The sequence below is a fragment of the Bubalus bubalis genome, chromosome 17, assembly GCF_019923935.1.
Source record: "Bubalus bubalis isolate 160015118507 breed Murrah chromosome 17, NDDB_SH_1, whole genome shotgun sequence".
Lineage (NCBI taxonomy): Eukaryota > Metazoa > Chordata > Mammalia > Artiodactyla > Bovidae > Bubalus > Bubalus bubalis.
Genome location: NC_059173.1, coordinates 1,351,128 through 1,620,940, shown reverse-complemented (window position 1 = coordinate 1,620,940; position 269,813 = coordinate 1,351,128). Strand labels below are relative to the sequence as shown.

The 269,813-nt window shown below is 60.2% G+C and overlaps 12 protein-coding genes, 2 long non-coding RNA genes and 1 other non-coding gene across 51 annotated transcripts; 11 read left to right on the top strand and 4 right to left on the bottom strand.

Annotated features, from left to right (window-relative positions):
* The first annotated feature begins 865 nt into the window (after nt 1-865).
* MIF (macrophage migration inhibitory factor) lies at nt 866-1,654 on the top strand. The gene is made up of 3 exons (XM_006048115.3): nt 866-1,077; nt 1,217-1,389; nt 1,472-1,654. The coding sequence occupies exons 1-3, from the start codon at nt 970-972 to the stop codon at nt 1,536-1,538; spliced, it is 348 nt and encodes a 115-aa protein (XP_006048177.1). The 5' UTR covers nt 866-969; the 3' UTR covers nt 1,539-1,654.
* Nucleotides 1,655-16,321: 14,667 nt separating this feature from the next.
* LOC102403194 (glutathione S-transferase theta-4) lies at nt 16,322-25,144 on the top strand. 6 transcript variants are annotated; one of them, XM_044929872.1, is made up of 7 exons: nt 16,322-17,356; nt 19,585-19,762; nt 19,964-20,918; nt 21,969-22,056; nt 22,548-22,698; nt 23,612-23,991; nt 24,841-25,039. In XM_044929872.1, the coding sequence occupies exons 3-7, from the start codon at nt 20,807-20,809 to the stop codon at nt 24,899-24,901; spliced, it is 792 nt and encodes a 263-aa protein (XP_044785807.1). In that variant the 5' UTR covers nt 16,322-17,356; nt 19,585-19,762; nt 19,964-20,806; the 3' UTR covers nt 24,902-25,039. The 6 variants fall into 6 exon arrangements, with proteins under 6 accessions (XP_044785807.1, XP_044785808.1, XP_044785804.1 ...); XM_044929873.1 differs by having other exon boundaries at nt 19,844-20,918; nt 22,584-22,698; XM_044929869.1 differs by having other exon boundaries at nt 19,844-20,918.
* Nucleotides 25,145-27,827: 2,683 nt separating this feature from the next.
* On the top strand, nt 27,828-35,584 carry LOC102402536 (glutathione S-transferase theta-1). 5 transcript variants are annotated; one of them, XM_025267275.2, is made up of 6 exons: nt 27,872-28,077; nt 28,696-28,742; nt 30,293-30,380; nt 31,519-31,669; nt 34,765-34,941; nt 35,125-35,584. In XM_025267275.2, the coding sequence occupies exons 5-6, from the start codon at nt 34,768-34,770 to the stop codon at nt 35,317-35,319; spliced, it is 369 nt and encodes a 122-aa protein (XP_025123060.2). In that variant the 5' UTR covers nt 27,872-28,077; nt 28,696-28,742; nt 30,293-30,380; nt 31,519-31,669; nt 34,765-34,767; the 3' UTR covers nt 35,320-35,584. The 5 variants fall into 5 exon arrangements, with proteins under 5 accessions (XP_025123063.1, XP_025123062.1, XP_025123060.2 ...); XM_025267276.2 differs by lacking the exon at nt 28,696-28,742 and having other exon boundaries at nt 27,872-28,115; XM_006048112.3 differs by lacking the exon at nt 28,696-28,742 and having other exon boundaries at nt 27,875-28,077.
* Nucleotides 35,585-37,652: 2,068 nt separating this feature from the next.
* On the top strand, nt 37,653-42,290 carry LOC102402218 (glutathione S-transferase theta-3). 2 transcript variants are annotated; one of them, XM_006048111.3, is made up of 5 exons: nt 37,653-37,850; nt 38,746-38,833; nt 39,321-39,471; nt 41,400-41,576; nt 41,877-42,290. In XM_006048111.3, exons 1-5 carry the CDS (start codon nt 37,739-37,741, stop codon nt 42,066-42,068), a joined length of 720 nt encoding a protein of 239 aa, XP_006048173.1. In that variant the 5' UTR covers nt 37,653-37,738; the 3' UTR covers nt 42,069-42,290. The 2 variants fall into 2 exon arrangements, with proteins under 2 accessions (XP_006048173.1, XP_025123065.1); XM_025267280.2 differs by lacking the exon at nt 37,653-37,850 and adding an exon at nt 37,863-38,360.
* Nucleotides 42,291-43,216: 926 nt separating this feature from the next.
* On the top strand, nt 43,217-45,923 carry DDT (D-dopachrome tautomerase). Its single transcript, XM_006048110.3, has 3 exons — nt 43,217-43,408; nt 43,763-43,938; nt 45,698-45,923. Exons 1-3 carry the CDS (start codon nt 43,301-43,303, stop codon nt 45,768-45,770), a joined length of 357 nt encoding a protein of 118 aa, XP_006048172.1. The 5' UTR covers nt 43,217-43,300; the 3' UTR covers nt 45,771-45,923.
* Nucleotides 45,924-48,588: 2,665 nt separating this feature from the next.
* On the top strand, nt 48,589-119,820 carry CABIN1 (calcineurin binding protein 1). 6 transcript variants are annotated; one of them, XM_025267273.2, is made up of 37 exons: nt 48,589-48,680; nt 53,667-53,727; nt 54,174-54,266; nt 54,619-54,732; nt 55,302-55,436; nt 55,587-55,767; nt 57,585-57,714; nt 58,721-58,870; nt 59,938-60,224; nt 61,056-61,224; nt 62,833-62,969; nt 64,025-64,242; nt 64,893-64,971; nt 65,501-65,578; nt 66,217-66,365; nt 67,191-67,385; nt 69,540-69,776; nt 69,862-70,018; nt 72,874-72,989; nt 74,498-74,659; nt 75,302-75,508; nt 75,596-75,741; nt 77,291-77,552; nt 78,801-79,061; nt 80,077-80,228; nt 81,415-81,590; nt 87,537-87,719; nt 89,815-90,146; nt 95,461-95,574; nt 112,786-112,949; nt 113,128-113,224; nt 113,674-114,342; nt 115,504-115,578; nt 116,820-117,066; nt 118,276-118,419; nt 119,145-119,371; nt 119,462-119,820. In XM_025267273.2, exons 2-37 carry the CDS (start codon nt 53,725-53,727, stop codon nt 119,603-119,605), a joined length of 6,390 nt encoding a protein of 2,129 aa, XP_025123058.2. In that variant the 5' UTR covers nt 48,589-48,680; nt 53,667-53,724; the 3' UTR covers nt 119,606-119,820. The 6 variants fall into 6 exon arrangements, with proteins under 6 accessions (XP_025123058.2, XP_025123056.2, XP_044786568.1 ...); XM_025267271.2 differs by having other exon boundaries at nt 65,415-65,578; nt 66,213-66,365; XM_044930633.1 differs by having other exon boundaries at nt 65,391-65,578; nt 66,213-66,365; nt 81,415-81,503.
* A 951-nt stretch (nt 119,821-120,771) lies between these two features.
* On the top strand, nt 120,772-136,346 carry SUSD2 (sushi domain containing 2). Its single transcript, XM_006048108.3, has 16 exons — nt 120,772-121,681; nt 128,950-129,039; nt 130,724-130,934; nt 131,111-131,262; nt 131,692-131,859; nt 132,298-132,472; nt 132,704-132,905; nt 133,116-133,201; nt 133,298-133,566; nt 133,640-133,783; nt 133,881-134,039; nt 134,345-134,593; nt 134,704-134,976; nt 135,108-135,284; nt 135,511-135,613; nt 135,744-136,346. The coding sequence occupies exons 2-16, from the start codon at nt 128,964-128,966 to the stop codon at nt 135,766-135,768; spliced, it is 2,469 nt and encodes an 822-aa protein (XP_006048170.3). The 5' UTR covers nt 120,772-121,681; nt 128,950-128,963; the 3' UTR covers nt 135,769-136,346.
* Nucleotides 136,347-145,621: 9,275 nt separating this feature from the next.
* Nucleotides 145,622-157,688, bottom strand: GGT5 (gamma-glutamyltransferase 5). Of its 5 annotated transcripts, XM_044930635.1 has the most exons (13): nt 157,594-157,688; nt 154,711-155,301; nt 152,158-152,288; nt 151,780-151,875; nt 150,682-150,877; nt 149,945-150,102; nt 149,318-149,464; nt 148,452-148,588; nt 147,886-148,163; nt 147,415-147,521; nt 147,169-147,287; nt 146,929-147,039; nt 145,622-146,055 (listed from the first exon to the last, which is right to left on the bottom strand). In XM_044930635.1, exons 2-13 carry the CDS (start codon nt 154,881-154,883, stop codon nt 145,909-145,911), a joined length of 1,800 nt encoding a protein of 599 aa, XP_044786570.1. In that variant the 5' UTR covers nt 154,884-155,301; nt 157,594-157,688; the 3' UTR covers nt 145,622-145,908. The 5 variants fall into 5 exon arrangements, with proteins under 5 accessions (XP_044786570.1, XP_044786571.1, XP_044786569.1 ...); XM_044930636.1 differs by lacking the exon at nt 157,594-157,688 and having other exon boundaries at nt 149,318-149,460; nt 149,945-150,079; nt 154,711-155,713; XM_044930634.1 differs by lacking the exon at nt 157,594-157,688 and having other exon boundaries at nt 154,711-155,712.
* Nucleotides 157,621-187,712, bottom strand: LOC102412993 (glutathione hydrolase 1 proenzyme). 6 transcript variants are annotated; one of them, XM_025267249.2, is made up of 15 exons: nt 187,691-187,712; nt 172,759-172,872; nt 167,781-167,948; nt 167,166-167,329; nt 166,477-166,607; nt 166,309-166,395; nt 163,098-163,290; nt 162,737-162,894; nt 161,684-161,833; nt 161,255-161,391; nt 159,100-159,287; nt 158,826-158,953; nt 158,624-158,736; nt 158,418-158,531; nt 157,621-157,910 (listed from the first exon to the last, which is right to left on the bottom strand). In XM_025267249.2, exons 4-15 carry the CDS (start codon nt 167,324-167,326, stop codon nt 157,764-157,766), a joined length of 1,707 nt encoding a protein of 568 aa, XP_025123034.1. In that variant the 5' UTR covers nt 167,327-167,329; nt 167,781-167,948; nt 172,759-172,872; nt 187,691-187,712; the 3' UTR covers nt 157,621-157,763. The 6 variants fall into 6 exon arrangements, with proteins under 6 accessions (XP_025123034.1, XP_025123036.1, XP_025123035.1 ...); XM_025267251.2 differs by lacking the exon at nt 187,691-187,712 and adding an exon at nt 184,353-184,524; XM_025267250.2 differs by lacking the exon at nt 187,691-187,712 and adding an exon at nt 179,894-180,428.
* Nucleotides 157,720-162,353, top strand: LOC123330035. Its single transcript, XR_006545733.1, has 4 exons — nt 157,720-157,853; nt 158,917-159,537; nt 160,126-160,524; nt 160,928-162,353. It is a non-coding gene; the product is annotated as an uncharacterized LOC123330035 (long non-coding RNA).
* Nucleotides 187,713-190,183: 2,471 nt separating the features above from the next.
* TRNAQ-UUG lies at nt 190,184-190,256 on the top strand. The gene has a single exon. It is a non-coding gene; the product is annotated as a tRNA-Gln (tRNA).
* Nucleotides 190,257-197,051: 6,795 nt separating this feature from the next.
* SNRPD3 (small nuclear ribonucleoprotein D3 polypeptide) lies at nt 197,052-204,321 on the bottom strand. Of its 2 annotated transcripts, XM_006048103.3 has the most exons (5): nt 204,182-204,301; nt 203,137-203,225; nt 202,164-202,307; nt 198,663-198,855; nt 197,052-197,273 (listed from the first exon to the last, which is right to left on the bottom strand). In XM_006048103.3, exons 3-5 carry the CDS (start codon nt 202,287-202,289, stop codon nt 197,212-197,214), a joined length of 381 nt encoding a protein of 126 aa, XP_006048165.1. In that variant the 5' UTR covers nt 202,290-202,307; nt 203,137-203,225; nt 204,182-204,301; the 3' UTR covers nt 197,052-197,211. The 2 variants fall into 2 exon arrangements, with proteins under 2 accessions (XP_006048165.1, XP_006048164.1); XM_006048102.3 differs by lacking the exon at nt 203,137-203,225 and having other exon boundaries at nt 204,182-204,321.
* Nucleotides 204,322-204,438: 117 nt separating this feature from the next.
* Nucleotides 204,439-216,489, top strand: GUCD1 (guanylyl cyclase domain containing 1). 5 transcript variants are annotated; one of them, XM_025267263.2, is made up of 6 exons: nt 204,439-204,649; nt 209,722-209,806; nt 210,469-210,634; nt 211,703-211,794; nt 213,584-213,822; nt 214,317-216,489. In XM_025267263.2, the coding sequence occupies exons 1-6, from the start codon at nt 204,439-204,441 to the stop codon at nt 214,406-214,408; spliced, it is 885 nt and encodes a 294-aa protein (XP_025123048.1). In that variant the 3' UTR covers nt 214,409-216,489. The 5 variants fall into 5 exon arrangements, with proteins under 5 accessions (XP_025123048.1, XP_025123047.1, XP_025123050.2 ...); XM_025267262.2 differs by having other exon boundaries at nt 213,581-213,822; XM_006048096.3 differs by lacking the exon at nt 204,439-204,649 and adding an exon at nt 204,765-204,955 and having other exon boundaries at nt 213,581-213,822.
* Nucleotides 216,490-218,813: 2,324 nt separating this feature from the next.
* On the bottom strand, nt 218,814-245,457 carry UPB1 (beta-ureidopropionase 1). 8 transcript variants are annotated; one of them, XM_025267258.3, is made up of 10 exons: nt 245,232-245,447; nt 239,383-239,554; nt 237,818-237,905; nt 233,323-233,417; nt 228,713-228,874; nt 227,496-227,665; nt 223,165-223,246; nt 222,038-222,192; nt 220,605-220,782; nt 218,814-219,208 (listed from the first exon to the last, which is right to left on the bottom strand). In XM_025267258.3, exons 1-10 carry the CDS (start codon nt 245,333-245,335, stop codon nt 219,125-219,127), a joined length of 1,290 nt encoding a protein of 429 aa, XP_025123043.2. In that variant the 5' UTR covers nt 245,336-245,447; the 3' UTR covers nt 218,814-219,124. The 8 variants fall into 8 exon arrangements, with proteins under 8 accessions (XP_025123043.2, XP_025123042.2, XP_006048156.2 ...); XM_025267257.3 differs by having other exon boundaries at nt 220,605-220,759; nt 245,232-245,444; XM_006048094.4 differs by having other exon boundaries at nt 220,605-220,759; nt 222,038-222,080; nt 245,232-245,440.
* Nucleotides 245,458-245,587: 130 nt separating this feature from the next.
* On the top strand, nt 245,588-269,167 carry LOC112579869. Its single transcript, XR_003104160.3, has 3 exons — nt 245,588-245,778; nt 268,409-268,536; nt 268,956-269,167. It is a non-coding gene; the product is annotated as an uncharacterized LOC112579869 (long non-coding RNA).
* The last annotated feature ends 646 nt before the right edge of the window (nt 269,168-269,813 follow it).

Below are 269,813 nucleotides of genomic sequence, written 5' to 3'. Positions count from 1 at the left end.
CATGCCGCCTCAAGTGCCCGGCAGAGCTCCGCTCCCCAGCACAGCCCCGTGACCAGGGTCTCCTCAGAGCGGGAGTTGGGCAGCCTTTCTGCTCAGGGACGACAGGGCCTACAGGCTCAGCCCTGGCCCTGCCCTCTTCCTGCCCTCTCAGGGCTACGTTCATTCACTCCTTCATTCAGCGAGTATTTAGTCCATGTCTCTCATATGCCTGGCACCTACAAGGTGCGCCCCGAGCTGACCAGCAGTGGCAGAGAGAGACTTCCCCCCCAGGGCTCTGAGAGACGGCACCCCCAGAGGACCTGATGGGGTGGGCTTCCCTGAGGAGCTGATATTTTCAGCGCTGCACAGAGGTAGCCCGGTGGACGGAAGCTTTGCGGACTGCCTCTGGGTTCCGGGTGCCCCCAGCCCCTCCCCTGGGCACCTCCGGGCAATGGCACCCACTCTAAGAGCTGGGTGCAGGAAGACCCCTGGATGGCGACGCGCTGCGGCAAGCGCTGCCCACATGCAGCAATGACCACCGCTCTCCATCACTCACTCGCACACACATACACAGGCATGCGCGCAAGACTGCGGCCCTGGAGACTGCGGACACACAAGGACTCCGTAGAATGAACTGGGACTCCGCCTGCGCCCTCCTGGAGGGCCAGGGGTCATCTGTCCCGCTAACCGCTGTTCCCAGCACACAGACATCGCTGTGACCAAGTGAAAGGACTGACAAACCCGGAACCGGCCGACTTCCGGCCGCCCAGGGGAGAACGGCTCGGACAGGGCGCACAGGGCCAGAGGCGGTGACGTCACCGGCCGGGAGCGCGCCACCGCCCGGGGGCGGGACCGGCGGTGACGTCGCGGGAGGCGGGGCTACGTCGGGGCGGGGCGCCGGGCGGCGGTCACGTAGCTCAGGTTCCCCGGCTGCCTTAGCGCGCGCGTCGGTCGAGTCCTGCGTGCCGGTCCGCGCCGCCCCTCGCCATCATGCCGATGTTCGTGGTGAACACCAACGTGCCCCGCGCCTCCGTGCCGGACGGGCTCCTCTCCGAGCTCACGCAGCAGCTGGCGCAGGCCACGGGCAAGCCGGCCCAGGTCTGCGGGGAGGGCCGGGAGGGGAGCGCGGCTCAGGGATGGGGCTCCGGTTGGGGAGGGCAGGCGGCACCGGGATGGGGCTCCGGGCCGGGAGCGGCGGGGGCGCGCGAGCCGGCTGACCGCGGCCCCTCGTCCGCAGTACATCGCGGTGCACGTGGTCCCAGACCAGCTCATGACCTTCGGGGGCTCCAGCGAGCCCTGCGCGCTCTGCAGCCTGCACAGCATCGGCAAGATCGGCGGCGCGCAGAACCGCTCCTACAGCAAGCTGCTGTGCGGCCTGCTGACCGAGCGCCTGCGCATTAGCCCGGACAGGTGCGTGGGCGCCGGTGGGCGGGGGGCGCGCGGCCTCGGCGGCACCCGCAAGGCCGGCTCAGCCTCGCTTCCTCCCTCGCAGGATCTACATCAACTTCTGCGACATGAATGCGGCCAACGTGGGCTGGAACGGCTCCACCTTCGCCTGAGGGCCGGGCCTCGGGTTCCCAGGGCCCGCAGCCCTGGCGCGCACAGGTTTCCCGCCCGCCCCGCCCCCACCGACCCCACCTCCCTGGAAGGAGCAATAAACCGTGTGGAGACGCGGGCTGCCTCGGCTCTTCTTGGCTTTCGGAGGAATCGGTGCAGGGCGGGGCCGGTGAATGTGGAACCGAGGCCGGGACGGGTTATCCCCGGAGTCTGCAGCCTAGCCTTTCCACGCCTCAGTCCCCAGTAGAGGGCCCACACTTGGTTGGCATCCTGCCTGCACCCAGATCCAGGCATCCAACTCAGATCCGGAACCCTCCGTTCCCTCTCCCCACTCCGACCTCCCGCAGAGGCCCAGCCACCACGTGGGTCGGGGCTGGCTGAGGAACTGGGGGGAGGGGTCAGAATCCTAGAAGAGCCGAGGAGGGGCGGGGAGAAGAGAGAAACCTGGACTCCGTCGGGGTCACTGCCCCGATGCTCGCCTCAGTGTCCTGATTTGGGAAATCCCCCTGTTCTGGAACTTGGGAACCGTTTTCCTGTGGTGGTGGGGGAGGTGCCCGGAAGGTGGAGTTCTGATGATGCCGCCCAGTCCACCCCGGGCCCTGGGGCACAATAGTTTCCTGCGAGAACAAACTCGTGGTTTGGGTGCCATTCAAGTCTCAGGGTACAGCAGCTGTCAGAGCCTCCAGGTGGCTGTTAGCCCCTGTAGGATAGGAAGGTCTCAGCGCCGAGGGGACAGTCGGGAACACCAGTGTACCTGGGGTCTCCTGGCCTAGGTAGGATCCCTTCTCCAAGTGCAGGGGCTCACTCCCTTGTGGCCAGGCTAGTTGCCTTTGGGCCCCACCTGGCGGCAGCTCCTTCCAAATAAGAAAAGGTGCAGTCACTCAGTTGTGGGCACAGAGATGGCCTCCCCCTGCCTCATCAGCCCGGGTTCCGGGGCCTCCCCTATGGACTCGTGCTAGCCCTGAACCTCAGCCCCTAAGACAGACAAGAACACCCAGAGAGAGGTGACTTAAAATTCCACGGAATTGAAGTGAGTTTGGTTTTGGAAGCTGAGATACTGGGGGAAAGGGTTCTACTGCCTGGGCGGGCCTCTGGTGCTGGGAGTGAGGAGCAGGCCTGCCTTTGAGCCACAGTGACAAGGGCCCCTTTTTGAGTGTGGCCACCCCAGGCCCTTCTTGGGCGGCTGCCAGTGGCCCCGCCCATGTGGCTTCCCGCAGACAGGGGCAGGAAGCTCCAGGTACCTAGTCCAGGCCAGTAGTTGAGGACGGGTCAGAACAACCTGGTTCACTGGCACTTTCCACTGGGGCAGCCTGCCAGGGCCAGCTTGCTCCCCTGGACACACCTGAGGGCTGCTCTCCTTAAGTCCAGGCTGAAGCTGGGGAGGTGGGAAGCACTCCATCCCCCAGCCCCAAGTCTGCTTCCTGGCTACGGAGGGTTTAGCTTCCAGGACAGGGGACAGTCATGACCTTAGAAAGGAGGAGTCTGGAGGGTGTGGCCTATCTGGGGGGGGGTCGTTCTCCCCCCTACAGAGGTCTTCAAGCTCCCCTCGGTCTCGTTCTGTCACCAGTGAGGCGACGGGAGTCTCAGGGTCTCCAGGCTGGGGCGGGCGTGTTCTGGCCTGGCTCAGCGTCCCCCTCTTGGGTATGAACTCCCGCCAGCCTGGCCCAGCACCCGTGATAGGGAGAGTAGGGGTCTCATTCACAGCTGAGGACCTGGTTCTGGTCTCCGGGGCGTCGACTCAGGCTGCCTCCTCCCAGGGTCCCACCTCACGTCCCCGCCCCCCACTGCCCCAGCTAGGACTCTCACTGCGGCCCCACGGGAGCCATGTGGGGGGCTCTGGTTCTGGTCTCTGGGGCGTCCTGACTCGGGCTGCCTCCTCCCAGGGTTCCGCCCCCCCCCCCCCCCCCCCCGCAATGCCCCAGCTAGGGCTCTCACTGTGGCCCCACGGGAGCCATGGGGGGCTCTCCAGCCGCAAGCGTCTGAGGGCCCAGGCTGAGCGCCTGCTGTCTCAGGGAGGGTGGAGGGGCTTGGGAGAGCGGCGCGTGGCTTGCCGCCGGAGGCTCTGGTCAGCTGCGGTGTTGCACGGCAAAGGCTCCTTGGAATCCGAGGAGACACGGGGCACCTGTGGGTCAGGGCCCACATTCGTGGCCACGCCCACTGCACCCCAGGGTTCTCCAAAGCGAACCACTGTTCCTGCTGCGCCCCGCTCAGGCCATCCCGTCTCCCTCACCTCACTCCCCGCCTCACCCCGTGAGCTCCGAAGCACGGGCTCCAGTGCTTCTGGAGCCAGCAGCTGCCCTGCCCACGGGGGTGCCAGCACCCTTGGAACCGGCAGCAGAAACTCATTTCCAAGGAACACTTCACACACAGGTGGGCCAGATGGGGGTGGGGGCGCCGGCTGCCACCTGCTCTCCGCCATCGCCTCCAGTGCTACCGGGTCGTCTTCAGTGAAGACCCCCGGCCTCCAGGGGGACCGGCCGCCCTCAGCCCCAGTTTGCAGCCCGGTGCCTCCGTTCCTTGTGCACTGAATGCCCTCCCCTCCTCACCCCCGGGGAGCCCCGCACAGCGCCTTCTAGGACGCACTCCCTGAGGCCCTGACGCCAAGGAAGGCCCCTCTGCATCAGCCTTGGCCCTGAACACTGCTCCTCCTGGTCCTGTGTCCCCAGTAGCTTCTGGGCAGCTGCACCAAGCTCTGTGTTATTTGGGGCCAGCAGCCCGGAGGCCACTCGGGGCTTGTCCACTCTGGACAGCCTAGCAGCCTAGGTCCCTCCAGGCCTCCCTCGTCCCCTCCAGGCTTGTCCCACTGCCCTCTCCCCCAGCCTGAGACCCCTGCCTGAAGGCCTGCTTCCCCTGGGAGCCTGACCCAAGGGGCTCTGGAGGCAAGTGCTTGTGGCTCCCCTTCTGGGCCTCAGTTTTCCCCATCGATGAAATGAAGGGGTTCCCCAAACGTCTTTCCTCCATATTCCCTAACCGCAGACCCATCCCCGTCAGCCTCAGCAGCATGGGCACAGCGATCGCCGGGGATGCTGAAAGTGCCAGCGGGGTCTGCGCCTGCACTCAGGTCTTAATATTATCTGGGGGGCTCCGTGGACCCCAGAGCTCAGGACGATGCCAGCGTTTCTGGGCCAGTGAGCTCCTCCTTGACGCTTTGCCCCACTCCACACCAGGTGCTGGCCCCAGGGTGGGGCTTGGTGAGGCTCTCCTGCCACTCAGCCCTTTTTCCCAGTTGAGCCAAGCCAGCTTCCAGCCCTGCAGGCCTCACAGCAAGAATTACAGAATGAGCTGGAAAGGTGGGTGCATAGTAAGGCTCCATCAGCCGCTTCCCCCAGACTCACCCTCCTGGTTGAGTGAGTGCGTCTCCCTTTCTGTGTTTGAAGCCCACGTAAGAGGGAAAAAAAAGAGGCCAGTTTTCATAAGCTGGCTGTGTCCCCTCGCTCCTGGAGCCTTGGCTGCCATCAGGGGACAGCAGGGTACTCTTGCGGGTCCACCCCCAGACAGGGCTCCAAATCCCAAAGCTACAAATGGGAAGTCTCGTGAGTGCAACCCCATGACCGGATTTCTTGCCTAATTCTGCTCTCGTTTTAACAGGGGACATATGTCTGGGGCTCAAATTCAGAGTATTCCAAAGATCCCCCAAGAGAAAGCTCCCTGCGGCCACCCCCTCCACAGAAACCCGCAGAGGCATCTTTACACACACATAACACCCCTCCCCCAACTTTTGTCCCCAACAAGTGGTAGCCTATTCTAACGCTAGTTTGACTTTGCTTTTTTTTTTTAAGTCTAGCTCAGTTGCTTAAGCAGCCCCGGTCAGGACGGTTTGGCCTCGGTCCATCCCTCCGCCCTCAGCCCCATGCTGTTGGCGGCCAGGCGTGTGGAGGTGTATCTGGAGGATAGGTCCCTAGCAGGGTGAGTAGGTCAAAATCGGTGCAGTGACCAGAAGTCCCTCCTAGAGGGGGCGTCTGGAGCCCCACAGGAAAGTTTTTCTCTCCTTATGAGGTGGACGTGAATGGCCATTCCTGGTACCTTTTCGGGAAAGCAAGTCCACTCCTCCAGCCCATTTCCCCACTGAGTGGTTTGTTGTGTTCAAGCTCTTTGTGTATCAGAGAAGCTAACGCTTGGCTGGGAGTTGCAAATGCTTTCCCCAGCTTGGGCCCGGGCCTCGGCCGGCCAGAGCAGCACGGGGCTGAAGCCCTCTCGGGCCACAGTGATGTTGCCAGCAGTGGACAGCTGTCTCCCCAGAGCCCACAGCTATCAACTTAGCTTGTAAGTTAGGGCGTCTGGTGGCAGCCAGCCTCCCCCCCGCCCCCCGCTTCCCAAAGAGCTTCTTCCCACCACTGCTAGCCCAGCGGGGGGTGGCAGGGCGATGCCTGCCTCAACTGTTACTGTAACTCATGACCCTCAAAGGTGGTATGAAGTTCGCTGTGGCTTTGCTGGAAAGTAGACCTGGCTGGTCAAAAAGCACTGTGATGGGGACTTCCCTGGTGGTCCAGTGGTTAAGACTCTGCACTTCCAACACGGGGGCAGGGGGCAAGGGTCGGATCCCTAGAGGGCTGCCACCCACGAGAAAAGCGCGTGGACTCTGCCGGGGTCTGCCAGTGCTTCCCCAGGAGAAGCCCAGCTTCAGGGAGCGAGCCTCTCCTCCTTTGCTCTCTGATAATTTGGAGGATACTTTTCTTGATTCTAAAATAAGCCCATATTGTCCTTGTTCAGGCAGAAGTGGAAAGACCCTTTGGGTTTCAAGCCTATAAAGTTCTAGTGAGCCCCCAGTCTTCTGCTCCAGAAGTGGGTCTGAGGGGAAGGGGCAGGTACCAGCCCCCCTCCAGGGAGGCGCATGGCTTCAGAGAAGAACACGAGTGACCCTGCCTGCCAGCACCAGCGTTTGGGGCGGGGCTGCCCAGGTGGCCCTGCCCCCAGGAAGCAGCCGGGTCCAGCAGCAAAGAGCCCAGGCCTCTCCCCCACCAACAGCAAAGCACCACAAGAGCTGAGCGCTCAGGAGGGTTCTGGAAGGGAGTTTGCAAAAGCAGAACCTCCCATGAAGGGCTGATTCCTTGCTGAGTGGCTGGCTGCCAGTCAGAACGAAACGCAGCGCTGAAGCCGACAGGCGAGTACAGGCTCTACCGCCACCCTGCGTGAAGACAAGGGTGAGGGGCCTAGAGATCGTGGTGGGTAAAGGAGGACATGAGCAGCGGTCACAGCCCTTGTCCTGTTACGTCAACAACCCATATTTACCAGACAAGCAAAATAAAGAACGCTGAGGTATATAGTCAATGTTGGTGCAGAAACAGACACTTTCCAGAACGGGCTGTGACTTCACAGATACCACGCCGAACGTGGCTTCAAACACGCAGAAGAGGCGAGACGAGAGGTGGCAACGAGGGAGACAAGCAGCAATTGCCGAGCTCATCGCTCCCATCCGGGAAGGAAGCCGAGATGCGCTGAACTCCACAGAGAAAACGAAGACCCAGGGGGCCACCGAAGGGCCCCATAGTGTCTTCACTTCCCCCCAGCCTGCCCCACGATTCCACACAGCCCCAGGAGAAATTCCCACACGCTTGGGGTGGGATTTAATCACCAAATTCTAACGTTTAGGAGAATCCAAAGGGTCAGGAGGAGCCAAAACATTTTCAAGGCGGGGGACCTGCTTCGATGTCAAGATTTCTTATCAAGCGCCGTAAGTGAGGCGAAGTGAATCAGTGCAGGGCAGACACCTGCACACACCTGTGGCCCCGATGCAGGATCAGGCAGAGGGGAACAAAATCCGTGTGCGGGAAGCCCAGGTCAGCGAGCCGCCAGGGCCTCCGCACGCCAAAAAAAAAAAACAATAAAACAGTGAATTAAAGACACAAAGTTCACAGAAGAGCATATCACATGACTGCTTCAGTGAGGTGCAGAAAGCACAGATGACCAAGGAAAGCTGGAGACGTTGGATCTGATTAGTCAGATACCACGACGAGTCAAAAGACGTGCGGCGAGAGGTTCACATTCAGATATCAAAAACAACACAAAAAACTCTTTTATAAATTTGTGACAGACAAACCAACAAAAAATTAGCAAAGGACTTTATAAGCCTCTTCACAAACGGAATAGCCAGTGGCAACGATGTTCGGCTTAAAGATGAGGGAAAGGCAGTTAAGGCACCACAAGCTGCCACTCCGCTGCAGCTCCTCACCCAGGTGCCGACCCCATAGAAACCTGGAGACCACCCAACAGCCATCGAGAAGGGAATGGATAAATAAAGCACGGCACATTCCTGGCACCCAGCATGCACGGCCGGGCAGCGCCGTGGGCGAGCTGCAGGGACGCATGCCACTGTGGGCCCGGCCCTTTCGGGCGCTTACAGGTCCCAGCCAGCGAGCCGCAACCAGCTTGTTCAGAGCCCCGCCGAGGTGCTCGGACCCTGAGGAAGGCCAGGCCAGGCTTCCCCTCCCAGAGGACAGCGGGACGACCCGCTGCGGTGAGGCTGGCGGTGACCGCGGCGGAGCGGGGCTGTGGAGACCTTGTCTCTCACTCTTGTTACGAGCGTCTGCGTTGCACTTGTTCAAGTTCTACGCATTTTTCTGTGTGTATGTATGTGGTGTGTGTGGCCACCCCCCGCACATACACGGAAGGGAAGTCAGGGAAGGCCGGGAAGACCACCACATGCCGTGCGTGTGGCCCCCCCGGCCCCCACCCCTCGGAGGCCTTGCCTGACGAGGTCTGTCCCCCGGCTGCCTCCTCCCAAGCCTAGCTCTGGCCTCCCTGAGCGCCCAGCCGCTGCAGGCCTGCGGAGGTGGGGCGTGGTCCCTGTGGGGTGCGTCTATCCCACAGGACCCCCCCACCGCCCCCCTCCACCTGCCGGCGTGACCCTCTGGGCTCCGTGTGCTCAGCCCGCCTTGTGGCATGTGCTGGGACCCCCACACTATGGCTGAAGTCCCCCAGAATGGAATTGGAAGAAAGCAGTGGTCTACGCAGGCCCCTTGAGCCCACCGTCTTGCACACTGGCATCAAGCTTTGAGCGTACCCCAGTGGACCCCACACAGGAGCCCAGGTGAGGTCTGAGGCTGTGGGAATGGATGCCAGGGGCCTCGGGGACCGGGTGCGAGCCACACCTTGGCAGTGCCTGCGCTGACGCCCAGGCTGTGAGGTCTTTGATGGGGGGGAGGCTCCACGGCCCACGCGGCAGGGTCCTCGTGGGTGGGTGGGTTTGTGAGCCGTCAGAGACCTCGCTGGGGCTCCAGAGAGCTTCTGCCTTCTGGGTGGGGGTGGGGTTCTCCAGGGTCAGTTTACAAGGAGGTGCTGGGCCCCCGAGTTTGCCGTCAGAAGAGGGGCCATGGAGGGCCCGCCTACACCTTCTAGAACATTCCCAGGTGAGGTCTGGCCCCTGGACCTGGGAGCCCAGCTGGCCCGCCAGTGGGAGGTATGGGGTTGTGAACTCACAGCAACATCACCGGCAGAGAAGAGGGGCAGAGACAGAAAAACAATTCAGGAGGTCATTGCCCACCAGAGGCTGGCACAGCAAGCAGAGGGGCGCACGGGAGCCAGTGGGCGGGGGGACAGAGCGGTTTGAAAAGCCCGCCCCGGTCTCACGCTCAAAACAGGAGCAGCGGAAGAAGGAGAAAGAGAGGTGTCCTCAAAGGAACATGAGGACAGGCTGGGACAGTCAGAGACAGGCTGGGCAGAGACGCAAGGCAGCGAGCGGCCAGGCCCACAGAGCACCCGGGCCAGCGGTGCTCCCTGGGGTGGGGGAACCCAGGGCCGAGGCTGGGGACGCGGCTGGCCCCCCGGAGCTGGGCAGCGCAGCACGCTGGTGGACAGGGTCTCTGTGAGAGAGGCTGGGGAGGAGCCGGGCAAGCTAGGCAAGCTCCCCGACAGGAGACGGGCAAGCAGCTCTGAGAAGCTCTGGGCACACGGGATGGACTGGCAAGACTCGGGGAGGCCTGGCTGGAGGCCAGTGGGAGGGGCTGGCCTGGCTCTTGGGTGGAGCCCTGGGGCTGTCTCAGCGGCGGATGCTGTGACCACGCTGGCCTCAGCAGTGTGTCTTTCTCTTGCCTGGGAGAGCCCAGGGGACAACATCTAGAGAAATATGTCAGAAATGCTTAAATGTTTGGGCCAGGAAGCCACAAGAAAGGGCCAGGAGGAGGGAAGTCCCTGGAATCCAATAAGAGCGGCCGGCCTCTGTGCGGTGAGGAGCTGGCCGGGTGTGCCCGCTGGACGACAGCCCCCATGTGCCCTGCCCTCGGCGGGGGAATCCGCTCTGGGCGGGCGATGGACACTGGGCAGAGCTCAGTCAGGGGTGGCTGGAGGGAAATGGCAAGTACAAGATTCCGAACATCTTGGAAGGAGGAAGTTATCACAAATGAGCTCCAAAGGCTCGGCCGCCCACAGGGTAGGGTTATGAGCAGGCAGGAGTGGCTTGGATGGACTCAGAGGAGGCGGAAGGCAAAGAGGCTCCGGGCCTGGCCCTGTGCGTGCCCGCGGGGCTGAGCTCACCCTCTGCTGGGGCAGGACTCCCAGGGGTGGGGCTGGGCCAGCACACTCCTTCCTGCCCACTTTCTGTCCATTTCCACCCAGACCTTGAGCCAGCAGGAAGAGGGGTCCACACGGGGCTCAGCACAGCGGATTCTGAGGCCACGAGCAGCCCGCAGGCCGGCCGGTGCCAGGCGGGGCACACGCGACAGGCTGGGACCATGCCGAGGTGTGGAGACGGCCCGGGAGCCCTGCGGGTGGCTGCGCAGCACAGTCCCTGGACAAGGAGCACATGGCCACCAGGCTCCCTGGGAAAGGCTTTGGGCTTTAATCCCCCGACCTTCGATTTTCCATTTTTCTTTCTTTGAACTTTAACCTAAAAGGGCAAAGGAATTTAATTTTTTGATTTGCATTTCACCCTAGGAAATTCAGGACAGAGGGTCTGTTTCTAGGCTGACCCTTTAATGGGAGCATCTCTGTTGTTTCGTCTCCTTGCAGAACCTCTGAGCCAAATTTGGACTCTGAGGTTGCACCTAATTCAGGATGGGAAAGGGGAGGGAGAGAGTTCCGGGTCTGGGGTCCAAGGTGTCCTGAGAGTTCACTGATGTGGGTTCCGGCCCATTGTGAGGTGGCTGATGTGGGAGGCTCTATAAACCGCCCAAGGCCCCCATAGGGGGACGAGTAGATTTGGGGCCTGCCCCCACCCCTGGGAAACAGCTGAGGTGCCCGGTGGCCCCTGCCCTCCCATCACATCTGACCCGCCACTCTGCTCGGGGAGCAGCAGCTGTATCGTGGACCCATGAACTTGGGAGGACAAAGTGGGCAGCTTCCATCCGGCTCCCTCATGCTCTCTGGGGACCTGGCCCGCCCTGCCACGCAGGTGCCCATGGCCCTCCTTGCTCCCGTTGGGGGTGAAGCGGAGCAAACTGCCCGGCAGGTGAGGGTCTCTGGCCAGTGCCCCAGGCCACAGGCCGGCTGCTGACCGTCCTCCCGCTGCCTCGCTATGCCCCCCCACCCCCTGGCTTCCTCCTCCTCCTCCATGCTGTACTGCCCCTCTGACCACTGTTGCCCACTCAACCCGTCGTGACCCGTTTTCTCTGCTGGAGATGAACCCTAAACTATCACTTCAAGTCAGCTTGTTTGGTTTCTTAAAGGGGTCTCTCTGTGCACACCGACAGAGGCAGAGTGTGTTCAGGTCGCGGAGACGACAGGAAGCAGGGCAGGATCAGAGGGGCTAGAGCCAGGTACCAGGTGCAGGAAGACCATCCATGGGGGTGGGCAGCAAGCTGGCCCTGCGCACACCCCACTGGGGTCCACCAACCCCGCCCCGCAGCCCTCTGTGGAGTTGGCCCCTGCTCCTCACAGCCCGGCCAGGCCCCACAGCTGCCTGATCACCGCTGTGCCGACTGTCGGGCCCCAGCCTCTGCAGCCCCCGGGGCTATGCCACTACAGCAGACCCTCTGTTTTCCAGGCTTTTCCCACAGCCTGGGGTGCCGCCCCCCGCCCCCGAGCTCGGGCCAGGGCTCTGGTGGGCAGCACGGCTGCTGCTCCGCCTAAGGCAGGCTCAGCTTTGAGTAAAGGCCCGAGCGGCTTCCCCTCCCAGGCAAGACCCCCGGGGCCTGTGTCTGGGGCCCTCCAGGGCTCCTGTCCCCCTTAGCCAGAGGCTCCGCAGCGTGAGTGGCCTTTCCCAATTTCCCAAGCAATTTCCCCGGGACGCTACCTCGTGTTATCCTCACAACAACCCTGTGAGGGAGGGACTAGCGGCCTTACTTTCAAGGGGAAACTGAGGCCCAGAGAGGTAACGTAGGCGGCCTCCCCTGTGTCACGCAGCAAGTCAGCGAGAGGACTGGCGCCTCTTCTCACCCCCCGGCCCTCCCCCCACCCCCGCCCCAGCCAAGGCCCACTCGCCTTTCTTCCCAGTTTTCTTCTTCTACACTTCCCCTCCCGCATCCCTCCCGCATCCCTCCCGCATCCCCCCCGCAGTGGACAGAGAGGTGGGACCTGAACGGGTCCTCCCACCCTTCTGTGCTCAGGAAGCGGCCTGAGGCACAAGGATCAGCTTGACCAAGGCTGCGTGTGGACAGGGCGGGGAGGGCCCCCAGGAGAACTCTGCTCAGGGCCAAGGACCCTCCCCTTGTCCAGAGGAGGGCTTTGGGGGGGGCGCCCACAAACCCAGGAACTTCCCTGCTGTGTGTGCTGGAGGACGGCGGCGGGAGGTGGGGGCAGGAGAAGGAGCTGGTGCGACCCCACCAAACGAACGAGGCAAAATTAGAGTGAACTGGTGGCTTGGCAGTGCTCAAAGGTGCCCGCCCATCTTCCCTTGAATTCCACCCCTGCCAACAGCTGCCATCGCTCAGAGCCATTCCCTTCTGTTACACATCCCCCGTGGGAGTAGTCATGGGCATTTGGGGTGTGGCTACAGGGGAAGGTAAAGGTGGTGGATCACTAATGTATGGGTGGAGTGGAATATGTCCACGTGCTTAGAAGTCACTCCTGTGTCTGCTGCTTTGGTGCATAAATGGCTTCTGGGGACATGCTTACTGCCAAAGGAGAGGTGGGGGAATCCCCTGCTCCCTGCAGGAAACATAAAATCATGGTCAAAATGAAAGGTAAATCAAAGTCTGCAGTCAAAAAATATAGGGGGAAGAGGGAGTATTTGAAAGGAGAAGGTGTGTCTGGCAGTTAAGAAAAATGTCAGGGTATTTTGCCTGAGTTTGTGATGTCTGTGGTCCTCATTTTTAAAATTTGTAACTTCTCAATCTAGATAATTGCTGTATACACATATATGTATTTATGTAAAGATTGTTTATCATTTTGAGTGTGTTGACAACGACCCAGTTTTTCTGTTCAGCTTCCTTTTCCAACCAACTCTTCACTCAAGACTCAACGTTCCCCGATGCTCACAGGTGGGACTCTCACTGGCTCCCCGTGGGCTGTTCAGGGCTCTGTTCTCATGCTGGGGAGCCGGCTGCTCTTCAGGACTGAATACCCCCGCCTATGCACGTGAACTGTAATGTGACCTGAGAGCTTCCTCACCGCACGCTTACTGGTTTCTGCAGGAATCACCATCCCCACGCCAACACAGCAGGAAACTGAGGGCAAGGCCAACGTTAAGGCTGACGGGGGTGACAGGGTTGAGAAAGACAGCGTGACAGGCAGGGGGAGGTAGACAGCGGTGCTCTGTCCCAAGGCCATTCCAGTCGGTGACAAAATAACTGTTTCTAACAGATTCCTGGCCAGGGCCCCTCCCCAACCACAGCAGCCTCCTTCTGGAACCAGAAATGCCTTGGTTTCTATGGTTTCATTCACAGGCCAGCTTTGTCCTACTTAAGCAGGAAAGCCAAAATGTCTTGCCCAAGATCACTCAGCTAGTAAGTGACAGGTCCAGGATTTAAATCCACGTCTCTGGGCCCAGAGCAGGGCCAGGGGGAATGGGGGTACATGAGGGTCCACACATCAAGCTGACCTGGCCCGGCTAGCCAGTGGTGGCAGCGGGCTCCATCCCCTTCCTTCCCCCAGTGGCTCCACAAGCCACATGGACTGGCCCTTCAAGTAACCCATCCTTGCATTAGAGGGCCCACACCCTCTAAAAACACTTGCAGGGTCTCACTAGGTCTCTATATATAACCACCTCTGGAGACGGGAGAGCTGTAATTGTTTTACAGATGACAAGGCGGCCTCAGAAAACTTTGGGGAACTCAATCTGTGATGTTCCCTGGAGTCATCAGTGGTAATGTGTGTTCCCCTCTTTGCCCACAGGGGCCGTTCACCTCAGGTCACAGCAGGTTCTATCAGAAGACCACCAAAGTCCTCCCTGAGGGAAATGAGCTGGGACCTCAAGGTACCCAGGCAAAGGATGATCAAAGCATCAACAAGATGGTGGGTGGGTGGGGTCCCATGGGAAGTCTCTGTTAACAAGAATTACCGAAAGTCTTCTTGTCCAGAGCCCCTAGTCTTAACTTGGTCCACCTCACTCAGAAGCTGCAAAATGGGACTGGGTGTCAGGACATGTACTTCTCTTAAAACCAGTGCCTAGTTCTCACCAGAATGGATTTCATGGTGCTCTCTCCCCTTTCCTCCCATCGGCATCCCTTCCTTGTAATTCCTACTGGGCATCTTGTCCCTTCCTCTTTCCCCTCCTTAACCCAAAGATGAGTCTCTCACAGGCAGAGGGAAGTCAAGGTGGTTACATCTCTAGGCGCCAGAAAGGGCTGTGTGGTCAGACTTCCAACTACACATGCAAGCAATCCATGACGACCCTCCCTGCTCCACAACGGGGCTCTAGGCTCGGGTGTCCGACCTGCCCGCTCCCCTTTCCCTGACCATTCTTCCCTCCTCTATCGTGTGCGTAAATATATTCTTTTTCCAACACTGAGTAAGGGTTTGCTCGGTGATAGGCAGTCTCTAGCTGGGGCATGCTGACGCAGTGAAATCGGGTCTCCTACAGTCTGCTCAGTGATGTGACTCCACGAAACCTGCCTTGCCAGGAGGCCCGCCCCGCGGTTTCTTCCCTCTCTTCCGTTTCCCTGCACCTTCCGAGCCCGTCTCCCCTCCGCTTCCTCCCCTCGCTCTGGGACACCCTGCACAGCTCCCCTCACTCGACACGGCCTGAGACGCTGCACACCCTCCCTTCGCCCCGGACCCCTCTCTTCCGCTTCTACGCCCCGCTCCCGCTCCCGTGTGGTTTTTCCCGCCCTCTCCTTCCAGGCTCGGCCGCCGCCGGGCAGTAACCGAACCACCCGCCGCCCTCGAAAGCCCGCGCGCAGCGGCCGCTCTGGTCTCGGGACCCCAACTGTTCAGCGCGCGCCCAGCCGCACGTTGACAGGGCAACCCACCCACGTTCCCTTTCTCCCGGCAAGCTCCGCGCGCCAAGCAGCCCGCGAGACGGTGCGTCGGCCCATTCCCGTCAAGCTCGCGTGCGGGGCGGTGCTCTGCGGGGCGGGGCGAAGCTGGCAGCTCCCGGCGTACCGCGCGGCAGGGCGCGGCGGGGCTAAAGGCGACCCGGGACCAGGCGGTTCCGGAATACCTGCACTGGCCGCACCTGCCCGAGGGGCAGAGCGAGGTCTGATAAGATGCGGCTAAGGGGCGGCATGAGGCTCACGTCCAGGAGAAGGACTATCTGACGTCATTTTTGTTTCTGCAGTGACCTTTCTTGTTAATACGTTGTTCAGTCGCTAGGGCGTGGGCAGCTCTTTGCGACCCCACGGACTGGAGCACGCCAGGGCTCCCTGTCCATCACCAACTCCCGGAGTTTACTCAAACTCATGTCCATCAAGTCGGTGATGCCATCCAACCATCTCATCCTCTGTCGTCCCCTCTCCTCCCGCTTTCAATCTTTCCCAGCATCAGAGTCTTTTCAAATGAGTCGGCTCTTCTCATCAGGTGGCCAAAGTGTTGGAGCTTCAGCTTCAGCATCAGTCCTTCCAATGAATATTCAGGACTGATTTCCTTTAGGATGGACTGGTTTGATTTCTTGCAGTTCAAGGGACTCGAGTCTTCTCCAACACCACAGTTCAAAAGCATCAATTCTTCGGCGCTCAACTTTCTTTATAGTCCAACTCTCATATCCATACATAACTACTGGAAAAACCGTAGCTTTGACTAGACGGACCTTTGTTGGCAAAGTAATGTCTCTGCTTTATTATAGAGAATACGATATAAATACTTGTGCATCCCCCACGTGGGTCAGGCTTCAGTGAAGCTCTCAGGGCGCTTCCACCACAACCTCCACGCTCAGGAATCTGGTGTTTGTCATTTGATTCGTGTTTATAATTGAAGGAGGTTAGAACAGCCACCCCAAAACATGCTGCTCTGGCATGTTGACTGTTTTGAGTCAAATACTTGAAAAACAGCAAATGCAAGAAAAACACTGACTTTTCTTTTTCTTAAAACCAGGAGATGAAATTGCTATGTGAAAAAAGTTCACGTTTTTTGCCCAGTTTTCTATTCCATCTTTTTTTTTTTTTTTCCTTACCGATAAATTCTCAGGCCGGTTTTACTGGGGATTTACATTTTTAGGAGTAAACTTGGGGGCTTTTCTTGCATTTCCTCTCCTGTGGCCTCTTCCTGTCATTTGTGGAGATGGTGAAAGACAGGGTAGCCTGGCATGCCGCGGTCCATGTGGTCGCAAAGAGTCGGACACGACTGAGTGACTGAACAACTTCTTATTCCATGGCTGAATCCTAGCAGGGTCTCCAGAGGACGCGCTGCACGGTATTTAATCATCACAAAGCCTTCACCCTGTTTTATAGTCAAGGGCTCCTTACAACCAATAGTGAGTCCAAACACAAACGTTCAGGGAATGGCCCCTAAGCATCAGAAACAGCACAGATGAAAGCACACCACGCTTTGAAGTTTCTCAAGTTTCCCTTACATACATTTCTATTTTCTTCTTCTTTCTGGCTGCACCTTGGGCATATGGGATCTTAGTTCCCTGACCAGATACCAAACTTGTGTCCCCTGCAGGGGAAGTTCGGAGTCTTAGCCATTGGGCCAGCTAATGTGGGAAATGCCCACATTTCTATTTTCAGTGGAGTGACTTATTTTTTTATATGTGGTGTGGGGCGGGGCAGGGCGGGGTGGGGAGCGGGGAAGCTGTCTTCCAGGGCTCCCCACATGAGAAAGAAAGGAAGAAAAGGAGAAAGAGGAAATTCCTTCTGGTCCTGTGCTGTGTGCACAGGATAAGTCTCGTTGGCGGCAGGCTGAGTCTGGAAGTTGGTGAAGCCGCCAGACCACGGCAGGGAAAGGGATGGGGGCGGTCCAGTGGTAAAGACTTTGCCTTCCAATGCCTGCAGGTTCGACCCCTGGTCTGGGAGCCAAGATCCCACATGCCTCTGGGTCAAAAGACTAAAACCTAAGACACAAGCAATACTGTAACAAATTCAATAAAGACTTTAAAAATGGTCTGCATCAAAAAAAAACTTAAAAAAAAAGAAAATCCAGCAATCAGCCACTCACCAGGGCAGAGGCCAGGGGGTGCGGTGTCCTGGCTGGCGGCCCAGCCAGTCATGGGGTGAGTAGGCTTCAGAAGTATGGATCGGACCCAAGTGGAGAGCAGGCAGGAGGGAGGCACAGGGATGGATCTTGAGCTCTTTCTAGACCTGTACTTGCCCCCCTACCATGCCATCTACATTTTCACCAGGAAGAATGGCATCCCCTTCAAGCTGAGGCCTTTGGAGCTGGCACCACGGGGTTAGCAGAGCCAGGTGGGCTCCATGGAGGGGGCACCTGGGGGCCAGACCCTGCCCTGAGCCACCTCTGTGCTCTCTCTGCTCCCCTCTCCCCCAAGGGAGCACCTGAACCCCGAATTCCTGAAGGTGAACCCCATGGGGAAGGTGCCTGCCCTCAGGGATGGGGACTTCCTGCTGGCTAAGAGGTAAGGCACCCTGGGTCTGGGGCTCATCGTTGCTTGGAGGCAGACAAAAAGCTGGAAATCTTTCCAGCAGCCCCTTCCTCTTCTGAGCTACTCCAGCTCAGAGGGCACGGACCTGGACCAGAGGGCTGCCTTGGGGCTAAATCTGGAAGCTTCAGAGCAGAGGGCATGCCGGCCTTCCCCAGGCCTGCACAGCCTGCAGGCAGCCAGGGAAGACTGAGGCTCCAGGGGAGCCCCTCCCCAGATGTCCCAGCATGGCCTTTCAGAGTCACAGGGGCCGGGCGGCCCTGGGGCTGCACTGTGCTCTGAATGCCAGTCCCCTGTCCTGACTCTTTGCCTGCAGGCAGGTCCCGAACCTTGGGCCCCAGCTCCTCTTCTGTAAGACAGGGGAGTAAGGTAACCACCTCCCAGGGCTTGTCGGAGGATGGAGACTGAGCACCAGGTGCCTAGAGCCCAAGGGCACTCAGGAATGGGGGTCCGGTGGCTAAGACTCCCCACTTCCACTGTAGGGGGCTGGAGTTCGATCCCCTGGTCAAGTAACTAAGCTCCCCCAGGCTAGTCCCCCATGTGGTCAAAAAAAAAGAGAGTTGAGGTCCCCCTGAACCCCTCCCCCAGACCCTGAACACCAGGCATAACCGGCCCAGGAAAGGAATGGGGCGTGCGTGGCTGGTCTGCCTCACCTGCCTGAGAAGGGCCCCTGACCCAGAGAGCTGGGCTCTGAGGCGGAGAACAGGCTGGAGTCATGGCAGAGTGTGCTAAGCATCCTAAGTCACTTCAGTCTGGTCCCACTCTTTTTGACCCCATGGAGTATAACTCACCAGGCTCCTCTGTCCATGGGATTCTGCAGGCAAGAATTCTGGAGTGGGTTGCCATGCCCTCTTCCAGAGGATCTTCCCGACCCAGGGATTGAACTCGCGTCTCCTACACTTCAGGCAGATTCTTGACCGGCTGAGTCCGGGGGAAGCCGTCACGGCAGGGTGATCTCTGACACCCCCTGCCTGCAATGTGGCCATCCTTTTATACCTGAGCCGCAAATACCAGACGGAGGCACACCAGTACCCACCAGAACGGCAAGCCCACACCCGTGTGGGTGAGTGCCCGGCCTGGCAGCACACGGCTGCCCAGCAGCCTGCCGCCAACATCCACCTGTGCGAGGTCACTGCCATATCCTGCAGGCTTGCGCAGGAGCTATTTTTTTGGGCTCCAAAATCACTGTAGATGGTGACTGCAGCTGTGAAATTTTAAAAGATGCTTGCTCCTTGGAAGAAAAGTTATGAGCAACCTAGATAGCATATTAATAAGGAGAGACGTTACTTTGCCAACAAAGGTCTGTCTAGTCAAAGCTATGGTTTTTCCAGTAGTCATGTGTATGGATTTGAGAGTTGAACTATACAGAAAGCTGAGCGCCAAAGAATTGATGCTTTTGAACTGTGGGGTTGGAGAAGACTCTTGAGAGTCCCTTGGACAGCAAGGAGATCCAACCAGTCCATCCCAAAGGCAATCAGTCCTGAATATTCATTGGAAGGACTGATGCTGAAGCTGAAACTCCAATTCTTTGGCCACCTGATGCAAAGAACTGACTCATTGGAAAAGACCCTGATGCTGGGAAAGATCGAAGGCGGGAGGAGAAGCAGATGACAGAGGATGAGATGGTTGGATGTCATCAGCAACTCAATGGACATGAGTTTGAGTAAACTCCGGGAGTTGGTGATGAACAGGGAAGCCTGGTGTGCTGCAGTCCATGGGGTAGCAAAGAGTCAGGTACAACTGAGAGACTGAACTGAACTGAGGACCCCCAGGGGGGTCCTGTCTTCTTCCCCAGGCAGACATCACTAATTTATGACATTTCATTATGTCCTTGTCACCCGGAGCAGCAACGTCACTATTATATGTCCTTTGGACCTTATCTTGGTGTATTATTCTTCTGTCTTATTGGCAGTTTAGACAGCTCCATAGTGTGGGTTAAACCCTCTTCGCTGTCACCAGTCTCGGAAATGCCAGTGCATTCATTTAAGAGTACTGCCAGCATCTTTGTGGCCTTGCAGTATCCAACTTGCCAGAGATGGAGTGAATGCATAGCTTTTTTCAGAGCCTGAATGAAACCTTGGAATCCTTCTGAACACAAAGCCCCAGAGGGCCTCACTGATAAGTGGCTGCCGAGGGAGGGGTGGAAAAGAGCTGGGAGGCTTCCAGGGCCCTGAGATAAGCCGCCTCCTCTCTTCCTGGCACAGTGTCTCCTGCCCCACTTCTCCTGGCGGCCCATGGAGATGCCACGCAGGTAGAGCAGCTGCTGGGGAAGCTGACGCCCGCTCTGGGGCACCTCGATCAGGAGCTCCTGGCAGCCAGGTCTTTCCTGGCCTCTGGGCAGGTCTCCTGGAGGATCTGATGGCATTCACAGAGCTGATGCAGGTGAGGTTCTCCTGCCCACTTGCCCCCGGGGGTGCTCTGGGTGCGGGCTGAGCCCAAGCCCCAGCTGCCCTGTTTCCCTAGCCCTCTGCCGTCGGCTGCAACCTCTTCCGAGACTGGCCCAAGCTTGCCACATGGCAGGCCCATGTGGAGGCTGCCCTGGGCCCTGAGCTCGTCCAGAAGGCCCACAGGCATGTGCTTCAGTCTCAGGACCCCCAGGAGGCCCAGTGGGACCCTCAGATGGCCCAGAAGCTGGCGCAGCTGGTGAAGGAGCAGCTCCACTGAGGGCCAGCCGCGCCCCTGCGGTTTGGGGGCTGCAGTAAGAGTGCTGTGTGCCCATCACTCGTCTCCAGCCTTGCTCTGCTCTAGTCAATGGGCTCTTCTGGTTTCTAAACCGTCTGGGAATCTCCTCAAGTCGAGCAGCTCAGAGACAGCAGCACTCAGGCCCCCCGCATGACCCTCCTCTGCCTCCGGGTGCCGAGTCCAGGTGCTTGGCTCTCGGGCGCAGCTGGTCCCAACCCCGGCTGGAAGCTTCTGAGCTCCTCTGTGACCCCTTGAGTCCCCGGTGGTGTCACCCAGTGCCCTGACAACCCCCCAGGTTCCGGTTTCTTTCTCTGCACCCATTTCTAGCCACAGTTCAGGCTAGACGCGCCCCCCCCTCCCCCATCCCCACTGCTTCTGGAACCTATAACGCCCCTTTGGTCACTTTCTGCCATAAAGGCTTGGCCCCAGGAGTTCCTACACGGAAGCCCCTCTCGGATACGGGCCAGGGGCACACACATGCGTGCCCCCAGGGAGGGGAAGGGAAAATTCACAATTCACAGCACCCCTGCCACCCCATGTGGTGGCTGTGGGTCTGCTCCCGAGTGTCCTCACAATCCTTCCCGCTGTGAGTGTTCCAGGCTTCTGGGCCTCATGGCAACACCAAGAGAACAATAAGTTCCAGAATGCGGGGCGCCGGGCCTGGGTGGGTGGGCACAGGGCTAGGGCACAGGCTGCGGTGGGCTGCGTGCGGCTGGGCGTCTGCCAGCCGCGGTGGGGCCCAGCATGGGCCTGGAGCTCTACCTGGACCTGCTGTCCGCGTCCTGCCGCGCCGTCTACATCTTCGCCAGGAAGAACAGCATCCCCTTCGACTTCCAGTTTGTGGATCTGCTGAAAGGTGGGCACCTGCGGCTGCCCAGATGGGCTGGGTGCTAGGGGCGGCAGGACGCTAGGTTGGGGTTCACAGAAGTGGAGGCAGAGGAGACCCGCCCTGCCACGCGCCCAGGCCAAGCCACGACCCGCCTCGCCCCCACACCAAGCCGCGTCCGGCCCCACGCAAGCCCCGCCACGCCACGCCCCCACCCCACACCAAGCCCCGCCCCACCCCACGCCAAGCCACGCCCCACCCCGCCCCCAGGCCATACCCCACCCAAGTGCACAAAGGGAAGAAAAGCTTCCTGGTGGGGGCAGTTGTCCACTCTGTGTCTGCCCGGCCCGCCTTTGCCATTCCCCGCAGATTCTTCCTCACTGTGATGAACGGAGGCCGGGGGTGGGGGGGGGGGCACAGTGGGAACAAGAGGGGTCCCCGGGCTCTCACCCAGCGCACCCGCCTTCTCCACTGCCGTGCAACTGCCGATCAGGGCGGCCGAGGTCACAGGAGCACATGTACTTATTCTTCATTCACCTCCATCCGTACCTGCTCCCCAGCCCCCCACCCCCCACCCCACCCCACCCCAACCGCCTCCAAGTGTTCAGACCTGCCCAAGGTGACTCCCCGGGACCCGGGTGAGGGTCATGGCCCCAGTCTCCATCACCGCCCCGACCACAGAGGGGGGCTCCAGAATCTCCACTTGCAGAGCCTGGAGGGGGGCAGGAGGCCTGGGACTGGGATCCAGGTCCCCAGGGTTTCTGTTGATTCACAGGCTGTGGCTTTGGGCCCAGACAGAGTTGGGGGTGAGGGCTGGAGGCCTCCAGCTTCCTGGAGCCAAAGCGTCGCCCTGGCCTCAGGGCCTGGGAGGGCAGCAGCATAACAGGGACCCTGGCCTGGTCCCTGTTACGGGCTCCCTGATGTGCCTCCTCACGTGGGGAGGGGCAGCGTGCTTCTCCTCTGGGGTGCAGCGTCCCCTTCTTGGGAAGATGCAGCAAGAGGCATTGTTTCTGTCCCGGGGAGGCCCGGGTCTCTCGTCCCTGGGGTCTCAGCAGCCTCAGAGCTTCCTGCCCCTCTCAGGTCACCACCACAGCAAGGAGTACGTCGAGATCAACCCCCTGAGGAAGCTGCCCAGCCTCAGAGACGGGAAGTTCATCTTGTCTGAAAGGTAACTGTCTTCCCAGCGCTTGCACCCCAAGTCTCTGCTCCTCCTGGGGGAGTTTCCCACCTGGCCCGGCCCAGCTGCACTGCTGATCGCTGGCTTTCTTTTACGATGGAAAAGTTCACACACACCAAAGTAGAATAAGCGCCAGAGAACCAGGGGTGTAAGGAGCCCAGTACCCACCCCCAGCTCCGTCGGTGGTCCACTCGGGCTCATTGTGCATCGCCTGTACTCCGCTCAGTTCCTCTGCCTCCTGGCCACCCCATCCTTCACCTGCAAATGTTTAGGAATGACCTCCTAAGGGATTTCCCCACGTGTTCTGCCCTGTCTGAGGCCACCCACCAACACCCCCTTCCCTGCAGGGCCCTCGCCACTGGGGGTGGGCTTGACTGCCTTTCCCGCCGCCGCTAGGCTCAACCCCCTCCAGGAGGGGCGCCGGGTGGTCAGCGAGCAAGGGTGGGCCGGCCTGGGGAGCGCCCTGACCGTCCTCTCCGCAGCGTGGCCATCCTTTTCTACCTGTGCCGCAAGTACAGCGCCCCCTCGCACTGGTACCCGCCAGACCTGCACATGCGTGCCCGCGTGGACGAGTTCATGGCCTGGCAGCACACGGCCATTCAGCTGCCCATGAACAAGATACTCTGGATGAAGGTGAGGGGCCCACCGCTGGGGCTCCGGCCAGCGTCCGCCCCGCTCGGAGCCTCATTTCTGCAGCTCCCTCTCCTGCCCGCCTTACAGAGCCGTGGGGGTTATGACACGGACCGCTGGGCAGGAAAGAGCCTTATAGGGACGAGGGGAAGGGCACCCGGGAGGGGCTGGTGTCACTCAAGCCAGGATAGGATTCAAGACATTTCGTTCTGAACTGGAGGGATCAGAGCTGGGAATTCCCCTGCGTCCAGTGGGTAGGACTCGGCGCTGTCACTGCTGGGGCCCAGGTTCAGACGGTGGTCAGGGACCTAAGATCCTGCAAGCCTCGAGCTGTGCAGTGGGAGAAAAGAAAAAAAAAAACGTGAAAGGGCCCATAAAGAGCGTCATATTTGAAGATGGCAAATCAACAGTACATGCGCCCACACTTCTTATGCCACACCTGTGGCAGACATCGCCAATCAATCACGGGATTCTTTCCTGCTGGGACCTCAAGTCCTTCTTTTTTTTAAAAAAAAAAGTCTTTTATTAATCAATCTTTTGGAGCTGTACTGGGTCTTAGCTGGAGCACGCAGCATCTTCGATCTTTGCGGCAGCGTGGGAATCTTTAGTCATGGCCCGTGAACTCTTAGTTGCAGCGTGTGGGATCTAGTTCCCTGACCCAAGATCGAACCTGGGCCCTCTCTTCATTGGGAGCTCAGCGTCTTAGCCGCTGGACCACCAGGGAAGTCCCTCACATCCTTCTGAACAAGGGCCCCAGGCGCCTTCTACCCACTGGAACTGCCAACGGAGGCGATACCACTTGACATCCTTGGTACTGCCCACCACCTGTCTTAGCAGGCAAGGGTCAGACGGGGCCTCCAGAGGCCTGGAGAGTCAGAGGGGGCCGCCTCTCCCTCCCCTCCCCCACCCCGGGCAGCTGCTGATCCCGATGATCACGGGAGATGAGGTCCCAGCTGAGAAGACAGAGCAGATGCTGGCGGAGGTGAAGAACAACCTGAAGCTCTTCGAGGAGAAGTTTCTGCAGGACAAGATGTTCATCACTGGGGACAACATCTCCCTGGCCGACCTGGTAGCCCTGGTGGAGATGATGCAGGTTTCCAGCGGGGGCAGGCGGACGGGGCAGACGAGGGACTCCCTTGAGAGCGTAACTTGCAGAGAGGCTGGGGAAGTTGGAGCCATGCCTGGGTGCCTGGCCTTGACCCGGCGGGAACCACGGGAAGCCCAGGTTGGGAACCAGGGAGGATCATGGTCGTTAGTGCTTCAGGAAGAGTCCTCCGTGGGGACAGGAGCTGGAGGGTGAGTCTGCTCAGTCAGCCGGGATTCCAGGGGCCTCCTCCTTCCAAAGGACCCTCCAGGAAGAATCCAGAAGCTTCCAAAGTGTCCTTCTGACCAAAGTGCCCCTCTTTTCCAGAGCTCCAGTCAGGGCAGTTGGACAGGGCCGCTCCCTGGCTTTGGGTCTAAGGGTCCATCTGCTCTGCATGGGGGGACACTTCTGGGTGGGGGACATTCATGCAGCTTCTGCGTGCAGGGGAGGGTGGCCACTTCTGACCGAGCTGCTGTGTAGGATGGAGTTGAGATCCTGGCCAGTATGCAAAGTGGCCACTTTGGTCCTTGGTCAGTCTGCAGGATGGACCAGCACAGGGAGAAAAACAAAGTCCCAGTCTTTCTGTCCCAGGTGGCGCAGTCCCCTGAGCCTCACCCCCACACCCACCCCAGACATCTTGGGTTCGTGTTTCTTAGGCTGTTGGCTGGGTGTCTCATCGCAGTTCCTGTGCTTGATCACAGAGGGAGGTTCAACACAGGGAGAAATAACTGAATTCCTGCCACCTCCGTCTGGGGGCAGGGGGTTTCCATGGAAGAAGGCAAGACCCCTGGGAGGTTTCACACTGGAGAAGTGGGAACCCCTGGGTCACGGGCCCCTCTGAGAGGGACTCAGGAGCCGTGGAGCAAGACCAGCGACAAGAGAGCCACTCGGGGTCCTCCACCCCCACCTCCATCTGTTACATGACCTGTGAGCCCCGGCCAGGCCTCGGGGGTCAGCAAGCCCACTGGCCACAGGGGCGAGTGGGGAGAGTCTTGTGGCTGTAGGCGGGGCCCAGGTGGGGCTGGTCCCCAGGCTGACCATGCTTCTCCGTCTGTCCACAGCCCATGGCCGGCAACCATAACGTCTTCCTCAACAGTGCCAAGCTGGCCGAGTGGCGCATGAGGGTGGAGCTGGCCATCGGCTCCACTCTCTTCTGCGAGGCCCACGACCGGCTGGTGAAGTTGGCGGAATGGGACTGCTCCACGCTGGACCCGATGGTCAAGGAGAGGATCTGCGATTTGCTGCAGAAGTTCAAGTAGAGGCAGCCCACCCCGCAGACCTAGCCGGCTCAGCCCCCGGAACCCCTTTCCTTAAGGGAGACGCTGAAATGCACTGCTTCTTTGCCTAATAAAGAACTGAAACAACTCCCGTGGCTCCCGAGCCTGAGATGCGCCTGGGGCTGGGTGGCAGTCGTGAGTCCCCCCAGCTTCCAAAAAGAACTGGAAAATTAAAGGTTACACGTGAGTAAGCTGTCAGTGTGACAGCTGATGACTTTAGTGCTCCACTTTCGAGAATTACGAGATCGGAGATCCTGCAGGAAATGGAGGTTTGAACCACATTCTAACATTATAGGGGAACTTCCCTGGTGGCCCAGTGGCTAAGACTCCATGCTCCCGATTCAGGGAACCCAGGTTCAACCCCTGGTCAGGGAATTAGATCCCATGTGCCACAAGTAAGAGTTTGCTTGCCCAAACTAAAGCCCACACGCCACGGTGAAGACTGGACATCCCACTTGCCGCAACCAGGCAATAAATGTTTATTTTGCTGCAGCCAAATAAATAAGATAGATAGCTTTTAAAAAATAAACCCATCGGCCTGCCGGCCACACACAGCACAGCACCCACAACATAAAATACATGATCTTCTAAACAGCACATGCAGTATTGTCCAGGAGAGACCCTGGGTGAGGTCATAAAATAAATCCCAGGAAATTTAAACTGATTGAAATCACATGATGTGTGTTTTCTGAACACAGTGGAATGCAATGAGAAATCAATAACAGAAGGAAAGCTAGGAAATGAAATATTTTTAAAAATGCATTTAAACAACCAATAAATCAAAGAAGAAATCACAAGGGAGAGTAGAACGTACCTTAAAAAATTTAAAACACGACAGACCCAAACTTACGGGAGGCAGCAGAAACAGGGCTAAGAGGCCATTTTATAGCTGTGAACACATACAGATCTCACCCACTCCAGTACTCTTGCCTGGAAAATCCCATGCATGGAGGAGCCTGGTGGGCTGCAGTCCATGGGGTCTCGAAGAGTGGGACACGACTGAGCGACTTCACTTTCACTTTTCACTTTCATGCATTGGAGAAGGAAATGGCAACCCACTCCAGAGCTCTTGCCTGGAAAATCCCATGGACGGAGGGGCCTGGTGGGCTGCCGTCTATGGGGTCGCACAGAGTCGGACGCGTGTGAAGCGACTTGGCAGCAGCAGCATACAGATCTCAAATCAACAACCTAACTTACACCTGGAGGAAGTAGAACAAGAAAGGCAAACTAAACCTATAGCCAACAGGAGAAAAGAGACAATAAAGATCTGAGTGGAGACAGAGGATAGAGGAGATCAGCGGATCAAAACAATTGGATTTTTGAAAAGGCTACTGTTCTCCGCAAGACCCTGGATCAAACCTCACTCAAGCATTCAGGTTGTGCTTTTCTCAGTAGACAGTTCCCATTTTTTTGCTGTTCCTGGTGAGAATCATTAAGAACTGCTCAGCAAGTCGCACGTGTACCACGCAGGCCTGTTAGCTACAGTCGCCACGCTGCCCGTTAGAGCTCCATAACCTATGCGTCTTGGGTGCGCAAAGCTGCCTACTCTCTCACCAGTGTGCTGCCATCCCCCTCTCGCCCCAGCCCCTGGTAACCACCGTTCTAATCCCCGCTTGTAAGAGTCCCACCTTTTAAGATTCCACACAAGTAAGATCAGGCACTATTTGTCTTTTGGTGTCTGACATTTCACTTAGCATAATAACCTCCAGGTCCATGCATGTTGTTGCAAATGACAAGATTTCCTTTCTTAAAGCTGAATACAAGAGTCCTCAATACGTGTGTGCTCAGTCACTCAGTCACGTCTGACTCTGTGCGACCCCATGGACTGCAGCCCACCAGACTCCTCTGTCCGCGGGGATTCTCCAGGCAGGAATACTGGAGCGGGTTGCCATTTTCCTTCTCCACCTCAATACACGTCTGTGAATAATCTCCAGATTTTCTCGATCCACTCACCCCTTAACCGATGCTTAGGTTGTTACCCTATCTTGGCTGCAGTGAACATGGGGTTGGAGATGTCTGTCTGTCTCTTGGAGATCCTGTTTTCATTTTCTTTGGATATATGCCCAGAAAGCTGGATCTTTCCCATCATTTTCAAAGATGGAGAAACAGAGGCCCAGAGGAGGAAGAAACACACTCAGGGAATAAGATGGACGCACTGTGCTGGGGGCAGGAAGACCTGCTGTCAAACTCCAGGGGTGCGCTGGGGCAAGGGAGTGAGCGCTGAGGCTGGTCATATCAGTCCTGAGTGTTCACTGGAAGGACTGATGCTGAAGCTGAAACTCCAATACTTTGGCCACCTGATGCAAAGAGCTGACTCCTTGGAAAAGACCCTGATGCTGGGAAAGATTGAGGGCAGGAGGAGAAGGGGACGACAGGGGATGAGATGGTTGGATGGCATCACTGACTTGATGGACATGAGTTTGAGCAAGCTCCAGGAGTTGGTGATGGACAGGGAGGCCTGGCATGCTGCAGTCCATGGGGTCACAAAGAATCGGACACGACTGAGCAACCGAACTGAGCTTGCTTCTTGATGGCGCCGGATCTCTGCAGCTTGGGGCCAAGATCGTGGATGCTGGAGTCAGACTTTCTGGACCCGTGATCCCTCTGGGTCTCGATTTCTTCATCCCTAAAGCAGGAACTTCTGACGCACGCCGCAGCCGGCTTGAGTCTTGGCGAAGTTCTGCTCTGTAAGACGAACCTGGGCGTGACCGGCCCGCCTCCCCGAGGGGGACCTTCCGGAGCCCCCGCCCCGCAGGCCCTCCGGGCGCAGGCGATTGGACCCGAGCGTGCGGCCCGAGCGCCTATGGGGAGCAGCGCGTGGGGGGCGGGCCGAACGCCGCTAGTCGGTCGCGGCCCGGGGCCCTCTGAGTCCCGTGTCCCCTGCGTGGCGAGGCCGGTCCGCCCCCGCCATGGGCCTGGAGCTCTACCTGGACCTGCTGTCCCAACCCTGCCGCGCCATCTACATCTTCGCCAAGAAGAACCGCATCCCCTTCGAGCTGCGCACCGTGGACCTGCGCAAAGGTGGACGCCCTGCCTGCCAGGGTTTGGGGGACCAAGAGGTGGGGATGGGGAGGGGAGGTCAGGGGAGCCCCTCCCCGAGCCTCACCCGTCCTGCGGCCAGCCACCAGGAAGATCGGAGATTTGGGGATCCCCAGACTTGGCTGGGTCCCTGGAATGGACGACGAGGAGTGGGGGGCTCAGTCGAAGCAGAGTAAAAGAGAGGGGTGGGGGGCACATGAGGAATGCAGGAACCTGGCGAACAGGGGCTACCACCAGGCATGGGGACCGGGACTGGGTGAAGAGACAGGGGCAGGAGGAAAGGAATTTAGGCGGCTGCTTGGGGGAGGGGCAGAGCAAGTCCCTCCACTGTGGCCCCAGCTGCTGATGCTCTGGCCCCGGCCGCCCTGGGTCCCCTCCCCCCTCCCCTCCCCCACCCCGCTCGCCCCCTTACCGCCCCCCTCCCCCGCTTCCTTCCTCCTCCTGCTTTGCCTGCGCGCCTACCGTATCCACTGTCTCACTAGTTCTCAGAAGGCGGCACCCTGCGTTGGGATGCCGAGAGCAGGAGGGGGACTGCGGGGGGTGGGCGGGGGCGGGCGTTGAGGAGCCCTGCACGCTGAGGGTTTGTTCTTTCTCTGGCAGATCCCCAGAGTCCCAAGGGCACAGCTGGCATGCCAGGGCAGCTGAGGGTAGGGACGGCAGTGCTCCCGTGTTGCTAGTGCGGGGCGGGGGAGCGTGTGGGGGGTGCACAGAACAAGTCAGGCAACTCTGCAGGGCTGAGCCTTCCACGCAGCGCCCCCAGCTCGGCGAGGCTCGCCTGCCGTTCTGCCTTTGTGCCAGCCTGTCCCGAGGCCTGAATCGCCATCTCGTCCAGCCTCCTTGGGGGACTAGCCCCCAGGCTTGCCCAGCAGTCACCTCTGCTGAGTGTGGGGTAGGGGCGAGGGAGTGGGCACAAAGGGGCGTCCCAGCCAGGCTGTCCCACAGAGGGTACTGTAGGAGGTGTGTTTCGCCAGGAGAGGAGGGGAGGGTCCTGGTGAAGGGACAGTCTGGAGGGTGGGGGGAAAGGGAGGAGAGAGGCTGGAGAGGTGAGGCCGTGGGGGACAGTGGATGGCTTTGAGCAGCTTTGCCTGCTCCTGGGGTGCTGGGGAGCCCCTGAAAGCTGTTGAGCAGGGGCAGCAGTGATGACCCGTGCGCCCCAGAAGTTTCTCTCTGGCTGCATCTGAAGGGGCAGAAAACACTCCCGTGAGCTCAAGCAGAGGTCAGGGTCCCAGGAGACTCTGGGCTGCACCTTTCCACAGAGCTTCAGTGGGACCCTAAGAATAGGGCCAGCTCTGTCCCTGGTGCCCAGGGCGGAGTAAGCAAGGGGACACAGAGGGTCCAGGGGAAGTTGGCTGCAAGTAAGTGGACACCCCCTCATAGCTCAGTTGGTAAAGAATCCGCCTACAATGCAGGAGAGCCCGGTTCGATTCCTGGGTCAGGAAGATCCCCTGGAGAAGAGATAGGCTACGAACTTCAGTATTCTTGGACTTCCCTGGTGGCTCAGCTCATAAAGAATCCGCCTGCAATGCAGGAGACCTGGGTTTGAACCCTGGGTTGGGAAGATCCCTTGGAGAAGGGAAGCGCTACCCACTCCAGTATTCTGGCCTGGAGAATTCCATGGACTGTGTAGTCCATGGGGTCACAAAGAGTTGGACACGACTAAACGACTTTCACTTTCATTTTTCAAGTGGACGCTAGGAAGAGGCCACTTGTCTGTGTTTGGGGGTCTATCCTTAGGGTCCACAGGGAAAGTGGCATTGAAGGAAGCCAGAGTCCACTCAGGGGACCAGTCTCCCAGTCCCCGCAGCTGCGACACCCCCAGACCCCATGTGGGAGCCAGAGATGCTGGCGATGGTGAAAAGGCAGAGGGTGGGAGTCTGTGGGCCCGGGCAAGGACAGGCCCTGCCCTGGATGGAGCTCCTTAAGCTCTGTTTTAGGGGGGCTCCTAGTGGGGGAGGTTATGCCCACAGGAACTAGGCAAGGGGTGTCAAGCTCTCTTTTGTACCAGCTGGCAGAACCTCCCACTTCTCCCACAGTAACCCCCGCCAGCCTCTCCCACACCAAGAGCGGCTGGGGGCTGGAGAAGAGCCATGAAATTGCGGTTGGGGCCTTTTGAGGGGGGTGGGTACAACAGGTGGGCACAGCCAGGCAGGGCAGGGCATTTTCCTCCCCACCACCCACCACGCTGGGCTCTCTGCAGGCCAGCACCTCAGTGATGCCTTTGCCCAGGTGAACCCCCTGCAGAAGGTGCCAGTCTTGAAGGACGGGGACTTCATCTTGACCGAGAGGTAACTGGGACCCCAGGGTTGCTGGCAGACCCCGCTGGAACCATCTCGCCTCTCCGAGGTGAAGGGCCCTCAGTCCAATATCCTGCAGAGAGTCAGGGCTGGACCCCTAGATCCTGCCTGCCCACGGTTTCAGTTCACGGGATGATTGGAAAAGCAAGCATCTTACCAGTCATGTGGTGGTTGGTGAGGGGGGTCCCCAGGCCAAACTTGTACTGAGGTCTCCTGGTGGTCCCATCTCTGGACTGCCCTTCCCTGGGAGGACCACCAGACCCATGGACGTTTGCCATACAGCAGGGACCCTTGTCTTCCTCAGAACTCCCTTGCTGGGAACAAAAGGAGAAGAAAAAAAAAGTGAACTGTTTAGCTTGGTGTGGAAGCAGGATTCCCAGTACGGAGCTTGGGCTAGGGGCAGATACAGAGGTTTTCTGCCCCTTTGGCTGGGGTGCCCAGCCCCTGGGGTACCCGAAGGCCTTCCTGAAGGCCTTCCCAGTGGCCCCAAATTCCCACATTCCCTGTCCTTCCGGGTCGGCCCTGCCATCCCAACACCAAGTCAGCCCGGCTAACCCAGGGCAGGAGGGGGGCTGCAGGAGCCTTGTCTGTCCCGCTGGTCCAAGATCCCAAAGCTTCCACACCATCCTGTGTTTCCAGCAGGATTCTTTAGGGAGGACAGAGGGACGACAGAGAACAAACGATGAAGGGTTGGCAGGAAAGCCTTTTTGAAGCGTCAGGCCTCCTGGGGGTCTGAATGTGGGATGAGAGTGGATGCAGGCTGGAAAGAGTTGGAAGCAGCTGAGCTTCTGCAGGGCTCCGCTTTGGTGCTGACTCCTTCAGGAAGCTCTCTCTGGTCCTCCCGTCAGAAACTGTGCTCCGAACTCTTGGCAGGACTCGCCATGGAATTTAAGCCCGGTGATAGAAGGAGCTTGCCTGTTAGCCTCAGGGAGACTCTCAGCTCAGCCTCCAAAGCCTGTGTGCCCTGAGCAAGTCCCATCCTTGTTCTAAAGCCTGGCTTCCTTGTCTGGAAACGGAGAAAATAGCTTGGTGTGTGGTCAGGAAGATTCAGGAAGGGACTCTGTATCAAGCCGCGGCTCAGTGGGCCCCCCGCCCCCTGCCCTCCAACACGTCCTCCCCTCGCCCACAGCGTGGCCATCCTGCTCTACCTGGCCCGCAAGTATAAGGTCCCCGACCACTGGTACCCTCAGGACCTGCAGGCCTGTGCCCGTGTGGACGAGTACCTGGCCTGGCAGCACACAGCCCTGCGGAGAAACTGCCTCCGAGCCCTGTGGCATAAGGTGAGGTGCTCTCCCCGGGGAGGGGGGACGGTGCGGCATCGCCCACCAGGGCGCGGGCAACCTTACATTCTTCCTTTCAGTGTAAGTAGCTTCTGTTGACCCGGCTTTGACTCCCCAGTTCTTTCTTCTGTTTGCCCAAGCTGCTGTTAAGCCTGTCTAATACATTCTTTGTATTTGAAATATGTGTTTTTTCAGTTCTAGAGATTCCATGTGGTTCTTTTTTAGAGTTTCCATTTCTCTGGTGAAATTCACCATCCACTCACCCACTTGGTCTCTCTTTTCTTCTAAATTCTTTAACGTATTGATTCTTATAATAGTTACTTTAAAGTTTTTGTTAGCTAATTTCAGCCCCTGGATTTTCTGTGGGTTTGTTTCTATTGGTTGTCTTTTACCATCTTGATTATGGGTCACATTTTCCTCTTTTTTTTTTCTTTTATATTTTGGCCACACCAGGCAGCTTACGGGATCTCAGTTCCCTGGCCAGGGATTGAACCTGGGCCACATCAGTGACATCGAATCCTAACCACTAGGTCACCAGGGAACACCCACATTTTCCTCTTTCTTTACATGTCTTATAATGTAAAGACATTACATTATAATTTCTTACTTTCTTCTTTCTTCTTAATTCTGATAATTTCTTACTGTGTGCTACATATTTTATAAAGGAGAGTGGACACTGGATGCGCATTAAATCCTGACCCAGGGCTTGCTCTTTCTTCTGTCAAGCATCCTTGGTGGGAGGTTCGTCTCTTCCAGCTAGTCAGGATTGGGGCTGGAATGCAGCTTCAGTTACAGTTCCGTTCATCTCTGGTTTCAGAAACGTCTTGAGGGTGGAATCAGGTTGCTCATTTTCCTCCAGCAAGGATTTGGAATCTAAGCACCAACTGCAACCAAGAGTTGGCTCTGCTTCTCAGCCCTGCCCTAAGTCCCCCATGTGGCTGCTCCGTCAGAAAACTCCCAGACAGATGGCAGGCTTGCACCCCGACCTGCTTGGACCCCAGGGATGAACGTGGCTTACCTTGGGAGGGTTCATGCCCTCTGGAATTTAGCTCATTTTGTCCAGTGCTGCCCAAAAGTAAAGAGTGAGACACATATGTAGTTGAAAATTTTCCAGTAGCCATAATTAAAAAGTAAAAAGAAACAGTTGAATGTATTTTACTTAACCCAATATACTCAGAGTATCAGTGGTATGATTTTGGCTAATAAACACATGAAAATATATTCAGTATCACTAATCCTTAGGAAAATGCAGATTAAAACTATAACGAGGGGACCTCCCTGAGGTCCAGTGGTTAAGACTTTGCCATCCAATGCAGGGGGTGAGTGCAGGTTCGATCTCTGGTTGGGGCACTAAGATCCCGTATGGCTTGCGGCCAAAAAACCAAAACACAAAACAGAAGCAGTATTGTAATAAATTCAGTAAAGATTCTTTTTTAAATGACTATAATGAAATACCACTTCATCCCTACTGGGATGGCTGTTACAGAGAGATAGATAGGTCAAGGATTGCTTGCTCAGTTGTGTCTGACTCTTTGTGACCCCATGGACTGTAGCCCACCAGGCTCCTCCGTCCATGGGATTCTCCAGGCTGGAGTAGGTTGCCATTCCCTCCTCCTTCCTGACTCAGGGTTGAACCTGTATATCTTGCATCTCTTGGATTAGCAGGTGGATTCTTTTACCACTGCACCACGTGGGAAGCCCAGATAGATAGGTAGATAAGCAAAATAATAAGTGTTAGTGAGAATAACAAGAAATCGAAACTGCCGTGTGCTGTTGATGGGAATGGTAAGGGGAATAGCTCCTGTGGACAACGCATGGTGGTTCCTCAAAAAAATTAAAAATACAATTGCCGTATGACCCAGCAGTTCCACTTCTGGGCGTATACCCCAAATAACTGAAAGCGGGATCTCAAAGGGATGTTTGTACCCACGCTCACAGCAAGCATTACTCACAATAGCCAGAATGCGGTGGCTACAGCGGTGTGCATCCCGTGGACGCCTGAGCGCCCCTCAGGGCTTCCGCCCATGATTTCTGCCAGGAGCTTTACTCTTTGCGGTCTCATGTTTAAGTCTTCAGTTCGTTTTGAGTTTATCTTTATGGGTTAGGGAATGCTCTAATTTCATTTGTCCTCATGTAGCTGCCCAGTCCTCTCTGCACCACTGATGGAAGAGACTGTCTTTTCTCCCTTGTATGTTCTCGTGTCCTTTGTTGTGGATTACTTGGCTGGAAGCGTGTGGGTTTATTTCTGGGCTCGCTGTCCTTTCCATTGATCCGTGTCTGTCTCCTGGTGTGTATTTTACACTCACGGCATATTTCGTCTAAGACCAGTCATATTTTAAGAGCTCGGGAACCTCTTGTGGCTGGTGGTTTCCGTATCAGACAGGCAGGTTTAGACTTTTTTCTTTCCTACTTTTTGTTCTTTCTTTCCTACTTTTTGTTCTTTCTTTTATTTTTCCTTTTTCTTTTAAAGTTCTGTATTCTTTGATGACTTTAAAAAAAAAAAAAACAAGGTTATTTTCTCTCTAGCGTCATCATGGCGGGTGTTCGTGACGTTCCGTATTCTTCTCAGAGGCGCACACCTCCTTTCTCAAAGTGTATCTTTAATTCTGGGTCACCAGTTTCATTGTTGTGTTTTCTATCATTTTTGATATATATAAGAAAAGAAACATTAGGGGACAAAAATCAACAGACCTCTTTGCTGCCCGTGTCCCTTCCTGAAGTCTGCCCCCACTGCCTGCCCCCTGACATCTGGTTCAAGTCCTTTCAGTTCATGATCTTCTACATATTACATTTATGTGTAGCCCAAAAACAATGCTTTGCTTTGAGCGCTTACAATTTTATATAAACGCCCGCAGATCATCATGCAATGTGCATTTTTCCACAATGCTGCGGGTGGATCTAATGCATTTTTTTCTAACTACTCTATAGCATTTCCAGACATGAATAAATCAGAATTACCCTCTGATGGTCTTTTATAGTTAAAGACCTTATATTTATATTTAAGGACCTTTTACATTTAAAGTCTCAGGTGCTGCCCTGGAGGTCAGGTAGGAATGCCGGCCCCTAAGCCCCCACTCTGCCTGCCCACCCATCAGGTGATGCTCCCTGTTTTCCTGGGTGAGCCGGTCTCTCCTGAGATGCTGGCGACCACGCTGGCAGAGTTGGACATGGCCCTGCAGGTGCTTGAGGGCAAGTTCCTCCAGGACAAAGCCTTTCTTACCGGGCCCCACATCTCTCTGGCTGACCTGGTAGCCATCACGGAGCTGATGCACGTGAGTGCTGTGGGTGGTGGTGGGGGGATGAGGCAGGGGGGTCCTGGGTGGTGCTGAAGTCCTGCTCACACCATGCCCCTGGCTGTGGGACCCTGTGGAGAAACCTTCTGGAGTTCCATGGCCTCCAAACCAGGTTGGTGTTGCGATACGTGGTCACCCATCCCATCCCCTCTCTCCCTACAGCCCGTGGGTGCCGGCTGCCAAGTCTTCAAAGGCCGACCCAAGCTGGCCGCATGGCGCCAGCGCGTGGAGGCGGCGGTGGGGGAGGTCCTCTTCCAGGAGGCCCATGAGGTCATCCTGAAGGCCAAGGACTCTCAGCCTGCAGACTCCACCTTAAAGCAGAAGATGCTGCCCAAAGTGCTGGCCATGATCCAGTGAGCCAGGAAGCTTCGCCTCTGCTCTGCCCTTGGCAGTTCGCAAAGCAACTTCATTTCCATTGTCCCTTGGGAGGCAGATCCGGAGAGCAGGAATGGCTTGCCTGCCTTGCCTGCCTGAGTCCTCTGCTCCCGGGGCCAGGTTCCCACCCATCTGTCCTGCGGCTGCAAAGCCACAAAGAGCACACCCAGACCTTGTCTCCTTTCATCTGCGTTTTCTTTCCAGTCTGGGAAATAAACCTGGGCTCAGCCTGAGCCTTTGCTTATAACTCTGAGGTGTGATTTATTTGACTTTCCATCTGTCCTGGTTGTTGGTTTTGGCCTCTCTTTGAAAGACAGCTGGCTTCGTAGGCCTGGTGGATTAGCTTTCCCCAGACTAGTTGTCCTGGGTAAAATTAACAAGCGCCCTGTCCTGCACTGGTTCTTCGACAAGGACGGCAGAGGCAGCAGGTCTCCACGTGTGTTGGCTGCAGAGCCTGGGCCAGTCATCCTTTCAGCACCAAGCACTGGGAATCACGAGTCCTGCACCCACCCTGAGGGGGCGGTGGGGAGGAGACATCAAACAGCAGCTCCCCCGGTCAGGACTCGGTCAAGTGGGGCCTGAATTGCCACACCTCAGAGTTGCAGAACCTGAACAGGAACGGAATGCTCAGATTGCATTTTAGAATAACATTCTGACTGGTGGTGGGGGTTGGACTGGAGGGTGGCCAGGGAGGAAGCAGGGAGATTGGATATCGCAGTAGTCCGGCCAAAGGTGAGTTATGGAGGAGGGCAGTCCCCTGGAGGGGGTGGAGAACATGGCCCCATCCAACCTGGAGAAAGTTCTCTCCTGAAGGGATAGGTCTTTCTTAAACTGGGAGCCAGGAAGGCTAAGCTATTCTCAAGGTTTTTTCTTTTTTCCCCCAGTTGGGCTTTCTCTGAATCTTGGGTTTGGGAATAGGTTGTTTTTTTTTTTTTTTTAATTATTTAGTTATTTATTTGGCTGCCCTAGGTCTTAGTAGGTCTGCAATACAGGAGAGGTGGGCTCAATCCCTGGGTAAGGAAGATCCGCTGGAGGAGGAAATGGCAACCCACTCCAGTATTCTTGTCAGGAAAATCCCATGGACAGAGGAGCCTCTCAGGCTGCAGTCCATGGGGGTCTCAAAAAGTCAGACACAGGCACTCACAAGTCTTAATTGCAGCTCGTAAGATCTTTAGCTGTGGTATGTGGGATCTAGTTCTGTGATCAGGTATCCAACCTGGGTGCCCTGCCTTGAGAGCAAAGAGTCTTAGCCACTGGACCACCAGGGAAATCCCTGGAAGTGAAGTGAAGTGAAAGTCACTCAGTTGCGTCCGACTCTTTGCCACCCCATGGACTAGCCCATGGAATTTTCCTGGCGAGAATACTGGAGTGGGTAGCCTTTGCCTTCTCCAGGGGATCTTCCCAATCCAGGGATTGAACCCAGGTCTCCTGCATTGCAGGCAGATTCTTTACCAGCTGAGCCACAAGGGAAGCCTAAGAATACTGGAGTGGGTAGCCTATCCCTTTTCTGGGGGACCTTCCCAACCCAGGATTGAACGGGGGTCTCCTGCATTGCAGGCAGACTCTTTACCAACTGAGCTATCAGGGAAGCCTGAAGTCCCTGAGGACACGGCTTTTTTCATCTGGGAGACTTGCTTAGAGGATGAAGGCATCACAGCCAAAGACCTCAGGAGCACCAGGCTTGAGGTTGGAAAGGTTTGGCCCTACAAAGGAAGTGGGAAGATTCTGGGCCCACCCGCAAACCTCATAGATCCGTCTCACGAGGCTTCTGTTTTGCAGGAGGGAGGCGGAGATTAGCCGGGAGCGTAAAGAAGCTTGGTGAGGGGCGGCTTCCTGAGGCGGTGACCTGGTCTTTGCTGGACGCAGAGGACCACACGGCCTCCCCCGCCTCCACCCTGGGCCGTGGGCCCCTGGGAGGCTGTGGCATCTTTTACTTCTCCTCTGTTTGTGTTCCTGGGGACTCTGAAGTCCCTCCTCTTTCAGACCCCTCTCTGAGGTGGGAGGTGGCCTGGGCTAACCCTTTGACCCTAAATTCACTGAGGGTCTGCGCTGGAAGCGCCCTTGATCTCATTCCCCCAGTACCCCTCCCATCCCGTTCCATTTGATGCAGATTAGACACTGATGTCCAGGTGAGGGGACTGACCCGGCGGAGAGACACAGAGTCCGTCTCCCTGAACCCTGCCGGGCAGGAAAGGGAGCCCAGCTCAGAACCCCGCAGAGGGAAGGCGGGAGAGCGAGGCCGCCGCTGATTGGCCCAAAGTTCTCCGGCGCCGTCCAATGGGCGGGGAGGGTGTGGCCGGGCGGGTACCAGGAGCTGCGCACATCCCTCTGCTGGGTGACCGGTGGAACTCGCCCGCCGCCGTTTCTGTCGTGGGTCCTGCCCGCTGTTCCCGCCCCCGCCATGGGCCTGGAGCTCTATCTGGACCTGCTGTCCCAGCCCTGCCGCGCCGTCTACATCTTCGCCAAGAAGAACAGCATCCCCTTTGAGCTGCGCTCCGTGGACCTGCTCAAAGGTGGGCAGGACAAGCAAGGAGGCCCGGGGTCTGGGTGTCCTGCGGCCCCCCCGAGTCGGGCGGCCGGTGCAGACAGACTCCCGTCGGAAACCGTGGCTTCGGCCATCGGTTGTGTATTGTCCGTCTTACCTTTACTTAGTGAATACCAACCGTTCTTCACACCCAGGTTAAGGGGCAACAGAGCAGGTAGACAGCAGTGCGGGGGGCTGGGGTTGGGGCGGGGCGAAGTGGAGGAAAGTGGAGAGACGGCTCTCCAAACCAAGGCTCAACTCGGAGAAAACAGTGACGCGGCCTCCTGGTTCCCAGCAGAGGCAACCCCCATGTGACTGCCCAGAAGATTGTTTACCTGTATCTGGCCTCCGCTTTACTCCTACCTGTGCCCGCCTAGGTCGGGAAGGAGTCTGGAAGGTTTGGCACAGGAAGGAAAGAGGAGCGACCTGTGGGAGGCTGAGTGGCTGAGTAGGTCAGGCGTTGCTGGTGAGAGTGAGGTTTGCTGAGGCCTGGGAACAGGTGTGTGGACAGGTCACCCAGTTAGCACAGAGAGGGGAGGCTCTGCAGGGGACAGGCCTAGAGCCCAGGGAAGGGGCTAGAGGGTCTGATGCAGGGATGGAGTTGACTGGGGCACGGGGGGTTACAGCTGCAGAAACTCACCCTCCGCCCAAGCCCAAGTTGAGATGCTCCTTGGCCCATGTCCAGAGCAGGTGGACACGGGAACAGGACCCTCTGGTGGGCTCAGGGGATGTCACCCCCTGACCGGCAGAGTGGCCTCCTCTTCCCTGATGCCCCATCAGGACAGGGACCCTAGAAAGTTGGTGGCTGGCTGTTGGGGTGGGAGTGGACAGAGACCTTAGAGGCCTCGCAGTTCTCCCCACCTGCCTCACTGGTCACTCCACAGGCCAGAACCACAGCGATGACTTTGTCCAGGTGAACCCCCTGAAGAAGGTGCCAGCCCTGAAAGATGGGGATTTCACCTTGGCTGAGAGGTAACGGGCCCCTGGGCCGCACCTGTCGGCCATCTTTGTGTCCACCGTTGATGGCTTGGCTCATGGCTTGCGTGTCCCAAGTCCCTGTTCTGGCCCAAGGGGTGGAGAGTGGCTTGAAGTGGGCAGAGGTGCCCAGGGCTGGAAGGGGCACCTGGTCACATTCCTGGCACTGCGTGTGCTCCGGAGATGGCGGGGAATGGTACTGGAGTCCTCTGAAGCCCCACGACACTTCGTTTTTCCCTCGGTGCCCTTAGTTGAGATGCTAGATGGCCCAGTGTAGAGCTGTATGGCCCTGGCTGCCACCTGACCTCTCTGGGCCTCGCATTACTGTTTGTGTACCACAACCAGGCAGACGCTGAGATGCTCCACCCACAGGACCTGGGGAAAGATGTGTGCGGTCAGGGCCTGGCCTCACCCAGGGCCTGGTCCCTGTGGAATGGCTGAAGAGTGACTGGGGCATGTCCCCCGCACCCCCCATGCCCCCCAGTGTGGCCATCCTGCTGTATCTGGCCCGCAAGTACGAGGCCCCTGACCACTGGTACCCCCAGGACCTGCAGGCCCGAGCCCGTGTGGACGAGTACCTGTCGTGGCAGCACACAGCCCTCCGGATGAGCTGCACCCGGGCCATGTGGCAGAAGGTGAGCCCCGGGGCAGGGAGCCCTCCCGGGATGATCAAGGGGCCAGGCTCTCTGTCAAAACTGAGAACACTAAATCCTAGAATGCCAGAGATGCTCCAGGGCAACGGACTTGTTTCCCAGAGCGGAAACTGAGGCACACAGCCTGGGAACGACCACCCCAAGGTGTCTTATCAAAAACACATTTATTTGCTTAGTTGTTTTCGGCTCCGCTAGATCTTCCTTGCTGGGAGCAGACTCTGGAGCACACGGGCTCCAGGATTCGTGGCTCGTGGGCCCCGGCTCGCAGGCTGAAGGGCCCCAAGGCACGTGGAGCCTTCGGGGACCGGGGATGGAAGCCGTGTCCTCCCCTGCACTGACAGGTGGACACTAAACCACTGAGCCACCAGGAAAGCCTGCCCCCATCAGGTCTTGATTCCCGAGTTGCTGGAAATGAACCCTCTGCTTTCCTGCACATGTCACACTGCCCAGGAATGTTGCCTCTTGTGGGGGAAAAGCATCAAGCCCTCACTTTGCCACACACATACTTTTCAGATGGAGAGATGTTAAGTGAAAAGCCTCAAAGTAGGAAGAAATGAGATATTTCACTAAATGTTGATCTAATTTCTGGGTATGCAAAGATTGATAAGCCTAATAACAGTGAGAGACATAAAGACAAGGCTCATCAATTTTATGTGGTGAAATCTGTAGAAGAAGGAAAAAAAAAAAGAGAGAATTAAAGCCAGCAAAAATACACTGGGAAAAATCTTGGCAAAGATATGTTAGAAAGAAGTAACATTCTTGATATTTAAGATGTTCTTAGAAGCCCATCAGACAAAGACACAGGAGAAAAACGGGCAAAGGAAACCAGCAGAGATGTAGCTGAAGGACAGAGAGAAAGGGTCAGTAAATGGATGAAATGTGCATTAAAGGAGCATGCAGATACCATTTTTGCTTATCAAATGTGCAGAGGCCTTTGACATGAACCCTGAGCCGTGATCCTTGCCCCGTACCCAGCAGTCATCCTGTGTGTGACAGGGACTGAGCACTGTGCCTGGACCCTCAGCAGTGCACTGAGGACGTGCAGTCCTAGCACCGCACCGCCAGGGAGTTCCATCTTGGGGCCCATTAGGCCCAAGAAAGTTTCCATAGCTTTAAAAGCCATGGGCTTCCCTGTTGGCTCAGTGGTAAAGAATCTGCCAGCCAGTGCAGGAGACTCAGGTTCAATCCCTGGGTCGGGAAGATCCCCTGGAGGAGGAAAGGGGAACCACTCTTATAATCTTGCCTGGGAAATCCCATGGACAGAGGAACCTGGCCTACAGAGAGCCTACAGCCCATGGGGTCCTAAAAGACTTAGGGACTCAACAATGACAATAAAAGCTGTGGAGGGGGAGGGAGCCTGGTGCCGAATGGAGAGAAGCTGAGGAGAGCGCGTGTAGACCATTGCTACTGAGTGTGGTCCATGGGCCGGGAGCAAGATGGTCATCTGGGAGTTTGGCAATGCAGAGGCTGACCGCACCCAGGTGCACTGGTTAGGACCATACACCTGAAGCACATCCTAGAGGGATCTGCAGGCCCATTCCCACAGATTCCCATCTCAGAGGCCTGGGGGGGTGGGGGGTGGTGGGAGAGTGGGAGAGGATGGCTGCTGCTCAGCGTTGAGACCTTTGTGGGGAGGGGGCAGTAGGGAGCCATGGAAGGCTTTATGCAGGGAGAAGCTACAGGCAGACTGGGATTGCAGAGGGATCCCCTGGCTGCCTGATGTGAGGACCCAGGGAGAGGTGGAGGTTGGCCATGCATGAGTCAGCGATGAGGCCTGGGCTGGTGGTGGCCGTGGGTGGGAAGGGGTGGACAGGAGTGAGGAGAAATGCACAGGATGGCCGGTCAACAGGACGAGAGCTGGAACCAAGCCGGGCCCTAGGCAGACGCTGAGCCCTCTCTCTGCCTGCCAGATGATGTTCCCCATATTCCTGGGCCAACGCGTGCCCCCTGAGACACTGGCGAACACTCTGGCCGAGCTGGACAGGTGCCTGCAACTGCTTGAGGACAAGTTCCTGAAGGACCAGGACTTCCTGGCCGGGCCCCACATCTCAGTGGCGGACTTGGTGGCCATCACAGAGCTGATGCATGTGAGTGCTGTGGGGCAGGGGGGCTGCTGAGCAGTGGGGTACCCCAGGAGGGAGCCTGTGCACCAGCTCACATCGCCCTTTCTGGCTGGGGGTAGAGGGGGGCCCTGGGTGGGTCACGTCCCCTCTGAGCCTCAGGAAAAACGGGCCTAAAAACCCTCAGCCTGCAGGGATATTGAGCAGTTTCACCGTGTTTCCTCTAGTGGCAGAGGAGGGAAAATCCACCCAGGGGATCCCCAGGCCAGGGGCGGCCTCCTGCTTCCCTGGGCACCTCCCCGCTCCAGTTGGCTCCCTCTCCCACAGCCTGTCAGCGCCGGTTGTGACATCTTCAGAAGCCGGCCTAAGCTGGCCGCGTGGCGCCAGCGCGTGGAAGCTGCGGTGGGGGAGGACCTCTTCCGAGAGGCCCATGCGGTCCTCATGAAGGCCAAGGACCTGCCTCCAGCAGACACTGCCGTGAAGGAGAGGCTGAAGCCCTTAGCGCAGCTGTTCTTGTAGTGAGTCCCGGCCAGCCTGCCACGGCACTCTAAGAAGTGGTGCTCCCTCCCCTCGGCTGTGGGCCAAAACACGGCTCCCCGCTCAGAGTCCGGGCCACAGTGCTCTCCAAACGCCAGTCCTGCATGACTTCCTCCTCTGCCCACTAACTTCACCCTTACCCCTTGCACGCTGACTTCCATGTGAACTCTGGAAAGAGCTCTAGTAAACACAAAAGTGACCCTGGCCCTCTCTTGTTTGAAAATTTCCCCTGGTTTCTGCCCTGAGGCTAAAGGACAAAGGATGAGTCCTTTAATATGCCCGCTTACATAAAATTTTAGATATGTAGTTGGAATCGTTCATATGCACCCACATAATTTCAACGACCTTCGTTATTTACAATTCTAACAACTTTCCAACGCTGATGAAAGTACCACGTTTGGCCACATCAACAGACATCCACGTATTCAATAACAGCTTTTGTTTCACCTATAAGAAATACAGCGCCCCGTAAACATTGCTGGTAATTCGACCTGGGCTTTGGCTGGCTATCACCACCCCCTGGTGGGCGATCCTTCACCGTGAGGCCAGGTTGCCACAGGCACAAGAAGCCACAAGGGTGTTTTTGTCCGTGGGTACCAGGCAGGGATGCAGTGAACCCGAGGGTCTCTGCCCAGCTCCACTCAAGCCCCCAGGCGTCACCAGGTCTGATCAAAAGAAGAGCATTTTAGCACGTCGAACATGAGTTGCCCGACGCAGAGACAACTCATTCAAAAATTTTTTAATACTCCGAGACGATGTAGCATTGTTAGCGTGGAGCCTGGGGATGGCCCCTCCGGGTGTGTGTGTTTGGGCGTCTTCAGACCTCCAACTAAATATTAGCCAAGAAGCGCTGTAAAGCCACAGGGGACAGGAAACCGCGGCCAGCAGGGCTGGAGCGGGGCGCGGGCGGGGCCTGGTGTGTGGGCGGGGCCTGGCGCGCCAATACCTCGCTGGGGGCGGGGTCACACGGAGGGGGCCGGGCTACCACACTTCCGGAAATCAGCGCCAGCCCTCCCGGCGGCTCTCTGCTGAGACCCGGGGGAATGTAGCCCAGACAGCCAATCAGGGGGCGCTGCGTTTCTGTCCAGCCAATGAGGAGAGCAGGTTTCCGTGGCGCCCCGCCCCCGCTCTCCGTCGCCCGACCCTCAAGAACATAGACCCGGACCCCGCACCTCCTTTCTTCCCGGCAACCGTACGCACCCTTCCCGCTAAACATGCCGTTCGTTGAGCTGGACACGAGCTTGCCCGCCGGCCGCGTGCCCGCGGGGCTGGAGAAGCGGCTCTGCGCGGCCACTGCCGCCATCCTGAGCAAGCCTGAGGACGTGAGCCTGGGCCGGGGAGCACGGGGCGGGGAGAAGGCTGGCGGACCGGGGTCGGGCTCTGCGACCCCGCTTCCCTAGCGTGACCCCGACTCTTCCACGCCCGCCCGCCCGCCGCCAAGTCCGACCACCCGCACTCCAGGGCCCTGCGGCCCCGTCCGCAACACGTGCTCCGTGTCGGCTTGGCCAGCCGTGACCCCGAAGTGACCTCCAAGGACCCCGACCCGTGCCCCCAGCCCTGACCCCCGTGGAGCCCGCGCGTCTGCACCCCCGCGCTTCCTCACCCCGCGCTGCCCAGGTCCTCAGCACGATCCCCGCGTAACGCCGGCTTCAGGCTAAACTCCCGTGTCCCCGCAGCGCGTGAACGTGACGGTGCGGTCCGGCCTGGCCATGGTGGTGAACGGCTCGGCGGAGCCCAGCGCCCAGCTGCTCGTCTCCTCCATCGGTGTGGTGGGGACGGCCGAGGAGAACCGCGGCCACAGCGCGCGCTTCTTCGAGTTCCTCACCAAGGAGCTGGACCTGGCCGAGGACCGGTGCGTAGAGGGGCAGGGAGAGGACCCTCTTGGGACTGCTGTGCCACTGGGGGCCGGGATCCCACGTCAGGCCCCTCCTAAGTTTGGGGGAAAAATTAATTCCTCACCCTGGACAAGAAGGATCTGGTGCCGCTTGGCCCCTTGACCCCATGGGCCGGTGGACGGCCCACCTTGACAGTGGTGGTGGAATTGAATGAATTCCTGGCTCTGCAGTGGTTCCTGTGACACCTGGGCAAGATATGGCCTCTTGGACCTCAGTGTTTCCATCTGTGAAATGGGAAGGCTCCCCTTTAACCACTCCTGGGGGCACTGCATGGGATGGCACTGTACTGTACCTGCCTTGGCACCTGGCAGGGCAGGATGTTGCTACCCCGACAGAACCAAAGCCACTTATCATCTGCCCTCAGGTTTTTCCATATGTTAGGGAAACAGGAGTAATCTTCTAGAACTTCTCTAAGCTGGACAGGAGGAATTCGGGGTATGTCCTGAGGCTGTGACCTTTGGGTTCCATGCAGCTGGGGGAGTCCATACAAACCTGGAAGTAAACCGTGTCTGGTTTGTAACCTTCTCTTCTGTGAATAGAGAGGCATGGATTAAATGGTTCCCAGGAAGCCCTCTGTGATTGTTGTTCAGTCACTCAGTTGCGTCCAGCTCTTTGCAACTCCATGGACTGCAGCACACCAGGTTTCCTGGTCCTTCACCGTCTCCTGGAGCTGGCTCAAACTCATGTCCATTGAGTTGGTGATACCATCCAGTCATCTAGTCTTCTGTCATCCCCTTCTGCCTTCAATCTTTCCCAGCATTAGGGTCTTTTCTATTGAGTCAGCTTCTAATAAGAAGGCCCCATGGCTCCCAAACCTGGATTCCGTGGCAAGGTCATGGTTTCTTCTTGGGTGAAAAATATTCCTGAGCTGAGTCTATGCCTATGAGGAACTAACTGCATAAGAATCTTGAAAGAACCTTTCAGAATGGAGCCTTTGTTGGCCCAGAAAGAGTGGGTGAAGAATGGTCACTTCTGGGGCTGCTTAGACCTGGTCCTTAATCTGGGAAGCCATAAGAATTCTAACAATGATAAGTAATCTGTAATCTACCTCATACCAGAGATTTGATAGGTAATTCACATGCATGACCCCATTTGATCCTTAGAAGTTTTGTGCCTCTGTCTATACCTCCCATGTGAACATGCCATCCCATTATGGGGACATCTCATCCCACAATGGAGATAGCTCCATTATGCCCATTTACAGATGGGACGACTGAGGTTGTCACATATACCTCCTTGGCCCTAGGCTATCCCAAGTATCCTGTTTCTGCACAAGGAACTTCCTGTCACTTCTGGGAGGGGAGCTCATTCACTCACTCCACAGATATGTGGGGATGAGGGGAGGGAGGTGGTTATGCCTGGACTCCTTGAGCCAGGCTTTGCAAAAACGGGCTGGGATACTGCACATGTATGTTCCTGGGAGCCTGCAGTTTGGAAGAGAGAAGGCTCCCCTGTGAATCCACATACAGTGACCACAGAGGCTGCCTGTCTGTCCTGGGTGGGTGATGATGGTGTACCATTCCACCCCTGACATGCCCACTCCCCTGTCTGGGTTTCGGGGAGAGTGTTCGTGGGGTGAGACAGGCTTGCAAAATGCCTGGTGGGGCTAAGGCAGGCTCCTTGGAGCCCACAGTGGGTATGTCTGGCTGGGGGGGGTGTTGGAATGTAAGGTGTTAGCCAAGGAGCTGATGACATCTTTTTCTCCATCTCCTGAAGGATAATGATCCGCTTTTTCCCCTTGGAGCGCTGGCAGATTGGCAAGAAGGGGACAGTCATGACCTTTTTATGATTGGCATGTAGGGCATCCAGGGCCTCTGAGCTGACAGCCCTTCCAGAGAGGCCTCCTGGCAGTGAGGGCCTGGTGGACACCAGCTTCTGGCACCTCCGTGTGGTTCTCCTCCCCATCCTCACAACAAATAAATGAAGAGAGCTTTGTCTCAAACCTGACTTCTCTACTTCCCTTTACCACCACTCCCCCCACACCCCCTGGCATTCTGGGTCGCTCTGGACAGCAGGTTGGTTTATGAGGTGGGGGCCTTAAGGGAACCTGGGAGGCGGGATGTTCCTGTCCTCAGGGGCTGTGTCTCATGTCTTACATTTGGCTGCTGGAATCTGAGGGTGGAGGGCTTCTTGGAGGCGCTCCTCTTCATGCCCCTGTTCAGGCTGGTGGGGAGCGGCAGGCAACTGGTCCAGCCTGGGCCTTTCTGCAGAGTCTGCTGACCCGACATTCCTGTCCTCGGCCTGGGCTTCAGGGCCCTTCCCTGGGCATTGCCAGACTCCCTTTGTCTCCTGTGAGTCTTGCTGAGAATTCTCTGTAGCTGTGTGCCTTGTAAGATCCACATGCCAAATGGCAAACCCAGAAATGCAGCCTCTGCTTCTGGAAACGGAATGAATAGAATCTTGTTACTGCCCCCGCCCCTGCCCCCAATCTAAAGCCCATATCATGCTTTTTTGCATTTCAGAGGACGCAGGGGTGGGGGGGAAGGTGTGGCATGGAAGTCTCCTTTTCAGCTTTCTTCTAGATGCAGAGTTTACATCTCTGGGCAATACCTTCCCTGCCCCGTTAAAGCTTAGATCATTCTTGTGCACCAATGAAATACCAAACTGGTTTGCAGTCTGCCTGGTTAAAAAGTTTCCTAAGGAATGTGCCTGAGCCTACCGTGTTTACCTGACCACCGCTGTCATTCAGTGGCTCAGTTGTGTCCAACTCTTTGCGACTGCAGCATGCCAGGCTTTTCTGTCCTTCACCATCTCCTGGAGCTTGCTCACACTCAAGTCCACTGAGTCAGTGATGCCATCCAACCATCTGGTCCCCTGTCATCTCCTTCTCTTCCTGCCTATAATCTTTCCCAGTACCAGGGTCTTTTCTAATGAGTCAGCTCTTCTCATCAGGTGGCCAAAGTACTGGAGCTTCAGTTTCAGCAGCAGTCCTTCCCAGTGAATATTCAGGGTTGACTTCCTTTAGGATTGACTGGTTTGATCTCCTTGTGGTCCAAGGGACTCTCAAGAGTCTTCTTCAGCACCACAATTTAAAAGCATCAATTCTTCAGCCCTCAGCCTTCTTTATGGTCTAACTCTCACATCCATACATGACTACTAGAAAAACCATAGCTTTGACCACTACTGAGAACTTGTTAAAAGCTACAGCTTGGAGGTCCTACCCCTGGCTCCATGTCCCAGCTGTCTCTGCACTCATTCCTTCCGCCAGCATGGATGTCCTGCTTCCCAAAGGGGCTCAGGGAATGTTTGTGGGTTGGATGTAAATGAGTGGTTGAAGCACTCAAGGAGGAATTCAGGCCTAACCTTTCCAGGACCACAAGGTAACAGCATCCAGTCTGGTCTCCCTGTCATCAGTCTCATCCCCATCAGTGAGTGAGGGTATCTGTTTGCAGTGAGGACTGGCCCCTCCCCACATGCGGGCATCATGGCCCCCATTCTGCCCCTTGATAACACCGCGCTACATGAGACTCCTGCATGGCCTGTACTGTTTCTCAGCTCAAACCTTTGCCACACAGCTCCCTGCTGCTTGGACCACCCTCCCCATCTTTTTTCAACTTCAGAACATCTTTCGTGATAAAACTCAGGGGTGAGAGCTGCATCCAAGGTTGCAAGTTACCTCTGAAACTTTGAAACCAACTGTTTATGGTCTGTTTAAACCCTCCCACCACCACCACCACCTCCCATCCGATTATACCCAAAATTAAGGTTGGTGACTCAGTTATTTTTCCTGGCATATCAATAAAGCTTTATTGTACTTAACTGTCTATGAGTTCTTCACCATGATTTTACTAAAGTCAAAGAGAAAGCCGTAACATTCGTCCTTTAAATCATTATTGCTGGACTCAAGCCTCTATGAATGTCAACCAGTGTGAAGCCCCTTCCTAAAACACGTAGCTCCCAAGACCGTTGCCCTCTGGTCCCAGGCCGCGGAAACCCTTCAGATCTGCTTGTATGTTGTGGAAATGGATCCTTTGTCTCTTTAATTTGTTGTTATTCTCTCCCATTCTGAGGGCTGTCTTTTTACCTTGCTTATCCTTTCCTTTGCTGTGCAAAAGCATTTAAGTTTAATCAGGTCCCACTTGTTTACTTTTGTTTTTACTTCCCGTGAATCGAGGAGGTGGGTCAGAGAGGATCTTGCTTTGATTTATGTCATCAAGGGTTCTGCCTGTGTTTTCCTCTAAGAGTACAGTTTCTGGTCTTACATTTAGGTCTGCCCTTTTTTCTTCTGCGTCAAGAGTTGCTTGTATGTGTGCCTCTTAGGCTTCAAATCCTTTTCGGAACAGGTTGAGGCACGGGCAACGTCAACGAGGATGCTCTTCCTTCCCCTGTTCCCTCTAAGTGCCCCCATGTTGCCACGGTCTCCACGGCACCTGTCCGAAGGCTGAAACAGTAGTGCGTTACTGTTACTACTGTGCAGGGTAGTTACTGTGCAGGCCCGCGGGCCTGGCCCCTCCAACTGAGCGCCTCTTAGGTAACAGGACCTGTGGGAGCTGGCGCCGAGTCCGCAGCCACGCTCGAAGCTCTGCGCGTGGCCGCGTCCGCAAGCAGCCGGGGCCCCGCGCGCCGGAAGGCGCGTGCGCGCTCTCTGATTGGCCGGCGGAGCCGGCGCCTGAGCCAATGGGAGCGCGCCTTGTTGTCAGGCGCGCAGCTGGCCGGCGCAGGGGTCCGGCCGCCCTGGCGGTTGCTGTGGAGACGCCTGGTGAGCCCGCGGGCGACGGGGTTGCGGTGACCCGGGGTTGGGGCGCGACTCTGAGGGCGGGGCGGGGGGGGCGGAAGCCTGAGGTGCGGCGGGCGCGGGGCCCGGCCGGGCTGGCGCCAGGGCTCCCCGCGAAGAGACCGAGGCCGGGAGCCGGAGCGGCCCGGCGGGGGCCTTTAGTCAGGTCCTTGCTCAGCCGGCGGCCTGAGAGTGGGGGGCTTCGCCTGGGGACGGCGGTCGCGGCGCAGGGCCCCGCGCTGACCCCCCGCCTCGCGTCCTTCCATTTCACCTTCGCGGCGGTGCTGCGCGGTGAGCGCCCCTTGCGGGTGGTATCCCGCGTCCCCGGCTCCCCCCGCGGCCCGGCGGCTTCAGGCTGCAAGCCGTGGCCGCCCCGCCGCCCTCGGGCCCGATCGAGTCTCCGGACCGCGGCGGGGGGCGCTGCGCAGGCGGCTCTGGGGCCTCTCACTTCTCGGGCGCCTGGGTCGCTGCAGGGCAGGCTGTGTATGCGGCTTTCACGCGGCCGGGCTTCCCTCCGTGTGACCCTTTTGGTTGTTGCTCAGTCGTGTCCGACGCTTTGCGACCCCAGGACTGCAGCACGCCAGGCCTCTCTGTCCATCGCCAACTCCCGGAGTTCACCCAAACCCATGTCCATTTGAATCGGTGATGGCATCCAAGCATCTCATCCTCTGTCGTCCTCTTCTCCCAACTTCAATCTTTCCCAGCATCACTGTCTTTTCCAGTGAGCAGGCTCCTCTTTGTTTTTTTTATAATATTATGTCTTGTGACTATAATGTGTATACTTTTGGTGATATAAGTACTTGGGGGCTCTATATTGTCTTGTACTTTGGACACAGCCAAAGACAGTATGTAAGAGTGGGGCAGTGTTTTCATAACATCTTGTTTAAGGACACCGAAGTTTGAGTCTTATGTAAGTTTTACGTAATTTTCATGTGTCCCGAAGTTTTTCAGCCATTTGAAAATGTAGAAATCATTCTTTGCTCACTAGCCCACTGTTTTGCTACAGCCCAAGAGCAGAGGATGGTTTTTACATTTTTAAATAGTTGAAAAGCAAACTCAGATTAGGTCCATCATCCCCCGCCATCCCCCATCCCCAAGATTGGGAATGCAAGGTCTTGTGGTAGCTCTGTTTTTAGTGTTTTAAGGAACCTCCAGACTGTGCTCAGTAGCGGCTGCACCAGTTTACATTCCCGCCAGCAGGGTGAGAGGGTTTTCTTTTCTCCATGCCCTCCAGCACTTGTTGTTTGTAGACTTTTTACTGATGGCCGGGAAACAATGGAAACAGTGAGAGGCTTTGCTTTGGGGGGCTCCAAAATCACTGCAGATGGTGACTGCAGCCATGAAATTAAAAGATACTTGTTCCTTGGAAGAAAAGCTATGACCAACCTAGTCAGCATATTAAAAAGCAGAGACATTACTTTGCCAACAAAGGTCCATCTAGTCAAAGCTGTGGTTTTTCCGGTGGTCATGTATGGATGTGAGAGTTGGACTATAAAGAAAGTTGTGCGCCGAAGAATTGATGCTTTTGAACTGTGGTGTTGGAGAAGACTCTTGAGAGTCCCTTGGACTGCAGGGAGATCAAACCAGTCCATCCTGAAGGCAGTCAGTCCTGAATATTCATTGGAAGGACTGATGCTGAAGCTCTAATACTTTGGCCACCTGATGCGAAGAACTGTCTCATTGGGAAAGACCCTGATGCTGGGAAAGATTGAAGGCAGGAAGAGAAGGGGACGACAGAGGATGAGATGGTTGGATGGCATCACCGACTCTATGGACATGAGTTTGAGTAAGCTCCGGGAGTTCGTGATGGACAGGGAAGTCTGGTGTGCTACAGTCCGTGGCGTTGCAAAGAGTCGGACACGACTGAGCGACTGAACTGACTGAATAATTAGTGATGTTAAATATATTTTCATGCGTGTTTTGTATGCTTAGTCGCATCTGACTCTTCGACCCCATGGACTGCAGCACACTAGGCTCCTCTTTTTTCCATGGGGATTCTACAGGCAGGAATACTAGAGTGGGTCACCATGCCCTCCTCCAGGGGACCTTCCTAACCCAGGGATGTAACCCAGGTCCCTGCATTGCAGGCAGATTCTTCACGGTCTGAGCCACCAGGGAAGCCCCGTGTGTCTTTTGCATCTGTGTTTTTATTCTTGGCTGTGCTGGGTCTCCGTTGCTGTGTGGACTTTCTCTAGTTAGGGTGAGCTAGGGCCACTTTCTGTTTGCTGTACACGGGCTTCTCACGGTGGTGGCTTCTCCTGTTTTGGAGCACGGTCTCTAGGGTGCCTGGCCTACAGTGCTTGCGGGTTGAGGACTCCATGGCGCATGCTCAGTAGTCCTGGCATGTGGGCTTAGTTGCCCCATGGCATGTGGCATCTCCCCTACCAAGGACTGAACCTGTGTCCTTGTTTTGGAAGCATGGAGTCTTAACCACTGGGCTGTGTGTCCAGGAAGTCCTGTATGTCTTCTTCAGAGGAGTGTCTATTTAGAACTTACGCTTATTTTTTGATTGTGTATTTTTCGATATTGAGTTGTGTGAGCTGTATTTGTATATTTTGGAAATTAATTCGTTGTCAGTTGCACCATTTGCAAATATTTTCTCCCATTCTGTAGGTTGTCTTTTAAACTACGCTTGGACTTAGTGGAAAGTTGCAACAATGATACAATGAATTTCCAAATGTTTCTCCCCCTGCTTCCCTAACTTTAACATCTTACATAATCCTAGTGCAATTGTCAGTAAAAGGAAAGTCATACTCATACAATATTATTAACTCAACTGTCACTTTTCTGCATAGTCACAACCCTAGTCCATAAAGTTATTCAGTGTTTTATTAACTTTTTGGCCTTGCTACTTTTGTCTAATATTGCTCAATTTAGGCTGTCTGCTGTTTTCTCATGATTAGAGAGAAGTTATGCATTTTAGGCCAAAAAACACAAACATGCTCTACCCGTGGGGTAAGATTTTAGAAGTGTTCGTATTCTGAATACTTTATCTTCCACTACGAACGTATTCTGTTACCTGTGTACATTTTGTGGAGACAGGCATAGGCATTCCACTAATGAAGTTTTCTTCTATTTGGCCACATGAAATGTCCATTTCTCCCTTATGTGTGCACTGAATTGGTAGGTATGTTATATTCCCAAATAAGATGCGTATAAAGTTCCTAGAATTCGAAGAAGAAATGTCAGTGTTCTCCCAAATACCCCGGGATGCCAGGCTGTACGAGGTTAACTCGGATGATTTTCCTATTGATGCAAAAATAAATAGTTGGATTTTAAAATATCTGTGTTCTGGACGATAAATAATCCCTTTGCACATGCTTTTCTCTTGCTCCCTACCACGCTCCTCGCGCCGCCCCCTGACTGTTTGGTGATCACAGTGTCCATCCCAGCGTAGTTTATGGTGAAGCCAGTTTCCAGAGTTAATCAGCAGCATGCTTTGCTTGTTTAAATGTAGAAGCCAGGAGATGAAATAGCTATCTACCTAGTGGGGTTGTGTCTTCCTTGTCTGTGAAGAAGACTGTACTTTTTCCTTCCTTGTAAGAGCCCTTGGAGAACACAGAGCCCATGTGGAGGTCGTAGCTGAGAGCTCTGCTGGTGGGAGTCGTGTCATTTTGTTTTATACGAGTAGAGCACGTATTCAGTCCCTGCCAAGGCTCAACTTATACTGCCTGCTGGGCCCACACGGGGCTCTGTGCTGACCCCCGGGTGCGCCGTTTCCTGGCGCCTCGCTCTGCCCTCCCTGGAGCGTTTGGTGTTGCTGCGTCTTCATCCCACCCCTCAGGCTGGAGCCCGGTGTTCCCTGGCACCCTGCTGCTCCCTGGAGGCCCCTGAGGGCTCAGTTCTGTGGGTTTCCTCCTGGGGCGTGCCCCCTGCTCCCCACGCTGCAGTCAGGCTCCTGCCCTGTCTTCCTTTACCAGACCCCACAGATCCGTGAGTGTGGGCATGTGCACACAGCTGTGCAGCCTCCACCACTGTCCCCACCCCAGAAAGGAGCCCTGTTCCCCACAGGAGTCACCCCCGTCTGTCCCTCTCCCCGGCCTCCGCCTCCTTCCTGCTTCTGTGGCCTCATGGAGTCTGGACGCTGCACATAAATGGAAGCAGCGGTCTGTGGCCTTGGTGACGGCTTCTTTTAATGGCTGTGTCCTCATGGTTCATCCAGGTGGTAGCAGGTGCAGCACTGTGGTCTGTTTTGTGACCGAATAATAATCCATTGGTTGTCTGGATATCCCACATTTTCTGTGTCCATCTGTCAGCTGATGGGCATTTGAGTGGCTCCCGCCTGGAGTCTGTCATGAGTGATGCTGCTGTGAACATTTGTGGGCGAGTTTTGCTGTGGCCATGTGTCCGCTTCCCTTGGGAGTGGACTAGCGTTCTGAGCAACTGCCACTGCCAGCAGGCGTCACTGCTTCCATTCCCATCTGCAGGGTGTGAGGGTCGGATTTCTGCACGTCCTCACCAGTCCTGTCGTTCTCTACAGATTTCACACTGGTCTGCCTGCCTCTAAGTTTTTCCCTTGTATTCCGCATAGTTTTTTCTTTTGCATTGCCCTCTCGCCCTCCAGGCCCCTGCACCCCCTCCCACCCGCCGCCTGCACCCCAGTCTTCCTCCTTCAGGCCTCCTGCAGGCCTTCCTCCTTCACTTTCCCCATCCCGGCGGGTGACCTGGTCTCTACCTGCTGCCTGTATTTCCATTTTATTCAACTTTTGAAGAAATAACTGTTGGTCAATCTACTACATGTGCTGAGCCGTGAGCCCTGGGGGCATGTCAGACTCACTCCTCCGTGTCCCCAGTTGTCTGTCCAGGGCAGGCGCTCCGTCCCTAGGCCAGGGGCTCCCCAGGTGGCAGACCACAGGGTGGTCCCGAGGCGCGCTCGCCTGTGTGCCCGGAGCCAGAGGCCGTGGTTTTGGACCCGGTTCCTGGTGGCCCGGCTCTTCCTGGACCCCCCCTCAGCCTGTCCTCCCTCCCTAGGAGCCCGTGGGCTGCCCTGCCCCGCCGCCGCCACCGGGTGGCGCCAGAGGCTCTGACGATGGTATGTGCTGGTGCTTGGCCTCCCTCCTGGGCGAGGGGCGGGTGCTAGGGTGGGCCCTGAAGGCCGTCCGAGTGGGGCTGTGGGCACCTTCGAGGGTGTGGGTGTCCAGTTGGCAGGGCCGCGTCTCTGTGGCAGGGAGACCCAGCCCGTGTCACTGGAGTCTGTCTTTCTGATGCCTGGGTCTTCTGCTGCGTCAGGCCGCTGTTGGGTGTCTCCAGCCTGTCCCTTCTGTAGTGGGCATGTTTCCTAAGCAGGTTGGAGTGGTCCTTCAGAACGTTCCAGGTCCCCTTTCCCTGGGTGATCCACTCGGCCCCACATCTGGGGAGGCCGTAGCTGTTTGAGGCAGAGTGTGTTACAGAGAGCTGTGCGCCTTGTAGGTTAGTGACGAGATGAGCCACGTTTTATCTAAAAGCAGCTCTTCTCCTCCCTCACACCTCTGCCTCTAGATCCGAATCGCAGCCTTAAACGCCAGCTCCACAGTCGAAGACGATCATGAAGGAAGCTTTAAAAGTCACAAGACCCAGACAAAGGAGGCACAGGTGTGTGGTCCCGGGCTCCTCCGCAGCTGGCCCTCCTGGAGTCTGGGTGGTTCTGGCTGATGTGGCCGCCCCCCAGCAGGTGCCAGCGGGGCCCCTGGAGCCCTGGCCTTGCTCGGGCTGTGCCCTCGGCGTGCTGCCTGCTGGTGTTCAGACTCAGCGGAGCCCACCTTGCTTGTGTCCACCTGGGGGCCTCTGAGCAATGAGCCCCTGGCAGGCTGGGGCCTCAGGACTGTCTCCACCGCAGCAAGGCTGGCTCACACGGCCTGGAGTGCAGCCCCCGCACGCATGGTCGGTTGGCTTGAAGAGACACACCTTTGTGCTCTCGGAGAACGCCTCCTGTCTTGGTTTTCAGGAAGCAGAGGCTTTTGCCTTGTACCACAAGGCCCTGGACCTGCAGAAGCACGACCGATTTGAGGAGTCCGCCAAGGCCTACCACGAGCTGCTGGAGGCGCGCCTGCTGCGGGAGGCGAGTGCCCCGGGCTTTCCCACCTGCGGAACGCCCTCCTCGCGGGGGCGCTCCGAGGTTGGGCGAGTCCGGAGAAGCACGGGGAACAGTTGCAGGCACAGAGACCCCCAAATGCCCTTCCTACTGGGGCGCCACAGTCTACCGGGTGGGGCGCTGTGTCCCCTCTCAGTGTGGGGGCGCCGTGTGGGTGGCTCGGGGCCTTCTGTTTCCTGAAGTGTCAGAGCCGGGCACGGTGGGGACGCCGGGCGGCCGGGCCCCGGTGCTCTGGACGCTGCCGTCCACGCTCGGGCCTCAGGCGTGACGGGCGTGCTGGACGCGTCCCCTCCCTGTCTTGCTGCCCAGATGGCCTGCAAACTGCTTCCCGGGGGTCTGGCCTTTCTCGTCTGTGTGCTTGGAGCTGGGGCGGGGGCGGAGGGGTCCTTGAAAGACCCCCGGGGCCACACTGTTCTCCAGTGGAGGGTGGTTCCGGACTTGCCCCCAGGCCTGCACGGAGGCCAGGGGCCCTGCTGACGGCCTGCGGAGGCTTCAGGGCCTGGCTCTCACTTTGCACCTCTCTGCCGCATTCCCAGGCGGTTCCGTCTGGTGATGAGAAGGAGGGGCTGAAGCACCCTGGGCTGATGCTGAAGTACTCCACATACAAGAACCTGGCGCAGCTGGCCGCCCAGCGAGAGGACCTGGAGACGGCCATGGAGTTCTACCTGGAGGTGGTCCCCGCAGGCCTCGGGCAGCCCCTGGGGGCCACTGGCTCCCTCGTCGTCCCTGGGCACTCTGGGGGGCCGGGCCGGGGCTGTCCCCTCGGACGCCTGCTGGAGGGGTGGGGCTGACTGAGCAGGCGTCTGCGGCGTTGCTTGCAGGCAGTCATGCTGGACTCCACGGACGTCAGCCTCTGGTATAAGATCGGACTCGTGGCCCTGAGGCTCACCCGGGTGCCCCTGGCTCGCCACGCGTTTGAGGAAGGGCTGCGGTGCAACCCTGACCACTGGCCCTGCCTGGACAACCTGATCACTGTCCTGTACACCCTCAGCGACTACACCAGTGAGTGCCGCGCGCGGGCGGGCGGGCGGGTGGGCGCGCCGGCGGGCGGCTTGGCCGAGCTCGGGCCCGCGCTGATGCGCAAGGGCTGCTGCCCAGCGTTCAGGGGGAATGGAGATGGGTTTGCTTCCCCACCGTGCTCTGCTGGCTCTGCTGGCTTTCTTCCTCGGTCGCGGTTTGCTGCTGGCGCGGTAGTGGGAAGACGGGCTCCCTTCAGCCTTCACCCCCTACCCACCCCCGCTGCCTCCTGCCCCACGCCTGCTCCTGTGATTTGCTGATGGATGGCCTGGTGGCTGCAGCCTCACTCCCAGTGCCAGAAGCTCCCTTTCTCCTAGCGGCTTATCCTTCCCCCCTCTGTAGAGCAGCGTGGCTGCTGGAAACACCTGTGCCAGATGGAGCCTCCCTCTGCCTTGTGGTGGTGTCACTCGCTGCCCTGCCTGGCCCTCTGCTCTGCAGGGGACACATGGCCCCTTGCGGGCCATCCCGAGGCGGGCACTGACAGGGTGCTGGGCCTCCTGGGCCGGCTCCTCCCGGCAGCTGTGCAGGAGGGCCCTGGGCAGGACAGGGTGCAGGGGAGCTGGCCTCGGGCACAGATGTGCTCCAGCACCCAGCCTGGGTGAAGGTTTCAGCCGGGAGGCTGGCTCTGGCGGCTCTTTCTTCACTTTCCAGGGGCGGGTGGGGCAGAACGGGGAGGCGGAGGCTGGGAGGCTGGGCCCACACCCCTCCCTGGCTCCGTGTGCTCGAGCCTGGCCAGCTGCTGGATCCCCTCCCTGTGGTCACTGCCCGAGGCGACCCCAGCCTCTCCCCAGGTCCCCAGAGCCAGCTCAGCCGCCCCTGCCCCCTCCAGGCGGGGCCGGCACGTCTCGCCGCCTCCGCTGTGGGGCCTCTGCTGTCTGTCCTCTTCTCTGCACGCTTGACATCGCAGGCTCGCACATGGGGTCAGCTGCGACCGCGGGCCCTCGTGTTCTGGCGCAGATGTGCGTGTGCGTCTGTGGCCGTCCGCGTGCCACCCCGTTTCCCCATTTTGACCCTGGGCGCTTGCATCTTCCCTGTGTCCCTGGGGCTTGTCCTGGAGCTCGGGCGCCCCCTGGAGGTCCAGCCTTTGGTATTCTGCCATCTCTGCACCCCGGCTCAGGCTCTGCGCTTGGTAAACCTGTCTTGAGCAGAAGATGGCCTCGGGGACTGAGCAGTGTGTGCACCTGTGAGGGCCGAGGGCCGTCCCTGAGCCGAGGAGGCAGGCCTCCCTCTGCCGCAGGCACGGCAGCTCTGCTGCAGCCCCCGTCTTTCTCTCTGCTCCCACCCCTCCCCTGGGAGCCGTGCTCTCCTTCAGTGGGTGGCTGGCGGGGCGGCCTGGCTCTGTCCTCCCTCCAGTGCTCCGTCCTGGCTTTCCTCCCCTCTCCCCACTCTGTCCTTCTCTGCTCATTCCTGATGGGAGTGCCTCGCATCCGCACTCAGACTGTGGAGCTGGGCCGGGCCCTGGGCCATCCTGTCCAGAGCAGAGCAAGCTGGCAGTCGTGCTCTGGTTTGCAGGCAGCTGGGCCCTGTCGGGTGGGTTTGCTGGGTCAAGGGTCTGTGTGTGATGCCCTCCCCACCCCCCCCCACCGCTGTTCCCCAGAGAGGTTGTCCAGCCTGTCCTCCCTCCCCGGCAGCCTCGGGGTCACTATTTTCAGAAGTGGTTCCTGATCGGGTGGGTCCAGGTGGTGTCGCGTCCTTGTTTCCCCAGCGTCTCTTGGGCCCCAGAGCAGGGCCCCTTCCCTGGCGTCGCTGGCAAGGCCAGGGTGTCAGAGTGCAGTCCGAGGTCACGCCTTTCTCTCCTCCAGCATGCCTGTACTTCATCTGCAAGGCCTTGGAGAAGGACTGCCGCTACAGCAAGGGGCTGGTGCTCAAGGAGAAGATCTTCCAGGAGCAGCCGTGCCTCCGCCAGGACTCCCTCCGCATGTTCCTCCAGTGGTGGGTCCCTCACGGTCTGTCCTGCCCGCGCCTCTGCTTCAGGCTCTCAGGGCTGCCTCTGTCCAGCTCGCTGCCCGCCTTCCCCTCTCCGAGGCTGGGCTTTCCGCACTGCCCGGCCCGCCTCTGACCCGCCCTGCCTGCCTCCGGGATGGGGTCCTTTGCAGCCTGACCGCCCAGTCCTCCTGTCTCCCTCCCCGGGAGGAGAGTGGGCCCAGGCCCGGCAGGCTCTGGGCTGGCCCTGCTGGCCCTGCCCTGTCCGCTTCCCTGGCTCCCCAGCGCCCTCACTGGAGTCCCCACCTCTCCCTGGCCCGCTCTCCTGCCTCTTTCGTGTTCTGGCTCCCAAGTCCCCTCTTGGCAGCTTGCCAAGCTTGGGCTGCTGCCTCCCTCGCCACTCCCCCTGTCCGTGGTATCAACTTGGCCCCGGGAGTTTTCCACTGGGGGTTAGTGGTCATTTGTCCCGGTGTTTATGTCTCAGGAGACCGTGTCTCTTGTTCCCATCCGTCCCGACGGGACTGCCCTTCTTTGGGGAGGCGGGTGATGAGCCCACGAGTGCCAGGGAGCCTTGCAGGGAGGGGCCTCTGCTGGCAGAGGTGTGTCCGTGGGAGGCACGCCAGGCCTCAAGCTCCTGCCCTTGCTGTTGACTTCCATGGGCTTTGGTGAGCTTGGCTGGTCTGAGGGCTGTTTTTGGATGGGCAGTGTGGGATAGTTAAATCCTTTATAAGCTTCTCAGCAGAGGATGGGAGTAGTGTGTGGTGTTTCTGCTGTCAGCGTGGTCCTGCTGAGGCGGACGAACGCCTGCTGCCCGGTTGTGAGCAGATTAAAGGGCGTTAGTCATGCTGTGTGCATGGGTGTTAAGGACGCTAATTACTGCCCTTTCCAGCCCTAGTGGTAATTTTATTTGTGGGAAGAATTAACACAGATCACAGGGTGTTAACTGCACGCCGGTGTGTAGGATCTGCACCGTGGCGCTGTGCCCCGGTCACGCCTCTGTTCCTTGCACTCTCAGTGACATGTCCATCCACGAGGTGTCGGTGAGCGCGGCCGAGGCGCAGGCCATCGTGGATGAGGCCCTGGGGCTGCGCAGGAGGCGGCAGGCGCTAACGGTGCGCGAGAAGGAGCCGGACCTGAAGCTGCTGCAGCCCATCCCCTTCCTCACGTAGGTTGTCCGGGGTGCCAGGCAGCCGCTGGGCGCTGCATGGGCGGGGACACGGGGCACACACGGGCAGGTGACTTCAGGACATGGTCCGGGCCTCCCCTGCCGGGATTCCCTCGCTCCATGCCGTCCTCGACCCGCCGCCTGCCACACTCCTGTCAGCCCCGCTCACCGCCCGCCCCAGGAGAGAGGGGGCGGCGCACGGGGGCCCTCAGGGTTCTGAGGGGCTAAGGGTGGGTGGGGAGCCCACCCCAGGGCCTGGTGTCCTGCTCATGAGTCCACGCTCACGATGGGGTCACGCTGCTGCGTGGGTTGGAGAGGGTTTAGGGCCAGAGCTGGAGTCCAGGGAGGAGTGGGCATGGGTCAGGCAGGGGGAAGCCTGTGCAAAGGCCCGGCAGCGTGTGGGCTGTGGTTTTGTTTGCAGAACTGAACGAAGCTACGCAGCTGAGGGTGTGTTGGGCGGGGTGGGGCAGTGAGGTCGGGCAGGCAGCACCATGGCGACAGGTGGAGGCCTTGGTTTTTAGTCTAAGGGCCTGGGAAGCTGTTCAGGGATGGGTGGGTGGGTACCTTATGCCACACTTTGTCATACCGCAACACAGCATGGCATGCAACACAACACGTGATGACACGTAGAACACAGGACAGACAGCGTGCAGCGTCGCCCATGGCGCACCTCAACACAACACAACACGCGACACGGCTTATTCACGACAAAACGCACACGTTCCCGGCCTGCACCCAGCAGGCTCCGGCCCAGGAGCTGTTGAGCCCTTTGGAGCTCATCCCTGTCAGTGGCCCTCCCCCAGGAAACCAGACGAGTGGCCGCCGCGGGGCGAGGCCGCCGGGCGGTAAAGACGGGACCTTGCTCAGAAGGGGTTATCGCGTGAGCCCGCAGCTGTCCCTGCCTGGTGGGGCTGAGATGCCCTGGGGCTCCTGCGTGGAGTGCGGAGGGTGTGGGCCCCACTCCAGCCCAGTGGCTCCACCTCAGCGGTCAGTCACCCTGGCCCCCCGCCCTCACAGGGGCCCCCTGTGGTGTGTGCTGAGCCTGCGTGGTGACCCTTCCCCTGCAGCTGGAAGTGCCTCGGTGAGAGCCTGCTGGCCACATACCACCACCTCACCACATGCGAGCCCCCGCGGCCCAGCCTGGGCAAGAGGATCGACCTGTCTGACTATCAGGACCCCGGACAGCGCCCCGCGTCCCCGGAGGAGGTGGCGCCTGTCAGCGTGCTCCAGCCAAGCCCTGCCAGCGCCAGCCCTGCAGCCTCCGTGGCAGAGCCTGTGCTGACGTTCACCCCCGTGCCCACGGCCAGCTTCCCGCTGCACAGCCCCAGCCTGCTGGAGACGGGCGTCCCCACTGGTGAGCGGGCCCCGGGGAAGGCTTCAGGGGACCCCATCTGCTGAGCGGCAGTGAGAGTTGGAGAGCCCTGCCCTCTCCAAAGGCCGGGTCCTGCCACCACCTGGCCCTGCAGGAGAGCTCCGGGCTGCTGGCCGGCCTCCCTCCACAGTGGGGCCCTGGGGGCGGGGTTGGCCTCGGGGACAGTTCCTCAGGCCCCTGCCTGCTGTGCTGCTGGGCGCTGACACTCCCAGCCTAAGCAGCCGCCAGCAGTCAACTGCCGTCTGATGTCATGTCCCTTGGAATGGCATTACTGATTTTTATCATCATTGGAGCCTTCCAAAAACACTTCGGACCAAAGCTTCTGAGCCTTTTCTTGATTTCTGTGTCACTGATAAAGACTATGTGGCGGCTGAAGAAGGTTCTGAATGAACATGTATGTAATGGTTTCTAACTTTTTAACTTCATCACGAGTGACACCTGTCTGCTATGAATCACGTGACCCTCTTGCCCGCATCCTGTCACTGGTCCTCAGGCCTGGGCAGTCAGGGTCCCTGCTGTTTGCTTAGCCCCGTCCCAGGACAGCCAGTGGGGGCCTTTGACCCTGAGACCCTGGCATTTTGTAGCTATGGAAAGTAGTCTTGAGGCCTGGCCTGTGGGTGAGAAAGGGGTGAGATTAAGGGATTTGAACTGGCCTTTTCTCAGGCTCTTTTTTGATAGAGGGGATGGAAAGTTTCTTGAACGCCCGAGAAGCCTCGAGTTAAGTGTGCAGCAGGTTATAAAAGGGCTGAGCCCTTTGAGGTGCCTTTCCCTGGCCCAGCTCTCCTGAGCTTCCGACGCGCTCTCTTTGTAAAGGTGATGTCTCCGGGGGAGATAAATCCAAGAAAGGGGTGAAACGGAAGAAGATTTCCGAGGAGAGCGGGGAGACGGCAAAGCGGCGGTCTGCCCGCGTCCGAAACACCAAGTGCAAGAAGGAAGAGAAGGTGGACTTCCAGGAGCTGCTGCTGAAGTTCCTGCCGTCCAGGTGCGGCCTGTCAGTCTCGGCAGAGGAAGCACACAGCCTCCCGCCTCCCTCCCACCTCTGGTTCTGGGGCCACCCTCCCCTGTGGGTGCCTCCTCCGCCCCTGGACTGGGGCCTCCAAATGTCCTGAAGGCAGGAAGCGGGACTCGCGTGTCTTCAGAGCGGGGGCTGCCTGCTCATGCCTCACGCCTGGGCCTCCCGTTGTTCAGGCGCAGATGCCAGGACAGCCCGTGGGAGGGGCCCGTGCTCAGGGAGGTGCCCGTTTGGCTTCTCCGGGCTCCGCAGGGTCCCTGGAGCTTGAGAAAGTGGATGGCGGGTTTGGGAGGCGTCCCGTTTCTCGGGCTCCTCAGAGAAGCCTCCCAGGAGGAGATGGGCCTGGCTGCCCGGGGAAAGGGGTCTGCGCCCCCGTGCTTGTCCCCTGGGTCTTCTCTGGCCCCTGCGTCTTGCCCTATCCCCTCCCTCAGATGCTTTGGGGCCTCAGTGCCTGTGCTCTCCCGGGTTACGGTGCTAGACTTCCTACCGCCCCTGCCCGAGCGCAGAGAGCAGGCGGGTTCTCTGCCCACCGACGTTTGAGGGGCACGTCTTGTAAGCCAGGGTGTCCTCTCCCGTGCCCTGTGTCTGTGTCTTTGAGACTTTACACCGTTTTCTCCCTTCTGTGGTCCTGCGGTCTGGGAGGTGGCCGTGTGTCTGTGAGCATCCTTCTTGGGTCCTCAGCTGGCTCTGGCTCCTGACCGTCGGCTCCAGGGTGGTGCATCCAGGCTGACGAGGGCGGGGCCGGCCAGGAGCTTCCTGTGGCTTGTGAATCTCTCCGGCCACAGGGTTTGGTTTTCCTAGTTCTCTGCCTTTCTGTTTCTTTGGGGAGAGGGATGTGCCCGAGTGGAGCCGTTCTCAGCGGGAGCAGGATGTGGGCTCTCTGGTGGCTTCCTCCCGAGCAGGCCTCCCGGCGGGAGCCCCGGGGTGCTTCACCCCACCCCCTCCCGCTGCCCCGCCCGGGTCCTTGTTCCCCAGCGCTGCTGGTGGGGAATGGTGTCTTCCTTCTCTTTTACCTTTGTTTCAACTGCTGGTTTCCTGTGTGGTTTTCACGTCAGCTTCCTCGAATGGCTGGCAGGGGCTCACAGTGGCCTGCTGGGTGTGGTCCCCAGAGGGGGCAGCGGTGCATTGGTGCATCCTTGGGGGGCGGCGGGGACAACTGAAAGCAGAGTCCCTGGGGGATCTGCCGGGAGAGGCCCCCTCCCCTGAGCCCAGAGCACTGTGCGGCATCGTGGAGGTGCTGCCTGCCCCCCCTGCTCTCCCAGCCTGCTTTGGCCTCAGCATGTGGAGGCTTGGCTGACTGCTGTCCAGGTGAAGTCCTGCGGCCGCTGTCTCCAGTTCCCTGTGGGCATCAGTCCCTATGTGGGTCCTTTCTGTGTTTCCCACTTGAAGGTCAGCTTCCTGTGGACAGGGGTCGCCACAACCCCAGCTGTATTCCAACCTTGGCCCGATGCCTGATGACCACCTAATGGGATGGGTGAAGGCAAGCATGGGCCAGACCTGGCCGCGAAGGCCCGCAGAGGCAGAGCCCCCTTGCCTGGGGCCAGCCGGGCCGGTGTGAGTCTCGTGTGTTCCCTGCAGGTTGAGAAAGCTGGACCCTGAGGAGGAAGATGACCCCTTTAACAGCTATGAAGTCCCGCCAGAGGCCAAGCTGGAGAGCTTCCCCAGCACGGGGCCCCACAGGCTGTCCTCCGACTCGGCCACGTTCATGGAGTCCGGTAGGAGGGGGCCCACGGGCGCTGCTGGGGGCATGTCTGGGCGGTGGTCCAGGGGTGGCCCAGGGCTGCCTGGCTCTGTCCCACCTGAGCTCTGAGCTCGGCCGGGTGAGGCGCTGGACCGTCCTGGCGCAGGCCTTGCTGGTCCAATGGTGCGTCTCACTGTTGGGTGTGGCTGAGTGCTGGGCGCTGTGCTGCCGCGTGAGGCCGCACCCCCTCGGGCCTGGAGGCTCAGACAGGGGCGCCCACAGCTGTGGGGGGCGCGGGCTCGCCACACTGCTGCCCTCCTCTCCCGAAGAAGGCAGGCCTGGCGTGGAGGACCCCCTCACGTCGGGTCCCACCCACGTCGGGTCCCCCTCTCCCTTTGGGGCCCCCTCACGTTGGCACGCCCCTCCCATCGGGCCCCCCCATGTCGGGCCCCCCCTCATGTCAGCCCCCCCCACGTCAGCCCCCCCTCATGTCAGGCCCCCCCTCACGTCAGGCCCCCCCACGTCGTGTCCCCCCCCTTTGGGGCCCCCTCACATCGGCACCCCCCTCCCATTGGACCCCCCCTCATGTTGGGCCCCCCATCATGTCGGCCCCCCCCCTCACGTTGGGTCCCCTGCCGATGTCGGGCCTCCCCCCTTCACGTCGGGTCCCCCTTGCATCTGGTCCCCCCTCCCATCAGGCCCCCCTCACGTTGGGGCCCCCCCTCTTTTCGGGCCCCCCACCTCATGTCGGGCCTCCCCCCTTCACGTCAGCCCCCTCCTCCCGTCGGCCCCCCCTTATGTTGGGTACCCCCCTCCTGTCGGGCCCCACCTCTTGCAGTTGGATCCCCCCGTGTCGGCCCCCCGTCACATCGGAGCCCCCCTCACGTTGGGCCGCCCTCCTGTCAGGCCCCACCCCTTGCGTAGGGTCCCCCCGTGTTGGCCCCCGACTCCCTTCGGGCCCCACCCCTCCCGTCGCCCCCCGTGTCGGTCCCCCCTCTCATGTCAGGGTGCCCCCTCCCGTCGGGCCCCCCCCATGTCGGCCCTCCCCTCCCTTTGGGCCCCCGCCCTCACGCCGGGCCCCTCCTGCAGAGGAGCAGGACGTGCAGGCCTTCCTGCTGGGGAACCTGAGCAACGGGGGCGTCCTGGAGCTGATGATGCGTTTCCTGAAGAGCATGGGCCACAGGTTCCTGCTGCGCTGGCCGCCGGGCCTGGCGGAGGTCGTGCTCAGCACCTACCACAGCTGGCGGAGGCACAGTGCCAGCCTGCCCAACCCGCTGCTCAGGGACTGCAGCAACCGGCACATCCAGGTGGGTCTGCGGGGCGCTCTGGCCCCTCTTCCTCGGAGGAGGACGGCTGCTTCTAGGGGCAGTGCTGGGGGCGTTCAGGGCTCCCAGACGTGGAGGAGCCCTGGCTCACAGGTGCTCAGGGCCGTGTGGGTCAGGGGCCCCTGGGCAGGCAGCCTCTCCTGGGACACTCCTGGGACTGCCTCCTGGCAGCGTCTGCCTGGGTCCGCTCCCCCGGGGCAGGGTGGAGCGGTGGCGGTGCCGAGCTTTGGTCCCTGGACAGACTGCTTGGTCACTTCTCAGCTGTGCCCCCTTGGCTGGGCTGGCACCTCCTTACTGCTGAGCCTCAGCTTCCTGGTGCGCGGGGGAGCCACGCACCCACCCCGGGCTCTGTCAGGGCTGAAGGCCTGTGCTTGGCGGGTGGCAGGGCTGCCTCTTGCATGGGATGGTCCCCAGGACCAGAGGCGGGTGGGTCTCACCGGTGTTCCTGAGTCCGTCCCAGGGAGGTCCGTCTGTCTGTCCTTAGATGCCGGCAGCAACCGCTGGTTAGGACTCATGGAATGGATAGCCGGTAGAGGGCAGAGTGGCGTCCCCATCAGAGTCGAGTCTAGCTGAGGCTTCTGTCCCCACCCTTGGCCCTGGGTCCCGTTGCTGACCCCGCGCCCGTACTGCAGGAGATGATGCTGATGTCCCTCTCCTGCATGGAGCTGCAGCTGGACCAGTGGCTGCTGACCAAGGGCCGGAGCTCTGCAGGTAGGCCCCTTCCGTGTTCCCTGGGGGCTCACTTTCTGGAGTGGGCAGGAGCCGGGGACCGAGTCACTCCGGGGGCACATTTCCTAGGTCACTTCATCAGACCAGGAAAGACCCGGGTCTCTGAGAAGTGGCTGGGCCCCACGGGAGCCACCCGCCTGCTGGTGACTCGGGATGAGGGCCGTGGCATCTCCGTTTCCTCAGTTCATCACTGGACGCTTTGCGTGTCCGCAGATACGCTCAGCTCAGTCTGCTTGGTGAGGGCCACGAGCCCCGGGGCTTCTGCATCCCTGTTGGGCCCGTTGGGCTCTGACGCTGGCCACTTGGGGCCATGGGGCTCCGCGGGCTCAGGGCCTCGGCGAGCAGGAGGGCATCTGGGCCCCGCTCACGAGGTTGACTCCTTCCGGCCTGACGGTTTTCAGTGTCTCCTCGGAACTGCCCCGCAGGCGTGCTGAATGGCAGGTTCGGCCCCGACTTCCCAGGGGCCCACTTCCTGGGGGACCTCCTGCAACTGTCGTTTGCCTCGTCCCAGCGGGACCTGTTCGAGGACGGCTGGCTGGAGTTTGTGGTCCGCGTGTACTGGTTGAAGGCTCGGTTCCTGGCGCTGCAGGTTGGTCTGGGGGCAGCTGCTTGGGGAGGAAGCCAGGGCACCCAGCAAGGAGGGGAGGGGCTGGTCACGTGACGCAGCATGTGTGTGCATGCCTGGTGGCACCTGGGCACTGGGCTCGGCTTCAGGAAGCGGGGTGTTGGGGGGAACGTCAGGCTCCTGGAGCCAGCGTGCCCACCACCCATCTAGCCACAGCACCGGGAGGGTCTCGTGGGCCCCACAGACCCAGAGAGGTTGCCTTGCAGTCTTGGCCCTTTGCTTGTGCTTCCCAAGAGCTGTGTGGAGGACCGGGGCAGACTGGCTGGCCCCCAGCCCCCTGAACACCGTGGCACCCTTCAGTTGGTTCTGGAGTGGGGCAGGGCCAGTCGAGTCACAACTCTGCCACCTTTGCTTGAGCTCTGGACAGGTTCTGGGCTGCGCGCCCTGGCCACAGGGGTCACCGTGGCCCCCTGGGGCCCTGGTGTGAATCATTCGTTCATTCACCCATTCAGCAGATACGTGCTGAGCCCCACTCTGGCCAGCTGCTATGTAGGGGGGAAGGTGGGCATTGGCCAGCCCACCCCCCATGGTGCCCCCCATGTGAGGGGCTTGGGAGGCAGGCCCTGGCAAGCACGGTGAGTGCGCCTCCTCTGCCCAGGGAGACATGGAGCAGGCCCTGGAGAACTACGACATCTGCACGGAGATGCTGCAGAGCTCGGCCGCTGCTCGGGCCGCTGCGGGGGCCGAGCAGAGAGATGTGGTCATCCGCCTGCCCAACCTCCACAACGACTCGGTGGTCTCCCTGGAGGAGGTGAGCAGAGCTTCCTCGACGGTGTTTTCCTGTCAAAGGCTGGACCTGTCCATGCGGACTAGGAGACAGGGCGGGACGGGGCCCGGGAGAGGCAGCCCTGGTGTTCAGGGTGCCGTGGACTTGAAGGCTCCGCCCTGATGGAGCACCCGCCGGGGGCCGGGGGCTGGGGGCCGGGAACAGGGTGGGGGGGTGTCTGCTGGGGGTGGGGACGGTTTTTGCTTGGTTCCCAGGCCCTGTGTGGGGGCAGCTCCAGCAGGATGAGGGGAAGCCCCCAGAAGCAGACCAGCACTGCTGTGGCCAGGGCTGGCCAGCGGCCTGTGGTTCTCCTCTTGCCCTCACTGTGCAGCCCCTGACCCCCACCCACAGCTCCGTGTCTGTGACACGTCCTTGGGCTGAGGGTGGCCGTCAGGCCCTGCAGAGTGGCTTCAGGGCCAGGCCCGGTGCAGTAGCCTGCTATCCGTGTCCGGCAGGCCTCCTGGCGAAGAGGGCCCCAAGGGTTCGGTGGTGGGTGCCGGCCTCTGGCCGGGCCCTGCTTGGTCTCTGTGGCCTTGTACCCCGGCCCAGGGGTCTGGGTTGCTGAAGTGTGACTGGGAGCCTGGCTGACTGTTTTGGTGCTCTATGTCTGGAGCCTGTGCTTTTGGGGTGGTTGTGTTTTTGGTGTGTTTGTTCTTTGGAGACTGGAATGCTTTGACCTTCACAGAGGTGCTATCTGTGAAGCAGCTGCTTGCTGTGAACGCCCCTCGTCTGGGTCTGATAAGAGCAGAACCCTGGCCGCCTCGGGGGCCCGCGATGGCTTGGTCAGCCAGTGATCCGGGCCTTTTCCAGATTGACAAGAACCTGCGGTCGCTGGAGCGGTGCCAGTCTCTGGAGGAGGCCCAGCGGCTGTACGAGGCCGGCGACCACCGCGCCGTCGTGCGCCTGCTGCGCCCCACCTTGCGTCCCAGCGGCTGCGACCGCGCCAAGCACCTGGAGTTCATGACGTCCGTGCCCGAGAGGCCGGCCCAGCTGCTGCTGCTACAGGTGAGTGCTCCCGCCTCGTCCGCGCCCTCTGCCATCTCTGAGGGAAGCGGAGCGAAATTCTCCCTGCAGCGGCAGTGGGCGAAAGTGGTCAGAAGGTGGGCTCAAGGGAACCCCGCCTTTGGCTCTCAGTCTCGCGTGGCTAGTCGGGCTCAGCCATCCATTCACCTGATGGTCCATCTGCCTTTTTTGGTTTTTATTTTCTTTTTTTCTAAATGCATTTTTCTACTTTATTGCTTGGTCTTCTTTTACTGGTTTTAAAATTAAGTGTTGAGTACGAATAAAACTAGATGAAATCTGTGTACAACAACAAAACAAAAGCACGGTGAGCTAACCAGCCCTAGAGGGTCGCGCTGCTGAGGGGAAGGAGCAAGTGTGGGTGAGGCCTGTGTGCGCTTTCAGCCCCTGCATGCCCCGCCCCCGGCGCCCAGGGCCTAGCCGGGCGTGGCGTCTGCGGGGCACGGCATTCTCACATCTCATCCCGGGGCACAGATGCTCGTCCTTGCCCCAGAGGCCTGCCGTGGGGCCTCACGAGCTCGGGCGTGTGGGCATCCTGCCCGGCATGTGGGCGTGGAGGAGAATGCCTGGGGTGTGCTGCACGGTGCGGGCTGGGCTGGTAGCTTGTCCCTCAGACTCGTTACCTCCCTGGGGCCTTCTGCTTGGGTTTGGGAAGGGAGCCCCGGCTTCTCTCAGGCTTCGTAAACTGGAAAACAGGTAAGAAGTGTGGCTGGGAGCAAGTGGAACCAGAAGGGGAGGCAGGGAGTGAGGAGGAGGGGAGAGGAGGTCAGGCAGCCCTGCGTGAGGACGGGGAGGAGCTGCTATGCCCTCGGTGCCCTCACTGGGGGCAGGGGGCAGCCAAGTGTGTCCAGGGAGGGGCCACCCAGGGGCTCAGGCGCTCCTGCTTTGTGGTCTGGAGCTTCTGGGTGAGAGGACAGCACCCCCCCCCAGCTGCCCACAGCCCCGGAGGGATGGGCACCTGCTGAGGAGGCACCACGCCGTGCTGGGCCTGAGACAAGGCCGGCCGGCCGCCCGGGGAACTGCTGCTTCTTGTGCAGGAGTGAGTTGATCTTTGCCCAGCTTCCTGGTGGCAGAATGTGCTTTCTTATTGATTTGGAATGGTTTTTATATATTAAAGGTCTTAATCTTTTCCCCCTCAAATGCTTTTGTCAGTTTTTTTCTGATTTTAAATTGCAGCTTCTGTTTTCTTTGACATACAGAAGTTTTGAATTTTTAGCACATCAAATCTCTTGATGTTTTCAAACGGTGGTGCATTTGTTCATTATGCTTGGAAAGCCTTTCCAAGGCTTGAGCAGCCTTCGTCCTGTGGTTGCAGAATCAGGATGGAGCTCCTGCAGTGCGCCTGGCACGAGGCAGGTGGGGGCCCTCTGATGGAGCCTGCTCTCCACAGGGAGGCCGGCAGGCGGTGTGACAGTGGACGGACGGGGGTCTGTGTGCTGGGCTTCTCCCAGCCACGGTAGGTGTGGGGTTTGTGCTTGTAACCCGCTTCTCCAAGCATTTGTAGGGCGGGGGCCTGACTTGGAGCCCCCTCTGGGACACGCAGGAGGCTCGGTCGCCCCGGGTAGATGAGGTGCCTGCCGCGTTCTTCAGCATAGGGTGGTTTCCTCATGGTCGTGTGGATTCCAGTCCTGATGTTTTGGGTTGCTGTTTTAGCAGGATGTTACTGCTGGTTGTTATGTCTTCTGACTGTGTGTTTCTGGTTTATAGGCACCCTGGTGAGTTTTGCATGTTCGCTTCAGATGTAGCCGCTTTACTGCATTCCCATTATCCCTGACGGCCCGTTTTGGGGGGATGGTCTGTTGCCCCAGGCAGGGCTGACCTGTCCTCAGTCGCTGGCAGCTAGTCTCCTGCCTTCTGGCTTTTTCTGGCCTCGAGCACTGGGAGTGGTGTCACGCGAGGGTGATGCTGGGGGCCCCAGTCTTTTCCTTGACTTTGTCGCAGCCGCACCTCCTGTGTGTTCTCATGGAGAGGGCTCGGCTCCGGCTGCGGCCTCCACCTCTGCCCATGGGCTCAGCACACCTCAGTGGCTCCTGCTCGATGCACCAAGAAACACAGGGCGGCCCTGCCATCCCCGCCCCAGGCCCCAAGGCCCGAGGGGAGCGTGGCCGCCGTGTGTCCTCACCCTCTCCCCCTGCACAGGACTCCCTGCTCCGGCTGGAGGACCACCGGCAGTGCTTCGAGTGCTCCGATGTGGCTCTGAACGAGGCGGTCCAGCAGATGGTCAACGCCACCGAGACTGCCGCCAAGGAGGAGTGGGTGGCCACGGTGACCCAGCTGCTGCAGGGCATGGAGCAGGCTCTGTCGGCAGATGGCAGCATCCTGCGGGACTTGTCCTCTGCCGGTGGCCTCACCCGGCTCACCAATAACCTCATCCAGGTAACCTGGCCGCTTCTCTCCCCGCCTGCCCCCAGCCAGCGCCTGCAGCCTGGCGAGCTGCCCGCCGTGACACCCCATCTTGCAGGTCATCGACTGCAGCATGGCTGTGCAGGAGGAGCCCAAGGAGCCCCACGTGACCTCGGTGCTGCCCTGGGTCATCCTGTACCGGGTCATCCGGCAGGAGGAGGACGCCTTCCAGTCCCTGTGCCACCAGCAGCAGCTGCAGCGCCCGGCGGACGAAGGTGCGGGGTGCGGGGCCGCCTGTGCGTGCATCCAGCTATGAGCACGTGTGGGCTCGGGCGCCACAAGTTTCCTGGACGCAGGCAGAGGCAGCGTCTGCACGGACCGGGTGGCCGGGCGGGGCCACGGAGCGCGCCCTGCTTCCCGTCGAGTGCAGGGGGCGAGCCCCATGCGGAGTGGGGCCCCGGGGCCTCGAGCCCCCGGCCGCTCCTGGCTGGGGGCCTGGGCGGCACAGGGCAGGTGGGCACAGGCTCCACCGCGCGGCTGTGACCGCAGGCCACTCAGGCAGCCTCGCCCGCTCTGGGGACAGTGGCACGTCTCAGTCGCCGGAGGGCAGCCGGAGCAGCAGCGTCGGAGCCGCCGCGCGGGCTGGGCCGGCTCCAGCGGCGGCGCCCGGGTGGGCCTGCGGGGCGAGCGGGCCTTCCCAGGCTGGCGCTGGAGCCTGGGCAGCACCTGTGGACCTGTGCTCAGAGGCCGAGACGAGAGCAGAACAGTGGCTCAGGGGCGTTCGGCCAAGAGTGTCCATACCTCTACCAGATGGACTTTATCCTTCGGTTGTCTTCATTTTCAGTATAAACTTGATGAAGGTACACATGATTTTTACATGGCTGTGATTACCACACACATATTTATGTGTTTATTCAGCCAACTCGAAACTCATTTATTGGGGGTTTTCGCTAGTCCCTTGCCGGGTCAGCCAAGTGCGCGGTCAGTGCGGTCAGCCATGTCGTGGCGCCCATGGAGCCCACGTGCTCTCCTGCTCGGAGGGCTGCACTCCTCAGCTGTCTGTCAGCGGCTCTCTACTTGTCAGGCCTCTGTGAAGGAGAACTTCTGGGCCTGACGGTTCATGGTCGGGGGGAGAAGCAGGACCACCAGCAGCACCCACAGAGCCCTGTCTGAGGCCTGGTGGATGGCCGGGCAGTGGGGACACGCAGCCATGGGGTGGCTGGGCAGGGCCCCCGGAGAGCCGGGCGTGTGGGCAGGCTTGGGGAGGCGCCAGGCCGAGGAAGGCGCCCGCCCGTCTGCAGGCCAGGAGCGCGCTGCTTGGCCCGGCCCGCAGGCCGGCGGTGCTGCTGTCTCCTGGGCTGCAGGCGGCACCTCATGCGCACCTTTTTGCTTCTGCTAAATGGACGTTTTTGGATAAATTTTTAGAACAGATATCTTTAGAACTCTTGACAAATAGAGCCTCTATGTTTTCAAAAAGAGTTCTAATGGTGAAAAAAAATTAAGGTTTATACCTATAAACATGCATTATTTTTCTTTGAAAATAATACAAAAAGTTTTGTGGATTAAGAGTCTCCTGTTAATTATGTAAACACAATATAGTATTTTTTAAAAACTGCCAATAAGCAAACAAGGAAAGGAAGACAGTCCAATGCCATGCACCTTGAACGAGTGGGCAGGGAGACAGGGATCCCAGTGGGCTGGCTGCCCGTGTAAACCAGAACAGCCAGGAGCATACGACCCGACCCGTGGTGGGCGGTGGAGAGCTCACGGTGCTGGAGAAGGTGGAAGATGTGGAGGACAGAGGTGGTCCGGTGTGGGGGTGAGGGAGCCCCCGCGGCCGCAGAGAACCCTGCGTCAAGTACAAGAAGAGGTCCCTGAGTTGTAGCTTTAGTGCCGAGCCTGCAGGTTGGAAGCATGTGGTGTGTCCCCGAAAGGCTGATACACAGCAGTCTATATCCAGGTCCATCGTGGCGAAGGGGGTCTTTCGAGGCCAAAGGCATGTTAGGTTTCTAAACTGAAGAAGCAGTTAAAACGAGGCTTGTTTCAGATTTTCCCCTGGCACGGTTCAGTGCCATCGGAGTGGCATCCGTGTGTCGACGTGGTTCTCACGGCAGGCACGTGTGGGCCGAGGCACGCAGCCGGGTCGTTTGTAATCACAGCGGACTCCAGCTCCTTGAGGGCGTCTCAGGAGCATGGCTGGAGGACAGTCAGTAATCCAGCGGGAGGCAGGAAGGGAGAGTGCTGGGAGGGAACGTGCGTCGGGAGGGAGCCAGCAGCCAGGCTGAGCAGGCGCAGAGCGGGACATCTGCGTTATCCCGGGCAGCACCGGAGCAGCGTGCAGGAGCCTGCAGACGGAGCTGGGACAAGCCGCCACCGACCCAGGTGGCAGCTGCTCGATGCTGCTGCAAGTGGAGACGGGTGTAAAGGGCTCGAGCAACCAGAGGGCTTGAACTTCCTCGTGTTCTGACTTTTTTAAACAGTGCTTTTCAAAGCTTTTTTGGCTGAGACTGGCCAGTAATAAAAAGTCTGACACAGGTGTCGTGAAGGAGCCCGGTTCTGCTGGGTGGGGCTCGCTCTAGTACTCTGTGTCCTGAGCCGACGGTTACGGCTCAGAGTCTGAAGCACCAGGAGTCTAGAGCAGCTGGCGACAGTGCCAGCGTGCACGGGCGTTAACCACGACTTGGTTGCTCTTTCTCCTTCTGTGACCGTTAAGTAGACCTAAATGTGAGGGTTTGGAAGTTAAGCAGTGGTGTGTGCAGTATGGGCTCTATCGTTGTACATGACTTACCTGTGTCTTTCAAAGTGCCTCACACGCGCATGGAGAGATGCTTCCCGGGATGTTCACCAGATGTCAGCCCGGTTATGGCCGGGGCCAGCGGGCGGGGCGCCCTGCCGCCTGGGGATGGGCCCTCCCTGCTGTACACCTCCCCGTGTGAGCTGAGCTGCTTTATGATAAGCGCCTTCTAGGGTAGTAAAGCCAGACGCGTCATCACTGATGTAAAAAGAAAAAGATGAGAAAGGAAAGTGGGGCAAGCAGGGGGCCACTGTGGGGGCCCTTGGTAGACGGGGTGGGGGCCCGCTGCTCCCCGCTGTGTGCACGCTGACACCCCGTCGCCCGGTCTCTCCCTAGCGTCGGCCGAACCGCCCATGCTCCCCTCGTCCCTCATGCTGCTCAACACGGCGCACGAGTACCTGGGCCGGCGGGCCTGGTGCTGTAACTCGGACGGGGCCCTGCTGCGGTTCTACGTAAGTGCCACCCCCGCCGCCGTCAGCCCCGCTCTGCAACGTGCATGCACGTCCTGTGTGGCTCTCTGCCCTCTCCGCCTCTCTCTCTCTCTCAGTAACGCTTAAACTTGTTGACTCTGTTTCTTTGGTGATTATAGATTCATTCAGACTAAAGTCTGAATTCATTCATTCTAAAGTCAGTTCTGTTTTTCGGAGTAGGGTTCACGTAAGCATGAAATTGTTCAGGTGTTTGCTTCGGATTTTACAGCCTCTGCAGTGCCCCTCCCCACTCCAGTGTTCCTGCCTGGAGAGTCCCGGGGACAGGGAGCCTGGTGGGCTGCCGTCTGTGGGGTCGCACGGAGTCGGACACGACTGAGCGACTTCACTTTCACTGTTCACTTTCATGCATTGGAGAAGGCAATGGCAACCCACTCCAGTGTTCCTGCCTGGAGAGTCCCAGGGACGGGGAGCCTGGTGGGCTGCCGTCTGTGGGGTCGCACGGAGTCGGACACGACTGAGCGCCTCGGCGGCGGCGCCCCAGTCCTCCCCTTTGTCACCACCAGTGTCCTCATCTGCGCCTCCTCGTCCTTTGTTGACAAGTCTTGCAGGCGCTTGGTTGAAATCAGTTTCTTCACCTAGACCAGCTGTTGGCTAACCAGTATTAACCAGCTGTCAGCCTGCTTTCTCTTTGCTTTCTGGGTCGTTAAGTCGCACTCTAATATTCGTTACTTTTTACCGTGTGTGGATTTGCTCTGCTTTTTTTAACTTACTGAAGTAAATGCTTATGTCGATCACGTTCTAATACACCTGTGGTAAAGATTATTGGTTTTCCCCAAGTACATTTTTAGCTGCATGCCATAAGTTTTGATATTTGCTGTCTTCGTGTAACCCATTTCTAACTTTACTGAGTTACATTTAGAGGATCCGGTCTGTACTGTGCCTGCCGCTGCTGCTAAGGCGCTCAGTCTTGCCCGACTCCGTGCGGCCCCACGGACCGCAGCCCGCCAGGCCCCCCGTCCCCGGGACGTGCCAGGCAAGAGTTCTGGAGTGGGTTGCCTGTGGAGACTCGCTTTGTATTTCTAGTCTGGGTGGAAAATGCCACGGATAGTTGAAGAGGGCTTCGTTTGCTAACAGCAGGGCACAATGCTGGCTGTGGCTCCGCCTCCACACTCACCCATCGGCTGCTGCGATCGCCTCCTCTGAGGCCTTACTGGTGTCTGCCTCAGGGCCCCCGGCCCTAACAGGACGTCTGCCGCGTGACTTACTCTCTAATTCACACCCCTCCGGGGCAGTCTGAGGGTCCCACAGGCAGGGACGGTGTCCACCGTCAGCCTGGACGGTGCCCAGCATGAAATGGTGCTCGTGTAGATGCCCGGGGGGTAGGCAAATGGCGACGTGAACGAGTGTAGCCAGAAGCCGCCTGGGTACCGGCAGCAGGAGGCTGGGCGGGCCCTCCTCAGGCCCGGTGGAGCGGCCCCAGGGCTGGCGGGCCTCCCCAGGCGCCTCTTCCCCCCCTGCCTGCCTGCTAGGTGCGCGTCCTCCAGAAGGAGCTGGCTGCACCCACCCCCGAGGACGCCCACCCGTACAAGGAGGAGCTGGAGACGGCCCTGGAGCAGTGCTTCTACTGCCTGTACAGCCACCCCAGCAAGAAGAGCAAGGCCCGGTACCTGGAGGAGCACTCGGCCCCGCAGGTGAGGGGCTGCGGCGTCAGGGCAGCAGGCCCAGCAAAGGAAGGGTGTCCTTGCAGGAACCGGGTGCGTGACTGTGAACTGATCATCCAGAAACGCAGCAGCGTGGCAGTTCTTCAGTAGATTTTTTCCCCCTAGTTGGAGTCATATAGATAATTCCTTAGAGAGTTTCCATTCGTTTGGTGTTGGGTTTTCAGACTGCAGGTGGGTGTTAGCTCATGGCCCCTGAACACAGTCGGTGACGCTTTGATCTGAGGGAGCCCACCCCCGAAGTGCGTGCTCCTGTGGGCACAGTCCTGCTGTGACCCCTTCGCTGTGCAAACTGCTCCGGCCCAGAGAAAGCCCTTGCTCAGTATTTGGCAGCCAGGTGACTGCCCTCCACTGCGGCCGTGTGGACTCACAGAGGGAGCCCTCAGTCCGGGCGCCTGTCTCTATGGAGGCCAGGCTCGTGTTGGCCCACGTTCCCCGTCACGCGTGTGGGTGTGGGGATCGCCGTCCGCGAGCCGGAGCTTCAAGTGCACGGGTGTAGCTTCCGGCTCTCCCATGCGTGGCGACCTTGTTGCCAGGGGCCACCGAGTGTTTGCGTGAGGCGCTCTCACCGTGCACGCCCCGGACTGCGCCCCGACCGCCTCTGTCTGCCTGCAGGTCGACCTGCTGTGGGAGGATGCCCTCTTCATGTTCGAGTACTTCAAGCCCAAGGCCCTTCCCGAGTTTGACAGCTACAAGACCAGCACCGTGTCCGCCGACCTGGCCAACCTCCTGAGGAGGATCGCCGGCATCGTGCCCCGCACCGCGCGGCCTGCCCTGAGCCTGGACAGAGTGTCCGCCTACATCGAGGGCACCTCTGTCGAGGTCGGGGTGGCTGCCGGCCGGGGCCCGTCTCCCGCACCGCAGCGCCTGTGCGCCTCAGCCCCTCATGCTTGCCCTCTCGCCTGCCAGGTGCCCTGCCTCCCCGAAGGGGCCGATCCCTCCCCTCCAGTGGTCAACGAGCTCTACTACCTCCTGGCCGATTACCACTTCAAGAACAAGGAGCAGTCCAAGGCCGTCAAGTTCTACATGCACGACATCTGTGTCTGCCCCGACAGGTGAGCAGCTGGCTGCGGGAGGGCTGGGCCGGGCGGGGTGCCCCTGCCACCGCGCCGGGCCCCAGAAGCAGGAAGGCGAGGGCACGGAGCCCTCTTCCCCGGTCCCGGGGGGCCTTCTGCTCCTGGCCCGCGGTGGTGGGGGCTGCCTGGCTCCAGCCTGCTTGGGCGCAGCCTCCGCTCCTGGTCCCGGCCCCCAGCCCTGGGGAGTCGGCTGGACACCTGCTTCCTCCAAGGCCACGTCTCTCATCGTGGCTGTTTGCTTCTTTGGGGCGGGGCTGCCATGGTGGTGCTGACATGCGAACCGGTTATACCTGAGGCCCAGGCTCTCTTCCCAGTGAGCAGGCCCTGGTGGCCTCTGCCCGAAACGCAGGGACTGGCTTGCCCCTCCCGAAGGGCCAGCTCAGTCATGAGGTCCGGCTTGCTGGACTGAGAGCCAGCGGAGAGCCAGCCATGCCTCGGAGGGCCAAGGTCGAGAGAGGCCCCTCTGCGGGTGACCTGTGTCTGAAGGGTCTGAGGGGCACTCGTGGGCAGCCTTCCTGGGCGTTCTCGGGGATGGGGAGGTCTGCCTTGTCAGACCTCCAGGCCAGGGAGTGGGCGGCTGGGGTCTGAGGGGAGAAGCCGGCATGTGCCTCTGACGGCTGAGGGAGAAGCCGCCTGGAGGAGCCCTTGGGGGCCCTGTGACCCCGTGTCCGTCCCACACACTCGTGTTGGTGACCAGGGCGGCAGATCCTGCCCTGGGCTGCGTGCGGGCCCGTGGGTGCTGCTGTGGCAGGTATGGAGGGAGCTGCCCAGGCGGAAGGCCCCCAGCTATGCCCACCGTGCTCCCCCCAGCCCCCTCCCCCCGCCTGGGGAGAAAGGCTGCTCACCATCCGCTCAGGCCTCCCCTTACCTCATCCCCAGGCCCAGGGGGCAGAAGTGCCCGGGAGAGAGCCAGGGAGCTTTGTGAGCCTGCGGGCTCCCGGACATGGCGTGGCCCGGGGACGCCAGGGGCCAGCTTTACGGCTCCGCTCGGATGGGTGGAGACTGAGCTACCGGAGGGCAGTGTGTCCGTGTGGACGCTGCTTCTCTCTGTTGTGCGCTGAGAATGCTGGACTCTGAGGGCCCACGTGTGGCCTCGGATCTCAGAGAGGCCCCTGCGTTCTCCCCCACAGCCCCTCTGGGGTGGTCTCAGGATGCTGGGTCTAGGGCATCACATGGTCCCCTCGCTGTCATCTGGCTGCTGGGGCCTGCCCTGGGTCCCGGGGACAGCTGGTGGAAGCTGGGTGACGGGGGTCTCAGGGTCTGAGCTGCCCCAAGCCGAGGCTCAGGGAGGCTGCAGGGCATGAGGTCACAGCTGCAGGACAGCCCCGTGCACCCCTCGGAGCTGCCCTGTGGATCCGCCCTCCAGGCAGGGAAGTGGAGGGCAGCAGGGTGGCAGGCCTGGCCTGTCAGGGTAGTGCCCGGGCGCTGGTGGGGGCCTGGAGACCTGTGCCCTGCACGCTCCTCGGGGTGGGTCTCGGGCTCAGGGCTGCCTGTGGCAGCAGTGTGCTGAGCTCCATCGTGGCTGCAGGTTCGACTCCTGGGCAGGCATGGCTCTGGCCCGGGCCAGCCGCATCCAAGACAAGCTGAACTCCAACGAGCTGAAGAGCGACGGGCCCATCTGGAAGCACGCCACGCCCGTGCTCAGCTGCTTCCGGCGGGCGCTCGAGATTGACAGCTCCAACCTGTCCCTGTGGATCGAGTTCGGCACCATGTCCTACGCCCTGCACTCCTTCGCCTCACGCCAGCTGAAGCAGTGGAGGCCCGAGCTGCCCGCTGAGCTCGTGCAGCAGGTGAGGGCGGCGGGGAGGGGCCGAGGCCCTGCCAACCGGCTGCCTGCTCCCTGCACGCCCTGGCTGGGGGGTGAGCGCTGGTCAGCACAGGCTTCAGGGCCGTGGCAGAGCCGTTGTCTCCTCCCTCTTCCTTCTGAGGGGCTTGTTGAGTCCTTGTAAGATTGTCAACACCATGCTGGGATGTAGTGTGGGTGCTGTAGGGGCTCCTGTGGCTCCTCGAGGGGACACAGAGGAGCTCCACGGTGCATCCAGGCATGTGTGGCAGGACATCTTTGTTCAGGGAGGTTTCCCTGGAGAGCAGGCACAAAGGGGCCTGCACGTGGACTGTCTGTGATCAAGGCTGCTGATGGTCGTGGGGCCACAGGGAGGCCTGGAGACAGCAGACACTTAGCCAGTGGGACCCTCGCCCCGGGCGAGCACTGTCAGCTTGCGCTTGAGTGAGGTCTCTGTCGCCAGGCCGAGGACCCCCCAGCACCTGCAGAGCAGCACACGGGCTCACAGGGCCTCGGCCTCGTGCCTCCCCTGACCTCTGCGCAGCGCGCTGAGTTGGGGCGGCCCAGGCCTGCAGAGCCGTGAGGAGTGCGCAGCGTAGGGAGCCGAACTGAGGCGGGAACGCCTGCAGGAGAGGCTAGCGTAGAGCCCTGGGGACTGCCCCAGGGACTGTAGAGGGCTGGTGGGGGTCCCAGAGTCAGACGAGGGCCCGGGGGGTGGGGTGGTCCGGGGGCCATCTCAGGGCTCGTGGGGGTCCCAGAGTTAGACGAGGGCCCGGGGGTGGGGGGTCTGGAGGCCATCTCAGGGCTGGTGGGGGTCCCAGAGTCAGACGAGGGCCCGGGAGGGTCCGGAGGCCATCTCAGGGCTGGTGGGGGTCCCAGAGTCAGACGAGGGCCCGGGGGGGGTGGTCTGGGGGCCATCTCAGGGCTATTGGGGGTCCCAAAGTTAGATCCAGGGGCTTCCCTCAGGGCTGTTGAGGACCCCGCAGTCAGACGAGGGGCCCTGGGGGGTCCAGGGGCCACCTTCAGGGCTGTTGAGGACCCCACGGTTAGATGAGAGGCCCTGGGGGGTCCGGGGGCTGTCCTCACGGCTGTTGCGGACCCCACAGTCAGACGAGGGGCCCTGGGGAGTCTGGGGGCCGCCCTCGGGGCTGTTGCGGACCCCGCAGTCAGACAAGGGGCCCTGGGGGGTCCAGGGGCCGTCCTCAGGGCTGTTGCGGACCCCGCAGTCAGATGAGGGCGGGCGTGTCCCTTGCAGTTGGAGGAGCGGCGGGACAGCATGCTGGAGACAGCCCGGCACTGCTTCACATCGGCGGCGCGCTGCGAGGGTGACGGGGACGAGGAGGAGTGGCTCATCCACTACATGCTGGGCAAGGTGGCCGAGAAGCAGCAGCAGCCGCCCACCGTGTACCTGCGGCACTACCGGCAGGCCAGCCACCTGCTGCACGAGGAGGCGGCCCGCTACCCCAGGAAGATCCACTACCACAACCCCCCCGAGCTGGCCATGGAGGCCCTGGAGGTGGGCTCTGCCGGCCCCGGGGCGGGGGCGGGCGCACGCTCCCGAGGCGGCCCTGCGGCCACCCCGTGGCGCTGCTGTTCCAGCGGCCGTTCCCCTCCGAGGGTGCTCACCGTCCCTTCTCGGGGGGAGCGTCAGCCCCCAGCACTGCAGCTCCAGGCCCTTGTACCTGCAGCCTGCTCCCTGGGTGCTCGGGGGGCTCCCAGCTGGGGGACGGGGGAGCCGAGGAGCTGCGACCCTCTGGACCCCCGGGTCACGGGCTTGCATGCTCCTCCCGAGCAGACCGTGTGCCCTGCCTGGGTGTGCGTGTGGGTTCAGGCGTCACGCTCGGGGTCCTCCCTGGCGCGCACGTGGTCCACGAGGCGGGTTCCAAGGACACGGTGCAGGCCTGGGGGCTCCTGGCTTCCTGGGGCCTGGGGCTCGTCAGCGTTGCCCTTTTCAGGCTGCGTGTCCACCCCACCATTCCTCTGCCCAGAAAGCAGCTGGGAATCTGGGGCAGAGTCTGCTTGCCTACCCCTTTTTTGTATTTACGTATTTGCTTCTGTTTATTAAGTTAACAATCATTAGTGGTTAAGGAAACCATAAGAATCTAATTGTTGAAAAGTGTTTAAACTGAAAAGTTGAAAGTCCCGGCAGTCCCGTTCCCGCTCTCAGTACTCTACGTTACCAGCTGGGCCTGTCCTTGACTTTCTGGGCGCGTTTCCTGTTAACACGCAGACACGCAGTGACGTGCTCAGCACTTGGTAACCAGTCTTTCTCCCCTGACGAGACGTAGTGGGAGGGCCTGGCAGGCCCCCTCTGCCGCAGGCACCCAGCCCCCTCTCTGGTGTGGCCTCTCCTCTCGGGCCCGCAGTGCAGGGATGCGCATGCAGGCGCGGTCCGCTCTCCATGGTGCCAGGGCCGGAGGGGGAGTGCACGGAGGGCGGTGCTGGATGAACCCCTCGGGGAGGGGGTCGGGGACAGGCAGCCATGCTCGGCCTCTGGAGGTGCTGCTCACGCCGTGTCGTCGTCGTCCTAGGTGTACTTCCGGCTCCACGCGTCCATCCTGAAGCTCCTGGGGAGGCCAGATTCCGGGGTCAGTGCGGAGGTCCTGGTGGGCTTCATGAAGGAGGCTGCAGAAGGGCCCTTTGCCAGGGGTGAGGAGAAGAACGCACCCAAAGCCTCAGAGAAGTGAGTGGGGTGCTCCTGGCGGCCGGGTGGAGCGGGGTCTGCTGAGCCGTCGTGAGCTCAGGAGTCAGGCCAGGCCCTAGGCACCCAGTGGCAGCTGGGGTCCTTCTGTTGAACCCCAGATGCAGAGGCTGCTTGAGTGCCCTGCACCTCCCCATCACCTCCCAGCACAGCTCTGCCTGCGTGGACGCTGCTCACTGCAGCGTCCTGCCCCAGACCCAGGCAGGGGTCCTCTCTAAGCCTTGCGGAGCTCAGGGCGCTGGGGCCGTGGTGTGATTGCCTGTGGGCCTCCCCGGGGTGTGGGTCACCGGTGCCCATGTCCTGGAGCTCTGGCCCAGCTCGCCCCATCTCTGGGCCCACGCCCAGCCGGGCTCCGTGCTGTCAGCTGTGGGACAGGTGGGCACACGTGTGGATGTCACCCAGGTGGGCCGCAGTGTGCCCAGAGATCGTCGTCAGAAAGGGCCCTCCAAGCACAGCAGGAACAGGCTTTGTGTGATTATAAGTCTTTTTTTATTTTGACTTGAAAATTATACGAGTGACACGCACGGACGCTAGTTGTAGCAGGCTCTGGCGGGCGTGAGCGTGGACTGGCACGTGGCGACCTACCCGGCTGTCCCCAGGGCGCGCTCTGTGCGTCCGCACACGCTCCAGGGGCGCACTCAGCTCCCGGCTCCTGTACTCTGTGGAAACACGCTCCCACAGGAGCTGGCGGGTTGGCGGCCCCGCAGTGGGCCTGGGACTGACTCTGAGACACTACCCACCAGTGGGCATGTACTACTCCCGAGCGGAGCTCTGGGCCCCCTGCTTTCTGTGGCCTTTTCCTTGTGCACGTGTGAGCGTGGCCACACACTGACCAGGATGAGATCCCTCAGGCCCCGGGCGTCACATGAGGTGCTGGCGGTGTGGGCTGGGTGCTTCCACGGAGACGTCTACCTGCTGTGAGACTTGAGCTGGCAGCAGGCGCAGCCGTAAAGATTGGGCAATGACTGGCTAGGGCTGGAGCCCGAGCCACCCCTCCAGCCCTGGGACGGTGTCACTCAAGGAGACGGGTGCCACCCGAGGGGACAGTTGCCACCTGGGGACGGGTCACCTGAGGGGACGGTGCCACCCAAGGGGAAGGGTGCCACCAGAGGCACTGGCCCCGCCTCAGGGGAGATGGACCCTGACGCACCCGCCCTCTGGCCCGCAGGGAGAAGGCCTGCCTGGTGGACGAGGACTCCCACTCTTCAGCTGGGACACTGCCGGGCCCCGGAGCCCCCCTCCCCTCCTCTGGCCCAGGTCTGACTTCCCCACCTTACACAGCCACTCCGGTTGACCACGATTACGTCAAATGTAAAAAACCCCACCAGCAGGCCACGCCGGACGGTACAGTCCCTGTTCCCCCTCCTGCCAGCCCAGGGCGGCACGCCAGTCCCGGGGGGGCGCTTTGGGCAATGAATCGCTTTGTTGTGTGAGGGGGTGCTGGGTGTGGGGTGACACGGGCAATGTTGCGGTCTTCATTAACCTCATGGACTCACTGTGACCCTCTGCTCCCCACATGCTCAGGGCTGCCACCTGCCCCGCCCCCGGGGGCCTCCCCGCGCTCACCTTGCCCACTGGGGGCGGGGGACCTGAGAGGCCGCGGGGATCAGACGCGCTGGCGGGGCATCAGCCGGCTCCCCCGCGGGCCGGGCAGGCGGGGCCGGCCACGCATCCTCACTGACACCGCAGGCCTGCATGCCGGCCTCCTTGAGCCCCCTCCTGTGCAGGGCGGGCCTGCCTGCGGGCCTGGGGGCTGCCCAGAGCCCTGCTCCCGCGCCACCTGGGCAGCAGGACCTGGGCAGGGCCCCGCAGAGCCGCAGGAGGGCCCGGGGCGCGCTCGACCTCCTGGGCTGCCATCTGCGCCCTGAGGGGAGCGCGTGCTGGCTGGGTCCCCTCCAGGGCTGTGGGTGTGCATGTGCGGATCTGCGTGGGGGGTCTGAGCGTGTGCTGTGTGTCTCTGTGCCCTCTCGCCCGGCCGCCCCGAGCAGGGAGCACGGACCCAGAGCTGGCTGGCCTGTCCTCCCACTACGACCCCACAGACGTGCCCCAGGCAGGGCCTTCCCCGCCCTGCACCTCCGGGTGAGCTGTCTTGGGACCTTTCATCTCGAGGACACTGAGAAAACACTGGAAACGGGTCCCTGCTCGGGAAGTCCTTTCTGCCAGGTGCTCTCTGGAGGACTCGGGGCCAGGCCGGCCTCAGGGTTGGCAGCACTGCTCGGGTGCCCCGCCCTGGCACACGCGTGCCAGGGGCAGAGCACTGCAGACAGGTGCTGCTGCCACGGGTGCTGGGCGCCTGGTGTCAGAAGCGTGTGCAGGCCACCTCAGCCCTGCAGGCCAGCCTGCTGCCCGCTGGACGGGGCGCTGAGCGCCGGGCCCACCTCAGGCCGCGCTGCTCCTGAGGACACCTCCGCCTCAGCCCCAGAGGGCGGCCGGGTCAGCTCTTACCTTGAGAGACTGGGAGAGGTTCCGGAACGTGGCCAGGGTCTGTGTAGGGGGCTTGACGACCGCTCACCATCTTCATGATCACTTAGCATAGTGTCAAAGGCCCGGATGCTCTCTGAAATGCCCACACCAGGGTGGGGAGCTTTGTGCTGCCCGCCCACAGCCCTGGGGAGAATGCCTGGAACCAAGCAGTTCCCAGGCAGCGGGAGGTGCGCACGGCTGACCGAGGGCCCCGGCTGGACCAAGAGGGACAGACAGACAGCGCAGGGCCTCTGCTCCGCAGCCCTGCAGCGTCACCTCTCTCTCTGCCCGTCTTGGGAGATGCTGTTGAGGATTTCAGCACCAGAGTGCATTGGCACCTTCGGGGTGCTTCCAGAGATGGCTGTTGACACGGGCTTGACGCAGCAGGATGAGAGCCCTGAGCAGGTCCTGTGCTCCCCAATGCTGCGGTGGGGTGCCAGGTCCAGGTCCCTGCAGGAAGCTCTGTGGGGTGGCTCCAGGCCAGGTCCCTGCAGGAAGCTCTGTGCGGTGGCTCCGGGCCGGGTCCCAGGTGTGGCACCAGGCACCCGTGCTCGCGGTCACCTGGCGGGCTTGGCCGTGGGTCCTGTCCCCTCTGAGGGAGCAGGCTGAGGGCAGGAAGCTGTAGGGCTAGTTGGGGCAGGGCCAAGGGCGGCTGGGGTCTCAGGTGGGCAGTGGGGAGGCCCCACTGGGAGGCCCCTGCAGGCCGAGGGTGCTGGGTGTGTGTGTCTCCCTGGTGGGGGGTCGCTGCCAGCAGGGTCCAGGGAGTAGGCCTGACAGAGTGGCCCGGCCCTGGCATGGACTGGCCAGGGCCCTTGCTGTCTCCTTACTTCCTCCACGTCACCTCGGAGTCCCTAAGCGGGCGGGGGCCTCAGGTGGGCCCTCCAGGCAGCCTGTGGCCCTGCCCTTGGGGAGTCCTGCTCCCTGAGCCAGGTATGGGCACCGCCCTGGCCCACTTGGATAGGAGCAGGTGTGAGTCTATGAGCTGTGGACAGAGGGCCTCCCAGGGTGGGAGGACTTGGCCAAGGGCAAAGCTCAGCCAGGACGGGGGTGTGGGGGTCAGGAGGGCAGGAACCGCCGGGCTGGGGGGCTGTGGGGTGCCTGTGGGCCCGTGTGCAGCAGAAGCCCTGGGGTTGGTGAGCCGTGCGGGCCCTTGGGGAGCCCCCACAGCATCCATCGTCACTGCCACGCCGCCATTCCCCCACCTGTGTTGTGTCCACCTGTGCCCGTCCCTGTGGTCGCCCACACTGCCTCCGCCAGCATTGCCCGTGCCACCCCTAACCCTGAGCGCGCTGCCCCGGCCGTCCCGCTTGCGCTGCCCCAGCTCGCTTCAGGGACTGAGCTGACGCATGCTGGCCCTCGGTGCGGCTCCCTGCTGCCCGCGGCTGGGGTGCCTCCGCGTCGCTGTGCTGTGTTTGGAGAATGTGTGTCTGACGCGCTTGGCTTCCGTCCCGGCTCCAGCCGGACGCACCGCAGCCCCGGCCCCCTGCACCACCCGCCTGCCCGGCAGGCCCCTCTGTCCCGGCTCTAGCCGGATGCACCGCAGCCCCGGCCCCCTGCACCACCCGCCTGCCCGGCAGGCCCCTCTGTCCCGGCTCTAGCCGGACGCACCGCAGCCCCGGCCCCCTGCACCACCCGCCTGCCCGGCAGGCCCCACCGTCTACACTCCTGTCGCCTTGCTGCTTTTCACTTAGAAAGGCTGCGAAGGCAGCAGACTCTTGCGTGGTCTCCCAAGGACAGGGCCCGGGTGTGTGTCCGGGCGGGGCGGGGCAGCGTCCTCGAGGACAGGTGGACGCAGGGCAGGCTGTGTTCTGGGCACAGACCAGCCCACGGCGCCCGGGCACTCCTGCATCCCCACAGGGCGGGCCCAGCGTCAGGAGAGGGCGGGGGCTGGGAGAGGGCCGGCCCCTGCGCCTCCTCTCCCCTCCTCCCCTGCGCCTCCTCTCCCCTCCTCCCCTGCGCCTCCTCTCCCCTCCTCCCCTGCGCCTCCTCTTTCCCCCTCCCTGGTCCTCAGGCCACAGCTCTTCGTGGGGTCTGGGGAGTGCCTGCTGGTGCTCAGCCTAGGAGAGGACGCCGTTGGGGGAGCCTAGATGAGGCCTCGGTTGGGTCTCCGTGTCCCTGGGGCAGTGCTTGGTGCCCCGAGGGAGCGTCGTGAGCTGCCTCTGGGGTTTGGTGGATCAGGAGAACTTCGTGGAGGAGGGCCATTTCAGGCGAGGGACCGTGGGAGCAAAGACATGGAGCTTGAAGTTTGTCATGGTGTTCGGACGCTGAGTGACCAGGTGGGAGAAGAGAGACCCTGAGGGGAGGCTGCTGCTGCCTTTCTTGGGAGTGTGGAGTGGGTTCCTGGTGTTTCTTCTCCGGGGCATCTGTCCAGTCTCCTGGGCCTGTATGGGGGGCCCCGTTCCATGGCCAGCCCTGCTCCCAGTGGATGAGTCCTTTCCTGGTGGTCATCAGGGCCTGACGGGGCAGACCTCGCCAGTTTAAAGAGTTCTGAAAATACTGACTGCGCTCAGGTTGACTTTGCTTAGAAGCCTGTTGTTTTCTGGCCAGCAGAACAGGGTCATCCTGTTGGGGTTCAGCAGCCAGAGTGGCCACAGTTCTGACCACACCGGCATACGGTTCTTTCCTTGAGCCTTCATGTAGCCCAGCTAATGGACTGGATGGCCGTGGGCCATTTCCAGTCATCCTGCCAGAGCGAACAGAGAGAACACAGCAGGGAGCGCGCGTCTTGTCACCAGAGCTCTTTTGGGCTGGCCTGGGAGTCCTCAGAGTCCAGGGGGTGTGGGCTGAGTCGGACCTGCCTGAAGGGAGCCCCAGGGGAAGGCCCGCCCTGAGTCAGCGGGCCGGGCCCTGCTCCCTGCACCCCCAGCTCTGTCCCCTTGCCCTGGGCCCTAGGCTCCCCCTGAAGCTTGGGGAGGGGTGCCTGGGTGGTGGGTGGTCCCCAGGGTCCACCGTGTGCCTCTCCCTGGAAGGCCCTCCCGTCCAGCCCTGTGGGTCTCCCGGTTCTCCACTGGGTCTGGCCCTGCCTTAGGACTGGGGCCTGGAAGCCCCCAGCACAACCCCTGCAAAGGCCTCACGGGGGCTTGACTGGCTTCTTGGTGTGAAACCTTGCTTGCTTCGTAGCACTGGAAATCAGGATCATTTTCAGCAGCCTCACGCTGACCCTCTTAGACACACACAGAAGTTAGGAAAGACCTGTCCCAGGGCCCTTAGTCCCCAGTCGTGGCCATCTTTGCAGCGACACACATGTCCTCTGGTTCCCGGTGGTGGGGCATGAGCACCCACACGCTCTTGCTCCCCAGGCCCGTCTTCCCTAGAGCTGCAGGGCGCTGTCTGACGGTGGCCCTGCAGGCTTCAGGCCCTTTCCCTGTCCCTGCTGAGCTGCAGCCTCTTGTGACGGTCGTATTTTATTTCTCTGATCGGTTTATTCACAAGTCTTTTTATGGAGTAACGTAGCATCTGCACTGGGGTTGAGACGTCTTCAGGGACTGAAGTCTGTCCTCGGGTGACATGGTCCCGCGTCGTGGGCGGCGTGCCTCTCCCCTCCGTCAGGCTCTTGCCTCGAGCGCGGTCAGCTCACGCTGCGTGGCTGCGCTTCTTCTGTGGACAGCAGTAGTTTAGAGAAAGTAAACATGGAGAGGAGGAGCAGGGCGTCTCTGACGTGGTTGTGTCGATTGTTTTGTTTCTCGATAGTGCTCTTTTTACTTGTGTGTGTGTGTGTGTGTGTGTGTGTGTGTGTCTTAGATTTCTTGGGGACTTGGGATAGCACGTGTAGGACAGAAGACACTGAAGGGAGTGAGGTTCGTGCCCAGAACGGGCTTCGGTCTGTGCTCCCAGGTGTGAGGTGGAGGCTGGGCGGGGCTGGGCCCTGCCGTCACTGGGCCTCCTCAGGGCCCCCGCCCCGGACTCCAGTTCCACCGGCACTGCCTTCTGCTCAGGGCCGGCTGGTCAGCCGGAAGGCTTCTCAGGGTCCGTCTCTGCCTGCCACTCACTTCGGCCTCCGTGTGCCCCTCGGGGGGGTTCCTCCGCGTCCTCACCCCTCTCCCTGCAGCGGAGTTCTTGTCCTGGAGTCGGCACCTGCCGGCCTGGGCTGGGCCTGGCCGGTCCTCTGCGGTCTGGGTGCCGCCGCCTAGCCGGCGGGCCAGGTCCCTGCGTCTTGCGGTGGGAGCACTGGGGCCCGAGGCCTCGTGCAGGGCAGGCGTTTCCCGCGGGGCTTCACCTGCCCTGTGTGGCCCGGTGCCTTTGGCTTTGCTCCCTTGAGGAGAAGGTCCAGCCAGGGCTTCACGCCCTTCCCCCAGCCGTGGCCCGCACCCCAGGCGGGGCCCCTCGTCTCCCCTCCCCTCTCTTCCTCAAGCAGCTGAGAGGTGGTGGAGAGGCACCCGTGGGCGAGCCCAGGCGTCTGTACTGTCACTGCAGACCCGCCACACGTTGGCTAACGGCGTGGGCTGAGCCCTGACCCTCTCGGTCACATGTGCCTGTTACGGCAGGAACGCCCTGCGGTGGTGTACGGCCACTACCACGTGTCTCCTCCCAGCCCCACGTTCCGCCGGATCGCACTGGCAACTCGCGGTCAGCCTCGGCGGGAGCACTCATGGTGCAGGAGCCAAGGATGTTACAAGTGCACGCTTGTCCCTTAGAGCCAGCTGTCAGACACGCACCGGAGCACCGCTCCCCAGGGAAGGAAGCCCTGGGAGACTGGTGCCTCTGGGAGGGGCTCGATGCCTCCAGGGGGGCAGGCCGGGCAGTGAGCAGTGGCTGCAGGGGGCTCCCGGGGAGGCCCCTCTGGGCCCCACTGCGCGGCTCACCCACCGCTGCTCTCCTCCTCCCCAGAGCGCAGCCAGGACAGCACAGCCGTGGCGCTCTCGGACTCCAGCTCCACCCAGGACTTCTTCAGCGAGCCCGCCAGCTCCCAGGAGGGCTCCCGGAGGCCCTGCGCAGAGAAGAGGCCGCCCGCTCCTGGCTCCCAAGCAGGACTGCCTGGTAAAGACCTTCCGGCGGCCACAGAGGAGAGAGGTACGGAGCCCTGACTCGGCGCGGCTGGTCGGCCAGGTGTCCTGCGAGTGGCCTGGCCTCTGCCCTGGCGCCTCCGCCGGTGCCCGGGACCACGGTCAGCCGAGTCACTCACAGACCGGGCCTCGCTGCTTCTCTGGAAGGGTGGGAATGACCCCCAGGCCTGCTTGTGGGTCGTGGAGTTCAACGCAGCATCTCAGGAAGGTGCGTGACGCTCGGTGAGCACTGGGGACGCTGTCCTTGTCAGACCCCCGGGCCCGTGCAGACCCCACAGTGTCCCGTCTCACACGTACTCCTTGTCAGACCCCCGGGCCCGTGCAGACCCCACAGTGTCCCATGCATCACATGTGCTCCTTGTCAGACCCCCGGGCCCGTGCAGACCCCACAGTGTCCCATGCATCACATGTGCTCCTTGTCAGATCCCTGGGCCCGTGCAGACCCCACAGTGTCCCATGCGTCACACGTGCTCCTTGTCAGACCCCCGGGCCCGTGCAGACCCCACAGTGTCCCATGCGTCACATGTGCTCCTTGTCAGACCCCCGGACCCGTGCAGACCCCACAGTGTCCCGTCTCACACGTGCTCCTTGTCAGATCCCCGGGCCCATGCAGACCCCACAGTGTCCCATGCGTCACACGTGCTCCTTGTCAGATCCCTGGGCCCGTGCAGACCCCACAGTGTCCCATGCATCACACGTGCTCCTTGTCAGACCCCCGGGCCCGTGCAGACCCCACAGTGTCCCATCTCACACGTGCTCCTTGTCAGACCCCTGGGCCCGTGCAGACCCCACAGTGTCCCATGCGTCACACGTGCTCCTTGTCAGACCCCCGGGCCCGTGCAGACCCCACAGTGTCCCATGCATCACACGTGCTCCTTGTCAGACCCCCGGGCCTGTGCAGACCCACATGGTGTCCCATCTCACACGTGCTCCTTGTCAGATCCCCGGGCCCGTGCAGACCCCACGGTGTCCCATGCATCACACGTGCTCCTTGTCAGATCCACGGGGAGACCCACATGGTGTCCCGTGTGTCACACGTGCTCCTTGTCAGACCCCTGGGCCCGTACAGGCCCACATGGTGTCCCGTCTCACACGTCTGAACCCCTCCGCCTTTCTTGGCAGGGCCCTGATCTGGCCCTGGGGTCTGCCCAGCTCCCGACTCCTGCAATCCCCGGGCCCCACTGTGGAAGCCAGTGGTCAGCCCCACTTCTGGCCTTGCTGGGAGGCTGCAGGCAGGCGGGCAGTCCTGGCCATGCTCTGAGGCCAAGGCTGGTTGGCCAGCCATGGATTTTGAAACCATTTCCACACTGGCCCAGCTGGGGCTCACAGCTGCTTGGCAGATAGCAGCAGCAACAGCCAAGCCTCCTAACATCCCTGGGAAAAGCACTGGCTGTTCCCATTTACTGGACAAGTACCTGAGGTCCAAAGGGCTGAGTCTGCACCCTTATCTGCTCCCCCATGCTGCCTGTCTGGTGGGAGAGTGGTAACCTGTCCTTGGGGTCCAGGCCTGGCTCCAGAGTCGCCACACAGGCCCTGGATGGGACAGTCTGGACTCAGGGGCTTATGTGTGGGTATGGCCATGTGGCCAGAGCCGTACATGCTAGGGAGGCCCCCAGCTGTCTGCTCCCTGCCACCTGTCCCTGCTGGCCTCACCACAACCCCGAAGGGTCAGGGACGGGGCATTGATCGTGGGTGGTGGGTGTACTGGGTTGGCGCAGAGTGCCTCTGGTCTTTCCCTAAGATGGAGAGGGAGACTGGGGTGGGGGGCGCTGAGCCTGGAGCTGCTGCCCTGGGTGGAGGCACCTCGCCTGCCCCTGCGGACCGTGTCCTCGCACCCCTGCACCACCTGGAGGCAGACAGCCTGTGCCCCATCTGCAGGGGCACCCCGCGCGCAGCCCCACCTCTGCTGCACCCCAGCTGGGATGTCCTGTGTTGTCAGGGAGGAGACGGGAGGCCTCGGGGGGCCCTGGGGGCAGAGCCCCCGCTGCGGGGTCTCCCTGTGCCGCTGTGCACCTGTCACGAGGCGTTCCTGCCGCCGGTGCAGCCGGCCACGAGGAGGGCTCTAGAGCTGAGGTGACGCGCTCTCCTTGTTCTCAACGCAGGGAAAGCCGAGGAGTCCTCAGAGAGCAACGAAGGCTCCCGGGCCACCGAGCAGGGCAGTCAGAAGCCTGCCGCCGACGCCCCAGGCCCCGCTGGCGGCCCTGCCAAGCCCCAGATGCCTGGGCCAGCCCCGGGGGACGGGAGGAAGCGGGCGGATACGCCCGGGGAGCCACTGGCATTCCCGCAGGGGCTGCCTGCCGGGGCGGAGGAGCAGCGGCAGTTCCTCACCGAGCAGTGCGTGGCCTCGCTGCACCTCTGCCTCGGCCGCTTCCCACAGCACTACAAGAGCCTCTACAGGCTGGCCTTTCTCTACACGCACAGCAGGACCCACAGGGTGAGCCCCCGCAGCGGCCCTGGGCTCGCGTGGGCGGGGCGGCTGGGAGGGGGCGTGGCTTGCGTGGACCTCCTGGCCCTCTGCACCCCTGGCAGCCTCCTCCAGCTCCGGCAGGCAGACAGTGTAGACTCAGCAGCAGGGCCCCAGACGTAAGGGCTCCCGTGCTTCCCACCAGGCCTCTCGTGCGGGCGCTTAGCGTTGGTGGGGGGAGTGGGGTCTGTCTGCATCCTTTTCTGGGCTCCCCACTCACCCGGAGGAGCTGGGGAGACAGCCCCCCAGAGCTGCATTCACACGGGGCAGATCTGCAATACACCAGTGAGCCGATGAGGCGAGTCCCATCATGACAGGTCCCACAGGGAAAGTAGTGGGGCCCAGGCAGGCTGCGGTGCTGCTGTGTCTCGAGGAAGGCACCGCTCTCGGAGCCCGAGGGTGGAGGAGCCGTGGCGGCTGCAGGGAGGGGAAGGCATTGCCCAGGCGGGCGAGGGGCTGGCAGGGTGGCCCCCGGGTCCAGCTGTGGCCTCCACTCTTGTCTGGCTCCCCCGCTCAGTAAGGCCTGGGCTCAGGAGCCGCTCCCCTCAGAGGCCCGTGCTGGGGGCCTGAAGAGGCAGGGAGGGCAAACAGCCTGAGCAGAGCTGGCTGTGGCGGGAAGCCCCCTGACAGCTGCTGTGGGGCGTGGCGCAGTGCGGAGCGGCTGTGCGTGCGGCAGGCCGGCTCCCCAGGGCAGGGCACATGGGCACTGCAGCCTGGTGGGGGCTGCGGGCTCTCCGGCTTTCCCGGCCCCCGCTACGCGTCCCTGTCCGCCTGGCTGCGCCCGGCCGTGCCCGGGCCTTCTGTACTTGGCAGACCTGGGTTTGAATGAAGCCTCTCAGGAGCAGTCTGTGGGGCCTGCGAGCACTCTCACCTCCTCCAGAAGCAGGGCTGAGAAGGGACCTGGGGGGTGAGATGCCCCGAGAACGGAGGGGCGGTCACCGGCTGCTGGAGGGAGAGCGGGGCTGCCACGCAGGCCCCGGGGGGCCCCGGGCGCCTCCACAATCCCACAGATGGCTCTAATCTGGGCCTGGGGTTGGGCCGTGCGGGCTCCTCAGCCTGTGTCCTTGCTGGGCAGGTTTTCGAAAAGCAGGAAACCACACTTATGTCAGCTAGAGAACTCGGGGGCTCTGTCCACAGTTCTGCTGGTGTGAAACAAAGGCCGCCCCGCGTGTGTATTTGCACACACAACAGTGACCGTCAGTGGTCACGTCCTCTGCTCGACGTCAGGCAGCCCGGCTCCTGGGGCCCAGCCGTCTCCACCACGCCTCCCCCCATACTCACCATGGGCCTGTCCTTGCTCACTGTTGGCCCTGTGCTCTTCTGCAAATTAGCCCAGGTCGTTTGGGTCCCCTGTGCTGGGCTGATGGGCTGTGGGGCCCGTGGGGTGGGCGTGGGCCCAGAGGCAGGGACGAGGCTGCCCAGCTGTCTGTTCTGTGGGGCCATACCGCACGTCTGTGGCTCCTCAGTCCCCGCATGTCCCGCCTGGTGGCCTGCTTCCCCAAGATGGACTTCCCTTTCTGCAGCAGCCAGGGGCCCCGCAGGCTGCTGTTTGCTCTGCACAGAGGCCTTGCTGGGTGGCTTTCAAACACCTCACTGCCTCACAGGCTGAGTGCCGGGCCCGGTGGAGCAGCCTGCCGTCCTGGGGCCTGGCCAGAGCTCTTGGTGGCCTGTCTCTGACCAGCGGTGACCACCTCCCACACAGCTGTTGGGTAACAGACGCTTCCTGCTGTGGGGGCTCAGCAGCAGTCCGTTTCCTTGTCAAGCCCGCCTGGGCGTGGCAGTGGCATCTCCATGCTCCCCGCTTATGGCTCTGTGGCTGCCCGGGGCAGAGCGGCCCCAGCGGAGCCAGCCTCAGACCCCTCGGGTCCTGCCCAAGGGCCCCACCCGAGGACCACAGCCCGTCTCCTCTGTGTTGGCACCACCCAGGCTTGCGGCCCTGCCAGCCCTTCTGTAGTCGTCCGTCCCTGGGGACCCTTGACATCCCCCAAGGCTGCCCTCCAGCCCAGGGTCAGCTTTGCTGTACACCAGACTCCTGCCTTGGGGCCCCCCAAGGTGCGGCTCCTGCTGGCCTGCGGTGGGGGGGCACGCCTGAGGACACAGGCTCCCAGGTGCTCCTACACCTTGGGGAAGGTCACCGCACCCGAGTCTGGTGCTTGCTGCTCATGATTCTCCAAGGGCTTGGTCTTGGCAGGAGTTTGAGTCCTAGGCTGTGGCATTACTCATAAAATTGTGGTTCCCACCGTCCACGTGGGCCACTCAAAGACCTTTCAGCACAGGGGTCCTGGAGCTCGCTGAAGCATGGCTCCACCAGCCTGCTGCCTCTGGCTCGCCTGGAGAACCGGGGACCCCACCTGCGGCGAGGGATCAGGACTGAGTGGGTTACAATGTGCTCCTGGAGCCAGACAGTCTTGGAAAAGGACAGACCTGGAAAACTCACACTTCCCAATGTCAGAGCTCACTGCAAATCTCCAGTAATCAAAGCAGGGTGGACTATTATTCAGCCTTAAAAAGAAAGGACACTCTGATGCCTGCTCCAACACGGATGTCCTCAGTGAAATTAGTCAGACACAAAGAAAGAACAAATCCAGTGGAACTCCACACACGTGTGGTCCCAGGAGCTGGTGTTGAATGGGGACGGGGCTCAGATTGGCAAGGCGAAGAGTCCCAGGGGGGCTCGAGACGCGGTTGCACAGCGGTGTGGACGCACGACTTCGCGAGCTGCTCACTTGAAAGTGGTCCCTCTGGTGGAGTTTGCGTTACGTGTCGCGTCACAGCTAAAAGGAGAACCAGTGTGGCGCTGCTCTCAGGGGCAATCACACATCAGCACAGGCGAGTCGGGAGTCCAGCAGTGCACGGGTGCGTCTGTGGTCGCTACATGTTCAACGAGGCTGCCACAGTCCTTTCGTGGCAGAAAAGGACAGTATCCTCTCAACAAACGGTGCTGGATAACTGGACAGCCAGAGTGAAGCTGGAGGCCTGCCTGTGCACTCAGTCGTGTCTGACTCTCTGCAACCCCGTGGACTGCAGCACGCCAGGCCTCCCTGTCCGTCACCAACTTCCAGAGCCTGCTCAGACCCATCCAAGCCTCCCTGTCCGTCACCAACTCCCAGAGCCTGCTCAGACCCATGTCCATGGAGTAGGTGATGCCCTCACAGTGTGTACAGAAGTTAACTTGAAATGGATTGAAGACCTCAATTTCAGAGTTGAAACTACAAGACTCCTAGAAGAAAACATACACGTAAATCTTAATGATCTCGGATTAGGCGATGATTCCATAGATACAACGCTAAAAGCACAGGTGACTGGAAATAGATAAGTAAACCAGACACCATCAAAATGGGAAACTTCTGTGCTTCAAAGGACACTGCCAAAGTGGGAAGAGGATCGGCAGGGTGGGAGAGAGATGTGCAGATCACGCATCTGACAAGAGACTAGTATCCAGGAGACACGAAGAGCTCTGACAACTCGTTGATTAAAAGCCAGCCCAACTTAAAAATGGGCAAAGGCCCTGAATAGACGTCTCTCCAAGAAGACACACGCAGGGCCAGGCAGCAGCAGAAAAGACGCCCCACGCGATGACCCATGAGGGAGATGCAGCCCAAGCCACACCGGGACGCTGGTGCCCCCATGCATGGCGCCTGGGTGCTGCCTGCCTGGAGGTGCCCGCCGACCCCACGGAGCTGCAGGGCCAGAGGCCACGAGCAGCGTGCTTCCCTGTGCAGGCTTCCTGCTTCTCCCCTGGGTGGTGCGGGGTCCCTGTGCCAGGCTGCTCTTGCCATCCTCTGCCCGCTCTGGCCCTCCTGGGTCACGGATGTCCCGAGAGAAAGAAGCCGAGCCTGGGCCAGGCATGGAGATGGCCGGACCCCTCCCTGCACCCCATCCAGAAGCAGGGGCTTGTCTGGGCCTCCTAGTGAGGACAGACAGAGGAGGGCCTGCCTGGCCCGACCCCGCCCATACTCCACCGCGGGGCCTTCCCCGCGCCCCCCAGCCTTCCTGAGCCTTGCCCGCTTCTGGGGTCCTCCTCTGGGCTGCGGCAGCACCCTGACAGCAGCTCCCACCGGCGTGTCACTAAGAGGCTATGCCCAGTGACAGAGAGTGAGGCTGGCAGAGGGGCCTGAGCCACGTGAGGTGACGGAGGGGCCTCAGACCCCTGAGCATGGGCCAGCCCTCCCCCTCAGGCTCAGCTGGTGCAGCCTGCCCGGGTCCTCAGGGGCTGGGGGGAGGGGTGCGGGGCCCACAGCCTCTCTGCTCCAGCTGTGTGAGGACAGGCAAGTTCATGCTGCCCACCAGGTAGGGACGTGCGACCGGCCTTGTGAGCCCTGAGGCATCCCCACACAGAGGGAACTCAAGGGAGACACTGGCCTCACGCCCGCCCCAGCCTCCTGCCTCCCAGGGACACCTCCCCGAGAGCTTGGCAGGGGGGAGGGCAGGGCAGGCCAGAGGCTCATGTCGCCAAGGTCAGGGCAGGCCGGCTCCTGGGAGGAGGAGTGGGTGTGCAGACAGAGGCTTTCCTGCTGGCATCCTGGCCCTAGGAGTGGCCCAGTGGCCACCGCCATCCTCCACGTGGGCAGCGGAGGCCCAGAAAGGGTGATCTACTCCTCAGGGCTGCGGGGTGCCCCCACACGGGCCAGCACGTGTGTGTAGCTCTGCCAGCAGATCCGGGCACCCGCAAGCCTGTTTGGGGGGCAGCAGGAGTGTTTCTAACAGCACGGCCTCATGCGCCAGCCTCCAGGCTCCCAGGAACTGTCTGTGGGAGGCTGACGGACCAGCCCAGTCTGCGCTCCCCTCAAGGGCTTGGTGTTCAGGCCTCGCCCTCCCTGCTTCCACCAGGAGAACCATGGCCTGAGCCGTGGACAGAGCCCCTCCCCACAAACTCGCTTCCCCTGGCGTCCTGTAGCTCCGGCTCCCCTGGGCCTAGGGCTCTCATCTGCAGACTGACAAGTCAGCCTGGACGCTTTGGGCTGCTGGGGGACCCCGGCCGACAGTGGGGTGCTGGGTCCATGCAGCATCTTGCGCAGCTGGGCAGGGCCAGGCATCCCCGTCTATGCCCTCCCTAGGCAGTCCGCGGCCGCGCTCTCCTAGGTCAGCTGTGTGGGGCGTGAGACCAGCTCGGAAATGTACCCACAGCCGGGTGATCAAGCCAGGGCCGTGGGCGCCACAGGACGGCTGTCTGCGGGCGCTGCCGCTTGGCTGGCGCAGCCTGGAGGGAGGGGACTGCCCCTCTCCCCGTGGGTGCCCGGAGCTGCCCACACACTCACTCCCAACCTACTTCTTGCTTCCCCAGAACCTCCAGTGGGCCCGCGACGTGTTGCTAGGCAGTGGTATCCCGTGGCAACAGCTGCAGCACATGCCGGCACAGGGGCTCTTCTGCGAGAGGAACAAGACCAATTTCTTCAACGTGAGTACTTTGCCTTGTTGATTTCCGCGGCTGCGGGCTGCTGGCGCCTGTCATGGGCGGCGGGCGCAGGAAATGACCCCGGGGTAGGCGGGAGGGCGGCATCCTCAGAGGCCCTGCGGGGTGGCGCAGGCGAGAGCGCGCCAGGCTAGGGAGCGCGCCCTGCTTGTCGAGAGGCTCCTGGCAGGTGGCTGCCCCTCCCGGCACCTGTGGGAGAGGCCTGGGGAGCTTGGCGGGGCTCCGGGGCCGCACAGGGGTCTCTGTGCGAGGGTTCCCAGGCCCGTGTCCTGCTCCCCCCGTGGGGGCCTGGGCACCGGGGTTGGCTGGGGCCGTGCTGCTGCAGAGAAAGCGAGTGTGGCCAGTGCTGGGCTCTGAGTGCCCTCTGGTGCTCCACGCAGGGTGGGGTCCTGCCCCTGGGGCCCCGGGAGCTTGCGGCTGTCCCCCGGCCAGGCCTCGCTCCCTCGCTCTGCTGGCACAGAGACCGCTGGTCTGCACTCTCGCCACCTCACCTCTGGGTCCCCGGCCTGCCCCCCTGTCCTTAGGGGGTTGCTTTGGTATGTCACACAGATCCTCTGAGCTTTGCTTTCTCCTGTGTTTTCCTTGGTTCCTTGTCACGTCTTGGGAAAGCGAACGGCGGAACTGGCCTGGGCCAGAGCCGGTGGGGGGGTGGGTCTTAGGTCTGGAAGGGTGCGGCAGATACTGGCTCTCGAGCTGAGAGGCGGCCAGGTGGGGGTTGTCTGGGTCCACGACACTTCTCCTACTCAGGCGTGACCTGGGGTCGAGCAGGGCTCTCAAGCTGGGAGCATGTCCCTGCCAGCCTCTCCCTGAGAGTGTTTCGTAGGCAGGTGGTGGACAGAACCCACAGTCAGTCTGGGTGGTACTGGGGGTTTATAATGCGCGAGGGCCTCCCTCCCACCCAGATGCCCAGGCTGCAGCCACCGGCCCTCGTCACGTGGGTGTCCGTCCGTGGCCTGCCCACTGCAGAGCCCGCTGACGGGGCTGGGGGGTCAGGACGACCCCTCTTCTCCCTCCCAATGAGCTGAGGTTGCCGCCCTGGCCTGAGGTGGGGCAGAGGCCTGGGGGCTGGCCCTGAGGAGGTACCCGCAGGGCCGTCGTGGCCCCCTCGTCCTCGGGGCTGGGGCCGGGAGACCCATCTCCCGCTTGTCACGGGCAGCGTCTGACAGCCGTGGAGCCACGTCGGGCACGCTGTGGCTGCCAACAGCTGAGTCGCACGGCTGAGCCCAGCCCTGGGCGCCCTGCCCTCCGTAGCGGCATCGTGGGGGGCAGCCGCCGCTCCTTTCAAGTGTTCGTGCACAGAATCAGGCATGCCATCCACCTTGAGAAGACATGCCTGTGTGTCTGTGTGGGGATGTTTTCTGGTGGTGGTATTTTGATCCCGAGTCTTGGGGATGTTCCCCGAGGCTGCAGGCCACCTGCGGCCGTGTGTGCGTGCTGGCTGCGGGGCTGGGGGCCCGATACCACGCGCCCCTGGTGCGGCCCTGCCCGGACGCGGGTGGGAGGGTGGCCAGGGCAGAGGCGGCACCAGGCCCTCCTCGGGGCGTGAGGGGGCTGGGGGCCCACAGCAGAGGCCACATGCAGCGTCTGAGGGAGAGGCATGGACTTGGCACATATCCAGCCCCCCTACCCCCACCCCCAGCCTGACTGGGGCCCCGGCTCCCACCCACCCCTTCACTGCCCTGGAAAGTCCCATCTGTGGACTGAGCTGGGGCGGGCTGGGTCCCGGCCCAGGCGTGTCTCTGGGGCGGCCATGGCCCCAGCACCCCGACCCCCGACAGGCAGGCTGGCTGGGCCTTCGCCAGAGCAGACCCAGGGCTGCTGCGCGGCGCTGGCTGAGGCTGCAGCCCTGTCCGCCTGGCATGGTCTGGCTGGGCCCCAGGGAGGGACGGGCAGACGGCGTGTGGCCGCGTGACTCAGTGGTGGCTCCTCAGGACAACCGTGCAGGGAGCAGGGAGCCCAGCGTGGGCACACAGGCCGGCGGGAGGCAGCGAGGCAGGGCTGGGCCTGTGGGCGGTGCCCTCCTGAGCCAGTGCCAGCCTTGAGGGTCCGCAGAGCAGACCAGGGACGCAGAGGCGGGGGCACGTTTCTGAGGCCCAGAAGCTTCCAGGGCTTCTCGGGCAGGCGTTTGTCTGTCTGGTGGCAGGCCTGTGATGGCTGGAGCTGGGCTGCTCTGTCCAAGGCGCACCTCTCTCCCCTGGTAGTCAATCCAGAAACATTCCCATGGTAACGAAACCAGAGACGGCGCTCCTTTCTTCCCCAAAATGCTCACTGATTTTAGCAAGCAGGTTCTTTTCCTGTTTCAACCCAGTTTCCAGGCTGAGTGAAAGAAGTGACGGGAGCACCCCAGCGGGCACTCTTCCCGCATCCTGGGCTGTGCCTGCAGCGAGTCAGGGACCCGAGCAGGAGGGAGCAGAGTGGAGGCGCGGGCCACCCCTCCCCTCGGGCCCGCCCCCAGCTCAGGCTGCGGGGACCCGCGGCACCCGGCCGGTCTCTTGGCCTGGCCAGCTGGGCTCCCGCCCTGCACTCCTCACAAGGCCCACACCCGGCACAGTGCTGCCCCGGCAGGTGATCACGACAGGTGGGTGGGAGCCCTCGGCACACTCTGGGCCCTGAGAACCGGAAGGCGGCCTGCTTGGGGCTTGAGGGTGGGTGCAGCGGGGGGCCTGGTACCAGATGGGCCTGGCTAGACGGTGGGGGCTTGCCCGGCTCAGGTGGGGCAGCCTGAGATGCGAACGTCGCTGTCCACACGCACCCCTGGGCCCGCCTGTGCGGCCCGGCGCCCACGCCTGCCCTCCCGCCGTGGTCGGAGGCTGTGGCTCTGCTGGTATGGCAGCGCCCCGACCCGTCTGCCCCGCCGCCCGGGCTCTCAGAACCAAAGCAGCTTGCATCTTGGCCTGCCTGTGGGGTGCCCAGGGCGACAGGGGCCGCTTCCCATGCTCAGGCCTGTCCCTTTGCCCCAGGGGCTCCGGCACACTCGGCAGGCAGCACTCCCGGTGGTCCTGTCCCAGCTCCCTGCTGCTTAAACCACAGGAGAAACGGTCGTCGGGAGTCGTTTCTGTGTCGTGACGTGTCTGAGTCTTGGAGCTGCTGCTTAAACCACAGGAGAAACGGTCGTCGGGAGTCGTTTCTGTGTCGTGACGTGTCTGTGTCTTGGAGCTGAGTGCTCCCCAAGGGCCCTGGTAGGAGGAATGTCCCTGCTTGGGAGCCCGCGGGGAACACCTGCCAGATGGGCAGAGCAGAAAGAGGAGTCCCTCCATCCCTGGCGCCCGTGTTTCTTGGCAGGTGTCCGTCCCACCCTGACCGCCTCCAGTGGTAGGTGACTGGGGGTCCGCCAGCCCCACCCAGCTGCAGAGGCCGGTGCTAGGGAGGGCCAGGCCCAGCTCCTGGCCAGGAGCCCCTGAGTTCAGAGACGGTGCCCAGCGTGCAGGTCAGGCCTCGGCTGGCACCCGTGCCCCCGGGGAGAGCACTGCTGTGCCGGCTGGACGCGGCCTCCAGGGCCCAGAGCTCCCCGGCAGTACCTGGCGGGCAAACATGACCCCCTCCTGCCCTCGAGAGCCCCGGGGGTCTCTGCCGGAGCCGGTCGCGACAGCAGGCTTGGCTGCCCTCCCCCCGCCCTCCCTGCTCCACGCCTGGGGGCCGGTGGGCAGCCCCGCCTCGCGGGCTTGATCCCCCCCCCCGCCACTGAGTCACCGCACCGGCCCCGACAGCGGCCCCAAGTGCCGGCCCTTCGCAGGCTCAGCCCAGGGAAGAGGTACTTTTCTGCACACACCGCATGTTCCTGCCCCCCGGTGCTCGCTGGGGCCAGGGCCAGGCCAGTCCGGAGAGCACGCCGCCGCTGGCAGCAGCCCACGGCTTGTCCGAGGCTGGGCCCGCCACGTCCGCATCCCTCGGCTCAGCCGGCTGTGACCAGTCCCTCTGCCCACACCTCGAGGCGCGTGTCGCCGGGTGTGGAGCCGACCCGTGCCGGGCCGGGGCCAGCTGGGCTGAGAGATGTCCCGGGGCCCCAGGCCCAGGCATAGTGGAACAGGCAGTCCTGTCTCACGGAGGTGCCAGCAGGGGAGGCGCCCAGGCCAGGGCCCCACTCCCAGTCTGCGCCGGAGGAGGGACAAGGGCTTCACGCTGTCTCGTGCCAAAGCGTGGCTGGCGGGAGGGTGAGACTGGCGCTGGCCCCACGCTGGGGTCAGCCTGCTGGCGATGAGGGGCACATGTGGCCTGGGTAGGAGACCAGGGCTTCCCTGGGCACGGGCCCGAGGGCACCCAGCCACAAGGGGCAGGTGTGTCCCCCCCACGGCCTGCACCGCTCCCTGAGCCGCTGGAAGGGGCCGGGGGGCCGTGAGCGCAGCAGCGCCGTCCTGACGTCGGGGTGGAGGGGGACTGGGGGGACACAAGAGAAGGGGGCGTTCGACCCGAGGACACCCCAGCCCGGGCTGTAGTACGGGTCCACCCGCCACAGCGGTATTTTTAGCATTGTTGAAATGATCGATGGGCTGGTTGCAGAAGCAGAGTAAACAGAAGAGTCACTTCAAGTTCTCCAGAGAAAAAAGGCCCAGTTTTTAAGAGCCTTTAAAAGGTTAGCAAACTTGTGATTTCTTAGCTGCGCCGAGGTCTCCTTCCTTCTCGGGCCCCCGGCTCTGCAAGCTTGGTGGACTTTGTGGCCTTCTCGCGCTGGGCCCAGTTCGGTCTGGAGCAGGTACCTAAGGCCTTTGGGTGCACAGGATGCCCAGGCCCCGCCCAGATAGGAGCACGGCGGTCATAGATCTCTGCACAGCGGGACTGGGAGACCCCACTCCAGGTGGGCTGCCCCCGCCTGCATGCTCACCTGGCCCCTGGAGGCCAGTGTGGGCTCACCGTGCTGCCCCCTGCCAGGATGCTTGGGCAGAAACAGGCAGTGGGGTCTTTAGCCCCTGGCATCCTTGAGCCTACTGTGACGGTCCCCCCCATGGGGTGCGGAACTCAGCTCGGGGCCCACGTCCTGCAGGCGGCCTCCGCGCCAGAGTTTCTGACTAGCCCAGGCCAGCAGCCAGGAGCTTGCCATGTCGTGTTCCTGAGAGCAGTCTCCAGCGGGGACGCCTTTCCCACTGTGAGTCCTTTCTCAGAAGCTGGCTCCCGGGACTGGTGGCCCTGCTGAGGCTTTCTGAGGCAGGCACGTAGCAGGCTCAGCTTCGTCCCCTGGGATGCCGCCCCAGGCCAGGCGCCGTCTGGAGGACCGCAGGGGGGCAACTTCCGGAGGAGGCCCAGGGTTTGGAGCTGCCCAGACCAATGATGGAGAGGGCCGGGGCGGGGTGTGTCTGCTGGGGCCGCGGGAGCAGGACCCGCTGGGACTCCCTGAGGCCCTGGCTGGGGCGGTGGTGCCGCAGGGACCAATGATGGAGAGGGCCGGGGCGGGGTGTGTCTGCTGGGGCCGCGGGAGCAGGGCCCGCTGGGACCCCCGGAGGCCCTGGCTGGGGCGGTGCTGCCGCAGGGACCTGTGATGGGGGAGGGAGGCAGGGCTGCGCCAGTCCGCTTGGTCCTCTGGGCCCATGGGGCACCCGGCTCACTCCAGGTCCAGGGCCTCCCCGCGGCGCCCAGCCTGTGGCCGGGTGGTGGCCTGCGAGCCCAGGCACAGGGTGGGTGGATCCCCCAGGGCGTGGAGCCGACCCGCTGTCGTTCCCTGAGCTCAGGAGTGCCCCACATGGTGGCCACCAGGGCTGGGCTTGCGGGCCGCCTCCCTTGCCTTGCTGGTTGGCCTGTGGGACCTCAGTCCACGTGCTGTGCCTTGTGGATGCCTCGTCCATGCCAGGCCTGACCTTGGGCCTCCTGTACGCCCACGGGGGGCCTGGCACGCCGCCCTGCCCGTGGGTTCACCCTGCTGTTGACTTCCTGGTCCAAGCCCTCTGAGCTCAGTTTCCCCATGTCCAAAGGCCAGCCAGCTGGATGAGGTCAGTGGTTTTCCAGCCCTTTTTCCAAAAGCACCTTCTCACATACCCTGTTGGCAAACACGAAAGGGCAGCAGCTCCCAAAGTCAGGAAGGGCTGGGCCCACCTGCTCTGGCTGCGCGCTCCCTGTTGGAGGGGGCCTGAGCCCGGGGGAGATCCGGGGTCCCTGCCCCGCCACCCCTCTGCCCGCCAGCCAGGGCTTCCCTGCTCAGGTGCCAGGCTACCTTTCTTTCTACTTTTCCTACTTGGAAAGTTTGACCGAGTGGCTTCTGAGAGAGTGGCATGGAGTTTGAAATCCGAACCAGAGTGGCAGGCTCTAGGAGCCCCCCGCCTGGTTTCCATGGTGACAGGCTACGGCCCCCAAATGCCCCTGAGGGTGGAACACGGGCTCCCTCACAGGCCTGGCCGGGGACACACACAGCCAGCCCTGGGCCTGCCCCACACCTGGCCCCACCTGTAGCTGGTGGCTTTGGACAAGATGGTCAGCACTGGTTGGACTCAGTTTCTTGTCTGCCGAGTGGGCCTTACCAGACCCACCTCAGGGGGTTATCGAGGACCGCGTGTGTCTTGGGGCCACCGCATCCAGAAGCGGGTGAAGGAAGGCCCCACGGGCAGGGACAGCCACAGCTGGGACACGGACCTCGTGGAGCAGAGCTCACCGGCCCACTGGGAGGGGGTGCAGGGGCTCAGGGCCAGTTGGGAAGGATGTTGCAGGAACGTGGTTGATTAAAAACAAATTCTGAAACGTCGACCCCTGATCACGTGTAGGAAGCTGGAAACTAGGGTGCGCCAGGGCAGGTGGAGCTTCCCCAGCAGGCCCAGCCCATCCCCAGGCCGGCACAGGCTCAGGCTCCAGCCCAGCCCGGGCCCCGGCAGCACTGGCCTGGGCTTCATTTCCAGCGAGAGGCCCAGCTGGCCCTCCTCAGGTGGGCTGGGGCGCCCTGGGCTTCAGGACCCCCGTGGGTGGGGATGACGCCCCACACCTGTGAGGGGGGCCGGGCTCTGCGGGCCGAGCCTGTTCCCCTGTGGCCGTTCTGCGGGAGCTGCTGGCTGTGTCTGTGGTCCGTGCTCGATCCCTGCCCGCCTCAGCTCACCCCTCCCCGCGGAGGACCCCATGTCAGTTGTCCAGGAGAGACACCAGGCACAGGCTGAGGCGCAGACGCCCCCGAGCCCCGCAGGCCCGCGTAGAACCGGGGTCGGGGTGGGAGGGGTCGGCCTGGTTTCCTCCGCACATCAGACCTGGCTTTTCTAGGATGTGGCCCCTCCTGAGGTGAAACGGGGCAGTTCAGCAGTCCCCCAGAGACGGCCGCTCTCGTTCCCAGGCCCCTGATGTGGGGCGGGCACAGAAGAGCCGAGCCCTAGCACCCTCTCGTTCCGCGGAGGTGCTGGTGAGCCCCGGCCAGGTCACCAAGACCTCCGAGCCTGCCAGCCCCTTGCTCCATGCTGCCCGCCCCCCAGACCCCTGGCATTCCGCCCACGTGGGCCCCCTGACCATCCCCCCTCCATGTGGGGGGTCCTCGGCCATCAGCACCCAGCCCGGACGCCTGCCCCTTCTTCCCGAAGCCACTCTGGCCCCCACCCTGTCCTGGACTCGCCAGGTCAGCCAAGCTGGCCGTGGCCGTGGCCGAGCCTGCCCACGGCAGCCTTGGCACCCACGGGTGGGCCTGTGGGTCAGGCCCTGGTAGGCGTGCTCGTCCCCGCGGAGCTGAGTGTGGCTGCAGGCACAGCCGTCTGCTGAGGTGGACGCCGCCCCAGGCCACGGAGACAGGGTCGTCCTTGCACACGGCCCTCCGTTTCCCCGGGCAGGCCCCCGTTCATGCCCGTGTCCTCACTCACAGGTCAGATAGGCAAAGTAGCTGGACTCGGTGCTGCCCGCGACCCTCTGCAGAGCACAGTCCGAGCTGCTCCTGAGCACCAGAGGCTCTAGTGAGAACATGGCAGGGTGGCAGCTGGGGTCTGTGCACCCAGGGGGGAAGGCAAGTGCCTTTCCGGGCCACTGGGGGAAGAAGAGGGGGCTGGCGTGCTTCCAGCAGAGAGGCTGCCCGGGCGCACGACAGACGGAGCCGGCACCCCACAGTGGGGAGGCCCGCGCCTGCACACCAGCTGGCGGCGTGAAGGCCCGGCGCTGAGAGCGTGGGCTGTGAGCTCCGAGATGCGTTCTGCCACTTGGGCAGTGCTGGACTCAGCCCTGGGAAGACGGGGGTTAGGTCGGGGGAAAGGGCCGGGTTAACAGCCCGCAGGGAGGAGCCAGGAGCAGTCTGCGGGCCTGTGTTGGCTCAGGTCTTACGGGCTGGCTGCACGGGGCTCCTGGGCCACGTGGTCCCCGTGGACAGCACAGCCAGGGGCGCCTGGGCAGCAGCCAGCCCTGAGTCTCGGGGTGCGGGCCTCAGGCGTGTGTGGCGAAGCACAAGTGCGTGTTTCCAGGAGGGGGTGGCCACTGGAGAGGCCTGCACTGCCCAGCGAGCACGAGGGGTCCAGAGAGGTGCTAGCAGGCCTGCCATGTGCCCCGCCGGCCGCAGGCCTGGGGCCTTGCCCGTGTTTGTCTGGGTTCCACACCCCGGGCCACCACAGTCCTCTTGGCTTTGGAGTCTTCCTTTCCATTCGCACACGGATGACAGTCTCCGACCCAAGGCCTTTGTTCCTTCTCTACTGCTCATTTGACAGGGACACCTGGAGACTCCTGGGCTTTACCTCTGGCCCTCTTCTTGCTTCTGTCTGCCCCGCCAGGGGTTACTTGCGCAGACAAGGCCAGAGTCGAGCAGTCCCACCTCCTGTGGCTCCCTCTGGCTTTGGTGGCCACCTCTGGGCTCCCAGCCCCCACAGGGGTGCAGGTGTTTACCCGAGAGGTGGTGGGGAGCAGAGAGCGAGCAGGGATGGCCAGGTGGGGCCGCGCGAGGACAGCTGGTGGCCCGAGCTCCTAGCAGGTGACGATACGAGTGTGGACAGGGCGTGGCTGCTGCGACCTGACATGCGGCCCAGGCTCTCCTGGCCTGAGACCCAGCGCTGTGGGCACAGCCTCGAGGTGGCTCATCTCCCTGCGGCTCTGTGCTCTCTGGGAGCCCAGCCCAGGTCCTTCCAGTGCCAGGCGGAGTTCTGATCCTCCAGGGGGGTGCCAGAGTGCTGCTGTGGCCCTGGACACAGGGTGGCCCAGGAGAGCGAAAGCTGCCGGCTGCTGGCTGGCCTTGGGCCTGTTTGGATCGGGGGCACGTGGCAAGCCCAGGAAAGCTGGTGGGCAGGAGCCAGCCTGGGCAGGACAAGTGGAAGCTACTTGGCTTGGGGGGGCTGTCACCAGGATGGGCCAGGCGGCCCTGAGGCCTCTGGGTGTCGGTCAGAGGAGAACGAGTCAGTCCTGGTACTGCTGGGCTGGGGGAGAAATGGTGTGGGGGCTGGTGCCTGGCCTGGGCTGGGGGCAGCGTCTCCCATCAGCTTTGCCCCTGCTGCGCCTCTCAGCCAGGGCGGGAGAAGCAACCAGGGGCTGGGGGGTGACTCCACGGGGCCGCCCCATGGAAAACGCTGGGGAAGGTGCTGTGTGCTCCCGGCGGCTTTGGCTGCCCTGCCAGGAGGGACACCCACTCTTCATCCCTGAGCACTGCGGAGCTCTGCAGAGGGGTCCTGAGCCTGCCGGGCCTCTTGCCCAGCCCCGCTGCTCCCCGGAGTCTCATCTGCTCCTGGGACTCAAAGCCCAGCTGGCGAAGCCGCCCCTCCCAGCTGGAAAGCCCCCTGCAGGGCGCAGTGGCTTCTAGCCTGCCCTCCCTGCTGGAGGATGGTCCTGGGAGAGTCAGCAGTCCAGCTACCAGCGCCGCACTGGGACAGCAAGGACAGCCCCCCATTCACCCAGGCCTCTGCCCCGCACAGGGCATAACTCCAGGAGCCCCGGGCACAGAGCTGCGCCGGTGCAGGGTGTGGACAGCCCGGCCTGGCGCACACTGGCTCCTGTCGCCCTGCCGTCCACCCTCCTGGACGTCCCTGCCCCACTGGGCCTGGGACGCCCGGTCCCACAGCTTCCCGTGGCAAGGGCTATGCCCCCCGGTAGGGCCGGGGGCCCGGCCCGGAATCTGCTCCGATTGGCCGGCCAAGTCAGTCGTGCCGCTGGGCCTGCTTCCAGGCCGAGCAGCGAGCGCCCGCGCCCCGTCCGGCCCCGCCGCCCCGCCCCGGCCCGCCGTGCGAGCCTCCGCGCCATGGCCCGGCGCCCGCCCTAGCTCCCTGCACAGATGCCACGGCGGAGCCGGCGGGTAGGAACTTGCCTGGGGCGGGCCGCGGCCGCCTTGCCCCTCTGCCCGCGGGCTCCCCGCGCTCCGGAGCTTCGGCTCAGTCCCCTGGGCCGGCTCGCGCGCCCGACCCCCCGCCCGCCCACCCGCCCGGCGCGGCAGGAAGCCCGCGGGCCGCGGTTTCCCGGGCGCCGCGGCGGAGGAAGTCGGCAGGCAGCGGGGCCGCGGCGCCCCCTGCCCCCGGCCGGGGCCCGCACAGCGCCAGGTGGGCGGCGGATGGGCGGGCGCGCGCGCGGGGGCGGCGGGGGCCGGGAGAGAAGCCCGCCCGCGAACCCCAGGCGAGCCCAGCCGGCCCGCGGATGCCGCGAGTGGGCGCGGGGGTGTGCGCTGCGCCAGCCGCCCGAAAGCGAAAGCCGCCCGCCCGCCGCCGACCCGGCAACTTCGCGGCGGGCGGCGCGGGCCCGGAGCTGCGCGGGCCGCTCCCGGGGCTGGTGAGCCGGCCGGCGGGTGGGCAGCGGCGCCCGGCGCGGTGCTTCCCCGGCTATAAATAGCTGCCGTGCGGGGGCGGGAAGCTGGTGCCGGGTCCGGCGAGCGCAGGGCCTACTCCCCGCGCCGGGCCGGGCCGCTGCCCCGCCGCGAGTGGGCGGGAGGGCGCGGGCGGGGCCCCGGCGCAGTTGCCAGGTGGGCTGCCTCCGCGCACTTCGTTGTTTGTCATTTCTGTTTCTCCCCGGAGGGGGAGGGGACGAACAGTCTGGCAGTTCTGGGGACCCCGTGTTGTGCGGCGTCTCATCTGGCAGAAGAGCCTGGAAACGGGCGGGCGCCGGCTGCAGGCAAATGGCAGGCTTCCCCAGCTCCTGCCTGCGCGGGGGACTCTTCCCGGTGGACGGCGCGGGGACTCCCTTGCCCTTCTCGGCCCAGCCTGGAGAGCTCCCGGGGCCAGGGCAAGGGCGCCCCTGGCGGCTTCTGTGCGACCCTACGGCCAGAGGCGGCCCTTAAGGGTTTGCAGAGGAGGCCTCAGGACTTCCTGCCCCCAGGGGGTGCTCAACTTAGCCCAGCCCTAGCAGGCCCTTAACCCAGGGCCTGGAGCCAGCTGGTGGCCCTGACTGCTGTGGGAGGCGCCCGGCCCTTGGCTCAGCAGGGCTTCAGGGAGATGGGGAGCAGACAAGCTGGACACTCCGTCCTACTCCACCGGGGCAGTTCCTAGAGGAGATGGAGCCGTCTGGGCCTGAGAGGGGAGAGGTGGTGCCCGGCTGGCCGGCCCCGGCTGTGCCGCTGCCCCCAGTTGGGGACAGGCCAGGTGGATGCCGGGGGCGGGGCGGGAAGTAGGCTGAGATCTGCTGCCGCGGGTCCTGGAACTGGTCTCTCCTGGGGAGGTGTGAGTGGGGCGGAAATGGTGGGGGGTTGCCCCGTGAGCACTGTTGGCCCCGTGGGCAGCGGGTGCAGCCTTGCACAGCCCTCCCTGTTGCTCTCCAAGTGGTCGTGCAGTTGGGGAGGTTTGCATGGGTTACAGGTAACAGGTATCTCCCCAGGACAGTGGAGGACGCTGGTATCTTCCCTAACGAGGCCGCTCTTGACCTCAGAGCCTCACTGTCCAGAGACCAACCCCCTCCTGGCTCTGCTCGGGGTCAGCCTGCAGCACCGAGGCTGTCCTGGAAGCAAAGTCTTCGTGTTTCTCTGGGGGAAAGGCCCCTGCCCTCCCACCCTGGCACCCACCCCCGCCCCTGGCGCCGCTGAGGGCTGCCCCTAGGCCCCTGCTGCGCGGGGTGGGCCGGCAGCAGGCTCTCCTGGCCTCGCCTGCTGGGAGCGCTGAGTCACTGCTGAGCCCTTGCCAAGGGGGGGCAGGAATCCCTCTGTTGGGGAAGCGGGTTCTCCCTCGGGCGCTCTGTGAACGGGGAGCTTGGACTGAGCAGCTCTGGGAAGGGGGCCGGCTGGGGGCTGAGGGCTGGGCTGGCCCGGACAGACGGAGTCCTCCCAGCATCTCTGGGCAGGCAGCCTCAGCCTCTGTGAGGGGTCCAGCCCCAGGGGAGGGAGAAGAGCCGTTACCTGGCCTCCTTCCTGCTGATGGTGAGGTTGCCTTCCTTGGAGGTCCCCCTGGAGGGGACTTGGGGAAGTCGGGGCTCCCCCGCGGGGTGATGTGCTGGGGTCACTTGAAGTGACGGGGAGTTTGTGATGACGAAGGAGAGTCTCATGTGTGCTCCGTTACCAAGTTAAATAGTAAAACAAGAACTTCGCCTTCTCCATGCCATCTGCTCGGGACTCCTGGGTCAGGAGGCCAGCCCTAGGGGGCTGTCTCTTTTCCACCTCCCCACTGGGCTGAGGCTCTTCATGCAGGCTTCCTCCCTGGCTTTTCCTGCACCACCCCCTCCCCAGAGTCCTGGCTCTCTCCCCACTTCCTCCTCAGCCCAGCCTCTCTCCTGTCCCCTCGCCCTGGGACACAGACCACCCCTCCAGAATGATTGCCCAGGTCCTGGGATGCACTTGGCTTTCTGTGCAGTTGCCCGGCCAAGCTGCCCTGGGGGACCCCAGGGCCCCCCCTCACACCAGCGGGGCTCCATCCGGGGCGCAGACCGCCCAGGCCTGCCACCCATGAGCTGCCCCAAGGTGAAGGGCACTCGGAGCAGGGTTTGCGGCCTTGACCTGGGACGCTCCTTTTCTGGAGAGTCTCGTAGGCCGGCCACGCACCCCCCAGAAGGTCACCTCTGTGCAGGCAGTAGCAGCCCTGCTGACCGAGAGGCACGCAGAGGAGTTCAGAGTCCAGGGGGCCGAGGGGCAGGAGGCAGGTCGGCCCCTGACACTGCCCTGGAGCCCCTGCTCAGGCGGGCTGGGCTTGGGAGAGCCCCAGGTGGACGCGGGCCCTTGGGGGCCACCTGCCTCTTTCCACCCAAGACCTCTGGGCCCGCGGCCCCGCCCTCCTCGCTCCCTCCCTCGGGCCCCAGGCGCAGCTCTTCTCGGCCTTCCTGGGTGCTCCCAGTGGGGCTTCTCTCCCCTCTGCCCACCTGTTAGAGCCGCGCGGGTGCCCGGGGCACAGCCGCGTCCAGTGCATGTGGCAGTGGGGGTCAATGGGAGGAGCCGGCAGCCGGAGCTGGAGGACAGGCCCGCACCGGGGCCCGGGGGCTTGGTCAGGAAGCCTCTGAGGCCCTCGGGGTGCTAGGGAGGCCCCTGGCTTCCCTGCACGCTGTCCCCCTGGCGGGAGACTGAAGTGACTTGGTGTCGCTGCCTGGTTCCCCGCGACCCCAATTCTCTGTAAGTCACAGGCTGCGTTGCTGACTTCTCAGTCCTTTGTGAGCGTCCAGAGAGGGTGCGCAGAGCCCAGGCCAGGAATCTGGCCCCGGCGCCCCAGTCCCGGTCCCACCCCAGGCTCCCTGGGCCACCCTGCACACGGTTGGTTACATACTCTGACTGTCCCTGCTGGTGTGGACACGAGACGAGTCCGGGTCTCCACTCAGCCCCCACGGCCTGAGCCTCGCTGTCCCCCCTCCCAGAGGAGCCTGACCCCCGGGGCTGAGCAGGGCTCGGGCTGTGTGTCTCGCGGCCTTCTCTCCTGGCGTTTCCAGGCCGCTTGCTTTCCCGGCGGAGGCTCTGTCTCCACCCTTGGAGTGGAGGGGCCTTGACTGAAGGGCAGGGTCCGTGAAGGCAACGGGTGGGCCTGGGGCCCTGGAACGACCCCAAGGTCTGGGATCCCGAGTGGTGGCCCAGCTGGTGGGTCTGCTGTGAGGGCCGGGACCAGTCTGGGTTGCTGCCCTCTGTCTGCCTGGCTCAGAGCCGGCCCTGGGCCCCATGGAGAGGCCATTCCGGCCGCCCTCCTCTGCTCAGGGAGCTGCGCTCCTCAGTGGCCCACGCTGAGGCGTCTAGGGAGGTGTGGACCGGCCGGCCAGCCGGGAACTCCAGGGCAGCGGGGAGAGGAGCCCCGGCCCATCCAGTAAGAGGCTCTCCTCAGACCCCGGTGTGCTGGGCTCAGGCTGAGCTGTGGGCCTTAGCAGTGCCCCGTGCCCAGGGGGGCCTCTCCCGTCCGTCCCCTCCCTGGGACCCCCCTCCAGGCCCCGCTTCCCAGCAGCCCTTGAGAGCGGACTGCCTGTCCATGGATCAGCTGCTTTGGCCTGCTTTTCTCAAGAGCAGCAGAACGTGCCCAGCTCTGGGCTGCAGGGAGGGTTCAGGAGCTGGTGTTAAGCGCTTGGGGCTTCCCTGGTAGCTCAGCTGGTAAAGAATCCGCCTGCAATGCAGAAGAACCTCAGTTTCTCATTCCTAGGTGGGCAAGATTCCCTGGAAAGGAGATAGATTACCCACGACAGTATTCTTGGGTTTCCAGTGGCTGAGACGGGAAAGAACCCGCCCGCGATGCGGGAGACCTGGGTTCGGTCTCTGGGTCGGGAAGATCCCCTGGAGGAGGACATGGCAACCCACTCCAGTATTTCTGCCTGGAGAATCCCCATGGACAGAGGAGCCTGGCGGGCTGCAGCCCATGGGGTCGCAAAGAATCAGACACGACTGAGTGACTAAGCACACACATTACGCCAGGCCTAGAGTCTGGGGCTCCATGAATTATCCAGTAGGCGGTTGCGGTTGGTCTCGGTGACCTCATCCACCTGCCGGCAGCCTGGAGCCTGAACGGCGGGCAGCAGGGTCAGCTGAGATCCTGCAGAGGAGCCGCCAGGCATGCAGGCGAGTTCTGAGCACGCTGAGGCCACCACTGAACCCCCACTGCCCCCCAGTGCGCACGCGGACGTCTTCCTGGCCAGGAAGGAGCCCCCACCTGCCGCCTGGTGGCGGGTGCCTTGAGGAGCAGGCGAGCCGTGGCCCTCAGCCCCACCAGCACAACTGCCCTTGGTGGGCGTCCGGCTCCCCACCGTCCTGATCCAGCCTGTCCCTCGGGCCCCCAAGCGCATCTGGGTTTTCCTGTCGGGCCCTGCTGCCCACGTCCTTTCCTTGGTCCCAGTGTGACCCATGCCTCCCCAGGGCCTGCACACAGCCCTCTCTGGGTGGTGCAGGGGCCTCTGCTGCAGGAGGGGTGGGACGTGGCCGCTTCCCTTCCCCTCCACATGTGGCGTCCTCGCCCGGTGCCTGGTCACTCGGGGCTCCCCGTCTCTGCAGGGGCTTCCGTGGGAGGTGCTCCCGCCCCACCCTGGGAACTGAATGAGGCTCACCTTTCCCAGATGCTGGGCTCAGCACAGCCCACAGAGGCGGGGGCGGGCCTGTGCCCACCTGTGGCCCTGCAATCTGCCCAGGGCTCGTGGTAGCTGCTTTCCTCCTGACCTTCTGTGCACCCTGCCTGATTTCTTTTTACCTCCTGACTTTCTGAAGTTGCTGGTCTTAACGTTCTGCTGCGTGTCTTTACCCAGCCTGGGGTTGGTAGGAAAGAGCCTTGTGTGAGGGGATGGGAATCAGGCCCATCCCAGGAGTGCTGCCCCCGCTCCAGGAGGCTGGGTGAGGGCCGTGGCCTCCAGGCTGCCTGCCCCTTGCTGACCTCAGCTGTCCGCCGCCACCGAGAGCAGGTCCAGCCAAGCCGTGCACCCGGAGTCGTGATGGTGACACCCTGGACTGGGCGGGCCCCACTGGGAGGAGCAGCGTGTGGGAAGCAGGCACGGGGAGGGCAGCCTTGGAGGGCGAGATGGGCAATCGCCGCCTCCACGTGACCAGGTGGGCGGCAGGCGACTCCTTGGTGCCACCCGGCGAGTGTCCTCATCGAGGCCTTCACTGCCTGCGATGACCCCATGGGCTGGCAGCGGCGGGAGGCCAAGCCCACCCCCCACCCCGCCGTGACGCTGTGCCCTCCGCGGAACGTCTGTGTGCACCCTGGCTCACCTCGCACACCCCTCTCCCCACCCCAGGTGTGTCTCCATCACTGGCCCTGTGCAGGCTGTGGCAGGGACCGCGGGGATGCCTACAGGGGCATGGGGGAGCACGGGCCCTTCCTGGGTCTACGCGGCTGCCCACGATGCCCTTCTAGCCCCTGCTGTTGCACCTCAGGCAGGCTGCTCCCCCGAGCTGCTGCAGAAGCCGCGCCCGCCGGTAGGAGATGCAGCATTGGGACCCCGGCCCCATGTTGGACGGATGGTGCTTGTCGGGCAGCGCAGGGCTGGCTTCTCGGCCTTCTCCAGAAGGGGCCCCCGTGTCCACTGCAAGCCGGTGGCCAGGCTGCAGGACCCAGCCCCGAGGGTGTGGAGCTCCTCGCTTGCCTGGAAGGCTCAGGGTCGGGGGTGGCCTCGCGTCCCCCCAGCCCCGCCCCGGGACTGCTGGAGCAGGAGGAGGGGCCATGGCAGTCGTCCGGCTCCCCAGGACACGGCACCGTGGGCCCCACAAACAGGAAGCAGTGCTGGGCTCATGGGGCCACTCTTCCTGGGCAGGAGTTTCTCCAGGGTGCTGGCCACGGGGCCTGCCTGGGAGCCTGCCCCGGAGACACAGTTCCTAAGGTCCAGCACCTAGCCCGGGGCAGCTCAGAGGCGTGAGCTTCTTCTGTTCACTGGCCCCCCTCAGCCGTGCTGGCCGTCATCCTCCCTTGACTGGTCCCGTGCAGGTGGGGAGGTGCCATGGGAGCCATACTGGGGGTGCTAGCTCTGGTCTGGGTGTTGCCTGGGTCCGATGGGGGGACTCCCACCCAGCCGGCAGACAGTGGGGTCAGCCAGGAGGGCAGTGGAAGGGGTTCTGGCCGCACAAGAATGTTGGGCAGACATGTGTTGAGGGAAGGTGTCATCCAGCGTCCCCGGGAGCGGCCGGTCACTTTTGGGGGCCCTCGAGAGTCTCTAGGCACTGCTGGATGGAGCGCTGTGGACGGCCAGGCCTGGGGCTCGCCCGGCCTGCCCAGCTGCTGCGGTTCACGGTGATCTCCCACTAGGAGCAGGTCCCCCCCGCGCCGTCCGCCTTGTGTGGTTGGCACCTGTAGGGAACCTCGTGGGCCCGGGCGCCTTCCTGTCCTGCCGTTCGACGTGGGCGCACCCTGCGTGCTTCCCTGGGGGGCGACCGGGTCAACGGGGAGCTGGTGCTGGCCCTCAAAAGAGGGGGCCGCCGAACCGTGCGCATGTCTTGCGCCCCATCTTCGGGGCCGCCCTCCTCTCACGCCCGGCTCGTCCGTTCCTCAGGGCATCTGGCGGATCCCCGTGGACGAGATCGACCGGCCAGGCAGCTTCGCCTGGCACATGAACCGCTCCGTCGTGCTGCTGCTCAAGGTGCTGGCCCAGCTGCGGGACCACGGCACCCTGCTCAGGGTCTCCTCCATGCTGCAGCGCACCCCGGACCAGGGCAAGTGAGTGCAGCCCTCCTGGGGCGGCCAGAGTCCCGGGTGACGGCCAAGAGTAGCGGGCCGAGCCCACCCCCACCCCCGGGGCTCAGAGCCTAAGCCCCGGGAACACTTCCGGGAGCAGAGGGGCACGGACCCCCGTTGCTGCGTGGCTGTGACCCGTGGCCTCCCCTGCACACTGCAGGAAGTATCTGCGAGATGCTGACCGCCAGGTCCTGGCACAGCGGGCCTTCATCCTCACTGTGAAGGTGCTGGAGGACACGCTGAACGAGCTCACGGAGGTACGCACCCCGCCCACCAACGCCATCCAGGGGGCCCTCAGCCCACGCCCTCACCCAGCCAGCCCTCCTCCAGGAGCTGCGCTCACCGTCCCCTCATGGCTGGGCACCCTGAGGCCCTGGAGGCCAGTCGCCACCCTAGCAGGGGGGGTGACCGTGAGCCAGGGCTGTCTGGCCACCGTGCCCCCTGCCCAGCGAGCCTAGCTGGGCCTGGTGGGGGGCCCGGGTGGGCTCGTCCCTGCAGCCAGCGCACTTGCCAGCGGGGCGGGGCAGCTGCTCCTCAGAGGCAGAGCCACGGCCAGGGCCCTGCAGGCAGTGCTGTGGCCCCAGCCCTGACCAGCGGGCAGACGGGCAGGCCCAGGGTGGCCTTGGTGGGAGAGGCCGGGGTGGGCACCGCCGCCTGGGGCAGGAAGCACCAGAGACCGCGCGTCTAACTGTTGCTCTCCTCGTAGGGGTCGGAACGCCTCGGGCCCAAGGCCTGCGGCTTCCCTGGAGCCAGGATGACCACAGACGTCTCCCACAGGGCCAGCCCCGAGGACGACAAGGAGGGTCTCCAGCACCCCAAGAAGCCCCCTCTGGGCGACGGCTCAGGGCCGGGCGCCGAGCCAGGGGGCAAAGCGGGTCCCCTCAACCACCGGCCCATGGCCATGGATGCAGGGGAGAGCACAGACCAGGCCGGGGAGCGCAAGGACAAGGAGAGCCCCCGGGCCGGCCCCGCTGAGCCCATGGACACGGGGGACGCCACCGCCCGAGGCGCGGACCCCGAGCGGGGGCCACTGCCCCTGCAGCCAGGCTGCCCTCCAAGGGATCGGGGCCCCGAGAGCCGGCCCACTGAGCTATCCCTGGAGGAGCTCAGCATCAGCGCCCGGCCGCCCGGCCCGCCTGCTCCGGCCCCGACCCCCGCCGCCCCCACCCCTGCCCCCGGGCCCAGGCCAGGCACCCACCCCGAGGAAGCACCCCTACGGCCCAGCCGCAAGAGGAAGCTCCTGGAGGACACAGAGTCCGGCAAGACGCTCCTGCTGGATGCCTACCGTGTGTGGCAGCAGGGCCAGAAGGGCGTGGCCTGCGACCTGGGCCGCATCGAGAGGATCATGTCGGAGACCTACATGCTCATCAAGCAGGTAGGTGGCCTCAGGTGGGCCCCCGGAGGCCTCGGAGTACACGTCAGGTGGTGCCCCGCAGTCCCTGATGGTGCCATCCTTGATGCTCCGCAGGTGGGCGTCCGGTTGTCCCTGGAGGCCCCATGGGTGGGCGTCCAGTCATTCCCCACCAGGCCCCGCCGGTGGGTGTCCAGTTGTTCCAGGAGGCCCCGCGGGTAGACGTCCAGTCGTTCCCGGAGGCCCCAAGGGTGGGCGTCCGGTCGTCCCCGGCCACCCCAAGGTGTCCTACTCTGAACCCCAGAGAGGTTCAAATATGTTACTGCTGCTGCTGCTAAGTCGCTTCAGTCGTGTCTGACTCTGTGCGACCCCATAGACAGCAACCCACCAGGCTCCTCTGTCCATGGGGTTTTCCAGGCAAGAGTACTGGAGTGGGGTACCATTGCCTTCTCCACAAACATGTTACAGTTTTACTTAACTGTACGTCGGGAAAGCTGGGGAGATATGTACTGAAAAAGACAACACTCTTCTAAACGTCTGTAATTGCTCTCAAAGGAAAGAAGGCCGCCTCGCAGAAGTCAGGCCAGGCGGGGAGGCCCTGCCACCTCTCTGCCTTTTGTGTTTTTCAATCTCTCAGGCATAGGTTTTTATTTTCCCTCTAATTAGAGAAAAATAGGTTCTTTCCACAGGAAGAGCCCCGGGCAGTGTCAGGTGGGCACAGGGTGAGCCCCTGACACCTCCCTCCCTGTATTGCTGCTGTCTGTCTTATCACCCTCTCTCAAGCATCAGCAGTGACTTTTTTGTTGTTGCTGATAAACTAGGAAACATAAGCCCTGGATTTCCTGCAGGCGAGGGCAGGCCCTTTCCCCACCCCAGGGCCACCCCCAGGCCCCCTCTCCCCGCCTCACACCCACCTCACTGTCCCCTGGGCTCCCTCAGCCCAGCCCACCACCCAGATTCCAGGGGTCAAGGGGGCAGCTTGTCGTCCAGGCCCCCCCAGCCTCCGCCCCCGAGGGTGAAGTCCCGCGGCCACAGACGTGAACACAGCGTGGCCAGCTGGTCCCCAAACAGCGGCCCTGGGGGCTGGGGCCCGGGGTGGGGCTGGGGCCCCCCGGGAGCAGCACGGGGAGCTCGTCCTGGAAGCTGTCGTCGAGGCCCGCTGACCGTGGGCGTGTCCTTGCTCAGGTGGACGAGGAGGCTGCCCTGGAGCAGGCCGTGAAGTTCTGTCAGGCCCACCTCGGGGCCGCCGCCCAGAGGCAGGTAAGCGTGGCCCCACCCGTGCCAGCCGCCTGGTGCAGGGTGCGTGGCCCCAGGCTGCAGGCTGGGACTGTCCCTGTGGTCGGGGGGCCCAGGGCAGGTGGGCGGCAGGCAGCTGAGCCTCAGGTCCTGAGGGAGGGACACAGGGTGGGGCCCAGACCCCGGCGCTGAGTGCGGGCCACGTGAGGGTCCCGTCACCCCTGCAGCCCCCCAAGCCCGGGCACGGTCCCCGCCCTGTGGACCTCGCCTGCAGAGGTGGCTCCTCGGCACGGAGGTGGCACTGGGGTGGGCCAACGGGAGCCCACAGGCAGGGCCCAGCCTCTGCCCAGCCTCCTCTCTTTGTCTGGGAAAAGCTGGCTGGGGGGCCGGGCTGGGGCAGGGCCGGCTCAGGTGACCCCGGAAGGTGGAGCTGGCCGCAGGTTGGTCTTGGTGTGGCCTCTCAGTCCCCAGGGCTGGCCTGGGCACCCCACCCCACCCCAGCAGCAGGAGGGCAGGGACCCCACTCTCACTTTCTGCCCCTGGGGGACAGGTCCTGTCTCGCCCGGCCTCCTGCTGGAGGTCCACTGGAGTGTCAGGGGTGTCCACACCAGTGGATCCAGGGACGGGGCGTCTTCCAGAAAGCAGATGTCAGGAGAGACGAGGTCAGGGTGGGGTGCCAGGTGCCCCCAGGAGGCTTGACGCTCCTGCAGCCTCGGGCCAGGGTCCCCCTGGCGATTCAGAGGGGACGGTGGGCCCGGGGCCGGGGCTCTGCCGCTGGGCACCGCGTGGGGCCCCGCCCCACCTCGCAGCTGCCTGTGCAGAGCAGTGGCCGTCACCCCCCGAAGTGGGGGGCTTCAGACGAGCAGGGAACTGTGTGCCTGCGGGCGGGAGGCTCCGGAGGGCCCGGTTCCCTGAGGGCCGAAGGGCTGTGCTGGGGGCTTTGGGGCTGCAGCCTTGAGCCTGGGAACTGCCTCCAGCAGAGCCCGCGTCACTACCACTCTGAGGCCCTTCCCACCAGTGGCCTCGGGAGGTCACCCTCCAGGACTGACCGGTGCTGCAGCCACCGCCTTGGGTGCCCCTGTCCTGTGCCCCGGCTCCCAGCTGCACCATCCTCCCAGCTGGCACCCAGCAATGGGAGGGTGCAGGTCCCGGCCAGCCTGGGGCCCCTCTGCCGTGCCCTGGACGTCCTCAGGCGGGGCCCCCGGCCCCCCCGGCTCCCGACATCGGCAGGGTGTGCCCCCCTCACCCCGACTCTGCCCCCCCAGGCGGCAGGGGACATGCCCACCACCCCGAAGCACCCCAAGGACGCCCGAGAGAATGTTTTCCCCGTGGCCACAGCCCCCGCAGCCCCTGAACCCACACCGGCGGATGCCCCGTCGCGGCCCAGCGACGGCCACGCCAAGCCTCGCCTCATGTCAGCCACTGCCTCCACCCCAGACCCGGCCAAAGATCCTGGGCCCCCGCAGCTGCAGAGGCCTGAGGCCGCCCCCAGCACGTCCTCCCTGCGCCCAGGTGAGTCTGTGCCCTCCACCCAGCGGGCAGGCCCAGCGGGGCCGCAGTGGGCCCGGTCCCTCAGCAGGCATGTCGCTGCAGAGATGTGGGTGCCTCCCGTCCGGTGACCCCCGAGTGCCATCTCCACCCCCTGCCCGCGTGTTTCTACTCCCACGGAGGCTCAGCAGAGTGCAGGATCCGGACCCCAGGTTCACGCACCCTCTCTGCTATCTGCACCCCCGGAGACGGGCCACAGGCCAGGGGACGCGGGGCTGGGGCTCCACGGGCAGGAGGAAGCCCCGGTTCCTACCACACTCAGGTGCCCCTGGGAAGCGCAGCCCATGGCGGGCAGGGGAGCCCGGCCGACTAGGGAGGGCGCACGTTTCTGGGCGCACACGCACGCACACTTGTGCCTCTCCCTGCCGGCTCTGCATGCCTGGGCCGGCGCCTGGAGGCGGCGGTCAGCTAGGAAGCCCCCGCCCCTGATTGAGCAGCTCCGCGGGTCACTCGGCCAGGCCCCCCAGGACAGCTGTGTGAGGACGGGTGTGCCCAGCCTGGCGGGGACAGCTCAGCACGGCCCCTGGGGCCACTGCGGAAGGTCCCAGAGCAGACGCCCCAGGGCCCGCGTCACGGCTGTGCCACCTGCTCCTGGCCGCAGGGTGCCCGCCACTCCGCCTGCTCTGTGAGGCCCAGCAGGGCAGCTCCGGGCCCCCAGGGGTCATGTCTGCCTCCACCGCATGTGGACTGGGCCCTGGGAACCCAGAAACAGCTGGGCAATCAGAGCGAGAGGGCAGGACCGGCCCATCGTCCAGGGGCTGGAGCCGACAGCCAGGCAAGGAGCAGCTGGCCAACCCCGCTCCTGGGGATGTGGCGGGCGTGGCAGAAGTGGCCAGAGGAGGAGGAGGACAGGAGGCCCCGGCCGGGGGCCTGGGGGCACACTCCCAGCCCCCTCCTCGTCTGAAAGCTGTAGCCTGGCAGGAGGGCCCACTTAGCCCGCTCCGTCCTCAGCTGGGCCGTTCGGGTCCAGCGGCCACTCCTGGGCGCTGGGGTGGGGCCCTGTGGTGTCGGGCTCACCGGGTGTTCATGTCCGGGCGAGTGGTTAGCAGCCTGGCACCACCCGGGCCATTGTGTCGGAAGAGGCCTGCACGGTCACGGGCATGGTCGGGGTGGAAGGCCCTGTCCCTGGGGGGTGGGGCGCACGTCCCCCACGGCCGCTCTGTGTCCCCCCAGGGGCAGAAGAGCCAGCAGGAGGCGCAGAGGGCCCGGGCTTCCCGCCCCAGGAGCCGCAGGGCAGCGAGCATGTGAAGACAGCCCCCGAGGGCCCCACGGCAGAGGCCGCCCCCCGGACTGGCGCCCAGCCCGCCTGCAGCCAGGGTAAGGCCCAGCATGACCCCGGGGCCAGCCCGCGGCGGGGGTGTCCCAGCAGAGGGACCTGGAGACGGCGGGGGTAGATGAGAAAGGCAGGGGTACCCAAGTCCCCTGTCCACACTCTGCCTCGCAGACAGGAGTGGTTCGGGTGGTGCGGAGCCCAAGCCGAGGCCACCTGGCCCAGACGGAGCTGAGGGGAGGCCCGGGCGGCCGGGCTGGGCAGGGGACATGGCGTCGCGTCCAGGGCCCTGCCTGAGTCAGAGCCAGTTCCCAGCAGCCAGGCTCCCGGGGACTCCATGGGGCGGGGCCTCTCTCAGACCCCTCTTGGGACAGCAGGGCCACTCCCGCTCCTTTTAAAGCCGCAGGGCAGCGGACGGGTGTGGACACCAGCCGGCCTGTGGCTCCTGGGCGCACAGGGATGTGGACGCGGGCCAGGGCGGGCTCTGGGACGTGAGAGCTGACGAGGTCTGGGAGGCTCAGGGCTCCCCTCCACCCCGGCGCCCCCAGCGGACACACTGCTCCTGAGCCCCCCACCCCCACCCGGTCTCCACTTCCGCCAGCCAGAGTCAGGCCCTCTGGGAGGCAGGGAGACAGGAAGCGGCCTGGGAGCCTGGGAGCCAGCACCCTGCGGTCTAACACAGCCAGAGGAGAGCAGGGTGACGAGGCCTGCAAAGGACGGGTTGGCCTGGGAGGCTGCGGACCTTACTCAGCCTTGTGTGTCCATCCCGCAGTGGCCAGCTCCAAGGCGCCCGGCGGCGGGAGTGCCCCACCCCACGAGGGCCCCCCTAGCAAGGCTGAGCCTGGCCGGGCCAAGTCACGCCTGCTGCCCAACATGCCGAAGCTGGTCATCCCCTCGTCCACCACCAAGTCCCCCCCCGAGATCACCGTCACGCCGCCCACCCCGACCCTGCTGTCGCCCAAAGGCAGCATCTCGGAGGAGACCAAGCAGAAGCTGAAGGTGACGTCAGGTCCTGGGGGGCCCCGGGTCAGGGGCGTGGGTGGGCTGAGGCTGGGCTGCCGCTGACCCCCACCCGCCCGGCCGGCGCAGTCGGCCATCCTGTCTGCACAGTCGGCCGCCACGGTGCGGAAGGAGAGCCTGTGCCAGCCGGCGCTGGAGGTGCTGGAGACGTCGAGCCAGGAGTCCTCGCTGGAGAGCGAGACGGACGAGGACGAGGACTACATGGACATCTGAGGCCCGGCCCGGCCCCGCCGAGGACGAGGACCACATGGACGTCTGAAGGCCCGGCCCGGAGCTCCGCAGGGCCTTTTTTATCACCTGTCGACTTTGTAAACGCGCCCCCTCCCCGCCCAGGCAGCGCGTCCACGCTCCGCGGGCTCTGCCTGGATCACAGCGGTGGAGGATCCAGTTTTTTTTTGGTTGCTTTTCTAATAAAGATGAAACAGTCACCTCGGCGTCTTTGTCCCTCAGGGCGGGGTCCCCAATCCAGGGCTTCTGGGCCCCCTCCCCCGGGGGCCGTCGAGGCAGGGCAACCCCCACCCCTGGACGGGGCACAAGGCTGAGGCCGCGTGCTCCAGGGCCGGGGTGCAGGGGGGTCCGGCTGGGCGCAGGGGCTGGCCTGCACCCCTGTGTGGTGGGAACCCAGAGCGCGGGTCTGCACTGACCGCCCGCACACCGCACTCCCCCTCCTACGGGACCGGCCCTGTGCGCTGTGGGCTGAGTGTGAGACAGCAGTGTGGGGCCCTTCATCACAGAGGGAAGCGTCTGTAATGCAGTGGCAGGGCGGCGCTGGCCGTGTCCTCCCACTCTGAGCCTGTCCGTTCTGGGCACGCACGTGCTGAAGGGGCCCAGCCTGCCCCAGGGCCTCGTCTGGACGGCCAAAGTGGCACAGAGACCCTCCCTGCTGCCCGCTGCCCCTCTCCCTCCCAGGGGCCACTCCGTGCCCCTTCCCCATCCTGAGAACACAGACACCCAAGAGGCTGGGCACTGCCAGGGTCCCCAGCCCAGCACGGGCGGAGCCACGCAGGGACCCAGGGTGCTGGGCTGGCCCTAACTCGGGCCCCTTCCTGGGGCCGCAGGGCTCCGCCGCTTCCCCACCCGGGCACCCCCACCGTGCAGTCCTGGCCTCCCACGGCTCTCCCGTCCAGCTCTCCTCTCTGTGCAGCCAGAGCGCCCGCTCCCCCTTGTCCACAGACCCCCGGCCTGGAGTCAGCTATACCACGCTGGCATGCTGGGGTGGGGGGTCTGGCTAAAAGATACCAGGGTTACCCCCCCAGTAGAAAGGTACTCGGTGGGGCTTGGCCGAGAATACACGCCCCGCCCCGCGCAGCCGCGTGAAAAGGACTGGCGAGGGCTGGTTAACAGGTACCGGGCGGCTCCGCTGGAGGAATCTTGAGTGGTCAGCTAAGAGGCCAACCCGGTGCTTCTGCTAACACAAGGGGCACACCTTGGCCAGGGCCGTGTCCGTACAAAACTTCCACTCGCAAAGTACCGACTTAACTGGGGAAGTTATGCTAAAAGGAGATTCCCAACCTAAAACGAGCAGGTTGGGCTTCCTTTAATATTCCAGAATTTATATTCTTGCAGTTAGAAAAAGCTGGCCATAAGATCAAACAGACTGAATGGATGACTGATATCTGGAAACTTCTCTTAAAACTATATCAGGACCAAAAAAAGGCTGCTAACGGCCTGTCACTGACTCACTCTCTCCCTCTACCTGTATCTTCTTCTATCTGAATTACTTGGTCAGATGCTATCTCATTTTTTTCCTTTCTCTTCCAACTCGTCCACCTCCTGCTGTTTGCCTTTACGCAGCAAAGGAGAAGTAAAGAGAGAGAGAAAAAAAACCACCTTTTACGGAATACTCTGGCTTGATACCCAATCATCATTCTCTAATCACCACAATCATCCTTTGCTTGAATCCGCCTCTTAGAAGGTTTAGACGAGGATGTAGCTGCTCTGGTCAGAAAGACGGTCTAGGTTGGTCCGAGTTACACAATTAACGCTTGTTAGACTGCTGGACCAACTTTTCAGAACCACCAAAAGAAAGAAAAGGCGTTCAGTTGTGCCAGCTGAGTACACAATGCCAGCTGAACGTGAACCGACTCCCAACCAGCTTAATTCCAACCAGTAGAGAAACTTAGCTTGAAAAACAAAAGGAAGTCCCGAGGAAATAAGTCCTAACGAGGAGAACCTGATTTTCTATCCCTGTTGCCTTGAGATCAGAGCTCCCAGGATCACTTACCTTATCGTGAAACTGAAGAAAGAAAAACAGGGAATGAAGCCTTTAAAAATATTTCTTACATACTGGTGAGTTTCATACTGAGATATCTGATTCATGACTAAGTTGAGAAAATGAGGCTAGATGTCTTGTTGTGTCTGAATGTATGGCTCTGTATGTGTCTGTCTTTGTAATTCTAATGAAGTTTAATTTGTAAGTGAGCTCTAATTTAATTGGCCTAAAGAAAAGTAATTGCCTACAAATCAGAAAAGTCTAAGTTCAAGAGAAATTAAGCTAAGTGAATTTCAGGTTCACATGAACTGGGAAATACTCAATATTAAATTATACCTGGTATTTAATGTTTAAGTTTGTTGGCCTAATTAATATAGAAATGTATGCATTCATCAACATCAAATATAAAATTAAGTATACTCCTATCATTTGGCCTAAAATAATATTATATCTGTTACAACTTTGTCAGCAAGGAAATTAACTTAATATGAAGAAACTTTTTAGGAAAGAAAATGTAAATGGGTTAAAGCTTTTCAATAAACTCTACTAAGAGTAATTATGTTTTAGTCTGTCCAGATTTTGGTAAATTGAATTTCTAGGGTTCTGCTAAATTAAGTGATGGAAGTTTACTTAATGGGTAGGGTACTCCCAAATAAAATGATACATTAACCACTGATAACTGGCTTCCTCTTACAGAGAAACTCACGGTGTTTTGGACTATTAATGAATGTTTGATGCCTTCTTGAGATGTTCTCTATGAGAAAGCAAATGTTTTTTAGAAATTGTCATTGGTATTTACGCTGACCAGTCTACAGAATGCTAATATAAAGGTCAGCCCGTGGTTGCTTACAGAAAGTAGGATGTGTGTTTTCAGTAAAGAAGGCGTGAGGAGTGGAATTACATTTTATTAAGGGAAAAGGAAGGATGTCTGACCTAAGAGGTGATTGTTTTTGAATGGGCAAATTAAGTGATGTCTGCAGAAAAGTTTTGGAAAGTGGACTCCAAGAGAAGAATTTTGTGCATGGTACAAGTTTTCTTAACATGTTGAACTGCCTTTGATAACAGATTGTAATTTCTTTACTTTTGGGTAATCTGCTCCATATTTACCTTTGAAATCTTTTATTGTTACTTTGATTAAGTGAATAACTTGTTTCACAATGACCTGTGATTATCTCTGAGTGTTTTAAACCCTTTTGATATTCTTTGCAAAGTTTCCTAAGTCTTTTTGACCTCTCCCTAACTTTGAGTGCTTCAAAGAGCCTTCCTGAAACATCCCCAAAGTGAAAGTGAAACATCCCAAAGAGAGATACAGACTAGCTTCACCTGATACGTTGCATTACATGGGAAGTATTGTCAAATGAGCAATAAGTCTTCTCGGGCTATAGTGTATGGCAAATGTTACTAATATACATATTTTAAAATTTATACGGTCAAATGTCAGTCATAATTGTGGTTATTATCTGCACGTGAGGTATCTCACAGCGGTAACCCTGTTACTTTATCAACTGTAATCAGAAGTTACTGGGTTGAATCTGTTTTACAGGAGTAAGGAAAACATTCCTTTCAAACTAATTATGACTTATAGTAATTTGGTAAATTATACTTTTGTAAGCAGAATTGAAATATTTAGCTTTTTTTTCTCTATTGGCTCCCTCCAGAGTTTGTAAACTCTCAGTTTTCCAGCAGCTTTAACAGACAAATTAGGTAAGCTACTTCACCATCAGGTATAAAAATCTCAAGGTATTTTGGCAACCTTGTAAAGGGAGGCATTCACCTAGATGTGTAGGTGAGACATGTGATAAGCTCTTGGCCTGACCTTTCTGGCCCTGAGAGGCTTTTGTTCGTTTTTTTAAGAAGTTCAGTCTGACACTCCTTATAAAAAATTTCAGTAAAGCAAAACCCTATGAGCAATTATAGTTATATAAATTTTCAGGCCAAGGTTTGTTTTTTTTTTAGATCAGACTTATTTTTGCAAACAAATTAGTTTTAATTTGAATATATTTGGTAGAAATGAGAATAATTTTAGAGAGAAACAGATTACGTTTCAATGAATGTTAAATCCCAGTTTTGTTAAGAGGTCTGTATTTACTGACTCACTTCCCAGATAGGTTCCTTGCTGTTATACTATGTTAATGGAAAGGTAATTGAATGATTAAAAGGACATTCTAAATTTTATTTCTGAAGCTTATCTCAGTAATCTCAATTTCCACAACCTCCAAACAAGGGATTGTGTGCACCAGAACGGACTGTCTCCAGCCTGGGTGGAAGGGCTTTCTATCAGTGACTCTTAACCAGCTCATGTGCAGTGAAAATGAAGGGAAATTGACCCTTGCAATAATTCCCTCTTCTATAGGCCCCTGCACCAGCCTGGTCTATAGACAGGACTGCCGATGTCAAACTCACCTTAAAAGGTGCTCAAACAGAGGAAATTACACTTAGACCAGGACGAAAGGAAGATGACATCAGAAGTAGACAGCTTACCCAGGACGCTGGACCTGATGCGTATGATCGCTTATAATGTTGTCTTGACTTCTTAGACCTTTGCATATAAATCAAATGTTTTTCTGTCTTGAACATGATCCTATGCTAGTTTTAAAAAACCAATCCAAGTACTGGTTTGTGGCTAGTCACCTGTGTCTAGTACGTCTAGGTTCCCTGGGTGGGTTTCTCCACTCCAAAGCTCTAATGGGATGACCCTTAGAAATGTTTTCTAGAAGAACGTCCAGTCCTCTGTGGGCTACTCTTGATATCACTAGGTGGGATCCTCTCAGCTGGCCAATTGAGAATGCCTGCTCTGACCCCAGCCGTAATATGGATCTCCCTCCAAGTCACTCAAGCTCAGTCGGAGCAACAAGCAAATAAAGTCAAGGAATAAAACAACCAGGCTGTGGTCATTTAAGATTTAAGGCCTCCTTTATCTCGGAAGCAGTTAAGTTATACTAAGGATAGCCAGCCTAGTAACACTAGGAAACTGGGCTGGGAGCCTGATGCTAATATCCCTGAAAGATAAAGAGCTGTACTATGTCAGATGGCCTGAGGATATACTGGGCTACACCTAATGGAAATTCCTGGCTTAATTCTTACTTGTGACTTTAAAATACTGCTAGCTGTGTTCGTTGTACTTTGCCTGTTTTACGAGATTATTGTCTCTTGCGTTAGTATTACCAAATGCGCGACTGAACCTCCAACAAAAATGATGACTAGGGGACTTGAAGCAGTTGATCAAATGTATAGTTCCGTATGCGATCAACGATTGTGATAGTGTAACTCTAGATATGGCAAGATAGAACAGGCGGGGATTTTCCTGGACCTTCTCACACTGAGTAAGACAGCTGGTCCAGAGTCCTCGGTTACTGTTGACAGACTTAGTCCAGTAACAGCCCGCTGAGTGGCGTGTCTGCAAAGTCTTTGCCAGACCCAGGAACGAGCCCTTCTAGCAAAGTGGGACAAAATGGTCTCGAAGCGCCTGCGGAATGCCTCCCAAAGTCTGGTCAAGTTTATCACCGTGAGGGAGTGGCCCCGCCAAGGGTGCTCGCATCTGCCTCCACAAGGATTAAGTCATGTGCCCCTGCAGCAGCTGACCTCCAACACCCGCTGAAGGAGTTCAGGGTGGAGAGCAGGAACCAGGCCCTCTGCGCTCCAGGAAACCGGCAGGACAGGTCTTCTCAGGAGCTGACTTGATAAGCCCAATTCTTGTACCTCCTCATATCTAGAAAAGCTCTAAAATCCTTCATGGTGACGACTCTTCCTGTGACCAGCAAGGGCTTCACGAGACTAGTAGAAAACTCTGTAAAAATACGTCTTTGATTGCACGAGCCTCCCCTCCACCAAAGTCACACGTACAGTGGGCTCCCCGCTGCTGCTTTGGAGCGGTCTCTCGGAGCCGTGTGAGGTGCTGTCTCCTGGGCTGCAGGCCTTGGTTTTCGTTCAGTGGCTCTGTCGTGTCTGAGTCTTTGCGACCCCGTGGACTGCAGCCCGCCAGGCCTCCCTGTCCCTCACCATCTCCCAGTGTTGTACCACGCGTTCTGGGAAACAAGCTCACTCAGAAGGACAAGGCAGATCGTGGAGCGCAGTTTACTACACCAGCAGGTCCAAGGCAGAGTCTCCTCTTAGCCGAGGACCCCGACCAGCATTTGTGAAAATCTTTTATACCCATGTGTACATGTCTGAACCCACCACCCCAAAGTCTCCTTGAGACTCACATAAACCAAGGAAAATACAATCCCAATAACCCTCAGAGCACATTCACGTGCTCTGTGCTCATGTGCTCAAACAATTAGCCAATAATCAATAAGCCCGAGGTTACACTCCGATAGATACAGAAAAATTTATGGCCTGTCTGGAGGAAAGGGTGATCAGTGTATGTTTTCTCTTAGGTGATGAGTAACCTAGATATGATCTTCAAGGTTCCCCTGTCTGGAGGGGGTCTTATCCTTCTATTATTGTTTTCATAGGCACTAAACACAGAGGAAAATTCTGAAAGAGATGGGAATACCAGACCACCTGATCTGCCTCTTGAGAAATCTGTATGCAGGTCAGGAAGCAACAGTTAGAACTGGACATGGAACAACAGACTGGTTCCAAATAGGAAAAGGAGTACGTCAAGGCTGTATATTGTCACCCTGCTTATTTAACTTATATGCAGAGTACATCATGAGAAATGCTGGGCTGGAAGAAGCATAAGCTGGAACCAAGATTGCCGGGAGAAATATCAATAACCTCAGATATGCAGATGACACCACCCTTATGGCAGAAAGTGAAAAGGAACTAAAAAGCCTCTTGATGAAAGTGAAAGTGGAGAGTGAAAAAGTTGGCTTAAAGCTCAACATTCAGAAAACGAAGATCATGGCATCCGGTCCCATCACTTCATGGGAAATAGATGGGGAAACAGTGGAAACAGTGTCAGACTTTATTTTTCTGGGCTCCAAAATCACTGCAGATGCTGACTGCAGCCATGAAATTAAAAGACGCTTACACCTTGGAAGGAAAGTTATGACCAACCTAGATAGCATATTCAAAAGCAGAGACATTACTTTGCCAACAAAGGTTCGTCTAGTCAAGGCTATGGTTTTTCCTGTGGTCATGTATGGATGTGAGAGTTGGACTGTGAAGAAGGCTGAGCGCCGAAGAATTGATGCTTTTGAACTGTGGTGTTGGAGAAGACTCTTGAGAGTCCCTTGGACTGCAAGGAGAGCCAACCAGTCCATTCTGAAGGAGATCAGCCCTGGGATTCCTTTGGAAGGACTGATGCTGAAGCTGAAACTCCAGTACTTTGGCCCCCTCATGCGAAGAGTTGATTCTTTGGAAAAGACTCTGATGCTGGGAGGGATTGGGGGCAGGAGGAGAAAGGGACGACAGAGGATGAGATGGCTGGAAGGCATCAATGACTCGATGGACGTGAGTCTGAGTGAACTCCGGGAGTTGGTGATGGACAGGGAGGCCTGGTGTGCTGCGATTCATGGGGTCTCAAAGAGTCGGATACGACTGAACGACTGATCTGATCTGATCTGATCTGAAACACAGAGTTCAGAGTCCATTGGAGAGGTGGCCCAGCATGATCAGCATGAACAGGCCTAAGATGGAGTCCAGGCCCTATGAATTCCTTCTTCACCAGAGCTTGCTCAAACTCATGTCTATCGAGTCGGTGATGCCATCCATCCATCTCATCCTCTGTTGTCCTCTTCTCCTCCAGCCTTCAGTCTTTCCCAGCATCAGAGTCTTTTCTAATGGCTCTTGCCATCAGGTGGCCAAAGTATTGGAGCTTTAGCTTCAGCATGAGTCCTTCCAATGAATATTGAGGACTGACCTCCTTTAGGATGGGCTGGTTGGATCTCCTTGCTGTCCAAGGGACTCTCAAGAGTCTTCTCCCAACACCACAGTTCAAAAGCATCAATTCTTCGGCGCACAGCCTTCTTCATGGTCCAACTCTCACATCCATACGTGACAATTGGAAAAAGTCCTTATTTTGCCCCAAATAAAACTTAACTCTCACGCTGTGCATTTTTTCAAGCCCGTGTTCCCTAAGCCGTGGTCAGGGCCCTGGAGCAAGTCCCAGTAGCAGCCCCCCCAGGCTGGCTTGGGGACCCAAGGACCACCGGGCAGCTGGCCCCAGAAGTGCTCTGGGTGCCCAGCATCTGCTTAGCGGTTGTGGCTACACCCCCCTCCCCCACCCCTGCTGGCTCTCTGGATCGCTGCGGCAGGGGGGGGGGCGAGGCGGGCTGCGACAGGGAACCAGGATGGCTGACCCCCCAGGGCCCCGAGGCCTCTCACAGCCCAGGGGCCCCCCGCTAGCTTCAATTCCCTAAGGGGCCCAGGACCCTGTCCCCTTCGGTTGCCTTGAGAAGCCACCACTGTCCAGACCCAGCCCAGGTGGCAGGGCCCGAGTGAGTCTCTGACCTGGTTCCTCCCCGCCTACCCTGGCCGTGGAGGCTCCCGGAAACCACCTCTCCCAGGGACCTCGCCACCTCTCCCAGTCTGGGCCTCAGTTTCCACACCTGCATAAACAGAACAGAGGTGTGGAACAAGGGAGAGATTATGCAAACGCAGAGTGACAGGGCAGAGGCGAGTGGGGCTGGGCGGCTTCTATTTGGCCCCCAGCTCTGGGCAGAGGCGTCGCAGGAGAGCACAGATGACCTCGTTTCTTCCCGGAACCCCGCCAGCAGCCCAGAGAGCCAGGCGGAGAGGAGACCAGGGTCTGGGCCTCAGCCCCCCACCCTGCCTCCAGGGTTCACCTGCCGGGGGCTCCCGGCCCCACCCCCTCCCCCTTTCCTTCCCCTCCACCCACCGGGGGCATCTCCGCCCTCACCCAGTCGGGGCCCTCCCCTAGCGCCTACACAGCAGGCTGCAGGCAGGCACCAGAAGGAAGGTGCCAGCTCCCGCACCCCACCCCGTCTGTGGGGAGGACCTGGGAAGCCCAGCTCCCTGTGGGGCAGCTGAGGTGCGAGGCCTATGGCCCCAGGACCCCCGGGGGCTGGAATCCCGGGATGGCAGGGACCACCGCGCCTTCTCCCCACCGCAGCATCATCCCTTCCCCGGCGAGAGCGTGGCCCTGCGGAGCAGGCCTAGGGGGCGGGGAGTGGGGACTGGGATCCGGGGTCTGAGCGGCCGCCCCCGGACGTCCGGCTTCAGGATGCCGGTCCCCTCCCCTGGGTCCGGGGCCGGAGGGCCAGGAATGTGCTAACAGGGCAGCTTGAGCCCTGCTGGCGCTTCGGGCACCTGTGGACTTTGAGAGGGGACCGGGCGGGGCGGGGCGGGGCGGGGCGGGGCGGGGCAGCAGCGCGGGGCGGGGCCGGGCTTGGGGAATATTTGACCCGCCACCTCCCGGCCCCTGCTGCGCCGTCTGCAGACGCGGGCCGCACCATGAAGCCGTCCCTGCTGACCTGGGCCCTGCTGCTGCTGGCGACTCTCCCCGGCCTGGGCCTCCGGCCTGCTGCAGGTATGCCCCTGCCCTGCCCTTCCGTCCCCCTGTCTGCCCGCTGCAGTCAGACCCAGCGCAGAATCTCCCTGGGCTCAGACTCTTGTCCATCCGTCTGGCTGTGACCACACTGGGGTTGATGCCGTTCAGTCGTGTCTGACTCTTTGCAACCCAATGCGCGGCAGCATGCCAGGCTTCCCCGTCCTTCAGCATCTCCTGGAGTTTGCTCAGATTCATGTCCATCCTGGGGGGTGCTAAGAAGAAGAAGAAATTCTGGGGAGCCAAGGGCCAAGGGGCTGCTGATTGGGATTGGGGTGGGGGTGTTCTGGGCTATGCCTACTCTAAGCTAGCTGGGAGCCAGAAGGCGGGCCGCGGGCTGGGAGGGAGGTCGCCAGGGAGGGTGAGCACAGCCAAGCCCTTGGACTGAGTGAGACCCGAGCCCTGATGGAGGAGCCCTCAGCCCCACTGGGCCCCCTGGCCAGCTGGAGGCAGGACAGTGGGTCTCTCTCAGGGTGGGCTGAGCCCGAGGAAGTCCTGGGAAAGGCCCTGGACTCCGGAGCCAGGCCCCTGACCCCCGCCAGGCCGGGCCAGACTGGTTTTCACCCGTTCCCCAACCCCCTCCCGGCCAGCTTCCCATCCTAGGACATCCCCCTGCCGCTTATCTTACTTGGGGCTTCACTCAGCCTCCTGCCCCACCCCTCAGGCCATCACAGCCTCGGTCAATAAATATTTATTGACGCTCCTGAGTGCCAGGCCCGGCACCGCGTGAGGCAGGCCCGCAGTGGTGGCTCAGGCCCAGGCTTGGCCCTTGACCAGCCCCAGGGTGGGGGTGGGGGAGGCTGGGACGGGCCAGATGGGACAGGGGCCTGCACCATCCCCCGGTCTCCACCCTCCAAGCTGCGTGGCCAGGCCAGCCCCAGTGGGTCGGCTCCCCACAGCACCCCCCCACCAAACTGCCCTCTCCCCTCTCCTGGCCTGGCCGAGTCCTCTGCCGGAACTGTCCCCTAAAAGGAGGGGAGTACCCCTCGCCTTCTCCCCCCGAGGGTGGGGCAGGCTCCCTTCAGGACCTTAACCCGTGGTGGGCAAGCCTGCAATGCCCAGCAGAGAGATGGGACAAGTTCAGCCCGGCACCAGCCCCTAGTGGGCCTCCAAGGGGACTCTTGGCAGCCACATCCCCAGACCCCAGGCCGGGTGAGCCGGGGGGGTCCTTCTCTAGGCTGCCGGTCCACTGATGCTTTAGGGAGTGGAGGCGGCTCCCCGGCCCATGTGGGAGGCGGTCAGGCACGTGTGGCCATCAAGCACACCGACTTGGTTGCTGAGAGTCAGTCTACCCGGGGAGGGAGGCGGAGAAGGAAACGGCAACCCACTCCAGTACTCTCGCCTGGAAAATCCCATGGATGGAGGAGCCTAGTGGGCTATATAGTCCACGCGGTTGCAAAGAGTTGGACACGACTGAGTGATTTCACATGTCCCCAGATCTCCCCCGATTCCAGCCAGTCATTCAGGCCGACGAACTAAGAATTAACCGCCAGCAGCCCCCCTACCCCGCCGCCCCCTACTCCGAGCCCTGCGGGTTTCCGCTGTGTCCCTGTGGTGGTCAGCGCCATTCCAGGCCAGCTTTCTCCTGGGGCTACTTGTAAGGGACTCCCGGGGACAGCGAGGCGGGCGCCCTGTGCGACATGGCCCTCCACGCCCTCTACTTCAGGTGCCCAGCTGAGCTGCTCCCAGCGCTGCGGAGACCAGAGTGGGCCATGTTCCTGCCACCCGACCTGCTTTGGCCTGGCCAGCTGCTGTGTGGACATCCGGGATTTCTGCCTGGAGATCTCGCCCTACTCTGGCTCCATGATGGGGGGCAAGGACTTTGTGGTCCGGCATCTCAACTGGTCCAACCCCGGCACTGACAGCGTGATCTGCAGGTGGGAGGCCCCCGAGGGGGCACGCTGGGGCCCAGACCCCCTGGTGGGCTGGGTGGGGGCCCCAGGACTGAGGGCTGGGGCTGCTGGCCCGATGTGTTCCCTAAGAGGAGGCTGGGAGCCTCGGAGAGGGTCGGCCCCCGCAGGCCCAGCCTGTCCACCCTCTCCACCCCTCGCAGCTTTAAGGAGAGCATCCAGACCCATGGCTATGTGGACGCCTCGGGCCGAGTGCACTGCGTGTCACCCCTGCTCTACGAGTCTGGCCGCATCCCGTTCGCGCTCTCCATGAACAATGGCCGCTCCTTCCCGCGCTCGGGCACCTGGCTCTCTGGTGAGCCCTGATGGTGACGGCTGGATGGCGGGGGAGGAGGGCACCGGGCTGCACCCTCCCGGGCCTGGTGCCCTCACAGGGACTCTCCTGGGTGATAATCTGGTCGAACCGGTCACTCTGGAGGCCTGCCCCGGGTGTGGGCTCCCCAGACTCCTTTCTCCACCCGCTGGCATCCACATGGGGGTTCCAGCCCAGAGGGAGGAGGACTGTGGGGGGGTCGGCTCTGGCCAGGGGAGGGGAGGAGCCAGCCCGGGGGCAAAGATCAGGGCCCCTCCTCTCCCAGCCCCTGACCTTTCCTACTACAAGGGCACCATGGCTCCTGAGGGACTGCCTTGGGACGTCCCCACAGCTCAGAGAGCCCCGGACCTCCTCCCTTGGATGCCCCTGGGCCCCAGGCCTTCCCTCAGCTCACCTCCCGCCCCCCCCCAGTGCACCCAAGTAAAGTGTCGGACTCCGAGAAGAGCCAGCTGGTGAATGAGACCCGCTGGCAGTACTACGGCACTCCTGGCACGCAGGGCAACCTCACCCTGACCTGGAACACCTCGGCCCTGCCCTCGGACACCGTCACCATCGAGCTGTGGGGCTACGAGGAGACGGGTGAGGCTGGCAGGGGTCGAGCCCCTGACCCCCGCCGGGAGCCTGGAGCTCACGGACATGGGAGAAAGGAGATTCCAGGTGGGGGGAATCCAGCCAGGGATTTCGAGCCGGAAGGTGTTGGCAGGAGAGGGCAACTGGCTCGAGCGGCACAGGGAGGAGTGGCCGCCTGGGTACCAGGGCTGGAGGGGGGCTGGAGGAGGTGCAGACGTTCGCAGCTCCTGGATACATGGCTTGTCCTGGAAATAGGAAAGACGTGCCCCGCCCCATCCTCGGAGCCCCTGGAGGACTAGCAGGCCTTGGCCTGGCTCCCTCCCCCAGCAGGGCAGGCCCTCGTGTGGGGGCCATCTGTCTGTGGCACCCACCTCCACCTGTGCCCCCGGGTTTCCTGGGTCAGGCCCCGGGGCTGATGAGGCCTTCTCCCCCTGCCAACCCCCTCAGGGAAGCCGTATTCCCAGCAGTGGGCAGCAGCGTGGTCATACCTGTATTCCTTGGCTACCAACATCCACAACTCCGGTTCCTTCACCTTCACGCCGAAACCTGCCCCGCAGAACTTCCAGAGATGGGAAGTGGGTTCCCTCCGCATCGTGGACAGCAGACACCGCGCAGGGGAGCCGTAAGGACCGCCCAGGAGGACGAGCCCAGGGCCTGTCTGCTGCCCTACGGGCGGGGGCGGGGTGCAGGCCAGGGCCTGTCTGCTGCCCTACAGAGGTGGTGGGGGAGGGGAGGTGCGGGTCCAGGGCCTGTCTGTCTGCTGCCCTATGGGGGGGGGGGAGGGGAGGGCGGCGGGGCGGGGCCAGGGCTGGGGCAGGGAGGGCAGCCCCCAGCGTGCGTGCGTCCCCCACAGGGATGTGCAAGCGATCTGGAGCAACGAGCACGCGCTGGCCTGGCACCTGGGTGAAGACTTCCGGATGGACCCTGTGGCCTGGGCCCGAAACCAGTGCCTGGCCTGGGAGGAGCTGGAGGACCAGCTGCCCACATTCCTGGAGGAGCTGCCCGACTGCCCCTGCACCCTGGCCCAGGCCCGGGCTGACTCCGGCCGCTTCCACGTGAGCCCCCCAGCCCAGACAGGGACCGGGAGTGGGCGAGGGGCAGGCTAGGGCCGGCTGCCCCCACCAGCAAGGGCCACGCTACTCGAGGCATCACAGGGAGGGGAGGGGGAGGCCTGGGAGGTGAGGCTGGGGGTCTGAGGCCCCGGAGGGGTAGGGGACGGTGGAGCCCCGAGCCCGTGCAGGTGACAGCCGCCAGCCCCTCTGCAGACAGACTACGGCTGTGACCTGGAGCAGGGCAGCGTGTGCACCTACCACCCAGGCGCTGTGCACTGCGTGCGCTCGGTGCAAGCCAGGTGAGCCCGAGATGGAGGGGCGGGGCGCGGGAGGGGCGGGGCGCGGGAGGGGCGGGGCCGGACCCAGGGCGGTCCTGACCCTGTCTGTGCCCGCAGCCCCCGGTACTACTCCGGCCAGCAGTGCTGCTACACTGCGGACGGCACGCAGCTCCTGACGGCTGACTCCACCGGGGGCAGCACCCCGGACCGCGGCCACGACTGGGGCTCACCCCCCTACCGCGTGCCGCCCCGCGTGCCGGGCCTCTCCCACTGGATCTACGACGTCATCAGCTTCTACCACTGCTGCCTCTGGGCGCCTGAGTGCTTCCGCTACATGAACAGGCGGCCCTCCAGCGACTGCCGCAGCTACCGGCCCCCGCGCCTGGGTGGGTGCTGGGCTGGGCGGGCGCTGGCCAGGGCAGAGGCAGGACAACCCGCCTCACCTTCCGATCCCCCCAGCCTCCGCTTTCGGGGACCCACACTTCGTCACTTTCGACGGCACCAACTTCACATTCAACGGCCGTGGCGAGTACGCGCTGCTGGAGGCAGCGCTGACCGACTTGCGGGTGCAGGCGCGGACCCAGACCAGGGTGACGCCCGAGGGTGAGGCCGGGCCCCGGGGGCTCTGGGGGGCACAGGGTCATCCCTGGGGAGGGGGAGTCTGAGGCCGGTGGACCCCATTTTGCACCCATCATCCCAGGCTCTCAGGACCGAGGCACGGGGCTGACTGCGGTGGCCGTCCAGGAGGCCAACTCAGACGTGGTAGAGGTCCGGCTGGGGGACGGGGCGGGGGTCCTGCAGGTGCTGCTGAACCAGGAGGTGCTCAGCTTTGCGGAGCAGCGCTGGATGGACCTGAAGGGTGAGTGGGACGGTGGGGGCCCCATCTGGGGGTCCTGGCAGGAAGGGAAGGGGGCGCAGGGTGGAGTCAGGGTGTGAGGGCCGACAGCCAGTCCCCTCCTCACAGGACCCTGGTGTGGGAGCTCCCTTCAGGGCCTGGGCACTCAGACCCGCCACCCAGGGTGGGGGAGTGTCAAGGTAGGCTGGGCCCTGGGGACTCCCTCCTGGCCCTGAAGCCCACGGTGCTAGCCCACGCGTCCCAGGGCTGCGGGGTCACAGCACAGCGCCCACAGGGGTGACCCTGACCCCACCTCCACGTGTGCCCAGGCATGTTCCTGTCGGTAGCCGCTGGGAACAGAGTATCAGTCATGCTGGCGTCAGAGGCCGGCCTGGAGATCAGCCTCCAAGGGCCGTTCCTGAGTGTGGCGGTCCTGCTGCCTGAGAAGTTCCTGACCCACACGCGGGGCCTCCTCGGGACGTTCAACAACGACCCAGCCGACGACTTCACCCTGCGCAGCGGGGAGGTCCTGCCGCCCAGCGCCAGTTCTCGAGAACTGTTCCGGTTCGGGGCTGACTGTAAGAGGCCAAAGGCAGGAGCGCAGGGGGCACGGCCCTGGAAGGGCTCGGTGGAGGTGCGGGGAGCCCCCAGACCCTCCTACCGGCCAGGTCTGCTGCTGTCTTCCCAGGGGCCGTGCCGAATGCCTCCTCCCTGCTCACCTACGACTCCAAGTTCCTGGTGGAAAACTTCAAGGAACGGCCTAAGCATGACCCCACTTTCCTGCCCCTCTTCCCCGAGGAAAGCTCCGCGAGCCCCAGCCAGGCGAGTGCGGCAGCTGACCTGTGTGGGGACGACAGTTTCTGCAAATTCGACGTGGCGGCTACCGGGAGCCTGAGCGTGGGCAACGCCTCGCGAGTGGCCCACATGCAGCACCGGATTCGCGTGCAGAGCCTGCAGCCCGGTGAGCGGGGCGGGGTGGGGGGGAAGGCGCGGGCGAGGGGGAGGGCGCCTGGCGCTGGGACACGGCCCCCCAGGCTGGTGGCAGCGGGCAGCGAGCTCAGGTCCGATGTCTGTGCCCCGCCCCTACCCCAGTGGTGTCCTGCGGCTGGCTGGCCCCGCCTGCCAACGGACACAAGCAGGGCGAGAGGTACCTAGTGGGTTCCACCGTCCGCTTCCGCTGCAACAACGGCTACAGCCTGGCTGGGGCAGATGCCAGCACCTGCCAGGCTGACGGCACCTGGTCCTGGCCCACCCCCACGTGCCAGCCAGGTGAGAACACCCCGCCCACCAGAAGCCCCGCCCACAAGCCCTTGCCCTACCCGCACTGCCTAGCCCCGCCCATCAGTCGGCCTAGCCCCTCCCACCGGCCCCTGGCCTGCCCACGCACACTGCCCCGCCCCGCCCACGCGCCAGCACCCTAAGTCCGCCCCACGCGCGCATGTGCGCACGCCTACACCTGGTTGCTAGGCGCACTCACAGCCCACCACCTCTCCAGGACGGAGCTACGCGGTGCTGCTGGGCATCATCTTTGGAGGCCTGGGGCTGGTGGCCCTGGTTGGGCTTGGCTACTGGCTCCTACGCCGCAGGAAGAGCAACACGTGAGACCCCTCTCTCCCAGGCCCGGTCCAATCCTCCTCGGTTCTCCTGGGCCCGCCCCCGCACCCCCACCCCCACCCCGGGGCGCGCGTGGGTCCACTGTGCCCGCGCTAGACCGCAACTCTGTTGCAGGGCCGTCTGGGGTTCACAGCCCTGAGCGAAGCACACTTGGCCAGTGGCACGAGATGCACGGGGCCTCCCCGAGGCCAAAGCCCAGCCTCCCAAACTTCCAAGAACCTGCACCCCAGTACTTGAATACTCCGGTTCCTAGCGCCAGACACGTGCAACCTGGACACCTGGTACCTGAGCTTTTCAAGCCAAGTGCCCTGCTCTGTCACCGAAGACCCGAACCCCGAACTGTAACCGGGGAGCTCCCGTGGCTCTGTTCCCTGCATACCCCAAACCCTAGTTCTCCAGGCCCTGGGCTCCGTACCCTTGAATCCTGAGGCCTGTCTCCCGAACCCTGACATGCCAGCACCTGATGTGTAAAGGCCAGTACCTCAGATCCCGTGCCCGCGCCCCTGACCCCCAGTGTGAGCCTGCTGACCCAGCAATGAGCCCCAGGGCCGAGCTGCCTTGATTCCCAGGCCCTGGGCCTGGCTGCCCGAGACTGTGGCTGGGTCCAGCCTTGGGCGTGGACCTTCTAAGCTCCAGTCTTGTAACTCCAAGTCTTACGGAACGTCTCCTGACAGACTCCTTGCCTGTGGAGGCAGAAAACAAGCTCTGGTGCCCCTCTGTGGTGTCGATGCTCGTGGCATGCCTTATCCCCGGAGTTCAGTGGTCGCCCTGGGCGGTGCACGGCACCGAGAGTGACCGGCCTGTCCCCAGACTCCGACTGTCCGTTTGTAAAGTGGGGTCTAGAACAGTGACTGTGTCATGGGAGCGGGTGTGCATGGGGTGCTACGCTGGGCACCCAGCTCTAGCCCAGCCCCAGAGGCAGTGTGGTAGCGCCATGCCCAGCTGGTCCAGGCCTCTGGACCCTTTGCCCAGGACTGTCTGGAGGCGAGTGTACAGGACCCAGGCCTCTCGTGAGGGTACTGAATGGGCGCTCTGGGGGGCCTGGGTAGGATGGTGCTGGGTTTCCCTCAGAGGTCTCAGATGGGGAAGTGCCGGGGCTTGTGGGTTGGAGGTGGGTGCTTGCTGCCTGCTGCCCAGGGCTGGTGGCTCTGCCTGAGAGGAGCGAGGGTCAGGGAGCAGCCTGGAGACACCTGGGGCCCTGGGTAGGGGGCCCTGAGCAGAGCCTTCTCACAGCCGCGCTGAGTGGCCACGTGGGGGCAGCAGAGGGTAAGAATTGCGGAGGTGGACGCTACCGGGGACCCAGGCCACCAGGGAGGGCCGGGCAAGTGCCCCAGCAGGCTTGTAGTCACCGCCTCGGCCAAGGTTCATGCAGGCCCACCTGGGGTGGGGGACGCCTCGAATCCCCAGTCTTGGAAGTTGTACAGGTTACCCGAGGTCCAGCAGGCACTGACCTCCCTACCTCCTCAGCCCTGCCTTTGGCAGAGGGTCCTGGACAGAGAGGCCCGGGCTGGGAGGGGGGCGGGCAGCAGGTCCCCCTGCCGGGAGTCCGAGGGTGCTGCGTGTGGCGGGGCGTGTTTCAGAGAACAGGGCAAAGGTGGGAGGGTCCTGGGGGTGGTGCCCATGCAGTGCCTGTCCTTCCAGACCCCACCTGGCATCTCCCCACCCCTGGCTTCCAGCTCAGGACAGGGGGGCTGAGTGCCCACTCCTTGGCCCCTGGGCAGGTACTTTCCTCCCTGGGGATGAGGTCAGGCTGGGCTGGCCCCCACCAGCCCAAGCCCCGCACCTCCCTGGCAGGGCCAGGCTGGGCACTTGTGGGTGAGCAACGTGGGGGCGGCAGCTGAGGCCTGAGAGGGAAGCCTGGCCTCCTCCTGGCTCCCCACCCCACCCCGTCCCTCTGGCCCTGGAGCCACCCCCCACCCCCACCCTGGGCAGGAGAAGGGATCCATTGTGGCCCTGGCCCCAGACGTCAGGCTTTCCCAGTGCCAGGGGCCGACCAGCCTGGGAAGCCCCAACACCTGGCAGAGGTTTTCCTGGGGCCCTGAGAGAGTTGGGGTGCGGCCAGGCCTGTGTGAGGCTGCAGGGTCCCAGGGCTGGGCACAGGGCCCCTGGAAACATCAGTGGCAGGGACCCTGGCCTCAGAGAGGTGTCCTCCCCAAACTGTAGCCCCAGGGCATGACAGCCCCAGAGCCCATTGCGGGGGGAGGGGAGGAGGCCACAGAGCCACGTGAGGGCCTGGGCCTCAGCAGCAAAGGCCCCTGACACCCCCAGCCTCCCGAGGAAGGAGTACTCACATCCCCTCCAGCTTCCCCCTCGGGTCTCCTGTTGGCTGAAGTCCGGGCAGGGACCCCTCGGGCTGGCTGCTTCCTCCCACAGAGCCCCAGGTGACCCAGTGCCCTCCCCGGGCCAGGCCCTTGCTGGGAGACCCCCGTCCCCGTGGCGTGTCCTGCTCGGGAGGAAGGGGTGACCAGGCCCTGCACTGTGGGGGCGGGCGGCGCTTCCTGGGGGAGTCCGCCTCTGGACAGAGGACGGAAGCCATTTATCTGAGTAGGGGCTCAGCAACCTCCAGTGGCCTGTGGCCCTGGAGCAGTCACGTTGCTGCCTGCCAGCAGAAGCAGGTGGGGAGCTTTCTAGGCTGGCCATAACGCCTCCCCAGGCAAACCCCTCCAGCCGCCCTCTCCCCTGCTCCCATGGACTAGAAGCCATGCCAACTTGGGTGCCCAGCGTGTGGAAGGGGCCCTTGCCCCCACCTCTTCAACGCATCCAGTCCTGCTGTGGGAACAAAACATAAACGTGCCTGTGAGTACGCCGTGCACGTTTGGGTCTTGCGCTGCAGCAGTTGGTCCTGTGCACCAGGCCCGGAGGCGAGAAAGATGACCTTACATTTGTCAGCAGCGTTGAAGACACACACTGCGCGCGCAAGGCTTTAAATCGTTCAGATGGACCCTCCAGTGTTCACAGCGGCAGAGTTATTCACGACAGCCAGAAGGCGGAGGCAGCTTAAGGGTCCATCAGCAGATAGATGGGTGAACAGATGCGGCGTGTCTGTACCACGGGATACCGCTGGGTCATACAGGAAGGAAACTCACACGGGCTTCAGCGTGGATGAACCTTGAGGCCGTTGTGCTGAGTGCAATAGCCAGACACAGAAGGACAACCACTGTCTGACCCCACGCACGTGAGGGCCCCGGGGCCAATTCGCAGAGACAAAGGGTGCAATAGAGATCGCCAGGGCCTGGGGACAGGGAATGGGGAGCCGTCGTTTCTGGCCAGCTCCCCGACCCGCGCCCCAGCAGTGAAGGCGCCGAATCCTAACCGCTAGACCACCAGGGGACTCCGCAGAGCCGGAGGGCTTCAGTTTGGGAAGAGCAAAACTCGAGCTGGGTGGTGATGTTTGTGCAACCGGGTGAATGTACTCGGCACCGCCGAGCGGGACCCTGAGCAGTGGTCAAGACGGTCCGCTTTCTGTCCTGTGTATTTCGCTGCTGCTCTTTAGTTGCTAAGTCACGTCAGACTCTTTGGTGACCCCCATGGACTGCAGCCCACCAGGCTCCGCTGCCCATGGGGTTCTCCAGGCAAGAGTACTGAGGTGGCTTGCCATTTCCTCCTCCAGGGGGTCTTCCCCGACCCAGGGATGGAAACCCGTATCTCCTGCATTGGCGGGCAGATTCTTTACCACTGAGCCACCAGGGAAGCCCCACTTGTATTTTACTACAATTAAAAATCTTAAAACCCAAACGGAAGGATTTCCTTACCACTCAGTCCCCAGGCGGCAGACCTTGAGCCGCACTCAGGATCTTGTTTCTTCAGAACACTGCTGTTCTTTGTAAGTTCATTGCTGTTTTTTCTTTTACACTTGGGGCCTTCTGCGTCCTCTTTGCCCCTCCTAGTCGCCGAGCTGCTCTGTGGGCTCCTATAAAGGCGTTGTGGCGTTCGATTTTATGATGAGATGCATCTGGAGCGATGTCTGTGCCGTGTGTGAGGCAGGTCAGGACACACCTGTCTCACGTGGATATCTGATGGACTTGGCACTGTCTTTTGAAACAGTCCCTTCCGCACTGCACCGCTGTGTCTCCTCTGTCAGAGGTCAGCTTTATTACCGTACTGGTGCCAGATGGCCTCAGTCACCGTAGCTGGCTCCCGACCTCTGGTGATGTGCGTCCTCTGTTATGCTCTTCCTTAAGACCGACTGCAGTGTGGGAGACTTGGGTTTGATCCCTGGGCTGGGAAGATTCCCTGGAGAAGGGAAAGGCACCCACTCCAGTATTCTGGCCTGGAGAACTCCATGGACTGAATAGTGCAGGGGGGGGTCACAAAGAGTCGGACACGACTGAGCGACTTTCACTTTCACTCAGGACTGCCTGGGCTAGTCCTAGTTCTTGGTGTTTCCACATGAATTTCAATATCAATTTACACACACTCACAAACACACACAAACAGACCCCCCCCCGGAAAAAGTGAGGACTTTTGTTAGAATTGTATCAGATTTACGGGTGGATGTGGGGAGAATTGGTCTCTTCACTGTCCTGACTCTTTTAGTCCGTGAACATGGTACAAGCTTCCATTTATTCAAGTCTTCTTCACATCCTGCAGTCATAGTTTGCAGCCTTGCTCAACGTAGGGGTCTTGAATACCTGTCTCTTTTACTTCTAGGCTTGGATTTTTTAAAATGCTATCATAAGTGATTTCAGTCCAAAAAGAAATGTTTTCCGTTTGGGAGGGATCCGTAGAGATAGCGGTGATCTTTGCGTGTTTCCCTGGCTCCAGCAGCCTTGCGCATGTCACTGGGGTTTCTCTCGCTTCCCTGTTAAGCACCTGCACACACGGACGGCTTCGTGTCCTCCTTGCCAGCTCTTTCTCCTTCTGTTTGTCTTTCTCACCTGACTGCCTGGGCAAGGACTTCTCTTTCCGTGTGGAAAGGAAACAGTGAAAGCCAGCAAACGCCGTGTGTCCTTCTCAAGAGAAGCTGGCCTCGGTCTCAAAAGGAAGGCTGTCAGGTTTCGCCGTGACGTATGGCGTCCAGTAGGGCTTCGTAGACGCCATTTACCAGATTCAGGAAGTTTCCTTCCGTTCCTAGTTCCTGTGAGTTTTAGTCCTCAGTGGAGTTGGCAAGTGTTGCCAGATGCTTTTCTGCATTTGTTGAGAGGGTGAATGTTTTTTCCTCTTTATTCTGTTAGTGCGTTAACACAGGGAATTGCATCGCTTGAGTGTTTGCTTTTGTTTGCTTGGCCGTGTTGCCGGGTTTGTGGGATCTTAGTTCCCAGGCCAGGGATTGAACTCAGGCCCTTGGCGGTCCTAACCACTAGACTGCCAGGGAGTTCCCAGAATTGCTTGATTTTGTAATGTTCAACCAATCACGCATTCCCAGAACAAACCCAAATTGATGGTGGTGAATTCATATATCATTTAGGAATTTTTCATCTCTGTGAGTGAATGAAATCACCCTGTACTTTTCCTTCATGAAATGTCCTCGTCGAGTTTTGTTCTCAGGATTCTGCTGGCCTCATTAAAAGTTGGGCAATATTTTCTCTGTTCTGGGGAAGTTTGTGTAAGACTGTATTTTTTCCCTGCTATCAGTGTTTGGACGCATTCAAAGATGAATCCTTTGGGCTGCAGCTGTTTGCTTTGTGGGATCTGGTTGTTGTTTTAATTGGCACGTTTATCAGTGAGGTTGAACAACTGTATACACTGAAATAGCCATTTGCAGTTCTCCTCCCAGGGTCTCATGAGTCACATCCGTGTGCGTCTTTCTAATGGATTCTTGGTCTTTGCTATTAAATATTTAAGTATTTAAATATTAAAGAAACCAGGCTCAGGTCATGTTATGTATTGAAACTATCTTTCCCCAAGGTTGTCATTGGTCTTTTAAAATATTTTCCACATCAGAATTTTAAATTTCCTTGGGTTCAGATCTATTCTCCTTTGAAAACAGTTTTGGCCATGCTGCTGGCTGCTCGGTGGGTGGGATCTTAGTTTCCTGACCGGGGATCGGACCCCACCCCCCGCATTAGAAGTGCAGAGTCCTAACCGCTGGACCAACAGTGAAGTCCTAGTTAACCCTTTCTTTCTTTTTTTTAAAAAAAATCTTTTTATTTGTGAGTTCCAGGTGACCAGTGAAGGGACTCAGCCACACACACACACACACACACACACACACACACACACATAAACATCCCGCCCCCAAATCCCCTCCCATCCAGGCGGCCACGTGGTACTGAGCAGGGTTCTGTGCTCTGTGCAGCAGGTCCTTTCCGGTTATCCATTTCAAATACAACAGTGTGTACACGCCCATCTCAATCTCCCCAGCCTCCTTTTAAAAAAAACCAACAACATGGCTTCTTGATTTTATGTCATGCCCAGTAAAGGACTTCCCTACTCAAAGATCATAAATAGAACATTCTCCCATTTTCTTACGATATCTGTATGGTGTTTTCGGGGGGTAGTTTCATTTCTAATGAAAAATTTTAATTTTGGTTTTTCTTTTCAGTTTCATTTTTAAATGGGTTTATTCTTAAATCTTGGTCCGACTGGAGTTTAATTTGGTATAAATAAAAAGAGCAGGGGTCCCACTTACTGTTTTCCCAGCTGCTACCTGCGTGCTCTCGTACTGATTGTTAACCATTCATCTTCTCCCCACTGCTTGAAGTACTCCTTGAGCAGAGGCAAAAATTCCCATATGTATTTGCATGTCTCTGTGCACTTTGTGGTTGACGGTTTCTGAGGTTTCTTCACGCGCTCTTCCAGCCTGCTGCGTGTTTGGTTTACTTGAGTTTTTGTTTGTTTGCGTCACAAAAGCACTGATGCAATTTAGTGAGAAAGTGAAGGTCTTTATAATTAGTGATGCTGGACCAGCTGCTGAGGCAGTTATTTTATAACTTTTTCTTTCTCACTGGAGGTTAATTGCGTTACGACGTTGTGTCGGCTTCTGTTATACACAGCAGGAATCAGCCATGAGACGTTTCTACATGTATCCCCTTCCTCTTGAGGTTCCTCACCCCCCACCCCCGCAATTATTTTAGATTTCCCATTTAGGCCTAAGGTTCATCCCAAATTAATTTCTGTATGTGGTAGGAGGGAGGGGGTCAAGACTCTTTTACTCCGCCCGCCTCCCAGGGTCCACCTGTGAGGACCCTAGGAGCTTTGGGACTTCAGTATTCTCAACGTGGGCTTCCCCGGTGGCTCGGGTAGAGAATCCGCCTGCCAGTGCCAGGAGATGCAGGAGACCTGGGTTCCATCCCTGTGTCGGGAAGATCCCCCGGAGAAGGTGATGGCAACCCACTCCAGTGTTCTTGCCTGGAGAGCCCCACGGACAGAAGAGCCTGGCGGGCTACAGACCACGGGGTCACAGTCGACGTGACTGAGCGCGCACTTTCTCATTGTGAGATGGGGGTCGTCGTGGCTCCCTTCCATTCGGGAGAATTACGTGGATTCATACATGGAAAGCAATAGAGTGGCTCCTAACCGTGGTCAGTGTCCAGCAGACGTTGTTGTTGTTTTGAGAGATTTATTCACGTGAAGGGAGTACCCGTGGGTCTCTTTCAGCGTTTGGGTGTTAGGTCCATGGGCTGTTTTTTTCTTAATCCAGAATGAGTGTTGGCTTCCGTCGGACGCCTCTCCGTGGAGATGACCCTGGGTTTTCTCCTCTGCTGAGAGGGGAGTCCAGGCCCTCACAGACGTTCCCAGCCGTCCTGCTGTTGGGCCCGCTGGGGACATGCTGTCCTTTTGAATGTGTTGCTTGGAGTCTCCTTGCGAGTATTGTTTTTTTTGAGGACTTTGTGTTGAGTTTCCCGAACACAATTGGCAGGAGAAGCCTATGGTCCTAATGGCAGGACACTGGGGAACTTTCCAGAAGGGCGTTTGAGGTAGGCCACTGTTCCTGCAATGTTCTCAGCTTTTCTGTGTGATCGCTGACCCACCTAGATCTTTGCTCCTCCTGGGACCTATAAGCCTGCCCAATTAAATCTGAATTTCTGATAAAACAGAGATGTTTTTACCACGTGTTAAGTACCGTAATCCTATTTATCCTAGAAAGGTTATTTTGTCGAGTTTCCAAATTTATTTTTATTGAAATGAGTCATCTTTCCTAGTACTTTTAACTTCCTCTATAGCTTACGTTATTTCCCCATTCTCATTTCATTCTTTGCGTATTTACACTTCCTTAATTTTTACTGATTGGCTAGCTAACAGCTGTATATTTTTTCCAAGATCTGTTCTGACTTCAAATTCTCAATTTCTGCGTCAACTTCAATTCTTCCTGTTGCTTTCCCTACTATTCTGATTGTTCTTTTACTAACGTCTTACACGAGATGCTGTCTTGATTATTTTAATGTAACTGAGTAGGACAATGAATTTTCCTCTGAGCCCTGCGTGCACGCGTGCTCAGTCATGCCGACTCCAGGTGACCCCATGGACTGTGGCCCGCCAGGGTCCTCTGTCCATGGGATTTCCCAGGCAAGAATAATACCTGAGTGGGTTGCCGTTTCCTACTCCAGGGGATCTTCCTGATCAAACCCACGTCTCTTGCATTGGCAGGCAAATTCTTTTTCCTCTCACTATGTTCTGTGGGGACTGATCTGTATACATGTGAATGTTATTTTTGAAGATACTGCAGTCTTGGCTTTGATTGCCTCTGTTTAACGAGATGTTTACAGAAGCTGTAAGAGTTGCTAACTGGGCTGGGAACGTGCCTCGGTTGGTGTGGCTTGTGGTCCACAAGAGACGTGGGCAGGGGCCAGCAAGTCTTGCAGGGTGGGATGAGCAGGGCGTGGGGACTGGGTTTCCTCCAGGGGCCCTGGAGGCCAAAGAAGGCCCCGTGTGGCCTCCTCGCAGGATGGGGTATGCATTTGAAGGGTCACGATCGTCTTGAGTGGGGAGTGGACTGAGGTGGTGGCAGTGGCCAGGAGGCAGAGAGAGGGATAAAGATGGAACCAAGGCCAGGCCACGCAGATGGAGGGGGAGACCTGGGTGACCATCTCGGAGCGGGGAAGGGAGGCCACTGGAGAGTGTTCGGCTGCCTTAGAGCTGGCTTCTGGTTTGGCGTGTTGAGTCTGAGGTAGGTGCCTGAGGGTCCAGGTGCTCAGGAGGTGGGAGGCAGGTGGGTGGGTGGGTATGTGAGTCTGATGTTCCAGAAAGATGGGTGAGAGCCTGGGCAGGGAGGGAACCCACCAGCTCATGGGCAGTAACTGAGCCCCCAGTGGGGGCAGGAGTGCATCCACGTGCACGGACACAGCGACGAACATGGGTGCCACTGGGAGGCCCTGTGGCAGGTGAGCGGCATGTCTGAGTCCCCCGGTCTGCCGCGTTCTGTCCCCCTGGGCACAGGAGCCAAAGCCCTCCCCTGGCCCGAGTGGCTGGACTCCAGCCATGCGGAGGTACGCCTCTGGGGGATGTTTGGGCTGAGACCAGAGTCCCCAGTGCTCCCAGGAATCAGGGTGCGGGCAGGACCTCCCCCCAGGTCAGCCCACCAAGAGCCCTCCCTCAGGAAGGCCAGCCCGTCTGGCAGCTGGCAGCGCCATCCCCAGTGGCCGGGGGCTCCTGGGTCCAGAGCAGCGGTTCTCAATCAGGGGTGACTGCTGACTGGCCGGGGCAGGGGGCTTGTTTAGCTGGGGGAGGCCAGGGACGCTGCTCTGCATTCTACATTGTGGGCACAGCCCCCCAAAACGTCAGCCATGCTGAGGGTGAGAGCAGGTTGGAGATGCGGGCTGGGGAGGGCTTAGGTCTCTCGTCTTCCAGCCTTTGCCCAGGACAGAGGACAAGCTCCAGGATGGGCCTGGGCCACAGACTCCCAGGAGCCAGGGCCAGGCGGCCCCAGGCCACACCCCAGCCTTCCCCGTCAGCCAGTAGTCCAGGCGGCCATGTGTGGAGCCTTAGCAAGTGTCCAGGGGCGCCTTGGATGAGCGCCAGCCCGGCTCTGGTTTCCCTGGCCCCGTGGTGGCGTGTGTGGAAGACTGTTAGCTCTGTGCGTGGCCCTCTCCACCTTGACCCCGAGTCAGGCATGGTGCAGTCTCTTCTTTAATCTCGGACGGAAGGATACACAAGTGGGGAGCGGGGCTTCCAGGGGGCAGGGGCACAGTCGTGGGTGAGGCCTGGAGCGGCCAGGGCCGGGGCTCTGGTGGGGAGACTCGACCCCCACAGTGGTCCATCTGCTGGGCTGTCCACCTCTTTGCAGCTCCAGGCCGACCGTCCAGCCCAGGGGCCCAGATCCTGCCAGGGCGCTCGATCCCCAGGTCAGGCTGGCCGGGCACACGCGGGGCAGGACTCCAAATCGGGAGGGAGCAGCCCTTCAGTAGCCCGAGGGCTCCCCACCCTTCCGCGGGTCCGCTGCGGCATGCACACAGGCTCCGTCCTGGGACACGGCCTGGACCACATTCAGGAAGAAGGGCCTCTTGTTCTGCTCTTGGCCCCGGTCCTGGAGCCCCTTCTGAACTTCCTGGAGGGGAGAGGAGGCCGGCCGGTTACAGAGGGGACGGGGCCCAAGCAAGGAGCTGAGGACCCCAACCTGGACAGGAGTGGGGGCGCGGGTCTGGGTGAGGACAGAGGGGCGCTGGACGCAGCCTCGTCTGCAGGACGCAGAGTCTGTGGCCCCCCACTCCACAGGCCCCAGAGCAGAGGCCCGGCTCCAGAGAGGACGACGGAGTCCGTGGCTCTGTCTGGAAGGACCCGAGACACAGCCTCACTTTTGCCCTGGGTTGAGGACACCAGGGCCTCAGCGTAACCCCAGAGGAGTCCAGGGCTTCAGTGGAGAAGGTAGGTGGCGGTGGGGGACTCGGTTCTGAGGGTCTGGAAAGCAAAGCCTCTAGAAGGCAGAGCCTGGGCCCTTTGGAGCCCCGAGTCCTCCATGCTTAAGAAGAGCCCAACTCAACATCAGGAGGAATGGCCCTGCTGCCATGCTATTGGTAGCTTGGGATCCGCTCTCTCAACACCCACATGAGAAGACGGGGGATCCCGGATGCCAGGGATGTGGCAGGAAGACTCCCCAGGGCCCTGCTGGTGGAGGAATCACTGGAGGCTTCTGAAGACCCACGAGTCCAAGGACACAGGCAGGCCCCAGGCCCCCGTGGTCCTCGCGGGTGAGGTGCTCTGAGCACGGTCCTCATGGCTCAGGTCTGAGACGGTGCGTCAGGGCCCAGGTATTGGTGTCTGAGGGGCCAAGTGCCCTGCCTGGCAGACTGGTCCCCACGCTTGCCCGTCTGTGACCCTTCACAGAGACCCTGGAGATGCGTGGAGACCTGGCCCAAGGCATACAGGAGCTGAGGCCCCCGCCCCCAGGCTCTGAAGGCAGGCACGGAGGCGTCTGCCTCACCTGGCTGAAGCTGGGCTCGAACTCCACCTGGCCCTTGCTGTCCACGTGAAGGATGGGGGCGTTGATGGCGGCTTGCAGGTCAAAGCCCAGCCACAGCTTGTTCATGATGGCCTGCAGGGAAGAGGACGACGCAGGGAGGAAGGCGGGGGAGTGGGGGTACCAGCCACCCTCCCCAACCCCTCGGGGGACAGCAGGGCCGCCCAGCAAGGGCGCATTCCAGCCGGGAGTCCCCAGACTCACCTGAGCCACCGCAGAGATAATGAGTTCCCCGCCGGCCCCGCCGATCACGAGCTTCGACCCCCGGGCTGTGCTGACCAAGATGGAGGGGACCATGGACGACGGGGGCCGCTCACCTGGAACTGGGAGCCAGACAGGCGTCAGGGCAGATTCGCTTCCCAGCCAGCCCCCCAGGGCCGCCCGCTCCGTCTCCAGACCGGCCCGCCTTCCCTCAGCCGGGGCTGGCGCGGCGGGGGGAGCTGTGCTCACCGGGCCGGGGGGTGGCTCTAGAGCCCTGTGAGTGCCTCCAGCACAGGTCCAGAAGCTCGTTGTTGAGAAGGATGCCCGTGCGTGGTGAGTACACCATGGCTCCAAAGCTGCGGACGGAGGCGGGGCTGGGAGCAGGCTGTGGCGTCCTGACTCACCCCGCCATCCAGGAGCCCCTGGCTTCAGGGACCGCGCTCCCCTCCCCGGCCCCGCCCCAGAGCCTCCCTGGCCCCGCCCCCAGGGAAACTCCCTGGCCCCGCCCCGGCCCCGCCCCCAGAGAAACTCCCCGGCCCCGCCCCCAGAGAAACTCCCCGGCCCCGCCCCGGCCCCGCCCCGGCCCTCCCCAGCACCATCCTTCTGGTGTGAGGCGCCTTCCCCATCCGCGCTCAGAGACACCGGGTGAGCACCCTTCAGCCAGAGATGCCCGGGCGCAGGACCCCTTTGACAGGAGGAGAGGTACCGCCCCCCACCTACCCCGCGGACACAGCAAGTGGGGGCGGGGCGCCAGGCCCAGGGAACCCAGTGCGGCCCGCCCGCCCGCCTGCCCCGAGCCCCACGCACGGCGTGTTGATGGTGCTGGTGGCGGCCACGGCGCTGCCGTCCTCGCCCAGCACGGACACGTGGGCCGTGCCCATCCTGTGGGTCCAGGCCCCGGCCAGGCTGTAGTGGTCGAGCGGGTGGTCTCCCCGGTCGTCCATCTGCTGGCGGATGTGCTGGGCCAGGGCCTCTCCCAGCAGGTCCTGGGAGGCGTTCTGGGGACGGCGGGCGGGTGAGGGGGTCCGTGAGCGGCCTGGAGGGGCCCACGCGGCGGAGGGTCCCCTGAGGGTGCCCCCACGGCCCTCCCGGCTCCCTGCTGTCCCCAGACCGACCGCACCTTCCTTGCTCGGGCCACTGCCAGGCCCTCCCGTTCCAGAGCCAACCGTGTTCACCTCCCTCTGGCCTCACCTGCCAGGTGCTCGGGGTCTGCGCAGGGCGCCCACTGGCCTGACCCTGAGCCCTGGGGCGGGGATGGGGCTGCCCACCAGTCCAGGACACCTTACCTGGACCTCTGGGTGGCTTCGAGGGTCCCACAGCCGCCACCTCTGCCCCCCAGCGAACTTGAGCGTCTCCACGAGGTGATGGTACAAGTTCACTCTCCCCTCCAGCCCGGCCACCGACTCGGCGGTAAAGTTGAACCCTGGGGGAGGGGGGTGGGCGCAGGTGGGGGTCATGCCGTGCAGTGGGCCTGGACTCCGCATCCTAATCCCCAGGACCCATGAGTACTGCCCCCCACGGAAGAGTGTCCCCTTCTGTGGCAATCGTGTCAGTAACTGAAGGCTCTTGAGAGGAGCGGGTTATCCCGTGTGCGCTAAATCTAAGACATTCGCGTAAAACAGACACGCAGGACAGGGAAGCCGTGTGGTCGCAGATGCTGACCGGACGCAGCCCCCAGAACCTAGAAGAGGCAGAAAACAAATGCTCCCCCCGCCAACCGGCCCTGGAGGGAAGGTGGCCTTGTGGACACCTTGATTCTGAATTTCTGGCCTCCAGAACTAGCAGAGCATAAATTTCTCGTGGTCTAAGCCAGCAGGTTTTGGTGATGGGTGATCATTGGTTAATGGCAGCCCCGGAGAACGTAGTCAGCATCGGACAGTCCTGGCCCTGGACACGGCTGGGGCCCCCCCGACCCCCACCCTGCAGGCTGCTGTAGGCTGGGCCTCAGGCCTAGGTGCACACACTCGACGGGCAGCTCACCACCTGCTCCTCTGCCCCGGGTCGGGGTCCCCCGGGGTGGGGGTGGGGGGCTCCACAGGAAGATGACGGCAGGCGCCCCTGCAGAGCCCTAGCCACCCCCAGGTCTGCTCTGGAGCACACCGCTCCCCAGGCCCGACCCTCAGCCCCGGACTCCTGCGGGGCGGGGCCTCACCTTTGAGCACGTTGAGGACGAAGCTGAGAATGGCGCCCCCAGCAGGCGGCGGCGGCGAATACAGGGTATAGTCCCCCAGGGGCATGGCAAGGGCATCCACCACCTCAGGCCGGAAGGATGCCAAGTCCTGCAGGGTCAGCTGGCTACCTGGGCGAGGCGGGGACGACTCCGTGTACAGCAGGGAAATGGAGGCACAGTGTCAGCCAGGGGCCCAGGGTCACACAGCGGGGCTCCCCTCACCCCCTAGCCTTCCAGACCCCCGGGAGGGGGGTGGGGGGGTGGCAATGCTGGGTCTGTGGGCAGTGGCTCGGGGCTGGGGGATGGGTGGGCAGACCGGAGATGGGCAGGTGGAAAGCAAGCAGGGAAGATGGGGGAGGCGCACTGGCCTCTGAGGGGGGCCAGCTCCAGGCCAGGAGCCCCCATGACCACCGAGAGCTCCCGTGTTGAGGCCCGAAACCACGGGGCCCTGCGCCTCAGGGGTGTTGACCGCAGGGTCCCTGGGCCCAGCAGCAGGCAGGATGAAGGAACGGCCTCTTGAAGCCTGGGAGCTGCTGGCCCTCCCTCAGCCCTGGCACCCAGACCCCGCCCTCTCTGGCCGGGCAGGGCAGTGGGACCTCGCACGCTGACCTTCCTTGGCGATGTCCTCCAGCAGCAGCTGGCCCAGCCGCCCTGTGTAGAGGGCCTCTGCGCCTTCTGTGGCCACGGTCTCCAGGGTGGCGGCCAGCATGGGCCACGGCAGTGGGTCCTGAGACCTCAAGGGTTCTGTCCCATTGAAGAAGAGCTGTCTGGGGGGTGGGGGGCGGCCTCAGGGGGGGCCGGGTCCTGGAGGGTGGCCACACTTCCGACCCTACGGGAGGCAGTCCTGGTCTGCGGTCCTGCGGGGCTGCGGTGGACACGGGGGTGGGGGGGGGCAGGTTCTCCAGGACTGGGTGGGGCTGACACCATTCACGTCTCATCACCGGGTCCCAGGGAGGCCACACACCCTGCCAGGCCTGCATCCACCCAGGGCCTGAGGTCCTGCCCTCCTGGAGGACTGGTCAGTGGGCAGCCTGGGTGGGCCCAGAGCGTGAGAGGGGTAAGGGCAGAGGGGAAGGAGGGAAAGGAGAGTGCAGGGGTGGGAGAGAGGACAGGGCCGAGGGGGTGTGCAGAGCCCAGATCTGTGCCCCGGGAGCCCCATCACGTGGGCAGAAACTCCCTCTGGCCGGAGCCCTCCAATGAGGTGCTACCACGTGGAGGCAGAGGTCTGTGAACTGAGACCAGGACGTGCTAATCATCCAAGGCCCCCGCCCCACCCCGCCTCCAGGGTAGACCTTCCAGCTGGAGAAGGGGCTGAGGAGGGGCCCTGGGCCTCCATCAGCGCTCACCTCAGGGATGACTCCGTAAGGGAGGGGCGCAGGAATGGGCTGTGCAGGAAGCTGGCGAGGATGGTGGGCACACGGAAGCCCCCCTGGAGCAGTGCGATGGTGGGCGTGAACAGCTGTGCCCAGGGCAGGCGACCGTGGCGGCGGTGGGCCTCAGCGTAGCCCCGGAGCTCCCCGGGCACCCCGATCCACTGGGCGCCTGCACAGCACAGGGTGTCAAGTCCCTGCCCCTGGGGCCACCTGTGCCCTCGGGCCCAGGGGCTCTCCATCACCCCACTCCTGGCCGCCTGGCCCCCTCCCAGCCATGGCAGCCCGAGTGAGCTTTCTGTAGCTCACATGGAAGCACATTCCTCTCCACTTGAACCCCCTTGACTCCCATGGACTTCTGCACAAAGTCCATGACCAGGTCCCTGGGGCTCAGGAAAACTGGCCCCAACCCCGCCCACCAGCCCAGTCCACCGACCCTGCCCACCAGCCCAGTCCACCAGCCCAGGCCACTGACCCCGCCCACCACCCCATGCCACAGACCCCAGTCCACCAGCTCAGCCCACCAGCCCCAGACCACGAACGCATCTCCACCGAAGTCTCTGGGGCCTTTGAAGTGGTCACTGCTTGGATCACCCCTCCCAACTCAGAGAGCCCTCCCCCAGGAAAAGAGCCCCAGCCTGGGAGTTAGAACCTCCACGGGGGCTCCCCATCCCCAGCTGCCGCCCCCCAGTGCCAGGGTGTCTCAGCCAGTCCAAGAGGCACCCTGTCCCTTTGGGATGGGAGGTTCTAACCCAGTGGCCTGAAACTCCAGTACTTTGGCCACCTCATGCGAAGAGTTGACTCATTGGAAAAGACTCTGATGCTGGGAGGGATTGGGGGCAGGAGGAGAAGGGGACGACAGAGGATGAGATGGCTGGATGGCATCGCTGACTCGATGTACGAGAGTCTGAGTGAACTCTGGGAGTTGGTGATGGACAGGGAGGCCTGGTGTGCTGCGATTCATGGGGTCGCAAAGAGTCAGACACGACTGAGCGACTGAACTCAACTGAACTGAAGCCAGTGGCCTGGTGGGGTGGGGCAGAGGTGGGGGGAGGTGGTTCTCCAGGGTCTCACCTATGCCCAGAGGCTGGGCCTGCTTGCACTGGTCCAGCAGAGCCGGGATGGGGTTGGAGGGCACCGTCTCCCTGGCGTTGATGATTTCCACCTTCCCTGGGGTTGGGCAGGGCGTTCGGGGTGTCAGGGGCGCCCCGGAGGCTGCCAGGCCTCGCCGCACACCACGACAGCCCGGGCGGGGCTCTGGGCCTCTGTGCTAACTCCTGGGATGGGCTCAGCAGGGTGGGCGTGGCGAGACCCAGTAAGGGGCGGGGCGAGGCCTTGAAGGGGCGTGACGGACAGGCCGGTCGGCCACGCCCTCTGGTTCTTTTCCAGCTCCTCCCTGTTAGCACCTGGGGCAGAGCCCATCCTCCCCACGGGGGTCCCGAGAGGACTCACCTGTGGTGGCGTTGTAGATAGTGAAGATGACCCCTCCACCCAGGCCCATGCTCTGGGGGTTGACGACCCCGGTGCAGACCAGAGCCGCGATGGCAGCGTCCACGGGCGAGCCGCGCTGCTGGAGGATGGCTCTGGGGGGACCGGGCGCTGAGTAAGCAGCCAGGCTCCTCAGCCCCTGCCTTCCCCCCACCCCCAGGCTTGCTCTGCCAGCCTTCACTGGGGAGTGGGCACAGCCGGGTGGCCTGCCGGCTGCCACCACACCCCAGGTTAGTTCAGAGACCACACCAGGCTGATCCCTCAGGTCCAGCGGCTCGCAGACTCACTGCACTCTACAGGTTGCAAATTGCGACGTCCTTTACACTGCCCCTGGCCACATACAAGGTGCTTCTCAGTTTACAAAGCGCTCCTGTGGCTGTCCTCCCTGGTCCTCCCAGCGGCTGGGCCCACCCCGTCCGCCCCTCTCAGCAGCCCGGGCTCCTGGGTGGAAGGTGGGGACCCTGGGAAGACTCCATCCTCCCTAGATTTCTCAGACATGAAGTGGAACAATGAAGCCTCCCCTGGGGACCCTGCATGGCATTTCCAAGTGGTCACAAAGCCTAGGAGTCGCCGCCGACCCTCAGGTCTCCCTAGAGGGTCTCCCAGAGAACCCAGTGCTTGCAGGATGGAAGGAGGGAGACGTGGTGAGCGGAGAAGGGACAGGAGGCAGCCGCTATGGCGGCACAGTGAGGGGAGGGCCCTGGAGGAGTCGCCCCCGTCCCTCAGCGGCTGGGGCAGCTCCGGGCTCCCTCCCATCTCTTGGACTTCTGAGAACAGCAGCAGGAAGTGAGTCACAGCTTGACACGGACAGAAATCGGTAAGAAAACCACATCCGCTTCCTCGCCAGTGGGGGCTGCAGAGCACAGGCCCTCTGCAAAGGCTTGGGGGCACAGGGTGAGCCGGGCCTCCCCGCAGGGCCCTGCCCCTGGGGGCCGCGTCCTCTCAGTGCTTCTGAGGCTGAAGCCTGACCTCTTTACTTATGTGTTCGTGCGCTGGGGCTTAACTGCAGCACATGCAGGACCCTGCTCGGTTGTCACACGTGAACTCTTGTTGCCGCCTGTGAGATCTAGTTCCCTGACTAGGGATCGAACCCTGACCCCTGCACTGGAAGCACAGAGCCTTAGCCACTGGACCACCAGGGAAGTCCCCTGACTTGTTTCTGTTTAGTCACTCAGTCATGTGACACTCTTTGTGACCCCATAGACTGTAGCCCGCCAAGCTCCTCCGTCCTTGGGATTTTCCAGGCGTAAATACTGGAGTGGGTTGCCATTTCCTCCTCCAGGGGATCTTCCCGACCCAGGGATCGAACCCGGGTCTTCTGTATTGCAGGCGGATTCTTTACCACTAAGCCAAAAGGGCCCAACTTGTTTGCATCTTTGCAAATATGGGCTCAGGGTGGGGGGTGGCACAGTGCTTCTGGGGGGCGTCATTCCCCTCCTGGCCCCTGGGAGCCCCGCCGAGACCAAGCAGGCTACCCTTCGACTTGTCCCTGTCATCCTTGAGGGAGCCATGAGGGAGGGCCCAGGACAGGAGGGGGCAGGGCCAGATGGCAGACAAAGGGAGGAAAGAATGGATGGAAAGAGGGAGAGAGCTGGGAAGAGGGGTGACCGTAGGACATAGGGGGCACGGACGCCCTCTGCCCAGCAGTGCCTGGTGGCAGCGGCTCGGCCACCATGCCCCTCAGTCCAGCACTGTCCCTTTCAGATCACAAAGCGCTTCTGATCCTGACCATGGCCCCTGAGGCAGACATTCCGGGAAGCAGATGGAACCGGCAGGGAGGCGGGTGCTAGCCCAGGCTCCCACAGCCCAGCTGGGTAGCGGGGCAGGGGCCAGGAAGGGTGTCCTCGTGGGAAGCCTCCATGGGCTGGGCTTCCTGGAAGAAGGTCTGGTCGGTTGGAAAACGCCGGCTGGGGCCCCTCTCCACAGCCCCCTTTCCCCGCCCAGCGAGCATCAGTCACTCTGCCAGCCGCTGGCCTGGCTCCGAGCCCTGACATGCAGAGGGGAGGCCGTGGGGGGACACAGTGCCATCGGGGGCGGGTTTCCCAGGGCCAGGCATCACTGAGTGCACCCTGGCGGCCAGTCCTCACATATGGAGCCTGTGCCCTCCTCACCCACGTCCCGGGGAAGACCCAGCCTCGGAAAACGGTCAGGGCCTCCCTGAAGGCGCCGGGCCCATCATCGGGGTCAGCGAGGGCCATACCAGCAACACTGTGGCAGCGTCCCCTCTGGGCCTCCCAGGCCTGAGGTTCAGGCCAGTCTCACACGCCACCTCCGCTCTGCCCGGATGGTGGTTACCCTGGACCCTGTCTGCCCCCATGCACATCTGCTACTGGGTCTATGCAAGGGCCCTGGGGCCTCTTCCCCCAAACCCATGCGGCCCCCACACGCCAGCACACACACACACACACACACACACACACACACACGTGTCTTCTCCACACTCTCACCGCTGGTCACACAGTCTCCGGGAGGGGCCGGCGCCAAGGCCCACCCAGCTCCCACCCACCTCTTACTCACCGCCCAATGTCCGAGCAAGTTTTGGAGTCCGCAGCGACTGCAGCGTGGGCAAAGGCCTGGGGGCCGCAGTGGACGCGGTGCCGAGAAACGACCACGGTGGGCACGATGATGGCCAGCGCCAGCCCCAGTGCCAGCAGGACCAGGCTGACCGCGGCCCCGCGGCCCTGGGCCATGGCTCTGACAGGCCCAGGGGAGAGGGGAGGCAGGTGGGCACGCAGCTGGCGGACAGGGAGGTGCACAGGGAGGCGGGCAGCTGAACGGACAAGGTGAGTGGATGGACTCACAGGTAACAGGACAGGTGGACCACCAGACGGGGGCCACAGACAGACAGATGGGCGGACAGCCAGATGGCGGGACGAAGGAGGATCAGACAGACAGAGTTGGATGGATGGACAGACAGAGGTTTCCAGATGAGCAGCAGGCAGCCAGGTGGACAGTGGGTGTGTGGACAGACGGCTTGCTGCAGGGCTGCTCCGTCCTCAAGTGTCCGCTGCAGAGGCAGAGCTGGCCACCCGCCGGGACTTCCAGTTTTAGTCTCTATCTTGGCCCTGGCAGGATGCCAGGCAGCAGGGCGTTTGTGGGGAGTTTTTCCTTCCAGAGACAAGTCAGCGCTGCTGTTAACTCTCTGTCTGCCATTCGACCCGCTGCCCCTCCCGCCAGCTGCCAGTGCCCAGGGGGTACGCCGGCCCCTGTGTGCGAGGACTTGGCGCCAACTTGGCTCCCGGGGGGAGTGGGGGTGCAGGGCTCCCAGGACCCCATGGCTGATCTCTGGCTCTCAGCAAAGCCAGGACAATAGAGGACCCTTCCTGGGTCAGGCTCAGAGGGGCAGGGCACCTGGACAGAGCCCCAACCTGCCCCCTATTCGTGACCCCCGCCCCCCAGCAGCTGCTCACCTCAGCATCTCCAGATCCAAAGGACCCTGGGGCTGCAGGGGACACAGGCATAGGGGGATAGGGACCCAGGCAGGGTCACCTAGGACCCGAGTTCAAGTCCCAGCTCAGTCGAAGCTGAGGAAGAGGGCTGGGGTGACTAGGAGGGGATTCAGCTTCCCCGTCTATTCAGGGGAGGCGTCTGCACAGGGGAGGCAGACAGGGCCTGCACCCAGCGCCCACCGGACGGTCCACCCTGGGGCCTGCAGTCCTGGAAACGCCACCAGGCCTTGGGGAGGGGGCTTCCCTTGCACCTGCGTCTCTACCTACCCCTGGGGGCGGCGTGTCCACCTCCCTCTTCCTGAACTGAGCACGCCTCCTCCCCTGGGGACATCAGCCCGCACCCTGCCCCGTCCAAGCCTCAGGGTGCCCAGCTGGGACAGCAGTTACCCTGAGGTGCCCCCTTGACCAGCTTATCAGGACAGAGGGTACAGGGCCTGGGGGCTGGACTTCCAGCGCCCCCCACCCCCAAAATACCCTGGCTTCCTTCCCAGCTGAGCTTTGCTGCCCTCTGGTCTCTTTACCCCTCCAGGCACAGCAGAGAAACTGAGGCAGAGAGAGGGATACGTCCACACAGTCACACAGTCTGCCAGGCCCCATCCAGAGCCCCTGCCAGCCTGAGCCAGTGGGGCTCCTTGGGCAGCAGGCTGCCTCGTGGGGTGGGAAGGGCTGCGGACTCCTCCTGCTCCCCCCCAGGGACCCCCAAACCGCAGTGACATTGCTCAACCAGGAAGCAAGAGTGCATTCCTGGGCTGCGGCCAGCCCACCCGCGGGGAGGCCGGGGCAGCAGGCACTGAGGGGGTGGGCCAGGGTCAGAGTGGGACCTCTTCTTCCTCTCCAGGAGGTGAGGGGCAGGAGAAAGACGGGAAGCCAGGACCCCAGGGGGCCCTCAGCCAGGCCCCGCAGCGCCTGGGGAACTGGGGGTGCCCTGCCTGCCTGCTGGGGCTCAGGGAGCTCCAGGCCAGCTCCCACCTCCGCGGGAACAAGGCCTCAGTTTTCTCCTCTACAAAGGAGCTGTAGCCTCTCCTCTGGGGCTAAAACGAGGGCGGAATAGAGACATGCCCACCCCAGCAGCTCAGCCTCCATCCCATTCCCCGAGGACCCCAGGGACCCGCGGTCCAGGGCTCAGACCTGGGGAGAGGGGGATCTCTCGGATGCAGGGCTCCCAGGACCCCATGGCTGCTCCCTGGTTTCCAGCAAAGCCCCACTTCCCGGAGGGCACTTTGGAATCACTAGGATTTCCCTGCCTCCCTGAGGAGAGCCCAGACCTGGCCCCCCGGCCGTGTCCCTGCCCGTGGGGGGGTGGGGTAGGGTGGGGGTGCTCACCGGGCTGTCAAACTGGGCCGCCCTCTGCCCTGCCCACCTCCCCAGGTGCTTTCCCAGCACCTCGCCTCCCACCTTACAACTCTGTGTGAAGGATAAGTTAAGAGGCCCGGAGGGCCGGCGGGAGGGGCCGCCCCATGGAGGAGGCTGGGGGCCTGGCATCTCCAGGTGCCCCCTCCCCACCCAGAGCCGCCCTAACTCCAGGCGACAGTCCAAGCCCTGACCCTCAGGGACCTGGGGACCTCTTCCAGCTCACTGATCCCGGAGAACGGGCCTTCTTCTTGGAGCACATCGCAGCTTGGATCTCACTCTGGGTTTCCACTTGGAAAGCCCCCCCGGGGCCTGGCCCTGACCAGCATCTTTTTCTCCAGCCTCTTGCCCAACCCCACCTCCCCCAGAGCTCGGTTTCCCTTCAGTGCGTGCTGGAGGTCTCCCGGTTCCCGGAACCAGCGGACAAATCGCCGGGGGCCGCGCGCCCACTGGTGGCCGCCACCGGGACGTGTCCCGGACGGCCCGACACTGATGCCGGGACTCGGGGGTGCAGCCCACGCCCCCTCCCCCCCGCGGGGCCCAGCGCCCGCGCTGCCAAAGCCTCCGAGTCCCGTCTCCATCCTCCCCGCGGCGGCCCCACCTCACACAGCGCGCTGAAGCCCAGGGAGTCGGGAGCCGGCCGGCAGGACAGCCCAGAGCCCGGCGCCGCCGCCAAATTTATTGCCCTGCTGCGCCGCTCCCAGGGGAAGCCAGCCCCCCAGGTCCCACCCCCGGCCCCCCGCCCCGGCGGGCCTCTCCTCCTCGGAGCGCTCAGTAGCCCGCCGGCTCCCCGCCTTTCCTGGAGTCCGAGGCGGCCGCCCAGCCGCCGGCTGTGCGCACGACGGCCTGGACCACGGCGATGTAGGTGGACGTCTCCTCGATGGCGTGGTGCCGGGTCTTCAGGGCCGCGACCACCGCCTGCGGGCGGGAGGGGGCGCGGCCTCAGGGGGGCCCGGGCCGCGGGGCTTCACACACCCCGGGGCCGCGGCTGCCGGCTGAGGGGCCAGGAAGGGCAGGCCGGGGGCCGCGGGGCCGACTGGCTCTCATCCGCGCGGGTGGCCCGGGCCTCTCTGGGCAGAGGGGGCGAGGAGACCCGGGCGGTGGGCATGAAGGCCAGCTGCCACGGGCAGCGGGGAGCAGCCACTGCCTCCTCTGCGGTGATCAGGAGACGCAGGCCCGGGGCCCCACGGGGGCTAGGTCCCCATCCCCCGCGCCCACCCCACCGGGACACGGTCCCTCCCCCGCCCCCAGCCCACCCCCCACCGCGGCTCGGTTTCCCCTCCCCCGCCCCGCCCCGCCCCGCCCCCACCGGGACTCGGTGCCCCTCCCCCTCCCCCGCCTCCACCCCACCCCCACCGCGGCTCGGTTTCCCCTCCCCCGCCCCTGCCCCGCCCCCCCTCCCCCCCGGGACTCCCCCGGCCCCACCTGGTCGATGCCTTTCTCCAGCACCGTGGTGTTGGGCAGAAGCTGATTGTGAAGCCGGGGCTCCTCCACCGCCTGTTTGGCATCATAGCCGAACCACAGGCTGTTGATGATGGCCTGAGGGGTGTGGGGATGGGGTCAGCGTGGCCCAGTAGGCAAGGGGCTGGGCGCTCAGGCGGGGGTGGGGGGGTGGGGGGGTGGGCACGTACCAGCGCCGTGGACGTGGTGATCTGGGTGCCCCCGGAGGCGCCCACCACCATGCGGACCTGGCCGTCCTCACCCACGATGATCACGGGGCACATGGACGAGAGTGGTTGTTTGCCTGCAGCAGTGGGGGGAGGGGGACACAGCACCGGGTCAGCGGCTGCGGGGACACCAACCCGCTCCCCACCCAGGCCCTGCGCCCCGCACCGGGAGCGATGAAGTTGGCTGGTGAGGGGGGCACCCCGAACTGGTTGATGATGTTGGGGGAGCTGAAGTCATCCATCTCATCATTGAACAGGATCCCGCTGACCCGTGACCGCACCTTGGAACCGAAGCTGCCGACCGGCAGGGTCAGAGCAGGGCAGCCCGCCCCGTGCCCACCAACACATGCTCCCTGGAAAGGCACTCTGCTACCGTGGAGCCCCCCACTTCTGAGACACGCGGGCAGCTCCTGGCCCTCCCGGCCGCCCAGCAGCCCTACTAGAGGTTGATGGTGCTGGTGGCTGACACAGCGCTTCCGTCCTCCGAGACCACCGACAGGTGGGCGGTACCCCCGCCGTCGGGCGTGTAGAACTCAGGCTCGTAGTAGGAGGCTGGGTGAGTGGTGCTGTCGGAGATCCGGGCCCGGAGCTGGGCGGCAAAGAACTCGGAGGTCATGTTGCGGACCACCTGCCGAGACCCCAGAGCTGCCCTGAGGAGGTGAAGGAGGCGAGGAGGGGGCACAGGCTTGTGCGAGCGGTTCTCAGGAAGCCCCCGACCGTGGCTCCAACCACAACCCTCTGAGTCTCACGTGGCCCGCCCAAACCCCCTCTCCCCAGGCTCTGTCTCTGTTGCTGCCCAGCAACTCTGAATGACTGTCTGCTCTCAGAACCCTGACTTTCGCTGCACCCAACCATTCATTCACTCATTCACAGAGCCTGTAAGTTGTGTCCAGAACTGGGGGGCCAGCGGGGAACAGACACGCCTGTCCCCACCCTCACAGCAGGGAAGACGAAGGCAGGCATGGCTGTGCTAGAAAGAACAAGTGGAGGGAGGGGAGGGGCGAGAGGGATGGAAGGGTGAGAGTGGTCAGGGAGGGCTACTCAGAGGAGGTGACATCTGAAGAAAGCCACCTGACTGGTTATGCAAAGGCCCTGAGGCAGGCTTGTGAGTGAAGCGCAGACAGGGAAAGGAGTTAGGGAGAGAGGAGGTTGAAGATGCTGGCAGGCGCTGCTCCCACAGGTCCTGCTGCTGCTGCTGTTAAGTCGCTTCAGTCGTGTCCGACTCTGTGTGACCCCATAGACGGCAGCCCACCAGGCTCCCCCGTCCCCGGGATTCTCCAGGCAAGAACACTGGAGTGGGTTGCCATTTCCTTCTCCAATGCATGAAAGTGAAAAGTGAAAGTGAAGTCTCTCAGTTATGTCTGACTTTTCGCCACCCCATGGACTGCAGCCCACCAGGCTCTTCTGTCCATGGGATTTTCCAGGCAAGAGTACTGGAGTGGGGTGCCACTGCCTTCTCCCCACAGGTCCGTACGGGCCCGAAAAGGCCTTTAAAGCCTCCTGCACTTGGGGCGGAGAAGTGGCCAGCTGACGGCGGGAGGTGCGGTGCAGCAGGGGCGGCCGGGGACGGTGGGAGCCTGACTGGAGACGCGCGCCTGTTGGATCCTGAAGATCCTGTCCCGGGTGTGTGATGGGCTGCCCTGACCTGTGGAGTTCACGGGCAAGGCAGGGCCCTGGAGGCCGAGCAGAGGCTGTGGGCTCTTGCAACACCCACGGATTAAGTGACTAATTCATTAAGTTCAAATCTATTCCAAGAGAGCAGCTGGACCAGGGACTGGGACATCCTATGATCCAACTGCCCAGGGCCTTAAAATCCACAGGACAACAGCCCAGGGCGGGGGTCCGTCGAGGCTAAGAGACTGGAGGTGAGAAGGACGGGGCCCTCGGGGAAAGGCTGACCCAGGCGTCTTAACAGGAGAAGAAGCAGGCAGAGCAGAGGGAGCTGGAGGCGGGAGGGGGAGGAAACGCTGCGTGTCCACAGCCTTGCACAGGAAGCAGCTGAGGGCAGGAGGTGCTGGTGAAGGGGGTAGGATGCCGTGGAGGGGCCGGAGTGGAGGGGCCCGAGGGGAGCGGAGGCGTGGTCAGGGCCTGGAGGGGTGGAGGGAAGGGCTCGCAGGCTAGGGGATGAGCGCCCTGATGGGGTTGGAGGTGGGGTGGGGGTGGGGTGTCCAGCCAGGAGCCCGGGTCGGAGGGGAGGCACCTGGGGAGCGAGCAGGTTGGGTGCTGGGGATCTGGGAAGCTGGTGTGACCGGGAGCATGTGTGGCCAGGGCCTCTGCCCACCTGGATTGAACCTCGTCATCAGCCCTGCGGGCTGGGGCGCCCCTGTGCGCTCGGCCCCCACCTCGGCGCTGACAGCTCCAGGGGTTTCCAGCCAAGGACAGGACTTGTGCTGAGGCCCCGAAGCCGGAGGCTGGCGGAGGACGCAGGCACTGAGGACCGCCCCCAGCACCCCCACTCCCGCAGCGAGAGCGCCCTGGCACGGAGGCCAGCACTTGGTCAGCAGTCCACCCCAGCACCTGGTGGCCCCAAGCCCAAACTTGGCACTGCAAACCGAGGAATAAGCCAGAGTGGGGCTGAGCCCCCTGCCCCCTTACCTCAGTCACGTTGACAAACTTGGGGTCCCCAAGCAGGGTCCTCTTGGCGTAGGCAAAGCGGAAGGCCTCCACGATGCGGTGGTAGGTCAGGCCCTTCTGCTCAGGCGTCTCCACGCTCGCCCGGGAGAAGTTGTACCCTGGTCGGGCAGAGCCACAGTGACCCCAGCGTCCTGGGTCCCCTTGGCTAGGACAGTGGGGTCCCCGGGAGGCCTCCCTGAGTCACTCGGCTCACCCTGAGAAGGGGAACATTTACTATCCGCCGGCAGTGCCTGCTTGGGAGGCGGGGGAAGGAAGCAAAGGTCCCCATGTCTGGGCAGCACACGTCAGCCACAGGGTTACCCAGGCCCCAGGGTGGCGGATGACCGCCCAGATCCACCGGGCGTGCCCCTGGCCCGGCCCGCCCAGCCCGCAGCCCGGGACACGGCTGACCTTTGAGGATGTTGATGATGAGGGCCAGCACGGGCCCGCTGAGCGGGGCACTGGGCGCGTAGAGCTGGGCGTCCCCGAGGCTGATGCTCAGCGGCTGCTCAACCAGCTCTGCCCGGTAGCTGTTCAGGTCCTCGGCCGTCACAATGCCCCCTGCAGCGGGGGGCCCAGGGATGAGACACACTTCTAGGGGACCGTCAAGTGGGGAGCCCCGTCCACTGCCCCCCACGCCCCCCGACTGTGCCACCTCCCGGGGCCAGGCCCAGGCCAGCGTCTTCCACCTGCTGCACCTTTGGCCTCCGGGTCCAACACGTGTCCTCTCGGGGGGCCAGAGGTGCCCCGTCTCCCATCAGCCTCCTCCTCCTCTGACTAGTGGGTGGGTGGAGGGAGGGCCTTAATAATTCTCCAGGGAAACTGGCTCCAGACAGATGAAGTGTTTGAAGTATTTATAGGCTAATTTCCGGTGTCAGTGGTAAAGGTCAATACGCTAATCGCCTTCCTCCCTGGCACACAGCTTAGGGAGGCAGGGGCGGGAAAGAGAGGCAACTGGGACTCCTAAATCCACCAGAACCTGCCCACACGTTCCCTGCATGCAGCACCCCCCACACCTCTCCCAGCAAGCCCACCCTCCTTCCCTGTGATCCTCCTGGAGAATTAAAACCCCTCTCTCCAAGCCTCAGACTGTTCTCTCTGCCTGCAAAGTCCAACCTCACTTGTGGCTCAGGTGCCACCTCCTCCAGGAAGTCCTCTGGGGTTTGCACCTGTGTGCTTTCCCCAATCCTGGCTCCTGCCTACAACTGCATTCCTGCCCACCCCTCAGTGCCCCCAAGCCTGCAGCCCCGGGCTTCCTGTCCTAGACTGCAGGAATTCCCTCAGCGTTGACTTAACCAGGAGCTGTGGATCCATGCTGCAGACACACTTGTGACCCACCACCCCCCCACCCGCTCCGCCAGGCACTCCCCACGGGCCCAGCGTCCAGGCAGGACCCGAGGACCCCAGGCTCAAGGTTCCAGCTGCGGAGCTTCCGGCCACAGGCCTCCGGTGTCACCCACTCACCGGCCTCCTGGATGTCCTTGACAATCTGGGCCGTGAGGCTCCCGTTGTAGAAGGCCTGGGCGCCCTCCGAGGCCAGCGTCTCCAAGGTGTCGGCCAGCCGTGGCATGGTCACATGGTCCCCCTCCCGCAGCACCTTCCCATCGCGGCAGAACACCTCGCTGGAGCGGCGGGGGTGCTCTTGTGAGGCAGGCGTGGGGGCGGGCTCAGCCATCCAGCCCCCATCCCCACAGGAGACCAAGGGACGGGCGCCCCTGACCATGGTGTCCAGCCCTGCTGGGGCCCGGACCCACCCCCTCCCCGGGCTCAGACAGTCAGGGCTCCGGTCCCTGGGTGGCCGCCCACGGCAGGGACACAGGCGTACCACAGCGCGGGGTGCCGCTCCACCGTCTCCCGCTGCCTCTCCAGGGCTCCCGCCAAGGCCTTCCCCACCGGGAAGCCCTGGCGGGCCAGCTCGATGCTGGGCTGGAAGAGGCGCGCCCAGGGCAGCCGCCCGTGCCGCTGGTGCGCCAGCTCGTAGCCGCGGAGCTCGCCCGGAACCGCCACCGACAGCCCGCCTACGAAAGGAGAGGCACCGGCTGGTGGTCTGCACGGGAAGGTCCAGGCATGTCCCCGGGTGGGACCCGGAGGCTCAGGAAGGAATGCATGCTTGTGGTTGTGCCTGGTAAAGGGTAAAGAATCTGCCTGCAGGGCAGGAGACCCGGATTCAATCCCTGGGTCGGGAAGACCCCCCTGGAGAAGGAAATGGTAACCCACTCCAGCATTCTTGCCTGGAGAATCCCATGGAGAGAGGAGCCTGGAGGGCTACAGTCCATGGGGTCTTAAACAGTCGGACATAGCTGAGCGACTGACACACTTGACCTGGCAGGCAGGAATGTGACTCTGCTCCGGGTGTCTGCTGGGGGCACGTGCGGGGGCTCCCGCTGTCCCCAGGCCTACACGTCTTCCGCAGCGGCCCCGTGTCTGAAAACCTGGTCCAGGCGCACGGCTGCGCAGCGAGAGCATACAGAAGCCATACCTCACCACCTCTTTGTCTGAGCCTCCGGGGTCACGAGCCCCTTCACCCTGTATGATTCAAGGGTTCCCTTGGAACCCACCAAGGCCCCCAGTCGAAGCTGCAGACCACCCGCAAAGCTGGGCTGGTGCCAAAGCAAGAGCCCCTCTTCCTCTGTCCCAGACCCCTGCACCGGGCCCTCTCTGGGTCTGAGTTTCCCCATCTGACCATGAGGGTTTTGGTTCCCAGCTCCATCCTTTGAGGAGCCAGGATGCCACTGGAGACAGAGCCCCAGACCCTAGCTCCCCGCCAGGCCCCACCGCCCGCCGGCGTGCCCTAGGGCCCGGCCCTGACCCAGAAAGCCTCAGCACTGCCCGGCTCCCAGGCCCCTTCCTGCTTTCACCCGATGTGGGGCTGGGGGCGGGGGGCGCGTTTCGGCCACTCCCAGGCTCTCGAGCGGCCTCTACCACCCTGAAGTGGGGCACGAGTTTCCAAGGGCCAGGTTGTTACCACATCACCTCCTGGAAGGTCTGCCAGCCAGCGCATGTCCCTCCCCTTCACGTGCGGGTCTGGCCTCAGGCCGGTGAGGTCCTGGGCCACCCTCTCAGCAGGGAGCCGGGCCCCTTTCCCATCTCACCTGGTCCATCCCCCTCTCCCCGGGTTGCTTCTGCATCTCCCGGCCTCTCCTCTGTCTGCCCTCCTGCACACCAGGCTGCCTGGTCCAGAGTGTGTGTGCACGTGAGGTCGTGTCCGACTCCTGGGACCCCATGGACTGCAGCCCGCTGCCAGGCTTCTCTGTCCATGGGAATCTCCAGGCAAGAACACTGGAGTGGGTTGCCATTTTCTCCTCCAAGGGATCTTCCCGATCCCGGGATTGAACCCAGGTCTCTAGCACCTCCGGCCCTGGCAGGCAGATTCTTTACCACTGAGCCCCGTTACGTGCTGATAGCCCCCAGGCTGAACTCTCGAGGCTGCTCCCCTGATGGCCAGATCTGAGGGTATCTGATCTCAAGGGGGACTCACTGGCAGCCCTGCCAGTCTCCGTGAGGGCCACTCTGTCCTTCCCGGAACCCCGGGCTGTGTGTCAGAGCAGACCCATCAGCAGATCCACGGCTCCGCCCTCCGAGTGTGCTGGGCACCAGCCCTCAGCATCCCTGCCCATCGCGGGACTTCCCGATGGGCCACCTGACTGGCAGCCCGAGGGGTCCCGTCGCAAAAGAGCCAGATCCCCCCAGTGCCCTCCGACGCAGGGAACACCTGTCCCTCCTTCAGACACAAGGCTGGGTCTTCACGATGACCCATCACAAGGTCCAACACGACCTGACCCTGCGTCCTCCTGCTCCCCCCAGATGCCCACCCCCCACCCCAGCCCCAGCCTCCGGGCCTTTGCACCTGGTAAGCCCACATGCCCTCTCACCCTGCCCGCGTCCGCCTTCCAGGCTGCGTGGTGGCACCGGGCACACCCTTGCCATCTCCCCTCTGCTCCTCCTGGACGGTGCCCTTCACCTGTTTCCTTTGTTTCTACTGGCTGGGGAACAGCCCCAACACCCGACAAGCCCGAGTCAAACGCATGAATCTCAAGAATGCAAAACACCAAGTCTGTAAGATTCTTGCAGTCTCACACCCTGAATGACTTCATGGCTACACCTGGTGAGCTTCCCAGCGGGTAAAAATTCAAAGACTGTGTGTTGGAGAGAAAGAGAATTCCCAAAGGGCTGCTCCCAGAGCCCTCTAGGTCCCCCAGGAGCAAGTCCTGCAGGAGGGGTCAGACCCACTCGGGCCTTTAATCTCCATCCCTCCTCCCTCCAGCCTTGTCTTGCAGTCCACCGGGGTCCCTGCAGGGCGTACTCTGGGGCTGAAGGGCAGGTTAGAAAAGAAACTCTGCCGTAATCTAGACAGCTGACCCCACAACGACGAGTCACTTGGATGCTCTTTAAAAACACAACAGGTGCGTTCAAACTCAGCTTTCCCACCATCCAGCTGGGTGACCGTGTGTGTGTGTGTGTGTGTGTGTGTGCACACGTGCGCTCAGTCGTGTCTGACTCTTTGTGACCTGTGGTCTGTAGCCCACCAGGCTCCTCTGTCCCTGGGATTCTCCAGGCAAGAATACTGAAGTGGGTTGCCATGCCCTTCTCCAGGGGGTCTTCCCAACCCAGGGATTGAACCTGGGTCTCCCACACTGGGGGCGGATTCTTTACCACTGAGCCACCTGGGAAGCTGTGTGTGGCCTTGGTCAGTCTACATGGGCTCTCTGGGTGGGCCTCAGCGTCCCCAGCTATCTGATGGGAATCTGCACCGAGCTCCCCTGCCAAGTGTGCAGGGAGGGTTCCAGGGGCTCGCCGTGGGTGCAAAGGACTGAGCAGGGCGCTGGCCCTGATCCATACACAGTCACAACAGGGATCATTCCTTTTCTCTAGCTCCCTGTGGCCCTGGAGAGGCCTGAGCAGAAAGGCCCTTTAGTCTGTGATGATGGGCTTGATCCTCCATGGCGGGGATGCTGTGGGCCTGAAGGGACGGGAGGGCCACCCCCAGCTGCAGACAGCTCATCCTGGCCCAGCATCCACCCCGAGCCCACTCTCACCTTCCTCCGACTGCTCCGAGCTGTTGAACATGTCGGCGGAGGCCAGCCGCGGGGCCACCTCGCGGGCGTTGATGACCTCAGCCTTCCCTGGAATGGCAGGGCGGGTGGGCGGACTGCACGGCCCCCGGCCCCTCCCCGCCCCTGGAGCCCACCCCGCCGGGCACTCACGCGTGGTGCTGTTGTAGATGGTGAGGAACAGGCCGCCCCCGATGCCCATGCTGTGGGCATTCAGGAGCCCCATGCACAGCAGAGCCGCGATGGCTGCGTCCACCGCCGAGCCGCCATCCAGCAATGCGTCCCTGCCGGTGGCACGGGCAGGGGTGAGCGGCTCGGAGGGGCCACCCCGCCCCAGGGTGGACCGAGAGGAGCCCACAGGTTTTACTTTTTAACGCAAAAAATTTGTCGTATTTGAAAACCAACAGGCTTTTCACACCGACAGATGGATATGGCTTTGATAATTGGAAAAGAATGAAAACTTGTCACTTTTTTTTTTATTAATAACATCTTTTTCACTTGTGAGACCTGACTTTGGTATACGTGAGTTGTGGGCCTACAAAGAGCATCGAACAGCAGAGTTTCTCTGAAGAGGCAGACAGCCTTGAACTGAGAAAGGGGTCCAGCCGGTCACTGGGAGACCCCCCACACCCTACCCTCAGCTCCAGGGTCCCCTTCACCCCTGACCGGAGGCTGCCGGGAAGGTCCACGGACGGGAGGGGCAGCCCCGTGTGCTCGAACACTGCTCGCCCAGGCAGCCCGATGACCAGGGCCGGCGGGGGCAGGGATTGAGCCCAGAGGGGCGAGGGTGATGCCCCGGGGCACTGACGGGGACGGTCGCCCGGGCCTGGGGCCCCACTCACCTGCCGATCTCTGAGCAGCGCTTGGCGTCCGCGGCCACGGCGGCCCTGGGGTACACGTGGCTGTGCGGCTTGGAGGTCTCGGGCAGCCAGATGCAGAGCCCAATGATGAGGAGGACCAAGACCACGGCCCCCAAGGCCAGCAGCATGACCCGCTTCTTCATGCTCTGCAGGTGCGAGGCACAGGGGTGGCAGGTCAGGGGACCGACCGCCGACCGGACCCAGGGACACAGCCTCGCCCCCCGGGGCACGGCACGCAGTCCGACCTCAGAAGGACATGCCAGGCCTCCTTCCCGTCTTTGCTCAGGCCACCCCTCTCTCAGCAGTTCCTGGCCCGTCTCTGCCCCCTAAATCCTCCTGCTCAGCCTTAGGGCCCCCTCTGGCAGGGACCCTTCCTGGGAGGGGAGCCCCCCCGGACCTGCCTGGCCCCTTATGGTGGCCGAGCCCTCACGGTGGCCTTCAGGTCACCCCGGAAGGGACAGGCCTGGCCTGACTCCTTCCCAACGCTGTCCTTGGGGCCCCAGGTGACTGGCCGCAGAGTGTGGGGCCAGCTTCCAGTGCGCTCAAAGCTGGAGCGGGGAACCCACGTCTCCCAGCCGCCGCGGGGCCGGAGCCTACCTTCTTCAGCGGGCGGGAGGCCCGAGCCTCCCAGGGAGGGGGCCACAGAGACGGTGTGGGCTGGACCGGCTGCAGAAATAGCTGGGGCCTCCTTCACGCTCTGTGGGAGCCCGTGACCACAGAACCTGCTCCAGGGAGACTTCCAGAGCACACAGCCTTTTCGTCCTCCTGCAAATGGAGAGGGTGTCTCTGAAGCTTCTGGGTAGCTATGTGAGGAGTTTCTGTGTCTCCAAGAGGAAGCTGTCAGCCGCTCCCACGTTGGTGTGAACTCCGCCTCCGAGGGCCTTTCTCCCAGGCATGGGGTGTGTGTATCACAGGGAGCTGGCATGTGACCAGCGGGTGAGGGCCACTGTGTCGGCCACGTGGGCTCCGGGGCCGGCCTGCCGCGTCTCACCTGCGTGGGGTCTTGGGAAAGTCACTGGCTGTCTGTCCAGTGCAATGAGAGATGAAACGGGTTGGAAAGTGTGAATGTGTAAGTTGCATAGCTGTGTCTGACTCTCTGTGACCCCACAGACTGCAGCCCGCCAGGCTCCTCTGTCCATGGGGTTCTCCAGGCAAGGATGCTTTGGAGCGGGTTGCCATTTCCCTGCTCCAGGGGGTCTTCGGCACCCAGGGATGAGCCCTGTGCTCCTGCACCGCAGGCAGATTCTGTGCCCTTGAGCCAGGTGTCAGGCGTTAACTACGTACTGGCTCCACTTGGGGGAGGCTGGAGGCCTGTGGGCAGGAGCCGGTTGGCCTCGCCTCACCCTGACACCGTGGCTTCTCTGGTGACTTCCTGCCAGGCTGGACAGGGAGGGACAGCCATTAACCATGGGGTCCCAGTGGCAAGGACGGCAGGTGAGGGGTGTGTGGCCCGATGGGTGTCAGAGGGGGAAGGCCCCCTCTCCCAAACTCAGTTTCCCCCCGAAGGGCGATGTTCTGCCAGAAAACCCCAGGCCGGGACCCCTCTGCCTCGCCCGGTCCCTACTCAGAGGGGCCCACCCTGGGACGGTTCCGTGCCCTCTGCCCTCCACCCTCCGCCGGGCCGGAGAGCCCTCAGGGCATGTCCTGGGCCCCAGGGCTTTTCACTGGGTCTGGCCACGCTGGGCACCTCAAGGGCATGCTGGGCATTTGTCCTGGGCTTGGGACCCTCAGCTGAGATCCTCGTCCTACTCTGCGTCCTCTCCCTACCCGGGCCCCGGGGAGAAGCCAGCCAAGGCCTCCTGAGGTCTGGCCTCCCCTCTGTCCAGCTTTCCGCCAAGGGCCCAAGTGGTCTCCCCGGAGGGCCGGGGGTACCCGCGAGGCTTAGCCTTCCAGAGCATGCGGAAGCGGTGGGCCCTGTCCCTCTTCCTCTCATCCTAGGCCGGGCAGGCGGGAGGCCTGGCCCAGCCCCCACAGGAAGCACGGAGGAAGACACCCTGCTGGGGGACTGGCTTTGGTCTCCCATCCCTGCCCCCCACATTTTTGGACTGGCCAAAACCACATCCAAGCCCCGCCCCCCCCACCGCCACCAGGCTGGCTCTCACCCAAATCGGTGTCATGAGGGGAAACTGAGGCCAGAGAAGGGGTGCTGGGCCTCCAGCAGCAGCCGGGCTCCTCCTGACCCTAGTTGGCTTACCCGAGGCCTGGGGAGCCACGACACCCCCACTGCTTCTCATAAGAAGCTGGGCGACGCGCTGGGGCACTGGCCGGGGAGGCCGACTTGTCTGCCTGGGAAAGTCCCTCTAGGCACTGGCCGGGCCCCCCACCCCAGGAGCCGCCCGGAGCCACGCCCGCGGGCCCTGCAGGGCTCCTCAGGGGGCCCAGAGCTGGGCTGGGAGCTGGGAGCTAGGAGCTGGGGTGGGCCCCCCCGGAGGAGCAGAGGGGCTGAGGAACCCTCATCTAGTCTTGCGAGGGGCGCGGGGGGCCAGAGGCCCTCCCGAGGGCGTGGAGTCCTGTCCCAAGGCCACAGCCCCAGAGCCCAGAATGAAAGTCTTTTCTGGGACGGACTGAGCCCCACTGGGACCATTGTCAAAAGCCTCCCTGATCCTTACCAGCCAGCTTCCTGACCCCCAGTGACGCAAAAATGCCCACCCGGTCCTCACCCTATAGCGTCATAACTAATCACCTAATGCCACCCTTCCAGCGGGAATTTTCTTTGTCTCAAGGCTATAAATATTTTCTGCTAACCCATGGAAAGTGTCAGTTCTCCCTAGGCTGTCAGGAGGTCAGATGCTCCCTCCCCCCACCAGGATGAAGCCGGCAGAGATTCACAGTCTTTCAACCGAAACTCCAAGATAAGAACAGCAGGACAATTAAGGGAGGAGACTGGACCCTGCATGGATCACAGATTTCTTGTCCCTGACCACACAGGCACAGAAAAGGCTCCTTGGAGGCCGATGGGGAGTCACATCAAGGATGCTGTACCCGCAGTAGAATCCCTTTTGGCTAAGAGACGTGTGCACACACAGGGCAGGGTCCTGAGATACACCAAACACGTGCAGGAGGCAAATCGCAAGGCCTGGCTAGAGGGGAACGGAAAGAAATGCCCCATAGAGTGATTTAAACTGCCAGGTGGACGCAGCCCGGGGTCTCTCCCTCCGAGCCCACTGTGTCTGTCCACGCGCACTGTACTCTATGCCTCGTAACCACTTGACTTGCTTCACTGCTTTCCATCTTGGTGGAAACTTTCCAGCAAAGCTGAAGGGCCAGGGCTCTTGTCACTGACCACTGGTCTAGTGGCTGGGATCTGGTGGTCTCAGCACTGAGAACGGGCCCAGCCTCTGCTTGGGAACCCAGGTCCTGCTCCACGCCGCTGTAGGCCAAGCCACCGGTGATCAGGCCTGCTGCAGTGCAGGAGACCCGAGCTCAACCCTTGGGTTGGGAAGATCCCCTGGAGGAAGGCATGGCAACCCACACCAGTGCTCTTGCCTGGAGAATCCCCGTGGACAGAGGAGCCTGGCGGGCTACAGCCCATGGGGTCACAAAGAGTTGCGACTAACACTTTCACTATCTCTGCTGTTTATTCTCAAAAAACTCACTCCTTTCCGAAATGCTTTCCCAAGCCGCGCTCAGACTGCCATGACAGGGGGCACTTTGAATCCCCGTGGAGAGTGGGCAATCCCCAAAGACAGAAGGTGGCAGGGAGGGCGGCCAGAGGCTGTGTCTGGTCTGGTCCCGACCTGTCACGGCAGCCCGGGGACTCCGCCCATCACTGGGCGGCTAAAGTTCGCGCAGCCCTGGGAGGGCCCTGGAGGCGGCACCTGCTGTCAGCGGTGACCCCTGGTGGTGGCAGCAGGCGAGGGGTGTGGCCCCAACGGGGAAGGAGCGGCGCTTGACAGAGGCAAGGCAATCCTTGTCCCAGAGGATGGTGTCTGTGGGCCTCTCTGCGAGCCCCAGGGTGGGTCTCCCGCCGCCCCGCCCTGTCCTGGCTCAGGGTGTCTGAACGCCAGGCCCAGAGACGGTTCCTGAGGCCATGCAGCAGGGCCGGGGTGGTACCGGCACCGGGCAGAACCCAGACCGAGAGGCCCACCACACCCCACAGCTGGGCGGAGAGGGCACCACCTCCCTCCTGCTTCATGCCCAGAAGCTTCCACCGTCTATCCCATAATGATGGCGCCCCAGGCCCGAGGAACCAGCTGCCCAGCCTGGGAAGACAGGGTCCAGAGAGGGCCAGAGCGGATCCAAGGCCGCACAGACCAGCAGGGCACACACACCTGGCCACCCTGTACCTGCCCCGAGGGGCTGCGTGTCCCGGACACGAGGGAGTGGAGTCGGGAGCAGCTCCAGACCCGCCCCGGGGGACTTGGACGTTGCCCCACCTGGCCTTGGCCTTCATGTGCCAAGGGCAAGGATCAGCCGCTTCCCGAGTCAGGCCTTCCTCTCCCGGCGCCCGGCTCGCTGTATCTAGGCTGCCCCGAAGCCTCCAGCCCCATACCTGCACTATCTAATATGCAAAAAGCCCACAGGGCTGTGCAGAGGCCTTGTGGAGGAGACGCAGAGGCCGAGCAGACGCTGCTGCCCCCGGGGCCACACAGCCGGAACACACTGCTGCCCTCGGGCGGGCTCCGCGGGGGGACTGTGAGCTCTCCGCTCCCATGAACTCTCTACCATGACCCCAGGCTGGGGGTACCCCGACCGCTTTTTCCCTGGACGTCATTCTGTCCCCTGCAGACCAGGGTGACTGAGAAGATGGGACCAGGCAGGAGCCAGGGACCAAGGCTCAAGACCCGTCCCCAAGGGCTGGCCGCTGGCCAGCAACACCGGGGCACTTGGTCCTGCCTGAGCGGCTGCATGACCGGACATTGGCAGGGAGGTCAGAAAAAGGCCTGAATGGACAGAGGAGGACCCAGACCCTACAGGTGACCCCAGCAGGAAGACCCTGGGCTGGGACTGGCTGGAGGGCCTGCCATGAGGCCCAGAAGCTGAGCAGCAGCTGCAGGTTCTCGGGAAGGACAAGCATGACGGCCTCTCACGGGTGGAGTCAACAGAGGCAAGACGTTCGGAACAATAAAGCCCGTCCTCCCACGTCAAGTGTGTCACGCCCCGTCCCGGCTGGCCCCCCACCCCCACTGCAGGGAGGCCTGGGCGCAGGGGGTCTGGGCTGGAGGTCCCCCCAGACCCCAGGGCTCCTGTGCTAGGCACAGAAGGTGGTGAGCTCCCTGCCCCCAGGAGTATGCAAGTCTCACGCACCCAGAGATGCTGAGTCTGCCATGCACCACCTGCTCCCAGCGAATGCACGCACGCACACACACACACACGCGCGCGCGCGCACACTCACGCCCATGAGGAATCTGGGCTGAGCGAGCAGGTTCCAGGACACGCGGTGAGAGCGTGAAGAGATGAGGCACGCCGACAGCCTGGGGTTTCTCCGCTAATCCTCCCGCCCGAATCAGAGGGGTGAAACTGGGCAGAGCCCCAGAGCCGTTCAGAGGCCGGCCGGAAGCCGAGGCTCAGGCAGGGGTGACTCGGGCCTGCAGGCACACGGACGGGCAGGTAGGCACCCTGGCGCCCCACTTACCTCCTGGCGGGCAGTGAAGACTCGCGTCCCCCGGGTCCAAGAGCACAGCCTTGGGCAGGAAGCTCGGCACCACACCCGGACCGCAGATGGGGTCCGTGCCCTGCGCTGCCCACCCTGGTGGAACAGGGTTGAGAATTAGAAACGGCTCCTTCCGCCGAGACCCGATGACCGCTCTCGGCCGGAATCCTGTCCAGACGGCTGTCGGAGCCTGCGAGGACCACAAGGGGGTGGGCGCCCCTTGGGGCTGCGCAGTCACCCCCCTGCACCACTGGCCTGCCCCTCCGCCCCCCAGAGCCCAAGGTGGGGGCACGGCGCCCAGCCCCCAGCGCCGCCCGCCTCTACTCCAGACCCCCCCAGCGACCTCACCATGAGCCCAGACTGCCCCACCCTTCCAGGCCTCAGTTTCTCCACGCTGGGCCCCCCTCCCTCTCAATCCGAGAAGCCCATTCCCCCGGCCTCCTCCACCCACCCCACACCCGTGGCCAGGTCAGCCAGGAAGCCTGGTCAGGTGGCCTCAGACCACTTACCGGACAACAGACAAGAGGCTCCCAGGCCAGACCCGGTCAGGCCAAGGGCCTCAGGCTCTGCCCCTCTGCGCGACCTGGTCGCACCAGCCCCGCCCCCATCACCCTGAAGGGCTGCCCACTCCCATTACACAGGTGGATAAACTGAGGCTCAGAGAGGAAGAGCGACCTGTTCAGAGCACAGCCGGGACAGAACAGAGCTGGGACTGGGACCCAGCGCTCCAGATACCCCCGAAAAGGCCCCAGGTCTGGGCTGCCCTGGGGTCCCATGCCCCACCCCCGGCAGCTCAGAGAGGGTGAGCGACGGCTTCGGGGTCACACAGCAGCGGGGCACAGCTGGACCCCCGCCCTGCCCCAGCTCACCTGGCTGCAAGGCTGGTCCTCCGGTCTGCTCCAGCACTAGGCACGGAGCTCAGTCCCGTGCCGGCTCCTCCCCTCTCCCCCCCCACCCTCCCCTGCCGGCCAGAGTGGGGGAGGCTTTAAAGGCACAGGCACCCTTCCAGGTAGGGGGAGGAGCGGCCCTGGGTCCTGCCCCAGGGGGCCGTGTGACCCGGACAGTGGCCAGCCTCTTCCAGCCTGGTGGGTCCCCAGCCCGGGATAAAAGGACCTGAGTTCTGAGGGTCTCTGTGGACCTGAATGAGGCCGGGCTTCCGGCAGGGGCAGGTCGGGCAATGGGTCTCTCCTGGCCCCTTAGGATATCCAGGGGGGTGGCCCCCACTTCTGGCCACGAGATACCCTCTCCCCCAGCCCCGGGGCCGCAGGCATCCACAGGCTGTCACTCGAAGGACCCTGGTCACAGGGACAGAAGGGAGTCACATGACCCGGGGAGCCTTTCCTCAGCCCCCCAACTTTCTGGGGTCGCGAGCAGGCGGGTTGATGGATGACGGGTGGTCTGCTCACACCCCTGCCCAGCGGGATGGGGTGGGGTGCTTGCCCCCACAAGGCCGGCAGGCGCAAGCCTGCCCAAGCCTCTGAGGGCCACATGCCGCCTGCAGCCTGTACATACGCACCCATCATTCATTCGTTCCCTCGCTCGCCCCTCTGGCCCATGCCGTTTCTTCTCTCCAGGAGCCCCCAGCTGGACACAAGATGGGTAGCACGTTCTGCGTGGAGGGGGAGCCCAGGACACCCCAGGCCGTCGCAGCGGGGGCGGTGTCTAGCACCACTGGGATTGGACTGGGGAGGCCAGGCCCTGGGTGGGGGGGGGGGGGCATCTCTGGAGCAGAGAAGGCACAAGACAGACCTTGGACCTTCCTGACCCTTCCAGAGCCGCGAGGCATCAAAGCTGGACAGGATGGTGCTGAGCTCAGACCCTGAAGGCCAGGCCAGCGCGTCTGGACTTTGAGAGCCCGGGGAGGCTGATGAATGTGTCACTGGGCTGGGTAACCCATTAACCCTGGCTCACTCATTAAGGGCTTCCCTGGTGGCTCAGCTGGTAAAGAAAGAATCCGCCTGCAATGGGGGAGACCTGGGTTCGATCCCGGGATTGGGAAGATCCCCTGGAGAAGGGAAAGGCTGCCCACTCCAGTGTTCTGGCCTGGAGAACTCCATGGACTGTGTAGGCCACGACTGAGCAACTTTCAGCTTCACTCATTAAGACCTTGGTGGGTGACCACTAGTCCCGCAGCCACCCCAGGAGCCGGCCAGAGGGCGGGGCTGAGAGCTGGGCTCTGTGTCCTTGCTGCCTGGGTCTGGCCGGCCTCCAGCCAGGGGCAGCTGCCAAGGCAGCCTCGGGCCCTGCCCCACCCTCCCAGAGCCTTTCATCTGCTAATGATCCCGGAGAGCCTGCAGGGTCTGGCCAGACAGGAGACTCAGGCCCCGGACCTGGGGAGCAGGGGCGGGGGGGGGGGGGGGGGGGGGGGGGGGGCGGGCACCCGACCCACCCCAACAACGCCCTGGGAGGGTGGGCAAGCAGGGCACTCCTGGCCCAGGAAACCGCAGCCTAAGAGGAAAAAGGACTTGCTCAAAGCTACCTGGCAGGACAGCAACCCAAGAAACAGAGAAGGCCCTGAAAACACTTCCTTCCACCTGGGGCGCACCACCCCCACCCCCCCACCCCCGGCTGTCAGGCCTTGGGGAGCTGCTGGGCCTGAACCCCCGGAAGTGCCAAGTGCCGGGTGAGCCTGTGCCCCAAGTGGGCCCCAGCTGGTAGAGACACAACCTCCTGGGAGTTCCTGGAGGCCCAGTGGTCAGGACCCCGGGCTTTCATGGTTGGGGTTCAACCCCTGGCCAAGGAACTGAGATCCCGCAAGGAGGGTGACGTGGTCAGAAACAAAACAAAAAAGGAGAAACAACATCCCCTATCACCGTCACAGCGAGAGAGCCGGGCAGGGGGGTCCAGACGCAAGGAGCACCCGACCCACCCTCGGAAGCCGTGGGAGCCAGGAGGCCTGATGTCGTCAGGGGCGTGTTGTGTACCCCTGGTCAGCTGGCTGAACAGAAGTCCATCTTCACCAGCTTGACGGTCACACAGTCCCAAGTGTTTGGCCTCTGAGCTTCCATCTCCATCACCCGAGAAAGTTTGGCTTGCATACCTGCCCTGACAGGGAACTCACTACCTTTCAGGACAGAGGACAGCGGGTCGCTGCCTGCTCTTCCCAACATCAAGCCCCAGCTGCTGCCTTCCTGGAGCGCCTTCTGCACCTGCATCAGGTGGGCCTGGCCTAACACCCTGCCCGCTGAGGCCCCCCACCCCATGGCTACTCGGCCACTGCCTCTCAGAGCCACGAAGGCCGTACCGAAGGGAGGGGAGGAGATCCTGGGCTTGGCGCAGGGGCTGCTCTGGTGCGCTGGTGGCGGGAGGGGAGCCCCGGCAACTGCAGACAGAGCAGGCCCCGCTGCCCCCAGACACCCGCCAGCGGCCTTGTGGGGGTTCCCACCTCAGCACCCGCCTTCGGTGTGAGGACAGAGGCTGGTGCTTGGCCAAGTGCATGGGCCTCCGGGGCGATCGGCTTGTTAACAACCGGGAGCTTCGGGCTGCAGAGCCCGCGTGGCACCTGGCAGACCGAGTCCAACTCCCAAGCTCAGAGGTGGTTTGGCAGGACGACCAAGGACACGGGCATGTTCAGGGCCTGGGTTCACGTTCAACCCCAGGCCCGACGGCGCGGAGTCTCCTCTCCTAACTTGCCCTCCGTTTTCTGTCTGGAGAGCACGGATCCTTCAAACAGTTGCTGGGCAGATGCGCTGAGATCGGCCGCACCCAGGGCCTGCCGCCGCCCCCTGCCTGCCCACGGCTCCCTGCACAGGTAGCATTTATCGCATCACCTCATAATTATCTGTCAGTCTGGGAGCTCCGGGGGCGGGAGAGGAAGGCGGTGTCCCATCCACACCCCAGCCCCCAACCCCCACCCGGGTGCGTCTCCAGGTGGGGGGGACCCTGCACGGGGCTACGTGGACGTGCGGTTTCACCGATGCATGTCTGGCTCGGCCCGCCTGGGCTTCTGGAAGCTCTCCCTGCCGGCCCCTTCCTCAGCCTCTCTTTGACCCCCTTTATGTCTCAGCCCTGGACGCAGTTCCTCTCTCTAGCTGCGTCCTGCTGAAACACCCTGTTGGCTGATGCTTCAACCAACAAGCCCGAACCTGAGCTAAGTGGCGACCCTCCCCAGACCTCCACTGGCCACGGTAGGCAGAGCCCCGCCCTGGGGAGGGGGCCTGGGCATCTTCGCTGCCCTGTCCAGTGGCCCCAAGCCCTCCCCCGCTCCGCTGCACCCGGCCACACCTGACCCCAGCCACCCCTCTCCACTGCGGCCTCCCCTTCTCACATGGCGGGAAACCCAGAGATCCCCAGGCGCCCCTCTCCTCCCCCCTGTAGCCCCGGTGCTCAGATCACATCCCTCCCTGACTAGGACACCCTTCAGAGGTACACGCTACCCTCCAGGTCAGCACCCGTGGCTGGGCCGGACCCTCCTCCGAGCGGTTCACCCGCAGCCTGGACTCTTCTTCCCTCAGGCCCGACCTCAACACTGCCGCCTCCTCTTGGAAGCGTACCCTGCCTCCTGGTTGGGGGCTGCCCCAGCTCCCGCAGGGCCCCGGGACCCCCGTCACAGCTCCCCACCTCTGCTCTCTTGTTGACCTCCTGCATCTTTGTCTAGGGGGCGCCCATGGTGCCCAGTGATCATGGCTAAACGGACGTGATGGCCGTCGGGTGGCTGGGAGGCTTGGGCACGGGGCCACAGAAGCGTGATAGGGCCACAGGTGCCCAACGCTGACCCGTGAGTGTGTGCTGGACGCCTTCCTTGCTGCGTCTAAGCCTCCGCCTTTCCCAGGCGGGCATCTTATTTTCCCCGTTTTCCAGAAGAGGAAATGGTTTTGCAGAAGCTGCTACAGTGGGTTGAACAATCTCTCCCCAGATTCTCATCCACCTGGGGGCTCTGAACGGGACCCCATCTGGAAAGGAGCTCTTTGCAGAAGTCATAAGTAACGATGAGGTCATCCTGGGTGGGGGCGGGCTCCTAAGTCAGTAAGCAGCGTCCGGGTAAGAAGGGAGTCATGCGGCTTCCCTGGTGGCTCAGCGGGTAAAGAGTCTGCCTGCGATGCAGGAGACACAGAAGATGCGGGTTCGATCCCTGGTTGGGAAGATCCCCTGGAGGAGGGCATGGCAACCTACTTCAGTATTCTTCCCAGAAGCATCCCATGGACTGAGGAGCCTGGCGCATTACAGTCCACGGGTTGCAAAGAGTCAGACATGACTGAGCAACTAAGCACGCACACCCCAACGCAGGAGACAGGGGTTCCGGTCCCGATCCGGGAGGGTCCCACACGCCAGGAAGCAGCCAACCCTGTGCTCTAGAGCCTGTGCTCTGCAACAAGAGAAGTCACCGCAATGAGAAGCCTGCGCACCACAGCTCGAAAGTAGCCCCTGCTCTCTGCACCTGGAGAAAGCCCACGCACAGCAACGTAGACCAGCATGGCCAAAGACGCCTAACTAAAAAGCCAGGAGACACAGACGCAGGGAAGGAGCCCTGGGACCAGGGAGGCAGAGACTGGCAGGAAGCCGCTGCAAGGCAAGGCAGGCGAGGACGCTGGCCACCGCCAGAAGCTGGCGACAGGCAGAGAAAGAGGCTTCTGAAGCACCTTGGAGGGCACAGCCCTGCCAGTGCTTCGGTTGGTTTCCGACTTCTGGCCTCCAGAACTGGGAGAGGATATACTGCTGTCATTTTAAACTATCACCAAGTTTGTGGTTCCCGTGTTATGAGAGCCACAGAAAACTCACAGCCCTACATGTTTCTGTACCCCCACAGGGCAGGTCCAGGGGTTTGGAGCCGGGGCCTGAGGCCACCCCGACCCTGCAGGAAGCTCCCAACCCGCCCCTTGGAACCAGCTCCAGGGGAAACAGTCTCCGCAGAGTGTCCGTCTGCTTCCTCCCTCCTAGTGAGTGCTCCCTCGTCCCTCTTTGTGTGGCTGCCGGGAGGCTCGTGGTGCCAGGCTGCTTGCTGAGGTACCCGGGCTGGCCTTCCTCCTCCTGGGCTTGGACATATGCACTGGGTGGGTAGGAAGAGGCCCGAAGGTGGGGCACGTCCAGCGCAGGGCCGACCCCAGCCCTCCCCCCACACCTGCTGGGTCATCCAGACCCTGGTTCCCTGTCATAGCAGCTGGGCCACCAGCTGTCGGGGTTCCTGGTCTCCTGGCAGGTCCCACTCGGGGCCCAGGACGTCCTCAGCATCACCCGCCTGCCTGACTCTCCAGCTCCTCAACCTCCCAGCTCACTGGCTCCCGGGGGCGGCAGGGCCGCCCCGCGAGGCTGGGTGCTGTGCTCAGTCCTTTTTGACGCCTGTGACCCCGTGGACTGGAGCCCTCCAGGCTCCCCTGTCCATGGGACTTCCCAGGCCAGGAGACAGGGGTGGGGTGCCATTTCCTTCTCCAGGGGAGCTTCCCGACCCAGGGATCGAGCCCGAGTCTCCCAATCTTCTGCGTTGGCAGGCAGGTTCTTTACCACTAGCGCCAGCTGGGGAGCCGGAGACACTGGATACAAGTTTCTGAACCTCGACCTCAGCCCTGGGGGCTCAGAGGGCAACACCACAGCTCCCACCCCATTCCACGGGGTCTCCCCAAACACAGCTCAGCTGCCCAGGGCAACTCCACGCATAGGGAGCAGCAGGCTTTAGTTAAGCACATACGGAAGCCAGCCTGTGGGAGACAGTGCCCCCACCCCTGAGGGCACAGCTCTGCCTCTGGAGCCTCTGTCCAATGCAGATTGGGACAGTCAACCTGGCCATCCCCACGGGAGGCCGGGGGAGGCCGGTCCAGGGATCTGAGCCCAGATGCCACCCTCCCCCCTTTCCTAGAAAACGCCCTCCAGGAATCTCTCAGCCAAGGACACAGAGGGTGGGGCGGGGATGAGACTCAGGGCTGGGGAGCGGTTCTCCTCTTCCCATGGGACTCCAAGCTCTGGACGTAACCCCTCACCCCACCGCTGTCTGGCTGCTCCTTCACGGCATCCAGGCTTGGCCCTCCCCTGCCCACCCCACACCCCCTCCTTGGCCTTCTCACTCTCGGGGGGGACGGGGTCCAGGCCTGGCTCAGCCTCTGGAAGGATACGGTCAGGACCTGGGAGGCATCCCAGCTCTGGCTCCGGTCCTGGGATGGGGTGCGGCGTGGAGTGTGTGGCTTACCGGGCCTCCGGCTCTGGGAAGGGGTCTGTGAGGCCCCCGGGGCCGCGGGGCCGCTGCTGAAGGCCCTGGCCGGCCCCACCACGTCACTTCACTGTGCCGTCGACTTGGCCCCGGAGGAGGGCAGGCCGGCCGTCCTGCTGGTTTGCCAAGGAGGAAACCTGTGGTGCCAAGGTGGCCCGGGGACAAAGCCGGCTGCAGAGCCGGGGGGAGGGCATCTGGGTCCAGCCGTCTGACAGCAGGAAAGAAGGGGCCAGGATAGGAACAAGCCCAGCGCGGGTGGAGGGACGGCGGCTGTGGCGGAACGGCGGCTGGGGGCGCGGGGGGCCGGCCCCTGCCTCCTCTCCGGGGCTCAGCCCTCAGGACCACAGAGCCCAGCACGGTCCTCTCAGACCTTCTCCTGCGGGGGGCGGAGCGGTGCTTAGCCCTGCAGAAGGAGCCGAAGTCTGCCTTCCCTCACCGTGGGCCGGTCCTCCCCCATCACGGGCCCTGGGCACCCCTCCCAGGCTGGACACACACCCTCCCTGCTGTGGGAGTTGGGGCTCTGGAGCCAAATTCCCCTGCGCTGGGATGCGAAGGGGCTGGGGGGAGGAGCTATAAGGGGCAGCGGGCCCCCAAGGAAGACCCCTCCAGCGAGCGGCCCCTGGAGTAGCAAGGCCCCGACCCCCACGACGCACACAGCTGCTTCCCCCACTTCTGCCTGGGAGGAAGCCTGAAGGCAGGCAGGTGCTGCCAGCCTGCCCAGAGCTGGGGTAGATTAACCAGCACCCCCAAGGCCCCTGGCTCGCCCAGCTCTGCCAAGGAGGGAGGGAGGGTAAATATTTGTCAAGGGAGGAGAGTCTGCAGAGGGTGAAACAGTCAGGTACTACAGCTGCGCTGCGGCGGAGGGCTGAGGGGAGGTTCTGAGAACCGGTACTGGCACCGCCTGAAGCCGCCCCCCACCCCGCCCTGACCCCCAGTCCAGTCTCCTTTTCGTCGCCAAAACGACCGACCCATGGTCAGCCCCGGATGCCCGAGGCTTTGGAGGCACCGAGCGCCATCCCCCCTCCGGTGACCCCAGTCCCTGGCGACACAGCTCGAGCCAGGACGAGCGCGGGCCGACGGCCTCCTCCAGCGACACCCCTAAACCGAGCGTGGGATCTCCGGGAACCCCGCAGGGGCCCTCCTCTTTCCCCCGCCCCGCTCCGGCCCGGCCAGGGCGCGCAGCCTCGGATCGCGCGCCCCGCACGCGGCGCATCCCGGGGCAGGAGCGGGGCCGGGGCGGGGCCGGGGCGGGGCGCCGGGCCGCCGGGCCTCCCGCCCGCTCTGCGCCCGCCGCGCGGCGGCCATGGGGGCGCGGCTGGGCCGGCGGGCCGGGCCCGACGCGGGCTTGGAGGCCTGGGCGGCGGCGGGGTGCGGGCCCGCGCCTTAGGAGCGCCGGGTGCGCGGGCTCCGCGAGATCCAGTCCACGCTCCGCGAGTGGCGGCCCGAGCGCGCCCGGCAGCTGCGGCGCCTCCTGCGCCAGGCGAGAGAAGGAGCGGGCCGGCCGGGGCTGGAGGCCGGGGCGGGCTGGGGGGCAGTGCCGAGCGGGGGCGCGCGCGCCGGGCGGTTCCCAGGGGAGGGGACGATGGGGGGGGGGGGGGAGGTATTGTCCAGGCCGCAGGGCGAGGCAAGGACGGAGGGCAGTGGGCTACAGCTGGGGAGGGGCTCCCTGGACAGTCTGCTCGTCTCAGGGGTTTGAGGTCGGCTGTGGCTCCTAGCCTGGAGCTAGGTGCCTGCCTTCAGACCCTGCCAAGAAAGGAGGCCAGCTGGGGGCCAGTGGTCTTGTCCCCGGGGGCAATGGGGAGACGGGAGGCCGGGCTCTGGATCCTACAGCCAGGACCTGGGGGAGCCGAGCTGCCGCCCGGCTGGTCAGCGGGTGCAGCAGCCTCACCCTAGCAGCCCAGACAAGGCCCGGCCTCCTTGCGGGCACTGCCCCAGGCCACTGAGGACACACGGCTGGCACCCCCTGTGCCTTCCCAGCATTGGGTCAGGGTGGACGGGGCCCTGGCTCCACAGACGCCAGCCCCCAGCCCTGGGCCCCCAGGAGTCACCACCGAGCAAGCCGCTGCCCTCTCTGCCGAGTCCTGGTGCCCTGCGGCCGCCACCGCCCACCCCGCCCCGTGTGCTGAGATCGGCCTGGTCCACAGGTGGACATGCTCGGGAAGACGGAGGCTTGGAGAAGAGCTGCGAGCCTAGGGCCGCAGAGCAAATTGGGGGCCAGCCGAGGCCGCAGCCCACCCCTCTGGGCTCCGCAGGCTGGAGGCTGGGGCTGGCCCTTTCGGGGGAGCTGTCCGCACCTGCAGAAAGCAGGCTGGGGTCCCTGGGACCCGGTCTGGGTCAGCCCTGGCTTCTTCTGGACCCTCCCTAGCTGGCATCTCCCACTTGAACTGTGCGTGAAGTGGAAGCAAAGCAGCATGCATCAGCCAGGGCCCCAGATCTCCGTCTGGCAAGGAGCCCAAGGCGCACTGGCTGGGTATTTTAGCTGGGTGTCCCAGAGGTGGGGCCCTGCCCTGTCCCACAGCCAACAAGGCCTCTGCAGTTTCGGCCCTCGGGCACTGGGGCCTGGCTTCCTGTGCCCTCCTGGGCTTTACGCACAGAGCACGCTACTCTCTGGCTTGGGGTGGGCAGGGGCGCCTGAGGTCTGGAGGCCCATCTGGTTGTGCCTGTCGTATCCTGTAAACGGACCCCCTAAAAGACAGCACACCAGGTGCAGGGGGATAACAGGAGGAGGAGGCCAGGGGGTGGGGGGCGGGAAGGACAGGGCAGGCCGGGGACCTGAAGGGGGATGTGCGTGAGGCTGGGAGGCTGGACGGGGGCTGGACAGGGGGGCTGGTGGGCGGGGGAGGCCATGGAGGCCAGAGTCTGAGGCTTGCAGGCTGTCTCTGCCACCCCACGGCCGTGAGGACGTTTGATCTCCACCGAGGGGGTCAAGCCCAGGGGTGTCGTGGAGCTGGCTCTGGCTAGGAGGGGCGGGAGGCCAGGGCCCCTGGGAGGAGGCTGTCGGGGCCAAGGCTGCTCGAGCGGTGGGCGGGCTGGGCAGGGGGTGGAGGGTGCCGTCGGGGTGGTCCCTGCGCTCTGCAGCGAGCCTGGGAAGCCAGGGCTGGCAGCGTTCTCTACTGAGTGAGGGAACAGGAGCAGGGGCCACCTGGTCTGAGCGGAGTGCCAGCCCGGCAGGACAGGTGTGGACCGCAGCCATTGCACAGGACCGCGGCCCAGGTGGGCAGAGGCGGGGGGCCCGAAGGGAACGCTGGAGGGCAGGGCACTGGGGGCGGTCATGAGAGCAGCCCCCCAGAGACAAGCCCAATCCCAGGGAAGGGGGTCCTGCAAGCCTGGGGCGGGGGCAGCGGTTGGGAGGGCGTCCAGGGCAGGGAGGCCGCGGCCCTGGCGCCCTCCACTCTCAGCGGCCTGCAGGATTTGGGCCCAGAAGGGGCCCTGCTCACTGGCCTGCTCTGCAGGAACGCTGCCTTCCTCAGCCTGCCCACGGCCTGCTTGGGCCCCTGGCCCGGGACCTGCAGTGCCCCGAGGTGGTGAGGCCCACACCCCAGGCCGGGCAGCGTGGTGGACGGGGGCCTGGAATTGCCCTCGGGGGGCCCCCCCGGCCTGCTGCATGCATGGCCTCAGAAGGAGGGTCAGCGTCCCTCTCTGGGATCCCGTGCCGGCGTCGTGTGTGAGGCTGGCCTGCAGCTGCAGCCCATGGGAACCCTGCTGACCCAGCCCCGGGGTGTCACCTGTCATTTGGACCCGTTTCCTGAGCCGTGGGCCCGGCCCTGGGACCCAGGCAGGGGGTCGCGTGGGGAACCTTCGGGATCCAGAACACCCTGACAGATCCAGAGTCCCAGAGCTGGGAGAGAGCCGGTCCACACGTACCCCTGTGGACAGGAGCCCACCGCCTCCCTGAGCAGTGCACGATGGGAGCAGATCTCTCCTCCTGCTGGGCTGGCCCCTGCCACCTGCAGTCCACCCCGCGGGCCCATCGGACGTCCCGCCGTGCGGCTGGAAGGGCCCTTGCTCCTGACACAACCTGAGGCTGCCACAGCCCGCACGGTGAGCCCCGGCGTGAGACGGGGCGCCTCCCCCGGGCCTGGCCGGCTCTGAGCCGCCGCCTCCAGGTGCAGCGGTTGCCGCAGGTGCCCCGAGGCTGGCCTGGAGCCGTTGCGGGCACCCCGGGCTTGCTGCCACTGTGCACGCACGCTGCTCGCAGAGCCTGGATGAAAGAATGTGCTGGGTGGCGGAGTGGGCTCGGTGCCGGCTCTGCGGAAAGCAGGCCGCCCCACATCCTGCCCAGCTGGGCCTCTGCGAGGGCCGGCTTAGGAGCGAGAGAGAGAGGGGGCCAGGATGGGGGCGGGGGGGCGCCGTCAAACAGCCACCCTCCCCCGGCAGCCCAGACCCAGTCCACGGGCGCCGGCCCGCTGGACGGGGAGAGGGGGGAGGGCGTGCTGACCTGGCTGGCTCCTGTTTTCCCAGGGCGGCGTGGGGGCAGCGGGGCTCCCTGGAGGGGCCTGGTCCCGGGGGGCGCTGAGGGCGCGCGGGGAGCCGGCGGGTCGCCCGAGGCTCTGGCCCAGGGCCTGAGGACGGGGAACAAGGGCCCATTGTCTGGGCCTCCTCCCGCCGGGCCCCGCGGGCCTCGGACCAGCCTGTCCAGCTCCCAGCGGGCAGCCTCTCCTGGCTGTGAGCCAGGCTGCGGCGGGGGGTGGGGGGGGGGTTCAGCCAGTGGGCGGCCCGAGGTTGGACGGCCGGCTGTGCGCATGCCTGCGCTTGGGCCCCCGAGGCCTCCCTGACCGCGCTGCCCCCCGCAGCACCTGGAGCTCGGAGTCCTCCGGGCAGGACCTGCCAGCAGCTCATCTATGGCCTCGCCCCTCACGCCAGGTGGCCGCGGGGGACCCGCCCGCCCCGGAGGGAGGCTCAGGGCTGGAGAAGGGGTGGGCACGCGGCCCCCCAGCCCAAGGCACACCCCGGCCCAGCTCCTCTCCATGGGAGCTGCCGTCCCCCGGCCTGGCCCAGGGCCCAGCCCCCTGGACCAACATGATCTCAGCGGCGGTCAGCTGAGTCCCTGTGGCAGCCTGGGAGGCAGGCGGCACCCAGGTCCTGTCACCAGGAAGGAAACCGAGGCTGGGGCAGGCGTGTCGTGCCCAGGGCCACACCGTCCTCTGGGAACTCCCGGCCTGAGCGGGGGCTCCACGGCCAGCCCAGCGGCCCACACTGCCGCGGGGTCCCCCTCAGTCAGCCCACAGTGGCCTCGTGCGCACAGACTCGTTCTGGCAACAGGCCACTGGCCCCCAGGCCCTGGAGCGCCTCCTTGGCCCCCCAGCCTGTTGCCCTTGGCCTCAGGCCTGAGGGTCCACGCTCGGTCTGAGGCCTCTGGGGGCTGTTCCTTGTCTTGGCAGGCGGGGGCCCTGGAGGTGCTCCCACCACTCTTGGCCCCCAGGCAGCCAGCCCGGGGCTCAAATGACAGAACCACAGGGTTCTGCGGGGGTGGGGGACCCTCCTCCATCTCGAGTTCCAGCTTATGACACAGGGAGCCTCCCACAGGGCAGGTCCCAGCCCACGATCCCCAACACGGCCCTCTTGCTTAGCCTGGGTCTGTTCCCTCTCTGGCCCCGAAGCCTCGGGGTGGGGGACACCAGTCACCCTCATAGGATCATCTGTCCTTCCAAAATGGTCAGTGACCTTCGAGGAGGCACGTGGAAACACTGACCGGGTGGGCTCAGGGGTCCAGCACCCCGATTTGGAGACCTGGCTGTCCCTTACTGGCATGTGGCCGTGGAGGAGTCGGGTCACCCCTGCCCCCAGCACCACGGGATAAGCAACGCCACCCCACTGGGTTGGTGTAAAAATCAGAGACAACCATCGTGACAGGCGTGGGGAGGCCGCAAACAGCGGGTTTTTAGAACGGCCTTGAACGCAGGTGCATCGAATCCTCACAGCCAGGCTGCCTCTTAACCAAGGGGACCTGAGGCTCAGAGCCCTCGCCAGCATTGCCGTGGCCGCTCGCCCAGGAAGTGGCTGCGCGCAGGGGCCTGGGCCGCCCTGACTGGGGGGTCGCCGCCTGTGGCCGGGGTGGTGGTGGCGGCGGGGCCCTTGTCAGTCCCTCCCCACCCGTGACTCTCCCGCAGCCTCCGGAAGACTCTGCCGGCAGGTGAGGCCGTGGACCTGTCGGGAACCCCCGTTGGCCCGGGACCCGCAGCCCGTCACGCGCTACCTGGGCTGGCGGGGCTGGCCCTGAACTTCACGGGGTTCAGCGACAGGCTGCTGTGCCCGCTGCTGCCCAGCCTCTGAGCCAGCACCCCTTGCCGCCCACCATCCACGAGGGCCCGGACCTGGGGCCCCGGCCCTGGCATCCCCCGGGGGCTCTGTGGCTGCGGGGCCCACGCCCCAGGCCTGCTGCACCAGGTGACCCGCCAGCCGCCTGGCTCTTGCCTCCAGAGCTCGTGGGCGGACGGGGTGATGGGGGCGGAGGTCCCCCAGGAGCCAGTGTGCGGAGGAGGAGGGGGGACCGGCACGTATAAAGGGCCACGTCCTCTCCACCTCAGCCTTTCTGCACCGTGGGCCTCGGGGGCCACTGGGCACCAGCCCGGCCCCTGGGGTGAGAAGTGGGGGCCTGCAAAAGGGAGGGACCAGACTCACTCTGACCTCCCCTGGGAGGCCGGAGAAGCGGGAGGTCCGTCTGTGGGCGGGGACTTGGAGGGGACCTCCGGGGCCCGGCCCTCAGGTCCGGGCAGGGCCTGGGCACCTGGAGGACGGGACCCAGAGCGGGGCAGAGCTCCTGCCTGAGCCCAGGCTGCTGAACACCCCCTCAACCGGGATTCCCTGGGCCAGGCACACGACTGTGCCGGCGGGGCGAGGCCTGTGTCCCGTGGGGCGGACAGTGCTGCTCACCAGCTCTGGTGCCCACCCTCCAGGCCTCCTGTACTTGGTGAGTGGGCGGCCCCACAGGGCAGGGGAGGAGAGACAGCAGTCAGAGACAAAGAGCCCTGTGTCCTCTGCAGGCCCTGGGGCCCCACGCGGAGTCCTCCCCCGTGGGAAGACCCAAGGGCGCGTGCGGGGTTTGCGGGTGGGCACAGCTGGCAGCAGGAGGCCCGGGGGAAGCAGGACCCATGGGCGGGCTGCAGACCAGGCACCTTGCTGCCCGCCCAGCCTGCGTGGGGGGCTACAGCTCAGCCCCACTGGGAGCTGGGCAGGGACGCCAAGCTAGTCGAGCCGTGTTGCCGTGCCTGGCCCAGGGCGCCCCTACAGGCCAGCGCCAGGGGCGGCGGGGTCCCCCGCCTCGCGGAGTGCCCCAGTGAACCCTCCCCAGAGCTCCGGCCCTCAGCGGACTGCGAGCTGGCACCGTGACACTTGTCTGTAGGCGGCCGGATGCCCAGCAGCGTCTTGGGCCAGAAGGGCGGCGTCAGGCCCGGGAGGGTAGGAGGGGGTGAGGTTAGGCCCCTGCCTCCCTGCGCCTGGGGGATTCCTACCCAGAGGGGCTGGAAGGTGTGAGCAGACCTGTTCGGCCCAGCTCTGCTCCCTTCTGTGCAGCTCTCCGCTCTCTGCTGTGGGGTCCTCGCCCTTCCCCAGCCTCCTTGCTTTAACGACATGGACCTGCCCAGTGACCCCCACTCTGGGACAGTGGGCTCAGGCCCCCGGGGGCTGGAGGATGAGCAGGCCGGCCCAGGCCGGGCGAGCTGCTGAGCTGCATTCTGTGACTCCAGGCTGTCCCCCCACCCCTCCTTCCCGCCCACCCCAGGCCTGCGTCTGCCAGACCTGGGCCTGACGACCGCGACCGCGTGGAGGGCGTCTCACCGGGATGCTGTGAGGACCGTGGCCGGTCTTGCTGGCCGAGCTCTGGCTGGATGCAGGCGGTGGCAGCTGGTCTCAATCTCCCGGCCTCTCAGATGGATGCCTGCGATGCCCTTGGTGGGCAGGGGTGTGAAGCGGCTCTGAGCCAGTCTGCCCTGTTCCCATGCAGGTGTCCAGAGCCCCTTCGAGGGGCCCTTGCGAACCCCAGAGAGGCTTCCTCTGTGGGCAGGGACACCCAGGAAACTGGCTGCAGGCGGAGGAGGCACCAGGTGGGCCTGGCTGGGGCCGGTCCGCTCCTAGGCCCAGTCTAGGAGGCGGACAGACCTGGCCTGGTCCCGCCCGTCACCCGTGGACGGTGTGGTCCTCTCAGCGCCCAGCCCCTCATCTTGGGAGCAAGGCTCACCGAGCCGCCCCTTGTCCCGCTGGCGCGAGGCTGACAAGGCTTGGAAAGGGCCTGCCACGTGGGGGGCACCCAGAAGACGCTCTGCAGCGTCAGCAGGGCCTCCACCCAGGGCTCTCTGGGTGGGAATGGCAAGAGCCCAGGCCCCGGGACAAGGCGGGGCTGAAGCCATCTATTAATTTAAGAGCGCTCTGCAGCTTCGGCTGGGGCCAAGCACTGTTCCGATGGCTTTTCACCACTTCAGTTCTCTCTGCACCTGCAGGAGGTGAGCGAACTGAGTCAGCGAGAGGTTGACAGACCTGTCTGAGGTCAAAGGGCTAGGAACGGGGAGGAGCCAGGAGGTGAGCCAGGCAGCTGGCTTCAGTCTGGGGTGCTGCCCGTCTCCCAGCCATCGTCTCCCATCCCCCTCTTGGGGGGCCGAGGAGTCACCCAAATTCCCGCCAGGGGCGCCCCAGCAAGCCAGAGGCCATTCGGCCATCATGACGGCCCTGCTGCAGCAAGGCCAGCTGGGATCTCCTTGGGCCTCTGTCTCCTCGCGTGCAAGACGGGGCGGTGGGGGGAGCACTGAGGAGCCAGGCTCTTCCTCTTCTGGGATGGAAAGGGACTGGTGAAGAGTGGGCTGGAAGTACTGACGATACTTCTCAGACTGAGCCCCGCTCAGGCGTGTGGGACCCGTGCCCGCTTCTGGCAAGCTGGCAGACAGCTGCAGAAGCCTTCGTCCCTCCGGCCTCCGCTTCTTGGGTCGTGCCAGCGTGTTAAGAGCATCAAGAGGAAAGAAGAAGAAAACACGCCTGTCCTCTGCAGGACGGTGGTGACCAACGCTCGGGAACTTCTGTCCTGGAAGGAAGGACGAGTGAGCCCAGATAGAATGCTTTAATTAAAAACCCTCCCTCCTTGGAAGAAAAGCTGCGACAAACCTAGAGAGCGTATTTAAAAAGCAGAGACGTCGCTTTGCTGACCAAGGTCTGTAGAGTCAAAGTTAGGGTTTTCCCAGTGGTCATGTACAGATGTGAAAGTTGGACCATAGAGCAGGCTGAGCGCCGAAGAATCGATGCTTTTGAACTGTGGTGTTGCAGAAGACTCTTGAGAGTCCCTTGGACAGCAAAGAGATCAAACCAGTCAATTCTAAAGGAACTCAACCCTGACTATTCATTGGAAGGACTGATGTTGAAGCTGAAACTCCAATACTTTGGCCACCTGATGTGAAGAGCCAACTCATTGGAAAAGACCCGATGCTGGGAAAGACTGAGTGCGGGACACTCTGTGGAATTGATATCGTGCTTGTGGGTGCTCAGCGGCTCAGCTGTGTCCAGCTCTTTGTGACCCCATGGACTGTAGCCCGCCAGGCTTCTGTGCACGGGATTCTCTAGGCAAGAATGCTGGAGTGGGATGCTATTTTCTCCTCCAGGGGATCTTCCTGACCCAGGGATTGACTCTTGCATTGCAGGCGGATTCTTTACCATTGAGCCACCTGGGAAGCATTCCCAAAGAATTGATAACTGATATTATCTCTTCCTTAAATATTTGGCACATTTCCTCAGGGAAGGCTCACAAGCCTGACGTTTTCTTTGTGGGAAGGTTTTCAACTACAGTTCCAATTTAAGAGAAGTAGGGGTATTCGGGTTAGCTGTTACTTCTCAGAGGGAGTTTTTGCATTTTCGATCTTCCAAGGAATTAGTCCATTTCATCTGAGCTGTGGAATTTGACATGTTCATAACTTTCTCTTTTATTTTGGCTGTACCGAGAGGCCTGCTGTCTATTTAAAACAAAATCACTAACCTGCTGATGTGTGTATGGATAAACAAAAGTGGCCTGTCCATACAATAGAGTATCATTTAGCCTTAAAAAAAAATGAATTACTGACACATGCTATACCATGGATGAATTTTGAAGGCAAGGTAAGTGAAAGAGGACACAAAATATGATTCCACGCATGTGAAATGTCCAGCAGGCAAGCTCACAGGGACAAAGCAGGTTAGTGATTGTTTTAAATAGACAGCACTAAACACCTATATTAGGAAAAAAGAAAGGTCTTGGGTCAATGGTCTCAGCTATATCAATCTCGGACAAGAAGATATCACTGAAGAATCTAGAATTCCCTGGCGGTCCAGTGGTCAGGACTCAGCACTTTGACTGCTGTGAGCCCGGGTTCAATCCCTGGTCAGGGGACAAGATCTTGCAAGCCTCTCGGTACAGCCAGAATAAAAGAGAAAGTTATGAACATGTCAAATTCCACAGCTCAGATGAAATGGACTAATTCCTTGGAAGATCGAAAATGCAAAAACTCCCTCTGAGAAGTAACAGCTAACCCGAATACCCCTACTTCTCTTAAATTGGAACTGTAGTTGAAAACCTTCCCACAAAGAAAACGTCAGGCTTGTGAGCCTTCCCTGAGGAAATGTGCCAAATATTTAAGGAAGAGATAATATCAGTTATCAATTCTTTGGGAATGCTTCCCAGGTGGCTCAATGGTAAAGAATCCGCCTGCAATGCAAGAGTCAATCCCTGGGTCAGGAAGATCCCCTGGAGGAGAAAATAGCATCCCACTCCAGCATTCTTGCCTAGAGAATCCCGTGCACAGAAGCCTGGCGGGCTACAGTCCATGGGGTCACAAAGAGCTGGACACAGCTGAGCCGCTGAGCACCCACAAGCACGATATCAATTCCACAGAGTGTCCTGCACTCAGTCTTTCCCAGCATCGGGTCTTTTCCAATGAGTTGGCTCTTCACATCAGGTGGCCAAAGTATTGGAGTTTCAGCTTCAACATCAGTCCTTCCAATGAATAGTCAGGGTTGAGTTCCTTTAGAATTGACTGGTTTGATCTCTTTGCTGTCCAAGGGACTCTCAAGAGTCTTCTGCAACACCACAGTTCAAAAGCATCGATTCTTCGGCGCTCAGCCTGCTCTATGGTCCAACTTTCACATCTGTACATGACCACTGGGAAAACCCTAACTTTGACTCTACAGACCTTGGTCAGCAAAGCGACGTCTCTGCTTTTTAAATACGCTCTCTAGGTTTGTCGCAGCTTTTCTTCCAAGGAGGGAGGGTTTTTAATTAAAGCATTCTATCTGGGCTCACACGTCCTTCCTTCCAGGACAGAAGTTCCCGAGCGTTGGTCACCACCGTCCTGCAGAGTTACAGGCGTGTTTTCTTCGTCTTTCCTCCTGATGCTCTTAACACGCTGGCACGACCCAAGAAGCGGAGGCCGGAGGGACGAAGGCTTCTGCAGCTGTCTGCCAGCTTGCCAGAAGCGGGCACGGGTCCCACACGCCTGAGCGGGGCTCAGTCTGAGAAGTATCGTCAGTACTTCCAGCCCACTCTTCACCAGTCCCTTTCCATCTCAGAAGAGGAAGAGCCTGGCTCCTCACTGCTCCCCCTCGGCCCCGTCTTGCACGCGAGGAGACAGAGGCATGTATCGTAATTCAAAGCCAGTGCTGAAGAGAAAATTCTAAAAAAAACCGCTAGAGGAAAAAAATATTGCCTTAATTCTGTTTTGTTAGTGTTGCTTTGGGGTTTATATTATAAATTTTAAAATGATCACAGACTTCAAGTAATACGCCCTTTCTAGTGTAAGTATAATAGTATGTAGTATTCTCCTCTCAGCCTTTATGCTAATGTGCATTTTACATTCACACGTCAAGAGGATGAGATGGTTGGATGGCATCACTGACTCCATGGACACGAGTTTGAGCAAACTCAGGGAGACGGTGAAGGACAGATGTCTTCACTTTGTGTATATTCAGATTTCCATGTGCTCTGATTTCCCTTTTGCTAAATGAGTATCCTTTAATGCTTCTTGTACAGCAGGTCTCCTGGTGATTTCTTTCAGCCTTCGAATGTCTGAAAATGATGTATTTTGCCTTCGTCTTAAAAAGCTACTCCTCCAAGTACTGGATCCTAGATTGACAGCTTTCTGTCAACACTCTGAAGATGCCGTTTCACGGTCTTTGTGTCTGTATGGTCCCCAGTGAGAAATGTCATCCTGTTTTTCTTCTTCTGATTATAACATTTCTTTTTTCTCTAGCAGTTTTTTGAGAACTTTCTCTTCAGCACTGGCTTTGAATTATGATACATGCCTGGATCTCATTTTCTTGTGCTTGGAGTTCACTTGGCTTCTGGGATCTGTGGGTTTATAGTTTTCATCCAGTGTGGGAAGTTTGGGGCCATTATTTCTTCAAACACTTTTTCTGTCTCTCTCATCACCTCTCCTTCGGAGACTCCAACCACCCATATATTAGGAAACTTGAAATTTCCCCATAGTTCTTTTTTTTTTCCAAATTTATTTCTGGCTGTGCTGTCTTTGAAGCGCTCCGTCACTGCGTGTGGGCTCTCTCCAGTTGCAGCGCGTGGGGCTCGCGGGTGTGGAGGCTTCAGTAGCTGTGGTGCAGGGGCTCAGCTGCCCCTCGGGAAGCGGGACCCTAGGCCCCAGACCGGGGATTGGGCCTGTGCGCCCTGCTGGCAGGCAGGATTCGTAACCAGGGGAGCAGCACGGAAATGCCCTTCACACCCTTTGCTCTGTGTGTCTCATCTTGTATAGTTTCTATAATGCGTGCTGTGCGAAGCCGCTCAGTCGTGTCCGACTCTTTTCGACCCCATGGACTGTAGCCCACTAGGCTCCTCTGTCCATGGGATTTCCCAGGCAAGAATACTGGAGTGGGTTGCCACGCCCTTCTCCAGGGGATCTTCCCAACACAGGGATCGAACCAGGTCTCCTGCATTGCAGGTGGGTTCTTTACAGCTGAGCTTCTACGCTGCAACATTCCCTGACCTTCTCTTCTGCACCGTCTCATCTACTATGATAGCTTAAGTTCAATGAAAAATTTCTTCTCTTCCTTCTTTCTCCTCCCACTACACCCTTGTCCTTCTTTACAGACCTTCCATGTCTTTTAACTTTTTGAATGTTTGAAAGAGCTCAACCAACCATCTTAGCTGCTTTCCCTGCTCCTTCTAACCCGTGAGTCAGTTTTAACCTGTTTTGATGATTCTCACCATGGGCTGTGCTTTCCTGGCTCTTTGCATGGCTGGTAATCCTTGAATGGATGCCAGACACTGCAAATTTTACTTTGTAAGGTGCTAGATATTTTTATGTTCCTATAAATCTTTTGGGGCTTTGTTGGAGAATACAGTTAATTGACTAGACACAGCATGATCCTTTCAAGTCCTGTTTTTATGATTTCTTAGCTGGGTCCACAGCCATGCTCAATCTAGGGCTCAAAGTTCATTTTTGAGGCAAGACTTTCCTGGATACTTGTCTTAAAAATACATCATATTTTTGTATTATTCATGTTTAAATATCATTTACTGAGTATTTCAAAAATTTTAAAACCTTGGAGCCTTGCTACAGACTGCTCCTCCTAGAGCCAGTTAACTCCCAAATAGTAAACAGCTTCCTTGCACAGCATACCTTTCACATACAAATTAACCAAAGTCTAAACCAACCACCTTTATTTAACTCACCCATCAAAGCCATCACCTGCCGTGCCAGATACCACACAACTGGAGACCACCCCTGTAGCCTGGAGCCCTCTGCTCTGTTCAATCATCCAATTTCAGATGTCCTCAAACCGGCCTGCCTTGCCTCACCCCTGCTTGCCCCGTGGAATCCGCACTCAGGCCCTGGGTCGTGCCTGCCCTCCCCTCCTGCCCCTGACCCACCTGGGGTTTCCTCGGGTGAGCCCGCGCAGCGTGGCACGCCCCTTGCGCTTGGGAACTGTCGTCTCCACGTCTGTCGCCCGCCACACCTAGAATAACGTTCCTGGTCTAACAGTGTGGCCGCTGCTGTGAGTCAGGGTCCTCTGGCCGGTGGGAGCGGGAACCGCCTGTGTGGCGCCGCGTCTTCCCCACAGCTTCCTCCCTGGCCTGTCTCCTCGGTATTTAAGAGGAGCCTCTGCAGCCCCCGGGGTCCCTGTGCGGCTTGCTTCTCCCTGCTGTCTGTCCTCTGAACTTGAGCTGCCTGGGGGTCTCTGGACTCTCAGCTGGCTCCTCAGCCCGGGTAGGCTGCAGCTCCCCTCACTGCCGCAGCCTAGAAGCCCTCACCAGGAGGTAAGGCCACCTCGTGTGCTTCCCAGCTCTCAGGGGTTACTCTCCTTCAATGCCCTGAGTTTGTTGTTTTTTTTTTTTAAGGCATGAGGGTAAGTTTCCATCTTGGCCAGAAGCAGGGAAAAAAAAAAATCCTGTGTGCTTTATTATTTAAGCTTATGAAGTACTCAGCAGGTGTGTCTAGAAGCGGAGATGGTATCAGTGAACCGGCCGAGTTTGCGCCTCCCTGGCACAGACGAGAGGCTGGCACCCCCTCTTAGGCCGTGGCCCAGGTGTCCCTGCACGACACCGCCCTGGACCCACGTCTTCTTTACCGTGCCACATTGCTTCCAACCTTACTGTTTTTCTTAAACTGCAATTTTCTTTTTAAACATTTTTAAATGTATTTTAACTTTTGAGGGTTGTGCAGGGTGTGGGATCTTAGTTCTTTGACCAGGGATCTAACTCAAATTCCCCTGCAGTGGGACTATGCAGTCTTAACTACCGGAGCCCCAGGGAAGGCTGGAGGCCCTATTAACAAAAACAAAAAAAAAAAAACAAAAAAAAAAAACAAAAGAAAAAAAAGGGACTTTCAGAGAATCACCTTGGAGAAATCTACAAAGGAGACCAAAAAACAATGGGGGGTTAGGGGAGGCAGGGACAGAAAGAAGTAAAAGAGGCAAAGTCCTGGAGATCCGACATCCGAATAACACGAATTCCAGAAAGAAAACCAAAGGAAGGAAATCATTAACAAGTAATTCAAGAAAGTTTCCCAGAAACGAAGGATTAAAGTCTCTTCTGAAAAGGTTCATTCACCCACAGACCTTGGCTGGGGCACGCTGGTATGAATCCCGGAGCCGGGAGAGACAGTTACGTACAAAGGTCCAGGCTCAGGACAGCCCCAGACTTCTCCACTGCAGCACAGGGTGCCCGATGGAAAGGTAACAATGCCTTCAGTATTCTAATGGAAGCGAACTCCTACCTGCAGTCTCATCCTCAGCGGAGTAAGAGAGGAGAAGCTGCTTTCCGACACTACCCCTTCTACAGCAGAGGTGGGAGGAAGAAGTTACACAAACCACAGGAGACCTCAAGAGGAAAGCCCGCAGGCAAGGCCTTAAGCACAAAGGAAAGCTGGTCCAGCCTGGGGCCAACTGGGAAGAGACCTACCGGACAGGAGGGACTGATGTCTTTAGACAAGTCTGGGCTTGGACCAGCAACGAGCAGACACAAAGCGAAGCGAGGAAGCAAGTCCTGGGTGGGCTAGAAGCTCACTCATCACGGAAAACACAAACAAACCTTCTGGCCGACCCAGTAAGAGGATTATCAATTCTAGGAAAGAGAAAGTTCTGCATGAAAGTGATCCCATCTGCCACCTGGCTCAGCTGTAATCAAACACCCGGGCCTAATCCCTAATAACAGAAACACCGAATATGATCAAGTCAGAATTACAGTATCGGGGAGATGGGCCACGGGGAGTCCACGTCAGTAGGCAGGACGGAAAAGCTGAAAGATAAATGCCCAAAACGAAACACCAAGGAGCAGCCGCACAAACAGGTTTAAATGGAGACACGGAAGCAAATACGGACAAGCAGCCCGGAGCTGAGAGGGCTGGGAGGAGGACTGGGGGAGAGACGGCATAACGACAAACCCCCCAGAACCACCTGCTCTTTCAGTACGAGTAACGGATCTTTTTTTCCTAAAGTGCGGGACACAAAGCTGTTTATAAAGCTGTTTTAGGCTAAGCTTTATTGTTTCATAAAGCTTCCAGGGAATTCCCCGGCAGTCCAGTGGTTGGGCCTCAGCTGCCGAGGGCCCAGGTTCGATCCCCTGGTCAGGGAACCAAGGTCCCAGAAACCATAGGGTGTGGGCAAAAAAAGTTAACGCTCACATGAAACAAGGCACTCTAGGCCAGGGTCAGAACGTGGACGTGGATATGCTGAGCCGGAACCGCTGAGTAGGGACAGCAAGGCACGGCTCAAAACAGGTTCCCGAGCCCCCATCTCCAGGGGAGGCGCTGCGGGGGCGTCAGTCGTCTCTGCGTGCATCTCAGCGGACCTGTTCCTTTTCAGAAACAGATGTTCCTTATCAGAAACAGATGAACTCTTGGTCGCATCGAAAGCAAATTACCTCCTTCCACAGGGAGTTCACTGGAAGCCGCCCTCAGCCACCCTTCATTGAACCTGTGGGAGGAGCTCCGGGGGGACGGTCCTGGGAACTGACCCGAGGGCCGCGACCTCGTGGCCGTGCTGCGACCTCGGGATGGAAGCTCGCTAGGGGACCTCCTGCTCCCCCAGCACCGGGACATCTGTCCAACAAGCACCATCTAGGGCTGACGACCGAGCCCCTCGCCTCCAGTTTCTGCCGCAGCTCATCCTACACAGGGCCCCTGCCGGCCCCTCTCCGGTGTCCGACTTCTCCACGCTGCTTTTCCAGTTCGGGGCTGCCGCACACCCCGTCTCTGCATTAGCAGCCGCCGCTGTGCCCGTCCACGCCGAGCGCTCTGATAAACACACAGAACCTGTCCCCTGGGTCAGCGCAAAACTGCTTATGAAGCCAGTACCCCAGGAGCCACGGGCTCTCTGAATGACCTTCTAATATCAGATTACCTCTGCCAGACGCTGACTCACTGGGGTTTGCAGGCGGCAAGGTCTGGGTCTCTGTTTTTCCCCACAGGCAGGACCTGGGTGTCCTGTTGTTCAAGCTGAGCTGACAGTGCTCCCGAAGAGGCTGCCGCGTGCGCGGCCGCGTGCCAGCAAGGGAACCCGTGCGGCCTCGGAGCCCCTCCGGGTGCTTAGCCCGTGCTGGCTGGGGCGGTGGCCTCTGCGCCCATCAACTGCGCTGCTTCAAACCGGCGCTTCCCCAGCACATCTCCCAGGGTGTCAAAGCCCAAGCTGCGGCCAAAGCAAACACAACAAAAAGCTACAAAAGGAACACAGAGTCCTCAGATTCTCAAAAAGAAAAAACCCACCATATTTATTTAGTTTAACATTTTACACACATCTAAGGAAAAACGATGCCTACAAGTAACATAGTACATAGGCACGCATCCCGACCCAGATAATCGAAAAGAAAAAAAAAGAGCCAAGTTCTGTCCAACAAATAAAATTTATCTTCGCTTCTGGAAGATGTTTCCACGTCCCATTCCGCGTCCTCTCCCTCTTGCAGCCACTGAAACGGGAGAGAAAAGACGAGGCAGGTCGGTACGGACTCTCACCACAGAGGAGCCAGAGCCCTGGACGCTGGCCTGAAGGCCCCCAGTCCGGCAGCAGGCCCGCCCACCGCACCTCACGGGGAAAGAGCCCCTGGGAGGGGCGGGTGCCCGGGCAGAGCCAGAGCGGACGCCGTGAACCCGTCTCCTGGCCCAGCACTGCCCCACCAGAAGCTGGGGGGCAGGGCCCTGCGGCGACGGTGGTTTGGGGAGCCTGTCTGGGAACCAGAGAAAAGATGAATTCTCAGAGCTGCCCCAGGATGAGCAGACAGAACACTACAGATGCATTTACTTCACACGTAAAACTGAAACAGATGTGAAGTGTTAACATCTATTAAATCTGGGTGAGGGATCTTGTTCTCCGAGCTGTTCTGCATGTGTGAAGTGTTTCTGAACGGGGAGGGGGAACCACAGATGAAAACCCCAAACCACCACTCGATGAAGACCGCTGTTCTGAGACTCAGGTCCGAAGAGGGGACCCATGGCTTTGAAGAAGAGAAGACACCCTGCCGCCTCTGGACTCTCCTCTCAGAGCCTGGAGTTGACCCAGGAGGGAGGGCAGGCCGTGAGAACCTGGCCGCCTGCTGGGGGTGCCGCCTCCTAGAGCCCCGACAGAGACGGAGAGCAGCCGCTGCAGCTCAGCCTTCGCACCTTCCCGGGACGGGCCAGGGCTCGAGTCCCCGCTGGGAGGGGCGAGGAGAGGAGGCCCCTCCGAGCTCCAAGGCCACCTGAGTGGGCAGGCCTGCTGCAGTTACAGGCCTGAGGAGCATCGAGGGACCTTCTGGCTCTTTATCGATAGATGGACCGCTCCTAACAACTCATCGGTTTCCTAGCTGATCACCACGGCAGAACTCTTCAGGACCCTGACACACAACACTGAGTGGGCTAATCCAGGGGAAAAGGTCGGGCCACGTCACGGGGAAGACCACGTCCCACTTCTGGAACGTAGTAAAGGAAAACTGCGTTTGGCCTCCTTTAACGGGTAAAAGATGGCTCCAGACGGCTGACTTCTGATCTGAGAGCGCCCCTCCCCACACCACCTCTCTCGCTCACGCTGGGTGTCAGGAGACACCCCAGCCACACAGGGACCACCACCCCAGCCCTTCAGGGCCCGCGCCTCCGCTCGGCAAGCAGAGCAGGGCAAGCTCCCCGCAGTCACCACAGCAGACTCATCCACTTTCATCTGAGCCCCCCTTTCTTCTAAGGAGCCGCTGTGGATCTCGCGTACGTCCTGAGTGGGGTCGAGTGAGGCGGGGGCAGGGGTGTGGAGCCAGCTGCCCTGGTCACAGGGTCTTCCTAAAAGGCCACGACATGCCTGTCCGCCACAGCCCGGGGCCCGCAGCACCTACCCTGGGCCTTCAGGATGGCCGCCTTTCCCCGGCCGGCGCCCGAGCCCTGGTTTTTGTTCTTCATGCTCTTCAACATGGGCGCATTTTTCAGCATGTCGGGCAGAATCAGGAAGCGGATCTTGCTGCCCCGGATGTACACCTGCTCCAGCTGGGCCACGCGGCCGTCTCTGTACGTGACAGTGATGTTGGACATCTGCAAGGAAACCGCCCTCGTCAGTAAGGCCACGGGCACCGGCAGAGAGCAGGGGGCGTGAAGGCGAGCCCTGGCTGGAAGGAGGGAGACCAGAAATGCAGATGCGTACGTCACAAGAAAAAGCCGGGGACTCCAGAGCGCCTGTGGTGTGTGCCGGAGCGGGGCTGCGCCGAGCACCTCGCAGTACGTGAGTTCCCACTTTAACGGACTGAAAACCAAAGGTTGAATGGCCATCACGCAGAGACTCCTAACTGGAACCTGGACCTGGCCCCCAACTCCCGATTCTGCCATCTGCAGGGCCCCCGTCAACGTGTGCCACGGGTCAGCTGCTGTGAACGGGCCGCAGCGGCTCAGCATCGCCTGGCCGAGCCTCGCGCACCCCCACATTGGGCTGCAAAGGCGCCCCCAGGGTCGCGAGCGCCCCAGATGCGGTGCCGCCCACACCTGGACCACACAGGACTCAGGAGCAGGGCCGTCGCCGCGACTACGCGGCCCCTCCAGCATGCCGGCAGTGGGGGTAGCCAGAGGAGAATCCAACCAGGAGATTGGCCGGTTGTGGGAAGGCAACACAAACCTGCCCGTGCCAATCTCAACAGGCACCACGTTTAACAGCGAGGGCAGCTCACTCTACCAGCCTTCGGGGCAGAAAAGGATCACAGTCTATTCACAGCGGGTCAAGCCCACGTCGCACAGGGGAGCGCTGGTCTCTGCTTCCTGACGCTTGTCATCACCTTACCCCGACCTCCTCTTTCCTTCCAGTGCTAGCTGCCCCCCGCCCCGGCCTCTGCTGGAGCCCCTGGCCTGCAGAAGGGGCAAATGACTCCCAGCCGGCCTGCAGTCTGTTCGGGGGCTCTCTGCCCCAGGCTGCCTCTCCTCCAGCCCACCCTGAGCACCCGGACAGGCCATTCTGAAAGATGAACGACAGTCAGACTGCGTGCTCTCACGACCGGCACGTGTCTGCCCAGGCTGAAGCCTGCTCACATCAGGGCCAACAATGACGGCAACGATCATAACCCCTTCACAAACACACGGACAGTGTGAGCCCACGTGGAAAACAAGCGCATGAATAAACGGAGAGGCACACAGAGCAGACCCAATAAACACAGAAAATACCATGAGGAAAGAAATCACTCTTGCAAGGATTATAATAACACAGAGATTCAGGCAGGAATCTTCACTGGAAGCAAAGCAGGGCTGACCACTGGGAGACCACTGGGAGACCACTGAGAAACAGAATGTTACAAGGTATTTACTTAAAAAACATCCCCAGGAAACGCTCATCAGTTACAAAAGGAAAAGGAACCCATGGTGGAGAGCACACACAACGCCTTAACCAGAAGATCAAGGTTCACGTGGCACAAGGGGCACACAGGGGTTTCGGGCCTGAGTGACGCCCCGAGGAGACAAAAATCACAACACCCCAAAAAACCTAACCCAAATCTAATGAGAAAACATCAGAGAAGCCCTAATCAAAGGACAGCCTAACAAAACAACTGGCCTCTAGTCTTCACCAAGTCATCAGTGGCGTGAAAAGCAAGCCTGGAGTCACTGCTGCGGGAGCCGCTAAGCGCGCTGAGGGGCCCGGGCTGGGCGCGAGGGGCAGCCTGCAGACCCGAGAAACTGGAGGCGCTGCAGTGGGCAGAACGGAGCCCACACCGGGACGCCGGGCTCAACAGCGCAGCGGGAGGAGGCACACGCACGGGCACACGGGCACGCAGTGAGGGGCTGCTAGGACCGCAGCCCGCTGCCCAGCAGCTCAGAGAACACCGCGGGAGGCTCCCACAGACCACCATGCCAAGGCAAGAAAGCGCCCACACTGACCTGGCCCCGAAGGGGTGAGCATGCCAACGCCCGCAAAGCATCACTTCCACGGGATCCACGAACCATCACCTTCCCCGCCAAAGCGTCTGGGAATCATGCTGCTTTAAGTATAGTCAAATTTTGGACTTGGCCCTTACTTTTTTTTTTTTTAAAGATAACATTTACTGTGCTTTGATGATCACAAACTTAACACACGATTGTCATTTCAAAATAAAAATATTTTTAAAAATTTTGGAGAAGGAAAATGGCAACCCACTCCAGTACTCTTGCCTGGAGAATCCCATGGAGGGAGGAGCCTGGTAGGCTACAGTCCATAGGGTCGCAAAGAGTGGGACACGACTGAGCGACCTCACTTTCGATCACATATGATGCCTCACCGAAAAGCAACTACTCACATGGGTCTTCCTCAAAATCTTTTTAAAGCATTTCATTATCATTTATAGCCTGGTTCTCATTTTCATAAAACCGGGAGCACTGTGGCGCTCTGGGTCTCCCCACTCATGTCCGTGGCATTTTACCACATAAAATCCTCTTCCGCACCATCTTACTGGGTGAGCAGTATTCTTCACAGTGTGCACCAGTTTGGGCGCTCATAGCTCCTTTACCGTATCAGCAAGGCTGGCTGAGCTGAGACTCCCTCAGGGCGCTGCTGCCGACTGAGTCACCACCCGCTTCTCCGGGTCTGACCCGTGCCCTAGATCGAAAGCTCTCCTGCTCCTGCCCTTGGCCCTCTGCAGCTCCCCCAGTCAATCTCTTGCCAAGTTAACTCTGTCCGCCTTTTACAGATGAGCAAACAGGCAATTAACGTTAATTAATAAAGCCAGCTGAAATTCAAACCCACATTAGACTCCAAAGCCCAAGCTCTTAAACAGAAACTGCATCCCACACTCTGTGAAGTGATGCTATACGAATTCATGTGCCGTGGGAAGGGAACCACACCAAGCAGCGGGTCCAACATGTCTCAGCAGAGCGATATTCAGCGGGTGAGTCCTGTAACCTCATTCTTTCCATTTTATGGATAAAACTATCACCCAAACCTGCTTACCCGGCCAAGTATTTGCTCTAAGTGCGATCACACGAGGCGCTTCTGCTACAAAAATGGCTGATACACGCAGTATGTGAGGGAAGAGTCGGCTAACTGCAAAGCATCACGCAAGCACGCTGTGGAGGGCAGGGGAGCTGAGCCTGATGGCTCCAGGGAAGGCTGTGCTGCTTCTCTTAAACGGGCCAAATGCGTGAGAAGGCGGCCACGGGACTGGGAGAGACGGAGCATGAGCGGCCCAAACAGCCCAACTCTAGGAGGTTACACATTCTCAACCTCCAAGTGGCCCTCACCAACGCCCGCCTCTCTGGTATCTCCAACAGGGCCTGGCACAGCTTAGGCACTCGGCGAGCAACCGCTGACCAAGAACTTCCAGGAGCCCCCAGCCGCCCGCGTCCCGCCCTCGAGCCTCGGGCCCGCCCAGGCCCCGCGCAGAGCAGGGCACCTGGCAGTTCATGTTGTCCTCCGCCTCGATGAGCTTGCCCCGGTACACCTCGCCAGTGTTCGTCTCGCACGTCACGATGTGACCCTCGGCCTCGTGGAGCACTTTGATCGGCACGCCGATGGACATCTTGGCAGGAAGAGAGTTCTACGGCGACAAAGAGACAGCAGTTACTTCATCTTTCGAAGCCCGAGAAGGCATGCGGCAAATACAACCCCTCAAAGCTGACACTCTGGAAAACTTAGCGAAGTTGCCAAAGGTGCACTTTTTTTTTTTTAGCTGAATTCTGAGCTTGAAGGACCTACTGGCAAACACATGCAAGATGTGGGTGGGGAGGAACAGGGGGGCTAAACAGGGGGAAAGCTAACGGGAATGAAAGCTGCCTCCCATTTTCCTTCCACCACAGGTCCCTTGAGTGTGCGTGTTAAGTCGCTTCTCTGACTCTCTGCGACCCCATGGACTGTAGCCCATGAGGTTCATCTGTCCATGGGATTCTCCAGGCAACAATACTGGATTGGGTTGCCAAGCCCTTCTCCAGGGGATCTTCCTGACCCAGGGATGGAACCCGCATCTCTTACACCTCCTGTGTTGGCAGGAGGCCTTTTTAACCACTACTGCCGTCTGGGAAGCTCAGAAGGGGCTGTGCGTTTAATTCAACCCATTAAGCGCTCTCTGACCGTCTACTTACTTCACCATTAAGCTAAAGAGAAAATATCCAAGTGTTCACAAAGTAACGATGTGCTACAAGTAGGAAATGCTCATCCTGGAGGGAAAATATAACCAGGGAAAACCCTGACTTGATCTAATTAAGAGAGAAAAAAAGTGGATTTTTTTTTTTAATCCCAAGATGGGTGTATAAAACAAAAACTTCTGTAAAATGAAATATTTTTTGCTCTCCAGTAAACAAGCCACATCGCAGCCATTTGGTATTCCAGCCTCCCAAATGCAAATTTTTAAGCCCAGGTAAAAACCATACCGGCTTTTTGGCAGCCTGCGTTACTTCCTGTAAGCGCTGAGGAGCTGGGGGATGTGAGAAGCACAAGAGGCAGTCCCTCGAACCTTAGCCTTAGGGTAAAGGAGGAATTAGGATGTGAACGACCAAAAAGCAGGATTTGGCCCCAGATAGCTGAGATGCATATAAACAAAAGATTTCAGGAAGCCCGGACTCTTGCATCTTCCCGTATAACAGAAAAGTGTTAAATCTCTTCAGGCAGGAGACCTGGTCTCCATTACTCAACAGTCATCTTTTCATATTCAGATTACCTGCCCCTTGCTGCAAACTTCTTTGCAGCCTGACTCCACCCCACCCAACACTTCTCTCTCCCGGGAGTCGCCTGAAATCCTGTCTTCCGGGCTCGGAGTCCTCATGATTCCCACCGAATAAACCTAATTCTCAGCTTTTAGGTGGCGGTATTTTTTCGGTTGACAGGCAGCAGGAGGTTGGAACACAACCATGTGTGGTCAAGAGAAGAAAAGAACTGGGAGAGGTTAGGAAAAAACAGGTTCCGTTGGTGAGGACAACGCTGAACCGCAGCTGGGGGAGCCGGGGCAGCACAGAGACCAGGCCATGGAAGGGCAGCCGGAGTTACAAAATGCATGCAGCACGATTTAGAAGCAAGGAACTGTGGTAACTTGTGTTTTAAGCGTGAGCGGATCAGGCCCTGGAAGGGGGAGGGAGGCAGAGATGCCAAGGGCTTTGAAAAGCATCAGCCGGGGAGGGATCTGGGGGGAAGGTGGCCACCAGGCAGGAACGATCTCAAGACCACTGCCTGGATACTTCGAGAAACACCGGCCTGGAGAGCTTCGGAAACCGAGGAGCAAGTACTTCGGGGGAAAAGCTAGCGAACGCAGCTCCAGGCGCCTGTGAGGCGCCGCCGAGGGTCTGGGTGGCCGGGCTTCCCACGTCTCCCTCCCCGAGCCCCGCGGAGCTCCCCGGCGGCGCGTCCTCCCCCAGCCCCCCGGCCCCTCGCGGGACCTCGGCCCAGCCCTCGCCCGCCCCGCGCCCCCGGCCCTGTCCTCACCGGCTCCGGTCTCCTCTTTCAGAGGCTGCAGGGTAGACGGAACTCAGGCGACCGCGAAGGCGTGAGGTGCGCGAATGGCGGGTCGCGCGCTCCCAGAACACCACGCGTTCCCAAAATGCCTCGCGCAGCGCCCGCCCCCTTCCTTTTCCCGAGTGGCGGCGGGCGGGGTCTCTCGCATTCGCGTTCATCCTTATTGCGCCGGCTGGGGAACCCGAGCTCGGGTACAATAGTTCCGGGCCAGGGGAAGAGCGGGGCTGATGACCGGACCAAGGTGCCGCCGGAAACAGCGACCCTCGGGCCGGCCCGGGCCGAGGGGGACTCGCGGTCCCCAGCACCCGACGCCAGACGCGGGCTGGACGGCGAGGCGGGCGGCGGGGGCGGCGGGCGCGGAGGCCCGGGGCCGGGACCTGCCCGCACAGCGGAAGCCTGCGAAGCCGACGGCGCCGGGGAAGGGGCGCCCCGAGCGAGGCGAGTGCCCCCGGCGTGCGGACAGGGGAGGCGGGGACCCGGAGGAGAGGGCCGGGGGGCGGCCGGCGTGGGAGCCGGGGGCGGGCCGGGGCGGGGCTTGGGGCCGCAGCCGCCTCCCGCCCCTTCTCCCCCCGGGGCGCTGGTGCTGGCGGCCCGGGAAGCCGGCGCGCGCGGGCCGCGCGCTCTCGTCCCCAGTCGACGCCAGAGCTGCAGCCGGCGCCGGGCCGGGGCCATGGGAGCCCCGCGCCGCCCGGGTCATGAGGACGGAGGTGGACGCGGAGGCAGCGGGGCCGCCGCTCGAGCCCGGTCAGTGTGGTCCCTCCGTCACCCCGGGGATCGCGGTGGGCGCGGGGCAGGACCCCGGGGATCGGGGGGCGGCCCTCAGCCCGGGGATCGCGGTGGGCGCGGGGCAGGACCCCGGGGATCGGGGGGCGGCCCTCAGCCCGGGGATCGCGGTGGGCGCGGGGCAGGACCCCGAGGATCGGGGGGCGGCCCTCAGCCCGGGGATCACGGTGGGCGCGGGGCAGGATCCCGGGGATCGGGGGGCGGCCCTCACCCCGGGAATCGCGGTGGGCCCGGGGCAAGACCCCGGGGATCGGGGATCAGCGGTGGGGGGCAGCCCTCACCCCGGGGATCGGGTATGGGGGAGAACCCAGCCCGAGCGCCGGGCAGGGTCCGGCCGCGCGACCTTGGGCCGACCGCCGCCGCGGCCCCTGCTGTTGAGCTCTGAGCGAAACCTGGCCAGGTGTGCGCTCCGGCAGGTCCCGCCGGGCCGGCCACGGTCAGTTGGGGTTTGTTTGTTTGTTTTCCTGATAACTCCTGGAACAGGGACACCCCTGGGCATCTCTCGCTTGCGGTCATGGAGGGAAGGAGGGTCCTGGTTGAGCGGCCGGGGCGGGGGGAGGGGTCACCTTTCCCAGGAGGGAAAAGTCCTCTTTAGAGCTGCTTTGAGGAGACCCTGTCCCCCCTCCGGTAACTGAGGCCTTAGAAGGGGCAGGCAACTGGGAGGGATCGCAGAGCAGTGAGGGATCGCCTGCCCCTGGCCTCCCAGACTCCTGCGTGGTGTCTTGCTACAGGGTCTTCCTTCTCTAGTTCCTCCTTCCAGGCGCCTGAGTTCCTTTGCTGGGGGGGGGGGGGGGGGGGGGCGTGGATGGGGGCACAGACTGATAATCAGTGGCCAGCCTCGGTGTGCTTTTCTGAGTGGGAGAGGGGGGAGAAGTGCTTCCCCATCCCCTGTGCAGCATACAGTTGACGAGTGAGGGGCCCACACGGGGGAGACCCCAGCCCTGAGGCATCCATGGGACACGACTGAGGTTGCAGCAAGGACTTGGGTCCAGGGCTGTCCCTGGGGTTTGCTGTCTCCTCCTCCGGTTGTCTCACTCTGTGATCTTGGACCAGACACTTGCCTTTCTGAAAGAGCCTCAGTGGAGTAATGACTCATTTCCAGGGCGCTTTCTCTGAGCAGGCACTCTGCCCGAGTTGTTTACATGCAGGGCCTCGTTAATCCTCATAACGACTTGGGTGAAGCTGGTTCCAATTGTCACTTGCACTTTTGCAGATGAGCCGACCCGGGGCTTAAGTATTCAGGGCCAGGAAACTGCCTTCCTTCCTTGAGGACAGCTGCCAGCTGAAGCCGGGCCAGCCCCTTCCAGGCAGACCCTGGCCCTCAGGTGGGATGGGCTGTGGCTCCAGGTGCCTGGCAGCAACTTGGGGCTTGGAAGGCCTGCCCTTATCGGGTTGGCCAACTTGCTTGTGCCTGGATTGGGGGTGGCCCCGAGGCGGGTGTTCAGGCACCTAGGGGTGTGGGCAGGATCAAAGGGTAAGAGATAAGGGCGAGAAGAGGTGGGGCAGAGTTCCCGAGGGCCCCAGCCAGTGGCGGGCGGTGCCACGTTTTACAGCGGGGGAGGCACAGACAAGAGTCGGAGCCTGGCCACAGGTGGCCCAGCCAGCCAGTGCCAGAGCCCCGGCCGCAGAGTCAGGAGGAGCCGTGGACAGAGGACCATAGTCTGGAAGCCTGGGGGAAGGGGAGTCCTGCGGTGACCCGGAGGCTCAGGCCGCTCAAGGGAAAGGAAAAAAAAACAAAAACGCTTTCCATTCACCACCGAAGCCTGTCTGCCGAGGTCTCCAGGCTGGGAGGAGGCAAAGGCTCCATGCCTGCCACTGAGGAGTTCCCCGAGGGTCCGGCGGGCAGACAGATACCAGCTCCAGTCCTCCAGATGGAGGGGAAGGGACCGACGCGTTTGCATGTTCAGAGATGGGAGACAGCCTTCTGGACAGAGGGATATGCGGGAGCCAAGGCTGGGGAGTAAACAGCCCGTGGAGAGAAAAGCAAGAAGGCAGTGTGCAGCTTCGGGAGGGGCTCCGGAAGGGCGGGACGCAGGCCGCCAGGGGACAGCAGCCTGCAGAGGCCTCTGCCTCTGCTCAGCCTTGGGCGGGGGGGGGGCGGGGGGTGCATTACTTTGGGACGTGAGCACCTGGATGGCAGGGCTCGGTCCCGTAACCTAGTGTGCCCAGGGCACACCATATTGGGTGCTCGGGAGTTCATTTTCTTTCCAGCAGCAGTTTCTGGAGTCACTGCTGCGTCAGACACCGGGCACTGGGAACCACAGCGAGTAAGACCAGCCGATTCTCTGCCCTGGGGCCGCTTACAGTCTAGCGGGGTTACAGGCAGGCTTTTTGTGTGTTTTTGTCACTTTTGCCAAGTACTGTGAAGGAGACACTGTGGAGCAGCCCCCTGCTCCCAAAAGCACAGTCAGTAAACGCCTCTCACGGGCGAGGGGACTTTGAGCCAGGACCTGAGTGACAAAAAGGGGCAGGCTTGAGTCCCGAGGGTGAGAGAGCTCCCCCGGGGCGAGGGGGGGCAGGCCCGGGAGGGCTTCGTAAGGGGGAAGAACTGGCTCCTGAGGGCCATGGAAGACTGGAGGGACCCCTGCAGCTGCTGTGGACCTAAGCCGGAGAGGGACTGGGGGGGTGGGGGACAGGCAGAAGTCGGGCAGGTTGGGGCCCATGGGGCCAAGTCCGTGGCAGTGGGTGGAGACGGATGTTGAAAGGCCCAGAGAGGTGGCCTGGGTTCCTTTTGGGGCCTCCTGGGGCCAGGGGAAGGAGAGAGCGAAGCCTGAACCTCGACTGGTCTCAGCGCCCCGGGCCCCAGCCAGATGGAAGGCGGGGCTCCCGGCAGCACCCATGAAGGGGCCTCGGGGACCATCTTGCCCCAGGGGACAATCTTGCCCCAGGGGCCAGGCGGCTGGCCAGCAAGCGCCTCGCACTCAGCCGTGCCTCCCTGCTTTCTGCGGGCTTTGCGGGTGAGGCGGGAGAGGAGAGAGGCCACGGCAGTGCAGCCAAGGCACAGTCCTGGGCCCTGCTCTGGAGAGGGCATGGACAGTCCAGCAGGGAAGGGGTCCACATGGGGGCCCGGGCCAGCGGAGTGCCGATGAGTGAGGGGGCACGGCCAGCCTGCCGTCTGGGGAGGCCTGGGAGGTGCTGGCCTCTGAGCCAGGCCTTGAGGGCAGGGGAGGGTGTGGACGGGAGAGCAGGAGCTTGGGACCCCTGCAGGCAACAGGAGGTCACAGGTCACAAGGCCAGGATGGACCACAGGGCTCCCGGGCGCCCTGCGGGTTGGTGCATGTGGGGGTGGGGTGGGGAAGGGTACTGGGGGTCAGCTTTGCGCGGGCCGGTTGTGAGTTCAGGAGCATTGCCTGGAGACCTCAGGTGGGGAGACCATGGCAGTCGCAAGGGCGTCCTGAACGAGGAGAGTGTCCCAGCCGGTTCTTTAGCTCTGAGCTCCATGCAGGTTCCTGGGACCCCCAGGGCAGGAGGACCCCCCAGGCCTCGGGACAGGGGCCTGCCATGGCCCCGCTCTCTGGTCTTAAGGCGCGTCCAGCATGGCCCCTGGCCTGGCCCCTGGTTTTCCTCCGCCGCCCGTGTGTGCTGTCCGCCCGGGCACTCCCCACCTAGTCGCCAGTCTGCAGGCTGGGCACTCATGGGGCTCTGGGGCAATGTTTGTTGACCAAAAGGGAAATCAGACCAAAGTCCCCACTTGAGGGATGGCCAGACCCAGCCCACACGTGAAAGTCAGAGGCCCAAGCCAGTGGGAGAGCCCAAACTGGAACGCCCAGGCCAGGCCCTTGCTGCTCCGCCCCAGGTAGCCCTGACTGATATGTGACTGCCCCACCTTGAAACCCTGGGGGCTGTGGAGTCAGCAGTCTTGGGAATTGAGACAGGAGCGTTTGCCGAATGCCTCCGGGAGCCCCCCGCCACAGAGGGGCTCCAGAGAGGGGCCACGGGGGGGGCGTGGTGCCCGGGGTGGGGGGCTGTGCACCGTGGGAGCAGCGTTGTGGAAAAGGGGCGTCTGCAGACAGGACTTGACTCCGTGGCCTGGGAGGCTGAGCCAGTCTAGGCAGGAGGGAGCGGGTATGGAAAGGCCCTGGGGCATGTGAAGGCTCCAGCCTGGGGAGGGTGAGGGGAGGCTGGGCAGCAGTGGGCCCCGGGGCCGTAGCCACGCAGGCCTTGTCCTAGGGGGTGTAGGAGCCACCCCACCGGAGGCCTGTGCATAGGGCTGACCTGCTCAGACCGGTGTTTTGGGGAGACCGCCGCTGTGGCGAGGAGAATGGGTTGAGGGGCCCAGTAAGGCCATGGACCGTCCTCGAGTGGCCCCTTGGGACCTGAGCGGGCGCCGGTGACGGCGGCTCCAGTGGGAGTGGGGTGGCGGGCAGGCACTGCGCTGAGGGTCCGTGACCCCCCCGTGCCCCTGACACCTGTGACCCGCCCGCGCTCCTCCTGCCCGTGACCCCCCCTGCTTCTCCCGCCCATGACCCCCCGCTCCACCCATCCGTGACCCCCCCCGCTCCTCCTGCTCGTGACCCCCCCACCGCGCTCCTCCAGCCCATGACCCCCCCTGCTCCTCCTGCCCGTGACCCCTCATGCTCCTGCCCGTGACCCCCCCCATGCTCCTCCCGCCCGTGACCCCCCCACCGCGCTCCTCCCGCCCGTGACCCCCCCACCGCGCTCCTCCCGCCCGTGACCCCCCCAACCGCGCTCCTCCTGCCCATGACCCCCGCGCTCCTCCCATGCAGGGGACTTTGTGCAGCTGCCGGTGCCCATCATCCAGCAGCTCTACCACTGGGACTGCGGCCTGGCCTGCTCCAGAATGGTGCTCCGGTGAGTGCACCGGGCCAGCCCTCTGATGGGGGGGTGGGGGTGCATGGGGAGAGCGCCGGGCGGGATTCATCGTCCAGGCGGCTGTCTCCAGCTGGGGCTTGGGGGAGGCCCACCATCTACCCAGGCTCCACTCCACCTGTGGAAGCCCGTGGCGGTGGACCAGGCCCCAGGTCTGCCTCCGGAGGATGCCCAGAGTCTGGAATGGCCAAGAAGTCACATGTGCCCTGGCCTGCCCCACAGACTGACCCCCACGGCCGAGATGCGGGACCCTCCTGCAGCCCCCTGACCTCGGACTCTCGGCAGACGGGGTCACTGGGCAGGGCAGCCTCCTGCTCCCCTTCCTGGAAGTCTAGGCAAGATAGGTGTTCCATGCCTAATGCTCAGGGGACCAGTGATGAGATGTGCTCCAAGCACTTAGATGGTCCTGAGATGAGGCTGGAGAGGCTGGCGACTGACCCAGAGTCACACGGCCCGTGAGAGACGCCAGGTGCAGAGTCCAGGCCCCAGACGGGGACCTGCATGGTGCCCAGGAAGCCCCGGGCAGTGTGCGGTTAGGACCTAGGAGTTCATGATGCAGGGCGGAGCCTCCCGGGGGCACAGGCTCACACGGCGGGCCCTCGGGGGGAGGCTGCCCCGAGGCTCAGCAGGCACTGTGCCCGCAGGTACCTGGGCCAGCTGGACGACGCTGAGTTCGAACGGGCCCTGCAGGAGCTGCGGCTCACCAGGAGCATCTGGACCATCGACCTGGCCTACCTGATGCGCCGCTTCGGCGTGCGGCACCGCTTCTGCACCCAGACCCTGGGCGTGGACAAGGGCTACAGGAACCAGGTTCGCGCCGGCCGCGGCCTTCCCGGTGCGGGACCGGGGCCCCGGACTGGACACGAGCAGCCAGACCAGGCCCCTGGGGCCCAGCAGCTCAGACACCCCCAACCCCCACCTGTCGTGGACGCACCTGCCGACTTGCAGAGGCGCCCTCGGCAACCTCATGGTCCTTCCCTTTGTCGCAGCTCCAGCCGGCCAGGCCTCGGCACCTGTCTTCCTCCGGCCGTCATTAGCCAGTTTTCTTCCTTTGTACGGGGACAGCCAGCTCCAAGTTGGGTCTCTGGTGTTCTAGAAGGAAAAAAAATCTACTGTCTTTCATTTTTATAAAAAAGGAAGGCTGCCAGGGACCTCCTTGGAGGTCCAGTGGCTCAGACTCGGTGCTTTCAACGCAGAGGGTGCGGGTTCCATCCCTGGCCGGAGAACTAAGATCCCACAAGCTGTGTGGAACGGTCAAGAAAATAACTCAAAAAACAAAAAACACACAAACAAATAACAACAAAAATAGAATGCCGACAAAGCCTCACTGAGACCCCAGTGCACCCTGCTGCCCTTAGAGCCAGGCCTGCCTCCCCCAGGACAGGCCTTGGCCAGGCTCCAACCTGGGCCAAGCAGACAGTGCCTGCCGGCCTCGTGGGCGACAGGGCCACTACCCCGTGGCCAGTGCCCGTCCACCTGGCTCTCCTTTGAGCCGTCCAGGCCAGGGGGAAAGGCCGGTGGATCTGGTGTGGTCAGCGTGGCCTTGATGTGGAGGAAAGGCCCAGAGCAGGGTCTCTTCTGCCTCCCCCGTGGGGCCCCTGGCCCCCCGAAGGCCCCTGCGCCAGACTGTGTCCTTTGCTAACACGCGCCGGCTGAGCCGAGTGGGTGGTGTCCAGGCTCCTGCTCGCCCCCAGGGTGCCGGCCCGAGCCTGCCGCCTGCCCGTCTCCCGAGCATCCTCGCCAGCCTCGGGTGGTTCTGCCGCCCACGGGCCGGGCCCATGTCCACTCCCGACCCCCGTGCTGTTTACGTCCTCCCTGGGGGGGCGGGTGTGAGGGCAGCCGGGGTGGGCAGCCTCTGCAGCTGCTCTGCCCTCGCAGTCCTTTTACAGGAAGCACTTTGACACAGAGGAGACCCGGGTGAACCAGCTCTTTGCACAAGCCAAGACCTGCAAGGTGCTGGTGGAGAAGTGGTGAGTGCGTGCGTCTCCCCCACCCCCCTTCCTCGTGCACCTGCTGCCCCGGGGCTGGTGGGGGGCGGCCTCCTTGGGAAGGGGCAGACCTGAGCTTTCCCGCCCTGCCGGCCATGGGCACTGACTTGTCCCTGCACCCGACCCCTGAGCCTTAGTGTTTCCATCCATAAAATGGGAACAGGTTGGGGGCTACGTGACCTAGTCTACACAAAACTCTGACCTGGGGTGGATCCTGAGTGGGGGGAAAGAGGGACAGGTGAGCAGGACAGATCTGAGCCATCCCTCGGGCTGCTCGGGGAGTGCTGGCCTTGGGGCAGAGCACAGGGACCCTAGTGGCGGGTGACGGCCTGAGGAGCACGCTGGCACGGCGAGAGGCTGGCAGGGATGGCCTGGGTGTCAGCTGTCAGGGAGGCCTGGCCAGACCTCCTCCCGGCTGCCTGACCTTAATAGGTCTTCCTCTTCTCCACACGGGGCGGGGGAGACTTGCCCAGACACAAGCAGCTTCCTCCCCAGCCTGCTGTGGGCACTGCGCCCAGCAGGCGTCCGGCTCTCAGACCCGGGCTGGTCTCTCCTTGGGTCTCCCGTCCTCCCGGATTTCTGTCTTCACGATCACTTGACCCAGGCACACAGCCCTCTGGGCACAGGGAAAAGTTCTCCACGTGTCCCCAGGCCACGTGAGCGCGTGTTGGAGGGTGAGGTAGCCGGTGTTAGCTCCGTGGCACCTGACTGGCTGTGTGGCCATTCCCGCCCACCCCCCCCAGCAGTGAGCGCCACGGTCACCCCAGCGGCCCAGCCATGCACTGACCCGCACCCGGGACTCCACCCCGGGCTTCCTGGTGGCTGAAGTCCCCCTCAGGGTCATACCTTCTGCTGGGAGCTGAGCCAGCTGCTTCCTCTCAGAGACCCAGTGGAAAAATGGCACACTTCCCTGGGCCACAGCATCAGACCAGGCTGCTCTGTGACTCGGTGGGGCTGGGGCTGGGCCCGGCCACCAGGTGCCCACACGCACCCCCGAGGGGCCTGGAAGGAAGGAGGGTCAGTGTGGCTGGGCGTTGGCCCCACCCACCGGTGAAGACGGTGGGGCCCAGGCCCTGGGGAATCCCCCCAGCCCTCCCCGCTCGGGTCTGTCCTGGACTTGCCTCCTCCCGGGCGCCTCGGAGGGGCCGGGGCCTAGGAGTCTGGAACAGCCAGCTGACCCGGGGTTCCCCTGCAGGTGCTGCCAACTAGTCCTTCCCGGCAGCCCCTTCTGCCACAAGGAGCCTCAAACAGAAAGAGAAATAACCCCTTGCTTGGTTCCGATTCGGGGAAGTAAACTAAACCACCCGTTTATGTTACTAATGCAGCCTTTAGGGTAAAAGACCAGGGCAGTGGGGGGCAGGTCTGGAGTTGTACGGTCACCCTGTGAAGGGCCTATGGGCCCAGCGTGTCCTGGGCACCCCCCTGGTCCGTGCTTGGTCCCCCACTGAGCCCCGGCCACCATGACGAAGCAGGCGGGTACCCCCTGCATGGAGCTCAGGGCGGACGCGAGGCGTGGCCCGGGCTCTGGGACAAGGGGCAGGCCGGGGCCCGGCGGGGGTCCGGGGAGGGCCCGGGGCCCAGCAGCGCGGCTGACCCCATCCGCGCCCTGCAGCAGGGTGAGCATGCAGGACATCCAGGCCCACCTGGGACACGGGGCCGGCAGGGGTCCGGGGAGAGGCCGGGGCCCGGCGGGGGTCCGGGGAGAGGCCGGGGCCCAGCGGGGGTCCGGGGAGGGCCCGGCGGCACGCTGACCCCTTCCGCCCCGCAGCAGGGTGAGCGTGCAGGACATCCAGGCCCACCTGGCGCAGGGCCACGTGGCCATCGTGCTGGTGAACTCAGGCGTGCTGCGCTGCGACCTCTGCTCCAGCCCCCCCAAGTACTGCTGCTTCACGCCCAGCGGGCCCCGCTGCTTCTGCCGCTCCCCCGACTACCAGGGCCACTTCATCGTGCTGCGCGGCTACAGCCGGGCCGCCGGCTGCGTCTTCTACAACAACCCGGCCTACTCCGACCGTGAGTGGGGCGGGCGGGCCCCACCGCTTTCTCCCCGGGGCCCCTACCCCCCAGCCCCGAGTCATCACCAAGCCAGCCCACTGCCCCCACCCAGGGCCCAGCCCAGGGCTGCAGTTCCCACCACCCCCAGCCCCCAGGCCAGCCCTCTGTGCTGGAAAGGGAGGTCGGGGGACCCTGGTCAGGGGACTACACCACGCTGCGCAGAGTGGCCGAAAGAAAAAAGTAAAGTCTGCCCGGCCCTGGCCCTGGTCACCACTCGCCCCCTGCCCAGACTCCCCACGGCCCTAGGGACAGGGAGGGACCACCTGCCTGTTGCAGACAGCCCTGCGGACCCCAGCGAGTCCCCTCCCCTCTAACCCTTTCTCCTGCTGAATCACGGAAAGCGCAGAGGACAGGCTCACAGGGGCCACAGTGGCTGCAGGGAGGGCGTCCCGCGTGGTGGGGGGCAGCTGGGACGCCCCCTTGCTGACCGCCCCGTCCTCCTGCCGCAGCAGGAATGTGCAGCGCCAGCATCAGCAACTTCGAGGAGGCCAGGACCAGCTACGGCACAGACGAGGACATCCTCTTTGTCTATGTGGACAGCTGACGGCGGGAGCCCGCTGTGCCCTGCCCTGCCCTGCCCCCAGAAGCCACTCCAGAGGCGCTGGCCCAGGCCCGGGGCTCGGACGAGGCGCCGCGTCCCTGCTGGCTGTTGACGTCGTCCTCCAGGCCCGAGGCTGAGGCCGGCTCCCGCTGCGCTCAGGGGACGTCTGCCCCAACGGGCGCCCTGGTGCCTGCAAGCCAGACTCAGGGCAGGTGGGGGACGCTAGAGCCCATCTCCCTGCAGACCCGGGACCCAGCCCCAGGAGAACCGCAGGGCTGTTTGTGTGGAGGCCGTAGCCACCCTGGGCCCTGGGGCTGTGTCAGCTCCAGCCTCCCTGGGATCTGGTCGGAAGGCAGGCGCTCTGGGCCCGCTTCCCCCTTCCCCCACCCCCGCCCCGGGGGGCCCAGTCCCTGCAGCTGGTGGCCAGGCCCCTGGGGAGGGCTGGACCTCAGGCAGAAAGGCCTCAGGCCCCTGTGGCCCTCCTTGGAGCCGACACCTGGGCTGTGGGCGGGACCCTGGCTCCCGTTGGCACCCCGAGGGCCAGGGCCAGTGGCCTGGGCCCCAAAGACGCTCCCTGCCCCCACCACAGCGCCTCCTGCCTCAGTGCGGGCAGCCCCATGTCTCAGGGTTGGGTGCTGGGGCCCTGGGCCTGCACACCCAGTCGCGGCCGGGGGCGGCCTGTGGCCTCCCCCCAACCCAGTGCTCACACCTGGCCCTCTGCACAGAAGGCCGGGTGGTCTCTGTCAGCAGAGGGAGTGACCCTAACCCAGGATCGCACAGCGCGGACCCCCGCATGGACTAGAGTGGCCTCCTGCTCCTTCCTTTTTTAGCCGGAGGAGGGGGGTGTGTGTGTGTGTGTGTGTGTGTGTGTGTGTGTGTGTGATTTAAGTCTTTTTTTAGCCGGGGAGGGTGTTTTTTTGAGATTGAAGTTTTCACTTTTGGTGGGGTGAGACTCAACCTCAAGCAAGACAATAATAGTGGGGTCACAGGTACTTTGGAACCACGGACACCTCTCTTCACGGGCAGATAAGCCAGGCCAGGGTCTCTTCCAAAGCCAAGGGGACCCGGGGCCGCAGGCAGGCCGGCCTCGCACCACAGCCAGAACCTGACTCAGGACAGAGGTGGGGCTGCGTCTTGAACCTGGGTCTGCGCCCCTGGAGAAAAAAGGGAAATGGGCCATTCCCAAAAGGGGCTGGGACACCTCCTGCCCCTGCCCTGGGTTACCTCTGGCCAGGGGGGCCGGGACGCCCCCGTCAGCCGCAGCACCTACGTCTTGGTCGTCAGTGCCGGAGGCCTGATGCTGGGGCGGTGGTTGCTGCCGCTTCCCCAGGCTGCAGACCATCCAGGACCACCCAGCCGTACAGCTCCTTGACCCAACAGCCTTGACCGAGAGGCAGGCGCTTCTGGCCAGGCAGCAGCCCTGGGTTCAAAGGCTACCACTGCCTGCGGGCCTGTCTCGTCCTGTTGCCTTAACCCTGGGTGGCCTGAGACCCCCCCGAGACCTGGTTCCCACGCCCGGGAGGACCACACGTGGCAGCTGCAGGCTGGGTGCCCCGGGAGGGGCCCGGGTGACCCCAGCGAGGGTGGCGGTGTCCAGGGAGACAGCGACAGGAAGGGGCGGCCGCCCTTCGGTGAGGCCCAGTACTCGGGCCGGTGGGGGCTGCCCAGGGAGCAGCCTCCACAGACAGTGTCCACGGTGCCTTCGTCCAACAGAGACACTGTCCCCGGGTCGGAGGAGCGAGCCTCTCGGGGAAAGCTGCAGGTTAGAAGTCACCCGTCTGGAAGGTTCACAGGAGCTGCCTGGTCCCGGGGCCAACGCCACCCACCTAGAGCGGGTCTCAGAGGCAAACCTCTCCCTGATGTGTCCTGTTCACACACAAATCATTAAAATGGGGCTGGAGACAGCAGGACTCATCATGCGGCACCGTGACCCCTTGGCCGCACATGGAGGGGGTGCCCTGGACCGCTGGCTGTCTCCCCGGCCACCTAGGGGCAAAAGGGATCTTATGCATCACAGGGATTTTTATACGTGTTCTCTCGTTTGTAATGAGCCATTCTCAATAAACATGATCCTCACTGCAAGACGCTGGCAGCCCCTGGCCCGCCTCTGATCCCGGTCTCCTTGGGGCGGCTGCTCCAGAGCACACGCGTAGGTGTGTTGGCCCCCGGGCGTTCTCATGGCGTGACTGGAGGTGCCAAGCGGGGGAGAGCTCGAAACTGAGCGTGAAGGATCACTGGGGATCTGGGAGACCAGAGCGGGGCACCTTTCAGAAACCGTCATCTCTAAAGCCCTGTGCCGAGAGCCAAAGGTGCGAAGCTCTATCTGTATGACGGTTTTGTGACCAGGCCAGCTCGGCTAGCAAGGCATGCGTGGCCCCCGCCCAGGCAGTTAGGAGGTGCAGAAAAGGCTCTGATCCTATAGCGTGGGGACCCCATTCACTCAGGGGCTCCCCAAACTGCTTTGCCACACAGTTTGTTTCTGTGGAACCCTGGTCTTCCCTGAATGATGCTGACCTTTGGGTAAGCCCTGATCCAGTATCCTGAGGTCATCACTCAGGACTTCCCTGGTGGCACAGTGGTTGAGAACCCACCTTCCGATGCGGGGCCCGCAGGTTTGGTCAGGAAACTTTTAAGATCCCAAGTGCCATGGGGCAACTGAGCAAGCAAGCAGACGGGCCAGCACACGGGCTGCTGATCCTCTGGGGACTTAGATCACTGGTCCTCCCACCGAAGCAAAACCCCTGGCTCCACGGTGACCTCCAGCTCCACCAAACGCCGGGGTTAGTTCGCTGGTGGGACGACTAAGCTGAAATCTGACAGGTCCACCTGCGGCCAAGCTGTTCACCCAAAGCCGCACAGCCCCGAACTGGAAGTGGGCGTGGGTCCTCCGCTCAGGGGCTAGAAGCCCAGGCCAGTCCTCCACCCAGGAAGCTTTGCTGTGCTTTTACCGGCTCTGCCACCCAGACTGTCAGACTGTCCAGGTCACTCACATTGAGGCGCAAGGCGAGGGCCTGTCCACCCTGATGGGGCCCACTGGGACAAGGCTGGTGACCGCACCTCAGCGCCACCTGACAGCCACCTGGGCCAGTCCCTGGGCTGGGCAGAGCAGCGCCCCCACCACCGTGGACCCTGCACGAAGGACACAGTGCTTCCTGATGCGGAGGCTGCCACTGCATGCAGACAGGTGATTCTGGCCAAGGGCCGGCCCATTTCTCCTGCAGGGAAGGAGGGCGCTGTGTCCAGGGCTTGGCCCTGTGCAGCACACCCCCAATTCCATCACACCTCCCACCGGCTCTTGGGGCTATCTGCGGTGGACACTTGTTAGGGTCACGGAGGTGCTGCTCCCATCCGATCAGGCAACTTTGGGCGCACTGCTGTGACCCTTGAAACTCATCTGTGTGGTGTTCTTGGCTTTCGGGGCCGCCTGCAGCCTGACGAGGGTGCGCCTTTCATCACAAAAGCTCATCAACGAGGAGCAGGAGTCAAGGCGCTCAGTGGGCCCTCCGCACACCCTGCCGTCTGTCCGTGGGCACCTGGACCCCTTCAGCACGGGAGAGCCTCCTCATGGGCCAGCCTCCCTCTCGGCGTCCTGGTCCACTCACCCTTGGGAAGCAGTGTGCTCACTGCATGCACCTGTCCCTAGAAAAGCCACTTCCTGGGGATATCTGGACGGAGGTAGTAAGAAGGTCGGCAGGACTGATTTCGAACTTTGGGGCTGAGCAGAGGCTGAGGTCCACGCCAGAATTCCCTCCTGGTCCGGGAGTCCCAGCTCTGCTCTCAGGGCCTTCGGCCGGATTAAATCAGGCCTACCCAGATTATCTAGGATAATCTCACTTGCTTGGTTAACTGCCTACAGGCTTAAATCACATTGGGTAAATACCTTCACAGATTAGCGTCTGATTGGGTAAACGGAGACAGCAGCCTGGCCAAGGTAACGGCTTCCAATGACCGTCCCCCTGTCCGCAGAAGTCGCTGCCAATCTAAATGGAAGGCTCTCTGGCTGCAGAGCATGGGCTTCAGCGGTCGCGGGTCCCAGGCCCTAGAGCCCAGGCTCAGCAGTTGTGGCCCGCAGGCTTTGTTCCTCCACGGCATGTGGGATCTTCCTGGTTCAGGGATGGAACCCACATCTCCTGCACTGGCAGGTGGATTCTTTACCACTGAGCCACCAGGGAAGCCCCTCACTTCTTTTCTTTTTAAAAGACACTTATTTGGCTGTGCTGGGCCTTCCAGGGAGATTTTCCGTCTTTGTTGTAGCACGTGGACTGCTTAGTGGCAGCATGTGGGATCTGAGTTCCCCGAGCAGGGGTTGAACCCGGCCCCGGCCTACAGTGGAAGCGTGGAGTCTCAGCCACTGGACCCCCGGGCAAGTCCCCCATCTGTCTCGCTTCAAACCACCCTGCAGAATCAGTGCCTGGGATCACCTTTTAATTGAATTTCTATAACTCACCCAACAAAGTTTAACCACCTCAAAGTGACCAGAGTGACCAAATTCATCTTCACCCAGCCCCCAAACATTTTCATCCCCAGAAGGAAACCCGGTGCTCGTGTGCCAGCCCGCCTCACCTGACCAACCTCCCCGCCCGCCCGGGGCACTCTTAAAACCAGCCCGGACAGCAGCGCCGTCGGGGAGTCAGCAGGGAGAAGCCAGGCACTGCAGAGCCTGGCGCCCCGGCCCATCTGCTGCGGGAAGAGCGGCGGGCGGGGGCTGAGGGCCGGCCGCTACTCTTTCACAATCTTGGGGGTGTAGTCGGGTTTGACAGCTTCGGCAAGTTCCCGAGCGTACATCTCGTATCTGCCCGTCATCTGAAAGCGAAAACGGCAGGTCTTTGAGCGGTTCCCGTTTCGTTCTCAACGCCCTCATTCGCGCACCGCCGCCTGCTGCCACTAGAGGGCAGCTGTGGGACAGAAACGCGGCCGAAGGCGGGCTGGAGGCCGGGACGGCTCAGGCTGGGATTCGGAGACGGCCCCGGTTCCGGGGCGGAGGCCGACGTGACTCACGCCCCAGCCCCTCCTGCTGGAGCACCTTTGGGACCTTGCCCTAGAAGGTGTGGCGGGCTCCCAGGCGGGGGGAGGAGGGCCGTCCTGCCCCCCTGCGCCCCTCAACCCTAGAGGGGCTGGACCTGCCGTCGATCCCTGGCAGCAGTGGGCCCCCCGGATCCACACCCCGGCGGCCTGGCTCTGGAGGGCCGTCCGCTGCACGCGGCGGCTGGGGGAGGCCTGGAGGGGGCCGTAAAACCCACCCAGGGCGCCCACACCGCCCCCTCCCTCCTAAGGCTCTGACAGGACCTGGTGCCCATCATCACAGCCTGGGACGGCTTCCGCTTTCAGAAAGTTACTAATGAGAAGTCATTCGGATTACTGGCTCCGGCTTCCCATCCGTGCGGAAGCCGGCATTAATCTAAGCTTCCCAGGAGGACGAGAGACAGGAGACCTTCACGTGGGCAGCGCCCTGTCGGTCTGGCTGGCCCCCGCCCCCACCCCCGCCCAGGAGCGCTGGGCAGTCCTCCCATCGTGACAATGTGACGTGTATTTGTGCGTATGATCTGCTGAGAAGTGGGCGCGGAGTTGGTGCAAACAGCCTGGGAGGCTAACACGGCGACACTCCATCTGTGCGCCTGATGCGCTGTATTCCGGGGTGAGGGGTCCCAGGCCGCAAGCACCCCGTTCTAGGAGGTGGGCACTGACGATCCGTGGAGACCCGCCACCTTCCTTACAGGGTGTCAGGTCCCCAAGGCCTCCTGTTTTACAAGTGGGCGCATAAGGCAGGGAGCCAAAGTGGCTTGCAAGGCAGCGGCACCGCCAAGGCCCACTTCCCTCCATTGTCCGGGCCCAGACTTGGGGCCTGGCCACAGGCAGAGCCAGACACACACATTCATCTTGTGGTAAATGCAAGTGCCTGGGAAGGAAAAGAGGATTAGCGAGGACAAGCCACTCTACTCTCTGGACAAATGAAATTGAGATGAATCTGCTCTGAGGCGCCCAGAATCTAATAAATCAGATGAGTGGAGAATTTATCGAGGCCTGCTGCCCTGGGCAGCGTTTGACCCCGTGGTTCCCCTTCTAGGCCCCAGCCCCCGGCCTTCTGCGCAGCTCGGGGAGGGGGGCCCACACGGCTGGCCCTCAGGCCGCCCGGAGCCGCGCAGTTCTGGTGCTGGGAGCAGGCCGGGCCGCGCGGAGGAGCAGGGGCCTGGACACCCACCTTGAAGCCCCAGATGTCGTTCACCTGCCGGCAGAGGTTGAGGTCCAGCTCGGCGACCAGGAGCCCATCCCGGGTGCGGGAGAGCCCGGGGGTGCGGCTGCCGTCCGGGGCCGCCACGTAGCTCGAGCCGTAAAAGTAGCCGAAGTCCTGGTGAGCTGCGGGGCAGCAACCGCAAGGCCTGTGAGCGCATGCAGACACGGGTGGTCTCCGCACCCATGTAGGGGAGATGCCCAGGATGAGGGCCCCTACACCCTCCTCAGCAGCTGCTGCGGCCCTGAGGACCTGCCTTCCTCGTCAGGCCTGGATGCCCCGCCGCCGGCTGCAAGTTGCCCTCAACACCCTCACCTCTGCCCCGGGAACCTTTCTTTTTATTATTTTTATTTAATTTATTTCTATTATGTATTTGGCTGTGCTGGGTCTTAGGTGCAGCACATGGGATTTGTTAGCTGCGGCATGCGGGATCTTTAAAACTGAAATTAAAATGCTGTTTTATTGCTATACATACATATATGTATATAGTTTGTTTGCTTATTTTTTTAGTTGTGGCATACTGGATCCTGTTCCCTGACCAGGGGTTGAACCCAGTTCCCCCGCACCGGGAGTGCAGAGTCTCAGCCCCTGGACCCAGGAGTCCCGACCCCGGGAACCGTTCTACAGGCCTCCCTGGCAGAGGTGTTGGTCCCCGGCTCCAGCATCAGCCACCGTGGCCCAAGGGAGTCATGTGGCCCCCACGGTGAGCTCGGCCCTGCCCAGCCGTGTCGCCCTCACCCCCCTCTGGGCCTTGGGCTCCTCACCAGTAAAGCGGGGTGCCCACCACCCCAAAGGTGTGCGGGGAGTGTGCGGGTGCTGCCCAGGGCCGGCAGGACCCCGGTCCTGTGACAGGAAGCCCCGTGGGGCCGGAGGCTCCAGTCTCCCAGGCCTCGAGTGGGGGGATCTGAGCTCTTTCAGGAAATCCTGCTGTGGGAGGCACGGCTGCTCAGCCCCACTCTGCTTCTCCTTAGAGATGGGGGTGGCCCCCTCCCACATTCCAGGCCAGAGAGGAGAGGCCGGGCGTGGCGGATTCCAGCCCTGACCGCAGAGCCAAACAAGCTGTGGGTTCTAGGAACCCAAGGCAGCCATGCTGGGCTCTGGGGGCACCTGGACAGCTGGGGGGTGAGGGGTGTGGTCTGCAGGGTGGAATATGCACCCCTATTTCAGGGAGCTCACAGGGGGTGCCCCCACGGCTTGGCCCATCTCCACCCCAGTCCCTACTCCATCATCTGGGGTGCCAGGGGGTCACAGGCCCAGGGTCCACACGAGGTGGGTAGGGGGGCAGGTGTGCAGACACGGTCTGTGGGGTGGGTCCTGCTGGGAGACAGCAGATGGAGAGGGGACAGCCAGGTTCTCCCCCACCCCCCTCCAAATCAGCCCCATGGAAAGTCAGCTGGACGCACCTTTCTTGCCATCCCCAGAGGTGAACTCGTTTGGGAAGTGCTCCTGGGAAATAAAACCAAGGTAAGAGACACTTGGCACTAGGAGTGAAGACCCCTCCTGCAGACGCCGGGAGACGTGAGAGATGCGGGTTCGATTCCTGGGCTGGGAAGATCCCCTGGAGGAGGAAATGGCAGCCCACTCCAGTGTTCTTGCCTGGAGAATCCCATGGATGGAGGAGCCTGGCGGCCTACCGTCCACGGGGTCGCAGAGAAGCGACTTAGCACTCATGCACAAGACGCACCTCTAGGGGGCGCCGGCGGGACGCTCACCAGCGTTAGACGGGGCGAAGGACTTAGGACAGTCACAGCCATGTGGACCGGCCTGATGGAGCCGTGCCCCCCGGGTCCCAGCCCCCGGCCAGCCGGGCACCTGACCAGCCCCAGGGGGAAGGACCCCGATTTTGCCTTTGGGAGCTTATCGTTTGCCGGGAGAAGAGAAAGCCGTTGTGGAGACTGCTTCCCCAGGGCCGTGGAGGGCATCTGGGGCTCCACGATGCCCAGCCTGGGGGCAGCGCAGGCCCCAGGGGGTACCCGCTCTCGGTACCTTCCCCAGGACTGGGCGTCCAGCCGGGAGGGGCGCCGCGTGCGGACTGGTTAAAACACCAAGTTTCTTTCCTGTAGACCCACTTAGGATTATCTCAGGCTGATCAGATGCTCTGATTAGAGCCTGACATCTAATTAGCAAGAATGCGGAAGAGGATTTGTTACGCGGTAAATACCCGGTGTTTGTAGTCAAATCTTTCGGTGCCTGAGGTCAAGGTTGGGGGGAGGACGGGAAGAAAGCAGGTACTGGGTGGTGGTCATGGGCTGAGAGCCTTTGAAAATGGTTTCAGCTGCAAGCACAGCAGGGTGTGAGCAGTGCCAGCTTTCCCGGCGACGGGCCCGGCCAGGCTCCCCGTGCCGGGACCCCGGGGTGTGGGGCATGTGTGCCCAGAGAGGGTGCGACCCTGGGGTCCCTACCAGGGCCCCCACAACTGCCGCTCCTCCCGCCTGGCTTCTGCTGGGGCAGCGGCTGGGCCTGCTGTCCTCATCCCTCTGTCCCCTCCCCTGCTGGGGGTCCCCCCGGAGGCCGGGCCTCAGGGACTCACCTGGCCCACGCGGTTGATGGCGCAGGTGAAGCAGTGGTTGGCGATGGCTGCGTTCCTGGCCTCAATGGGCCACAGGGACTCACTGTGCGAGAGGAAGGAGAGGGACCAGCTTGCCGACCGCCCAGCCTTTGACTCACAGACGCTCGGCCCTGAGCTGCGGCCGGGGTGCCAGTCTTGCCGCGAGGCTCACAGCGCCCACGGGTGACCCCACACCCACCACCAACAGGCCCGCTCGTCTCCGACTCAGGCCGAAGCAGCGGTGTGGAGGGCGCCCGACGCACCAGCGGCAGCCCTGGATCAAAGCCTTGCCCTGGGACTCCCCGGGCGGTGCAGTGGTTAAGACTCCGCTTTCCCACTGCAGAGGGCACGGGTTCAATCCCCGGTTGGAGAACTAAGATCCCACAGGCCATGCAGTGCCATCAAAAAAAAAAAAGTTTCCTTTTCTGAAGCTTCCCCAAAAGGAGGCTGTGCAGACAAGCATCGGCTCACGGCTTTGGGAAACATCCATCCCCTTCTCCGGCAGCTGAAGCGTCTGGCAGAGTAGGGGGTGCTGCCTGGCAGGACCCCCTTAACTGCTGCTTCTGCCTCATTCCCTCCTGCCAGGTGGGGTCAGGAACTCAACACCCCCCCGCCCGCAGGCTAGTAAATGTCAGAAGGGAGCTGGGGGCCTGGGGGCCTATGTGCCCCCCAGCCCCTACCCTTGTAGTACAAGTCACATCCGACTCTGCGACCCCATGGACTGTAGCCCACCGGGCTCCTCTGTCCATGGGATTTCCCAGGCAAGAGTACTAGGGTGGGTTGCCATTTCCTCCTCCAGGGGAATTTTCCAGACCTGGGGTGGGGGGCGTTGAACCCTCAGCTGGCGGGTTCTTTACCACTGGAGCTACCGGGGGAGCCCTGCCATGCCGCCTTGCAAAGCCGTCTGTCTCTGCAGGGGAAGATTTCAGGCCCGGCAAACAGTAAACCTGAGAGGAATTCAGGCTGAAGGTAGGCATCACCTCCCCTGAGCTGCCCCCCATTTCCCTCTTCTGAACCCCGAGCCTCGAAGCAGAGCCCCCCATCCCGGTTCTCCTACGGGCACAGGACAGGGACGTCCCCACGCGGGCACAGCTGAGCTCCCCCGGGCCAGCGCCTGCGGGGGTGGGGGGACCCGGTGGGAAACTCTGCTCCGGCTGACACATGTCCGTCCACAGCCCACCAGCAAAATGTGCCAAGGAATTCAGCGGGCCTGCTGGCCACTGACGGTCTGAGGAACAGCGCCATCGGGGTTCTGGATGCAGAGCTGCGATCCCACTCAGAAACACAGGGTGCCTGGGAGCGGAGGGCCCCGGAGCCTTCCTGTCAGCATGCACCTGGCTGAAACCGGGGAGTAGGTGGAGGGGTGGGTGGGTGCTTGTCACAAGCCTAATTCTCAGCAGCGTTCACGAGTCTGGAGGGGGAAAAAAATCCCACCCTTGACGGAGGGACTCATTTTCCTGTTTTTCTCCCCCCTGCTGCTCGGCTGAACTGACAAAACTTTTAAGAAAGGATTTTTACAGAAACACGCCCGTCGCTGACATTTTCGGGAATTAAATAGGTGCGGAGCGGGCACCGCAAAACACATGTCTTGCGGTTCTCCAGGGAGGATGAGGGGGCCAGGACCCAACCCCCAGCTGGCAGGACACCGAGGCTCTCAGATGAGGCCGGAGGTTCCTGAGAGCCGGCCCCTGAAATCCATCACAGTGGGGAAGGGGAAGGGTGGCCCGAGAGGGTGGGAGGGCGGAAATCTCTGACCACTCGGGCTGCAGGGCTCGCAGGGTGACTCGGTTCATCCAACCGCACTGTGCCTCTACTGGGTGCTCGGAACTGGGGGACCCTATGTGCGGACACCCTGCCCACTCCCATGACGTGCCCACGTGTTTGCACGCGCGTGTGTGTGTATAGAGGGGTAGGGGTGCTGATACAGGAGGCGGGAGATGTCAGAGAAGGGGATGGGTGCTTCTAGAAGCTGTGAGCCGAGGCTGCTGTGCAGCTGGTGGGTCTCTGCCGGGCCTCGTGCTTGTAAACCCTCAGCGTCGATTCCACAAACAACCCTTCAGGATTTTAAGAAATTCACCCTGCGGCCCCCCGTCCTAGCGAACCACCCGTCGTACTGTTTTCCACACTCTACGGCCATCCTCAGCAAGGAGAGTCTCGGCAGGGTTCTGACCCCAGCCTGGAAACTTCCTTTCTGCTCACAGGCGGGGGTCACGGAGCTGTGTTAGCCCCAGGACGGCTGGGCGATAACCGCTGGGGGAGAGGAATTGACCTTGACCACTCTCTCCCCTCCAGCTTTTCCCTGTTGTCCATCGCATGGCCCTGAGCAACATCAGGCAGGAAGCCCTCCTCTGGTCTCGCCACTGTGCCCTTAAGCCAAGGTTTTCAGGCTGTAATTATCTGGTCAAGGGTGTAAGGGCTTCCCCAATGGCTCAGCGGGAAGGAATCTGCCTGCAATGCAGGAGATATAGGAGACACGGGTTCTGTCGGGAAGATGCCCTGGAGGAGGAAATGGCAACCCACTGCAGTCTTCTTGCCTGGAGAATCCCATGGACAGAGGGGCCTGGTGGGCTACAGTCCACAGGGTCGCACAGAGTCAGACACGACTGAGCGACTGAGCACGCAACAGGGTGAATGCTGTGGGAGCTGCTCAGACCTGGGGCTTCCAAAAGCCCCAGCTCCCAGCAGAAACGCATCCTCCTTGGAGGGCATGAGTGGGTGGGATCATGCTGTCCAAGGAAGGAAGACGGACAGCATTTAATAAGCCAAGGACACGAGCCATCCATCACGTGTGTATTACGTTGAGCAGCTTCTGTTTGCTTAATTGGGGCTGATAAAAGCCCAGAAGTGCTCAGTTGGAGAGGTGACATCTGAGTCCAGGCTACAGCTGTGTCCCTCCCAGCCTGTGTGCGGCTCTGCGTGGGGGGGTGGCACTGGCTTCAGGGACCCCTCTGGGGTGATGCAGCTCGCTGGGTGTGTAACACGTGGCCGGCAGGAGGGGCTGCTCCGGGGCGTAGCCCGGGGCGTCTGTCCAGGTTTGCTGGCTGGACAGCCAGGAGCCACTCTTCCTCACGACTGTCAGGGGACGTTATCACAGTGGCCACGCTGCCCACTGCCTCTCTGGGGGTGAGGAGGAGACCCCAGACGTGACGGCACCCTTGTGCCCGAGAGCGCCCCCCAGACACAGACAGGACGGGGTCGTTCTGTAAGGGACAGCCGTGCAGATCAGCGCGCTGAGGGAGGGGGCCCCGCTTTCAGCGGCAAGTTCGAGGTGAAGTGACGGCCACGTCCCCACATTTAAATTTCGGAAATCTCGTGGCAAGCGAGGGCAGGAGTGAAAGGGTGGGCCCCCAGGGGACTGCAGGCTGCCCCCAAGCTGCCCCCCTCCACTGGGGACAGGGACTCCCCTTCCCCGTCCCTGCCACCCCCGCGATGACACAGCAGATCCCGGAATGCTCTGGGGGAAGTGAGCTGGGGAGAGAGGCATTCACACAGATGCCCCGAGCTCTCCTGCTCCTTGATGAGGCAAAGCTGGAAACCACCCGCTGCTGGGGAGGGCGAAGCTACAAAAGGGCGCTGGTGCCGGTCACTGCAGCCCCGCGAGCGCCCCGGGGAGGCCCCAGAGCCCGCCCCCCCCACCCCGCCCTGTGACAGCAGCTTTGTCTGCTCAGGGATAAGGCTAACACCATGTGGCTGGGTAAACACAGGTGCCAGAGACCCTTGACTGATCTCTCAAGGACCCTCTCAGCTCGGACCTCTCCGTCGTCACCTGCCCATGTGGGACGGGAGGGGAGCCAAAGCTGCTCAGGCAACCCCCAATGCTCCGGCCCTAAGAAGGGGAGCTTTCCCGAATCCTGCCGGCGGTCCCTGCCCGAGACCTCGCCACAGCCAAGGACGGTGCTTCGCAGCATGGCACTGCTCTTCAGTGCGGGTGTCCGAGTCTGCGCGACCCCCGGGGACTACAGCCCGCCAGCCTCCTCTGTCCATGGGGATTCTCCAGGCAAGAATACTGGGGTGGGTTCCCCTGCCCTCCTCCAGGGGGTTGATCTTCCCGACCCCGGGATCGAACCCGCATCTCCTGCGTCTCCTGCATCGGCAGGTGGGTTCATGACCACGTAGCACCACCTGGGAAACCGCTCGGCTTCGAGGGGGGAACAGTAACGGACGCTTAAGTTGGCTGACCCTACCACTCACTGTCCCGGGGCTCAGGGGTGTTGCACATCCCGGCGGTCGCCTGTCTGCTGTTCACCCACCCCGCCTCTGCGCCCCGAAACCCGGCCCCCAGGCCCCCGCCGAGCCCCCCTGGGCCCAGTGACCTGAGCGCTCCGATGGTGGCGGAGGGGTTGAAGATGATCTCGGCCCCGTTGAGGCTGTACATCAGCCAGTTGAGGGGGTGGTGCCGCCCGTAGCAGATGTTGACAGCGATCCGCCCGAACTGGGTCTGGAACACGGGGTGGCCCAGGTTTCCCTCCATGTAGTATGTGGACTGGAAGACAGAGGGCCGCGGGCAGATGCTCTGAGCTGCCAAGCTTCCCTTTTCTTAGGCTTGGCAGAAAAATGAAAACATCACCCGTCCTCCCTAAGGGACACTCCTGGCATGACTCTAAACTCCAAAATTTCAGACCACTTATAAACTAAAAAAAAAAAGCCAAACCTGAAAACCCAGACACAACACGAACAAGCTTACCCGAGGGGGAATCACCGTGGCTGGAGCACTTGCCCACAGATCTGCGGTGACACGTTAGAAAGTCCCCAGAGCTTCTTCCCGCAGTATGCCAAGGATGAACTGGGTGAGGTTTCATCCCGGCACCGCTAGAGGCTGAGGCGTGTGGCCAACGTCCACACCACCCATCTGGTGAGGACAGCTAACCACTTAGGCCCTGAGCTCGGGCCGAAGCCCCAGCCTGCACACCTGTGCTCAGACGTGCAGCCCTCCTGGCCACCTGACACTCAGACCCCACGGGAGCCACAGACAAGGACCCCTCCCCCGAACCAGGACTAGACCTTGACGGACGAGGCGCTCGGGGCCTGCAGGGGCCCAGCAATCACTCCATGCTTGTGACTACCGCTTCTGGTTTTAACTTATGTGCTACTTTTTTTTTTCCTCTTTATTTTTTAAATTATGGAAGTGTGATAACACATTTACAAGAGATTTGGAAAATAGAGAACAAAGTTACTTACAGTTCCCCTATATATTACAATTATTTTTTTTTAAAGTAAACTAAGATTTTTAGCTGGAGTTTCAATATCAAACTCTCAAAAAACTGAACAGAATGAATATCCAGAAAAGCAAAAGGTCATAGTAGACCTGAAAACATGCTCCTTACTTTCAAGAAGAATTCCAGGAGGCCAACTCAGGTTATATTTTTAAAAATATTAATATATGCAAGAACATAGCCCTCTGTGCTAAAGACATGTGGGGACCCGCCCGGGACTCCCACCGTACCCCAGCCGCCCGCGTGACGCAGGGCGACGCGGAGAAGTCACACCACGTGGCGGCTGGGGTGCTCACGGGCCCAGGCGGGCGGCTCACCTCGTTGAAGTCGCCCACTCTGGGGATGTGGTTCTTCCTCGTTTTGCCCAGGACCGCTCCGGAGCTGGCAACGACCACGGCCGTGTTCCACAGGACGTCCCCGTGGTCCGAGTCTCGCTCCAGGACAGGGGACACCACCACCATGCCGTGCTTCCTCGCCAGCTGGAAAAACAGACGTGGCATCACCCTCCTTTCAAAGCACGCATCGGACAATTTTACGGACGGATTCGAGGGTCCTCCTAGATAATGTCTGGGTTTCGAGCTCTCTCTATGCTTGTCCTTTTAAAGACCAAATGCCAGCGCTGTTCTGATGCCCAAGCTTAGCTGCATAGGAACCGGCATCGTCCTCGGGCACTCCTTCTGGGAGTGGAAGGATGGTGCAGCTGCTGTGGAGAATGGTAGGGCCACGCCTCCAAAGTCAAACCCAGGACGACCACAGGACCCCCTAATCCCACTTCTGCTGCTGCTGCTGCTGCTAAGTCGCTTCAGTCGTGTCCGACTCTGTGCGACCCAATGGACAGCAGCCTACCAGGCTCCCCCGTCCCTGGGATTCTCCAGGCAAGAACACTGGACTGGGTTGCCATTTCCTTCTCCAATGCATGAAAGTGAAAAGTGAAAGTGAAGTCGCTCAGTCGTGTCCGGCTCCTAGCGACCCCATGGACTGCAGCCTACCAGGCTCCTCTGTCCATGGGATTTTCCAGGCAAGAGTACTGGAGTGGGGTGCCATTGCCTTCTCCAAATCCCACTTCTGGATCTCCCCAAAGACCTGAAATGCGTCCTTTTTCTCTTTCCGCTACAAGTGAGAAGAACCGTTTCTTCCTTCACTTCATTTACTATGTGCCACATCACAAACAGTGGGACACGACTTAGTGACCGAACAACAGCAACGTCTGTGCTAACAGGCGAAATGCTTTCTCTATTCTTTTTTTAGATGTTTTTTTCATATGGCACAATTCCATGCCATCAGTTTGCATTGCTTGTATATGACATGATCGTATAATCTTTTTCTCCCAGACATGCTATAATTCCATCTTTGATTTCTCCTTGAGCCACAATCTAGGAGAGAGAGTTTCAGTCTTCCAGTGGCCGCATTTTCACATTGCTCTGTGTTGTTGTGGTTTATACTTCGACGGGTGGTTGCTGGTTGTATGTAATATCGGCCTGGGATCAGCTGGTGTGCAGGATATGAGTTCCCCAAGCAGGGGCTGAGCCCTGCCCCCGGCAGGGAGAGTGCAGAGTCTGGACCCCTGGACAGTCATGGAAGTCCCACTCTCCTGATCCTTAAGCAGTCTACACTTAAACAGTTCTAGTTAGAATCAAATGACTTGACATTTCCATGAGCCTGGGGTTATATCAGCAGTATGCGGGTTATATCAGGATTTCTGAAATACTGAACATAGCCCTGGGGACCTTTCTAGTGTGGCTAAGGCAGATTTCCTAATTCTAAAGGGTGCAGAGAGCAAAGTCTTACATTTTCCAACCCTGGGACCCCTCGACAAAGATCACAGACCCTGCAGTACAAATAAAATAAAAGCAAGCCTTAACACCACTTCCCAAAGACCTTCAGACCCAGAGGCAATAATGAGACAAAACGAGAAAAGCAGATAAGGAGCATTGACAAGGGTGTGGAAACGGGAACCTTCATAAAATGCCAGCAGGAATATAAATGATGTTGGGTTCCCCACGGAGTTAAACGGAACCGCCACAGGGCTGGCAACTGAGCGGGAGAGTGTGAGTGCACACCCGTGTCCCCAGCAGCGCTGCTCACACCAGCCAAGGGTGGAAGCAACCCAACCAGATAAAGCGTGGCATGCACATGCAGTCGGAGAAGGCAATGGCACCCCTCTGCAGTGCTCTTGCCTGGAAAATCCCATGGACGGAGGAGCCTGGCGGCCTGCAGTGCCTGGGGTCACAGAGTTGGACGCGACTGAGCGACTTCACACATACACGCAGTGGAGTATTTTGTCATTTTGTTCAGCTGCTCAGTCATGTCCAACTCTTTGTGACCCCATGGACTGTAGCCTACTAGGCTCCCCTGTCCTCTACTATCTCCCAGAGCTTGTTCAAACTCATGTCCATCGAGTTGGTGATGCCATCCAACTAGCTCATCCTCTGCCGCCCCCTTCTCCTCCTGCCTTCGATCTTTCCCAGCATCAGGGTCTTTTCTGATGAGTTGGCTTTTTGCATCGGGTCGACAGAGTATTGGAGCTTCAGCATCAGTCCTTGCGACAGATGTTCAGGGCTGATTTCCTTTAGGATGGACTGAACGGAGTGTTATCCAGCCTTGAGAAGGAAGGCAGTCCTGGCCCACGGGTGGCTGTGGTCTCTGACATGGATGAAACTGAGGGCGTCGTGCCAAGCGAAACCAGCCAGGTGCAGAAGGACCAGCACGGCAGACGTGCCCTCCGGTGGGGCATCGCACGTGGTCGAATTCACAGAAACCAAGCGGGACGTCAGCAACGGGCAGCTGGAGGCGGAGGGGAGCTGACACGTGGCTGGAGGGTTTCAGGTCTACAAGACGACAAGTTCGGGAGGTCTGTCTCATAGCGCTGTGAAGGCGCTCACCACGACTGAGCTGTGCGCTCAAAAGTGCTGAAGGCGCCCAATGACGTGTTTTCTTCCGGCGTGCGCGCTCAGTCACGTCACGGGCTGTGTCACCGCGTGGAATGCAGCCCGCCAGGCTCCTCGTCCCTGAAAGCGCTCAGGTGAGCATACTGGAGTGGGTTGCCACTTCCTCCTCAGGGGATCTTCCCAACCCAGGGATCCAACCCTCCTCTCCTGCATTGGCAGGCGGATTATTTACCACCAAGCCACCTGGGAAGCCCTTTTAGTGCAATAAAAAGAAGAAAACAAGGGATTTCTCTGGCAGTACAGCGGTTAAGACTGCGCTTCCACTGCAGAGGCACAGGTTCAACCTCTGGTTGAGGAACTAAGATTCTACATGCCTCTTGGTGCAGCCAAAAAAAAAAAATAAAAGATTAAAAAAAAAAAGGAAAAAAAAATCATCATATGTCTCATCTACCCAAAAAAAACCCAGAAATCCAGAACCCAACCAAACGTAACTCTTGGACACCAAATTCCTTTTGTCTCAAATAAGAACTACAGGATCTGGGGGCCAGGAGGAGCAGCCGCAGCCGGTCATCTGTCCTCAGCTCTCACCAGCCCGTCGCCACCCCCGACCCCAGTGACAGGACAGTCACGGCACGGCAGGATGCCAGCAGCCACGCGGGGGCGGCCGTGGGTCCTGCGGCCCTCGATGCGGACACGGGTGCCCGGGACCAGCGCATTCCCATCCTCCTTCTGCCCTTTCTTCCTCCCGTCCTGGTTCAGGCGCACCGTCTGCAACCACTTCCCGCCCCGTCCTTGTCATCTTCTTGTCCGAGGCACAGAACCGACCGCCTCGTGGCTGGGAGATGTCCCCCTACAGCCTGGGAAGAGGGCTGCTTGGAATCACGGCTCTGTACTGACGGTATCACTGTGGTCACAGCGCTGCTCCAAAAGCCCCGGAGTTTCCGCAGGAATGAAGGGAGTTTTCCGAGGTGAGAATGACCATAAGCCACCACGTGGGATGTCATGGGGGTTTTTGGGGTGACTGCCCCATGAAGACACATTTCAAGGAGCATAAAGTCCATCGCTTCAAAGGGCAGCATTCCGTGGCTTTCAGTACACTCGGAGTTGTGCAACCGACACCACAACCTAATTTTAGAAACTTTTCAACACCCCAAGCGGAAACCCCGTCCCCGTGAGCATCCCTGCTCATCCCTTCTCCCCGCTTAGCCCCTGGCAGCCATGGACCTGTACTCTGCCCCAGCATAGCTGCCCTTCCTGGACAATGCATATAAACAGAATCTCAGAACACACATTATGAGGTTTAAATAAAGAAAAATGAGGCCCAGTTTCTACACTGATGAGACGGGCCACACCCGTCAAGCCCCAGCAAGTGGGGTAGCAGGGCTCTGGCCAGGGACGCAGCCTTGACCCTGGTCCCCAGGTGCCAGGGCCGCCTCTTGCCGGCTGCAGATCCTGCTCTGGGTGGGTCACCCCCAGGCCCCCTCTGTGGGCTGCAGCTCCCTGACTTAAAAAGCCACGAAGGGGAACTTCTCTGGGGGGTCCAGCGGGGAAGAACCGGCCTGCCAAGGTGGAGAACACGGGATCGAGCCCTGGTCGGGGAAGATCCCACCTGCCGCGGAGCGACTAAACCTGTGCATCCCGACTACTGAGACCGCGCTCCAGGCGGAAGCGGGAACCGCCACCGCCGAAGCCGGCACCCCGGGAGCCCAGGGGCCAACTCGAGAGGAGCCCCCGCTCGCCTCAACGCAGCAATGGAGGCCTAGCGCAGCCATGAATAACACTGATTCATTAATGTTGTTTTTTAAAGAGGCATGCAGGGCCCCTCTGGCTCTGAAACTGATTTCAAGTGAAAGGGCACTTAAGAAAAAAAAAAAAGGGCAATAAACAGTCGCATCTACTCTTATCTGGCAAAACCAGGGCCAGGCGGGCGCACGCGCCATGGGGCAGGACCGCCTGGCCGCGGCGGCCGCACTCTGACCAGCACGTGTCCGGCCGCCCCCGGGGCTGGCTTGCCGGCTGAAGGCCAGTTAACGTCCTACCTCCTGACAGAACTTGATGGTCGGCCCGTCCTCCGCTGACTCGGCAAATTCCGTCCACGGAAGCTTCTCTCTCGTACAGAAAGCAAAGGGCATCGCTGTGGAGAGGAGAAAGGCCAGAGTCACACCCAGCCTCAGGGCCTTTGAGGGGGCCCCTCGGCCTGGTGTGGGGGGCCTGCCTCCCGGGCCCACGCCCGGCTGTGGACAACGGGCAGACCCTCCCCTTTCCCAGCTTCTAGGGGTGAGGCCAGCCATCCCGCCTACAGTCTTAGACACACTTGCAGCAGAAAGCTGAACAAACGCTTGCACACCCAGGCTCACAGCGGCCGCAAGATGGAAACCCATGTCCCCCAGCAGATGAATGGTTTGACGGTGGTCCACCCACTCGATGGGATACTGTGCTGTGTGCTCAGGCGCGTCCGACTCTTTGTGACCCCGTGGAATGTAGCTCGCCAGCCTCCTCCGTCCATGGGGATTCTCCCGGCCAAGAATACTGCGACGGCCAGCCATTTCCTTCTCCAGGGGATCTTCCTGACTCAGGGGTCGAACACACGTATCCTGCATTGGTGGGCGGATTCTTTACCGCTGAGCCACCTTATTCAGCCTTAAAAAGGCAGGAAATTCTCACTCTTGCTCCAACACGGGTGAACCCTGAAGACATTACATGCGGTGAAATAAGGCAGACAGAGAAGGACAAGCGCTGTACGAGTCCACGCACATGGGGCGCCCAGGACAGGCCGGTTCAGAGAGACAGAGTGTGGAAGGACAGGCGCCGGGCCTGGGGGCCGTGGAGAACGACGGGCTGCTGTTCAAGGGGCTGGAGCATCAGTGTGGGCAGATGAGAAAGCTCTGCATGTGGACGGTGGCGATGGCTACATGACAATGTGAATGTTACAGAACCGAACCCACAAAAAAAGTGGTTAAAATGGTAAACTTTATGCTATGTCTATGCTACCGTAATTTAAACCACACATACACACATATAGGGATCCCCTGGTGGCTCAGCAGTAAAGAATCCGCCTGCCAATGCAGGAGATGTGAGTTCGATCCCTGGGTTGGGAATATTCCCTTGGAGAAGGAAATGGGAATCCATTCCAGTACTCTTGCCTGGAGAATCCCATGGACAGAAGAGCCTGGCAGGCTACAGTCCATGCGGTTGTGAGAGTCAGACACGATTTAGCGACTAAACCATACGTGAAACAATTCTGTACAAGGTACAGCCAGAAACTGCTGGCTGACCTGCAGGCTGCTACGAGCAAGGCCGAGGCTTCTTGGAGACAGTGTCCGAGGGTCCCCGAGGACGGTGCTGGGACCCTCCCACGTCAATAGGAATGCTCCTTTTCCCGGGGGCCGAGGCCTCTTCAGGAACGAGGAAAGCCGCTCGTGTAATGACCCCAGCAGAAGTCTGGGACACGCTGGATGGGCTGAGTGCTCCCCGGGGATAAAAGCATGATTTCTGTCCTCTCTGGATAGATGATGCCCCACCATCGAGAGGGCTAACTCAACAGGAAGGTTCATAACTCGCTGAGGTACATACACGTGCGGTAACAATTCAAAGAATGCCAGGGCACCAGATTCTCAATGGAGGTTTCTTCTGTGGGGGTGGGGGGGCTGGCAGGGGTTAGGCACCAGGGAGGCACGCACTCCGGCCGAGCGTGCTCCGCCACCTCGCGCACACGCTTCCACATCCGCTGGTCTGATGGCACTCTCCTGTGTCCCCAGCGAGCTGGAGCCCCCGGCCGCGTGGTCACTGGGTCTTCTGGATTCATCCTCCAGATGATCTCTTCCGTACCCTTTGCCCGCTTCCTGCTGAGCTGTTAAGTCTTTTCCTTTGTGACTTGGAACACTGAATTCCTTCTTCGGACCAATTCCGTGCAGAGTTGGCCCTCTGTACCTGTGGGTTCCCCCACCGGCTGAGGGTGGAAAATGTTTGGAAAAAAAAAAAAATTCCACAACATTCCGAAAAAGCAGAACTTGAGGTTGCCACAAAGAGGCAACTATTTACTTGGCATTTACACAGTGTTAATGCCGTTGGACGGCTCTGAAACCGACCAGCCTGCAGGGAAGGTTTGTGGGAAAGCCGTGGGACGTGGCTGAGGAGGACTCTACCTGGTTGCAGCATGGGGCGTGTGCGCCCTCTTTGTGGGTGATGATTGTCATCAACTGGCGACCACAAATTGGCACCTGCCTGGGGGGCTTGCCATCTACCTCTGCAGGGAGATGATTGTGCTGTGGCGGCTGCTGACCCCCAGTACGCCCTGCAGGAGTTCACTGTGAGAGCAGAAACGGGGCACTCTGCCCTGGGAAACCGGCAGGACAGGTCTCCAGGGAGTTAGGTGTTCTCAGGGGCTGATGTTATGAGCCAGCTCCTGTGTGCCCTCGTGTCTAGAAAAGCGCGAAAATCCTTTATGGTGATGACTGTTCCCCTGAACCGAAGCTTCACAAGACCAGCAGAAACTTTCTACCAGAAAAACACACGCATGCACTGCCCCGTGACCAAAATCACACAGAGACTGGCCCCCGCCCCCCACCCCTTCGGAGCAGCTGCTCAGAGCTGTCTGAGGTGCTGTCTCCTGGGCTGCAGCCCTCATATTGCCCCCAATAAAACTGAACTCTCACGTGGTGCATTTTTTTTTAAAGTTGTCATAGCCTTTCCCAAACCCAGGCCGTGTGCCCAGCACGGTGCCAGGCCTGGTGAGAGGCAGCCTGTCCCGATAGCCCTGTGAAGTGAGTGACTCCTCATCCCACAGAGGAGGAAGCGGGGCACCAGGCTCCCCGGTCCCTTCCAGTCCCTGGCAGCCTGGGGCGATGATGGCACCGTAATCACCTCGGCCACCCAGGACGTGGCCCACGGAGGCAGCGAAGGGGCAGCGGGCTCTGGCAGCAGCCCCGGGGGCCTCGACACCAGGCTCGAGACTCCCCAGGCTCCTTGGGTGAAGACGGATGAGCTATTTTAAGGAGGCCAACAAGGACGCTGTTGATAACAAAGAAAGATCCTTAGTGACCACTCACTCGCAGCTTTTAGAGCATTAGGAGAGACTCAAGCGCCCCAAGAGGATAAAACCTCCCTTTCCGATTTCATTTCAGGTTGCTAAGCTCTCCACATTTCTCCATTTCCATTTTAATGGTTTCTTTTCCTGTTTTCACAACCCCTGTAGTGTAAACAAACTTTCAAAAGCAGCATGTGGAAGGCAGGTTGGGGGAGGCTGGCTGCAAAGTTCTAACCACATTTTCCAAATCAGAGGGAAAAGGGGGGGGGTCCCCCATTCACTGAACCAGCGCTCCTCAAGGCAGGTTCTGGACTTAGACCCCGTCCTGCCCTCAGGAGATGCCAGCTGAGATGGGGCGCTCAATGGGAACCTGGTGGGGCGCTCAGTTCTGTGCAGGGGAGTCCCCAGGGCCCCCAAAAGGAGGGGGTGTCCACATTAAACCTTGATGGATGAGTGGGAGTTTTCCAAGAAAGAGAAGTTGGTTAAATGATCCAATAAATATTTTTAGCATCTGTCATGTACCAAGGATTATTCAAGCCACTAAAGATAAAATGGGGGTAGGAGAAAGAATAAACAGAATGTGATCCATCCAAACTATGGGATATTATGCAGCCATGAAAAGGAAGGCCAGTCTGATGTTTGCAACAACACAGATGGACCTTGAAAACATGATGCTCAGTGAGACAGCCAGACACCAAAGGTCAAATACTGAGGATTCCACTTACACGAGGCCCCTAGAGCAGTCAAATTCATAGAGACAGAAAGTAGAATAGAGATTTTCAGGGATGGGAGAGTTACTGATGAGTTAGTGCAGAGTTTTGGCTGGAGATGACAAAAAAGCCTGGGTCGAGACGGCGATGACAGTTGAAACAACTTTGCGATTGTATTTGACATCGCTGACGTACACAGTCACCGATAGGAGCAACGCGCACGCTTCACGATCAAAACGTTTTGAATGTTAAAAAAAATGGGGGTGGGGTGGGGATTGGGATGGGAAAAATTACCACCACCCAGGCGCTGACCACATGGAGTTTACAGTCTAACGGAAGACGCAGACATATCAAAAGTGTCAGCTGAGAGTGAAAACACACACGTGCCGGGAAATGTGAAGAGCGGGATGACCTGCCGGGTACCGGAGGCAGAAGGGACGCACACCTTTGCTCTCTGCTGTGTGTGTGTGTGTGCGCGCGCGCGTTCAGTCGCTCAGTCCTGTCCGACTCCTGAGACTCCATGGACTGCAGCTGTGCACAGCCTCCTCTGTGCAGGGATTCTCCCAGCAGGATGCTTTGCGAGGAGGAATTACAAGGCTCAGAGGGGAGCCTGAGGCACATGAGAAGGAGTGGTGGAACCCTGGAACGGGTTGCTTGTGCTGTTGACAAAGAACCTCTCGAGGGATGAGAAATGAAAGGAGATTTTTAAGAAATCACGTAGCAGATGCTCTCGGCGACGTGGAGATAAGACAGTGAGGTTTTGCAAGCGGCAGAGAAAGCGTGGGGAGAGGGACTTACTCCACGCCTCCTGGAAGCAGATGATGTTGACCCCACACATGGCAGCCACCTCCACGACGGCCTCCATGCGTCTGTGTAGGGCGGCGACCTGGCAAGTCAAACAGCGAGCATGAGAGCACATCGGGTTCTACTGCTGCTGCTAAGTCGCTTCAGTCGTGTCTGACTCTGTGCGACCCCATAGACGGCAGCCCACCAGGCTCCCCCGTCCCTGGGATTCTCCAGGCAAGAACACTGGAGTGGGTTGCCATTTCCTTCTCCAATGCATGAAAATGAAAAGTGAAAGTGAAGTCGCTCAGTCGTGTCCGACTCTTAGCGACCCCATGGACTGCGCCCACCAGGCTCCTCCACCCGTGGGATTTTCCAGACAAGAGTACTGGAGTGGGGTGCCATTGCCTTCTCCTCGGGTTCTACTGGTTGAGGCCAACTTTAACACTCATCCTCCACCGGGCCCACTGCAGGAAGATGCACAGGGCGGGAGGTTCTGGGATGGGGGACAGTCCTCGGGCTCGAAGCCGTGGGCAAAGGCGGAGGGGCAGAGGCCCTGGGGTCCCCCAGGTGCTGGACGCCGCCTCGCTGAGCCTCGGTTTTTCCTGTCTGGAGAATGGGGAGAAGGCTGCCCACCTCATGGCATTGCTGAGATGTGAGCTGCTTGCTGAGAGAGGGGCCCACAACACACCAGAGCCCTCCCCCGGGTCACCTGCCCCCTTGGCCCCAGCTCTGGGACCCCGGTCACTCAGGACACCCTGTGTCTACGGCTGTGGGGATGCCCAGTCCTGCCAGGTCTGTCCCCGCGTGTTCCTGATCTTCCAAGGACACCCAGCTGCGCCCTCTACCAGAATGAGCTCCCTCCCCCGACCTGACCTGCCTCGCGTGTGTTCTCATGTGTCTTCCACGGCAGGGCCAAAAATCGGGGTACGTGCGCCCCAACAGCGGCACCGCTCCCCACCTGGCTTTCCCATCCCAGGACCCCACGAGCTCCTTGGGAGTGGCATCCTCAAATTCTCCGTGTCCTCAGCCTGCGGTCTGGCTCCCAGGAGACATTTGGAAGTTTTTTTGTTTAGAGACAGACCAGTGGAACCCAGTGGGGCCAGGCTGAAACCCAGAGACACCGGGTATCCCCCCTACAGGGCCCCGCAGATGCTGGGCTGGGAGCAAAATTCTAGGTGCTAGAGGCGGGGTGGGGAGGCAAGGACCACAACCCTGATCCCCCACAACCTCCTGACAACCCGGACTGGCCAAGGAGACAGATTTGCAACCCGATGGAGGCTGGGCGGATGACTCCTGCACCAAGGAGCCAGGCAGAGGCACACGGGCTGGACAGACGTGTGCTGGCCGGAGCCCAAGAGGCAGGGTTCCAACAGAGAGCGCAGGAGCCCAAGGGGTGGCCTTCTCCCTGGCAACTTGAGCTCCACCCCAGGAGAGGGAGGCAGAGAAAGGGGTAGGGGCCAAAGAAAAAGAAAAGAAACATGGCTGGAGGGTGGGGGCGGGGGGGCACACCAGGGCACAGCAGCTGGTCGACCACCCGGGGACCATGGTCAAGTCTCTACAGGTGGGAGAGGCCTAACCTGTTTCACCACGGGGGTGTCCGCAGGGAGTGGGGTCCTGTTCTGAACGAGCCCCACACGCACAGTCCGGGGCCTCCTCTGCTGCTCCGCGGCGGCCTCGAACACATAGCCCTGCAGCTCGAAGTCCCCTCTGGAGGCGGCCTCGAGAGCAGCGCCGGGCAGGTCGAGCTTCCTAGATGCAGGAAGGCAGAGGGCAGGTGAGCTGAGTGGGTCCGCGGCACGTGGTAACACTCGCAGTTGCTCCTCCAGCCGAGAAGGGGCGCGTGCGGCGTCCTGGCAGGAAGGCGCAAGAGCTGGCCAGGGCCGCGGCCACGTGTGGGGAGCTGGGGCAGAGCAGCAGGATGGGGGGACCACCCACGCCCAAGGGCCCCCGCAGGCAGAGTGGTTAGGCCCCACAGAGGAGGGCAGGGAACCTAGTCAAGAGGTTGATGTTCAAGCTGCTGAAATCGGGGGTGGGGATTAAAGTCTCAGCATAGGTGGGAGGGGACAGAGTCCCCCAAACGTCTGTGGACTGGAGTCAGAGGGCTCTGTGAGCTGAGGCGGGGGGGGGGGGGGGGTCACAGGAGGTTGTAAGGAGACAGGCGAGCAGGAGGCCAGGACTGATGGCAGGACGGAGGGTCACGAGCGTCTGGGGACCCCTGCCCTGCCAGGACCACCAGCGGAGAGGGCAGCTCCCGGCCCGGTGCCAGACGGGTGAGGTGGGGCCCAGGCGTCCAGACCAAAGGCTGAAGGGCTCATCCCGGTGTGTGGTTTATTAACAGAGGCAAGTGGATTATTGACAAAACTTCCCACCAAAGTGACCACGGGCCGAACGGCAAACACTGATGCCCGTTCCATGCCCCCGCCCGGGGGTGGAACCTGCAGGAGAGGGCCCAGGAAGAGCTGACCATCTAGGGGGCGAGAGGGTTACGAAATACCCCGAGAATGCCTCAGAAAATCGCCTGACAGCCGTTATCTAATAATACTCCTCTCCCACTTTGAATCCCTTTCTTAACGACTTTTCTTTCAAAATCACAGCCCTGTCAGCCCAAGCCCCCGGTCACCGCCCCCCTGCCAGGCGCTTTCCATGACGGCTCCCTGACAGCTTGGAGCTGGGTTCCGCCCCTGACAGTCAGCCTGCTTTTCAAACTCGTCAGGGCTCCGTGCGCTGCGGCGGGTTAGAAATAGCTGCAGAGCACACACCTTGCCTCCTGTTGCTGTGGGGGCCTCAGAGACGGTGCTCCGCCCCCCAGGACAAGTCACCGCTGCAGCCGGGGGGCTGGGCAGGCAGCCCGTCCTCAGCCAGGAGGAAGACGTCGGCTGGGAAAGCTCGCCGGAGGTCCACAAGCCCCCCAGCTGTAAGCTGGTCCTGCAGCCTCTGGCCGGCCCGCCCCACCCCAGCTCCCTGGGACACCCGGCCTCGAGGCCGGGCGCCTGGAGGCTTTCCCTGCCCTCCTGTTATCCTGGCCTGCCATCACCCGGCCCTGCCCCACGTCCTCCTGGAGGACCCACCTGGCCCTCAAGCTGCAGCCCCCAACCGTGTCCCGTGTCCACCAAGGGGCTCGGCTCACGGAGGTGGTGGGGCGCCAGACAGCCGCGGCGGACGGAGCCCAGCCAACGGACCAGGACCTCACACGCGGGCTCTCTGCGGCCCTCAGTCCTCCCTTGGTGCCTGCAGCGGGCTCTCTGCCCCTCACCCTGGTGGCTGAGGCCCCACCCTTAGGGCCTCACTTGCGACTCCAAGAAGGAAAGCCCATCACTTCCTGTCCTGGCCCCACAGACCCCTTTCCAGTGGGGTCAAGGCAGGCCTTGCCCAAGGGAGCCCAGCCCCTGCCTCCTTGGCAACCTCTGGCTTCTGGAACTTCTCCTTCCCCTCTAATGGATCTGCATTTTAAATAATTAAACCAGAGCTTTGTCACAAAAGAAACACAGGCTCGTGGGGAGGGAAAAAAATGAAAAATCAAACAGTGGAGAATGTCAAGTGAGTTCCCCTCCTTCCCGGATCTAGAGACAGCCCCTCAACATCTCCCGTTTCTTTCCAACATTTTCCCGTGTGTGTCACACGCACAGAGGTGCCCTTCTGTGCACTCCACTCTCCGGTCTGCACTCTTTCGCTTGGCATGACACACGTTGGGCGCCACTCCCTCTCTCCTGCAGACCGGCCATAGTTCCCCAGGACAGCTGTTTGAGGCTCTCCTCTCCTCTTTAGGAAGCACCAGCCTTCTGACTGCTCAAGCCACCTGGACTCCCTGAGGTCCCCATCCTTCCAGACCTCCTTGAGCCGCCCGACAGCCTGTGCCCAGTCTGAGCTGCCTCCTCGTTACTGGCCCTCGGGTCCTGCAACTTCACATCCTTGCCTCTGGAGTCTCCCACAAAATCTCCGCTTCCTCTGCCCCCTAGACTTCTCCTCTGCACCCACCCCTTCACCTGCAATGGTCGTCCCTAGGACAACTCCAAGCCAGCCCCCCCACCACCTCTCAGGAGTCTCTGTAACGGGCCGTGGGCTGACCTGTGTGCCCCTTCCCCCAGAAAAGATACGCCCAACATCCTAACACCCAGAACCCGTGACTGAGAGCTTTTGGGGAAAAACAGGGTCTTTGCAGACGCCATTAAGGTCAAGGTAAGATCACTTGGTATTACCTGGGGGAGCCCTAAAAGCCAGTGCTGGGTTTTAAAAGGGAGGTGCAGAGGAGAGACACGGGGAGAAAAGAAGACTGTGTGAAATCAGAGGCAGAGGCTGGCGTGATGCCGCCACGGGCCAAGGAACGCCAGAAGCCGCCAGAAACCAGAAAAGTCTCGGGAGGGCGCTGCCCGGAACCTTTGGAACCGTGCTCCTGCCAACACCTTGACTTTTGTACTTCTGGTCTTCAGAACCACGAGGGTACATTTCCCTGGTTGAAGCCACGTGGTGTACGGTCACTTGTCACAGCGCCCCACCGCGTTGGCCTGCCCCCCAGCTGCATCTCATCAGGTGAACCCACACGGGCCACCCAAGGGCCCAAGCCCCCTCTGCCAGGCCAGCTGTATGCACCGCCTGTGGAGACTTCCGGAACCCTTCCTCCTTTCTGCCCCCAGGCACTCTACCCGCTTTAGGCCTCCCCACCATCCACCTGCTCTTTGCAAATGCTCTGCAGGCTCCCAGCACCATCAGGACAATCCCGGCTCCTCTGCAGAGGAGGAGCCCCCAGGATCCACCCCGACTACTCCTGCCTCCTCTCCTAGGCGAGCCCCCACAGTATTCTACACCCACAGCCCCCAAACGGGCCTGTCCCCTGCTGTCTGCGCCTTGGCCCGGAGCAGCTGAGCCCCTTCCTGTCTCTGGACCAACTCCGCAGTCTCTTTCAGGATGCAGCTGAAGCCTGGCGCCCCAGAAGCCTTCCCCACTTGCCCCAACCCCGTCCATATAAAACCCCCCAGCTCTCCCTGCACACTTTCTTGCAGGGCGGGACAACCATCAAAAGACAGAAAGCCCCTCGAGGGCAGGAACCGTGGCTAACTCATCCTAGGACCTCTAGTGCTTGAGACAAAAATAAACGCTCAATAAATGTTTGTCGAATGAATAAATGCTTCTTGGTTCTAGCTGTCTTAAACTGTGCCTTGATGTTCTTCAGGGATTTCATCTATCTGGCACAAGCAAAGGCCCATTTAGCTCACTCACTCAGTAAACACTTGCTAAGGGTCACCTTTGTCTTGGGGGCAGTGAGCACTCAGAGAGAAGCCGGTCTTGTGTGGAGTGAAGGAGGAGTCTAGGGGAGGACTCCATCAGGCCCCCACAGAGGCAGCCATACCCAAGTCAGGCCATGAGAAATGAACAAAAGACTTGGTTAAATATATTTTTTTATGTGGATAATTTATTTAAAGTCTTGATTGAATGTGTTACAATATTGCTTCTGTTTTGGGTTTTGGGTTTTTGGCCCCTAGGCAAGTGGGGTCTTGGGGTCTCCCTAGTGGCTCAGACAGTAAATAATCTGCCCGTAATGCAGGAGACCTGGCTTGGATCCCTGGGTCGGGAAGATCCCCTGGAGAAGCGAATGGCTGCCCACTCCAGGATTTCTGCCTGGGGAATTCCATGGACAGAGTTTACAGTCCATGGGGTCGCAAAGAGTCAGACACAACTCAGTGACTAACACTTTCACTTTTTGTGCAGGATCTTAGGTCCCCAACCAAAAACCGAACCTGTACCCTCTGCACTGGAGGTGGATTCTGAACCACTGGGCCTCCAGGGAAAGTTCCATGAACAGATGAACTTTTAAATGAGTAAGTTTCTATCTTCACTTCGCAATCTGTTCATAGCCAAATCCCACCCAATCATAAGTACAAATGGTTAAAACACCAGAGTGAAGCTTGGAAGGGCTTAGCACAGGGTGGAACAGAACCAAGAAGAGGGAAAAGTAGAAAGAATGGAAAAGGGGGACCACTGACTCAGTTACTGTGAGCCAAGCCCCAGGAAGAGGCCTGGCGGTCACTGATAAATGCAATGTGGCTTCCACTCCAATCCTTCCCTACTCTGGAGTGATCCAAATGTACACACAGAGTCCTTCTCACAAGGCAGGCCTTTACCCTGAGCTCTCGAACGGGTCCTGGCCTGTCACCTACGTTGGAAACTTACTTCTCTTTTCCCAGCACTCTCTCTGACACCCACAGGCTCTGTCTTCTCCCAGGGGAATGTGCCTACCTCACCTTTAAACACTCCCTGCTTCAGGGCACCTTCCTTAGGAGCCCCAGTTCTCAGAGGTTTCCCCCATTGTGGGCCTTCATAGGTGCCATGGAAGGCAGTAATCCAGCATCATCCCACTGGAGCGGCCTGGGGGGTCGGCAGTCCCGGGCACCCCTCTCTAGGCATGAAGAGCCCTTCTGGACACAGTTCTGTACCATGCTAACCCCAAAAGCAGCTGCTCTGCCTTCACCATCCACTAGCTGTGGAAACACCTGGGGCTCTGAGGTCCGGTCCCCACCCCTGCCAGAATGCCACACGAGCTGGTGGCTGGGACCCTCTGACCCAGGTCACCCCCTCCAGTTTCAGGGGAGCTGCCCAGGAGCCTCAAGGCCACTGCCACAAGGCCAGGGAGTGTGTGGTGCGGCTGGATGGGGGGAGCCCACAAACGGGCAGGAAAGCGGAAGGATGTCTGGTCAGGAGTTGCACAGGGTCAGAGTTTGGATTTCATTCTAAAGGCCGTGGGAACCCCTTATAGAGTTTTAAGCAGGTTATGAGTTACATCTTCTGGTTGCGTTGAGAAAAGTGGACCGAAGAGAAACAGGAGCAGAAGGGCAAGTGCCTTCCAACCCTGCACTCCCGGCGTGCAGGAGAGCACTGCCCTTGGAAAGTCCCAGCGATGCCCACAGCAGGCTGGGAGTTAGCTCCGAGCGTGGGAGTCAACTCCCAGGACTTGCCAGTGGGAAAGGTCCCTTCGCCAACCAGATTCAGGAGCCTCTTTGTCCCAGGACCTGCCAGAGGCTGGTCACTGCGGGAAGGAGGAGCTGGGGGCAGGACCTCCAGTGGGCCTGGGGTGGGATGGGGGCTCTGACTGGAGGTACCGACCTAGACAGCCAGCCAGAGGACAGGCCTGGCGCCGGGGGAGAAGCGGGCCACTGGAAGCTGGAAAGAAAGCTGGGTGGTCACAGGGAAAGCACAAAAGAGTAAAACTGTCCTTTCCCTCCAGGTTTGTAAGGGTCACGCTGGGCTGCGCACCTGAGGTCCCATCTACAGAACTCAGGGTCTCAGCTCCAATCCAGGATTCACCACCACCCCTGCAGAGCCCTTCAGACCCTGAAGCCCCCTGTCTGGTCCCCCAGACCAACACCCGCTGGCCCCAAGGGCCTCCCAACCCCCACCCCAAGCTCCCCGCCTGGCCAGTCTGGGCTCCACGCACCTGGTCTCTTTGCCATAGAGAAGGCGTTTGACCTCCTGCAGTTCTGCGAGTGGCAGATGTTTTCCCAAGCACTGCTCCAGAGACTCAAACCCGGACTCGGCCATGGCTGAAGTCCGCACGTTTGTCCAGACCTAGACTGCCTGCTGCCCTTCGCCCCCGGGGGGAGGAGGAGGCGGCAGTGGCCAGGCCTGCACATGCGATCTGCCCTCTACCCCCCGCGCCCTCCTCCCGGGAGGACTCCTGCGGGACCCCGCTCCCTCTGCTCACGCCTCTGCGGGGCGCCGCCAATCAGCGCCCGGGGCGGTGTGCGCTGTGACCGGGAGGGTCAATGGACCTTCCGGCCGCACCTTGGACTCCGGCCCAGCGCCCTGGACACGGACTGAGGGCACCAGAGGAGGGGAGCCTGGGCTGGAGGCCGCGCCGCTGCCCTCTGAGGCCTGGTTTCTAGAGTTGAGGGGGGCCAGGCCGCGCCTCCCCCCACAGGGACCCTTGCGCCATCGGGTGGCCAATAACCACGGAGCGGATGCGATCAGCGAGGGGCGGACGGGTGGGTGTCCCTACAGGCTCCCTGGGTGAGATGGGGAGGGGGTCTGGACTGCCTCCCAGAGGCCAGGGTGAGTTCCCAGGACGTGAGGAGCCCCTGAGTCCAGCCCACCCGAGAGCCGGGCAGTGCGGCCCAATGGGGCAGGCGCCTGCAGGGCCGGTCTGGTCAGCCACTCGCAGGCCTGGCCACCCCGGACGCTGAAAGAATCGTCGCGGGGTTGTTTGCCTGTCAAAGGAGATGGGGAGAACGGGGTGGGGGGCCCAGAGCGGGTGCCTGGGGCCAGGCTGGAGGGACGCTGCAGAAGCGCTTTGCGCAGGTCTGGGGCGTTGATTTGATGCCTGCTCATGGGCAGTTTCCAGTATCTGGTGGAGACGCCTTTCACGAATGCAGCCTTTGAGGGCTGGCAGTGCGTAAGGCTCCTAGATAAGGGCGTTGCGCAGATCAGTAAGACCTGGCACCTTTCCCCCCTGGTTTCAGGTAGGGACAGATTCTGCAAATACAGCAGATTGAAAAACAAGCCACGGCTTATTTATTTGGCTGCCCCGGGTCTTGGGTGGCAGCTCGGACTGTCTTTAGTTGCAGCGCCTGAACTCTTGGCTGCGGCTGGTGGCCAGCAGGATCCAGTTCCCTGTGCTGGTTGCGGTTTGGTCGGCAGATGATGCCGGACTCTGTGGTACTCCATGGACTGTAGCCCGCCAGGCTCCTCTGTCCATGGGATTCTCCAGGCAAGAATACTGGAGTGGGTTGTCATTTCCTCCTCTAGAGGATCTTCCCAACCCAGGGGTGGAACCAGGGTATACTTCATTTCCCTGCATTGACAGGCGGGTCGTGTCTGACTCTTTGAGACCCCATGGACTGTAGCCCGCCAGGCTCCTCTGTCCATGGGATTCTCCAGGCAAGAATACTGGAGTGGGTTACCATTTCCTCCTCCAGAGGATCTTCCCTACCCAGGGATTGATTCCCTACCGAGTGTTTTATGTCTCCTGCTCTGGCAGGTGGGTTCTTTACCAGCACTGTCTGGGAAGCCCTGGGATCAAACTGGAGCACCCTGTGTTGGGAGCGCAGTCTTAGCCAGTGGACCACCAGGGAGGTCCCAATACAGCAGATTTGAATAATTCGGTTTGAAAAACACAAGATGCCTTGGAGCTCACAGGAAAGGGTGATTTCTGGCATAGAAAGGGAGATAATTCAAGACCTCAAAGTAGAGGCCTTATTGCCAACTCAGAATGCCTCAGAGGGAATTTGAGCCTCCCTTCTTCCGCCTGCTCTTATCTTCTATTGTGGTATTTCCTAGTTTAGTTAATGGCCTCACTGCCCACTCATTTGCCAAGCCTTTGAGAGTCATCCCCGGCTCCTCCATGTTCTTGCTCCCATACAATCAAGTTCTGCTAAATTTATCTCCTGCCTTTTGTTAAACTCTTTCCCTCTCCCACCTCATGCCTGCAATCATGTCATCTTTTGCTTGAATCGCTGCCAGTCTTCTAACTTGACTCCTTACCCCTGATGTCTATCCTTGGTTGTCCTTCTAAAACTAACATCGTAACATCCTTTATACTCTCTTTTATTATCTTCCTGCTTAGAATGACCTACCATCTTCTGTTTTGTGACCTCTTACTCATCCTCCAAGACAAAGCTTACATATCCCTTCCTGTTAAGTCTCCTCCAGTTGCTCCAGGAGAAGTTAGACTCCACTAACCCTTTATGGATACCTCTATTAGAGCATTTTTCAAACACTATTATGTAATTATTTCTGAGCTCTAGGCAGGAACTGGATCTGATCTACTTTTGTATCTTCAGGGCTTTGGCACTGAATAAATGACTGCTGAAGAATTAAAGCTGAAGGGATCAAGGACAGATTCATTAAAGTGATGACATTTGAGCTGGACCTTGAAGCAGAAGGAGAAACTCTTATTACAGTTAAATTGCTTAATCCATCTTGCCCTATTGTTTGGTGACAGGTCATTCACCCTAGGTCATTATAAACCAGAGCTTCACAAATATGAAACATGTATTTGAGAAGGATTAAAAAAATTATGTTAAATTTTTTTTAATTTACCCAATTAATTTTCATTCTAAATAATAAGACGCTTGACTAGATTCTTCTGTGGTAATGAGTAAAACAGATAATAGGCTCTGCCCTAGTTCTCTTTGCAAATCCAGCCAAATCCCAAAGGTTCTAACTGCGTGCAAACACACTACAGGGAGGGACTCTCCTTGTTATGAACACCAGCGCTCTCTGTGGCGATACGGTTTGGTTTATGGATGTGTAATAATTCGGTAGTTGTATACAACATGAACAGGAAGGATGGAATAGGGGTCATTTGCTGACGTATAGTTCTTCAAAGATTCAAAGCATGTGATACTAACATTTTAAAAATCGGGGTTTTGTTATATTTTTTGTTTGAAGTGTCGTTTTATAGAGGAAAAAAGAGCCTTATACCAGGAGTCAGGAAGTTTGTAGTTTAGTCTGGGTTCTACCATGACCTCAGTCTTCCTGTTGTAAGAAAGACGGGGAAGGGAAGAAATCTGGGAATACAGTGTGTAGAAACTAAGCCTTTTCTAATTCTAATAAAATATGAGTCTAACAATCTAGTCACATATAAACTTATCTATTTACATGCATGTTCATGACAGAGTTTCATTATAGAGGCTGGTTTTATAGACAGAGCTGATTTGTTAAAGATGTATCCGTTTGTTTTAGGTGTTACTTTTAAATTCATAGTGTACATTAATTTTAATTCTTAGAGAAGGCACTTAGGGTACTGTGGACTGTGCTCATCAACATTTGAAAGATTTGAATGATTTTATGATCATCACTGGTGAGCAGTCCCTGCCCAAGCCATGACATGGAGACCCATCTTCCTCTTTTCTCCTGTGAACCAAAAGGGCCGCTTGTGACCCACTTAGCACTTCACAGCACACAAAAGCTCTTGCCTCTTTGTCCCACTTGATCCTCTCAGTGTCACTGTGAACTGTGGGCAGCAGGAGATATGAAGAAGAGGGGGCAGGAACACACAGAAGAACTGTACAAAAAGATCTTCACCACCAAGATAATCACAGCGGTGTGATCACTCACCTGGAGCCAGACATCCTGGAACGTGAAGTCAAGTGGGCCTTAGGAAGCATCACTACGAACAAAGCTAGGGGAGGTGATGGAATTCCAGTGGAGCTCTTTCAAATCCTGAAAGGTGATGCTGTGAAAGTGCTGCACTCAATATGCCAAAAAATTTGGAAAACTCAGCAGTGGCCACAGGACTGGAAAAGGTCCGTTTTCATTCCAATCCCAAAGAAAGGCAATGCCAAAGAATGCTTAAACTACCGCACAAGTGCCCTCATCCCACATGCTAGTAAAGTAATGCTCAAAATTCTCCAAGCCAGGCTTCAGCAATATGTGAACTGTGAACTTCCTGATGTTCAAGCTGGTTTTAGAAAAGGCAGAGGAACCAGAGATCAAATTGCCAACATCTGCTGGATCATCGAAAAAGCAAGAGAGTTCCAGAAAAACATCTATTTCTGCTTTATTGACTATGCCAAAGCCTTTGACTGTGTGGATCACAATAAACTGTGGAAAATTCTGAAAGAGATGGGAATACCAGACCACCTGACCTGCCTCTTGAGAAACCGATATGCAGATCAGGAAGCAACTGTTAGAACTGGACATGGAACAACAGACTGGTTCCAAATAGGAAAAGGAGTACGTCAAGGCTGTATATTGTCACCCTGCTTATTTAACTTCTATGCAGAGTACATCAGGAGAAACGCTGAACTGGAAGAAACACAAGCTGGAATCAAGATTGCCAGGAGAAATATCAATAACCTCAGATATGCAGATGACACCACCCTTCTGGCAGAAAGTGAAGAGGAACTAAAAAGCCTCTTGATGAAAGTGAAAGTGGAGAGTGAAAAAGTTGGCTTAAAGCTCAACATTCAGAAAACGAAGATCATGGCATCCGGTCCCATCACTTCATGGGAAATAGATGGGGAAACGGTGGAAACAGTGTCAGACTTTATTTTTTTGGGCTCCAAAATCACTGCAGATGGTGACTGCACCCATGAAATTAAAAGATGCTTACTCCTTGGAAGGAAAGTTATGACCAACCTAGATAGCATATTCAAAAACAGAGACATTACTTTGCCAACAAAGGTCCGTCTAGTCAAGGCTATGGTTTTTCCAGGGGTCATGTATGGATGTGAGAGTTGGACTGTGAAGAAGGCTGAACGCCGAAGAATTGATGCTTTTGAAGTGTGGTGTTGGAGAAGACTCTTGAGAGTCCCTTGGACTGCAAGGAGATCCAACCAGTCCATTCTGAAGGAGATCAGCCCTGGGATTCCTTTGGAAGGAATGATGCTAAAGCTGAAACTCCAGTACTCTGGCCTCCTCATGCAAAGAGTTGACTTACTGCAAAAGACTCTGATGCTGGGAGGGCTTGGGGGCAGGAGGAGAAGGGGACGACAGAGGATGAGATGGCTGGATGGCATCACCGACTCGATGGACATGAGTCTCAGTGAACTCCGGGAGTTGGTGATGGACAGGGAGGCCTGGCGTGCTGCAATTCATGGGGTCGCAAAGAGTCAGACACAACTAAGGGAGTGAACTGAACTGAACTGTGGGGGAGGAGTTCTTGGTATTTGTCAGATTTCCAAATTAAACATGATACTTACTGGAAGTAAAAATACAGGCGCCAATATTTCACTTGTAGTCAGTCAAGAGGGAAAGACCTTAAGGGACACGATTTCTAAAGGCCCAGTGTCTGGGTTAGCTTGTCCCTATATGGTGCTCCTTAGCTCAGAAATTATAGCTCTTCTTCTTTGCTAGGGTGTATTTTATTGTTAATATTACTATCCTTGTGTATACTTAAGTGACTCACACGAAAGAGTTTTGGCATGGTGCACCCAAGTTGCCTGAAAATGGATTTTGTAGTAGAGCAGGGCCCGCCCAGGCAATATGGTGACATATGGAGTTTTCATGGTTTTTCCCGTCATGTATGGATGTGAGAGTTGGACCATAAAGAAAGCTGAGTGCTGAAGAATTGATGCTTTTGAACTGTAGTGCTGGAGAAGACTCTTGAGAGTCCCTTGGACTACAAGGAGATCCAACCAGTGACTCCTAAAGGAAATCAGTCCTGAATATTCAATGGAAGGACTGATGCTGAAGCTCCAATACTTTGGCCACCTGAGGCAAAGAACTGACTCATTGGAAAAGACCCTGACGCTGGGGAAGATTGAGGGCAGGAGGAGAAGGGGACGACAGAGGATGAGATGGTTGGATGGCATCACCGCCTCAATGGACATGAGTTTGAGCAAACTCCGGGAGTTGGTGATGGACAGGGAGGCCTGGTGTGCCGCAGTCCATGGGGTCGAGAAGAGTCAGAGACGACTGAGGGACTGAACTGAACTGATGGAGTTTCATTGTCTCTTTTCGAGGAGCTTAAACTTTTGTTCCTTGTTTTTGCTTTGAATCCATTGCTTCTGCCTTCATGACTAGCCCTGCCCATCCCTGCAAGGCCTTCCTTACCCTCAGTAAACTTTCATAGTCCATGTTAATGTTAGCTGACCAACGCTAAAATGCAGTGATCACCTCCATTTAGTGGGAGATCCGACGGAAGGGAGCTCTGATGACAGAAGTGTCAGGTATGAGAAAAAATCCTAAGATGAATATTTAAATCAGGAGACCTCACCCCTCAGGAAACGTCATTCAGTAGCCTCATTTTTTTCTGGAATATGACCTATGTGATACATCTTATACATTCCTATTGCTACGTATACATCCATGCACAGGCTCTGATCATCTGAATTACTTCAACCAAGTCACGATCAGTCTTCCTGCCTCCCAACTTCAAGTTCCTCCTTGGCCTTGGTGCCCAGAGTGATCTGCTCTTGAGCAGCACGTCATTAGTTTAGGCCAAAGCCCAGGGTGGCGGCGTCAGGCCCTCTGACTCGGCCTCGTTCTGTGCTGTAACCCCGCCCTGCCCGCACTTTGGGCTCCAGCCCCATCGACTGCTTCTAGTCGCACAGACGCTGCACCGTTTCATGCCTCTGTCTTTGCTCAGCTTTTTATTCAGCTGGAAAATTCTCACCCAGACCTTACGATTCAATTCAGGTATCTCCTCTTCAACAAATCCTTTCCTGGCTCCTCAGGGTTGCTGAAGTTCCCACTTCTGTGTTTCCATATTATTGAAGCTATTAAGTTTCTTGAGGATAGCAGTATGACATGCCTTTGGAAATAAAGTGCTTTGTGTATAATTGGAGCTCAACAAATGATTGTTGAAGTGAATTAAACACCATATAAATATTTATAAGTGTTTATAAGTCACAGGGTCCTTTTGTAGCTAAATATTTAGCCTGCTTTTTAAAAAGACCACCCATAGCAGTGGCAGCTTCATAATTGTCTCCTTTTCAGCTGTCTTTACACCTCTTTACATCTCTGACCCAAGTCCTGGATGGATGCACACAGCCGTCCAAGTCCTGGGGCAACTTCTGTAACAGTATTGTTGAGGGGAAGAAGTCTGCCTTCATGGGCTACTTCATGTAGCTCTGTTTACTGGGAGGTTGCAAGTTCAACATGTCATCGTCAATCCCTCTTTGATTATCTCCTCACCCATAGTCCCTTGGATTAGGAGTTTGGCAGGATCTTTAGCCATCACTGGCTTGAGTTGAAGATAACACACATCAGGCCTCATCTTCAGAAATGTCCTAGCTACAGGTAACACACAGATCCCTGTGGCTTCCCAGGTGGTGCTAGAGGTAAAGAACCCGCCTGCCAGCGCAGGAGATGTAGGAGACACAGCTTCTATTCCCGGGTCGGGAAGATCCCCTGGAGGAGGGCATGGAAACCCACTCCAGTATTCTTGGCTGGAGAATCCCATGGACACAGGAGCCTGACTGGCTCCGGTCCATAGGATTGCGAAGAGTCAAACAGGATTGAGACGACTTAGCATGCAAGGTAACAGACAGCTGCCTACGTGCGTCTTGAGAAACAATGTGGTATAAAGAAAGAGCGTTGAATTGGGTGTATAAATAGACTCTAATCCTGGTTTTGCTATTAAGCAACTGCAGCTTTAGATAAATTACTTGATATCTCTTCCTGATCTCTGAAGTTAAAGGGACTAATTCTCATAAGTTTTATGATGGCTAGAGTTTAGCTTTTCACTGAGCTCCCCCCCTCCTTTTTTTAATCTATATGGCAGGGGCAAGTGGAGAACGTGTGGCTGGCAGCTAGAGGAGTGCTCCTTGGCCAGGAGTGCTCTGAGGCCAGGACCAGGACACTCTTGTGTTAGAGCGCCATGGCCTAGGGGGAACTGCACCAGACTAGAAATCCCAGGGCTTGGGGTTCTGTCCTGGTTCTCCCCCAGGACAAGTCATGACCTTTCTAGCTCTGTTTCTGCATCTATAAATGAGTATGACAATACCCACTCTGCTTTCTTGAATTGAAATAATCAAATAAGCGAAGTGGAAATATCTTTGCAAATCTACAAAGGAGTATTTTTTCAAGATATTTGTAATCAAGGAAAAGGTGTTCAGGTATAATATTCCCATGGAAAATCATAAATATACCATCCTTAATGTACTGGATGCTTATCTTTGGGGTATTTTTCCGTGGTGATAGTATCTTTGTATTGAATCATTTATACTCTTTCTGCCAGTTCTTCTGGTAATCAAAAGCATACATGTAACAGACGAGTAACTTTGAAGAAGGCGGCATTCCGAGGGAAGCCGAAATAAATCAAAGTTGACTTGCCTAAGCTGAAACCTAGTCCCTGACCCATCATTAGTGTGTCTAATCATTTGGGCTAGCAACCTAAACACAGGTTGATGCATCATTAGGAATGCAAAATCCTAGGTTGAATTTTTGGGACCCAAGTTTCATGAAGTTTCAACGTGGTAAAATGAAACTTTTTGAACCTTCCTTCCAACTTCCTGCTCTCCCTAAAACAATGACATGAATATGCAGTGAGCTTAGCAGCAATATGTGCGGCATTTAGGGGTGTTTGGCTGTTCATAAACTCAGTGTGAGCGGACTGAGTGTTGTAGCTGCAGAAAAGCTGATTTAGTCTTCAGGCTGCATTATGAGAGGGTTAGTGTCCAGAACACACCTGTAATCTGTCTGTCTCTGGGCTATATGTGTGGCGTATAGATCATTTTGAGTACAGCCAGAAAAGAGAGAGATGACGCTGGTGAGACCATCTCATAGCAGCGAATGGTTGAAGGCACTGGGGACATTTATCCAGCAAAACAAACACAGGAATGATATTGTCACTTGGTTCAGATCTCTGGAGTGGGCCGTGTGTAAGAGGCTTATATTTGTTCCATATGGCCCTAAGGAGAGGCGCTGGAGTCAATGGGTAGAAACACAGGGAGGTGCATTTCAGCCCCAGTTCTTCCAGCAGGGGATTCAAAGATGAAACTGACTGCCTCTGTAGGCAGTGAGTTCTCAGTCATTCTGAGTGTTCAAGCATGGTCCCCATGGCCACTTGGTGGGAGTGTTGTAGAAGAAAGTCAGCCATCAGATGGGTAGTTGGACCAGATAGTCCGTGATTTGAACATATTGCTTTAACATGAACCAAAAAACAAACAAACAAAAAAACCCTTAGGGATATCAAATCCAAAGAGCCACAAATAGACCATAGACCAGTTAGATAGTTTGGTTTCTGAAGAAGTGAAAGTCAAGGTGAATCTGTTACTGAAGAACCAGGTGATGGGAAGAGTTTAGCAAGGCTCGCAGCAGCAGTGGAAGTCGTGTTTGTCAGAGTGTATTTGTTTGGCTTGGTTGGTTTTAATCAAAAAGGAGCACTTTAATTGCTAGCAGTGTGGACCTAGATTCTGGGACCTAACAGTGCCTGATCAGGTTGCAACATCTAACCTGTGGTTGTGAAGAGTTTTTTCACCTTGAAAGTGGTTGTGTCTGGCGATCAGTTAGGGCAGAAACACCGCGTAGGGATTGAGAGACCCTGCACGCAGCTGCACGCAGCCTGAGGGCAAAGCGAGTGAACATGGGCGGGAAGGTACCTGTTAATCCAGACCAGTCAGGCTTGTGTTCCATCCACAGACAACCAGTATCTAAAGGTCATCAGCGCTGAAGCCGGGTAGACTGTGCTGGAGAGGCGGTGCCGCATGCTTCTTATCCACTGCAAAGGGCTTGCGGGATCGCAGTAGGTGCCAGATTCTCTGCTTCCCCAATGGCTTTCCCAGTGGCAAATTCTGTCCTTAGTCCCGGGATCTGAGTCCCACTTTAGATTTCAACCTTGCTGCTAGCCCTGCCTGAATAATTAATGTCCCAAGTCAAATAACTAGTCTGCCATGGTTGGGGCATTAAACACGTTTGCACTCCAGTTCAGTAACTGAATTTAGGTTTTGTTTCTTGGATCCAATCTCTTTCTGGCATGCCTCCTTTTAAACCTAGCACTGCCAACGGCTTGAGTCTCATTCTGCTCGCTGGGCCCTGCTAGCTGTGGACAGACTCCAACACAGACCACTTCCTGCCACCGCCAGATCCCGGCGCCCCAGAGGCGCACCTTTGGGTCTGTGTGTGCGGCAGGTTTAGGCTTCCATTCCCTAAGACATGAAGCACCCCCTTCGTCATCAGGAGGCTTCTTACAGCCCTAAGTTTCTCCCTGGTCAACGGAGTTGATTTGACCATGCCCTCCGCCTCTGGGAGCCAAACTGGTGCCGGCTTGTGCCCGGAGCGTGCCGCAAGAGGCCATCTTCCACATCAGCCTCTTCCATCACGAGCCAGCAAGAGCTTCCTGAACATGAGACCATGCGTCCTTCTGAACCTCTAGGCAGTGCTTCTGGGCTCCCCAGCCCCATCTCTGTTTACTTAACTGGATGATTTTCCTGTCTAGACTCCAAAGAGTTAAGTGTTAGCTGTCCACGGCAAGCTGCACAGCTTGTCTCTCAAGGATCATACAGACGTTTAACATTTATTCCCTTCATTGGTTAGTTTTGTAAACGTGTATTGAGTAAGCCAGACAACTGGGCCAAGCACTGGGGTCAAACGTGGATAAGTCCTGTGGTGCTCTTTCTCCTAATCTAATAATGGTACCTGTTTATCCAGTGCCTGCTGTGTGCCAGGCCTCCAAGTGACACTCTTCACAGAGGATGTCACCATGTCACAGGAGTGATGTGAGAGGGGAGGAGGAAAAGCTGGGCAGTTTGTATTACAGACATGAGGCTCCAGAGACAGCACATGGTTAGTGCTTAATAAACAGTAGCTGTGTTTACCATGTTGGGCGGTAACATTACCAAAAGGGCCACACAGGTCCAGAGGTGGGGGAACAAGCATCTGAGCCAGAAGGCTATGTGGAGGACACAGGAAGGTCGATCCAAGAAGGGGGAAAAGCAGGACTGCAAGCAGAAAAGGGGTGGCCATTACAGAGTAGCCGGTGTGTCTGGGGCACCAGCATAGATAAACAGCCGCACTGGACCCGTGTTCGGCAAGACGGAATTCTAGAGACATGTGCTGAAGAAATATTCTAGCCATGAAACCTTGTATTGTATTCACAGGAGAAGATGCATGAAGTCGTAAAAACCGGAAGGGTAAGACAAGCCTGAAAATTATCCAACTAAAGGAAGGAAGATTGCAGACTGCTTAGTCACCTGAAGAGAGAGAGAGACCTTGCAAAATGAGAAGCGATGATTGCATCACTTAAGTGAACATTGATCAATGCGTTTGGCAGGACAAGTGGAAATGTTTTTCTCTTAAATAATTCAAGCCTGCCAGGCTTCCAACCCAGTTTAAGATAGTATAATCATCTGCTATATATAAATGTGTATGGTGTTCCAGTGTTGAAGGAGTAGAGTTTAAAGGAGGAATAAATAAAACTTTCTGTATTCAGCAGAGAGTTCATGAATAAAGCCCTGCTGGCAGATACATGAGAACCTTCAGCTGAACACATTATCCTAAGGAGAAGGGAATACTATTTGCTTGTTGACCTGGATTGTAACATACTTAAAACCATATTATCAGGAGACAGGCCTGATGATTTAAAGATATTTGTTTCTAATGTTCTATATTTTTATGAGGTAGACTTAATTCAAGATCTATTACAGACTTTTCATGGCTGGTTGTTCATGTTTTCTCAAATCAATAGATACAGAAAATGATGGGGAAATAAATGAAATTAAAAGACTATTACAACCATGACCATACAAGACAAGATGATACAGTAACAATGCTGTTTAATAACGTCCCCAAACATTGGGTCATTTTATCAAAAGCAGTGTGGTACGGTGGTGAAATCATGTTTTAAAATTCCCAACTCTGCTATGTATTAGTTTTATAACCTTGAGAAAGTAACTTTTCTGAACCTTCTTTTTAATTTTTTAAAAAGTTTATTTTTAATTGGAGGATAATTGCTTTACAATATTGGGTTGGCGTCTGCTTTGCGATACTCTTTTCAGCAGCGTGAGTCCGCCGTAATTGCACATGTGCCTGCTCCCTCTTGAGCCTCCTGCCACCTCCCACCCCTCCGGGTGCTGCAGAGCACGGGGCTGTGCCCGTGTCGCACAGCAGCTCCCCGTCACCAGCTATGTCTCACGTGGCGGTGTGTACGTTCCAATGCTGCTCTCTCGGTTGTCTCACCCTCTCCTTCCCCCGTCGTGTCCAGAGGCTATTCTGCAAGCCTGCGTCTCTGTTCCTGTCTGCACCTTCTTTTACTCTTCTTTAGCATAAGATGACGGAGAAGGCAATGGCACCCAACTCCAGTACTCTTGCCTGGAAAATCCCACGGACGGAGGAGCCTGGTAGGCTGCAGTCCTTGGGGTCACACAGAATTGGACACGACTGAAGCGACTTAGCAGCAGCAGCAGCAGCAGCAGCAGCATAAGATGATAATACTTGCTTCTATGGCTGCTTCAAGAGTTAAATGAAAACCAGGTCTGTGAAATAATCAGCAGTATGATGCCCCACTCTTGGTAGGGATATCCCTTCCCCATAGCGATGGAGCCATTCCTTGGAATATTTGAAAAGTCCCTGTGGATGTTGCCTGGGTCACAGCTTCTGGAACAACTTTAGTGCTGATAAGGTTTTTTTTTTTTTTTTTTCTGAGAGTGGATTTTATTTTTGAAAAAACATCAAGAGCTAAATTATTGGATGATGAGGTTGGAGGTTTTAACAGAGCGTGATGGTGAAGTCTGGATTGTAGATTGACCATGAATGCAACTCTGACAGAAGAGTTTCAGAGAAGTGATGAGCAAACACAGCGTTTTTGGAATCGGTTTTGGATAGATAAATTCTTGTGTGTTTCAGCTTTGTTATGTTCTACCTCATTTCTGTAGAAAGGATGATGCAAGAGAGAATTGATAACAGAAACTAGCAAAATGTGAGGAGAAAAATAAAACACAGAGGCCATCCTACCGGCAGAGAGTTTATTAAAATATTTGAAATTCTTTCGTTATGTACGACTCAGGGCTGCGCGCTAACAATGTTAAAAAATTATCTTGTTTCCAAGTCTTGGTGTATTGGGCTTCCCTGGTGGCTCAGTGGTAAAGAATCTGCCTGCCAATGCAGGAGACATGGGTTTGATCCCTGATCTGGGAAGGTCCCACATGCCGCAGAGCAACCAAGTCGAGGGCCGCAGCTGTTGAGCCTGTGCCTTAGAGCCCGGGAGCTGCAGCTGCTGAAGCCTGCGCACCCCCGGGCCCGTGCTTCACAGCAAGAGAGGCTGCTACCACGCGAAGCCTGAGGACCACAGCTAGAGAGCAGCCCCTGTTCGCCAACACCGGAGAAAAGCCCTCGCTGCAACAAAGACCCAGTACAGCCAAGAGGAAATAAAATGATTTTTAAACACATCTTCCTGTGTTAAGGCCTGTCACGTTCTCCAGCCCTGCTTTGTCTTCAACTCAGTGTCGCCATCAAATGAATTCATCGCCTCTCACTAATGTCTTCCTCTCGGGCTTCCAGGCGTAAAAACGTGTCTGATTCTCTTACATTAATCGTTTCTAGAATTAGAAATCTAGAATGTTTTGTCTTCTGCCTCTTTTCCAGTCTTACTGCATCCACCATCACCGCTTCACTTGCGGGCTTTTGCCTGGGTGGCTGTCCTCGCCAGGAGGCTGATTTCCTAATTTCTCCGATTCTGGTGCTTTTGTCTGACAGAGCCTTTTCCTTTAATCTAATACTTTTACTCCCACGTCCTTATGTATTTGTTACAGCACCTAACACATGGCTGTGTGAGTGACTGCTTCTGAGATATTCATTGGCGCCCATCTCTGGACACTGAGCTTTCTGAAAGCAGGAGTGATCTTCTTTGCCTTTGACTCCAGTACCCTTGCCTGGAAAACCCCATGGATGGGGGAGCCTGGTGGGCTGCAGTCCATGGGGTCGCTAAGAGTCGGACACGACTGAGCGTCTTCACTTTCACTTTTCCCTTTCATGCATTGGAGAAGGAAATGGCAACGCACTCCAGTGTTCTTGCCTGGAAAACCCCAGGGACGGGGGAGCCTGGTGGGCTGCCGTCTATGGGGTCGCACAGAGTCGGACGCGACTGAAGCGCCTTAGCAGCAGCAGCAGTATTATTATAGTTTTTGTATATGACAGTTTCTGTATTGTTAGAGCACTCAAAAAAGTTACTACTTTATCTGGTCAGACTCCTATTTCCTTGACCTCTTCTCTCCGGGTTGGCCTCACTGGTCCCCAGCATCACCCGCCACTGCCGCTGGCCCAGGCTTCTTTCTGTGGGCAAACACTCTGCCCTTCCCGCCCCGGAGCGCCCGTGCCTTCTGTGGCTCCCTCGCCGTCCTCGCCTCACCCTCCCTTCAGGTCCTTGGGAAGCCTTTTTCCTCCGTGCGGTCTCCACCAGACGCTCCGCCTTACGCTCCAGAAGCCCCGCCTTACGCTCCAGAAGCCCCGCCTTACGCTCCAGAAGCCCCGCCTTACGCTCCAGAAGCCCCGCCTTACGCTCCAGAAGCCCCGCCTTACGCTCCAGAAGCCCCGCCTTACGCTCCAGAAGCCCCGCCTTACGCTCCAGAAGCCCCGCCTTACGCTCACTCCTCGCCGCGTGAGCTCCTCTGGCCTTTCGAGTTTGCATCTCAGCTTAGGCGCTTAATAGCCTTGGGTTTGTTTCGTCTCTCCAAAAAGAGTAAAAGCTCTTTGAGGACAGGAACCACCTTATATTCCTTTCATATTCTCTACTGCACACGGCATGGTACTGCGCGTGTATTCATATAATAACCTTTCTTTTTTTCTTTATTTTATTGACATACAGTTGACGTACAATGTTCCAGGTGCACAGCAGGGTGATTCAGTGGTACATATATACATATATTATTTTTGAAATTATTTTCCATTATAGGTTATTACAAGATATTGACTATAGCTCCCTGCGCTATACAGTAAACCTTTGTGGCTTGTTGCCTATTTTTTTTAATTAGAAATCTAGCATTCTATTCCTACTAAGTCAAACAAATGGAATCAAAATGTCATAATTTTTTTAGTTAGGCAACAATTTGTAAGTTTTCTAAAACATATATATTATACATGTATATATACATGTGTATATATATATACACACCAAAGTTTTTCTACTAAAGACTTGAGAAAGAACACCAAAAAAAAAAAAGATGGAAAAATTGGAAAACATAAACTAAATGAAATGGGAGCACTGAATATGAAGTGGAAGAAGTGGAACAAACAGGATAAAAGTAAAAGATCGTCATATAGTCCCGTTGTTTTTAAACATGGCTGCTCATTAGAGACACATCTGGAGCTCTGGTGAAAAAAGCAGTACCTGGGCATTTGTATTTTTCAAAAAATACCAAATAATTCTGTTATGCAGGATTTTAAAAAATGATTACAAGTTTTTCTATTAATGGGTAGTTTTGGTGATCTAGAGTTATATTATTTTTCTGTTGACCAATCATGATACAATAGTATTACGTAACAGTTGCATAATCACAATAGTAAAAGATGTTTATCAGTTTTCATAACCAACAGTCAGACAAAAAATAACTACAGTTGTAAGCCATAATGGAAACGTGATTAACCTAACAATATAAAATAATTACATACAAGTTTTGGGGGTGTCAGAAAGTGAAGAGGAACTAAAAAGCCTCTTGATGAAGGTGAAAGAGGAGAGTGAAAAAGTTGGCTTAAAGCTCAACATTCAGAAAACGAAGATAATGCCATCTGCTCCCATCACTTCGTGGGGAATAGATGGGGAAACAATGGAAACAGTGTCAGACTTTATTTTTTTTGGGCTCCAAAATCACTGCAGATGGTGACTGCAGCCATGAAATTAGAAGATGCTTACTCCTTGGAAGGAAAGTTATGACCAACCTAGATAGCATGTTGAAAGGCAGAGACATTACTTTGCCAACAAAGGTCTGTCTAGTCAAGGCTATGGTTTTTCCTGTGGTCATGTATGGATGTGAGAGTTGGACTGTGAAGAAAGCTGAGTGCCAAAGAATTGATGCTTTTGAACTGTGGTGTTGGAGAAGACTCTTGAGAGTCCCTTGGACTGCAAGGAGATCCAACCAGTCCATTCTGAAGATCAGCCCTGGGATTTCTTTGGAAGGAATGATGCTAAAGCTGAAACTCCAATACTTTGGCCACCTCATGAGAAGAGTTGACTCATGGGAAAAGACTCTGATTCTGGGAGGGATTGGGGGTAGGAGGAGAAGGGGACGACAGAGGATGAGATGGCTGCATCACCGACTCAATGGACATGAGTCTGAGTGAACTCCGGGAGTTGGTGATGGACAGGGAGGCCTGGCATGCTGCGATTCATGGGGTCACAAAGAGTCGGACACGACTGAGCGACTGAAATGAACTGAACTGGGGGGCGTCAAGCAGAGTGATGTGTAAGTGAAAGTGTATACGTGCACACGTTGCATTCACCCAGCCAGTCTGTGTCTTTTCGTTGGTGTGTTTAACCCGTTTGCGTTTAAGGTGATTATGGATATATGTGATCTCATTACTGTTTCATAATTGTTTTGGGTTTATTTTCTGTAGGTTGTTTCCTGGCTGGAGAAGTTCCTTTAGTATTTGTTGTAAGCTGGTTTGGTGGTGCTGAATTCTCTTAACTTTTGGTCGTCTGGAAAGCTTTTGACGTCTCCATCAAATCTGAAGGAGAGTCCTGCTGGATAGAGTATTCTTGGTTGTAGGTTCTTCCGTTTCATCACTTTAAATATGTTGTGCCATTCGCTTTTGACTTGCAGAGCTTCTGCTGAGAAATCCGCTGACAGCCTGATGGGAGTTCCCTTGTATGTCATTTGCCATTTTTCCTTTGTTTCTTTTAGTACTTTTTATCCTTATCTTTAATTTTTGTCGGTTTGATTACTGACTGTCTCAGTGTGTTCCTCCTTGGGTTCATCCTGCCTGGGACTCTCTGTGCTTCCTGGACTTGGTTGACCATTTCGTTTCCCGTGTTAGGGAAGTTTTTCCGCTGTTATCTCTTCAGATATTTTTCAGGGCCTTTCTGTTCTCCTTCTGGGATCCCTGTGGTGCGAATGTTGGTGCGTTTAGTGCTGTCCCAGAGGTCTCTTAGGCTGTCTTCATTTGTTTTCATTCTTTTTCTGTATTCTGCTCTGTGGTGGTAATGTCCACCATTCTGTCTTCCGGGTCACTTATCCCTTTTCTGCGTCAGTTATTCTGCTGTTGATTCCTTCCTTCTAGAGTATTGTTCATCTGTGTTTGTTCTTTAGCTCTTCTCGGTCTTTGGTAAACGTTTCCTGCATCTTCTCCATTGTTTTCCCGAGATCCAGGATCATCTTCACAATCATTATTCTGAATTCTTTTCTGGAAGGTTGCCTATCTCCATTTCATTTAGTTGTTTTTCTGGAGTTTTATCTTGTTCCTTCATCTGGGACATAACTTTCTGCTTTTTCATCCTGATTAATTTTCTATACTGGGGTTTCTGTTTTAGCCACTGTGGGACTGTGGTTTTTCTTGCTTCTTCTGTCTGCCCTCTGATGGAAGAGGCTAAGAGGCTTCTGTAAGCTTCCTGATGGGAGGGACTGGCAATGGGAAAAACTGGGTCTTGCTCTGGTGGGCAGGGCCTTGCTGAGTAAAGCTTTAATCCAATTATCTGCTAATGTGCTCCCTCCCTGGTCATTGTTTGGCCTGTGAGACCCAGCCCTGGGGTCTGCAGGGCTCTATGGTAAGGTTAATGGCAACTCCAAGAGGGCTTATGCCAAGGGGGCACCTTCCCAGCCTGCTGCGGCCAGGGCCCTGTCCTCCGGGTGAGCTCCTGTTGGCCTGCGCCTGCGCAGGAGGCCCTCCAACGCCAGCAGGTCATTTGGCTCAGCCTCCAGTGGGGTTGCCGCTCCTTTCTGCCGGGGCTCCGTGTGGGCAAGATTTGTTTGTGCCCTCCAAGACTGAAGTCTGTTTCCCCCCGTCTTGTGGACGTCCTACAGTCAAATCCTGCTGGCCTTCAGGGTCGGGTTCCCTGGGGATTCCCAGTCCCCTTGTTGGATCCCCGGGCTGGGAAGCCTGCTGTGGGGTTCAGAACTTTCACAGCAGTGGGAGAACTTCTTTGGAATTATTGTTTTCCAGTCTGTGGTCGCCCACTCAGTGGGTGTGGGGTGTGATTTTTATCATGATTGTCCCCTCCCACCATCTCACCGCAGCTTCTTCTTTGGACGTGGGGTCTCTTTTTGGGGGGGTTCCAGCATCCTCCTGTTGATGGTTTTGACAGCTAGTTCAGCAACTCTTGCAGGAGGAGATGAGCACACGTCTTTCACCTCTGCCATCTTCCACATAATAACCTTTCTTGATGTATATTTTTGGGTGCATATTACTAATGTACTTTAGAAAGTATATGTATTTGCAGCAAGATACGGTAATTGAAAATGAGGTGCCTTCATTCTAATAGGGAGCTAGGAATATAAATATTCAGGATGTCCCTTGGTCACTGCTCTGGAAGTTTTATGAAAAGATGATTTATATGCTCAGATCTATTAATTAGATAAATCATGGATCTGTGCAGAGGGTGAGCAGGGTGAGTAACTAGAAGTAAAGGCTTCCAGTCTGCAGCATAAGCTGAGACATGGCCAAACCCTGATCTAAAGAGGTGGAGAGGTTAAATTCAGAAGATACTGTGGAAATAAAAATCAAAGAGATTTGTGTTCACTCAAATGGCGTATGGAAGATAGGGACATTCGAGATGAGTAGGCTTCTTTCTTGAGCCTTGGCTTAATGGTGACACCATTTAGGAAGCAGGAGCCATGAGTGAAAAAGCAAATTTGGAAATTTAGATGCTCATGGGTCTTCCAAAGACACATCCCTGTGAACAGTTGGAAACTTGGGTCTGGGGCCTATGCTTTAGAACTGGGACTAGAGAGAGTGAGAGTCAGAGGTCTAATAAGCACGTAGTGATTGCTGAATCCATGGGCATAGAAGAGACCACCCAGAGACAGGGCGCAGGGAGATGAGAGGTGAAGAGCAGTGAGACAGAAAGTTCAGGGGAATTGGAGGAGATGCAGAAAGGAGCAGGTCATCCGAGGTCAGAGTGCTGGGCGGCGGTTAATGGTGCAGTGGCGTCAGCTCTCAAGCGTGTATTGAACTGGGGAAAGTATTAAAATGGGCTGAGCTGGTCCCTGGTAGGAGTTTAGTGCATAATGGCCAAAGTGAATTGAGTAGGGGAACAGAAGGGCCCAAAGTGAGGATAAAGTGTGAATCTGCTTGGAGCGAGAGGAAGGAGAGAGAACAGTTTATTGTTTGAGGGTGAGACACGGCTTTTTTTTTAATGAAGGTGTTTTGAACATTTTTTGTGAAGGGAGGAAAGGGACCTGGGAGAGAGAGGACAGTGGCAGCTGTGAGCTGCTGCTGGGTTGCTTCAGTCGTGTCCGACTCTTTTGCAACCTCACAGACTAGCCTTCCGGGCTCCTCTGTCCATGCGGTTCCAGCAAGAATACTGGATTGGGTTGCCTTTTCCTTCTCTAAAAGCTCTTCCCCACCCCGGGGTTGAACCTGCGGTTCTTAGGTCTCCTGCATTGACGGGGTTCTTGACCATGAGCGCCACCTGGGAGGCCCATCCGTTGTGTGCTAGGGGGCCCTTTACACATTCCTTCAACCCATTCTCATATCATCTTGAAGTGGGGCCCCCCATCCACATGACGTGTGAGGCTCGGCTCAGTCAACGAACTTGACCAGAGGGGTGAGGGTTTGTCTGACTGCAAAGACCAGACTCCACCAGCACGTGTTGCTCCTTCCACACGCTCACTCCCCTCGGTATAATCTGTTGGTCTGGGCGAAGAAGGGAGTGGGAAGGAAGGGGGCCACGGTCATTGTGTCGCGACGACCTGGGTGCAGCGGGGACACCGACTTCATGACAGGAGGCAGGGCAAGGCCTGAGCATGACCTGCAGAAGCTGAGCGACACGGCGAGCCTTAGTGGTCTCGTCTTGAGAGGGAGGGGCAGGGAAGGACACTGAGGTCAGAAACACTTGCTGGACGATTGACAATTAGAAATTATAAATGGCAACCCACTCCAGTATTCTTGCTGGAAAATCCCATGGACAGAGGAGCCTCTTAGGCTGTAATCCATGGGGTTGCAAAGAGTTGGACAAGACTGAGTGACTTCACTTTCACTTTCAGCTGTGTTTAAGATGCTTTGGTTAAAAAAAAGGTAAACTTGGTTAAAAGATATCAAAAATTCTTACAAAAACACCTGTCGGAAGTTGCTTTCACTTTCTTGGGATTTCAAGGAGAAGGCAAAAGAGAGGCAAGTTAATACTAGAAAAAAGAAGTCCCTTTAAAAGGGCAGGAAGAATTAAGAGGCCAGTGTATTATGAAGAAAGCCTAGGAAAGTATTTTTATGTTTATATAAAGCTCCAATCCCTAAAGAATAAAGAGTAAGATATGAACGAGCTCCAGATCCTTAAGATGAGTCAGAGAACCCACGGCCTCTGCTACAGCTGAGAGAGGGCATTGGACCTTGGAGTGGAGAGCCCTACCTCAGCGCCCAGCTCTGTGACCAAGCACATCCCATCCCCTCATCAGGCCTGTTTTCTCAGCTGCAAAAGCTGCGGGTCGGTCTCTGAGCTCTAAAGTGCCTTTGAGCTCGGAATGTCTGTACTGGTGCTGGACACAGTCCGGCACGATGGTGAGGAGCACAGGCTCGGCACAGTGCTTACGTTAAATCTCCCCGCCTCACGCCCAGGCTGCGGGACCGGAGGCGAGGTATCAGCTGCCCTGGGCCTCGGTTTTCTCATTTGTAAACGAGGAATATTCCTAGTAACACCCCCACTGGGTCGTTGTGAAGATTCAGTGAAAACAGTCTATACACAGAGCCTGACAGCAGGAAGTACTAGATAAATATAAGCTGGTGCAGTCGCACATGCTGTTACTCTGGTACCCTTTTGCCACCAGAGAGCACACACCACTTTGCACCTACATCTTGAGGAGAAGAAGGCAAACGGAATTAACCAATCGGAGTTTGCCAGGTTCCCCTTTGGGAAAGGAATGAAAGGAATCTTCAAAGATTGGAGTTGTCAGGACCTCTGGGTTATGATCCAGCCACAGTCGGCTGTCAGAGTTTTCCCACAGCTCAGTGGAAAGTCACTGAAGGCTTCCTGAAAGCCGTGCCCCCGCCTCCTGTTTCTCTGCTAGGAGGCACAGCTGAGCCTGGAGTCTGAGTCTGCTGGTATCCAGCAGGGGCAAGATCTGAGCAGCCTGCTGGGCTCGGCGTCCACAGCCCTGAGTGTCCGCCGCGCTGCAGACTGCAGCCTGTGAGTTTGTTGTCAACCCAGAGGTAGGGCGTACAGAAGAGAAGTCAGGGGCCCAGATTATTTTTCTAGGCAGGAGCAGTGACGTAGTAACTCAGGTTACTTTGCAATTCAGAATCTCGCGTCTCTGTTGTGCACGCTATTCTCTGCCCCTCTCTGTGGGTAGACTTAAGATTATGGATGTGACCTCAGAAGATAGCATACATTACTGACAGTAGATTTTCATGTTTTCTCAAATTACCCCAACAGAGCCTTCACCTCTTTGTGACTGGCCATGGTTTAAACAGAAATGGAAACATCTACACATTTGCTTTTAGTCCTGACATCTTTTGAAATATTTCTAGATCACTTTCCCTAATTTGAATTCAGTGTCTCTCTAACGGACTGAGTGTTTCTCAAGCTTCCTGTTCTTAGCCTTGCAGAGGAAACTAGTTTCTTGATCACCATGATGTTAAAGTAAAAGCTGCTGATCTGGGCCGGCGCTCACTTTCTTTCTCATGGTTCCCTTTCCAAGAGCAGGCAGCATAGGTCCAGATCTGGCCTGGATATTCCCGCGCATTGAGGCTTACTCAGTGTACGAATACAATTTGAAACCGAGGCCTCTTGTCTAGATATGAACTCCGTTTATGGCTAACCCCAGACTTGACACTGGAGCCGTTCACAGGCCGACATTGGTTGTCATCACGCCTCCTGACAGCATTTAGTGGTTCTGGTGCCTCCAAGCTGAAAAATTCTGCCTTTGGCCTCATTACCTGTCTGTGTATTCTTTTGTCTTTAAGTAGATCACTGGGGTCCCTCCCTGCCCTTTGCAGAATAATTAACTTCATGGTACTTGAAATGCCATATAATATACAGCATTTTTACATAAAGAAAATGAGGCCCAGAGGCTTCTCTGGTGGCTCAGTGGTAAGGAATCCGCCTGCCAATGCAGGAGACATGGGTTTGATCCGTGATCCGGAAAGATCCCACATACCGTGGAGCAGCTAAGCCCGTGGGCCACAACCACTGAGCCTGTTCATAGAGCCCAGACACGCAACCACTGAGCCTGTTCATAGAGCCCAGACCCGCAACCACTGAGCCTCTTCATAGAGCCCAGACCCGCAACCACTGAGCCTCTTCATAGAGCCCAGACCCGCAACCACTGAGCCTCTTCATAGAGCCCAGACCCGCAACCACTGAGCCTCTTCATAGAGCCCAGACCCGCAACCACTGAGCCTCTTCATAGAGCCCAGACCCGCAACCACTGAGCCTGTTCATAGAGCCCAGACCCGCAACCACTGAGCCTCTTCATAGAGCCCAGACCCGCAACCACTGAGCCTCTTCATAGAGCCCAGACCCGCAACCACTGAGCCTCTTCATAGAGCCCAGACCCGCAACCACTGAGCCTCTTCGTAGAGCCCAGACCCGCAACCACTGAGCCTGGGCCCCATATCGCGAGAGTAGCCCCCGCTCTCTGCAACTAGAGAAAAGCCCACACAGGAGCAGAGACCCAGCACAGCCAATAAATAAATAAGCAAAATTACTTTTTAAAAACGGAGGCCCAGAAAAGGTAATGACTTGTCCAGGTTCATATAAGCACTTCTCCACAGGGGTCAAGCCCAGAGTGCTGACTTCTCTAGATCCTGCACCATACTGATGGTGTTAACTAGCAAGCATCTTCTTTTAAAGGAGAGGTTAAGCTGAGTGGAGGTAAGGAGACCTTCGTGAAGAAAGGACAGGGCTGAAGGAGGTTGGAACCCAGGCAGGGGTCGGGCACTGTGTAGGCAGAAGGCCCGGGGAAGCAGTGAGTGCCCGACTGAGGGTGGAGCAGGGGGCCCCCGGGTAAGCACGGCACGCAGAGTGAGCCGGGAGACCACCGCAGCGCACTTGGCCCGCTTGGAAATGCTCACCCGGCCAAACAGATACAGCTGCCCATCCGGATCTTATTATTTCCACAGCTGTGATTTAACTGCTGCTTATCTCTCCTCTAGGAGATTCCTTGGAATGAAACCAATGGGAGATGAGGGTTTGGAGGAGTCTCATCGGAGCAGATGGGCCAGCAGCAGCCAGAAAGCTTGTTGCCTTTGGCCGAGAGCACCGTCCTGGATCTGAACGTCTTGTGAGTAAACCCCAGCAGGCTCAGCCTTGAGCCCCAGTGAAGCTGTCCTGCGTCTCCTTGAAGAAGGACCTCATGTGCTCTCACATCTTCCCCCCCCTCACGCTGATGCAGAAAATCACGTTCTCAGAGAACTCATCCGTTTGAACTATGGTGCTGGGAGCAGCCCCAGCTGCATTGCTTCTTAGTTCTGTTGGTCCTTGGGTATATTTAGAAGTTCGCTGCACGGAAGGTCAGGAGACTGGGTTCTGGTTCTGACTGAGCCACCTGTTTTCCTTGGGACCTTAGGCAAATTGCTCCTCCTTAGGCGACGGTTTTCTCACCTGAAAGGTTGTTTATAGGAACATTATCTCTGTTTGTGAAATGGTCACTGTTATCTACCAGACTTAATCTCATAAGTACTGTTATTGTCCCCGTTACAGATAGGAAACCGAGGCTTGGAATTCTCCTACCCTGACCATCTTATTTCAATTGCCAACCCCTACCCTGGCCAAGATCTTCCCTGTAACTTAGATGGTAAAGAATCTGCCTGCAATGCAGGATACCTGGGTTCGATCCCTGGGTCAGGAAGATCCTCTGGAGAAGGGACTGACAGTCCACTCCAGTATTCTTGCCTGGGGAATCCCACGGATAGAGGAGCCTGACTGGCTACAGTTCGTGGGGTCACAAAGAGTCCGACACGACTAAGTGACTAATCCACACCCACACACCCTGGCCAAAGAATCGATGCTTTTGAACTGTGGTGTTGGAGAAAACTCTTGAGAGTCCCTTGGACTACAAGGAGATCCAAACAGTCAATCCTAAAGGAAATCAGTTCTGAATATTCATTGGAAGGACTGATGCTGAAGCTGAAACTCCTATACTTTGGCCTTCTTATGTGAAGAGCTGACTCATTTGAAAAGACCCTGATGCTGGGAAAGATTGAAGGCAGGAGAAGGGGGTGACAGAGGATGAGATGGCTGGATGGCACCACCAACTCAATGGCCATGTGTTTGGGTGGACTCCGGGAGTTGGTGATGGACAGGGAGGCCTGGCAGGCTGCAGTCCATGGGGCCACAAAGAGTCGGACACGACTGAGCGACTGAACTGTACTGAACCCTGACCAGCAGTCCTTTCTCTGCCTTATTTTAGCCATAGCATTTCCTACCACCTGAAATATGATATATTTTACTTTTTGGTTTTCCCCCTGTCTCTGCAAGCTCTCTTAGGGAATGGATTTTGTTTTGTTATTGTCATGCATTGCTATGTTCCCAGAGCCTAAAAAAATGCCTGGCACACAG

What these genes read in the sequence shown, in the direction of transcription:
- MIF (XM_006048115.3), top strand. Translation starts at nt 970, where the DNA reads ATGCCGATGTTCGTGGTGAACACCAACGTGCCCCGCGCCTCCGTGCCG. An exon ending in CCACGGGCAAGCCGGCCCAG is followed by an intron (nt 1,078 to 1,216) that starts GTCTGCGGGGAG and finishes CCTCGTCCGCAG; the next exon opens with TACATCGCGGTGCACGTGGT. An exon ending in CTGCGCATTAGCCCGGACAG is followed by an intron (nt 1,390 to 1,471) that starts GTGCGTGGGCGC and finishes CCTCCCTCGCAG; the next exon opens with GATCTACATCAACTTCTGCG.
- LOC102403194 (XM_044929872.1), top strand. Translation starts at nt 20,807, where the DNA reads ATGGGCCTGGAGCTCTACCTGGACCTGCTGTCCGCGTCCTGCCGCGCC. An exon ending in GTTTGTGGATCTGCTGAAAG is followed by an intron (nt 20,919 to 21,968) that starts GTGGGCACCTGC and finishes TGCCCCTCTCAG; the next exon opens with GTCACCACCACAGCAAGGAG. An exon ending in ACAAGATACTCTGGATGAAG is followed by an intron (nt 22,699 to 23,611) that starts GTGAGGGGCCCA and finishes CACCCCGGGCAG; the next exon opens with CTGCTGATCCCGATGATCAC.
- LOC102402536 (XM_006048112.3), top strand. Translation starts at nt 27,966, where the DNA reads ATGGGCCTGGAGCTCTACCTGGACCTGCTGTCCCAACCCTGCCGCGCC. An exon ending in CACCGTGGACCTGCGCAAAG is followed by an intron (nt 28,078 to 30,292) that starts GTGGACGCCCTG and finishes GGCTCTCTGCAG; the next exon opens with GCCAGCACCTCAGTGATGCC. An exon ending in GACTTCATCTTGACCGAGAG is followed by an intron (nt 30,381 to 31,518) that starts GTAACTGGGACC and finishes CCTCGCCCACAG; the next exon opens with CGTGGCCATCCTGCTCTACC.
- LOC102402218 (XM_006048111.3), top strand. Translation starts at nt 37,739, where the DNA reads ATGGGCCTGGAGCTCTATCTGGACCTGCTGTCCCAGCCCTGCCGCGCC. An exon ending in CTCCGTGGACCTGCTCAAAG is followed by an intron (nt 37,851 to 38,745) that starts GTGGGCAGGACA and finishes GTCACTCCACAG; the next exon opens with GCCAGAACCACAGCGATGAC. An exon ending in GATTTCACCTTGGCTGAGAG is followed by an intron (nt 38,834 to 39,320) that starts GTAACGGGCCCC and finishes CATGCCCCCCAG; the next exon opens with TGTGGCCATCCTGCTGTATC.
- DDT (XM_006048110.3), top strand. Translation starts at nt 43,301, where the DNA reads ATGCCGTTCGTTGAGCTGGACACGAGCTTGCCCGCCGGCCGCGTGCCC. An exon ending in TCCTGAGCAAGCCTGAGGAC is followed by an intron (nt 43,409 to 43,762) that starts GTGAGCCTGGGC and finishes GTGTCCCCGCAG; the next exon opens with CGCGTGAACGTGACGGTGCG. An exon ending in CTGGACCTGGCCGAGGACCG is followed by an intron (nt 43,939 to 45,697) that starts GTGCGTAGAGGG and finishes CATCTCCTGAAG; the next exon opens with GATAATGATCCGCTTTTTCC.
- CABIN1 (XM_025267269.2), top strand. An exon ending in GGCGGCCACAGAGGAGAGAG is followed by an intron (nt 87,720 to 89,814) that starts GTACGGAGCCCT and finishes TTCTCAACGCAG; the next exon opens with GGAAAGCCGAGGAGTCCTCA. An exon ending in CGCACAGCAGGACCCACAGG is followed by an intron (nt 90,147 to 95,460) that starts GTGAGCCCCCGC and finishes TTGCTTCCCCAG; the next exon opens with AACCTCCAGTGGGCCCGCGA.
- SUSD2 (XM_006048108.3), top strand. Translation starts at nt 128,964, where the DNA reads ATGAAGCCGTCCCTGCTGACCTGGGCCCTGCTGCTGCTGGCGACTCTC. An exon ending in GCGCTGGATGGACCTGAAGG is followed by an intron (nt 134,040 to 134,344) that starts GTGAGTGGGACG and finishes ACGTGTGCCCAG; the next exon opens with GCATGTTCCTGTCGGTAGCC. An exon ending in CGCCGCAGGAAGAGCAACAC is followed by an intron (nt 135,614 to 135,743) that starts GTGAGACCCCTC and finishes ACTCTGTTGCAG; the next exon opens with GGCCGTCTGGGGTTCACAGC.
- GGT5 (XM_044930635.1), bottom strand. Translation starts at nt 154,883, where the DNA reads ATGGCCCAGGGCCGCGGGGCCGCGGTCAGCCTGGTCCTGCTGGCACTG. An exon ending in GGAGGACATCGCCAAGGAAG is followed by an intron (nt 149,465 to 149,944) that starts GTCAGCGTGCGA and finishes CGCCTCGCCCAG; the next exon opens with GTAGCCAGCTGACCCTGCAG. An exon ending in GAAGCCACCCAGAGGTCCAG is followed by an intron (nt 148,164 to 148,451) that starts GTAAGGTGTCCT and finishes CGCCGTCCCCAG; the next exon opens with AACGCCTCCCAGGACCTGCT.
- LOC102412993 (XM_025267249.2), bottom strand. Translation starts at nt 167,326, where the DNA reads ATGAAGAAGCGGGTCATGCTGCTGGCCTTGGGGGCCGTGGTCTTGGTC. An exon ending in CTCGGAGCAGTCGGAGGAAG is followed by an intron (nt 163,291 to 166,308) that starts GTGAGAGTGGGC and finishes CTCCTTTCGTAG; the next exon opens with GCGGGCTGTCGGTGGCGGTT. An exon ending in GAGCGGCACCCCGCGCTGTG is followed by an intron (nt 162,895 to 163,097) that starts GTACGCCTGTGT and finishes CCGCCGCTCCAG; the next exon opens with CGAGGTGTTCTGCCGCGATG.
- SNRPD3 (XM_006048102.3), bottom strand. Translation starts at nt 202,289, where the DNA reads ATGTCCATCGGCGTGCCGATCAAAGTGCTCCACGAGGCCGAGGGTCAC. An exon ending in AGGACAACATGAACTGCCAG is followed by an intron (nt 198,856 to 202,163) that starts GTGCCCTGCTCT and finishes GTTTCCTTGCAG; the next exon opens with ATGTCCAACATCACTGTCAC. An exon ending in GGCCATCCTGAAGGCCCAGG is followed by an intron (nt 197,274 to 198,662) that starts GTAGGTGCTGCG and finishes CTCCCGTTTCAG; the next exon opens with TGGCTGCAAGAGGGAGAGGA.
- GUCD1 (XM_025267262.2), top strand. Translation starts at nt 204,439, where the DNA reads ATGACCGGACCAAGGTGCCGCCGGAAACAGCGACCCTCGGGCCGGCCC. An exon ending in ACAAGGGCTACAGGAACCAG is followed by an intron (nt 210,635 to 211,702) that starts GTTCGCGCCGGC and finishes CTGCCCTCGCAG; the next exon opens with TCCTTTTACAGGAAGCACTT. An exon ending in CAACCCGGCCTACTCCGACC is followed by an intron (nt 213,823 to 214,316) that starts GTGAGTGGGGCG and finishes CTGCCGCAGCAG; the next exon opens with GAATGTGCAGCGCCAGCATC.
- UPB1 (XM_025267259.3), bottom strand. Translation starts at nt 245,335, where the DNA reads ATGGCCGAGTCCGGGTTTGAGTCTCTGGAGCAGTGCTTGGGAAAACAT. An exon ending in CTCTGGGGATGGCAAGAAAG is followed by an intron (nt 220,760 to 222,037) that starts GTGCGTCCAGCT and finishes GCTGCCCCGCAG; the next exon opens with CTCACCAGGACTTCGGCTAC. An exon ending in ACGACATCTGGGGCTTCAAG is followed by an intron (nt 220,302 to 220,604) that starts GTGGGTGTCCAG and finishes TTTCCTTCCCAG; the next exon opens with GCACTTGCATTTACCACAAG.